This window comes from Macaca fascicularis, chromosome 4, assembly GCF_037993035.2.
Source record: "Macaca fascicularis isolate 582-1 chromosome 4, T2T-MFA8v1.1".
Lineage (NCBI taxonomy): Eukaryota > Metazoa > Chordata > Mammalia > Primates > Cercopithecidae > Macaca > Macaca fascicularis.
Genome location: NC_088378.1, coordinates 88674511 through 88962868, shown reverse-complemented (window position 1 = coordinate 88962868; position 288358 = coordinate 88674511). Strand labels below are relative to the sequence as shown.

Genomic DNA, 288358 nt, shown 5'->3' with positions numbered 1-288358 from the left:
TGGCTGGCAGATGGCTCAAAGTTCATGGTTGTTTAATAGCTTCAGTTTGTTGAAACAAAGCATTCGATGTTGTTGTCACCTAGGCAAGTGTTATTGGAAGTGGGGGAATTTTCCTTTTAAAAAGTATAGAGATCATATAGTTCAGTATTTTCAAAAACTGTTTCTACTTAAAATATTTTTTAAGCAGTGAAAACTTTTCTCTAAAAATAATCCTACACAGAGGTCCAATATGTAAAACAGAGAAAAGCAAAGCTATCGTGGTTAAAATAGGGGATAGGGGTTTTGGTGTCTCCTCGACTCAGCATCCCACCTGGCTCCCCACCTAAGCACCTGGGGAGGGGAGTGCTGGGTGGTGTCCGATCTGGGTAGAACAGAAGAAAGAGAATCAAGTAACTTGCTGAAAAAAGAAAAAAAAAATTGCCCCATTATTATCAAAGAATCTCAGAATCACAGGGTCAAACAAGCTCAGGTTTAAATGGCGCTTTGAAAGTCCTTTATTATTCCAACCCTTCCATCTTCCAGCTTAGGAGAGCTGCAGCCTCTACTTATATTCATAGTGACTAGGCTCTTCCTGTTTCTGAGATGCCCTGTCCTCAGTCAGCTCTGAGCACTGAGACTTGAATAAGCACTGCCTCTCTGTGGCAAGCAGACATCATCAGTCCCTCCGAACAGCTGCTTCTTAAAAATTACACGGAATGGAGTTTTATCCCAATTTTACAGGAAAACTTGCTATCATCATCATCAGTCAAATATGTGCTATGTCAGACTTTAGCAGAAATAGATCAATTTTGCAGTGAGAGAAGTTCGGGTTATGAATTCTGGTTCTCCACTTAGAAGCTATATGACCTTCAACTAGGTACTTTATCATCATCTGTAAAATGGGGATAAGGATGCCTGCATCAGTGGACTGTCTGAGAATTATGTGGGATAATGTTTGCAAGCATTTCCTTTATTTTCACAGTGGCATATTGAAGTGTGCATGGACATTAGAAATGATAATTCGGTGGATTTCAGAAAACAAACCAAAGTAGTATGAGAGTTCTTTTTTTCTTATTAAAGGATACAGCATTTTAAACCTTTGATTTTTCTCCTTTGGCTGTGATGTGGGCACTGATAATTAGTTCCTACACAGAAGCAGCATGCTTTCACTCATTCAGGTAGTGATAGGAGCTGGGGCTGGAGGTGGGAATCATGGCTTTTTGGCCTTGCCTGCTTGCAAAGCAGTAAGACTGAGGTCATTTCCTCTCTGACTGTAATAAAACTCAATACTTCTGCCAGGAATCTACAATTATCAGGCACTTCTCACACTCTTAGGGGGACAGACTACAGGAAAGCATTTGAAAGTGGTCAGAATATACTAGGATGCTTTAGCCCAGGGGTGTCCAATCTTTTGGCTTCCCTGGACCACGCTGGAAGAAAAAGAATTGTCTTGGGCCACACATAAAATACACTAACACTAATGATAGCTGATAAGCTATAAAGAATCCCCAAAATATCTTTTAATGTTTTAAGAAAGTTTATGAATTTGTGTTGGGCTGCATTCTAAGCTGTCCTGGGCCACATGTGGCCCATGGGTCAGGGGTTGGACAAACTTACTTTAGCTAATAGTAGGACAGACATGGATCTTGTTTTCCATTGTGCTGTGGTCTGGTTTTCCATTTGAATTGCACATGTTCTTTCTACTAGTACCCCTGAAACTTTGGTTAACTGATTAATAATAATTAGACTATGTATATATAATTGTTTAATTTTTCATTATACATAATCTTGATTGCTGAAATATTATTTTAATAACATCCCAAATTTTAATTGTTCCATCCTCTTTTCTAATATTTAGAGATATACAGGCTTTTTCATGGTTGCAATGAGAATGTTCATATAGTTTTATGTTATGATTTTCTCATATAAGTGTTAGCTATGAGCTATGTTGCTGTGTTATTTTCATGATTATGATTGTAATAGAAGCATAATTATAAAAAACATATTTTACTTAACAGTTCTCCCAATGACATCTATTTTAGTTACTTTTAATGCATTTCCCTTGCAAAACAAATCTAGCTTATTAATTTGGGTTCTGTTTATTGTGATCAACAGGAATTCTTTTTAAAATAGGTTGACTTTGTGAGATGGCTACTGAGCCAATTCACAGAATTCAGAAGGCTTTCTATAACCAAGCCTTAAAAAAGGGTAAGGATGGGACTGAGCATTAGAATTACTGCAGAAATTTGAAGATTTCTTTTCCCATTCGCCTGATCTGTCTCTTTCTGTGTATCTGTTTAATTTTCCTCTCCTGCTTCAGCTAGATTTCCTGTTATTTTTTTCTTAGACCAAATGACAGGAATCATGGCTATCCATAAATCCTAGAATTTTACTCATTGCAGTTTTAACCACCTCTTGCTTGGTTCTAGTTTTAAACAACCAGCAAGGGATGATGAAGAGGGCCATTGTGAAATCAGATGCTCATTTCTGGACCAACTCATATAGAGGAGCTGGAGTCTGGGCAGGGTGAGGTCCCCACCCTTGGTAGTAGGAGGTAGAAGTAGGTCCACATCTACAAAAGGATTCCTCTCATGGAAAGTATACAAATGTAAGGAGTGGCTCCCAGAAAAATGGGTTACTGAAAAAAGAAACATATGTGACTAATATAGCAAAAAATAAAAAACTTTATATTTACATTTTATCATTTTTTTGATTAATTCATTTAGTCAAATTATAAGTGGTGACACTAGTAGACTAAAGGGGATACCCTAATGATTCTTGAGATAATTTACCAATTTACTTTCCTCAAACTGCCTTAAATCAATCAATCCAGTGTCCTTTATTTTCAATGCCACCCCTCTCCTGTCCTTCTTGCCAACATAGAATACATGGGTACAGACGGTGTTGGCGATCTTAGGAGATGAAAGAAGGGTCAGGTTTGGGTTGCTCATTTCATTCTTTAAGCCAGAATCTTTTGTGTGTGGCTATTTGGGGGAATACGCAGGGCTGTGACTCCCTCTTCACTCCTCCTAGGCTGCTGCCTGACCGGCCACTCTTCTCATGCCGTTATCTTGTTTTACTTTCGGAACTTTCTTTTCCATCCAACCTTGCTATAAAAATGAACTCCCTGCTGTTTCAGAAATATGCAAAACAAACAAACAAACAAAAAACTGTTTTGATAAGTGTTTTTACTGCTGGTCACACCAGGGGAACCAAGGGGTTGGCCAAAATGACAAACACTGGTGAGTGCTTAGAATAGCTCACAAATTCTAAAATTACTTCAAGATCTCACTGAAATGTAAAAGAACCTTAAAAAAAAGCATATTTGTCTGCTTCCTTAGGTCACTTTGTTCCCTTTCTTAGATCATGTAACCATTTCCATACATTGGTGACATTTTTAAAGGCACTGAAATCACCTATATGCTCATTATTCCCTAGAGAATTTTGAAACGCTAAGAACAGAGTGTGGAAATATCACTGATGATACCATTCAGAGTCTTTGCCTTCAAAGTCAACTCACTTGATCACATCAGGTTTATCCTGGTCTAGGTTCCTCAGTCCTTAGACCAAGGTAGATCTGGGTTGGGACCACATCCTCCCAGTGTGTGTGTGTTTGCATGCCTGCGTGTGTTGGGGGTGCCTTTCAGAGAGTCACCTTCCTGAAATCTGTAAAGACTTCATGGCTCTGAAAGGCTCTTCCTCAGCTGAGCTCCTAGAATTCTTTCTGGAGCCTGAGACTGTGATGTCTGCCCACAGCCCTCTCTGTTGCATGTCCTGGCTATCTCTGACTCTCTTTTTTCATTTCCCCTGTGAAGAACCCAACCCTGCATTGTTTTCCCTGCTTTTTTCCCTGAGTGTCAGGCTGATTTGGAATAACTTAGTATTGCTTTCTTTCTAATTTTTGATAGTTTTGAGTGCTAGAAGTCACTGGGCCCCTGCCCCTGGCATAGGTTGACTCCTTTGATTTGCAACAGCCGGAAGCCAGTTTTAAGGTCTGCTTTTTCCTTATCTGACTTTGGTTTCTCTACATGCTATTCTAAGTGAATATTTTTTGGCTTCTTCTGATACGTGTCCAAGTACCTGATGGCAAGCTCATCATTTTTGCATCTGCCTTTGTGGTAGTGACAATGTTACATGTTCAGTGTTCATCTAGCCCACACCCCTTTTCTCCTCTCTTTCACTCCTATGAGATCCTTTACATTCTTCCTTACCTGAACTAGCCAGACCTTCACAGAAGACTCAGTGGTAAACTAGAGAATCATAGTCTCAGGATAGAAGGGCTCTGGGTCTGTAAATGACTGCTTGGATCAGAGCTTTCCCCTTCTTTACCACAGTGTTCACCCACAGTGGACTACAGGAAATAAACCTGTATTTTGTAAATGACAGAGTTTTGTTATTTTTACAGCATTTAGACTTCATTACCAATACAGCCTCTAGTAACTCCAGCAGCTTCTACTTTTTCCCTTGCTTCACAATATGTGCCCATTGTTGACTTTTCAGCAACTTCGGTTCCTTCTCTAAGCTCTACTCACTCCTCTAGTTTCTTTCTCAGTTATCACCTGAGGGCTCTCCCTCCCGATCCCTAGCCCTCCCTCCCATTCCCCACTCCCCAACTCCAAATTTCATTGGAGTCATCTCTCATAATGCCAGATTGTTTTGTCATAAGAAATATTAATGTCATTACTTCTAAATGGAGGGTCAAGCATTGCTTCTTACCTTTTAATTTAGATTTAAAGAAATAATATTCTCTACAGTTCGAGATTCTTCCCAAGTCTTTTAACTGTTTTTAAAAAGCATACTCTTTGTTCCCCTTAACGTTGTAATGGTAGCTTGTGTACTTCATGTAACTTTCAGGTGACAGATATTTTAACATTATCCCAGTTAGTTCTCCCAGCAATCTTGATGTCAATATTGTTATCCTCATTTTACAGAGGGCTAACTAACTCACTTAAAGCCACACAACCAGCAAGAGATAGAAGCAAAATTATGACCTGAATGGATTCAGGTGTTTCACTTCATTATTCAACACCATGATGTTCATTTTACCACCTACTTATGTAGACACTGGAGTCTTTTATTTGGGTAGACTTCAACATGCTAGAAAAAGAAGTCCAACAGGAAGGTTTAAAATAAAAGCTTGCTTTGCTGGCAGTAACTCTCTAAAGTTATTGAAGAGCAATTGTATAAAAAGAAAAATGTATATTATATATTTATGCTAATTATTTTCAAGATTGAACATAGTTTAGCCACTATATGTCTATATAGCTTGCTCTATGTTCCTCTTCAATTCTTGCAACAGTAGTTGTGAAAGATCCATGTAAAATAACGTTTTTAAGAAAAGATAATTTGAAATTTATAATCCATGTGGTAGAATTTCAGTAGGTTCTGTTGGTGGCCTCAGGAGTTGGAAAGGACACCATTTTTATCATTTTAGCCTTTAGCAAAAGGTCTTCAATGTTTGGGCAGATGTAATGACCAGATGAACATACTTCAGCCAGAAAACTTCATTGCCATTAAAAATAACTTAACTCATGCTCTGCTTTCTGGCAACTTACAGTTGTAAAAAACTAAAAGGTACAAATACTAGTCCAGAAACACAGTCTCCTGGCATCAATAGTACTCATTCTTACTTAGCTAATACTCGATATAGATTTAATAGTATAGTAATAATAAAACATAGTATAGATTTAATCCTTGGTGACTAAAAATTGAGTAAACATTATTTTGTTTTGAGTAAACACACCATCTTGGTGAAGTTCCCAAAATTTAAGTATATCTATATGCATTGTTTTAAAGTAACATCACATTACAATTTTATCTTCAATTTTTAATTATAATTATATATTTTGCACCTGTACTATTAAATAATTTTAATGATCATAATTTGAATGGTTGAATAATATTTTGTTATATAGACAATGATGATTCATTTGAATTATCCCCTTTTAATAACTGAACATTAAGAAATGTCTGAAGTTTTTATAATTCAAATGTTATAATAAAACTAATTAGATATTTCCATGTGTCTACATTCCAGGTCATATTTTTAGGATATTTCTCAGGAATTCAATTTAGCTGATCACAGGCTATGAACCCATATCAAGCTCCTAATGCAGGCTGGTATTTCCAGAAATATTTTACAAAATTATGAGGGTTCCTTTCTCAACTCTAATATTAATTTTTATAATTTATCTAATATTTATATCTCTTTAAAACATCAATTCATTTTATCAGTTCAAGCTGGTATTTATAAATACCTTTAATTTTACAGTGTCTCCTTTAAGTAACTTATGTAGAGTATTACTTTTTTTGCTCAGTACATTCTTAATCTTTGTTGAAGAAATCAAATTTATTTTTAAGAACTGTAAAAGTCAAGTTTTTATATATATGTTTTAAATTCTAACTTTTGTTTTGTTTTTTTGCTATTAAAATCATGTTTGGAGATTTAAAATGTTATCCACTTTTAATTCTACCACTAATTACCTTGGAAATCTTTAGAAAATGTGTTTATTCTACATCTTTAGTATTGTAGAAATGAAGGATATATATTCAAATTCTTTCTTGCCTTGAAAGATAAGGAATTTAGTGTGCTTTTACTTATCCCAACTTCTCATTACCCTCATTGTTCCAACTTCTTTTAATATCTTGAAGTTTTTTCTTCAAAGTCATCATGTAAAAATTACTGTTTTTATCTTATATATCTTCTCTTTCAGAGATTATTTTAACGTTTGAATTTAGTTTTTGTTACCATCATTACATAAATAATTTAGAATTAAATAGTCTTATTAAAAACAATATCTGTAATGAGTTCTTATTTTTTATTCCTATCTTAGCTAGCTGTACAGTAACTTCAAGTCACTTTTAAAAAATAAAGACATAAAGACATATGAGTGGTTTCTACTCTTTGACCTTGCAAATATGAGAATGACTTTCTGTTTTCTTTATACATGTGAATAATAAATTAGTTGGGATTCAAATTATTTCATCAAAGGCAAAGACATTTTTTATTCAAAATTCAGTAAGTGTGCTTCACAGTTTTCAGATATGCAGCAACAGAGAGGAAATGCTATTTTTTGTATATAGTTTGTAGGATTTTTCTCCTAAACCCTTATGATTCAACAGTATTATAGGAGATGTCCTGATATGAGTCTCTTTTCATTATTTTGTCTGCTATTCTGAACTCATGTCATTACATATTACTTGGTTCCAACTGTAATGACTTTTTCTTTCAGTGTGCCTGTAATTCTCATGTGAGATTTATGTTCTCTGACTTTTATTTTTTTATCCCTGTCATTATTTAAATATCTTTGTCCTTTTCCTCCATATTCTTGAGAAGCATCTCGTTTGACTTCATTAGCCAAGATTTTGCTTTGATTCATCCTGCCAAATCTTTTACTTTCAATGTAAATGTTTAATTTTGCTATTGTCACTTTGCTTCTTTGCAGTCTTATATATCACAACTGATTTTCATCTCATTGCATTATTTCCATTTCTCTCCATGGAAGCATGTCTACTTACTTGTTCATCATTTCTCATTTCTAATAGATACATAGAAAACTTTTGCACCATTGTAATTTCCAGGAGTATCTTGCTCCCAGTGGCTTTTGTGGTGAGTCTTGGCTGCATGTTGGATGAATAACTTGTCTTATTTTGATCACTTTGAACAGAAACATTATTGCTTCCCCCACCCCCACCATGTTCTTAACCTTGGCACTATGAATATTTTGAGCCTAATAATTCTTTCTTGGGAGAGCCATCCTGTGCATTGTATATCCTGTGCATTAGCAGCATCCCTGGGGTCCATCTACTAGATGCCAGTAGCTCTTCCTCCTTCTCCTCTAAAGACATCAAGATGTCTCTATATTTCACCAAATAAATTCCCCTTGGGGGCAAAATTATATCTGGCTGAGAACCACAACTCTGCAGAAATTACACAAATTCAGTTCAAGACTTTTTTTAGAGGTTGTTGACTAGGAGGGAGATCAAAATGAGTCAAGAAATCATGAAAAGGCACTTGTATTCATGGAAAGAGTCTGGTGTTTCTATGAATGGCAAAATATCATAAATTCTTAAAGTGGTGGATAGTTTGTGAATAATGCATTAGTCGGGTAATTTCACAACAGTAAAGACAACAGGAGCTGAGAGTGACAGCCAAGACACTGTTCCCATCCCTAGTGTGGGACTAACATGAAACACCAGGTGGTCAACAAACCTGTAGATAAATCAGGATTGTGTCCCAGAAAGTTAGTTTCAAGAGCAAGACAATACATTTCAGTGTCTGCGGGTACTCTGAAAGTTAGAGACTGAAGGAAAGAGGTTGGTGGATGTGATTTTCAATGAGCAGTGAAGCATGAAATGAGTCATTTATATCATTTGATAAAAGCTGATGTTTTTTTCTAGGCAGACATTTCATGTTCTCATAGCAGCATAATCTAAAGTTCACCCCATTTGAAATAGCTTTCACTGTATGGTAAACAGTTTGTTATTTTGATTTAGCTAGATGTACAATATAGCACAACTAAGGTGATTACATATTTTTTGCACTTATTTTGTATATTCTCTTTTTAAATTTAAACATGGTAATCAGCATGGACTTAATTATGCTGTCTTTAAGTAAATTTATATCTATTTTGGAATGAGTTCCATATATGACTATAAAATGCATTTTGTCTTGTTTGCTTCACTGTCTTTGTTCTGAAAGAAAATGACTAATGTCTTCTGGTAATAGCAATTACAAGAAAAGTTGTTCCATGTAGCAACAGAATCCTTCGTGAACAATATTCAACTGTTCTTGGCAGAGTCCTTTTTACTTCCCCAGTCTGCTTCACTTCAATAGTTTAATTGTGTAGAAATGTTATCTAAATTTTAGATTTTGAGCAAAATAATCAACTGCCGGCATACTTGTTGCTCTTCCAATGTTACGTGCCTACATATTTGTCACCAGCTAAATGTATCTGGGAAAGCCTAAAGGCTAAAAGGGAATATAGAAAAAACACTTTTTTCCCATTTGAAACCATATTTTGAGTAATGGGAATTGTTAGTATTCTTACTGTGAACAAAAGCCTTTGTGTTTTTGGCAGGCTGCAAGAATGCAAGACAATGAACCTGAGAAAGAGTTCCTGGGTCAGTCGGTCTCTCTCTCTCTCTCTCTCTCTCTCTCTCTCTCTCTCTCTCTCTGTCCCTCCTCCCTCCATCAGGAAGCAAAGCCAGTGAGGAATCAGCCATGCAGGTTCTACTGGACTTTACACTTCTGCAAGGTATTCTTGTCTTTGGACAAAAGGTGCATTACAGAGGCCTGTACCCTACTTCCCCTACCTCATTCAGGCACAATTCCTCTCATAGTTCCTTCTTCCTCTGAGGGCTTGGTCAGATGGAATAAAACACTATTTCACTGTTTTTAGCATGTAAGTTCTCTTCTACCCAAGTTCTTACTGGAGAGTTGCACAGCCCTCTATGCATCTGGAGGAGGTGAGAGTTAGAAACCTATTAGTAGTCAGCCAGTGCAGTCTGTGGTGTGTCTGGCCTTGTAATGACTGGATGCAGTTGCATGATTGAGAACATATCATTATTTCTTAAATTTGATATCTACTTTTCTTGGAATTGGTAGATTCTTTTTTTAAAAAATTATGAACCATTACTTTCTTTTTTATTATTATTATACTTTAAGTTCTAGGTTACATGTGCACAATGTGCAGGTTCGATACATAGGTATACATGTGACATGTTGGTTTGCTGCACCCATCAACTCATCATTTACATTAAGTATTTCTCCTAATGCTATCCCTCCCCCAGCCCCCCACCCCCCAACAGGTCCCAGTGTGTCATGTTCCCCACCTGGTGTCCAAGTGATCTCACTGTTCAATTCCCACCTATGAGTGAGAATATGTGGTGGTTGGTATTCTTTCCTTGGGATAGTTTGCTGAGAATGCTGATTTCCAGCTTCATTCATGTCCCTGCAAAGGACATGAACTCATCCTTTTTTATGGCTGCATAGTGTTCTGTGGTGTATATGTGCCACATTTTCTTAATCCAGTCTATCATTGATGTGCATTTGGGTTGGTTCCTTGCCTTTGCTATTGTGAATAGTGCCACAATAAACATGCGTGTGCATGTGTCTTTATAGCAGCATGATTTATAATCCTTTGGGCTTATAGCCAGTAATGGGATTGCTGGGTCAAATGGTATTTCTGGTTCTAGATACTTGAGGAATCGCCACACTATCTTCCACAATGGTTGAACTAATTTACACTCCCACCAACAGTGTAAAAGTGTTCCTATTTCTCCACATCCTCTCCAGCATCTGTTGTTTCCTGACTTTTTAATGATTGCCATTCTAATTGGTGTGAGATGGTATCTCATTGTGGTTTTGATTTGCATTTCTCTGATGACCAGTGATGATGAACATTTTTTCATGTGTCTGTTGGCTGCATAGATGTCTTCTTTTGAGAAGTGTCTTTTCCTATCCTTTGCCCACTTTTTGATGGGGTTGTTTGTTTTTTTTCTTGTAAATTTGTTTGAGTTTTTTGTAGATTCTGGATATTAGCCCTTTGTCAGATGGATAGATTGCAAAAATTTTCTCCCATTCACAGGTTGCCTGTTCACTCTGATGGTAGTTTCTTTTGCTGTGCAGAAGCTCTTCAATTTAATTAGATCCCATTTGTCAATTGTGGCTTTTGTTGCCATTGCTTTTGGTGTTTTAGTCATGAAGTCCTTGCCCATGCCTATGTCCTGAATGGTATTGCCTAGGTTTTCTTCTAGAGTTTTTATGGTTTTAGGTCTAACATTTACATCTTTAATCCATCTTGAATTAATTTTTGTATAAGGTGTAAGGAAGGGATCCAGTTTCAGCTTTCAGCTAGTTATGGCTAGCCAGTTTTCCCAGCACCATTTATTAAATAGGGAATCCTTTCCTCATTTCTTGTTTTTATCAGACTTGTCAAGGATCAGATGGTTGTAGATGTGTGGTGTTATTTCGGAGGCCTCTGTTCTGTTCCATTGGTCTATGTATCTGTTTTGGTACCAGTACCATGCTGTTTTGGTTACTGTAAACTTGTAGTATAGTTTGAAGTCAGGTAGCATGATACCTCCAGTTTTGTTCTTTTTGCTTAGGATTGTCTTGGCAATGCAGGCTCTCTTTTGGTTCCATATGAACTTTAAAGTAGTTTTTTCCAATTCTGTGAAGAAAGTCATTGGTAGCTTAATGGGGATGGCTTTGAATCAATAAATAACTTTGGGCAGTATGGCCATTTTCATGATATTCATTCTTATCCATGAGCATGGAATGTTCTTCCATTTGTTTGTGTCCTCCTTTATTTCCTTGAGCAGTGGTTTGTAGTTCTCCTTGAAGAGGTCCTTCACATCCCTTGTAAGTTGTATTTCTAGGTATTTTATTCTCTTTGTAGCAATTGTGAATGGGAGTTCACTCATTATTTGACTCTCGGTTTGTGTGTTAATGGTGTATAGGAATGCTTGTGATTTTTGCACACTGATTTTGTATCCTGAGACTTTGCTGAAGTTGCTTATCAGCTTAAGGAGAATTTGGGCTGAGATGATGTGGTTTTCTAAATATACAGTTGTCATCTACAAACAGGGACAATATGACTTCCTCATTTCCTAATTAAATACACTTTATTTCTTTCTCTTGCCTGATTGCCCTGACCAGAACTTCCAACACTATGTTTAATAGGAGTGGTGAGAGAAGGCATCCCTGTCTTGTGCCAGTTTTCAAAGGGAATGCTTCCAGTTTTTGCCCATTCAGTATGATATTGGCTGTGGGGTTGTCATAAATAGCTCTTATTATTTTGAGATATGTTCCATCAATACCTAGTTTATTGAGAGTTTTTAGCATGAAGGGCTGTTAAATTTTGTTGAAGCCCTTTTCTACATCTTTGAGATAATCATGTGGTTTTTATCATTGGTTCTGTTTATGTGATGGATTACGTTTATTGATTTGTGTTATGTTGAACCAGCCTTGCATCCCAGGGATGAAGCCAACTTGATTATGATGGATAAGCTTTTTGATGTGCTGCTGGATTTGGTTTGCCAGTATTTTATTGAGAATTTCACATAGCTGTTCATCAGGGATATTGGCCTAAATTTTTCTTTTTTTGTTGTGTCTCTGCCAGGCTTTGGTATCAGGATGATGTTGGCCTCATAAAATGAGTTAGGGAGGATTCCCTCTTTTTCTATTGATTGGAATAGTTTCAGAAGGAATGGAACCAGCTCCTCTTTGTACCTCTGGTGGAATTCGACTGTGAATCTGTCTGGTCCTGGAGATTTTTTGGTTGGTAGGCTATTAATTATTGCCTCAATTTCAGAGTCTGTTATTGATTTACTCAGAGATTCAACTTCTTCCTGGTTTAGTCTTGGGAGGGTGTATATATCCAGGAATTTATCCATTTCTTCTACAATTTCTAGTTTATTTGCATAGAAGTGTTTATACTATTCTCTAATGGTAGTTTGTATTTCTGTGGGATCAGTGATGAGATCCCCTTTATCATTTTTTATTGTTTCTATTTGATTCTTCTCTCTTTTCTTCTTTATTAATCTTGCTAGTGGTCTATCAATTTTGTTGATCTTTTCAAAAAACCAGATCCTACATTCATTGATTTTTGAAGGTTTTTTTGTGTGTCTCTCTCTCTTTCAGTTTTGCTCTGATGTTAGTTATTTCTTGCCTTCTGCTAGGTGTTGAATTTTTTTGCTCTTGATTCTTTAGTTCTTTTAATTGTGATGTTAGGGTTTCAATTTTAGATCTTTCCTAGTTTCTCTTGTGGGAATTTAGTGCTATAAGTTTCCCTCTACACACTGCTTTAAATGTGTCCCAGGTGTCTTTGTTCTCATTAGTTTCAAAGAACATCTTTATTTCTGCCTTAATTTTGTTACTTACGCAGCAGTCATTCAGGAGCAAGTTGTTCAGTTTCCATGTAGTTGTGCAGTTTTGAGTGAGTTTATTAATCCTGAGTTCTAATTTGATTGCACTGTGGTCTGACAGTTTGTTGTCATTTCTATACTTTTACATTTGCTGAGGAGTGTTTTACTTCCAATAATGTGGTCAATTTTAGAATAAGTGTGATGTGGTGCTGAGAAGAATGTATATTCTGTTGATTTAAGTGGAGACTTCTGTAAGTGTCTATTAGGCCTGCTTGTTGCAGAGCTTAGTTCAGGTCCTGGATATCCTTGTTAACTTTCTGTCTCATTGATCTGTCTAATGTTGACAGTAGGGTGTTAAAGTCTCCCATTATTATTGTGTGGGAGTCTAAGTCTCTTTGTAGGTCCCTAAGGACTTGCTTTATGAATCTGGGTGCTCCTATATTGGGTGCCTATATATTTAGGATAGTTAGCTCTTCTTGTTGAATTGATCCCTTTAACATTATGTAATGGCCTTCTTTGTCTCTTTTGATCTTTGTTGGTTTAAAGTTTGTTTTATCAGAGACTAGGATTGCAACCCCTGCTTCTTTTTTGCTTTCCATTTACTTGGTAGATCTTCCTCTATCTCTTTATTTTGAGCCTGTGTGCATCTTTGCACGTGAAATGGGTCTCCTGAATACAGCACATTGATGGGTCTTAACTTTTTATCCAATTTGCCAGTCCGTGTCCTTTAATTGGGGCATTTAGCCCATTTACATTTAAGGTTAATATTGTTATGTGTGAATTTTTTCCTGTCATCATGATGTTCACTGGTTACTTTGCCCATTAATTGATGCAGTTTCTTCATAGCATCAGTGGTCTTTACAATTTGGCCTATTTTTGCAGTGGTTAGTACCAGTTGTTTCTTTCCAGGTTTAGTGCTTCCTTCAGGAGCTCTTGTAAGGAAGGCCTGGTGGTGACAATATCTCTCAGCATTTGCTTGTCTGTAAATGATTTTATTTCTCCTTCACTTATGAAGCTTAGTTTGGCTGGATATGAAATTCTGGGTTGAAAATTCTTTTCTTTAAGAATGTTGAATATTGGCCCCCACTCTCTTCTGGCCTCTAGAGTTTCTGCTGAGAGATCCACTGTTAGTCTGATGGACTTTCCTTTGTGGGTAACTTGACCTTTCTCTCTGGCTGCGCTTAACATTTTTTCCTTCATTTTGACCTTGGTGAATCTGACAATTATGTGTCTTGAGGTTGCTCTTCTCAAACAGTCTCTTTGTGGCATTCTCTGTATTTTCCGAATTTGAATGTTGGCCTGCCTTGCTAGGTTGGGGAAGTTCTCCTGGATAATATCCTGAAGAGTGTTTTCCAGCTTGGTTCCATTCTCCCCATCCCTTTCAGGTACACCAATCAAACGCAGATTAGGTCTTTTCACATAGTCCCATATTTCTTGGAGGCTTTGTTCATTTCTTTTTACTCTTTTTTCTCTAAACTTCTCCTCTGGCTTTATTTCATTAATTTGATATTCCATCACTGACGCCCTTTCTTCCACTTGATCAAATCGGCTATGGAAGCTTGTGCATGCATCACGAAGTTCTGGTGCCATGATTTTCAGCTCCATCAGGTCATTTAAGGTCTTCTCTACACAGTTTATTCTAGCTAGCCATTCATCTAATATTTTTTCAAGGTGTTTAGGTTCCTTGCAATGGGTTCGAACATCCTCATTTAGCTTGGAGAAGTTTGTTATTACTGACCTTCTGAAGCCTACTTCTGTCAACTTGTTGAGGTCATTCTCCATCCAGCTTTGTTCCATTGCTATTGAGGAGCTATGATCCTTTGGAGGAGAAGAGGTGCTCTTATTTTTAGAATTTTCAGCTTTTCTGCTCTGGTTTCTCCCCATCTTTGGGTGGTACCCAGACCCTGTTTGCCTGGGTATCACCAGCAGAGGCTGCAGAACAGCAAATATTGCAGAACAGCAATTTCTCTGGAACCTTTGTCCCAGAGGGGCAGCTGCCTATATGAGGTGTCTGTCAGCCCCTACTGGGAGGTATCTCCCAGTTAGGCTACATGGGGGTCAGGGACCCACTTGAGGAGGCAGTCTGTCCATTCTCAGAGCTCAAACGCCATGCTGGGAGAATTGTTGCTCTCTTCAGAGCTGTTAGACAGGGATGTTTAAGTCTGCAGAAGTTGTCTGCTGCCTTTTGTTCAGCTATGCCCTGCCCACAGAGGTGGAGTCTAGAGGCAGTAGGGCTTGTTGAGCCATGGTGGGCTCTGCCCAGTTTGAGCTTCCCCGTGGCTTTGTTTACCTACTGAAGCCTCAGCAATGGTGGACACCCCTCCCCCAGCCATGCTGCCATCTCGCAGATCAATCTCAGGCTGCTGTGCTAGCAGTGAGTGAGGTTCCGTGGGTGTGGGAGCCACTGAGCCAGGCATAAGAGAGAATCACCTTGTCTGCAGGTTGCTAAGAACTTGGGAAAGGAAAGGCACAGTATTTGGGCCAGAGTGTCCCATTTTTCCAGGTGGTCTGTCATGGCTTCCCTTGGCTAGGAAAGGGAAATCCCCCAACTCCTTGCATTTCCCGGGTGAGGCAATGCACCACTCTGCTTCGGCTCGCCCTTCGTGGGCTGCACCCACTGTACAACCAGTCCCAGTGAGATGAACCAGATACATCAGTTGGAAATGCAGAAATCAACCGTCTTTTGCGTTGATCACGCTGGATGCTGCAGACCAGAGCTATTCCTATTTGGCCATCTTGGAATGCCCCTGGAATTGCTAGATTCTTATTGTAATAACAGTCCTTCTTTTTCCATTTGATTTAGACAATCACCAAAAATAAGAATTGTTTATGAACAATATGAAGTCATTCATGAAACCTCAAGAATATTCTAGAAGGAAATAACAGAAAGTGACATGGAGAGGTATACTTTCATTCTCCCTTAGAGACACCCACACACAGGAAAAAACAGTGACAGGTTTAGCTGAACCACTATGTTGGTCTTTTCCAATACCATTACAACTATACTTATTAAAACACTTTCATTGAGTTTATAAACTTTTACAATTTTTAAAATTAAAGTTATACATACACATAGTTTCAAAAGTCAATTCACTCTGTGAGGTTAAAATGAAATCAGCATTTCCTTTCCCACCTCTTCTAACTCCCAGCAGGCAACTTGTGCAACTTTTTAGCCATTTTTTACTTCTTTTAGAAGCTCCTCTGCAGTTTTAGAGACTGACAATTACATTTATTTTCTGATATCGATGAAAATTGACCTGGTAGGTTTTTTTATTCTGTTCAGGTAGCTGATTTTGTATAATATCCAGAAGAAAAAAAAATCCATAAAGGAAGTGCATGCCCTTCTTTTTTTTCCTTTAGTACTTTTTATTATGAAACATAACACCTGGAAAATTGCTAAATATACAGGTCAATAAATGATTACAGTGCGACCATCCATGTAAGCAGCATAACCCTTCTAAAGAAGTAGAAGATTGCACCATGGAAATCTACTTTGCAGTCCCTCTCAGAAATTACTATACCACCCTCCCCCAAACTACACTGGGAGATACAGTCATGTGCATGGTTTTTATTTTTGTTAATAATTGATTAAAAGTAGTAATTTTTATTAATAATTTTCTTGCTTTAAAATATGGTTTTATTCTTTGTATTCCCAAGCATTATTGATTAGTTTTGCATGGTTTTGAATTTATGTAAGTAAATTATGCTTAGAAGATTCATGCATACTATTTTGTATGTGTATATATACAGCTCTATTTATTCATTTTCATGACTATTTTACAATCTATTCTGTTGAAGGACTTTTGGGAGGTAAGAAATCATTACACAAATCATAATGTTAGATATGTTTTCACACGTTTCTTTTTTTCTTTTTTTTTTTTTTTTTTTTTGAGACGGAGTCTCGCTCTGTTGCCCAGGCTGGAGTGCAGTGGCCGGGTCTCAGCTCACTGCAAGCTCCGCCTCCCGGGTTCACGCCATTCTCCTGCCTCAGCCTCCGGAGTAGCTGGGACTACAGGCGCCCGCCACCTCGCCCGGCTAGTTTTTTGTATTTTTAGTAGAGACGGGGTTTCACCATGTTAGCCAGGATGGTCTTGATCTCCTGACCTTGTGATCCGCCCGTCTCGGCCTCCCAAAGTGCTGGGATTACAGGCTTGAGCCACCGCGCCCGGCCGTTTTCACACGTTTCTTAGGGCATGTGTGCACATATTTCTGTATGTGATATATTGTCACATTAATGGCTCTAATTCTTCATCTGTCTTTGTATCTACATTCATCCTCATATAATTTTGTATCATCCTCTCACTTTGAATCTGGAATCAGCCATGTGAGTTTGTTTTCACCAAAGGGATTTTAGCAATAAATAATGTAAATACAGCCTTATAAAACACTTATGTTGCTGAGTTTTCTTGCTCCTGCTTCTGTGCCATCATTAGGAGAATAATCCAAATATATCCTAAAATAAAATAAAAAACAAATGGCCCATGGTCCTATTGTCCCAGCAGAGAACAAGCCAACTGCCAGACACATGAGTAAATCCTGCTGAGACCCAGGGAAAATCTAGCCAAGCTAGCTACATCACCTGATTGTAGAATCGTAAGGCAAAAATAAATGTTTATTGCTGTATGCCATTAAGGTTTTGTGGTTGCTATCAAGTATTATTTGTTATGGAATTTTTGTTTCCCCAAAAATTCATATGTTGAAGCCCTATCCCAATGTGATGCTATTTGGAGATGGGACCTGTGATGGTCTTTGACTTGTTCTGGCATACAATACCAGAAATCCTTAGAATCCCCAAAGTGTTATCTTTTTGTGTGCTATTGATTGACTGATGGTTGGCAGTCCCTAGGTAGCTTTAAAATAAGCGCTGATAACTGGAAAAATGAAGGCATGATTAGAAGTTTGCAAACTTTCAGCCCTGCCCCTGACTTCCCAGGAGAGGAGAGAGGCTGAAGTTAATTAATTTGATGGCCAATCGCCAATGGCCAATGGTTTAGTCGATCACACCTGTGTAACAAGGCCTTCATAGAAACCCAATAGAACAGTTCCGAGAGCTCTTGAAATGCCAAACACATGGAGGTTAATGGAGGGTGGTATGCCTGGGGTGAGTATGGAAACTTTGCACTCCTTCCCCCATACCTGATCCTGTGCATCTCTTCACCCGTATCCTTTGTAATAACCTTTATAATAAACCAGTAAATGTAAGTACTTTCCTGAGTTCTGTGAGTCACTCTAGCAAATTAATTGAACCCAAAGAGGAAATTACGTGAACACCAACTGCAGATAATTGGTCAGAAGTTCCAGAGGCCAGGACTTGAGAGCCTATGAAGTTGGGCAGTTTTGTGGAGCTGAGCCCCCAATCTGTAGTACCTGATGCTGTCTCCAGATAGACAGTATGAAAATTGAATCAGAGGAACCCAAGCTGGTGTCCACTTCAAAACTGATTGCTTGCCTGGTGTGTGCAAGCGCGAGGTGATGCAACAAGTACTGATGTGGATGTTGCAACAAGGGTCCAGAAGATGTAGCTAGGATAATTGATGAAGATAGCTACACTAAATAACAGATTTTCAGTGGAGATGAAACACCCCTATTTTGGAAGAAGATGTCATCTAGGACTTTCATAGGTAGAGAGGAGAAATCAATGCCTAGCTTCAAAACTTCAGAGGACAGTCAGACTTTTTTAGAGGTTAATCCAGTGGTAACTCTAAGTTGAAGCCAATGCTCATTTACCATTCCAAAACTCCTAGCGCCCTTAAGAATTATGCTAACTCTTTTCTGTCTGGCTCTGTAAATGAAAGAACCAAGCCTGAATGATAACAATTTTATTTACAGCATGGTTCTTGGATATTTTAAGCCCACTGTTGAGACCCTCTGCTCAGAAAAATGATTCCTTTCAAATTATTGCTGCTCATTGACAATACACCTGGTCACCCAAGAACTCTGATGATGTGCAAGGATATGAATGTTGCAGCAGTGGTGGAGGCAGCACTCTTCCACTCTGGGGGGGTGTGTGGGGGTCCCTGCTGGCGACTGTGCATGCAATCATGCTGATGGTGCTGTTAGTGCAGGGATGGAGTGCTGGCATTAAGGCAAAGGTGGCCGCTCAGGATGGGAAAGGGTCCACTGTTCTCCATGCCCAGTTTTACTCCAAAAGTAGTGTTGGTGCAGGGGTAGGGGGCTAGTGGAGGTGGGGCTGGTAGGCTCTGTGCCCACCAAGGCTCCAATTGTAATGGTGGTAAGGTGGAGGTAAGGGTAAGGAGTGCACTCATGCTGGCATCAGTGGCAGGGCAGGATGCATGCACATACGTGTGCTGGCAGGACAAAGAAAGCAAGATCCATCATGTGTGCACACATCAGCAAAGCACTATTGGGGTTAGGGGGTGATTGTGGGCTCAGGGAAAGCTGCAGAGTGGGGAGGGAGCCGACAGGCTGATGTGTGTCCATGATGGCCTCTCTGCTGGAGCTCTCTGCTAGTCAGCTGTGGTCTTCCAGCACAGGAACTATGATGTGGACCCACAGGTGAGGCTGCACTGCAAAAAGGCACAGCCAGACTGCAACCTTAGGAGAGACCAGAGACCAAGGGGTCCTCAGATCAGACCAGCTCTATCTGATGGGCAAGACCACTCTGCAGAGTTCAGATATGGCACTTCTCCTAGGACTAAAGTCTCCTATGCAAGCAAGTCAAGCCTAGGGGGCTGTGCTCCACTGTAGATGGTCCCACACCAAATCCTATGGGCTCTGTAGTGCTGCCCCTATCACTTCTCTAAGCAGCTTTTCCTGCCAACTCAAGTGTCTGTGGTGGGCAAGGAGTCTCCTCCTGCCAGGATTCCAGAGGCCCAGAATTCTTGAGACTAGCAGTAAGAGTGGGTTGCTCCTTTCCAGTTCAACTCACCTGTTTCCCTGGAGTTATGGGGGGCCAGGAATGAGTCCTAGTGTTGGTAGCCTCATGAAGGGTTTCCAGCTTCCTCGCCCTTCAGCCTAACTTCTGTGTTCTCCTTCTGTCCACTCTCAAAGCCTTCTCTCTGAAGATCTGTTAGGAGCGCACCAGTTTACTGGTCCCTTGGTGGCAACTGTTCTACCTGGCTGTGTCTAGTCAGCCATCTTGCCCAGCTCAATGTATTGTAAATGCATCAACATTAATGCATTGCTGAATGACAAGATGCTTCTGAGAAGTGCATTGTTAGGTCATTTTATCATTGTGGGAACAGAATAGACTATATAGTATATTTACATAAACCCAAGGGATAGCCTATTATAAACTTAGGCTGTATGGTATAGCCTATTGTTCCTTGGCCACAAACTTATACAACATGTTACTGTACTGAATAATGCAGGCAATTGTCACACAATGGTAAGTATTTGTGTATCTAAACATAGAAAAAGTACACTAAAAATAGGGCTTTATAATCTTACGGGAACGCCATTATATATATGGTACATTGTTGACCAAAACGTTGTTATTTGGCTCATAACAGGAATGAGGTAATTCATAAAGAATGAGATCATGAACAAAGGAAAGGAAATATTCTTTTCAATTAGAACATGATTACCTCATCATTTGTAGTCAGTAAAAACGTTTTGGGTTACCTGAAAAAAAGTTATTGATTTCTTTCCTTGTAGAATTATCTCTGAAGATTCTGTGGATCTTTTAAATTAGAGTAACAGCCAACATTCTTTTATGGTCTTCCCATTCTTTCCTGAAATCTGACATAACTAATTTTTCCAGGCTCCCTACTGAGAGGGGGTCCTTTTTACTCTGTTCAATATGAAATTAAAGTCCAGAGCAGTCTAGGCAATTACAAGGATGTAATTTGCTCATCAGAATTTCCTCCATGTTGTACCTTGAGCCAGAATAAAAAGATAAAATCTTTGTGGATTGGGTTGAGGTGCACTGACTTCTTCAGGCATCTGGAATCCTCAAAAGAGGACACTGAAAAGACTGAGAATGGTAAAAACAGAAAAAAATGTAGCAGTGCAGGAAAAGGGCATGAAAAGCAACAATGTGGCTCACAGTCTCCAAGTTTTAATCAATTATCTCATGGCCAAGAACAAACTCTTGTTCCTCTAAAACTGCTCATGTTTTCATGACTCCTTCTCCCTGAATAACATCCCCTTTCTTCCCATTACTCAGGCACAAATCTTCTATCACTTACCAAGAGCTGTGGATTCCGCCTATGAAATGCCTCTCACTTCTCTCACTTCTCCTTTATTTCCATTACTGCTGTAGAATTTCAGTGTTGCAGAACCTCATCTCTGAACTACAGTTCCTAAATCTATGTCTGTCTATGTTAATTGCTACTAATTTATGGGTCATTGGTCTCTCCTCAAACCAACACATCTTCCACACTGCCAGCAGATACTTATCCTTATTGCTACTGATCAGTGTTTGAAAAATTCCAGTCACCCTGTTGAGAATAAAGTTAAAAAAAAGGGTACCCTTAGGAAATACTCAAAGGCCATTGTAATTGGGCTTCAATTTAACTGTATATTTTTCATTCCTAAAACAAACAGTTCATTTTCCTGCACTTGACTATCGTCTATGATTTTATCATTTTTTTTTCCTCACAAAGAAAATCTTTTCTTCTTTTTGAAATCATGTCTGTTGACGTTATACATATTTTTCATTTCATTTCATTTCATTTGCATTATTATAAAGGAATACATGAGACTTGGTAATTTACAAAGAAAAGAAGTGTATATGGCTCACCATTCTGCAGGCTGTACAAGATGCATAGCACCAACATCTGCTTCTGATGGCAGTCTTAAGAAGCTTACACTTAACAGCAGAAGGTCGGTGCGTGAAAATCATATGGCAAGAGAGGAAGCAAGAAAGAGAAAGAAGGTGTCAGGCTCTTTTAAACAACCAGCCCTAGAGGAAATTGCTGTGAGGACTATAAACCAAGAAAAACTCATTCATTACCATGAGGGTGAGACCAAGTCATTCAGGAGAGATCCAGACCCATGACACAAACACTTTCCACCAGGCCCCACCTCCAACACTGAGGATCAAATTTCAAATGAAACTCAGGGAAGGGAAACAAACCATATCCAAACTATAGCACACATCTCATGAGATTCAGCTCAAATGATACATTTTCTATGAAACATTCTCTAATTCCTTCAGTTGAACTTAGTCTTCCTCCCCACAGTTCTCTCAAAGCTCTTTGAAATTTCATTATAGCAACACTTGTTAGACCTTACTGTGCATTGGATCCTCTGGGGATTTTGTTGAAGTTCAGAGTCCAATTCCGTAGTTCTGAGGTGGAGCTCCCAGGGGTTTCCCATGCTGCTTCATGTGGACCTGCTTCAAGGATCAGGTTAGCAGCATTTATTGAGATGCAGGATTTCTCACCATTCTGCCTTTTCTTGAAGTCTGCTGGAAACAGAGCTTCCTCCCCCAAAAGACTGTACTTTCTCAGGGCAGGTCCTTGGTTGTATCTGTGTTCCACACACTTCTCATTTTTGTGCCTTTTTGGTAAGTCTGGTAGAAAGTCCAGCCAGTGAAGCAACTGAAATGAAACTCAAGATTAGTATCAAAATTGTGGCTTGTCTGAGAATTTATTTCCCATATCCTAGATGGGGTAAAAGTCTTTAATAGCACAGACAGCATAGCGTTGCTGGGTAGCTACTCTTATTCACCCTCTGATTTGTTGTTGTGTCATTCAAGAGAATAAGCAGGAGTTCCTTCATCTTACAGTACCAAGGTTTGGTCCCTGAGGGACCTCATGCACTGACCTCATGCCCTCTGGTAATTTTTCCATTTGTCTCCACATTAAATGGCTCAGCTAGAAATAGCATTGGTAACTGAAGTAAACTCTGCAGGTTCTTCAATTGTAAACAGCTAACACCATCCAATATGTCAGCTTTAAGCATCCCTTTTTATCCCCATTATCTTTAATCTATCATCTCTGAAAACTAGAACTAGACTTTTCCTAGGAAGCTTACCTAAACTTATAAAATTTGGAAGTTTAATTTTTACCATTTTTTCGAGTTAACTTGGCTTTTTTTTCTATAGGTATGAAGGATACTTCATCTATTTGTCAAAAAGGGCAAAGGTGTTAGAATGTCTGTCTCCTTTGCTGTCAGAACCCTTTCTTAAGGTTTAGCTTTTATAGCTGAGCCTGCTGGTGAAACCACCATTGCAAAATTATAACTGAGACAGTGAAAGAGATCAGACCTAACTAACTCCCTCTTGCTTCTAATCTTTAAGCTGTCCTTGTTCATTTCTGGGCATAGGTCAAACTTACCTTAGGGAGGAACTTAGTTTATGGTTCAGCTTTGAACAAAGATGGTAACAGCCCTTTTTATTATTACTCAATTCAGTCTCCCCAGTAATTTGGGGAGTGGAGTTTTTAAGGTTGATTTGTTGAGTAGGGAGCCAGTAAATTGGGATTCTGATTGATTAGGTCAGAGATGAAATCATAGGGAGTTGAAGCTGTCCTCTTGTGGTGAGTATAGGTATGAGGGAAACCTCACCTATTTGTCAAAAAAGGCAAAGGCAAAATATAATTCAGAATTACAACTGAGACAGTGAAGATCAGACCTAACTGACTCCATCTTGCTTCTAATCTTTAAGCTGTCCTTGTTTATTTCTGGGCATAGGCTAAACTAACCTTAGGAAGGAACTCAGTTTATGGTTCAGCTTTGAAACAAATACGGTAACAGCCCTTTCCCAAAACAAACCCCCTTCCTGCCTGGGGACTAGGCTGCCTTTGTAGGATTAACAAAATAGTCAGGAGATTTAGAAATTATGATTTAGGAGTCATGAAGCTGGAGATTGCAAGATTCGAAACCTCCCCAATGATGCTCCTGGGGATAACATCAGTGCTTATCCTAAAGATCAGTGCTTGAGATATTTTGCAAACCCTGCATTCAGTGGACCAGCCAACACCACCCAGATCAATAAACTGGCTCATCTGGTCCTGTGGCCTCCACCCAGGAACTGACTCAGTGTAAGAGGATAGCTTCAATTCCCTATGATTTCATCTCCAACCTGATCAATCAGAACTCCCAATTCACTGGCCCCCTACCCATTAAATTATCCTTTAAAACTCCAATTCCTGAATTACTGGGGAGACCGATTTGAGTTATAATAAAACTCCAGCCTCCTACACAGCTGGCTTTGTATAAATTGCTGTTTCTCTATTGCAATTCCCATGCCTTGATAAATCAGCTTTGTCCAGGCAGTAGGCAAGGTAAACACATTGGGTGGTTACACTGGGATTCCAATGGGGATGTGGTAGGCCACTTCTTCAATGGCTGGCAATGATCCCCACCTCCTGGTATTCATGGCTTTGTGTAACCCCTTACCTCTGAGTATGGCTGGACCTAGGGAATTACTTCTAATGAATAGAAGATGACAAAAGTGATAGGATGTCATTTCTGAGATTAGATTTAAAAAGATACTGACTTCCATCTTTCTTGATATCTTCTTTCTCTGTTGAAAAAAGTGTCATGTTAGAGATGCCTCATGGCAAGGAATTGAGGATGATTTCTAACCAACAGCCAGTGAAGAACTGAAGCCTTTAGTCCAACAACCCACAAGGAACTATATCCGGCCAACAACTACATGAGTGAACTTGGAAGTGGTTCCTTATGCAGTCAAGCCATGAGAAGAAGGCAGTTATCATCTTGACTGTAGCCTTGTGAAACACCTTGAGCCAGAGGACTCAACTAAGAGGTATCTAGATTCCTAGCCCACAGAAACTGTGAGATTATAAATGTTTGTTGCTTTAAGCCACTAAGTTTGAGATGATTTGTTATACAGAAAGAATTAGTTAATATAGTGGTTCTCATTCTTTAAGTATTTATAACAGATCTTTTAAACTTAACATAATTTTCATTGTGCTTTCTTCATTAATATTCACATTTTTTGCCCAGGAACCCCTGAATACTACATATTTTACAACCTGCTATGCCAAATATGATTGTTTGAAAGGCGAAAGGGATATAAATGGATTAAATACCCAGAAATATTTGGGTTTCAAGCCTCTGATAAACCTAAAAATACAGAAAAGATTAAAGGAGGATGAGCCCCTTGGGTTTCTGAATGAATCTGTGTAGTGCCCAAACAGGTCAACAAGTATTAGAAGAGAGATGGGTGCTCTGAGAAGACTGAAGCCTAAGATGAATGAATAATACTTTTCATAAGACAGATTTATACTAAGACTGATATTTGAAATTGTTATATGAACTACTGAGTCTTCCCTCCCCATCTAAGATTATATTTCTGCTAAATAAACTATTGCTTTTTAGAGCATTATGATGTTTCTTCAGTATAGCCAAGACCAATTTTCCTAAATTCCTATTAAAATGCAAACTACTGCTAATATAGCCAAGAATTCTGAACAATGTTATTTAGCCAAAGTCTTTTCATATCAGATTCTAATCCATTCAGAATATGTTTGACTGCTAGCTATGTTCCAGAGAAATCTTATTTAAGTAAATATTAAATGAGAATAGAAGTCACTGCAAAATCCAAACTGAACATACGGTATGTATCAGAAATGCTAAAATACCATAATCATTTAAACAAATAATCATCTTTATGTTTCAGTCCATGAATTTCAAAACTGAATGATATTAACCTTCTCTTAGATATGAAGAAAGAGGCATCTAGAGGTAATGCTTAGGGTCACTTAGGTCAACTTCAGAATGACCCAGTTGCTGGTAAGAAAATCTGAGTTTTAAAAAGTGGTGCCTTAGGCTCTGAGAGACCACTTCTCAATTTGCTAGAATGGGTCACATGTGGATATGTGGATCCTCAGTGTCTCCTTTTTTAATTTAGTTATCGACATTCATTTGTCGTTCGACTTGGACTTGCTTCAAATATTTCTTGGAAAACTTGATTTAGATGTCATAGATCTCACATCTTTACTGAAATGTATAGTGTGTCTTTTTCCTACTTTTATTCAATTGGAAGGTTCCATTATTAGGTTTTAACAAATGTGGGCCACACCTAAAACTGAGACATGCTTCTAACTATGAGTTTTTTGCATCTCTGGCAAATGGTGAGACCAAGACTTGGAGACAGCACCAGAGTGAGATGTGTAAAGAACAGTGAAACTAGAGACACAGTATCTCACGAAGCACAGGACAAGGTCTAACCCTTACAAAAAATGCAGATACTATAATTAAACCAATAGACATAGTCCTCCTCTCTTGGCTTCATGAGCTCAGGGATTTCTTAAGAACCCAATGTTTACATGGGTAAGCGATCTGGAAGCAGTATTGGTATTTTAATAAATCACTGTTGCATACCTTTAAATGGAATCTTTTAATTTTTGTCACAAAGAAAAGAAATAAAAATGCACCATAATAATAAAATGCTAAGTGTACCATTTTATCTTTGTAATCTATTTTCAAAATGATGACCTCACATAGCCCTGCAGATAAGCCACTACACCAACTTGATTCTCATTCTCATGAAGGACAAAACTGAGCTGAAATCACTTGGATAGAATCACAGTTAACCAAAACAAGTTGATATCTCAGGCTCCTCACATTAAACTCTAGGCACTTTCTACAGGTTGTTCTTACAAAATCAACCTGCCTTCAATGCATTAAAGTGCAATCTCAGAGGAGAGAGGTTTAATCATGTAATGCTTCTTGTTAGATAGGAAAAAAACCAACTATACTTAGGACTGCTTATTAGGTGCACTGGACTTGTCCCAACTTTGCCACAAGTAGCCTGGAGGCTTTAAGCCAGTCACTGAAACTCCTTGGGTCTATAAAATGATTTGGAAAACCTTAAAAGTTTTTCACAGTTATAAGGATGCTTAAATCTATGAAGAGGTTTCAAAGAGCTTGTCTGAAAACTAAATAACATAAGTATTCTGAAAAGTGTGGACAAATCAAACATTTATCTTGGAGAAAAAGAATTAGTAGATTTTACTTTTTGAAAGCCTTGGTGCAGTTCCTGGAGGAGACAGCACACATTTGAAATGTCAACAGATACCACATCACAAACCCACTAACATCTGTGACATCCTTGTTGCCTGCTGACATGGCAGCCTGCAGGGATTTTTCTTTGCGCTAGATAGAGAGGATCCATATAATCACAAAACGATGCTCCATGCCAAATGCTTCCTCCCAAGAAACAGAACTAAATAAACTCTTATTGAAACTGAAACCACCTCTGGAATTAGTTACAAAATGGAAATAGTATTTACTAGTTTCTGGTCACATCTATACAACTGAGTGAGAAAAAAATAGGCATGTAGGAGCTACATTTTCAGTCTCTCCTTGAGTACAGAAAGTTGCAGGGAAGAACGAATCAGTGACTTTTGTTTTCAAGTCTTGGCACACATGGTGTGATAGAGAAATGGTCTTATAACTCTTTATAATAAAATGTGACTCAAGTTACTGATTAAACTCCCTTTCTCTCTCTCACGATGCATTGTCCAATTAACCTAAGACGTTTCTTCACTATTTTAGTGAGCTCTTCACCAGCAGGGCCCAGTCACAAAGACAGTTAACTGGTCCCTGTAGGTGACACTTGGGGAAAATATAGGGATTAAGTACTAAAGAATAAAAATGACAAGGAGGTGACCATTTCTATAGGAGATGATATCAAAAAGCCACAAGGATGGAGGTGTTGAGAGAATATATTTGTGAAATTGTGCCCAATTGGGACCAATTTTGCCCACTTTGAAAATGTTGTACTCTGAGATAGAATGCTGAAATAAGAGCCAAACAGCCCAAAGCACATTTCCTTCACTGTTTCTACGTGAATTGTGTGCCAAGCTGGTTGATCAGGAGCTGGCAGTTTCCCTTCACTTTGGTGAGATTTGGAAAGTGTCTATGAGCCCTCTGAGCAAGGAGGTGTGTTTGGGAGTGTTGTTTATAGTTGTGGTCATCACAGGGATTGGTTCACTTGGGTCTTATTTGCCCATGGCATTCAGGAGATTTCTAGGAAGAATTTACTCTAAGGGAAGAAAAGTAAACATGTAAATATGGCTCAAGGACAATAGACTAAGATATAAAGGAAAGTGATTTTTTGGATTATCTGGAGACCATACTGTCACCTATTTCAACGTGAGCCCTTGGAAGAGGAGCTTTTACAAAAGTGATAGTAAAAATGAAATAGTAATACAAAAACAAAAACAAAAACCTACCCAACTATTTTGTTAACTAATTTTTCTGATATTTTTAAGGCATAGGTCTCATTTCTTCAGATTCTCTATATTGTGGCATAGAGATTAAAAAAGGGTACAATTGAACCATATTAAGGCACACAAGGTAACATATGGCTAGAATAATACAGAAGTGGAATAGCAAAGAAGTAGGAATGGTGTAAAACTGGCACCACGGTACAGGCATTGGTGGGCCAGGCTTCACTCCCTTCTGCAAGAGGCCTTCAGTAATCCAGAGGGAAAGGAGGAAATAGTAATCATCACAAGGAGACTCAAAGACCTACTTCATGTACCCAGAAAAGACACCCTCTAGGGACTCCTAGAAAAATTTGAGAAGACTGGGGTCACAAAAATGCTGTTTGGTTTACATTAAACACAACCGGAATTTTATCCTAAACTTCTGTGGTTACATAAGCAAAGAGCAGATAATTTCCATGCAAGCTTATTAATTGTTTCCTCCATGATGTCATAATCCTGTTGCTTTTTTCAGCAAGGTGACAAAATAGTTTTAATAAAAACAATTCCCCTCCAAAAGGCTTGTAATCCTCAGTTTGTGACATTAGACTTGCAGTTCTGGGTTACTAAGTGAATTAATTGGTATTATGTTAAAGGCCAGAGGATTCCCCAGTGTTTTGTGATGGTGACAGAAGCATATTAAGAACCACAAATAAAAATAACAACATAATTGAAAAATAAGGTAAAGCTATGAAGTTCAAACTCAGCCTGTTTGTTAATGTTGAAGCCTCTTGACAAGAAAAGATTTTGCCTTTTGAAGAAACCTCATTGTAATGTTTTAAATTAAATATAGATTATTTTTGTGGAATTAACACAACTTTGAAATAATGCTGCTTTGACTTGATTTTTTCCCTGAAGATTTGTTTTTTAATCTGCTAGATCTATACTATGCTGCTGGTATGAGGTCATTCACCTAGTGCTAGTGGCTTGTTGGATTTCTGTTTTTTTTTTTTTTTTTTCCTTTCTGTTTTTATACTTTAAGTTCTGGGATACATGTGCAGAATGTGCAGGTTTGTTACATAGGTATACATGTGCCAATGATGGTTTGCTGTACCCATCAACCCGTCATCTACATTAGGTATTTCTCCTAATGCTATCCCTCCCCTAGCCTCCCAACCCCCAACCAGCCCCAGTGTGTGATGTTCCCCTCCCTGTGTCCATGTGTCCTCATTGCTCAACTCCCACTTCTCGTTGCTCAGCTTCTCACTTAAGAGTGAGAACATGCAGTGTTTGGTTTTCTGTTCCTGTGTTAGTTTGCTGAGAATGATAGTTTCCAGCTTCATCCATGTCCCTGCAGAGGACGTGAACTCATCTCTTTTTATGACTGTATAGTATTCCATGGTATATATGTGCTACATTTTCTTAGTCCAGTCTATCACTGATGGGCATTTGGGTTGGTTCCAACTCTTCGCTATTGTGAACAGTGCTGCAATAAACATACGTGTGCATGTATCTTTATAGTAGAATGATTTATAATCCTTTGGGTATATATCCAGTAATGGGATTACTGGGTCAAATGGCATTTCTGGTTCTAGATCCTTGAGGAATCACCACGCTGTCTTCCACAATGGTTGAACTAATTTATACTCCCATCGACAGTGTAAAAGCATGCCTATTTTTCCACATCCTCTTCAGCATCTGTTGTTTCCTGACTTTTTAATCATTGCCATTCTAACTGGCATGAGATGGTATCTCACTGTGGTTTTTATTTGCATTTCTCTAATGACCAGTGATGATGAGCTTTTCTTCATTTGTTTGTTGGCTGCATTAATGTCTTCCTTTGAGAAGTGTCTGTTCATATCCTTTGCCTACTTTTTGATGGAGTTGTTTTTTTCTTGTAAATTTGTTTAAATTCCTTGTAGATGGATAAATTTGTTTAAATTCCTTGTCAGATGGATAGATTGCAAAAAATTTCTCCCATTCTGTAGGTTGCCTGTTCAGTCTGATGATAGTTTCTTTTGCTGTACAGGAGCTCTTTAATTAGATCCCATTTGTCAATTTTGGCTTTTGTTGCCATTGCTTTTGATATTTCAGTTATGAAGTCTTTGCCCATGCCTATCTCCCAAATGGTATGTTAAAGGGACACAGAGACCTCCATATGTATCATATTAGGTACTTTTGTGAATCACACAGTGTATCTACCATTCTGCAGAATGCAGTCAGGGTTCTGGTTCAAGCTTGGTTCGCAAATCTCTCAAGATCTTATTAGCTCCAATGTTAGAATGCCTTCTTTTATCTCTCCTCAGTTTTGTCTACTTCCTATCATCAGTGCCACACAAAACAAAAGAGGCAAAGGAAGGAGATCCTGATGCTTAGCTGCTTTAGGAGTCTTGCCTTGTTTAATATATCATGATTTACACCATTGCCACTAAGTTCAGCATTCTGCATTTTTTCCTATTTTTTAACTGAAGCATAAAATGTATAAAGTGATATATGTAAGTCTGAAGTGTACAGCTTAATAAATTTTATATACAGTGACACCTGTGTAACCATTACACTGATTAAATATAGAAGATTTCTAGAAGGTCCTCTCATGCCCCCTGCCAGTTAGTACCATGGTCCCAGAGCTAACCATCCTTCTGACTTCTCTACACACAGAATCAATTCTTTTATATCTGCCTTCTTTCTCTCAACAAGGTATCTGTGAGATTCAATCAAGTTGTTGCATATATTGGTAGTTTGACATTTTTATGTGTCTTGCCACATTCTACTGTATGAATCTACCACATTTTATTTATTCTTCAGATGATAAACATTTGGATTGTCTCAATTTTTTACTTTTGTTAGTGAACCTGCTCAAAACATTCTTATATGTATCTTTCAGTGAACATGAGGATTTATATCTCTTGGGTGGATAACAGGTACAGGTTAAATTTACTAGTTACTGACAGTTTCCAAAATGTTTGAACCTTTCAATCACTCCCCATTATTACTAAGCACTTAGTATTTTTCTTTTTTAATTTTAAAATAATTATAGACTAATAGGGAATTGCAAAAATAGTATGGAGGGGTCCTGGGTATGATTTAACCATTTCCCTCAATGATTACATGTTATATAACCATAGAAAAAGGTCACAACCAGCGAGCTGACATTGATACAATATGCGTGTGTAGTTCTATGCCATATTATCATATACATGGATTTGCATAACCGATGTTCCAGCCAAGATACAGAACTACTCCAACACCCTGAAGCTCTCCTTGTGCTATCCCTTTATAGTCACATCTACTCACCTTTTCCCACCATACCTAACTGTTGTCAATGACTGATCTGTTCTTCATGTCTATAATTTTAGCACTTAAAGAATGTAATTAAAGTGGAACCATATAGTAGGGACTTTTTGATATTAGTGGTTTTTCATTCAGCATTATGCCCTTGAGATACATCCAAGTTATTGCATATGTATTGTATGTAATGTTTATTGTGGGGTAGTATCCCAGGACATGACTTGACCTCAGGTTCTAGGGCATTTGTCCTATCCAAGGGAGGAGAGAAGCTGTACTTGTATATGGTAAATATAGTTTCAATGGATAGTTTTCACAAAAAACTTACAGAAGTCATGCCAAATGAGCAGGTGACAGCAATGATGATGTTGATGGTGACAATCAGAACATGCTCCCTTGAAGAAAAGTCTATTAAGAAACTTCCATTGAATTGTTGCCAGTGTCTTCATCAAGTAACAGGTATGAGTCAGTCCCTTTAAGCACTGTGTGTGACATTTCCTAGAAATAAAAATAAAGAATGAGTAGTGGAGAGAGATCCTCGAGTAAGGTCTTGGGTATGAGGGTGCTCCCCAGCTTACACTAGATTGTTGACAGGTTTATTAAAGTAAAAACAATTTAAAAATTACAAATTTATTTATTCATTTGATGAAACATACTGTCACATAGAGGTCTCAGACATTTTATTTCCTTTTATCATCAACAAATCAGTAAGGAAGGTATTATTATTGCTGCATCTTAGAAATGAGGAAACTGAAATACAGAGGATTAAATAATCGGCCCCAGAAACATGCTAGTATGTAATGGAGTCATATTACATTCTCTGTGGTGTTAGTTGGGCCTGCAGTCAACTGGAGGCTCTTGAAAGCTGGACCATACAAGAGGGCTCCCTTACAGACTACCAATGTGTTCTGGCTTTGATTAGGAGCACAGCTGGCACCAACAAAGTACCTTCATTCTTTTCCATATGGCTGCTTCATGGGGCTCCTACTAGTATGGTGGCAGAGGAAATGTCTTAAGCATGAAGGCAGAAGCTGAAGATTTCTTAAGGCTCAGCCTCTGCATTTGTGTATTAATAGCATTACTTCTGCTGCATTCTATTGGTCAAAGCAGTCATAAGGTCAGCTGAGATTCAAATGAAGGGGATACTGAAAAAAGGAGCAAATAATTTGGGCTGTCTTTATTTCACCATAAGTATTGAATAATTCAAACAAAACAAAATGATCTGAGACAACTGTTGCTTTAATGATCTAGGAGAGTTTTGGTTTCTTGCAGTTGACTTGATATTTGGTATGACTTCATCATGTTTCAGCTGACAAAGTCTGATATTTAAAACTATAGATGTAATTGATAAATGTAATTTAATAGGAGTAATATTTCAAAATGTATTATAGTCTAAGATGAATTTTGTAAGCATCACAACTTCACAATAAAATGACCTCAGGTATTATGGACTTCACATTCAGTCAATCTTTTACTCCCTTTATGGGAGCTAAAGTCTATGAGGGACCTTGAGATGTTTGAAGCAGAACTATTAAGCACGGGAAATGATTTTTGAAAAACATGATGAAAACTTAGGTAAATAGTGCCATTCCTCACTAAATAATTTTGGGAAGTTATACAATGATTTCACTGACACTGCCTTACAAAAAAAATGAATTTCTGGAACTGTTATTTAGCAATTTGCTTTTAGAGTTTGTAACAGTTTGAAAATCCTTGAATGTGATTAACTTTTTAAGTGCTGTGAGCCACATGGACCTAATTCTGATGAATCTGTTGAGTGATCAAACTAGAAATCCTGGTTTTGGTGCCTAACAAGGTTTAATGACAAGCTAATAGGATAGATTTTTTATTGTGGCTTATAACATAATTTCTGATAATAGTTTCAAAAAATCCAGGTATGTTTTGAGCAGTAGCATTCTATTAAATAATTGTACCTCTCATGGTCTCTACTGTGAAGACAGCACACATTTGGATGTGTTCGTTCTAATAAATACTAATTAATTTTTAAACTGAGAAAACAGATTATTTGTCATTGTCTTGTATCACATAGTCGGATCTCATATTTTTCTTATATCTGTTATTAATATACTATGTATATATTAATATTATATATGGTGCCTAACTTTTAAATTTTACAATAAGGATATGGATATATTATTTCATAAATATATTATTCAGCTTAGAAAGGAGGAAATTGGGCTGGGTGCTGTGTCTCATACCTGTAATCCCAGCACTTTGGGAGACTGAGGTGTGTGGATCACCTGAGGTCAGGAGTTTGAGACCAGCCTGGCCAGCATGGTGAAACACCATCTCTACTAAATATACAAAACTTAGCCGGGCATGGTGGCGGGCACCTGTAATCCCAGCTACTCAGGAGAATCGCTTGAACCTGGGAGGCAGAGGTTGCAGTGAGTCGAAATCGGGTCACTGCACTCCAGCCTGGGTGATAGAGTGAGACTCCATTTCAAAATAAAATAAAATATGTTTAAAAAATTTAAAAAGAAATGAGGAAATTCATATACAGATCATTTAAGGGACTTTTTTTTTTTTTTTTAGCAACATGAGGTAATAGATGTTAGAACCATAATAAACCATTTTTTTCCCCTATATTTCAGCACTCGTCCTTTTCAAAATGAGACAAGTTTCCTAACGTGTTTTAAAAATAGCAAAATAAGTCAGCTATTTCATAAATATGTTTGGATCTAGAAGAATTAAGGTAAAATAATATTTTCATGAGGCACCACCTAAAAAAGTATTTGCACGATTATCTAACGACTAATTTTTCCCATAATAATCTCCATTGATTTAGTCAGTAATCGTGCTTTCATTGCTTTTGGGTAAGTGAACTTTTTTCCTTGTTTCTAATTTTGTAGGATTCTTTTTTTTTTTTTTTTTTTTGAGGGGGGACGGAGCTCTGTTCCCCAGGCTGGAGTGCAGTGGCGCGATCTCCGCTCACTGCAAGCTCCGCCTCCTGGTTTCGCGCCATTCTCCTGCCTCAGCCTCCCGAGTAGATGGGACTACAGGCGCCCGCAACCGCGCCTGGCTAATTTTTTGTATTTTTAGTAGAGACGGGGTTTCACCGTGTTAGCCAGGATGGTCTCCATCTCTTGACCTCATGATCTGCCTGCCTCAGCCTCCCAAAATGCTGGGATTACAGGCGTGAGCCACCACACCCGGCCTAATTTTATAGGATTCTAATCAAGACGCTTTAGTGGCACTTTAAGCCAGGGCACTTTAAAAACTTGATTTTTCTAAGCACTAATCACAGGATCAATAGAACCTGCACCCTATGCCAGTCTGTGAACACAGCTGTATTTCAATAAATGCCTATGGAAAAAAGAGATCCTTATTCCTGACAGAATCGTTAAGAATAACATGTCCCTTTCTCAGGTGGAGAGTTGCCTTTTGCCATGAATGGCTGTGCCACTGTGTTTTACAATTCCTGGTGTACTCTAAGTACTTTAGCAACTCCTTGCTTAGAGCTGCTTCTCTGTGACTGTCTCAGCAGAGCAAAGAATACAGATCATTGCAACAAGCCCTGGTCCAGAAATTTTCTCATCACAGACATGGCTATCCTCTTTGCATTGTCTGCAATTTCTTGCTTTAATTAGATGAAAGTTTCCCAATAACATTAGCCCAAAAGAACTGTAATCAGAACTTTAAATCTCCCTCTTTAACAAAACAAAACAAACTCATGCTCAGCCATAATAGCAATCTTAACAGGCATTCTAAAACTGAGTACTTTAAATTCTGCAAAAGGTTGCTTTTACTCCTGGCATGAACGGTTTTCTCTTCAATCTTGTTCTCACCAATATCAGTCTCCATCTTTCTGTTCAATACAGAAAGCTAGGGTTTTAGGTGGAGTAAATGGGGAAGGGTGGGTTAGGTGGCCTTTTCTTCCGCCTGGAAAGTATTCCGAAGGTGGAAACTTTTGCAGAATTATTGATATTCCTTTTTGACTTTGAAACAAAGAGAAAAACTCTTATAATAAATTCTTGTTTCCATATTGTGAATAGTAGGGGGAAATCTCTAAAATTGTCTGACAGCAGAAATATGTTCAGCCTTCTTCTGTATAAAGAAGAGAGTAGACAGATTCCAGAAAATGAAAAAAATAGCTATAGACTGTGCCAATTTGGGTTCCAAATTTATCAAATTTTTGTTCTTAAGCCTTTAAAAGGCCAATGCTCTACAACTTTTCCTTGAGGCAAATCCTCAGTCAGTTAAACTAAGGTTTAGTCAGTTAAACTAAGGCTTTAATTTCTAAAAATTAAGTTTGGCACATCATTTTGTGTAGACCAGAGGGTACTTGCTCTCCAAACATGTGAACGTGAATTTATGTGTGTGTATGTTAGGGACATATATAAGGGTTAAGGGTGTATAAGGGTTATGTGTATATAAGGGTTAAGAAAGGGTTAATAAGGGTTAAGAGAGGAGGCTTATAAAAATACAATAATTCCTTCTAAGCCCTCAGCTAATTATATAAAGATTAAATTAGTGGGGATTGGAGTGCTTAACTGTATTACATAGGAGAAAGTAGATGAAAACAAGAAGGCGGCAGGACCCAGAATTAGGTTCTGCTACTGTCAAACACTCAGTGAGGATTAGCTATAGTTCTGGGCCAAGACAGCATCAGCCAAGTAATTTGAAAAGTGCCTATCGCTAGGGCTGCTGAAAAAAATTATTCACATTCAGAGAATTCCTTTTTTTCTTTTTTTTTTTTGGAAAGCAGTATTCTCACTCTTAAAGTGAGAATATGTGGTATTTGGTATTTGGTATCACTTAAAAGTGAGAATATGTGGTATTTGGTTTTCTGTTCTGGTTTTAGTTTCCTGAGAACGAAGATTTCCAGCTTCATCCATGTCCCTACAAAGGACATGAACTCATCCTTTTTTATGACTGCATACTATTCCATGTGTATATATGCAACATTTTCATTATTTAGTCTATCATTGATGGCCATTTGGGTTGGATCCAAGTCTTTGCTATTGTGAATAGTACTGCAATAAACATACACATGCATGTGTCTTTATAGTAGAATGATTTATAATCCTGTGGGTATATACGCAGTAATGGGAATGCTGGGTCAAATGGTATTTCTGGTTCTAGATCCTTGAGCAATCACCACACAGTCTTCCACATGGTCAAACTAATTTACACTCCCATCAACAGTGTGAAAGCATGCCTATTCCTCCACATCCTCTCCAGCATCTGTTTTTTCCTGACTTTTTAATGATTGCTATTCTAATTGGCATGAGAGGGTCTTTCATTGTGGTTTTGATTTGCTTTTTCTAGTAACTAGTGATGATGAGTTTTTTCCCATATATTTGTGGGCTACATAAATGTCTTTTGAGAAGTGTCTATTCATATCCTTTGCCCAATTTTTGATGCAGCTGTTTGTTTCCTTCTTATAAATTTGTTTAAGTTCTTTGTAGATTTTTGATATTAGCCCCTTGTCAGATGGATAGATTGAAAAAGTTTTCTCCCATTCTGTAGGTTATCTGTTCAGTCTGATGATAGTTCCTTTTGCTGTGCAGAAGCTCTTTAGTTCAACTAGATCTCATTTGTCAATTTTGGCTTTTGTTGCCATTGCTTTTGGTGTTTTAGTCATGAAGTGTTTGCCCATGCCTATATCCTGAATGGTATTGCCTATGTTTTCTTCTAGGGTTTTTATGGATTTAGGTCTTAACATTTAATTCTTTAATCCATCTTGAGTTAATTTTTGTATAAGGTGTAAGAAAAGGGTCCAGTTTCAGTTTTCTGCATATGGCTAGCCAGTTTTCCCAACACCATTTATTAAATAGGGAATCCTTTCCCCACTGCTTGTTTTTGTCAGGTTTGTCAAAGATCAGTTGGTTGTAGATGTGTGGCATTATTTCGGAGGCCTCTTTTCTGTTCCATTGGTCTACATATCTGTTTTGGTACCAGTACCATGCTGTCTTGGTTACTCTAGCCTTGCAGTATAGTTTGAAGTCAGGTAGCATGATGCCTCAAGCTTTGTTCTTTTGGCTTAGGATTGTCTTGGCTATGCGGGCTCCTTTTTGGTCCCATCTGAAATTTAAAGTATTTTTTTCTAATTCTTTGAAGAAAGTCAATGGTAGCTTGATGGGGATAGCATTGAATCTATAAATTACTTTGGAGTATGGTCATTTTCACAATATTGATTCTTCCTATCCATGAACATGAAATATTTTTCTCTTTGTTTGTGCCCTCTCTTATTTCCTTGAGCAGTGGTTTGTAGTTCTCCTTGAAGAGGTCCTTCACATCCCTTGTAAGTTGTATTTCTAGGTATTTTATTCTCTTTGTAGCAATTGTGAATGGGAGTTCACTCATGATTTGGCTTCCTGTTTGTCTATTATTGGTGCATAGGATTGCTTGTAATTTTGCACATTGATTTTGTATCCTGAGACTTTGCTGAAGATGCCTATAAGCTTAAAGGAGATTTGGGGCTGAGATGATGGGGTTTTCTAAATAAGCAATCATGTCATGTGCAAACGGAGACAATTTGACCTCCTGACTTCCTACTTGACTACATTTTATTTCTTTCTCTTACCTGATTGCCCTGCCCAGAAATTCCAATAATATGTTGAATAGGAGTGATGAGAGAGGGCATTCTTGTCTTGTGCCAGTTTTCAAAAGGAATGCTTCCAGCTTTTGTCCATTCAGTATGATATTGTCTGTGAGTTTGTCATAAATATCTCTTATTATTTTGAGATATATCCCATCAATACCTAGTTTATTGAGAGTTTTTAACATGAAGAGGTGTTGAATTTTATTGAAGGCCTTTTCTACATCTATTGAGATAATCATGTGGTTTATGTCATTGGTTCTGTTTATGTGATAGATTACGTTTACTGATTTGCTTATGTTGAACCAGCCTTGCATCTCACGGATGAAGGCAACTCGATAATGGTGGATAAGCTTTTTGATGTGCTACTGGATTCGGTTTGCCAGTATTTTATTGAGGATTTTCACATCGATGTTCATCAGGGATATTGGCCTGAAATTTTCTTTTTCTGTTGTTGTGTCTCTGCCATATTTGGGAATCAGGATGATGCTGGCCTCATAAAATGAGTTAGGGAGGAGTCCCTCTTTTTCTATTGTTCAGAATAGTTTCAGAAGAAATGGTACCATCTCCTCTTTGTACCTCTGGTAGAATTTGGCTGTGAATGTGTCTGGTCCTGGGCTTTTTTCAGTTGGTAGGCTATTAATTACTGCTTCAACTTCAGAACTTGTTATTGGTATATTCAGGGATTCAACTTCTTCCTGGGTTTCGTCTTAGAAATGTGTATGTGTCCCGTAATTTATCCATTTTTTCTAGATTTTCTAGTTTATTTGCACAGAGGTGTTTATAATGTTTTCTGATGGTAGTTTGTATTCCTGTGGGACCAGTGGTAATATTCCCTTCATGATTTTTTATTGTGTCTATTTGACTCTTCTCTTTTTTCTTCTTTATTAGTCTTACTAGTGGTCTATCTAGTTTGTTAATCTTTTCAAAAAAACAGCTCCTGGATTCATAGATTTTTGCAGGATTCTTCGTGTTGCTATCTCCTTCGGTTCTGCTCTAATCTTAGTTATTTCTTGTCTTCTGCTAGCTTTTGAATTTGTTTGCTCTTGCTTCTCTAGTTCTTTTAATTGTGATGTTAGGGCGTCAATTTTAGATCTTTCCTGCTTTCTCCAGTGAGGATTTAATGCTATAAATTTCACCCTAAACACTGCTTTAGGTGGTCTGGTACGTTGTGTCTTTGTTCTCATGGGTTTCAAATAAATTTTTTATTTCTGCCTTAATTTTGTTATTTACCCAGTAGTCATTCAGGTGCAGATCATTCAGTTTTTATGTAGTTGTGTGCTTCTGAGTGAGTTTCTTAATCCTGAGTTCCAATTTGATTGCACTGTGGTCTGAGAGACTCTTATGATTTTTGTTCCTTTGCCTTTGCTGAGGAGTGTTTTACTTCCAATTATGTGGTCAATTTTAGAAAAAGTTTGATGTGGTGCTGAGTAGAATTATATTCTGTTGATTTGGGGTGGAGAGTTCTGTAGATGTCTATTAGGTCTGCTTGGTCCAGAGCTGAGTTCAAGTCCTGAATATCGTTGTTAATTTTCTGTCTTGTTGATCTGTCTAATATTGACAATGGGGTGTTAAAGTCTCCCATTATTATTGTGTGGGAGTCTGAGTCTCTTCGTAGGTCTTTAAGAACTTGCTTTATAAATCTGGGTGCTCATGTATTGGGTGCCTATGTATTTAGGATAGTTAGCTCTTCTCATGTTGATCAGTTTACCATTATGTAATGCCCTTCTTTGTCTTTTTTGATCTTTTTTGGTTTAAAGTCTGTTTTATCAGACTAAGATTTCAACACCTGCTTTTCTTTTCCTTTTTTCTTTTTCGTTTTTGCTTTCCGTTTGCTTGGTAAATATTCCTCCATCCCTTTATTTTGAGCCTATGTGTGTCTTTACATGTGAGATGGGTCTCCTGAATACAGCACATGGATGGGTCTTGACTCTTTACCCAATTTGCCAGTCTGTATTTTTTAACTGGGGCATTTAGTTTGTTTACATTTAAGGTTAATATTGTTATGTGTGAATTTGATCTTGTCTTTATGATGCTAGCTGGTTATTTTGCCCGCTAGTTGATGCAGTGTCTTCATAGTGTCAGTGGTATTTACAGTTTGGCTTGTTTTTGCAGTAGCTGGTACTGGTTTTTCCTTTCCATGTTTAGTGCTTCCTTCAGGAGCTATTGTAAGGCAGGCTTGGTGGTGACAAAATCTCTCAGCATTTGTCTGTCTGTAAAAAAATTTTACTTCTCCTTCACTTATGAAACTCAGTTTGACTGGTTATGAAATACTGGGTTGAATATTATTTTCTATAAGAATGTTGAATATGGGATCCCACTCTCTTCTGGCTTATAGAACTTCTTCAGAGAGATCTGCTGTTAGTCTGGTGGGATCCCCTTTGTGGATAACACTACCTTTCTCTCTGACTGCTCTTTATATTTTTTTTCCTACATTTCAACATTGGTGAATCTGATGATTATGTGCCTTGGGATTGCTCTTCTCGAGGAGTATCTTTGTGGTGTTCTGTCTATTTCCTGAATTGAATGTTGGCCTATCTTTCTAGGTTGGGGAAGTTCTCCTGGATAATACCCTGAAGAGTGTTTTCTAACTTGGTTCCATTCTCCCTGTCACTTTCAGGTACACCAATCAAATGTAGGTTTGGTCTTTTCATATAGTCCCATATTTCTTGGAGGCTTTGTTCATTCCTTTTCATTCTTTTGTTTCTCTAATATTTTCTTCGTGCTTTATTTCATTAAGTTGCTCTTCAACCTCTGATATCCTTTCTTGTGCTTGATTGATTTGGCTATTGATACGTGTGTATGTTTCACAAAGTTCTCATGCTGTGATTTTCAGCTCCATCAGGTCATTTATGTTCTTCTCTAAACTGGTTATTTTAGTTAGCAATTCCTCTAACCTTTTCTCAAGGTCCTTAGCTTCCTTGAATTGGGTTAGAACATGCTCCTTTAGCTCAGAGGAGGTCATTATTACCCACCTTCTGAAGCCTACTTCTGTCAATTCATCAAATTCATTCTCTCTCCAGTTTTTTTCCCTGGCTGGCAAGGAGTTCTGATGCTTTGAGGAAGAAGAGGCTTTCTGGTTTTTGTAGTCTTTGGCCTTTTTGTGGTGGTTTTTCCTCATCTTTGTGGATTTATCTACCTTTGTTCTTTGATATTGGTGACCTTCAAATGGGGTTTCTGTGTGGACGTCCCTGTTGCTGATGTTGATGCTATTCCTTTTTGTTTGTTAGTATTCCTTCTAACAGATCCCTCTGTTGCAGGTCTCCTGGAGTTTGCTGGAGGCCCACTGCAGACCCTGTTTGCCTGGGTATTACCAGCAGAGGCTGCAGAACAGCAAAGGTTTTTGCCTATTTCTTCCTCTGGAAGCTTCATGCCAGAGGGTCACCTGCCAGATGCCAGCTGGAGCTTTCCTGTGTGTTATCTGTCTACCTCTGATGTGAGATTTCTTCCAGTCAGGAGGCCTGGGGATGAGGGAAACACTTGAGGAGGCAGCCTGTTCCTTAGCAGTGCTCAAGCACTGTGCTGGGAGATCCACTGCTCTCTTCAGAGCTGGCAGGCAAGAACGTTTAAGTCTGCTGAAGCTGTGCCAACAGCTGCCTCTTCCCCCAGGTGCTCTGTCCCAGGGAGATGGGAGTTTTATCTGTCAGCCCCTGACTGGGGCTTCTGCCTTTCTTTCAGAGATACCCTGCCCAGAGAGGAGGAATCTAGAGAGGCAATCTGGCTACAGCAGCTTTTCTGCAGTGTGGTATGCCCAGTTTGAACTTAACAATGGCTTTGTTTACACTGTGAGGGGAAAATTGTCTACTGAACCTCAGTAATGGTGGATGCTCCTCCCCCTGCCAAGCTCGAGTGTCCCAGGTTGACTTCAGAGTACTGTGCTGGCAGCAAGAATTTTAAGCCAGTGGATCTTATCTTTCTGGGCTCCGTGGGGTTGGGATCTCCACTGAGCTCGACCACTTGGCTCCCTGGCTTCAGCCCCCTTTTCAGTGGTGTAAATGATTCTCTCTCACTGATATTCCATATGCCACTGGGGTGGAAATTAAAACTCCTGCAGCTAGCTCATTGTCTGCCCAAATGGCTCCCCAGTTTTGTGCTTGAAACCCAGGGCCCTGGTGGCATAGGCACCTGAGGGAATCTCCTGGTCTGTGGTGGGCTAAGATCACAGGAAAAGCATAGTATCTGGGCCAGAACACACAGTTCCTCATGGCACAGTCCCTCACGACTTTGCTTGGCTAGGGGAGGAATTCCCTGACCCCTTGCACTTCCTGGGTGAGGCAACGCCCCACCCTGCTTCAGGTCACCATCCATGGGCTGTACCCACTGTCTAACCAGCCCCAATGAGATGAGCTGGTACCTCAGTTGGAAATGTAGAAATCACCTATCTTCTGCATTGATCTTGCTGGTAGCTGCAGACAAGAGCTGTTCCTATTCAACCATCTTGCCACCCACCCTTTGTTGTTTTCCTTTTTGTCTTCCACTTCACTCTTCCCTATTCTCATGCTTACTTAGCATAATAAATGTATTGAAGGATTTTCCTGGTAGTGTCCAATGATTGTGACCTTGCCAAAGTCTGCAGTTTTACCACCATAAGGACTCTTTTAAGGACAAATACCATACTCATGTGTGAGATTGGCACACGTGATATGCCAGGAAATGGCTTGAAACAAAGAAGAAAAATAAAAGCTCTTTGTATCAGCCATGTGGTGGGAACTACTATGGTCCTCAGTGACCTCTCTGCAAAGGACAGCAGCACCTTCTGCCACTGAGGTAAGAAATGACCATTCCTGCTAGGGAACCCTAGAAAGGAAGGCATGGTTGCACCCCACCCCAGCCTCCACCAAGAAGCTGCTACTGCTGAGCCATTTCAGGAAAGGGGCTGTCATCTCTCCCAATCCTGTGCATGCCCTGACCCCTGAGCCACACCTGCCTGTGACTGCCCACATTCCAGACCTGGGCTCTGTGCCTACAGTGTGTCCCCCACACCTTAGACCCTGGAGCCATCCCTGTAGTGAGCTGGTTTGAATTCTGGGAACTAGAGCCACAGTCTCTCTGAGTGTGGCCATGTTCTATTCACTAGCTCAGCTGCCGTAGAGAGGTAGGTCCTACCCTGACTTTTGAATCACTGTAACTCTTCTCATGCCTGTGCTCCTTGTTCTTGGATCCCAGCTGCTTCATAAGCATCTATGCCTTGCATACTGTTACCAATATGGCAGCAGGGGTGCCTGTACCCTGGACACAAATGCCATTACTGCCTCAGTGCCTCCACATTGCCTATGCTTCAGGCCTCAGTTTGGTGGCACCTCATGGGCACCACTCATGAGATACTGATGCCACGGCCACCAAAAGTGAGTCCACAAGCCAGACCCAGTGCCAAGAAGAATCCCCTCAGCCACAGCTTCCCCAGTAGAAGAAAAAGAGATTGGAAGGACCTTAACATCCATCCCCCGCTAAGACCCCAATAACCCTCAGTGCCACTGTGGCCATCCACATCCTTAGCTTCTGAGGATCCCTACAGTCTTTGTCAACACCAATTTCAGCTGTCAAAGCTGCACAGAGACTACACAGCTGCACCCTCAGTGGTGCCAGAGCTGCTGCACCATACCCATCAAGTACCCTCATATGCCCCTGTAGGCAATGGTCATTCCACATCAAAACTAGCCTGTAAAATCTGGAAGAGGTAACTGTTTCACCAAATGCAAAGACATCAGTGTAAGGCAATAAGAAAAACTAAAAATCAAAAAGACATATTATTACCAAAAGAAAACAATAATTTCCCAATAGTGGATCTTAAAGAAAGAGAGATATGTGAACTGTCTCACACACACAAAAAAATCAAATAATCATCTTAAGAAAGCTTAGCAAACTTCAAGAAAATGCATGGAAACTATTCAATAGAATAAAAAAAGACTGAAACAAAAAAATTAACAGAGATTAAAATTATATCTTAAGAAAGAAATTCTGGATCTGAAAAAATACAATAAATGGAATAAAAAATCCAACAGAGAGCATCAACAGCAGGTTTGATTCACCAGAGGAAAGAACCTGTAAACTCCAAGACAGATTGTTTGAAAATATACTGTCAGAAGGAAAAAAATAAAAGGAATTTAAAAAATACAGGATTTATGGGACAGCATTAAGAAAGAAAATATTCAAATTATAGGAGTTTAAGAACAAGAAAAGAGATAAAAGTCCAGAAAGTGTATTTAAAGTAATAATAGCAGAGAAATTTCCAGATGTAAGGGGAGATATATGTATTCAGGTCACAGGAGGATCAAAGGCCTCCAATGAGAATCAATCCAAACAAGACTACGCTAAGATGTATTATAATTAAACGGTCAGAAATCAAAACCAAAAAGTGGTCCTGAAAGAAGCATGTCACATATAAGAAAATTTTAATAAGGCTTGCAGCAAATTTATGAGCAGATAAATTTTAATCCATTCTCATATTGCTAAAAATAAATACCTGAGACTGGATAATTTATTAAGAAAAGAGGTTTTATTGGCTCATGGCTTCACAGGCCATACAGGAAGTGTGGTGACATCTGATTCTGGGGAGGCCTCAAGAAGCTTCTAATCATGGTGAAAGGCAAAGGGGGAGCATGCATGTCACACGGCAAAAGCAGAAGCATGAAAGTGAGAGGGGAAGTGCTGCACGCTTTTAAGTGATCAGATCTCGCAACAACACATTATCATAAGGACAGTATCAAGGGGATGGTGCTAAACCATTCAAGAGAAATCAGAGAAATCCAACCCCATGATCCAATTACCTCCCACCACGTCCTATCCCCAATATTGGGAGGTATATCTTAATATGGGATTAGGGTGGCAACACACATTCAAGCTATATCAGAGATCTTATAGGGCAGCGGGGAGTGAGGTGATATATTCAAAGTGCTGAAGGAAAAAAAAAAAAACTGCCAGTCAAGAAAACTCTACCCACCAAAGCTATTCTACAGAAATAAAGGAGAGATAAAGACTTTCTCAAACAAGCAAAAGATGAGTGAGATCATTTACGATAGCTATAAATAAAATAAAATACCTAGGAATAAACTAACGCAAAGAAGTGAATGCTCTCTATGATGAAAACTATAAAACATTGGTGAAAGAAGTTGAAAAGGACACAAAAAATCAAAAGATATTCCATATTTATGAACTGGCAATATCATTATTATTAAAATGTCCATACTACCCAAGGATGTCTATAGATTTAATGCAATACCTATCAAAATATCAGTGACATTCTTCACAGAAATAGAAAATGCAGTCCTAAAATTTATATGGAATTACAAAAGACCCAGAATAGCCAAAGTTATCCTAAGCCAAAGAACACAACTGGAGGAATCGCATTACCTGACTTTAAATTATAATACAGAGTTATAGTAACCAAAACAGCATGATCCTGGCATAACAATAGACACATAGACCAAAGGAACAGAATAGAAAACCCAGAAACAAATCCATTCACCTATAATGAACTCATTTTTGACAACAGTACCAAAAACATACACTGGGGGGAAAACAATCTCTTCAATAAATGGTGCTAGGAAATTGGATATCCATATGCAGAAGAATGAAACTAGACCCATATCTCTTGCCATATAAAAAAAAAATAAAAATGGATTAAATACTTAACAACATCAAGCTATGAAACTACTAAAAGAAAACATTGGAAAAACTCTCCAAAGCAATGAACTGGCAAAACAAAACAAAACAAAACAAAACAAAAACTGTTAAGTAATATCCCACAGGTATAGGCAACCAAAGCTAAATTTGACACATGTAATCACATCAAGTTAAAAAGCTTCTGTATAGCAAAGGAAACAATCGACAAAATGAAGAGACAACCAACAGAATGGGAGAAAATATCTGTAAGCTACCCACCTTACAAGAGATTAATAACCAGAACATATAAGGAGTTCAAATAATTCAATGGAAAAAAATCTAATAATCTGATTTAAAAATGGGCAAAAGATCTGAATAGAAATTTCTCAAAGAAGACAAACAAATAGCAAACAGGTATATGAAAAGGTGCTCAACATCACTGATCATCAGAATAATGCAAATTAAAAATATAATGAGATTTCATATCACCCTAGTTAAAATTGTTTATATCCAAAAGACAGGCAATAACAAATTCTGTCAAGGATGTGAAGAGAATCCTGTACAGGGAATCCTGTACACTGTTGGTGGAAATGTAAATTAGTACAACCACAATACAGTGCATTTGAAGGTTCCTGAAAAAATAAAAGTAGAGCTACCATGTGATCCAGCAATTCTACTGCTGGATATATACCCCAACTAAAGGAAACCAGTATATCAAAGAGATATCTGCACTCCCATGTTTGTTGCAGCACTGCTCATGATAGCGAACACTTGGAAGCAACCTAAGTGTCCATCAACAGATGAATGGATAAAGAAAATGTGGTAGAAAATGTGGTACACATATACTGTTAAATCAAGTTTAGCCTAAATCTGCCTGCTTACATATTTTAAGTTCTGCCTTATGTTAGTCGATTTCATGCTGCTAATAAATACATACGCAAGACTGGATATACTCAAGACTGGTTTAATGGAAAAGAGGTTTAATGGACTCACAGTTCCATGTGGCTGGTGAGGCCTCACAATTATGATGGAAGACGAAAGTCAGTTTTACATGGCAGCAGGCAAGGAAAGAATGAAAGCCAAGTGAAAGGAGAAACCCCTTATAAAACCATCAGATCTCTTGAGACTTATTCACTACCATGAGAACAGTAGGGGGGAACCTGCCCCCATGATTCAATTATCTTCTACTGGATCCCTCCCACAACACAAAGTAATTATGGGAGCTACAATTTAAAATGAGATTTGGGTGGAGACACAGCCAAATCATATCAGGCCTAAAGGTTTTTCTGTACATCAGGAACTGTAATAAATGAAGGTGTAAACAGACTGTAGCCTACATTTGTGCCAGTCACTGAGTTTTGGCCAATCACATGGAGCCAACTGTTTGAATCATGTTCAAATGAGGCAAATGCTGAGCTGTAACAAATCCAGCTGTTACTGTACCTCACTTAAGCTGAAGCAAATCTAGTGTACTTTGCGCTATGAATTTTCTTTCTGTGTCATTCTGTTATAAAGAGGGGTACCATAGAATAGAATGTGGGATTAGGACCCCTGTAAGCTGGCTGTTCAAGCCAGCCCAGCAAACGTATCAGTTACTAACTTTGCTGCAGATCCTTGAAACTAGATAAGGTTTCCCTCTCATCTTGTTTATGTCCTTGGGAGCTTGACCTTGTAACCACAAGACAGTACTTTCTCTTGGTCTCTGCCATCCAGGGAACAGGAATCTGGGGATTCATGTCATAGTTAGCTTTAAAAATTATCTTGAACAGTTAAAAGACTTTGCAAGCTCAAAATTGACTACACTAGACTCAGTAGCTAAAGCTTTATTTTTTCACAATTGTGCCCAGGTTCTGAGGTAATTCCTGGCTTAAAGAATGAGTCCTTTCTGGTTTGATATCTCTGTGACTTTTGTCATTTATTGATTTTCTTCCTTTCTGTGAACAACTTCTGACTTTCTGTCTTGAATTTTCTTTTCTCTGAGAACCTGGGAAGTTACTTTTGGTAAAATTCAAAACCAGAAATATTGGCCATTTGGTCTGGCTAGTCTCATAGTAAGAGGGCAATAGTTAAAAGTCAGCTTAATTAAAAGTGGATATCCAAGATTTTTTATATATATATATAACTATATATATATATATTTTTAAAAGACCTTCATATATATTTTTTCTCTTCTTGGGTGGTGTTTTTCTACAAAAAAAGATCTTTTTATTCTCAGTCAACTGAATTGTTTTTCTCAATTTTGTCTTCTTCCCACCCTTCATGCCCATATGAGAGGACCCAAGATCATTTCTAATGGCTGGGAACTCCTTGGGGAAAAAAAAAGACACCACAGGTTTTGGAAAAAACCTTTGTTTTCCTCAAGGAACCCCAGGAATTAGAATCTAGGTAAAGTACGGAGACATGTGGAGTTAGCCAAATGCCCTGGCTATGCTGGAAAGAGTCAGACTTTATCTGCACTTCTGTCTGGTGTTCTAGGCTCCACATCTAGTACATAATTAAAATTACTTACCAGGTTTTTCAACAAAAATAAAAATTGCTAAGAGTTAACATTGTACTATGTAATTGAGACTACTGAAAAAACAGTTTTACATGCAAGGTGTGTGAGGAAAGTGAAATGTGCTTTTGGTAAAAGATTTTAAGAAGACATGGGAATGTAATTTTTTTTTGCCTAGATTGAAGGGATAAAGGATTGTTTTAAGTTAAATAGAATAAAGCTAAAACTTTGATAAAGTTTTAGAAGGTTTGTGAACAATTTTGTAAAAAAAAAAAATAATACTCTGTGTGTGAACATATTGGCTATATTTAAATATGTATTATCCAGTTTTCCCATACATTGAACATTGGAATAATAGCACAACAGGGTTTTCTTAGAGCACTGATATGCTTTTATTTTTAAAGGGTTATAAAACATTTATGAGTATTTCACCTTATGATCAAACTGATTAAGATTGAATAGATTTTTCTATAAGGTTTTATTAAAGATTGGGGTTGACATTAATGATACACTAATGCAAGAGTGAGATTGGGCTTTCTCTCTTGAACAAGATTTTAATGTAATATTAAAGGGCAATGCAATATTTTTATTTGTCTTTTGAATAAACTACAGGAAAAATAAGAGAAAGACAAGAGACAGATTGTTTGGAAAGCTAAGTCTTCCCTCTGTCAATTAGTTTTGCCTTTCTAAAATTTTTGAGTCATAATTTTGGCTAAATGAATGACTTATGGTGACCTGGAACTCTATTTTATAATATCAAGTGTTTTAAAGCACTAACATATTGACAGCCTTCCCCAAATCGAATTTCAGCTTCAAAATTGTCTTTTGTGACCTCTAACTTTGGGATGCTACAGAGTGCCCCTGAAACATCAAAAAGAGAGGTAAACAGGATTATTTGACATGTTAAGTTACATGGAAAGTATTGTCAAAATAAAAAAAAAATGTTTAATTTTCATCAGGTTACAGTTTAATGAATGTTAATACACGTTCCAAAATTGTATGGGATTTCTAAAATTCTAATATGTTTGAGTATATCCGTCAATCATAATTATGGTTAAGTTATTGTTGACCACAGAAATAACCAAATTTCCTTGTCAATTGTATCTTTAACTGTGACTATTTAAAGTCATTTCCACAGCTAATTGCTTAATGCTGATGCAGTTTTTGAAAACTTTAAGCATGCAAAATCCTAGAATGTGGTGTCTTTCAGGAGTTTCATGAAAGAATGGAAAGGATCCTGAAAAGATTGCTAGAATATGGGTTTCTGGTAAATTTAGAATCACATCATTTGAAGCGGGTAAAAATTCCTGGAATTTTAATAAAAAAGACTGACTACTTTATAAAACTGCTACCCTGAGTAGCACAAAAATTAATTGAATACAAAGTAAATACATTGCCAGATTTTCATGCTAAATCAGCCAATACTGAAATTGTTTATACATACAATTTAAATAAACACCATGGTCTAAGTCAAATTACCTATGATAACCCATCAGTTATCAGTGCTATGCACCTAAATTGGATAAATAACCAGTATTCAAAAGGGCATAAGTTAATGTTAAACATGGGCTCATGAAGAACCAGGATGGACACCTTGTCCTTCCTGAGTACTTAAAGCTTTTGTTATTAAAAGTTCCGTATTCCATGACTCATCATGGAAAAGATAAACTTATCCAGATTAAGTATATGTTGGTGTGATAACTTCTAAATTGCTAAATTAGTTTAAGACCAATGTTTGGTTTGTGAAACCCATATTCCTGGGAAGACAGTTTCAGGTACATTTAGCTACCTGATGGGCCGTTTAAACATTTATAGAAGTATCTCATTGAATTGTGATTTTCAATGCATATTTTCTGGTCATATAAAAGTTTTCCCATGGGGCTGATGTTATGACAGTAGATCATTATGCCACGGTGTATTTTCCCCAGGTAAAGAAAGCTTTTGATGATTCACTGACTGAGGACTCACAATCCAGAACCTGAAGATTGGATCTTCTGAGAACATATGAGAAAGACTGCCCTTGCCATCCACACTGCAGCAAGACTTTAAGACCTTGAACCTTGGGTTCATAATCTTACAATCCCTGAGAAGGCTCCCTCCACACTCTTGGAACTTCAAAATTTCCTTAAGGTAAAGCTAATCAGGGATGTTTCTCCCTCCAAAAAGATGGCATCCTTGTTGTGAACAGCATTTCCCAGGATCATGGATTAAGACTTCTAGTGTCATGAGACTCTTATCTTTGAATATTTTTTCCTTGTTTATGCCTCTATGGAAAATATAAGTGAAAAGGGGATCCATCGTGTGCACTCATGGGGTATACTTTCATTTGTGAAGGATTTTGCAGCCAGCCTTATACATAGATAACCTTACACTTGATAGATGAAAGAGGAAGACTCAGCATAAGTAAGAAACTTTAGTGGTAGATTTAGTGCCCCATAATCAGTCAGAAACAAAACGTTGGTTTACTCCTCTTTACCCACACCATGGGTTAAAGAGAACATTGTCAGGAGGCCTTCACTCTTCTAGAAGCACTTCATTTGTTAGGTCTTTTGTTCCATAGTTTGGAGTAAAAGAGGCAATGATTATAAATGAATACCTCATTATATGCTCTATAGAAGATTCTACTTGAAAGGCCATGGTACATAACAGACTTTAAAATCTCTTGTGAAAGTTATGGTAAATAATAGAATTGCTCTAGATTACTTACTGGCTAAACAGAAGTATCTGTGCAGCTGCTGGCACTTGTGGTCTATGGAGAAATACATCAAATGTAGATTATAGAGATTCAGTTGTAGGGGATAAACTAAGAGACTGCTTAGTTAAGCAAGTAGACTGTTTATCTAGCTAATTCTCTGATCTATTTAATTTTAGGTGGTTTGGTTTATAGGGATCCTGGCTAAGGAGCATACTCCAAACTCTTGGTGTTATCCTCCTGATAGTCATAACAGTAGTCTCCCTGGTGCACTATATCCTCTCAAAAGTTTTAAATGTTTGCATGCGGCCATCTCCAGAATATCAAATGGTCTCTCTTTAACTGGAATGACAAGAGCTGAAGGAAATGTGAGACCATGAGAGCACTGTACCCTATGAATGACATGCTGAGACCAAAAATCCAAAATGATGGTAACTGAGAGTGCTGCTAAGACCTTAAGGTTTGGACACACTTTTGCCTAAGTGAGAACCTGACCAAAGGGGGGGAATTTTTAAACAAAATTATGGGATGCTATTGTTTTGGACTGAGGTAATGCACTAGGCCCCAGTGGGTCAGACCAAACCAAAATGGAGTCACTCATGTTAAATGTAACATAGTCACACTAAGACTTGGAGAAAACACATATCCAGAACATACCAGGTCCTGTTTTTTGTTTCCTTGTTTGTTTGTTTTATCCTGTTAACAAGACATTCCAGCATAAGGAGGTACCTTCTACTCTAACCCTTAAAAAAATAATAGCCTGAAGTCTTTGTTCCCACCTTGCAAAACCCACTGTTCTACTGTTTCCAAGAGGGTTTCAAGACCAAATAAATACATTTACAATGGTGATAGTGACATCAATGACTAAAGTTTTGGTCAATCTCTCAAAATTGAGAAGATGACCAAAAGGGAAGAATTGCTCAATCAAATTTAGCCTAAAGCTGCCTCCTTACATATTTTAATTCCAATCTAAAGGCTTTTCTGTACATTGTGAACAAGTGGAGGTGTAAATACATCATAGCCTACACTTGTGCCAATCACCAACTTTTAGCCAATCAAATGTAGCCAACTGTTCAACTCATGTTTAAATGAGGCAAAAGCCAAGCTGTAACCAGTCCAGCTGTTTCTGTACCTCACTTTCATTTTCTGTAAGTCACTTTCTTTTCCTGTCCATAAATCTTCTTCTACCACATGACTGCACTGGTGTCTCAGAGCCTACTCTAGCTCTGGAGGCTGCTCAATTCACAAATTGTTTGTTGCTCTATTAAACTCCTTTAAATTTAATTTGGCTGAACTTTTTCACTTATCAACACAATGGAGTACTATTCAGTCATAAAAAGAATGACATTCTGTCATTTGCAACAAATAGATGGAACTGGAGACCTTTCTGTGAAGTTAATTAAGCCAGGCACAGAAATTCTAACATCATATGTTCTCACTTATTTATGAGATCTAAAAATAAAAACAATTGAACTCATGGAGATAGAGAATAGAAGGATCATTATCAGAGGCTGTGAAGGGTAGTGGAAGGGTGAGGTGAGTGGGGGTGGAGGGAAGTTGGGGATGGTTAATGAGTGTAAAATAGAGTGAATAAGATCTACTATTCAATAGCACAACAGGATGACTATACTCAATAATAATTTAATTGTACATTTCAAAAATAACTAAAAGAGTATAATTGGATTGTTTGTAACACAATGATAAATATTTAAGGAGATGGACACCCCATTTTCCATGATGTGATTATTACGCATTGCATGCCTGTGTCACAACATCTCATCTACCCCATAAATATATATATATATACACATGTATACACATATATATTTATAGTACTCACAAAAGTTAAACATGAAAAGCATAAATAGAATTCTGGGTTAAGGGAGTGGCAGTGAAATGTCCCTGAAGTTAGAATCAGATTGATGTGCTCATGTAGCAGAAAGAAGACTAGAGTAGTAAAATAGTAAAAGTAGTAAAAATAAAATGTTATATCATATCATTTATATCATTTAAAAATGTTTAAAGACCTCTCTGACTTCAGTGTGGAGAGCAGACATGGAAGCTCAAGAGTGGAATCAAGATCATTCAGAGACTATTGTTGTTGGCTAGATGAGAGATAGTTAAGATATTAGACCAATATGGTTTGCAAGGAGAGGATGCCAAACATTTGTGCTCCAGGGTATTTCTTGTTTCCTGGCAAAGATCTTCCTTCACCACCCCCATCTTATCTTTATCTTTATCTTTTTTTTTTTTTTTTTTTTTTTGAGACAGGGTCTCACTTTGTCACCCAGGCTGACATGCAGTGGTACAATGACTGCTCACTGCAGCCTCAACTTCTGGGCTTCAATGATCCTCCCACCTCAGCCTCTGAGTAGCTGGGAGCACAGATGGGGGCCATGACACCCAGCTAATTTTTGAATTGCTGATAGAGACAGGGTTTCACCATGTTAAAACACCCAGGCTAGTCTCAAACTCCTGAGCTCAGCAGTTCACACATTTTGTCCTCCCAGTGTTGGGATTAGAGGCGTGAGCCACTGTGCTCAGCCCCTTCTTATCTTTTTAAAGACATTGATAGCCTTTTAGGTTTCTGAAAAGGTCTCATAAAGTTCAAATTTTTCTTTGATGAGATTAATGTACAAATAATGTTTGAGAACTGGGGACTGCCTTCATAGATAGATAGAGCAGCTTTTCATCTAAATCCTTGCTGAAGCAGAACTGTGTAACAGTCTATACCTCCATAATGTGTCACAAAATATTAAAAGAAATATAAGGAACTATGAGTATTTTATGGACTAATGTCATTTGACAAAGGCATAGCCTCAATTTTCCTCTGCTGCATCCCCAAAGCCACAGAACATTTTGACAATTGCAGGACACATACAGTCATGGAAGTAATTAATAGAAAATTTAAGCCTAATTGTATTTTTTCTTTGAAATATTCCATTTTAAGTAAATGTAAGCGTGATATAAACTAAGACATCTATTATAATAACAATGTATGTTTTCCATAATCACTATCAATTAAAAACTATTTTAGACTTTAAAAGACAAAGTGGTGATTGCATTTTACTTGACTATGTACAGAATTTTATGTTTTCTCACAAACTTGTAGTAAAATAATACCTAATTCAGGTTTGAATCATTTACAAAGATATAAGAAAACACCTAATTCATTTTTTATCCCATCACTACATTTTGTCAATAATTTACATCTTGATGTGAGTTGGGAAGAAGAATTTCCCTCCTTACAAATAGTTTGAAGCCAGGGCACTCATAAATAGGAATTTGTAATGTTTGAATGTGTCCCGCAAAAATTCATGTGTTGAAAATGTAATCCCTCTGCACTCATTAACGGATTCATGTTGCTATCAATGGGAGTGGGTTTATCATCATGGAAGTGGCTGTGTTTGAGAATGGCTGTTATAAAAGTAAGCTGTCTCTGGCTCTCTTGCTTTTGTCTTCTTGCCATGTGATTCCTTCTTCCATGTTACAATGCAGCAAAAGGCCCTCAGCAGATATTGACACCATGCTCTGAGACTTCCCAGCCTCCAGAGTCAGGAGCTAAATAAACTTTCATGTTTTTTACATTACCCAACTTGTGGTAGTCTGCTATAATAAGAGAAAATGGACTAAGACAGTAACTTTAATAAGAATCGTGGGGAAAATAATTTGCAGCACTTTAAGAAATTCTGATTGGATAACCATAAATATTAGGAAGGTACTAGGCACATGTTGGGAAAAAACTTAAAGAGAAGGATCAATAAAAGGAAAGGGTGACATCACCTAGATGATGAAGGTACAACAAATTAGAGGCAGGATGTTTTGGTATAAATAACGTGGGCAGTTGATTGTTAGCTGGCTCATTTGTTGTTGTTGTGTTTGGGGGAGCTTAATATGCAAAAGAGTTTCATGATTGGTAAATATGTGAATGTTAGTTATTTTTATTTTGAGAATATGCCAGGAAGAGAGTGATTGCACAGATGCATCATTAGAGTTTGAGAGCTACTATTCTAGGAAAAGCATAAACCAAATCTCCCTTTTCACCATCACCCAGTCCAATATACTGTAGAAGAATCTGTGACTTCAGCATATATTCAAGGACACAGCTGGACCAGATATTACAAGGTGGCATTTTAGAGTAAGAAATATAAATTGGCCTGGGTTCTGCAAAACTTCTTTAAAAAAAAAATACAAGAGGGAATTTATTAGAATAATACAGAGGTTCTTGCAGAGATTCCAGCAGCTGCAAGGGGTCAACAGCTAGAATCATGCCTTTCTGAAGAACAGAGTATGCTGTAACCACAAACTTCTAATTCTGGGTTCTGCACCATCAGGAAGAGAATATCCTAGAGGACAGTTCTCCTTGTATACTGCATAAGGGACTAGAATGTGGATTCATTTCTGCTTGCTTTTTGATCCTTATAGTCCTTTATGCTGGCCTCAAACTTGTCAAGCACATGTTTGCAGACATTCATGAGTTCATTCAGGCCTCTCTGAAATGGCTCAACAGCTGGAAGGGTACCTCCAGTCTGAATGCGTAAATTAATTTTGCTGTCTGAAGGATGGGTCGTAGTGTAACCACAAAATTCCACTTCTGGGTTCTTCATGATCATGTAATGTAGAGAATTTCCTAGGGTATGGTCTTCCTCGTGCAATACAATGTCACACAGTGTCTATCTGTTCCAGTTGCCTGGACCATTTCCAGGCTGTCTTCCTCTCGCCTTCAGTCATTGAAGTCTTCAATCCAGATATTTTTCTCTCCAGCTCCCGGTCCTCTTCCATCGCTGGGGTGGTTTCCAGACCCTCAGGTGGTGCTGGTGGATCAGGGGCTCTGTCCCATAATGTGAGGTATGGAGGCGAAGCAGGAAGAAAACTTCTTATTTAGGTTTAGCTCTCCATCTTGTCATCAGAGTGGCAAGTTCTTAAGGCCAGACATGCAGTTGTAAACGTAAGAGTTAAGGTGATCTACAAAAGTCACCATGCTTTAGTCTTGGCATAAACTTAAAAGTTGACTGTATACCTATTAGTCATTTCTCTCTTTCTCTTTACTAACAAAACCATGGCATTCTTAGGAAACTGAATAGCTAAATGCTGCTGGGAATCTGGACACATCCATGGACTCAGGGAATTACTCCCACTTGCTAGTCTAAATCAGTCATGGTAATTCCACTTTCCTTGCTAGTAATTGGTTTAGAAATGGCAAGCAACTCAATTATATTAATAAAAAGTGAAAGATAATGCCAGAGGAATTTGAAGCTGATGATGCACTGAAGGTAACCATGGCAATAATAATAAATTAAAAAGCCAGCTCTTAATTAAATTTATTCAACTTTCCAGGCATAACTATTATTTTCCTTAGGCTCTCTGTTAGACACACTATGTCTCACAATCACAAATTTATGAGATACACAGAAATCAATGGAACAAAAGCCCTCATGAAGAGACAAAGCAATGAACACATCTAGACTCACAGGTGATCTAGATATTGAAACTATCAGATAGGAGGTTTAAAATACGTATGATTAACATGTTAGATGCTTTAATATGGAAAAGGTAGAAACATGCAGTAGCAGATTGGAAATTTTGGTAAAGAGATGGAGCATATGGGAAAGAGTCAAATGAAAATGCTAGAAACAAAACATATGGAGATGAAGAATGCTTTCATCAGTAGCCTTGATACAGCTTAGAAAAGAATTAGTGAATTTGAAGATAGGCCAATATCAATTACTCAAACTGAAATTCAAAGAGAAAAAAGAGTGAAAGAAATAAAAAACAGAGCATTCAGGAGTTTGAGATAATATCAAACAGGCTAACATAGGTGTAATTGGAATCTGCAATGAAGAAAAGAGAGAGCATAGGGTATAATAATATATGAAGGCATAATAGTTGAGATTTTTTTCAAGGATAATAGAATATATCAAACCATAGACCCAAGAATATTAACCACATTCAGGATGAACACCCCCCAAAATCATTTAGATACACTATACTCAAACACCTAAAAACCAAGGATAGACAAAAAAACTTGAAAACTGGCAGAAATTAAAAAAAAAAAATCTTAGAGAAACGTATTAGAGAAGAAATACATAGAGAAGAATGAAGGTTAGAATTACAGCAGACTTCCTTCAGAAACTCTGCAAGCCAGAGGGTAATGAGTTGATGGCTTCAAAATAATGAAAAACAGAAACAAAAACACCTGCCAACCCCAAACTTTTTATCTACTAAAAATACATTGTCTGGGCCATGATGTCACCACTCCAGCATGGTCAGATCTCAAAACCTTTTCTGACTGCCCCAGTTGATTCTGAGCACTTGGCTTTTCTGAATTTTATAGCTTTCACCTTTTAATAACCTGTTATGTGCCTAATTTTTTCCTGTACTATCTTGCTCTCTAGAAATCACATATCTGGGAGTCTCTAGAAAGTTGATAGTTTTCAGATGGAAAGAGAATTGGGCTGCACCTCCTCTGCCTTGCTTAGTGCTGGATTCATGGTAGAAGGTGACATGTTTAAATCAAACTTCATGGTTGGTTGTTTTGGCCAGACAACGGTACATTTTATTTTTGTACTTGATAATCTGAGGGGCAAGAGTCTGATAGATGAATGGAAAAATCAAGGATAAAAAGAAGTTCTTTCCCATAACAGATTGTTGCTTTTTATTTTTCTTACAAGTAGAGCTCCTTATTGCTCCTTAACACTCCCCACCCTACTTTTCTCTCTCTGCCTCAAGATTTGCCTTGTTCAGTGAAATCTTCGATGAAGTGAATGGGGATAGATGGGAAGGAACTTCTTTTTACTGAACCCACCCTATAAACATTTATAATCCCATAGCTGCTTTTCTAGGAGAAAGGGGATGAGGAAAACCAGTCATAGAAGGCTTAGTTTAGTTGAGTAGAGTATCCAAGTTTAGGATTGCTTGTGAGAATAAAGTGGTTTCAAGAAAGCAGAGAGGAGACATAGGGTTCTAGTAGTGAGAGAACTTTCACAGAGAAGAGATCATAGGTCTAAGGAGGGGGAATTGAAAGTTTTGTTGACCTGTTAAGTAACATTCTGTGAATCCTGCTGACATTGCTAATACTTTAGAAGTTGGATTTATTAGGAGGGGAGAGAAGAGGGTAATATTGCAAAATGCTGATGTTGGCCTCAAACAGGGTGCTGGATAAGATCAGTAGTAACTACAGGAAGTCTAGCCCTAATGGATTAATTAAGTAACATTGACATGGTGAAAAGAACAGCTGCGTTTCCGAGTCTTGCCAAGATCTGCTTGGACATCGTAGAAAAACAACACTTTAAAAATCATTTAATTTTTAAAGTGGCCAGGTGGAAACCTTATTTTAGCTCCCCAGTAGGAATTACATTTTGAGCCTGGAAGGGTATGCATGCCAAGTTTTGCTTATCAAAATAGAACTGTGGACAGACCTGAAATGATTACTTTAGTAGTAAAATCGCCAACTTTAATACATCAAGATAGTTTTGCAAATACAGATAATTTACATGCTTTAAAAATAAACAAGAAACTGATAATTGTACTGAGAAACCACAGTTGCAATTGTATATTTAAGAAGTCTGCGTTCTTTTAAGAAGTCTCTTCTCTTCAGGTGTGAGTCCTTTATTCACGGCCAGCAAAGACAGTCAATTAGCACAAAGACTTTGATGGCCATTAAATAAATGAGGCTGTAGTTGTGCTCAGTAGGAAAAAATTCAAAGTCCACATCCAGAGGCCTTCCTGCCAAGATGCAGCCAGCCCACCTGGCAGGACCCTGCAGTAGCACACAGAGAAGCCCTTGCCTACACATTGCTACATAACAATTTGAGTCGACAGCTGACTTGGAAGGTATTTTTGAGATTTGTTGGTCCAATGCGAATATACTTGTGACCATAGTTAACTGAGGCTATTCCCAAAGGAGTGTGCAAAAATTGAGGTAAATTTTTTCCAAAGATGGCCACATGAGTTACGTAAGTTTACAAGGTGACTTTGCTATCCTTCATCAAGAGATGGGTTTATTTCCTTTTCCTTAAATCTGACTGGCTTTAGTAACTCATTTTAAATGTCAGAATGTGGTAGAAATCACATTCTGAGATTTTTCAAGCATATACCTTAAGAGGCCTTGTAGCTTTTGTGTTTGCCCTCTCAGAGCCCAGAGCAACTATTTAAAAATCTTACACTACTGCACTGAAGAGGAAGGCTATGTGGAGAAAAGCCATGGATGATGTGAGATTACAAAGAAAGAGAAGCTCAGCCTTGCCATAGCCACTTGACCAACCCAGTGGAGGCCCCAGACATGACTGTGAAGTTATCATGGGTTCTCCAGCCTATATTATGCAAAGCACAGACTTTTCCCCATTACAAAATCATGAGCAAGTAAATGATTTTTATTTTTCAGCCACAGATTTTTAGAGTGGTTTCTTATGCGGCAATAAATAACCAATCTTGAAGTGAGCTAGCATTGTAATAATGGTAACAACAATGATGCTGATAATCGTAGTTAACATCTATATAGTACCTCATCTGTTTTGGCAGTGTGTTATTTACTCTGCTTAAATTCATAATTTAATCCCCACAATGACCCTTAGAAGTGGGCATTATAACGTACATCTATTTTTACTAATGAGAAACTTGAGGCCTGGAGAGGTTAAAAAGTCACAAAGTAGAGATGACTTTGTATGGTAGAGATGGGATTGTATGAACATTCTTAGATGCTAGGCACTATCCCAGGTTCTTTCTATACATTATCTCTGTTAAGTCTCATGAAAATCTGTGAAATAAGTATTAGTTCCTCAATTTTACAATTAAGTCATTTAAGGCTAGAAATCTGGTGAATGGGAGAGCCAGCTTTTAAGCCCAGTATATCTCACTCTAAACTCCACTCTGCTTTCACCCTACAAATGGAGTCCCCCTCCTAAAATATTCATTTGATTACTCAAAATCGTCTACAGGATATCTTCCTGAAAACCGTTACCAATGTTACATGTGTAACAAGGTAAGGCTATCCACGCTCCCCACTCCTGTGCAATATTGTAATAAAGGTCCTTGCAGTAGGCAAGAAAAAGGAAATAAAATTCATACAGATAAAAAAGATGAAATGAAACTGTCCTTATTCACAGACAATATGACTTCCTCTACAAAAAATCCCAAATAATCCATAAACTAATAAGTGAATTTAGAAAGGCTTCAGTATACAAGGTTACTATTTAAAAACCAGTAATATTTTCATGCATTATCAATAAATATTTAGAAATTAAAATTTAAAAGTCTGGTTACAATAGAACCAAAACCGTGAAATACTTATGAATAACTTTAACAAAAAACATTCAAGATCGGTATGCAGAAACTAAAAAGCACCCATGAAATAAAGATTTAAATAAGAGATATGTCATGTTCATAGATTCGAAGACTATTGTTAATTACCAGTTCTTTCCAAACTTATCTATAGATTAATTTAAATTCCAACCAAAGTCCCAGCAGGATTTCTATTTAAAGAAATCAACATAGTGATTCTCCAGGTGATCCCATTTTGTAGCTAGAGTTCCAAACTGCTGCACCAGACTAAATTTCTTGTGGCCTGGGACCTTCTAATTTGTTGCTACATTTCTAGGATTTGGTACCTGGTTGGCATTCAGCATATGTTTAATAGAAACAATAGATGAGTGAAGGAATGCAGAAAAGAGGAAGAGGATCTCGCCAAAACAGGATCTGAACATGTTGAATTTGAGATGCTGTGATACATCCATGAGATGCCATTATGTCCGGAATTGGTGGGTTCTTGGTCTTGCTGACTTCAAGAATGAAGCTGGGACGTTGTGGTGAGTGTTACAGTTCTTAAAGATGGTATGTCTGGAGTTTGCACCTTCAGATGTTCAGATATGTCTGGAGCTTCTTCCTTCTGTTGGGTTCGTGGTCTCACTGACAGGAGTGAAGCTGCAGACCTTCACAGTGAGTGTTACAGCTCATAAAGGCTGCGTGCACACAAAGACAAAGCAGCAGCAAGATTTATTATAAAGGGCAAAAGAACAACCCTTCCAGAGTGTGGAAGGCAACCCTTGCGGCTGGCTCTGGCAGCCTGCTTTTATTCCCTTATCTGGCCCCACCCACATCCTGCTGATTGGTCCATTTTACAGAGAGCTGATTGGACCGTTTTGACAGGGTGCTGACTGGTGCGTTTACAATCCCTGAGCTAAACACAGAGTGCTGATTGATGCATTTACAATCCTCTAGCTAGACATAAAAGTTCTCCAAGTCCCCACTAGACTCAGGAGCCCAGCTGGCTTCACCTAGTGGATCCTGCATTGGGAAGCAGGTGGAGCTGAGGGCCAGTCCCAAACCGTGTGGCCGCACTCCTCAGCCGTTGGGCGTTTGATGGGACCAGGCACCGCAGCACAGGGGGCGGTGCTTGTTGGGGAGGCTCAGGCATGGTGCACGCCAAGAGTGAGGGCTGCTAGCACATTGTCACCTCTCACCATGTGTAGTGAATGTATAAGGTCCTTTCACTCTAATTCTGGAAAGAACTATGGGCTGGAACATAACTAAACATAACAATGTGATTGCCGATTTAGGCCAGGTTTAGATATAAACATGGCTCCAGAGAAACAAGAGGAAGGGAAAATATAGGGAACAGATTAATGAATAATCCAGTCCCTGAACTCATGGCCTACAATCTTGGTCCAGAAATTGCATCAATTTTACATCATCTTCTTCTCACATCCCTCCAAGTACTGGGGCCTTGCTTACTAACATTCTATTTGTGATGTCCTACCTGCCTGGCTATAAGTCCCTTGACTTTCTGTACCTCAAGGTCCCAGTGGCTACCCCACTCCCAAGATTGTATCTAGCTCCAGTTCCTTGACTTTCTAAGTCATTGGTACTCCATTAGAGTTATTTCTTTTGCAGAGTCATATTATATGACATGATGATTTTAAACGGGAGAAATATTTTTGAGGCCAATAAAGATCTCTACAGTTTTCAAAAATTTCAAAAATATGCCTATATTTTCTTTTTGGTAAAAATTCAGTTAACATTAACTTGGTTTTAGCTTTGCAATCACCATTGAAACCAGTAACTATGTTTATCTTTGAGAATAAAAAAGTAATAACATTCCACTTATAAATAAGAATATTATCCACTTCAAATGTGTTTGCTATTTTTATCTCATTACAAATATTTATTTATAATCTGAAATAATCACCACTAACTGGCTACAAACAGCTTCCTGTTTGTTTCATTAAAAATAAAAAATTAAATAAAGTATTTTTATATTTAAATTTTACAAGTTTTAATTTTATATCAAAGAACCAGACAAGACATAGCAAACTTATATATAAGTTGATCTGATTAAGGCAGAAAACTTTTCTTAGATAATTTGTCTGACAAATAAATTCTCAAGGAAAACCATTCATTAGCTAGTTGCTGTTTATTTTTGGTGATCATTGCATTTTTAAAAATACATGGCCAAGCACAGTGGCTCATGCCTGTAATCCTAACACTTTGGGAGACAGATCACCCCAGCCCAGGAGTTTGAGATCAGCATGCATGAGCAACATGGAGAAACACTGTCTCTACTAAAAATACAAAAATTAGTCAGGTGTGGTGACGTAAATCTGTAGTCCCAACTACTTGGAAGGCTGAGGTGGGAGTATCACCTGAGCCCAGGAGGTGGAAGTTGCAGTGAGCCAAGATCTTGCCACTGCACTCTAGCCTGGGTGACATGCCCTGTCTCAAACAAACAAAAAAACCCCTAGGTTTGTTTAATGTTTGGATGTTTGCCAAATAAATACTTTGGATTTAATAATTTGTTGAGTACTTGCTAAGATAAGCAATAAGCTTGATGCTGAGAATATTCAGATCAACGGTCCATGTTTTTCAGATATAACTATATCTGTCAGGATTCAATCGGAGAAGCAAAATCAATAGTACACATACATGAATACATATCTGTCTATCACTATGTCTCTCTCTCTGTGTGTGTATATATATATAAAATATGATAAATAATATATTGTAGAGATTCAACCTTATGCAACTGTGGGATTTAAGTCTGTGTGATGCTATTTCCTCTGTACCTGAAGCTGCACCCTGGAGTCTGCAGGGCAGGCATTTGGGAAGGGCAAATGGATGTGAAATGGAGGAAGCAAGGAACTGATGACCTGTAACCAAAAAGGATAAACTGAAACTCTTGTCAATGTCTCCCCTAAAAGCCTCCAATTTTGACGTTAAAGTATCTCTAGGTGAAACCAGACTCTTCATCATAAAGCTTAACATGCCCCTGACCCAGGAGTCCAGGAAGCTGAAGGGCAACCCAGCAGGGACTGTAGGTGCTCTGGAGGCTGGCCTAGCTGCTGCTCCACACCATCCAGGCCAGCTGGCAGACGAACAACACTGTGAGTGAGAGGCAGCAGTGCCTCACGTTCTTCCCTGAGCTTCCAGGTATAAAAAGGGAAGATGGTGCTACATCACTTCCACCTTCCAAATCTTGCCTAAACTTCTTGTGGCCCAAACTAAGGGGAAACTATGCTGGGAAGGGGATTCTGGGAAATGTGGTTCCAGTCTAGCTAAATTGATGCAATACAATACAGATCTGCCACACATCTTGGTCTCTTCCTTAGTCAAAGGTAGTGAGAGCCACCTCTAAAGGAGTTACAAAGAATATATTCATTTTACCGATGAGGAAGGATACTGAAACGCTAACAAGTCAAGTGATAGCCCCAGGTAATAAAGAGAGGGTGGAGCTAAGACCAAAGCATACATGTACTGATTCCTAGACCTGACCTCTTGCAACCCTCCTGCTGCCTGTAGAGAAGGGTACAACTCTCAAAGGTGACATTGCTCCCTTGTGATATTCATGCAGATTTGATGCATTATTTTTCCAGTCTTACCTAGATGAAATTCATATTGAAATGATTGGGATGTTTGTCCCAATAAATTTGGGGGGACTAGGTTGTATTCAATAATAATACCTACAAAATTCTAAAATAATCCATTTAAATGTTAAAATAATTTTGCTTTCCTTGATTTATATTTTCACTTTGATTTTCTTCTCTGATAATGGCAAGGAGCACTATTTCAGAAATGGTGTGTGTTAACTGAGTGGACTGCTATCTGTGTTTTGGTCCCCTTACTCATTCTAGCATTGCTGGATAATGAGGTCTTACTGCAGAAGGTCAAGGTCTTGAGTTTCTTTATGGATTAGATTGTGGGCAGAGGGAAGAAAGGAGGGGGTAAGAGTAGTGGGTGTATTTAACATCTTAATCCTCAGGAATTGAGAGTTAAAACTACACAGATAGCCTAATAAGAATTTATTTTCATGTAGAAAAAGGGTAACATCCAGACCATAAATTCCTGTAGGCAGGAGTTAAATTTAATTCAGTATCAGTCAATCTTCTGTGGAAGGTTAAATAAAAACCATTTAGCTTCTCTGTATCTATGCTTCCTTTTATATAAAATGAAACTATTTTTATCCACTACCTTCTACACACGCAAACTAAAAGTTAATAGGAGTTAGTAATGTAACAGTTTGGCTGACACAACAAGCCACTGCTTTGTAAATGCAGTCTTATATTTAACCTGGACTTCCAATCAAGATTGCTGATTCTGATAAGTCCTCAGTGTTGAAAATCAGCTGCAATCTCATCTACAGCAATCTCACTGCAACCACTTAAAATCACTTTTTCTTTTCAACTTTATAATCAATAACTCATGAAAAAAGCAGCAAGTTAAAGTATACTATTTTTCAAGTTTTAAAAATTGCATTAGCATTTGGATTGTTATGTGTCTAATTCATTGTACTTGACTACAGCTTTGTAGAAAAATTATAGCACAGTGTCTAAAACACGGGACATTTTATAAATATTAGCTTCCTTTCCTCTTCATTAATCTGAAAAGTATTTCTGTACAATAAAATTTTTCAATAAAACCTTCATTTATCTCAGTTATAATCATATATTTTCTTTTGGGTTAGAAGTATCATATTGTCAAAACTAAACTTTGTCTTTATTTCATACTTAAAGAATTATCAACATTTATTTATTTATATTTTTGCTAAGATAAATTTGAAGAACTGATATATTTAGTGCTGACGGAGAGAAATTGAGAAATAGAAATAACTTATTGGCCCTGTGCTCTTTTAACTGTATTTTCAAAGAGCTGGACTTTCCTATTCCAATGTCACTGAAAATTTGGAGACTTTTGTTCTGGGTCAAACTTCTCTGGGATAAAGTGTGTATTCTTGCTGTTTTTCTAGTTTGTCTGATACACCTGGCTCTGAGTGTCAAGGGTACAGAAGTCTCATTAAAGTTACTAAAAATGTGCTTGCATACTCCTTCTCAATATGCAGATGCCAGCTCAGACACTTCACTAGCTACCTAAGGACCCATTCTACTGTCTGGAGAAATAACCCAATTATTCCACACATTTGCTTCTCATCTGGACAACAAAATATTCTTCCTCAAAAAAGGAAGAAAAAAGGGACAGAGCATCAGTAGTCTGGATATATGGGAAGGGGAGAGCTTGTAATAGTAAAATAAATAGAAAGTCGAGGTCATAGTTTGACAATGATAAGTTAATTCTTAGATGTGTTGGTGATGTGGTTTGGCTCTGTGTCCCCACTCAAATGCCGTCTCAAATTGTAATGCCCAAGTCTTGAGGTAGGGACCTTGTGGGAGGCGATTGGATCATGGGGATGGTTTCCCCCATGCTGCTCTCATGATAGTGAGTTCTCATGAAATCTGATGGTTTAAAAGTGTTTGAAAGTTCCTCCTCATTCTCTTTCTCTTCTGCAGCCATGTAAGATGTGCCTTCCTTCACCTTCTGCTATGATTATAAGTTTTCTGACGCCTCCCCAGCCGTGCAGAAATGTGAGTCAATTACGCCTTCTTTTCTTTATACATTACCCAGTCTCAGGTAGTTCTTTATAGCAGTGTGAAAATTGACTAATACAGTTGGTCTCTAGCCTGATGATCAATTAGTAGTGGAAAGGCATTATAAATCAAATAATTGTCATCTTTTTCTTCATAAAACTTATTGGCCAGGTGTGGTGGCTCACGCTTGCAATCTCAGCACTTTGGGAGGCTAAGGTGGGTGGATAACCTGAGGTTAGGAGTTTGAGACCAGTCTGGCCAACATGGAGAAACCCTGTCTTTACTAAAAATACAAAAAATTAGCTGGTCATGGTGGCAGGCATCTGTAATCCTAGCTACTTGGGAGGCTGAGGCAGGAGAATTGCTTGAACCTGGGAGGCAGAGGTTGCAGTGAGCCGAGATTGTGCCACTGCACTACAGCCTGGCTGACAGTGTAAGACTCTGTCTCAGAAAGGAAGAAGAAAGAAGAAAGAAGAAGGAGAAGGAGAAGGAGAAGAAAGAAGATGAAGAAGAAGGAGGAGGAGGAGGAGGAGATGAAGAAAAGAAGAAAAAACTCCCATATCCATTAGAAATGGCAGAGCTATGGAAGGTCTCAGGAAGAAAAAAAAAAAAAAGATTAAGAATATGGTGAAAGCAAGAGGGGGCTGGCCAGGCAGAGGAAAGGCTTGTTTTACAGATAACAGTATATTTGAGCTGGGAGGCATAATTTGAACTTTGAGAAGTGCTTTAAAGGAAACGACAAATGTAAAGCAGTGTGCAAGGATGTCAGAGGTAAAATGAAATGACTTCCTAGTTTTACCTCATAGTTGGAAAAAAGAAAATTTGGAAGAGGCCTTTGGACAGAGAAAAATAAGTTAGCATGGCAAATAGGGATCTCTTAGTTGCCTTCCACCTCTAGGTCTCTTCTCCAGTTCAACCAAACATTAGGTCTAACTCCAACATTCAAAACTACTGTGTTATTTGGTTTCTTTTTCTGTCACTTAATCACCTCTTCCCATTCTTTTTATAAACACCATGAGGTCAGGGCTTTTCTCTCTTATTCTCAGCAACATCCCTGGTGTCTGGCAGAGTGACACACATGAGACACTTCACACCTATCTACAGAGACAGAAGGTAGAGCAAGTTGGCTGAATAGGAGCCTCTAATGATTGTCTCCTTCACAGGAACACCAAATTTAATAACTATCCACACAAAAAAACTACCTTCACAAGAACCAAAATATCAGGTGAGTGATTACAGTACTTGGTTTTTACATCACATTAAGGAAAGAGGAACTAAGGTGGGTAGGAAAGAGTCTTGAGTAACCTTTACCACCCCTCCCCCCAGGACACAGCAGCAGCCATGTGGCACAGAGAGAAAATCTGTTTGCTTGCTGGAGGGATAGTGCAGTGATTGTGAGACGTCACATTGGAACTCAGTGCTGCCCTGTCACAGTAGAAAGCAATAGGGGGCAGAACTCAGCAGGCACCCACACAGGAAACATTTAGACCACCCTTAGCCAGAAGCAGATTGCTCATCCCAGTGGTCAGAACCTGAATTCTGGCAAACCCTGCCATTGTGGCTAAAGTTCTCTGGGGTCCTAAATAAACTTGAAAGGCAATCTATGCTATAAGAACTGCAATCCCTGGGAAAGTCCTGGTGCTGTGCTGGGCTTGAAACCAGTGAACTTGGAGTACATGAGACCTAGTGAGACACCAGCTGGGTTGGCAAAGGGAGTCCTTGCACCACTCCTCCTCCAACCCCAGGCAGTAGAGCTGACAACTCTGGGAGGAGAGGAAAGAGTAAGAGGACTTTGCCTTGCAACAAAGATACCAGCTCAACCGTAGTTAGAATATAGCATCAGAGTCCAGAGGCCCCGATTCAAGGCCCTAGCTCCCAGACAACATTTCTATACAAACTACAAATGTTGGGCCAGAAGGGAGCCTACTGCCTTGAAGGAAAGGACCCAGTCCTGGAAGGATTAATCACCTGCCAACTCAAGATTCCTTGGGCCCTGAACAACCGGAAGTAGCCAGGCGGTACTTGCTGCAGACCTTGGGTGAGACTCTGAGCCATGCTGGCTTCAGGTGTAACCCAGCATATTCCCAGACATGGTGGCCATGCAGAAAGACTCTTTCTGTTTGAGAAAAGAAGAAGGAAGAGTAAAGAGGCCTTTGTCTTTCAGCTAGGGTACCACTTCAGCCACAGTCAAGTAGAGCATTAAGTAGGCTTCTTGGGTCTCATTTCTAGGTCTTGACTCCAGAAAACATTTCTGGATCTACTCTGGGTCAGAGGGGAGCTCACTTCCCTAAAGGAAGAGGCTCAGGATTAGCAGAATTCACCACAAACTGACTCAAGAGCCCTTGCGCTTGAGTAGACATGGGCAGTAGCCAAGCAGTGTTTGCCATGGGCTTGGTTTAGCTGTGAACATGTGGAGAGACTCCTCTGCTTGAAGTAATGGGAGGGAAGAATGGGAAGGACTTTGTCTTGTGGCTTGGGTACCAGCTCAGACCCAGTAGAACAAAGCACTAAGTAGATTCCTAACATTTCTGACTGCAACCCTGGCATATGAATAGCATCTCTGGACATATGCAGGGCCAGGGTGAACTCATTGCCATAGATGGAAGGACACAAGCCTGACTGGATTCACCACCTGCTACTTGTAGAGCCCTAGGGCCTTGATTGAATATAGGTAGTAGCCAGGTAGTAGCCAAAATGGACACTAGGAAAGACCCAGCACTGTGCTGGCTTCAGTTCTGACCCAGAACAGTCCCAGTAGTGGTGACCAAGGGGTGCTTGTGTCACCCCTCACCCACCTCCAGGAAGCTTACCACAGAGAAAGAGACTCCATTTGTTTGTGAGAAATTAAGGGAAGAGAATAAGAATGTCTTTCTGGTAAACCAGATAATACTTCTGGATCTTACCCAAGGCCACAAATGCAGTACCTCTACAAGTCTGCAAAAACTATAGCATTACTGGGCTTGGGGTACCTTCTAATGCTGATATGGCTGCAGTGACCAAGCACAGATCACAACACCCAAGTCCTTTCAAATACCCAGAAAGCCTTCCCAAGAAGGACAGATACAAAGAAGCCCAGACTGTGAAAACTACAATAAATACCTAACTCTTCAATGCCCAGACACTGATGAACATCCACAAGCATCAAGACCACCCAGAAAAACATGACTAAGTGAGATTAAATAATAAATCAGTGGCTAATCCCAGAGAGACAGAGATGTGTGACATTTCAAGCTGAAAGTTCAAAATAGCTGTTTTAAGGAAATTCAAATAAATTCAAGATAACATAGAGATGGAATTCAGAATTCTATCAGATATATTTATCAAAGAGATTGAAATAATTTAAAAATTATCAAGCAGAAATTTCATAGCTGATAAATTCAACTGACATATTGAAGAATGCATCTGCATCTCTTAACAGCAGAATTGATCAAGCAGAAGAAAGAATTAGTGAACTTGAATAAAGACTATATGAAAATGTATAGAGGAAGTTAAAAAAGAACAAAAAGAGTAATATATGGCAATAAGATACAGAAAATATCCTTAAAAGGGAAAATGTAAACATTATTGATTTTAGAAAGGAATTAGAGATTGAGATAGAAGGTTTATTCAAACGGATACTAACAGAGAACCTCCCAAACCTAGAAAAAGATATAAATATTCAAGTTCAAGAAGGTTATAGAACACCAAACAGATTTAATCCATATAAGTCTACCTCTCAACATTTAATAATCAAACTCCCAAATTTCAAGGATGAGGAAAGGCTCCTAAAAGCAGCAAGAGGAAAAAAAGGTAACATATGCTGTTATAAAAGATAAGATATATTGGAGCTCCATTATATGTTTTATAATCTCCCTCTGGAGGGAGTGGCAAATATCCACAAGCATCACAACCATCTAGGAAAACATAACCAAATGAACTAAATAATGCATCAGCGATCAATCCCAGAAAGGCAGAGACATGTGACCTTTATAACATAATATGTATTTAAGTGCTAAAGGAAAAAATTCCTGGAATAGTATATCCCACAAAAATATGCTTCAAACATAAAGGATAAATATTTTCCCAGAGAAGCAAAATTTGAGAGATTTTGTCAACACCAGAACTCTCATACAAGAAATGTGAAGGGGAGTTTTTTATTCTGAAAGGAAAGAATGTTAATGAGTAATAAGAACTCATCTGAAGGTACAAAACTCTCTGGTAATAGAAAGTACACAGAAAAACAGAATGGTATATAACATTGTAATTGTGATGTGTAAACTACTCATATCTAGAGCAGAAAGACTAAAAGATGAACCTATCAAAAATAATATCTCAAACAACCTTTCAGGACATAAATGGTACAAGAAGATATAAACAGAAACAACAAAAAGTTAAAAAGCAGAGAGATGAAATTTATTAGTTTTCTCTTTGCTTGTTTGATTGGTTGTTTATGCAATCAGCATTGAGTTGTCAACTGTGTAAAATAGTGGGTTATAATGTATTATTTGCAAGCGTCATGATAACCTCAAATCTAAAAGCATACAATAAGTAGACATAAAAAGTTTTAAAAATCAAGAAATTAAGACACACCATCTGAGAAATTCATCTATATTAAAAGAAAGACAGAAAGAAATAAGATAAAGAAGAGAAAAGCACACACAAACACACACAAAACAAAAATAACAAAATGGCAGGAATAAGTTCTTATCAATAATAACACTGAAAGTACATGGAATAAACTCTACAATCAAAAAGCATAAACTGGCTGAATGGATGAAAAAACAAGACCCAGTGACCTGTTGTCTACAAGAAACATACTTTACCTATAAAGACACACATAGACTGAAAATTAAAAGATTTAAAAAAGATATTCCATCCCAATGGAAACCAAAATAGAGCAGGAGTCACTATACTTGTATCAGATAAAGTAGATTCCAGGACCAAAAGTATAAAAAGAGACAATGAAGCTCACTAAATGATAAAGGAGTCAATTCTGCTAAAGGATACAGTAACTTTAAATATATATGCACACAACACTGGACCACCAAGATATATAAAGCAAATATTATTAGAGCTAAACAGAGAGAAAGGCTCTAATACAATAATAGCTGTAAACTTTAATGGCCCACTTTTGGCATTAGACAGATTATTCTGACAGAAATTCAGCAAAGAAACATCAGACTTAATCTGCACTACAGACCAAATTGGCCAAATAGATATTTACAGAACATTTCATTCAACAGCTGAAGAATACATATTTTTTTTCTTCAGCACATGGATCATTGTCAAGGATTAGATAATATATTAGGTCACAAAACAAGGCTTAAAACATTCAAAACCAATTAAAGAATATCAAATATCTTCTCTGAGCAGAGTGGAATATAACTGGAAACCAAGAGAAATTTTGAAAACTATGAAAACACATAAAAATTAAACAATATGTTCCTGAATGATCAGTGGACCAATGGAGAAATTATGAATATTTAAAAATTTCTTAAAGCAAATAAAAATGGAGGCACAGCATAGTAAAAACTGTAGGATACAGTAAAAGCAGTACTAAGAGGAAGGTTTACAGCAACAAGTGCCTTCATCAAACAAGTAGAAAAATGTCAAATGGACAACCTAACAATACATCTCAAAGAACTAGAAAAGCAAGGGCAAACCAAGCCCAAAAAGTTGTAGAAGAAAATAAACAATAAGGATCATAGCAGACATAAATGAAATTGAAACAAAAAATACAAAAGATCAATGAAACAAAAGTTATGTTTGTAACAAGATAAAGAAAATTGACAAATCTTTATCCAGACTAAGAAAAAGAGACAGAATATGCATATAAATAACATCAGATATGAAAAATGAGACATTACACAGAATGCCACAGAAATTCAAGAGATCATTAAGGGCTGCTATGAGAAACTACATGACAATAAATTGGAAAACTTTGAAGAAATGGATATATTTATAGACAAATATAATGTATCAAGATTGAACCATGAAGAAATCCAAAACCTGAACAGACTAATAATAAGCAATGAGATCAAAACTGTCAATAAAAACATTTTTTATCAAAGAAAAGCCCAGGATCTGAAGGCTTCACTGCTGAATATAACAAACATTTAACAAAGAATTAATACCAACCGTGTTCAAACTATTCTTAAAAATAGAGAAAGAGAAAATACTTGCAAACTCATACTATGAGGCCAATATTACCCTGACAGCAACACCAGACAAAGACATCAAAAAAGGAAATGACAGCTAATATATCTGATAAAAATTGATGTAAAAATCTTCAACAAAATACTAACAATCCAAGTTCAACAAAACTATAAAGATATTCATTATGACCAAATGGAATTTATGCCAAGAATGCAAGGATGGTTCAACATATGCAAATCAATCAATGTGATACATCATATCAACAGAATGAAGAAGAAAAGCCATATTATCATTTCAATTAATGCTCAAAAAGCATTTGATAAAATTCAGCATCTTTTCATGATAAAAAACCCTCATAAAACTGGGTATAGAATAAACAGACTTAAAACAATAAAAGCCACACATGACAGACCCACAGCTAGTATCTTTCTAAATGGGAAAAATGTAAAGCCTTTCTTCTCAGATCTGGAACAAGACAAGGATGCCCACTTTTCCCATTGTTATTCAACATAGTACTGGAAATTGTAGCCAGAGGAATCAAAGAATAGAAAAAAACATAAAGGACATCCAAATTGAAAAGGGAGAAATTAAATCATCCTTGTTTACAGATGATATGATATATTTGGAAAAACTAAAGATTCCACCAAAAAAAAACTATTAGAACAGATAATAAATTCAGTCAAGTTGTAGGATAGAAAAATCAACACACACAATTCAGTAGCATTTCTGTATGCCAGCAGCAAACATTTTGAAAAAGAAATCAAGAAGTTAATTCCATTTACACCAGGTATGAATAAAATAAAATACCTAGGAATAAACTTAACCAAAGAAGTGAAAGATCTCTGGAATGAAAACAATAAAACATTGACACAAGATGAAGCAGGAACAAAAATGGAAAGATATTCCATGTTCATGGATTGGGGGACTCAATATTGTTAAAATGTCCATACTACCCAAAGCAATCTACACATTCAATGAAATCCCTATCCAAATACCAAGGACATCTTTCACAGCAATAGAAAAAACAATCCTAAAATTTATATGAAACCCGCAAAAGACCCATAATAGCAAAACTATCCTGAGCAAAAAACTGGAGGAATCACATTACCTGACTTTATACCACAGAACTATAGTAATCAAAACAGCATGGTACTGGCAAAACAACAGACACATAGACCAGTGGAACAGAAAAGAGAACCTAGAAACAAATTCACACACCTACAGTGAACTCATTTTTGACAAAGGTGTTAAGAACATACATTGGGGAAAAAACAGTCTCTTCAATAAATTGTGCTGGGAAAATTGATATTTATATGCAGAATAATGAAAGTGTATTAGTCTGTTTTCACATTCCTGATAAGGACATACTCAAGATTGGGAAATTTATTTTTTAAAAAAATGAGAGATTTAATGGACTTACAGTTCCATGTCACTAGGGAAGCCTCTTAATCATGGTAGAGGTGAAAGGCACCTCTTACATGGCAGCAGGGAAGAATGACAGCCAAGAAAAAGGGGTTTACCCTTATAAAACCATCTGACCTCATGAGGCTTGTTCACTGCCACAGGAATAGTATGGGGGAAACCACACCCATGATTTAATTATCTCCCACCAGGTCCCTCCCTACAACATGAGGGAATTATGGGAGCTACACTTTAAGATGAGATTTGGGTGGGGACACAGGCTGACCATATCAGTCTGCCCCTGGCCCTACCCAAATCTCATGTCCTCACATTTCAAAGCCAATCATGCCTTCCCAACAGTCCCCTAAAATCTTAACTCATTTCAGCATTAACTCAAAAGTCCACACCCCAAAGTCTCATCTGAGACAAGGCAAGTCCTTTCCACCTACGAGCCTGTAAAATCAGTAGCAAGTTAGTTACTTTCTAGACACAATAGAGATACAGGCATTGGGTAGATAGAGCTGCTCCAAATGGGAGAAATGGACCAACACAAATGAGCTACAGGCCTCATGCAAATCTGAAATCAAGCAGAACAGTCAAATCTTAAAGCTCCAAAATGGTCTCCTTTGATTCCATGTCTCACATCCAAGTCATGCTGCAAAAGGTGGGCTCCCGTGGCCTTGGGCAGCTCTGTCCCTGTGGCTTTGCAGGATACAGCCTCTTTCCAGACTGCTTTCACAGGATAATGTTGAGTGTGTGTGACTTTTCCAGGTGCACAGTGCAGGCTGTCAGTAGATCTACCATTCTGGGGTCTGGAGGACAGTGGCTCTCTATTCACAGCTCCACTAGGCAGTGCCCCAGTGAGGACAATGTGTGGGGGCTTCAACCCCACGTTTCCTTTCTGTACTACCCTAGAAGAGGTTCTCATGTGTGCCCCATCCCTGAAGCACACCTCTGCCTGGACATCGCAACATTTCCATACATCCTTTGAAATCTAGGCAGAAATTCCCAAACCTCAATTCTTAATTTCTGTGCACCAGCAGGCTCAACACTATGTGGAAGCTGTCAATGCTTGGGGCTTGCATCCTCTGAAGCCATAGCTCGAGCTGTACCTCAGCCCTTGTTAGCCTGGTTAGAGTGGCTGGGACACAGGGCACCAACTCCCTAAGCTTCACACAGCAGGGGGGCCTTGGGCCCAGACCACAAAACCATTTTTTCTCCTAGGTTTCTGGGTCTGTGATGGCAGGGGCTGCCACAAAGTTCTCTGACATGTCTGGTAGACATTTTCCCCATTGTCTTGGTGATTAACATTTGTCTCCAAGTTACTTATGCACATTTCTGCAGCCTGCTTTAATCTTTCCTCAGAAAATATATTTTTCTTTTCTATCACGTTATCAAGCTGCCAATTTTCTGAAATTTTATGCTCTGTTTCTCTTTTAAAACTGAGTGCTTTTAACAGCACTCAAGTCACCTCTTGAATGCTTTGCTGCTTAGAAATGAATTCTTCCGGATACCCTAAATCATATTCCTGAAGTTCAAAGTTCCACTGATCTCTAGGACAGGGGCAAAATGCTGCCAGTCTCTTTGCTAAAACATAGCAAGAGTCACCTTTACTCCAGTTCCCAATAAGTTCCACCTCAGCCTGGATTTCATTGACCATATCATTATCAGCATTTTGGTCAAAGCCATTCAACAAGTCTCTAGGAAGTTCCAAACTTTCCCACATTTTCATGTATTCTTATGAGCCCTCCAAACTGTTTCAACCTCTGCCTGTTCCCCAGTTCTAAAAGGCTTCCACATTTTTTGATATCTTTACAGCAGCACCCCACTCTACAAGTACCAATGTACTGTATTAGTCTGCTTTCATGCTGTTGATAAAAGACATAGCCAAGACTGGGTAAATTATAAGGAAAAAGAGGTTTAATGGAGTTCTAAATGGCTGGGGAGGCCTCACAATCATGATGGAAAGTGAAAGGCACATCTCACATGGTGGCAGACAAGAGAAAAGAACGAGAACCAAGTAAGAGGGGTTTTCCCTTATAAAACCATCATATCTCATGAGACTTATTCACTACCATGAAAACAGTGTGGGAGAAACCATACCCATGATTCAATTATCTCCCACCAGCTCCCTCCCACAACATGTGGGAATTATGGGAGCTACAATTCAAGATGAGATTTGGGTGGGAACACAGCCAAACCATATCAGAAACTAAGACCTCAATCTCTCACCATATTAAGCAAAATTAAAACAAATTAAAGACTTAAATCTGATACCTTAACAATGAAATTTCCAAAACATTGGGAAATTCTCAAAGGCATTGGTCTGAGCAAGGATTTATTTAATAATACCCCACAAGCATAGGCAACCAAAGCATAAATGGACAAATGAAACACTTCAAGTTAAAAAGCTGCTGTAGAGCAGCTGTGTATGGTGTCTCATGCTTGTAATCCCAGCACCTTAGGAGCCCAAGGCTGATGGGTCATTTGAGGTCAGAAGTTTGAGACCAGCCTAGCCAACATGGTAAAATCCCCATCTCTACTAAAAATACAAAAATTAGCCAGATCTGGTGGCATGTGCCTGTAGTCCTAACTACTCAGGAGGCTAAGATGGAAGAATCACTTGAATCCTGGAGGCAGATGTTGCAGTGAGTCAAGATCATGCCTCTACTCCAGCCTGGACAACAGAGTGAGACTCTGTCTCAAAAAAATACATAAGTGAATAAATAAATATAAACAGTTTTTTTTAAAGCAAAGGGTACAATCGACAAAGTGAAGAGACAACCCACAGAATGAAAGAAAGTATTTGCAAACTATCCACCTGAGAAAGGATTAAAAACCAGAATATGTAAGCTGCTCAGTCAAGTCCATTAGACAAAAATCTAATAATCTGATAATTAATGGGCAAAAGATCTGAATCGATATTTCTCTAAAGAACACACAAAATAACAAGCAAGTGTATGAAAAAGTGCTCAACATCATTCATCATCAAAGAAATGCAAATAATAAGTACAATGACATATCATCTCACCTTAGTTAAAATGTCATTTATCCAAAAGATAGGCAATCATGAATGTTAGTGAGGTTGTGGAGAAAAGGGAACCCTTGTACACTGTTGGTGGGAATGGAACTTTGTGCAGCCACTGTGAAGAACAGTTTGGAAGTTCGTCGAAAAACTAAAAATAGAACTACTACATCACCCAGCAATCCCACTGCTAGGTGTATACCCAAAAGAAAGGAAATAAGTATATTGAAGAGATACCTGCATTCCCATGTTTACTGCGACATTATTCACAATAGCCAAGATTTGGAAACAACCTCTGTATGCATCAACAGATAAATGGATAAACAAAAGGTAGTACATATACACAATGGAGTACTATTCAGCCACACAAATGAATGAGTTTCTGTCATTTGCAAAAACATGGATCGAAATGGAAGTCATTATGATAAGTGAAATAAACCAGGCATAGAAAGACAAACTTCTACTAGAGGCTGGGAATAATAGTGGAGGAGGACATGGGGATGGTTAATGGACATAAAAATATAGTTAGAAAGAATTAATAAGATCTACCATTTGATAGCACAACAGGCATTGTATGCCTGTATCAAAATCAAAATGTGAGCATATCTTATGAATATATCTACCTACTATGTAGCCACAAAAATTAAAAATAAAATTTCTTCAGGTAACAGGCAAAAAATTCCCAAATATACCAGCACCTTCCTTCCAGTTATCCACACAAAGCTGAGGCATGTTCCAAGATACATGTTGTGGATTCACACCTTTGTGTACATTTCTACTTCCTTCACAACAACTATGGCTGTCATCACTTACTTTGAATTTTAATACTTCACTATTTCACCTCAATTGTTTTATTGCCTTATTCACTTTTCTGAAGTACTATTTTAATCTAGTACTCTTCTGTACAAAGAATGACTCCTAATCACTTATCTCTTATCATCTAAATTGCTGTAACTACTTATTTAGGTTTACTTCCTTCATTTTTTAAATGAGGTAATTGAATGATATAACCTACAAAAACCCCATCCTGCACTAACACCAAGATGGCTTGATTTCTCTTCATGATTTTTCAGGAAAAGGAGAGTTGAGACCTTTGAAAATGTCTTGTTGATCATATTGAGTGAGAGAATTGGGACACATAATCAAATGCCCTTTTCTTTGAAAAGGCATGGCTCATTGGAGAATCAGAGAATGGATTCACCAGTGTCTGTGTCTTTGACAGATTGACTTCTGCTGGAAGAACACAAGCTCCCCAGAGCAGGTGTGTCCTTAGGAAAGCAGTAAATGGCACTAATAGGCATGGTGGTCCTAATGTGCATCTGAGAAACCTAGCCCACTTTTGCCTACAGCTGGGAAATCTGCAAGGATACAGTTGACCATCATTTAATTAACAAAGCACACAATTTGAGTGTTGCATTACAATTTTGAAGAGTGACAGTTTGTATTTTATTAATAGGGAATAAGTAGACTTCATTTATCTCTATGGCTAAATAATTCATTTTTTTTAAGTTACAGAAGAGCACACAAGAGAATGTGAGTGGAAAAGGTTTTCTGTAACTTGTATGTGAAGTAAATGTAATAGAGCTACTACATAGCTTCCAGTGGTAAAAGAAAGAAAGCACAGAGAAACTTAGAACTCTTTTTGTGGTTTATCCTTAAATATCACCCACTCAACTATGGGAAAAGCAAATGGCTCTTCTAAATTTCTATATAGAGTAGATCTCAAATTTCTACAGACACTTAAAGAGGCGCTACTTGCATTTCCCATAGTTGAGTGGGTGATATTGGCTCATTGTCAGGCTTTTAGACCTAATTACATCTGGGGAATCCAAGTTCAGGAATCACCATGGCTGACCCCTACCCACCACCCCCACCACACACACACACACACACAGTCACATTATACTTACATCGTTTTATTTTCCTGGAATCTCAACATGAGTGTGTATTCTAGCCAAACTGGACTTTGACTGGACTCTGTTTCCACAAATCAAGAAAGTAGACCGAATGTAAAGGTGATTTAGGGAGTGATCCACGGGGCAGGCGATTGGGAAAAAAAACCATAGACCTACCATGAGTCCAAGCATCAACTGTTAACTAGCATTATGACCTTGAGCAAGTCAATGATCTCTCATAAGTCTCAAGTCTCTCATTTGTCAAATGTAGATATCAATTCAGAAAGTCACAGATCTTGAGGACTAAGTGAAAAAATGTACAGGCAAGTTCTTTGCACATTTTAAAATAGTACAGTGCTCTGAGGTGTTATTCTGTATTGTACTATTCTCTGATTTTATTTATCTAGGGAAGAGACCTCATTTTCTCTCCCATGACATCTCTTTTATCTCTAGATGCTGTGGGGCAGAGTGAAAATTATACAACTATGTTGTCATACACATCCAGGGTGGTATCTAAAGCCTGTATGTGACCCTCCCTCACCTCGTAACTCCCTGAAATTCTCTTTATAGCCCCTTGCTACAGCTGACCACTGAGAAGTCTTATTTTGAGAGTTCATGGCTCATAGAAATACTCAAGATAGTACCCTTGGTCTGTATAGAAACAGAAAAGATAGAGATTTTTCTGATGAAGATTCTGGGGCAGATGCACAGTAGGTACTCTCTTTTAATGGGAGGCTCTAAATATTTTGCTTTATTTGATCACTTGTATACAGCTGTTGAAGATATATTTCTCTTTAGGGGGAAGCACAGGTGAGTGGTATACAATTTTCAGAGAGCAGTTGGGGGACAAAGCTTATGAAATTATGCAAATGCCACTCTTTGCCTCTTAATATTGAGCTATATTATATAATTTTCCATTTTGTACCCTATACTTTAATGTCTGTTATGTTCCCTCGTTCATAGGCACTCTGTTGCCCTTGACCTATTTCCTTCCAGAAGGAGACACCAGAAGGTGCCTCCAAGTATAATCATAAAGTCATGCTTGCATTTTTTTTCCCTTTTGTAGTGATAAAGAGACTTGGCTAGAACTGCCAAATACAAAGAAAAACCTTCAATAAAACTTAAATAATTCCCTTTTCAGAGTCTCTAGCCAAACCTACTTAATATTAATTAAAATTGGATGGCCACACCATTTGAAAAGACAAAGTTGCTAGGAACTCTAAGTGTAGGAAATTTGATCTTCCTCTTTTCTCAAATCCCATAGTAAGTGGAAATTCTTAGCAGAGGGAAGGCAGACTCATCATGGCAACTATGTAACACCGTGGGCCTGGTACTGTTCTATATCATCCATGTCCATTAACTCTACTAATTAATTCTCTCAGCATCCTTCACAGTAGGTATGATTATGATCTGTATTTTACATAAGCTGGTTGATGGACAAGGGAATAAAAGTGCCTATGTCACAACAGTAGTGAACAATAAAACTGGCCTTTCCACTCAGGCCTGTCTCCATAGTCAGTGCTTAGAGCTACAAGTCTGATTTGTAGTAGGTAAGCAGATCTGAGATAAAGGCAGAAGGGCTCTCAGCTCCTGTCAGCTGAGCATCACCAACCCCTTCTGCTTTAAGGTGCAGACCCATCCAACAACTGAGTCAGTCCTGAGGAGGGCAAGAAGCCTGTCAGCAGTAGGTGGATCCAGAATGATTAGTACTGGCACAAACTCAGTGTTCCTGAAGTGAGTCCTGAGTGTCTGCTGCCATCGATCCTAGTCTTGGCTTTCCCCAACTTTGCTCTACTGGCTCAAGCTGTTGGGTGAGACTTCAGTTCTATTCAATACACCCACAGTTTATATCCTTGGAAACTGCTCTGGATTCCATCTAATTTCATGTGGTCCTGGATTTTGCCTAGCTCTTGCCAGACATCTTGGGAGGGAATGTTCCTCCCAACACCCTCAGCCATTGACTGCAACTCTGCTATGACTAGCTCAGACCTTTGGCACCAATGTTTGCCTTTAATTATCCCGACTGTTTAGGACCCACCAACTCCATTTGGCTCCATTGGCTGATCAGCTAACTCCCTTTGACAATGTCCAGCAGATTAATGCCATTATAGCTCTCCTATAAGTGAGGTCAGATTTTCCAGTTCACTTACTTCTTATTTCCAGTCCTTGTTTCCTATCAGCTTTTGTCATAACATACCTCATGCTCTGACCTACCTGAATTATTTATAGGATATCTTTTCCTTTATGCAGATCTTTATGGCACAGCTCCTGTCAGTTCCCTGCAGTTACTTGAATTCTGCCACCCTTACTACCAGGGCCAGCCTGGAAAGACTGTGAAACCAGTGTTTTTCGGCAGCATGTGGGCTATGTTGGACGCTTACCTTGCCCTGGATCCTGGTCCTCTCACGTTGCCCGTGTACCTTCACTCTCCTATCTTTCCTTTACCTCTTCTTCCTCTTAGGGCCCATTTGGTGACTTTAGTGACAATGGATTATTCAGATAAATCAATCAGTCAAGGCATTTTTCACAGCTTATGAAAAACTCTTAGTGGATAATGCAGGAACAAAGGTATTTTTAATTCTGGAAAAATTAAGCCAAATATTTACAAGTAAAACATAAACAATTTATAATTAATTCCATAACTTTCAAAGCTCTTTTCAGTGTATTTTGGTTAATTGCAAAATGGACATAAATTCTCTGAAACTCTTCTCATCTAGTGTTTCTCTTGACTCTGGGCTTAGCTGTATGCCTTGCTTTAGCCAACGGGACATTTGCAAATGTGATGCATGCAGAGGTTTAAAAAACACCTAGGGCTTGCTTCTGTGCTTTGGAACCCTGAGACTACCATGTGATGAAGGCCAGGCAAGGCTCCTGGAGGATGAGAGACACATGGAGCAGAGATGAAGAACCTTAGCTGAGCCTCTTAAACAACTAGCCTGCCACCTACCAGACATGTGAGTAAAGCCATCTTGGACCACCTAGTCCCAGCCAAACCACTTGCAGATTTTAGAGACCAATTGTACCAGGCCAGATCAGAAAAACCACCCAGCTTATGTACAGAATCATGAAAAGTAATTGTAATTTTTTTAAGCTACTAAATTTTGGTGCGGTTTGTTATGCACTACAAGCTGACGAATGGATGAATGTTATTTCATATGATCCCTATGATTGCCCTGCAGTAAGAACAGGTTCAGTGACTTGACTTCGATGCTCAACTGCTAAGTGGCAGAGCCAGAACTAGGACCCAGGTGGGCTCTTTACTTCCAAAGCAGTGTGGTCTCCACTATACCCTCCGCTTTTCAATCTGCCAGGGGAGGATATAATGAGATAGTATGTAATAATGCAGCCCTAGAATGAAAAGAGCCTTAGAGATAACGTGGTACAATTCTCTCATTGTATACTCAAGGAAACCAAGGCCCAGGAGGTTATGCCTTAGCTCTCAAAGTTTGGAAGGTACACAGTGGGTATGATTACCCAGATTTCCTCACTCTCATTCTCATGTTCTCTCTGCTTCATGGAGCTCTCTACCCCTGCTTTAGGCCCAACAAAATTCACCATCTTAAAGCAAGATGGTACCAGGAAGGTAATGTGGTGGGGACAGCATTTTAGGGATATAGCAAGCATGTGCATGTGTTTGTGGGCGTCCATATGTGGTTCACGATGCCATTTTTAGAATTCTCAAATAAACTAGATGGCTAGCTGCAGCTTTACCTGCCTCAAGTTCACCTTTGGTGATGTCACTTCTGACAGAGGCCAGAGGCCTCAGAAAGGCCTGACTGTTTGTTTCCCCCTGTTGTTTAGGAGAGCTACCTAAAAGCCTAGTGTGAAGGAACTTCTGAACAAGAGCAGCTTCTCCAGAAAGGAAGGGAAAATAGATCCTAATTTCAGACAAAACATATAGAAAAAGAGGACTTAGTTCTATTTTGGTCTCTTTAGCAGAGAGCTGGTGCTTCTAAATCTCTTATTATTATTATTTTTTCACTCTCATGAAGCCCTTTATTCACCAATCTGTACATATTCAAACAGCCATCCACCAGCTTTTGGGATGCAAGTGAAGCTTGTTTCAAAATCTTGCATGCCACTTCTTACTATGAGTCTGAACAAAGGCCTGAAAATGAGACCAGGGATCAGGTGCAGGACCCATAGTGGGGGAACTATTACAAACGAGTGTTTTTCCTCTACCAATATGGTTTTGTAGACCTTCCTTTACAGGTCTAATATTTTAGATGTATTGTCTTTATGCTATAAAACATCTCCCTTTAAATAATTTTTCATGAGAAGGTAATTAGATGTACAGTGATAAAAGCATGCAAAATCCGTGAACATTTTTCATGCTTGTGATAGAGAGAAGGCAAAAAGGCAAGATTGCTGGTGCTCTGGAAAGAGGGAGCTACAATTTCTTCTCATTTATCAAATTACAGCCTTTTGGCTGTTTCATTTCCTGACTTTGAATTCTACTTTTCTATAGTAATATTAACTAGAGAAATGAAACATCTTATCATAGCTATTCATATATTTTTAAATTTCTATCACATCAAAGGGAGTAATATATTTAAATCCTAATGGCTTTTATTTTTTATAGAGTATTTCTTTTGTAGATCCCCTTTCTGAGTCCCAGGGTCCTTATCTGCCTACCAGAAGCATAGCAAGAGAGAGAACAGGAAGAACATTCTTGTGGGCATGGCCCTGGGGTTACAAAGAATGGGTGAAAGGGCTCCTTATCTGCCATCACAGAGTGAAGAGCCAAGAAGTAATGGTGATGGCCATATTTTTTAGCACACAGTAACCTTAAACCAGTCATTTAGTTGTAAAGAGTGAATTTATTTAAATAATAAAAAATAATAACTAAAAGCATATGCACACTTCTTAGATAAGATATTGCTAATATGGCTAAATATTAAATGAAGTGAACTACAGCCTAAGAGAAAATTCGAATGCCTGCTTTCATCCAAATCTTCTAAAAGTGGACAATAGCCCTCATTGTTATATCAGGAAAATTGGGGAGAGAAAATAGATCTAATTTTCTATTCTCGTCACTGCAGTGCTCAGAATCCTTGAGTAGATTCTCACTTTTGCTCTACATATCAAACCAAAACTTTTAGCCACAGCTTCAAATTCATACGCCTGACTTGCCTTTCCTGTCTGCTCTCATCTCCTTCAGCACCCTAGCAGGAACCTTATCCTGCAGCACAAACAGCCTCGCCACAGAATCCTGTGGTCGGATTTTTCAATCTTGCTGTTCACTGAGCATACACTCTGGGTCAAGTGGTCACCCTGCTCTGGGGTCTTTTCCCATGTGCCTTGCAAGCACGAGGTCTCCCTGTTTCTCAGCTCTATTCCTACCCAGGATCATGTGCACAACATGCAGGTTTGTTACATATGTATACATGTGCCATGTTGGTGTGCTGCACCCATTAACTCATCATTTACATCAGGAATTTCTCCTAATGCTATCCCTCCCCCCTGCCCCCACCCCACAACAGGCCCTGGTATGTGATGTTCCCCTTCCTGTGTCCAAGTGATCTCATTGTTCAATCCCCACCTATGAGTGAGAACATGCGGTGTTTGGTTTTCTGTTCTTGTGATAGTTTGCTGAGAATGATGGTTTCCATGTCCCTACAAAGGACACAAACTCATCCTGTTGTATGGCTACATAGTATTCCATGGTGTACACGTGCCACATTTTCTTAGTCCAGTCTGTCATTGATGGACATTTGGGTTGATTTCAAGTCTTTGCTATTGTGAATAGTGCCGCAATAAACATACGTGTGCATGTGTCTTTATAGTAGCATGATTTATAATCCTTTGGGTATATACCCAGGAATGGGATGGCTGGGTCAAATGGTATTTCTAGTTCTAGATCCTTGAGAAATCGCCACACTATCTTCCACAATGGTGGAATTAGTTTACAGTAACACCAACAGTGTAAAAGTGTTTCTGCTTCTCCACATCCTCTCCAACACTTGTTTCTTCCTGACTTTTTAATGATTGCCATTCTAACTGGTGTGAGATGGTATCTTATTGTGGTTTTGATTTGCATTTCTCTGATGGCCAGTGATGATGAGCATCTTTTCATGTGTCTGTTGGCTGCATAAATGCCTTCTTTTGAGAATTGTCTGTTCATATCCTTTGACCACTTTCTGATGGGGTTGTTTTTTTCTTGTAAATTTGTTTGAGTTATTTATGGGTTCTGGATATTAGCCCTTTGACAGATGAGTAGATTGCAAAAATTTTCTCCCATTCTGTAGGTTGCCTGTTCACTCTGATGGTAGTTTCTTTTGCTGAGCAGAAGCTCTTTAGTTTAATTGGATCTCATTTGTCAATTTTGGCTTTTGTTGCCGTTGCTTTTGGTGTTTTAGACATGAAGTCCTTGCACATGCCTATGTCCTGAATGGTATCGCCTAGGTTTTCTTCTAGGGTTTTTATGGTTTTTGGTCTAACATTTAAGTCTCTAATCCATCTGGAATTAATTTTTGTATAAGGAGTAAGGAAGAGATCGACTTTCATCTTTCTACTTATTGCTAGCCAGTTTTCCCAGCACCATTTATTAAATAGGGAATCCTTTCTCCATTTCTTGTTTTTATCAGGTTTGTCAAAGATCAGATGCTTGTAGATGTGTGGTATTATTTCTGAGGGCTCTGTTCTGTTCCATTGGTCTATATCTCTGTTTTGGTACCAGTACCATGCTGTTTTGGTTACTGTAACCTTGTAGTGTAGTTTGAGGTCAGGTAGCGTGATGCCTCCAGCTTTGTTCTTTTGGCTTAGGATTGTCTTGGCAATGTGGGCTCTTTTTTGGTTCCATATGAACTTCAAAGTAGCGTTTTCCAATTCTGTGAAGAAAGTCATTGGTAGCTTAATGGGGATGGCATTGAATCTATAAATTACCTTGGGCAGTATGGCCATTTTCACAGTATTGATTCTTCCTATCCATAAGCATGGAATGTTCTTAATTTGTTTGTGTCCTCTTTTATTTCATTGAGCAGTGGTTTGTAGTCCTCCTTGAAGAGGTCCTTCACATCCCTTGTAAGTTTGATGCCTAGGTATTTTATTCTCTTTGAAGCAATTGTGAATGGGAGTTTCTTCATAATTTGGCTCTCTTTGGTCTGTTACTGGTGTATAAGAATGCTTGTGATTTTTGTATGTTGATTTTGTATCCTGAGACTTTGCTGAAGTTTCTTATCAGCTTAAGGAGATTTTGGACTGAATTTTGTTGAAGGCCTTTTCTGCATCTATTGAGATAATCATGTGGTTTTTGTCTTTGGTTCTGTTTATATGATGGATTACATTTATTGATTTGCATATGTTAAACCAGCCTTGCATCCCAGGGATGAAGCCAACTTGATCGTGGTGGATAAGCTTCTTGATGTGCTGCTGGATTCAGTTTCCCAGTATTTTATTGAGGATTTTTGCATCAATGTTCATCAGGGATATTGGCCTAAAATTCTTTTCTTGTTGTGTCTCTGCTAGGCTTTGGTATCAGGATGATGTTGGCCTCATAAAATGAGTTAGGGAGCATTCCCTCTTTTTCTATTGATTGGAATAGTTTCAGAAGGAATGGGACCAGCTCTTCCTTGTACCTCTAGTAGAATTCAGCTGTGAATCTGTCTGGTCCTGGACTTTTTTTGGTTGGTAGGCAACTAATTATTGCCTCAATTTCAGAGCCTGCTATTGGTCTATTCAGGGATTAAAATTTTTCCTGGTTTAGTCTTGAGAGAGTGTATGTGTCCAGGAATTTGTCCATTTCTTTTAGGGTTTCTAGTTTATTTGTGTAGAGGTGTTTATAGTATTCTCTGATGGTAGTTTTTATTTCTGTGGGATCAGTGGTGATATCCCCTTTATCATTTTTTGTTGCATCTATTTGATTCTTCTCTTTTTTTCTGTATTAGTCTTGCTATCGATTTTGTTGCTCTTTTCAAAAAACCAGCTCCTGGATTCATTGATTTTTTGAAGGGTTTTCGTGTCTCTATCTCCTTCAGTTCTGCTCTGATCTTAGTTATTTCTTGCCTTCTGCTAGCTTTTGAATGTGTTTGCTCTTGCTTCTCTAGTTCTTTTAATTGTGATGTTAGGGTGGCAAGTTTAGATTTTTCCTGCTTTCTCTTGTGGAATTTAGTGCTATAAATTTCCCTCTATGCACTGCTTTAAATGTGTCCCAGAGATTCTGGTATGTTGTATCTTTGTTCTCATTGGTTTCAAAGAACATCTTTATTTCTGCCTTCATTTCGTTATGTACCCAGTAGTCATTCAGGAGCTGGTTGTTCAGTTTCCATGTAGTCGAGCTGTTTTGATTGAGTTTCTTAGTCCTGAGTTCTAGTTTGATTGAACTGTGGTCTGAGAGACTGTTATAATTTCTGTTCTTGTACATTTGCTGAGGTGTGCTTTCCTTCCAACTATGTGGTCAATTTTAGAATAAGTGCGATGTGTTGCTGAGAAGAATGTATATTCTGTTGATTTGGGGTGGAGAGTTCTGTAGATGTCTATTAGGGCTGCTTGGTGCAGAGATGAGTTCAATTCCTGGATATCCTTGTTAACTTTCTGTCTCGTTGATCTGTCTAATGTTGACAGTGGGGTGTTGAAGTCTCCCATTATTATTGTGTGGAAGTCTAAGTCTCTTTGTAAGTCTCTAAGGAATTGCTTTATGAATCTGAGTGCTTGTGTATTGGGTGCATATATATTTAGCATACTTAGATATTCTTGTTGAATGGATCCCTTTACCAATATGTAATGGCCTTTGTGTTTTTTGATCTTTGTTGGTTTAAAGTCTGTTTTATCAGAGACTAGGATTGCAACCCCTGCCTTTTTTTACCATTTGCTTAATAGATCTTCCTCCAACCCTTTATTTTGAGCCTATGTGTGTCTCTACATGTGAGATGGGTCTCCTGAATACAGCACACTGATGGGTGTTGACTCCTTATCCAATTTGCCAGTCTGTGTCTTTTAATTGGACCATTTAGCCCATTTACATTTAAGGTTAATATTGTTATGTGTGAACTTGATGCTGTCATTATGATGTTAGCTGGTTATTTTGCTCATTAGTTGATGCAGTTTCTTTCTAGCATTGATGGTCTTTACAATTTGACATGTTTTTGCAATGGCTAATACCGGTTGTTCCTTTCCATGTTTAGTGCTTCCTTCAGGAGCTCTTGTAGGGCAGGTCTGGTGGTGACAAAATCTCTCAGCATTTGCTTATCTGTAAAGGATTTTATTTCTTCTTTACTTATGAAACTTAGTTTGGCTGGATATGAGATTCTGGGTTGAAAATTCTTTTCTTTAAGAATGTTGAATATTGGCCCCCACTCTCTTCTGTCTCGTAGAGTTTCTGCTGAGAGATCTGCTGTTAGTCTGATGGGCTTCCCTTTGTGGGTAACCCGACCTTTCTCTCTGGCTGCCCTTAAGATTTTTTCCCTCATTTCAACTTTGGTGAATCTGACAATTATGTGTCTTGGAGTAGCTCTTCTCGAGGAATATCTTTGTAGCGTTCTCTGTATTTCCTGAATTTGAATGTTGGCCTGCCCTACTAGATTGGGGAAGTTCTCCTGGATGATATCCAGAAGAGTGTTTTCCAACTTGGTTCCATTCTCCCCGTCACTTTCAGGTACACCAATCAGATGTAGATTCGGTCTTTTCACATAATCCCATATTTATTGGAGGCTTTGTTCATTTCTTTTTACTCTTTTTTTCTCTAAACTTCTCTTTTTGCTTCATTTCATTCACTTTATCTGCAATCTCTGAAACTCTTCCAGTTTATCAAGTCGGTTACTGAAGCTTGTGCATTTTTCACATAGTTCTCGTGTCATGGTTTTCATCCCTATCAGGTCATTTATGGACTTCTCTGCATTGGTTGTTCTAGTTATCCATTCGTCACATCTTTTTTCAAGGTTTTTAGTTTTTTTTTTGCGCTGGGTATGTATTTCCTCCTTTAGCTCTGAGAAGTTTGTTCAACTGAAGCATTCTTCTCTCAACTCGTCAAAGTCATTCTCTGTCCACCTTTGTTCCGTTGCTGGTGGGGAGCTGCGTTCCTTTGTAGGCGGAGATGCACTCTGATTTTTTGAATTTCCAGCTTTTTTGCACTGCTTTTTCCCCATCTTTGTAGTTTTACCTACCTTTGGTCTTTGATGATGTTGATGTACAGATGAGGTTTTGGTGTGGATGTCCTTTCTGTTAGTTAGTTTTCCTTCTTACAGTCAGAGCCCTCAGCTGCAGGTCTGTTGGAGTTTGCTTGAGGTCCACTCCAGTTAGGCTACTCCCAGTTAGGCTCTCCCAGTTAGGCTACTCAGAGGGGTCAGAGACCCACTTGAGCAGGCAGTCCGTTTGTTCTCAAATCTCAACCTCCATGCTGGAAGAATCACTACTCTCTTCAAAGCTGTCAGACAGGGACATTTACATCTGCAGAGGTTTCTACTGCTTTTTGTTTAGCTATGCCCTGTCCCCAGAGGTGGAGTCTACAGAGGCAGGCAGGCCTCCTTGAGCTGTGGTGGGCTCTACCCAGTTCAAGCTTCCTGGCCGCTTTGTTTACCTTCTTAAGCCTCAGCAATGGCAGCACCCCACCCCCAGCCTCCCTGCTGCCTTGCAGTTTGATCTCAGACTGCTGTGCTAGCAAGGAGGGAGGTTCCGTGGGTGTGGGACCCTCCGAGCCAGGAGCAGGATATAATCTCCTGGTGTGCTGTTTGCTAAGACCCTTGGCAAAGCTCAGTATTAGGTTGGGAGTGACCCGATTTTCCAGGTGTTGTGTGTCATGGTTTCCCTTGGCTAGGAGAAGGAATTCCCTTCTCCCTTGCACTTCCCAGGTAAGGTGATGCCTCACCCTACTTTGTCTTTCACTCTTTGGGCTGCACCCACTGTCCTGCACTGACTGCCTGACACTCCTCAGTGAGATGAACCCGGTACCTCAGTTGGAAATGCAGAAATCAACCGTCCTCTTGTTGCTCACGCTGGGAGCTGGAGGATGGAGCTCTTCCTATTCCATTTCCTTATTTCTAAGGAGTAAATTCTTATCCAGCTTGAGTAAGGATAGCGAAGGCTGTTATCCCAAGGCTCCAGTGGAAGATCCACTATTGTGAAGGCAGGGAGAGGAGCAAACCTTCTACCCGTGTAGTAGGAGCCCAGATCTGGAGAGGCCTTCTGCTGGAGAAGGGGAGAGTTACTAAGAATGCCCTACCCTGAGATCAGGTAACAGAGATTTCCCACCCCCAACTAGGCTGACAAGCACCATTAAGTAACAAACAGCAGCAGACTATCTTTGGGGAAGGCACAAAGAGAGAAAGATAGAGACCCTCTCAGAGGCATTGGTTCACCTAAAACTGAGAGTGGAGCAGGAATATTGGAAAAATCCTCTGGGACCGCCACACTGAACAAAGTTTACAGGAGATGAATTTGAGGAAATGCCCTGAAAGTAACCTTAGTGACAACAAAACCAAGTTCAGCCCTTAACTACACTGACTCAACCACCCACACTAATGGCTTAGCAGAAGAGGCTTGACCATTTCTAGGCATGAATTCTGTTTATCTATCTTATACAGTGCCTTGTTAGCTACAGTAGGATTTTGGCTTTCACCTGACTTTAATGAAAAGCCATTGCAGGGTTTTTAATATCATAATCTGATATATTTTAAAGGAATAATTCAGAATTCTGAATTGGAAATAGAGAAGGAAAAGGGTGAAAGTAGGAGACCACTGGGCTATTGCAGTAGTCCAGGCAAGAGATGCTTTCTCATCTCTGGACCTGTATAGAAGCAGTAGAGGTCACGAGATAGCTTAATGTCAGGGTCTATTTTGATGGTAGAGCTAGTAGGATTTAAAAATGGATTAGAGGGTGGGGAGAAAGAGAGAGGAAAAGGATAACTCCAAGATTGACCTGAGCAACTGGAAGAGTGAGTTGACATTTATCAAATGGGGAATACTAGAGGAGGAGAAGATTGAGAAAGTGGGAGCAAAAATTTGGGTTTATCCATGTTGAATCTGAGCTGCCTGTTAGACATTACAGTGAAGATAATAAGTTCAGTGTTGAGGGCATGAGTCTGAGTTAAAGGAAGAGTAGACTGGAGATATAAACTTGGAAGATGTCAGCAATTAGGTGATGTTTTATAGCAGCGAGACTGGATTTTATCATGTAAAATGTGAATGTCAGTTGGGAAGAGAAAAACCTAAAGGACTGAGTCTTGGGGCTCTCAAAAATTCAGAAGTAGAGGAAGTGAAAAGGAACCAGCAAAGGAGATTAAGAACAAATAGCCAGTGAGATAGGAAGACTACCAAGAGAACAACGTCCTCCTAGCCAAGTCAATAAACACTTCAAGAAGGGAGTGTTTTTCTCTGTTAAATACTACCAATGTAAACAGATAAAGAGAGAAATGTTCTATGGATATAGTTCTTCGTGATATTTAGAGCAAATACTTTTCGCAGGTTGTTGATTTTTTTCAGTGTTTGTTTTTAAAATAAGTATTTTAAATGTTCTTTTCATAGAAAAAATATCAATTTTATGTAATAAATTCCATGAATATTTTCCTTCTACTTTCTTTCTTTGGTTTATAATTTAGGACAAACTTTTTTCGTACAGAAATTTGAAAAAAAGATTATATTTTGTTCTAGTTTTTTACAGTTTTATTATGTTTCAGTCTTTGTAAATATAGTTTCAATTCCTATATCAAAGGGATGATGACAATTTAGTTATCAATTCTCCTAATGTATATATTTGAAATATATATATTTCAAATCTTTTTAATATGAAAAACATGGCAACGTATATCTTTTCATTTAAGTCTATTCACATTTTTGAAAATATCTTTTGGGTATGTGCTTACATGTAAAAATTGTTCTGCCATAAAGTTATACAAAAAGCATAACATTAAATGTTACATAGTTAATCTCTTAGTTCATCAAATGTGCAAGCTAATAAATTTGTTCATATTTTTTGTGTACCTCTGTGTTCACTTGTATGTCCCAGAAAGTGTTCTAGTTACTGGTGCTATATATAAGCAAACAGAAAAACTCCTCGCCATGATGGAACTTACATTTTAGCTGGGGGAGACAGACAATGAAGGAAAGTTATAATAAATAAGTAAATTATAAAGTATAATGTATAGCCATAATATTATATACTAATGATAATTACATAGTATAATAATTATATAGTATAATATGCGGTCATAATAAATAAGTACATTTTATAGTATGTTAGAAGGGGATATAAGCTGTGGAAAGAAATTGAGCAGAGTGGGAGATTGAGTTGTGGTGTGAAGGCAGCGGTTGCAGTCTATATTAGAACAATGGGGTAGCCTCATCTCATGCCATTGTTAAACAACTAGAAGGAGGTGAAGGAGATGGAGGGGTAACCATGTGGAGGAAGAGGGCTCCAGGGAGAGAGAACAGCTGGTGTAAAGGTCCTCAGGGGAGATCATGTCTAGTATCAATGATGATATGAAAGAGGCCAGTGTAGTTGGAGCCAAGGGAATATAAGAGACAATAGTAGCAGATTTTGCTGGGAAGATAATGGGAGCTTAGGTCATCCAGGGTTTTATAGAAGGGACATTGGAATCCTCTGAAAGGTTTTTAACAGAGGGGAGACATGATCTGACTTATATATTAACAAGATCAGGACAGCTAACTGTGTAGAGACTAGACACTAAGAGATGAAAGTGGAAGCAGGGAGGTCAGCAAGGATGCTTTTGTATTAATCCGGGTGAGAGAAGATAACAATTTAAGCTGGTTTGTGCTGAAGTAGTTGCAGTAGATGAGGTAAGAATATATTCCAGAGAAAGGAAAGACTGGTTTGTTGATGGACCAGATATAGGATGTGAAAGAAAGTGAGAAGACAAGGATGAGTCCAAGTTTTGAGGCCTGAGCAACCAGAAGGCTGGAGTTGCCACTGACTGAGATGAGAAGGCTGTGTATGGAAAAGATTAGGTGACAATCAGATTAGGTGTATGGAAAAGATTAGGTGACATGTTCAGCTTTGGACATGTCAAGTTTGAGATGTCTGTTAGATATCCAAGGGAGTTGTTTTGTAGGCAGTTGGACAGTGGAACATGTAAGTCTGGACAGAAGAGCAAGCCAGGCCAGAGGTATAAAACAACAGCACAAGAGGGTGGATGAAGCACCAAGAAAGTAAGGTAAATAGAGAAGGGAGGAGGTCCAGAACTGAGCCCTGGGCCACTCTAAAGTTAGGAAGTCAGGGTGAAGGGCAGGAACCACTCAGGAGACTGAGAACAAGCAGCCAGAGCAGCAGAAGTAAATCCAGGTGAGAGTTGGTTGTCCTGGTAACCAAGTGAAGACAATGTTTCTAAGAAAGAGAGAGATTTAGCAGCGCTGAATAATTATTTTTCTCAAACTTTAGCTTTAAGAGAAAATTCTCCCTTACTATAGAGATGTATAAATCTCTTTGAAACAGTGCATTTTTTATTCATAGGGAAATTTTTAAATGTGCAGTTAAAGAAAGTTAAAAATATTATTTTCCAGAGACAAAGCAAATTATGTAATCTTGTTTGTCCAACCAATCTGTTACTAATTTGTGACTCTGCTAACTTACGATGACCCAAGTCCTTTCTTTAAAATAAATTTTCAAGAAATTGCGCTTCTAAAATTTTTTGGATAGTTAATAATATATATAGTAAATAAACTATTGCTTAAAATGATTGTTGGGAGCAATTCTCCATGGGCCCCTTTTGTGTTTCTTTGAGCAGAGACACTTACTGCCTTTGTTCCAGACTATTTTTTCAAGGATGATATCTGTTCAGTTGCCCCTGGATATTCGTGGGTTTCCAGGACCTCCACACCATGTATATCAAAATCCACAAATGTTCAAGTATCTTACATAAAATGGCAGTCTGGGCATGGTGGCTCACACCTGTAATTCCAGCACTTTGGGAGGCTGAGGCAGGTGGATTACTTGAGGTCAGGAGTTCGAGACCAGCCTGGTCAACACGGCCCAACACCATCTCTACTAAAAATACAAAAATTAGCTTGGCATCGTGGTGCATGCCGGTAATCCCAGCTACTCGGGAGGCTGAGGCAGGAGGATCACTTGAGCCCAGGAGGTGGAGGCTGCAGTTAGCCGAGATCATGCCACTGCACTCCAGCCTGGGCGACAAAGCAAGACTCCATCTCACATAAATAAATAAATAAATAAATAAATAAATAAATAATAAAATGGCAGTGTATTTGCATAAAACCTATATACATTCTCCTGGATACTTTAAATCATCTCTAGATTATTTATAATACTTAATACAAATAAATGCTATGTATATAGCTGTTATACTGCGTTGTTTCTTAGTTTGTATTATTTTTTATTGTTGTCATTTTTATTATTTCTTCTGAATAATTTTGATCTGTGGTTGGCTGAATCTGTGGATATAGAGGGCAGATTTTATAATAGTCTTGGAAGATAGACATAGCGTCTCCTTCCAGAAGGGAAGGTGGGTTTGTTTACTGTCCAATATAATAAAGATAATGTCTCACTCTGGGACACATAAAAGTGTTCTAAGCTTGGGTTCCTCAGTTGCGATGAGGACCCCATGAGTATACAGCATTCACCTGGGGTTATATCCTTCTCATATAGCTCTCATGAAACTTTGAAGGCAAGAGGAAACAGTGTGCATATAAGGTTCCTCCCACCTGCTGTCCTGTGAGTAATAAAGTGCTTTGTCTCTCACTTAGGAGTCTTGTGTCTTTTGCCAGCATCTATGATACTGTAGTAGGCTAATTTCTTAGCTTGCAAGAGGAGTAATATCTTAGTTCCTTCACGACTGTTATAGAAACATGAGTTTCAAATCCAGAAAATTTGTTTACATCATTTTAGCCATTGGCAAATTTTAAAAAACGCATTTTAAAGAGAAAATCCTTCAGTTAGATTGAATCATATACATGTCAAATATATATGCAGTCACGTGTCACTTAAAAACAGGGAAAAGTTCTGAGAAATGCATTGATAGGTGATTTTTCATTGTGTCAACATCATAAAGTATTCTTATACATGCAGACAATACAGCCTGCTGCACACATAGGCTCTATAGTATAACCTATTGCTCCTAGGTTACAAACCTGTATAGCATATTACTGTATGGAATACTGTAGGCAGCTGTAACACAATGGTAAATACAGTTGTCCCTCCATAGGGGATTGGTTTCAGGACCTCCCATAGATACCACAATCTACAGATGCTCAAGTCACTAATATAAAATGGTGTTGTGTTTGCATAGAACCTACCCATATCCTGCAATATACTTTAAATCATTTCCAAATTACTTATGATACCTAACACAATGTAAATAGTCTGTAAATAGTTGTTATACTATATTGTTTAGCGAATAACAGTAAGAGTCTGTGCATGTTCAGTACAGACACAACCATCCTTTACTATTGGAATATTTTTGATCTGCATTGTTGAATTCACAAATGTAAAACACATGGATAGAGAAGGCCAACTTTATTTGTGTATCTAAATATACCTAAACCTAGAAAAGCTACAGTAAAAATATGGTATAAAAGATATCTAGGGCACTGTATATAAGCACCTATATAAGTGGTAACTTACTATGAATGGAGCTTCCAGGACTGGAACTGGGTCTGTGTGAGTCAGTGAGAGAATGGTGAGTGAATGTGAAGTCCTAGGACATTACTGTGTATGCTACTGTAGACTTTATAAACACTACACACTTAGTCTACCCTGTCTATTAAATATATTTTTATTTCTTTAATAACCCTAGCTTACTGTAACTTATTTAATTCATAAGCTTTTAATTTTTAACATTTTGACTCTTTTGTAATAACACTTAGCTTAAAACACAGACACATTGTACAGGTGTACAAAAATGTTTTCTTTATGTCCTTACCTACAAGCTTTTTTCAATTTTTAAAATCATATACATATGTAAATATATATGTGTATATATATTTACTTTTTTTGTTGTTGTTAAAAAAGAAAACACAAACACACATATTAGCCTAGGCCTATGCAGGGTTAGGATCATCAATATCACTGTTTTCCACCTCCACAGTTTGCCTCACTGGAAGGTTGTCAGGGACAAGAACATGCAAAGAGCTGTCATCTCTTACGATAACAATGCATTCTTCTGGAATAACCTCCGAAAGGACTTGCCTGAGGCTGTTTACAGTTAATTTTCTAAATATATAAGTAGAAGTAGTGCACTTTAAAAGAACTATAGAAGTATAGTATAGCAAATACATAAACTGGTAACCTAGTTATTTATTATTATTATCAAGTATTATGTACTGTACATAATTGTTTGTGTTATACGTTTATATAACTGGCAGTGCAGTAGGTTTGCTTGCACCAACATTACCATGAACTTGTGAGTAATGTGTCATACTAGATGTTACTACAGCTGCAACATCACAAGGCGATAGAAATTTTTAAGCTCCATTATAATCTTATGGGTCCACAACCTTGGAGGTTATAAACATGATTCATCATTGACCAAAATGCCATTATGCAGCATATGATTGTGTGTGTGTGTGTGTGTGTGTGTACTAATGGTTTAGTATGATGAATCATTAGAATGATGAATCTATTGAAAAGAAAAAAATAAGGTGTATTAGTCAGCTAAAGCTGCCATAACAAAATACAATGACTTAAACAACAAAAGTGTATTTGCTCACAGTTCTGGAGGCTTGAAGTCCAATATCAAGGTGTTGGCAGGTTTGGTTTCTCCTGAGGCCTTTCACATTGGCTTGCAGATGGTTGCCTTCTCACTGCATCCTCAAATGGAACCATTTTTGCCTAAAGCTCCTCTTTTTTTTTTTTTTTTTTTGAGATGGAGTCTTGCTCTGTTGCCCAGGCTAGAGTGCAGTGGTGTGATCCCAGCTTACTGCAACCTCCACCTCCTGGGATCAAGCGATTCTCCTGCCTCAGCCTCCCGAGTAGCTGGGATTACAGGTGCCCGGCACTTCACCTAAGTTCTGTATTTGTAGTAGAGATGGGGTTTCACCATTTTGGCCAGACTGGCCTCGAACTCATGACCTAGTGATCCACCCACCTCAGCTTCTCAAAGTGCTGGGATTACAGGTGTGAGCCACCACACCTGTCCTTAAACTCTCTTTTAAAAAGGACACCAATTATATTGGATTAGGGTCATTAACTACCCTGTCTCTAAATACAGTCACATTCTGAAGTACTGGGAGTTAGGACTTCAACTTATGAATTTGGGGAGGTACAAAATTCAGCCTGTAACAGAAGGGAAGAAAGAAGGATCTGATTTGGTTTATGCTAATAGATGGAATTTTTACAGATTATTTTACTACAAAAATACTTCTCGTGGCTGATAGACTCACCCTGTTTTTATTATTTACTAAGAATATCTTTGTTCACTGTCTGTTTCCATTGCAAGCTGTGGAAATATCAGTCACCATAAGGATGATGTGGGGTTAAACAGGTGGCTGGGGTGGGACAAACTAGAAAAAATGGCTATGCCCCTTAGTCAAATTTACTTTGATGTATAAGCACATTGTAAAAACAACTTCAATTCTTTCTTCCAATCCTTCTTCATTAAGTTTTGAAATGTCATATTTCATTGCCAATAACTGGATACAGGATATATGTCTTTCAGTCTAGTGAGATTAAAAATGATTAGTTCAAAGTGCTTCACTTTATTATGATTCTCTTCTTCTGGAGGCTACACACTTAGGGTGAGGACTCTGAGAGTCTATTATGATTTAGGATTTTTGTAATTGGCTTAAATATTTGGCTGTTGGCAGTCTCTTCGCTTATTCAGTAGAAACTTTAACCCAGTTTTAACTGGCTAGTAGAAGTCTGCCTTTTTATTTGTAAATAGTGACTTATGCTGGAAGACATGACAGTCCATTAGGATCCTGAACCATCTCTTGTCCCAGGGCGGGCTTCTTTGCAACTAGAAACTTGGTATTAAGTTGGGCAGCACTAATGAAGGCCAGCCTCTCTGCAGCGCTGTCTAGTGGTAAGCCAAGTGCAGTACAGGTCTTCTAAAAGTATCTCTTTAAAAGAGTTCTTCATGAGAGCAGGACCTTAATTCTGAGTGGCTTTGTTAGGAAATGAGTTCTTGCAAACAAGGAGAATGAGGAAACTCTTTCTCAAGGTAAGAAAGGAGGCTGCATTCTACAGGCCTTCAGTGTCTTCTGGCAGTACTGAATTCAGATGTTTAAGTCACTTGAAAACAGTCCCAAAATTTCTTACTTTCTAAGTACCCCTCAGCACCACTACCATTTCCACCAGAGAAACACATATGTTTCCAGATTAGCCTTGGGCATCTTGGAACCAGCTCTCTCAGGTTAGATTTATAAATTAAATGTCAACCATGACCATGAATTGTAACATAAAACACTAATCGAGTGCATGTCTATACGTGCTCCTAGACTAAAAGAATTAAATACATCACTTTTCTTCCCTTTGAAAGCTTATGCCTTGGAGGTTTGATAAGCAGCCTTTTAGTGAGTCTTCTAGGAAAAGTAATAGATGCTGGTTTGAGAACTTCTAACAGATGAGTGTATTGATAAATCAGATGAAAGAGAAAATCCCACCTGGCTGAGATGAGACTAGTGGGAGTAATTATGCATTAAAAAATACTCATTAAATCCATTTGAGAGAGATTAGTTTCTTTTTCATGTTGCCAACATTTTGAATTTTCTGTCTGCTCAAGGAGAAGGAACATCTACAACTGAGTTCTGAAAAGCTGTCCATGCTAACTGGTCTTATGTGAGACTTGTTTCTATTTTTGCTCCCTTCCTTTATCATTTGGCATTCTTATCTACACATTAATACTGAAATATCGAGTTCCAGTCTTCTTGTCCCTGGTGCCTCACGAATGTTCTCTCAGGTTCATTTCCTCACAGGAACCTCATTCCCTCATAGTTTTCACTTCTGAAAGGGCCATGAGAGCCCAAGGTTCAGAGAGAAGGGGGTGGCTATTCTGCCAAATTGGCATTCAGACTCAGATGCATTTTTTTTCTATTCCTTGATTGAAGAGATGGAGACTTAAAGCCATGTCCTGGGCCTGTCAGTGAGTCTGTAGTTCCATTGGTAAAAGACAGGCATATAGAGATTAGAGTTATCTTGCACAGGGGGATGTTTGACTGAATGTTTAAAACGAATCTTGCTTTTCCAACATTTTAAATTATGAAGTACCTATACAATAAAATTTACCATCTTAACGATTTTCAAGTATATAGTTTAGTGCTATTATTACATTCGTTATCATTGAGCAACCATCACTACAATCCATTACCAGGGCTCTTTTTACCTTGGAAAATTAAAATTATATTCATTGTATTAAGTTCATTTGTATGGCTATAACAAAATACCTGAAACGGAGTGATATAGTTTGCATGTTTGTACTCTCCAAATATCATATTGAAATGTAATCCTCGATGCTGGAGGTAGGAGCTGGTGGGAGGTGTTTAGGTCATGGGGACAGATCCCTCACAAATGGCTTCATGCTGTCCTCATAATAGTAAGTTCTAGTGAGATCTGGTTGTTTAAAAGTGTGTGTCATCTCCTTGATCTCTCTCTTGCTCCCTCACTTGCCATGTGACAAGGTGACTCCCTTTTGCATTCTGCCATGATTGAAAGTTTCCTGAGTCCCTCACCAAAAGCAAATGCTAGAGCCATGCTTCCTGTATAGCAGACAAAACTGTGAGTCAATCTTATCACTTTTCTTTATACATTACCCAGCCTTGGGTGTTTCTTTATAGCAACACAGAAAATTGGTACTGAGGAGTGAGGTGTTGATATGAAGGTACCTGAAAGTGTAGAAGTGACTTTGAAACTGGGTAATGGGCAGAGATGGAAAGAGTTCGGAGGGCTCAGAAGAAAAGAGGAAGATGAAGGGAAATTTGAAATTTCTTAGAGACTGATTAAATGGTTGTGACCAGATACTGATAGAAATATGGACAGAGATGTCCAGACTGATGAGGTCTCAGATGGAAATAAGGAAGTTATTAGGAACTGGAGTAAATGTCACCCATGCAAAGAACTTGGCAAAGAACTTGGCTGCATTGTGTTCATGTCCTAAGGATCTGTGGAAGTTTGAACTTAAGAATCGTGTTTTAATATCTAGTGGAAGAAATTCCTGAGCAACAAAGCATTCAAGATGTGGCCTAGCTGCTTCTAACAGACTAAAATCAGAGCAAAGGAATTAAAGTTGGGACTTATATTTAAAAGAAAAGCAGAGCATAAAAGTTTGAAAATTTTGCAGCCTGGTCATGTGGCAGAGAAAGAATCCAAGCAGGCTGTGGAGCAATAGCTTTCTAGAGAGATTAGCATGACTAAAAGGGAGCCAAGTGCTAATAGCCAAGACAATGGGAAAAAGTCCTCAAGAGCATTTCAGGATCTTTGAGGCAGCCCCTCTCATCACAGACCCAGAGGCCTAGGAGGAAATAATGGTTCCAGGGGCAGACCTGGAACACTGCTGCCTTGCTCAGCCTGAGAGCACTGCTCCCTACATACTGCTATTCCAGCTGCAGCTGTGGCTCAAAAGGCCCCAGGTACAGCTGGGACCACTGCTCCAGAGGGGGAAGGCTGTAATCCTTGGTAGCCTCCACGTAGTGGGTGTTAGGCCTACAGGCAAGAGTGAAGATGACTTGGTGGCTTCCACCTAGATTTAAGAGAATGTATCAGAAAGCCTGGGTGCCCAGGCAGAAGCCTGGCACGGGGACAGAGCCCCCACAGACAACCTCTACTATGGCACTGCCTGGTGGAGCTGTCAAAGGGGGCCACCCCTCTTGACCTCAGAATTGTAGATCTATCAGCAGCTTGAACCCTCTACCTGGAAAAGCAGCAGGCACTTAACTCCAGTCCATGAGAGTAACTATGGGAGCTGCACCCTGCCAAGCCACAGGGACAGAGCTGCCTAAGGCCTTGGAAATCCATCCTTTTCACCAGTGTGCCCTGGGTGTGGGACATGGAGTCAAATGAGATTATTTTGGAGCTTTAAGATTTACTGACTGCCCTGACTGATTTTGAACTTGCATGGGCCTATTGCCTCTTTCTTTTGGCCAATTTCCCCCTTTTGAAAAGAGAATGTTTACCCAATGCCTGTACTACTGTTGTATCTTGAAAGCAAATAACTTGTTTTGATTTTACAGCTTGTAGGTGGAAGATGAGACTCATGACTTTAGACTTGATGCTGGAATCAGTTAAGATTTTTGTGGACTATTAGCAGGGTGTAACTGTATTTTGTAATATGAAAAGGACATGAGATTTGAGGGGCCAGGGTCAGAATGATATAGTTTGAATTTTCATCTCATCCAAATCTCATGTTGAAATATAATCCTCAATGTTGGAGAAAGGGCTTGGCAGGAGGTGTTTAGATCATGGGAGAAGATCCCTCATGAATGACTTGGTGCTATCCTTGTAATAGCAAGTAAGTTCGTGTGAGAACTGGTTGTTTAAAAGTGTGTGGCATCTCTCCCTACCCATTGCCTTTTCTCTGCATTAGTCTGCTTTGACACTATTGATTAAGATAAAGACATACACGGCCGGGTGTGGTGGCTCACGCCTGTAATCCCAGAACTTTGGGAGGCTGAAGCAGGTGGATCACAAGGTCAGGAGTTCAAGACCAGCCTGGCAAGATGGTGAAACCCCGTCTCTACTAAAAATACAAAAATTAGCTGGACGTGGTGATGGGTGCCTGTAATCCCAGCTACTTGGGAGGCTGAGGCAGGGAATTGCTTGAACCTGGGAGGTGGATCTTGCAGTGAGCCGAGACTGCACCTCTGCACTCCAGCCTGGGTGACAGAGTGAGACTCCATCTCAGAAAAAAAAAAAAAAAAAAAAAAAAAAAAAAAAAAAAAAAGACATACCCAAGACTGGGTAAATTATAAAGAAAAAGAGTTTAACAGACTCACAGTTTCACATGGCTGAGGATTCCTCACAATCATGGCAGAAGGTGAAAGGCACATCTTACATAGCAACAGGCAAGAGAGAGAATGAGAACCAAGAGAAAGGGGTTTTCCCTTATAAAACCATCAGATCTTGTGAGACTTATTATCTACCATGAGAACAGTATGAGGGAAACTGTCACCCTGAGTTAATTATCTCCCACGGGGTCCCTCCTATAACATGTGGGAATTATGTGAGCTACAATTCAAGATGAGATTTTGGTGGAGACACAGAGTCAAACCATATCATTCAGTCTCTGGACCTTCCCAAATCTCATGTCCCCACATTTCAAAAACAATCATGCCAACAGTCCCCCAGAGTCTTAAATAATTTTGACATCAACTGAAAAGTCCACAGTCCAAAGTCTCATCTAAGACAAGGCAAGTCCGTTCCACCTATCAGCCTGGAAAATCAAAAGCAAGTTAGTTATTTCCTAGATACAATGGGGGTGCAGGCATTGGATAAATACAATGATTCCAAATGGGAGAAATTGGCCAAAACAGAGGAGCTATAAGCCCATGCAAGCCCAAAATCCAGCGGAGCAGTCAAATATTGAAGCTCCAAAATGATTTCCTTTGACTCCATGTCTCACATCCACATCACACTGATGCAAGAGGTGGGTTCCCATAATCTCCAGCAGCTTCACCCCTGTGGTTTTGCAGGGTACAGCCTCCCCTCCCTGCTGCTTTCACAGACTGTCTGCAGCTTTTCCAGGTACATGGTGCAAGCTGTTGGTGGATCTACCATTCTGGGGTCTGGAGAATGGTGCCTTATTCTCAAAGCTCCACTGGGCAGTACCCTAGTGTGGTCTCTGTGTGGGGGATTCAGCCCCACATTTCCTTTCTGCACTGCCCTAGCAGAGGTCCTCCATGAGGGCCCTGCCCTGCAGCAAACTTTTGCCTGGACATCCAGGCATTTCCATACATCTAGATGGAGGCTCCCATATCTCAATTCTTGACTCCTTGCACTCACTGTCTCAATAACATGTGGAAGCTGCCAAGTTTTGGGGTTTGTATCCTCTGAAACCATAGCTCAAACTGTACCTTGACCCCTTTTAGCCATGACTGGAGTGACTGGAACACAGGGCACTGAATCCCTGGGCTTAACACAGCTGGGGGGCCTTAGGCCAAAATGACAAAATCATTTTTTCCTCCCAAATTTCTGGGCCTGTGATGGGAGAGGCTGTCACAAAGGTCTCTGACATTTCCTAGAGATATTTTTCCCCATTGTCTTGGTGATTAACATTTAGCTCCCCGCTACTTATGCCCATTTCTGCAGCCAGCTTGAATTTCTCTTTAGAAAATGAATTTTTCTTTTCTATCACATTGTCAAGTTGCAAATTTTATGAAATTTTATGCTTTGTTTCCCTTTTAAAACTGAGTGCTTTAACAGCACCCAAGTCACCTCTTGAGTGCTTTGCTGCTTAGAAATTTCTTCTTGCAGATATTCTAAATCATCTTTCTGAAGTTCAAAGTTCCACAAATCTCTAGGGCAGGGGCAAAATGCCGCCAGTCTCTTTGCTAAAACATAGCAGAAGTCACCTTTACTCCAGTTTCCCAACAAGTTCATTATCTCTATCTGAGACCACTTCAGCCTGGATTTCATTATCCATATTATTTTCAGCATTTTGGTTAAAACCATTCAACAAGTCTCTAGGAAGTTTCAAAATTTCCCACATTTTCCTGTCTTCTTCTGAGCCCTCCAACCTGTTCCAACCTCTGACTGTTACCCTGTGCCAAAGTTGCTTCCACATTTTCAGGTATCCTTACAACAGCACCCCACTCTACCTGTACCAGTTTATTACATTAGCCCATTTTGACACTGCTGATAAAAATAAAGACATAACTGAGACTGATTAAATTATAAAGGAAAATAGGTTAATTGACTCAACAGTTCTATGTGGCTGGGGAGGCCCCACAATTGTAGCAGAAGGTGAAAGGCATGTCTGATGTAGCAGCAGGCAAGAGAAAGAATGAGAACCAAGCAAAGGGGGTTTTCCCTTATAAAACCATTAGATCTCATGAGACTTATTAACTACCACAAGAACAATATGGAGGAAACTCCTCCCATGATTCAATTATCTCCCACCGGGTCCATCCAACAACATGTGGGAATTATAGGAGCTACTCTTCAAAATGAGATTTTGGTGGGTACACAGCCAAACCATATCACTGTCTCACCATATGATGTGCATGCTCTCTTTCACCTTCTGCCATGAATGGAGGCTTCCCGGGTTCTCACCAGAAGCAGATGCTAGAGCCATGCTTGTACAGCCTGCAGAACTGTGAGTCAGTCATCTCTTTTCTTTATAAATTACCCAGCCTTGTGTGTTCATAGCAATGCAAAACTGCCCTAACTCACTAGTCCAAGATTCAAAGTTCCTGCATTTATGTCTGGTGAGGGCTACTCTGTTTCTAAGGTGGCACCTTGTTGCTATGTCTTCACCATGAGGGAGGTAGAGGGGCCAGAGAGTACTTTCTTTAAGCTTAAGACCTTATATAAGGGTGTTAATCTCATTCATGAGGGCAGACCTCTCATAACTTAAGCACCTCCCAAAGGTCATACCTCTTAATACTGTTGTATTGGGAATTAAGTTTCAAGATGAATTTTGGAGGGAACAACATCATTCAAACTGTGTTGCTTAACAAATATTAACTCCCCATTCTCCCTCCCACTAGATCGTCCCAACTGCCATTCTACTTTCTGCCTGATTTTGACTACTCTGGGTACCTCATATAAGTAAAGTCACATAATGTTTGTTTTTGTGTGTGCGTGTGTGCCTGGCTTATCATTGTTAGTATAATGTTCTCAAGGTTCATTAATGTTGTCGTATGTGTCAGAACGTCCTTTCTTTTTAAGGCTGAATAATGTTTAATTGTATGCATATAAAACATTTTGCTCATCCATTCAATTGTCAGTGAAAAAGTGGGTTGTCTCCTCATTTTTTATGTTGTGAATAATGCTGCTGTCAACATAGTTGTACAAATATCTCTTCAAGATCTTCATTTCAATTCCTTTGGGTAAATATCTAGAAGGGAAATTGCTGGATCATGTGGTAAATCTATTTTTGATTTTTTTAAGAAACTATCATACTGTTTTCCAGAGTGCCTATACCATTTTACGGTCCCACCAAGAGTGTACAAATGACCAAATTTCTCCACATCCTCACCAACACTTGTATGGACTATGTTGGAAAATGCCCCACATGCGCTTGAGAAGAATATATATTCTGTTGCTGTTGAGTATAGTGTTCTGTCTATGTCTGTTAGATCTAGTTGGTTTATTGTGTTGTTCACATCTTCCATTTCCTTTCTTATGTTTTTCTGGTTGTTCTATCCATAACTGAAACTATGGGACATTGAAGTCTCTAGGTATTATTGTGGAAATGTCTATTTCTCCTCTAAATTCTGTTGATTTTTGCTTCATATGTTTTTGTGGTCACTTGTTAGGTGCATAAATGCTTATAGTTGTTATATATTGATGTTTTGAAGCCTTATTCATATATAATGCTCTTATTTGTCTCCTGTAAGGTTTTTAATTTAAAGTCTATTATGTCTGATATTTGTATAGCTACTCCTGCACTGTTTTTGTTACTATTTGCATGGAATGTCTTTTTCCATCCTTTCACTTTCAACTTATTTGTGTCTGGCTCTAAAGTGAGTCTCTCATAGACAGCATATGGTTAGATTATGACTTTATAGGCTTTTAAAATCCATTTTTTCAGTCTCTGTCTTTTGATTGAAGGTTTTAATACATTTCCATTTAAATTGCTCATAAAGGACTTATCTCTGTTAATTTGTTATTTTCTATATGCCTTGTAGCTTTTTGTCCCTCATTTCTTGTCTTTGATGTGTTGATGTTTAGCTGATTTTTTTTTTTTGAGGCAGAGTTTCACTCTTGTTGCCCAGGCTGGAGTGCAATGGCGCAATCTCGGCTCACTGCAACCTCCGCCTCCCAGGTTCAAGCGATTCTCCTGCCTCAGCCTCCCACGGGCTGCGATTATAGGTGCCTGCCACCACACCTGACTAATTTTTTGTATTTTTAGTAGAGACAGAGTTTTACCATGTTGGCCAGGCTATCTTGAACTCCTGACTTCAGGTGATCCACCCCCCTCAGCCTCCCAAAGTGCTGGGATTACAGGCATGTGCCACCACATTTGGCCTGTTTAGCTGATTTTTTTAAGTGAAACTTTAATTCCCTTCTCATTTTTTGTGTATATTTTATAACCATTTTCTTTGCAATTTCCATGGGGATTACATTTAACATCCTAAAGTTATAACAGCCTAATTTAAATTTATACCAGCTTAATTTCAATAACATACAAAAATCTCTGCTCCTATACATCTCCATCCCCACTGTATTAGTCCATTGTCACGTGGCTATGAAGAAATACCCAAGACTGGCTAATCTGTAAAGAAGAGTTTTAACTGACTCACAGGTACACATGGGTGGGGAGGCCTGATGAAACTTACAAAAATGGAGGAAGGGACCTCTTCCCATGGAGGCAGGAGAGAATGAGTGCAAGGAGGGGAAATGCCAAACACTTAAAAAACCATTAGGTCTTGTGAGACTCACACATTATCATGAGAACAGCATGGGGGAAATCACTCCCATGATCCAATTACTTCCACCTGGTCCCAACCTTGACTCGTGGGGATTATTACAATTCAAGGTGAGATTTGGGTGGGGACACAGAGCGAGACCATATTCCCCACCCTTTTCAGTTATTACAAAATCAATTATATATTTATGCATTTTTGTTAAAAACATAAACTAATAATTTCATAATAATAAATCTCTTAAATTATGTAGAAAATGCAATGTGGAGTTACAGACCAAAATTACAACAATACAAACTTTTAGATTCATTATTATTTTAAAAATTAGTTTCGGCCGGGCGTGGTGGCTCAGGCCTGTAATCCCAGCACTTTGGGAGGCCGAGGTGGGTGGATCACAAGGTCAGGAGATTGAGACCACGGTGAAACCCCATCTCTACTAAAAATGCAAAAAAAATTAGCTGGGTGCGGTGGCCGGCGCCTGTAGTCCCAGCTACTCAGGAGGCTGGGGCAGCAGAATGGCATGAACCCAGGAGGCAGAGCTTGCAGTGAGCCGAGATCGTGCCACTGCACTCCAGCCTAGGGGAGGGAGCGAGACTCCGTCTAAAAAAAAAAAAATTAGTTCCTGAAAACGTGTGGAAAACAAAAAGTGAAGTTACAAATTATTTTGACAGTAATACTAGCTTTTATAATTGTTTGCATATTTACATTCAGTGAGATCTTTGTATTTTCATAATTATTTTAATCACTGTTTAGTGTACTCATTTAAAAAGACAGAAATCACTTTAGTTTTTCTTACAGGGTGGATCTAATGATAACAAACTCTCTCAACCTTGGTTTATATAGGAATATCTTCATTTCCCACTCTCTTATGAAGGACAGTTTTGCTGGATATAAAAATTCTTTATTGACGGTTTTTCTTTTGGCACTCTGAATATATTGGCCCACTTCTTCCTTTCCTCCAATGTTTCCAAAGAGAAATTTGCAGATAAACTTACTAAGGATCCCTTGTATGTGATGAGTCACTTCTCTCTTGCTGTTTTCAGGATTCTGTCTTTGTATTTGCCTTTTGACTGTGATTATAATCCTCTTCAATCATATTTCTGTTCCTCAGACTCAATAATTTCAATTGTCTTCAACTGTGTTGACTCTTTCTTCTGCCTGCTCAAATCTTCCCAAACATCTTTTACTATAATGTTTAATCAATTTTCATTTTACACCAGTCTATAAGACCTTCACCCTTTCTATCATGTTGACTGTTCCTTATGCACAAATCCATGACTGCATGGTTTGAAGCATGTTTTAGGCATGTAAAAATCCTTTCTTTGGAAGACTGGGATCTCCCAGCACCCTTTCCTTCACCTTTGCTCCAGAACCAATTTTTTTAAAATGCTTGTGTCTGCTCATCTCTTCTAACCTGTTACAATTTCTACTTTCCAATAATTATTGAAAATAAACATTTGCACTGAATCACTTTTTGATATGTTGCACTACTACTTATAGCAGCTCTATTTGCCAAAGATCTTGAACTCAAAATAAAACCTTCCTGCTGGGTTGATCTGTATGTAGAAACTGCCTGTAGTGAAAAGCAGATATTTGGGTCTGGAAGGTGCCTTATTGTCTCCACCTGACAATTCCACATCTAACTGACTATATATCCTTCTTCCCAAGATATAAAACCTGAGCCTTCACCTAGGAAGATGCCAGAGAGAATACAATACCATTTTTGTACGCTGTTCTATCTTTATTTAGCCTCCACATTTTCCCATGCTCTACAGAAATGTAATACAGTGTAAACAGCATTCAGTTGAACAGTCTGAAAGTTACTGTTATTTATTTTCCCATATGCTAGGGAGTACAAAGGGATAAAAAGCAAACCTCTATCTCTCTGTGGTCCTGAATTATGGTTCTTTGAACAGTGCAGGACTGAAAAGCCCATTTTAAATTAGTCTGCCTGGATAATCCTCTGTGATATTGAAATGGGGCAGGTGACTGATCTTGGCAATCCAGTAAGAGGAAGTTACTGCTGTGACTTCTGCTACCAGTATGAAAAAAGTCAGGTTTCATCTGCTGCCTGATTATTTAGGGTTGAAATCTTTTACTTTGAGCCAGGTATTTTTTCTTAGTTGTTAATTTTTAATATTTATATATACATAGCAGGTATGTATATTTATGAGGTACATGAGATATTTTGATACTGGCATGCCAGGTAATTTTAAAATTATCTATATATTTTTTAAAATTATAAAAGGCTACTTATAATGAGAAATATTTATGTACAGAATAGTTTTTAATAAGAAAGGCATACAATGAAAATTAGTACAATGTGTTTAAATGCAATTTGGCAGTCTTCATCAAAATATTAAATATGCATTCTTTTTAATCCAGTAATTATACTTCAAGGAATTGACCCAATGGTAAATACTTGCACAACTGAAAGAAAACAATTTATGTTCAAGGATTTGTATGTAGCATTATTTAAATAGCAAACAATTAAAGTTATATGAAATGGACACATATGTGTGAATAGTTAAATACATATGGCACATACATATGAGATAGGTCTGTATGTAATAATTTAGATCATTGTCTATGATGTGTAAACTGGAGAAGAAAGCAAGTTGCAGAACTGTATTTATAGTAATATCTTAGTTTGTAGAACAAATGAAGAATGTGGATATTGTATTTATATATAGGGATGTTTGTGTGTTTGTGTCTGTGTGTGTGAGAGATGGAGAGAGAGAGAAAAGAAAGGGACACTCTCAAAAAAGATACAGTAAAATTATTAGTTCTAGCTAACTGTAGAAAGTTAATTTTCAACTTTTAAAAATTAACATCCTCTACTACTGTAATTAAATACGTATTTTTAAAAAAGAATGGAATAATGATAGCATTTTATTTAGAGAATGTGGAAAATATTTATGTTACAATCCAACAATAAGGCAATTATTGTAAATGAATAGTAAATTTAACTCTAAGCCTTATGGAAGCCAAGATAAAAAGGGAAAGATTATATATTCTATGCTTTTTAGTGATAAAAGAAAATACATAAATATCAGGAAGACTAGACTTTCTCCTAGTACTAAACTTTGGAAGAATTTTATCACGAAGATCTGTATATATAAAACATTGAATAACATATTGAACAAGGTTTTCAGTAGTAGAATTAAAAAGTTATAGAAAAAAAAGTTTTTAATCACTATTGCATCAATCCTGCTGCTAATTATATTTTCCAGAGATGGCTGCCGTGTGCTCTTCTCACAATATGATGTTGATATATCTCCATCAAGAGGAAGGGCCTATGTTCCCTTTCCTTGAAAATGGGAAGATCTTTGTATTAGGTTGGTACAAACATAATTGTGGTTTTTGCAATTAAAAGTAATGACAAAACCCCAATTACTTTTGCACCAACCTAATAAATGCCTTGGCCTACAGAATGTGGTAGAGGTGATATTGAGTGACTTCAGAAGCTAAATCATGAAAGGCAACATAGTTTCTACCTGGTACACTCTTAGATCACTTATTCTGGGGGAAGCCAGTCATCATGTTCTAAGGACACTTAGGCAGCCCATCAAGAGACCCATGAGTCTCTGAGGTTCATGACTAAAGACTGCACTAACTTGAAACCCATGTTATTGACTTACTGTAGAAGTGAATGCTCTAATCCCAGTTAAGACTTTGGATGACTACCACCCCAGACAAATACATCTGCAACTGCATGTGGAAACTGTCCAGGGGAGGTCTTTCTGAGTTTCTGACCTACAGAATCTGTGGGTAATAATAAATGACTATTGTTCTTTTAAGTCATTAAGTGTTGAGATTATTTTTTATGCAGCTACAGTCATACTACCTCAATCAAAAATAAATCAAAAAGTGCAGCACCTTAGTAAAGACATTCTCAAGGTAGCTCAACTACCGTTATTTGGTCGAAATATTGTACTCAGGTACCTCACCTTAATGCAAAGAGAAAATTCACAGAACTTGGAGTCAAATCATTTAACATTTGTCTTAACACAGTTAGCCACGAATTAAATAGAAATTTTAAGACTGAGCTTTCTATAGAATATCTGAAGTATAGATGTTCTGGGATGTTGACTGAGAAAAGAGACTCAAATGTTTTAGATACTTCAGAATTGGTTAGGGCAGAGTTGATATGTAGTGAAAATTAAAGAGACTGAGTTTGTCATAAAGGCTTCTTTGCATTTCCTTTACTTGGCCAATGAGTATATAATAAATATAAAAAGTCTAAATAGGATCTATAATAAAGCTCTACAACGAAAAGCCCAATTCTATTTTTGATACCTGGCTAATGACAACTTTTAAGCTTCGTATCTCCTTTCCCCTTTTGCGCTACATCCATGTAAGCCAAAAAGAAAGCTCCCTCTCTTGGTGCTGGTAGGAAGTTCACATCATGTAAGCTACATCCATTTAACGTTACATCCATTGTTTGGTCCCTTAGGGTCTTCCCCATGCAGGGATCAGTCTGAAAGCAGCCAACATGAATATGTTACCCTTCATGCCCAAACGTTTGCATATTTAACAGGGATACTGGATTCATTTATGTACACAAAATTATTACCAGTAAGATTTCTAGATCACCTGCATGGTAATGTCATTTGAAGGTATAATATGGTGGAGGAAATCTTCTTAGCTTGTTTCCCCAGCATTTAAAATTAATTTTTGACCTTGTAAGAAAAGCTAAATATGGACTGTCTCATATTCCTCCTACTCTTTGGTGGCAGGGTGTACTGTTACCAGCAAAGGGAAGCACAGATAAAGCCATTATAACATAATCTCAGAGAAGAGCAGTGCTAAAAGAGACCTTAGCAGTCATTCAGCCCAGATCTTACTTAGGGTCAAGGAAACTGAGGCCAGGGCTGGGAATGAGGGAGGTGGTGGGTGGAGAACCTGCCCAATTCTCATGGTTATCTGGCAGGAGACTGAGGCTAGGGCTTGGGTCTCCCTGTTCATGATTTATCAGAATACACTCAAATAATACATTTGTACCTAAGTCCAGAATAAATTTCTATCCTATAGAGTGCTTACATAAATAGAATTTGAAAAGTATATGAATCTTAGTGAAAACTAGTCTCTACCAAGGAGAACTGACCTAACATTACTCTGGTATATGCGTACATTAATCTAAAAAGGTAAATTCCATAGCAGAGTGAAAAAAATTTGCAAATGACAGAGTTCAAATATGATTCATTGTCTAAGCAAGAATACTGTGCCCTATTTTGAGTCTTGTCTGTGGGCAGATGCATATTTCAGTTAGTCAATCAGCAAGTGATCATTGAGCCAGTATATGCCCAGCACACTGCAGACTTACGAAGGATGCCAAGAAATGGTTGTGACCAGAAAGAGCTCTTAATGTGTTTAGGAGGCACAACTACCACTCACAAAATCATTAGGAACAACTCAATACAACACTGAATGGTATTGACTCAAACTTCAACTACTGAAATCTTAATGTTCAGTCTTCCCCTAGCCGCATTAGTAAATGTGAGCTGGATTTGAACAATGTGCAAAATAGGGAAATATCAGCAATGTCTTGCACAGGTAGGATGGCGTGTGTGGGAACAATTCTTTACACAGCAGGATAAGGATGCTGATCTTGGCATCACAGAACTGGCCCTTTGTCAGCCCAGACTTGCATATGGTAGCCATCCTGTCTTCCTTGAGCTTCTGGCCCCCTGATAGCTGAGACCCAAACTCTCTTGGTACATTCAGGGTCAACCTCCTAAAAGATTTGAACTTGTTCTTCTTACACTGTGCATCTAACATGTTCCTGTGGAGCCCAAACCCTTTTACCTCTTCTCCCCACTGCACCTGGGCCTTGCTCTTCTTTCTATCAGAGTCTTAGCACTATTTCTCTGGTACTGACGGTGGCCTCCCCAACAGATGCAGCTTACATTGACCCATTGAACTGGGTCCTCTCTCCACTTGGAGTAGCACTTGGTCTAAGCCTCAACAGTGTCACTAAAATTCTTACCCATGGGGTTGGAATTTCCTTACAAAAGGCATCTGAAATATTCATTAATTCCTTAATGTATTCATTTATCAAGCATTTACTGAAGAACTACCAAACTGGACACTGTGATAGATGTCAGACTATAAAATTTTGAAACCAGGTTTCTGCCTCAAGGAGTTGATTCTCGGTCTAATGTGGGAGACAGATTAGAATATAATAAATTATAAGTCCTGAGTGAGAGCTTTGAGAGATGTAATCACGGGGTGTTTTGAAACACAGCTGTGGAAGGTGGGCCCAGGCTGGCAGCAGTATGTATGTGGGACGGCATGAGTGTGCATGTCTGGAGGTGGGAGTGGAATGGGAATGCTTCTGAGAAGTGCTGACCCAACAAATAATACCTGTTAAAACTGTTGGGTGGCCATGAAGGTCACTGTCTTTTCACAAGGCCTGGGAAGGCCCACACACATCTTTTTATTTGGAGATGAGTCATTGTACTTTTTGTCATCTCAATTGAATCATTTGTGAGTAGGTGCAGGGTTAACAGACATGCCCCTTTTAAATGCTAGCAAAAGCAATATATTTATGAAAAATGCCTAAAATTTTGCTCAAAGTATGTCAGAAACCACCAAGGAATGCTAATTCCTACTCAGGCCAGCACCTGCGGGGAAGGAGAAAAGGATCTGAAGATATTCAAATGTGATGAATGGGTGTACTTTTCTTCTGAAAAGGTAATTAATGCACATGGCACAACATTCAAAAGTTATAAAAGGTTGGATGGTATAAAGGCAACCTAATTCTCTTTCTGGTCCCACATATTCTAGCACTGTCCTCAGAAGCAAGCCCTGTTACCAGTTTCTAATTGTTTAGAAGTGAATATACGTATATATTTATTCGTGCTTTCTCACATATAATTGTCACTTGCCATTCTGCATCTTGCTTTTTTTTGTTGTTAGTTCATCAAATATTTATTGCAAGTCTAATATGTGCTATACATTATTCTATGTGTTAGAGATACAGAAGAAAGCAAGACAAAAAATCCCACATTTGCTTATGCTTTCTTCTTTGTAATAGGTTCATAATTTATCATGTTTGATGTATTATAATTTATTTAATCAGCCCTTTATTCATGCACACTTTGATTGTTTCTAATTTTTTATCACAAAATATGTGATATTCAGTAAATACTTTTATATAGAGAATGATGGAAGAGTGCTTTAAAAAGAGTAGGCACTTGTTTGTTGAATAAAGGAATAAATTATTTCATACATTTGAGGGTGTATTTTGAGTTACATAACTAGGGATCAAACTGATTAATCAAAAGGTATGTACATTTTTAATTTGAAAAGATACTTCCATATTTTCTGAACTTGTGTTTGAAGCAATTTGTACTCTCACTAACAATGTATGAGAGTAGAATCCTATTTCTCATTACCACCATGTTTATCTGATGTGCTAACATGCTACGCCATTTAATTTGAACTAATAATCTTGTAACGAGTAAAATCAACTGTCTTTCCATGTGGCTAGGAGTCATTTGCTTTTTCTCTGTGACCCATCTGTTCACACCCTCTGCTTTTCTGTTGCATCAATGGTCTTTTATTTATTGGTTGTAGAGCTCTCTATACGTGTACATCAAGGAAAATATCTCTTTGCTGTGATATCAGTTGCAAATAGTTTGTTAGTTCTCTTTTGACTCTGCCTATGTATTTTTGTCATGCATTTTCTTTACTTTTATGTAATTGGATTTATTAATCTTTTATTTTATGGCTTTTACATTTTGTGTTGTACTTGGAAAGACCTTCTCTGAGATTATTTTTTAAATTCTCCTGATTTCTTTTTGCACTTTTTTAGTTTCACTTTTTACATTTAAATGGTTGATTCATATTAAATTCAATTTGAATAATGTAAGATATTGATCTCACTTTACATTTTTTCAGATGGTATCCCATTTCCCAGCAACATTTAAAAAAAATTATCTACCTTCTCTTTACTAACTTGAAATGTCACTATTGTCATTTTATCCCATATCTTCTTAACCAAACATTGTATATATTTTCACCTATTTTAAAATTTTTTCAGTGTATTGTACCAATCTGTGATTAAGTTGAGGTTTATTCTGGCTTCATGTAAAAGAAAACCAAAATAATAGTTTTTTAAACAAGATGGTTTTATTTCTCTTTCATGTAACATAAAGGCTAGTGCAAGCAGGCAGCACCATTGCATGGTCCAACAATATCATTACTATATCAACCTCTCTCCATCCCTCTGTTCTGACAACCTTATTGCTGGCTTTCAGCCTTCAGCCTCAAGTGTTTCACAGTGGTAATACAACTGCTATAGCTCCAGCAATCATGTGAAAGTTTGGTGCAGAAAGAGAGAGAAAACTTGCAAAATGGCTAATACAGCTGACTCAGTTTCCTGTCCATTTTTGCCTTTTAATTTTTATTTATTATCTGTATGCACCTACTTTCTTTCCTTTATTCCTGCTTTTTTCTCTCTTCCCCAAAGTAATTTTCACTTCAGTGATAGTTCAGTACCACTGCTGAGGTGATCCCCAGAGTCTCCACTGAATGACCTGGTAACCATCAACGACTTCTGCTCTTCCTCATTGGGACTCAAAATCTTCATGTTTTATGCATCCTCTTATTGTTCATCTCACAACTACCTGGTAGTTTTTTTGGCTATCTTTGTGAAATTTCACTTTCTGCAGGCATGGCTTAATATTATTTAAAGACTCAAGATGATCCTTACAGAAATTTTTGAAGCTCATTTTCTGTGTAGCTTCTTCACCTTTAGAACTCATCCTTGGAACTTCCTGTCACTTTTGGCCAATTGAACTCCAATCTTTGTCTCTTTAATTCAGAGTCCCCAAGACTGGTTTCCTTTGCCTTCGCATGTCTGGAAACTACCTCCAGAAAGAAATCTAGGGTGACTGTGGTAGTCATTTAATCTGTGTCCCTTTCTCAGAGATCAGTCTGGTGCTGCATATTCTGCAATAACTGAAAGCAGTTGCTTTAGATATTTTTTCCAGTTTTCTAGCTGTTTATGGCAAGAAGTCAAGTCCAGTTTTTTGCCATCATGGCTGGCATTGGGAGTTCTCAGGTTTCTTCTAAGAAGCTTTTCAAAAGGTCCACTGTGGCAGGCAGCAAATTGCTGCCCCAAAATGTTCTATTCCCTGGAATCTATGAATTTGTTGCCTTCTATGGCAAGAGGGACTTTGCCAATATGGTCAAGTTAAGGTTCTTAACATAGGAAGATTATCCTGAATTATTTGGTGGGCCCAATGTAATCAAAAGAATCCACATAGGGAAGTGGAAGAGTCAAGATTAGAAAGGCATTTGTGGTGACAGCAGCAAAGGTTGGAGGGATTTGCTTTGAAGGCGAGAGAGAGAGGCCATGAGCCAAGGAATACACGCAGCTTCTAGAAGCTGGAAGGCAAGGGAGTGGATTCTCTGTTGGAGCCTCCAGAAGGAATACAACACCATTGACAACTTCATTTAGCCCCATAAGACATATTTTGAACTTCTGACTTCAAAAACTGTAAGGTAATAAATTTGTGTTGCTTCAAGACACTCAGCTTGTGGTAACCTGTTACCAGAGTAACAGGAAAATAATACACCCAGCCTATAACTTCTAGTTAATCCACAGTGACCCAAATTTAGTCATATGTCCACCCATTGTCTGCAGCAAAATTCTAGAAAATGTATTTTTAAACTATGGGTACATTGACACTTCCAGTAAAATTACTTGTAAAAATGAACAGCCTCTACCATAATGATTTTTGTTTTAGTTCTTCACTATTTTAATTATTTTAGCTATTGCAAAGTATTCTCAGATCTAGTATGTCTACTTCCTTTTATTTCTTTTATTTTTTGGAATTATTCTGACTATTCCTGCTTGCTTATTCTGCCATATGTATTTTACAGTCAGCTTGTCTAATGGACAATATCCCACTGGTATTACATTAAATTTATAGATGAACTTATTAGTACTGACATCTTTATGATGCTGAGTTTTTCTACCTGAGTACATGGTGTGGCCCTCTATTTATTTAGTCTTTATTTCTTTTCCTATGTAAATTTTTGATTTTTTTGTTAGATACAGGCTAATGATATTTCCTTTTTTTTTTTTTTTTTTTTTTTTTTTTTGAGACGGAGTCTTGCTCTGTGCCCCAGGCTGGAGTGCAGTGGCGCGATCTCGGCTCACTGCAAGCTCCACCTCCCGGGGTTCACGCCATTCTCCTGCCTCAGCCTCCCGAGTAGCTGGGACTACAGGCGCCCGCCACCTCGCCCGGCTAATTTTCTTGTATTTTTAGTAGAGACGGGGTTTCACCGTGTTAGCCAGGATGGTCTCGATCTCCTGACCTCGTGATCCGCCCGTCTCGGCCTCCCAAAGTGCTGGGATTACAGGCTTGAGCCACCGCGCCCGGCCTAATATTTCTTGTAGAATGGACAAGAGTGATTTTTTTAAGGGCTAAAATAAAGAAGGAGTATGACAATAGTATTACATCCAATTTCTTCACATGGGAGGCCACTTGTGGAAAAATATCACTGGGTACAGAATTACAATTTTGTTCACTATTCCTCACTATTTGAGGACACAATATACTTTTCTGTGGATAATAACACCTGAAAACTCTTAAGAAGTCTTTGATTATATTGTCAAACACATAAAAAATTCTTGACATGGAAATAATTGCATATGAAAACCTTATTAAAACTGAGGTTCAAAACAGCTCCATAAAATTCTGAGAAGTGAGGTTAGAACAAACTGAATTAAACTGAAATGAAGGAAAACACTGATTTGTGAAACAGCTGGGAGTTTTAAATAACTCATGATGTTAGGAAGGAAAACCAACGAGAAAACTGTAAATGTTTCCAGGTCTCAGTGATCTGTGAAACCCACAACTCAGAAACTGCATTAATTTTTATGCTGCCATTTTAAACTACCAGTCTATTGGCATGATTCTAGCACTTTAGTATCTGATTTTACTGAAAAATTCTGTATAGACATTCAGAAGTATTATTTCCAAGCCATCTTACCTAACCAACCATAAATTAGTTTAAATAAAATAGATGTTGTATTGACTTGTCCACTCTTAGTTGAATTCATAAAAAAAAAAAAAATAAACCAAATATGTTGATTAGGACTATTAAGCAAGGGTTTCACCTCTTCAGGTACTCTGTTATTTCTTGGGATAATTGAGTGTATAGAATTGCTGGCCATCACCCAGATGCAAGCATAAACAAGAAAACTAAATTAGGGAGAACCTTTAAAATGATTACCAGTTTGGGCAAAAAAGTAGTCTTATAAATTGAATGCTTTTATCACCATCAACAAATGAGAGAGTCAAAATGGGATGTGATAAGGAAGGATGCTTAGACTAATCAGAATACCAACTTTAGTTGCTTGAATCGAAAGAGCTACGTAATCATTGAGAGTTTTCCATTTGAGTTCAAAACAGAAGTAGCATATTTTCAAAATGAAACAAGAAAAGATGTGGGGGCTCAGGGGAAGGGCAGTATCTGCATGAATATTCAGGCAAACAAAACCTTGTAATTTCATGAAGGAATGGAAAAGTAAGGGAAAGAAATCCCTGGTTTGTAGGCACTGTTAAAATCCTAGACTTGACTGCCTACCATAAGCTAGAAGCTACAGACGTTAGACTGAAAAGAAATGCAGAACATCATAGACTCAGTTTTGGAAAGTGTGTTAAATGTCATCTTGAGTGATCATCTCTCTTTCCATGTTTAATTTATTTCTGTAGAAGCCTCACAAAGTTATCACCAAATCATATCCTGTTATGGGTATGCATTTCTTCCCAAGACAATCTATTCCAACTTTGGTGAGCTCTGGCTACTATATTCTACTGTATATTGATCCAAAATCTGTTTTGCTGTAGTGTCTACCCATTACTTGTAGTTCTATCTCTTGAGGAAGAATAAACAAACTTAATCTTGGTTTTATGTAATCATTCTTTATTTCTCTAAAACTAGTTATCATGTTTCCACAGTGTCTTCTTGTCGGCTAGCTAAATAACTCTAGTTCCTTCAACTTATCATTGCAGAACAAGAAGTAAAATCTTCATAATTCCTGTCTCTATGAACGTGCTTGAGTTTCTCTATGTCACTCTAGGAAATTAACTCAATAATCCAGGTATGAACCATTAATTGCTGAACAGAGCACACTTCCCTTGTTCTAAATCCTTACTACAATTGTCCTGTGATCCAGTAGAATTACCCAGGAAGTTGTTGGAAATGAAAACTTCACACCCTTACTCCAGGTCTACTGAATTGGAATTTGTATTTTAGTGAAATTCCAGGTAACTCATACGAACTCATATTAACTTCTTCAAACACTGTTCTAGATCAGTGGTTCTCTAAGTTGACAGCACATTTGAATCACCTGGGGAGTTTTAAAAAGTACTGATGTCTGGGTCTCTGAGAGATGAAATTAGGATATGGTCTGGGCATGAGGATTGTTTGCAATTTTGATGATCGTTCAAGGGTGCAATCATGCCTCAGAACCACTGTTAGAGAACGATAACAGTCTTTAATAAGGCAGGCTAAAATCCTGCTCTGTTTTTAGCAGCTATATCATCCATCATATGGATACATTAAACTAGTAGCCCAAGTTATTTTTATTGGTACTATTGCTAAATTCTGATGCCCCCATTCTGTAAGCAAGAGGTTGGATTTTTGGACCACGTTCAGAATCTTAAACTTATCTCTATTAAATTTTATTTTATAAGATTTACTACCATTCTGCTTTATAATGAAATAGAAGTAAAAATCATTATTAAGTTAGAAAAACCTAAGATATGTAAACACAACAGATTAGAAGATTTAGGGAAAAAAGTACAGTCTGAGAAATTGCTGAGTTAGAGAAGAAGCAGCATCTATTTTATCAAATTGAGTAAAATACAAATTTAAAGTTGTACAAAGTATCCCAATGGATAGAGTTTCAGGATATTGTCACAGATTTTTTGCTACCTCTTCAACAGGGCTAACTTAGACTTATTTAACTTTCTGATTTGTTTGAACATATTCCTAATGATTTTCTAAAATCAAGGTAGCAGTTGTATGTGCTCAAGTGGGTCTGTACCACCTCATAATACCTGGTTGCTAGCATTTCTTTCCAACTCTCCATTCAGTGATGACAACCGGTAACTCAGAATCAGCCATGGTGGGAATATTTACATTATAGAACTCAGCAAGGGATACAAATCAGTTCATTCCATCCCTCTTCCTTCCCTAGTGCTGGTTATTTAACATTTACCAATGCATCACTGAAAATAAAAAGATTATCAATTTGGAAGTTTCCTTCTAAAAAATATCAGAAAAAAAAAAAGTGAACTCACCTGGAAGGACCGATACCTCTTATTTTTCTTTAAGAGTGTCTAAGAGTAGAGGTAACTACAATTTGCAGACCCAAAAGGTATGTAATAGAAAAAGAGTACCAACAATTCCAACCAAAGGAAACTCAACTGTCATCTGCTAAGTGCTGGTGTTATTCAGCTTTGGCCTTGCTCTTTTGAAATGCAGCCTAATACTCACAGGCAATTATAGTGATTAGACATTTTTTTGATATGAGTATCTGGAGAATAAAACAGAAAACTCACCCAACTTAACTTAGAAGTCATGAGTATTGATATGGTTTAATTGTGTCCCCACCCAAATCTCATCTTGAATTGTAGCTCTCATCATTCTCATGTGTCATGGGAGGGACCCAGTGGGAGATAATTTAATCATGGGCTGGGTGGTGGGGGCAGTCTTTCCCATGCTGTTTTTGTAATTAATAATTCTCATGAGATCTGATGGTTTTATAAAGGGGAGTTCCCCTGCACAGGTTCTCTCTTGCCTGCTGCCATGTAGGACATGACTTTGTTCTTTTGCCTTCCACCACGATTGTGAGGCCTCCCCCGCCATGTGGAACTATGAGTCAGTTAAGCTTCTTTTCTTTATAAATTACCCAGTCTCACATATGTCTTCCTTAGCAGCATGAGGACAGACTAATACAATAAATTGGTACTGGTAGAGTGGGGTTCTTCTGTACAGATACCTAAAAATGTGGAAGTGACTTTGGAACTGGGTAATGGGCAGAGGTTGAAACAGGTTGGAGGACTCAGAAGAAGACAGGAGAATGTGGGAAAGTTTGGAACTCCCTAGAGACTTCTTGAGTGGCTTTGACCAAAATGCTGATAGTGATATGGACAATAAGTTCCAGGCTGAGGTGGTCTCAGATGGAGATAAAGAACTTATTGCAAACTGGAATAAAGGCTACTCTTGGTATACAAAGAGACTGGCCACATTTTGCCCCTGCCCCAGATGTCTGTGGAAGTTTGAACTTAAGGGAGATGATTTAGGGCATCTGGCGGAAGAAATTTCTAGGCATCAAAACATTCAAAAGGTGACAGAGCATAAAAGTTTGGAAAATTTGCAGCTTGACAGTACGATAGAAAAGAAAACACATTTTCTGGGGAGAAATTCAAGCCTGCTGCAGAAATTTGCATAAGTAACAAGGAACCAAATGTTAATCACCAAGACAATGGAGAAAATGTCTCCAGGGCATGTCAGAGACCTTTGTGGCAGCCCCTCCCATCACAGGCCCAGATGCCTAGAGAAAAAAAAATGAATTCTTGGGCTGGGCCCAGGCACCACCTGCTGTGTGCAGCCTAGACACTCAGTGTACTGCATCCCAGCTGCTCTAGCCATGGCTAAAAGGGGTCAAGATACAGCTCTGGTCATGGCTTTAGAGGGTATAAACCCCAAACCTCAGCAGATTCTATGTGGTGTTGAGCCTGCAGTTGCACAGAAGTAAAGAATTGAGGTTTGGGAACTTCTGCTTAGATTTGGGAGAGTATATGGAAATGCCTGGATGTCCAGGCAGAGGTGTGCTGTAGGGGCAGAGTCCCCATAGAGAACCTCTGCCAGAGTAGTGCAGAGGGAAATTTAGGGTTGGAGACCCCACACAGAGTCCCTACTGGGGCACTGCCTAATGGAGCTGTGAGAAGAGGGCCACTGTACTCCAGACCCCAGAATGGTAGATTCATCAACAGCTTGCACTGTGCACCAGTAAAAGACAAAGACACTCAACACCAGCCCATGAAAGCAGCCAGGACTGGGATTATATCCTGCAAAGCCAAAGGGACAGAGCATCCCAAGGCTCTGGGAGACCACCTCTTGCACCAGCGTAATCTGGGTGTGAGACATGTCAAAGGAGATCATTTTGGAACTTTAAGGCTTAATTACTGCCCTATTAGATCTTGGACTTGCATGGAGCCCATAGCCCCTTTGTTTTGGCCAATTTCTCCCATTTGGAATGAGTATATTTACCCAATGCCTATACTCCCATTGTATCTCTAACTTGCTTTTGATTTTACAGGCTTGTAGGTGGAAAGGACCTGCCTTGTCTCAGATAAGACTTTCGACTGTGGACTTTTGAGTTAATGCTAAAATGAGTTAAGACTTTGGGGGATTGGTGGGAAGACATGATTGGTTTTAAAATTTGAGGACATGAGATTTGGGAGGGGCCAGGGGTGGAACGATATGGTTTGACTCTGTCCCCACCCAAATCTCATCTTGAACTGTAGCTCCCATAACTCTCATGTGTTGTGGGAGGGACCCAGTGGGAAATAATTGAATCATGGGAGTGGGTTTTTCCTATGCTGTTCTTGTGATAATAAATAAGTCTCACGAGATCTGATGTTTTATAAGCTCCCACACATACTCTATCTCTTGCCTGCCCCCATGTAAGATGTAACTTTGCTCCTTTGACTTCTGCCATGATTGTGAGGCCTCCCCAGCAATGTGGAACTGTGAGTCAAGGAGAAAAATGTCAAAGAGGTTCCTGTTCTAAAGCACTCTCTTTCCTTTATAAATTAGTCAGTCTTGGATATATTTTTATTACAGCATGAGGCAGATTCATATGAGTACTAAGATATTAGATTTTATCATTTATGAAGACCTAAAATTGTATGCTATAATTTGCTGATTTATAAAATATAATAATTTTATATTTATTTGCTAATACCATATGATGATTTGCACTCAAATAGATGTCTAATATTCTACCTACTACATGGAGGCCTAAACTCAGGTCCGTTTTCTTGTTGTTGAAGTTTAAGTCAATTTTTATAAATAATACAATTCATTTTTTTATTTTAAAGGTAGTGTCATGGTGTCTAGTTTCTTTCTTTTATGAAAAGAAAATAGAATTTAAACTTTTGTACAGTAACTGTAAGAATTCAGATTAAAATCTGCTAATTCATTGGGAACAAAAAGAGTTGGAAGTAGAAACTGAAAAGAATTTTCAAAGGCTCTCTAAAGCAAAGAGAGAATCAGAGAAGAAAGGATTTTATCTCACAACTGTGTTTTTTTAATGATATTTATCTGTGCAGAAAAAATGATTTATTTTATCAAATCTCACAAGGAAAACTCTCTCTGCTTCATTAGGAGAAACAATAACCTGAATCCTGCAATATTTCTTTAACACATAAGCATCTTTTAAAAGAACTTTCATTGTGTTGTAGGAGAAAAATCACATGTAGCCCATGAGACATGTTCAATTAATGGTACCAATTGTGTGTTGCTTCTTCTGTAGAAAATGCCTCATCACGTGGTAAGGAATGAAATATACCACCATCACAATTAGGTATAAATATGTTCCCTAAGGACGTAAATTACTAGGGATTACTCCCAAAGCATTCCCCCATACATCCCTGGTAACCGTATTCTTCAATCTCATACCCTACAATGTGGCAGAAGGGAATTATGCAGTTGCACAATGTCCCCTCAAGACAGCCTCACACTGGGTTTAGTGTTCTGATGTTACCATCTTGAAATTATTTGTAATTACATCTTTTCATTTACTTTTTTTGTAAGTGAAGTCCAGTGGGGCAATGAAGGATATACATGAAGAGGAAATATGTATAATATGTATGTTCTTAATCACTTCCTTCTTTATTTGCATATAGCATGCATCATGGCCGACAAGCACAGGATGCACCATGAGGAAGGGTGTCCATGAGCACAGGATGCCCATGAGCACAAGATCTCCATAAGCATAGGGCACTCATGACCACAAGGTGCCTGATGTGCACTGGGTACATGGGACATCAGAGAGACTCAAAGTGAAAGCAAGGTAAATTTGTTTCATATATGACTAATTAGTTCATTCTAGCACTGCTATAAAGAACTATTGGAGATGCCAGGCATAGTGGCTCACACCTGTAATCCCAGCATCTTGGGAGGCCAAGGTGGGCAGATCACCTGAGATCAGAAGCTTGAGACCAGACTGGCAAACGTGGTGAAACCCTGTCTCTACTAAAATTACAAAAATTAGGCAGGCAAGGTGGTGGGTGCCTATAATCCCATCTACTTGGAAGACTGAGGCAGGAGAATCACTTGAACCTAGGAGGTTGAGATTGCAGTGAGCTGAGACAACAGCCTGGGCAAAAAGAGTGAAATTCCATTTCAATACATACATACATACATACATACATACATACATACATACATACCTGAGAATGGGTAATTTATAAAGAAAAGAGGTATAATTTGTGAGGAGGTTCCAAGATGGCCAAATAGGAACAGCTCCAGTCTACAGCTCCCAGCATGAGCAACGCAAAGACAGGTGATTTCTGCATTTCCAACTGAGGTACTGGGTTCATCTCACTGGGGCTTGTTGGACACTGGGTGCAGCCCATGGAGAATGAGCCAAAGCAGGGCAGGGCATCGCCTCACTTGGGAAGCACAAGGGGTTGGGGAATTCCCATTCCTAGCCAAGGGAAGATGTGACAGACAGTACCTGGAACATTGGGACCCTCCCACCCTAATACTGCACCTTTCCAATGGTCTTAGAAAATGGCACACCAGGAGATTAAATCCTACACCTGGCTCGGAGGGTCCCACACCCACAGAGTCTCGCTCACTCCTAGCACAGCAGTCTGAGATTGAACTGCAAGGTGGCAGCAAGGCTTGGGGAGGGGTGTCCACCATTGCTGAGGCTTGAGTAGGTAAACAAAGTGGCAGGAAAGCTCAAACTTGGTGGAGCCCACTGCAATTCAAGGAGGCCTACCTGCCTCTGAAGACTCCACCTCTGGGGGCAAGGCATAGCTGAACAAAAGGCAACAGAAACTTCTGCAGACTTAAACATTCTGGTCTGACAGCTTTGAAGAGAGTAGTGGTTCTCCCAGCACAGAGTTTAAGATCTGAGAATGTACAGACTGCCTCCCCAAGTGGGTCCCTGATGACTGAGTAGCGTAACTGGGAAGCACCTCCCAGTAGGGGCCAGCTGATACTTCATACAACTGGGTACCACTCTGAGATGAAGCTTCCAGAGGAAGGATCAGGTAGCAACATTTGCCATTCTACAATATTTGCTGTTCTGCAGATTCTACTAGTAATACCCAGGCAAACAGAGTCTGGAGTGGACCTCCAGCAAACTGCAACAAACCTGCAGCTGAGGGTCCTGACTCTTAGGAGGAAAACTAACAAACAGAAAGGACATCCACACCAAAACCGCATCTCTACATCACCATCATCAAAGACCAAAGGTAGATAAAACCACAAAGATGGGGAGAAACCAGAGCAGAATAGTTGAAAATTCTAAAAATCAGAGCACCTCTTCTCCTTCAAAGGAATGCAGCTCCTCACAAGCAATGGAACAAAGCTGGACAGAGAATGACTTTGACAAGTTGAGAGAAGAAGGCCTCAGACAATCAGAAATAACAAACTTCTCTGAGCCAAAGGAGGATGTTACGACTCATCACAAAGAAGTTAAAAACCTTGACAAAAGATTAGATGAATGGATAACTAGAGCAAACAGCATAGAGAAGATGTTAAATGACCTGATGGAGCTGAAAACCATGGCACGAGAACTATGCGAGGCATGCATAAGCTTCAGTAACCAATTCAATCAAGTGGAAGAAAGGGTGTCAGTGATTAAAGATCAGATATATGAAATGAAGTGAGAAGAGAAGTTTAGAGAAAAAAGAGTAAAAAGAAATGAACAAAACCTCCAAGAAATATGGGATTATGTGAAAAGACCAAATCTGCATCTGATTGGTGTGCCTGAATGTGACGGGGACAATGGAACCAAGTTGGAAAACACTCTTCAGGGTATTATCCAGGAGAACATCCCCAACCTAACAAGGCAGGCCAACATTCAAATTCAGAAAATATAGAGAATGCCACAAAGATACTCCTCAAGAAGAGCAATTCCAAGATGCATAGTTGTCAGATTCACCAAAGTTGATATGAAGGAAAAATTATTAAGGGCAGCCAGAGAGAAAGGTCAGGATACCCACAAAGGGAAGCCCATCAGACTAACAACGGATCTCAGCAGAAACACTACAAGCCAGAAGAGAGTGGGGGCCAGTATAGTATTCAACATTCTTAAAGAAAAGAATTTTCAAGCCAGAATTTCATATCCAGCCAAACTAAGTTTCATCAGTGAAGGAGAAATAAAATCCTTTACAGACAAGCAAATGCTGACATATACCAGAATCTCTGGGACACATTTAAAGCAATGTGTAGAGGGAAATTGATAGCACTAAATGCCCAAAGAGAAAAGCAGGAAAGATCTAAAATTGACACCCTAACATCACAATTAAAAGAACTAGAGAAGCAAGACAAACACATTCAAAAGCTAGCAGAAAGAAATAAATAACTAAGATTAGAGCAGAACAGGAGATAGACACAAAACCCGTTAAAAAAGCAAGGAATCCAGGACCTGGTTTTTTGAAAAGATCAACCAAATTGATAGACCGCTAGCAAGACTAATAAAGAGGAAAAGAGAGAAGTATCAAATAGACACAATAAAAAATGCAAACGGGATATCACCACTGATCCCACAGAAATACAAACTACTATCAGAGAATACTATAAACACTTCTATGCAAATAAACTAGAAAATCTAGAAGAAATGGAAAAATTCCTGGATACATACAACCTCCCAAGACTAACAAGAAGTTGAATACCTGATAATTAATAGCCTACCAACCAAAAAAAGTCCAGGAGCAGATGCATTCAGAGCCAAATTCTACCAGAGGTATAAAGAGGAGCTGGTACCATTCCTTCTGAAACTATTCCAATCAATAGAAAAAGAGGAAATCCTTCCTAACTCATTTTATGAGGCCAGCATCATCCTGATACCAAAGCCTGGAAGAGACACAACAAAAAAAGAGAATTTTAGACCAATATCCATGATGAACATCGATGCAAAAATCCTTAATAAAATACTGGAAAACTGAATCCAGCAGCACATCAAGAAGCTTATCCACCACAATCAACTTGGCTTCATATCTGGGATGCAAGGCTGGTTTAACATCTACAAATCAATAAGCATAATCCATCATATAAGCAGAACCAAAGACAAACACCACATGTTTATATCAATAGATGCAGAAAAGGCCTTTGACAAAATTCAGCAGCCCTTCATGCTAAAAACTCTCAGCAAACTAGGTATCGATGAGATGTATCTCAAAATAATAAGAGCTATTTATGACAAATCCACAGCCAAAATCATAACTGAATGGGCAAAAACTGGAAACATTCCCTTTACTAACTGGCACAAGACAGGGATGCCCTCTCTCACCACTCCTATTCAACACAGTGTTGGAAGTTCTGGCCAGGGCAATCAGGCAAGAGAAAGAAATAAATGGTATTCAATTAGGAAAAGAGGAAGTCAAGTTGTCCCTGTTTGCAGATAACATGATTGTATATTTAGAAAACCCCATCGTCTCAACCCAAAATGTCCTTAAGCTGATAAGCAACTTCAGCAGTCTCAGGATACAAAATCAATGTGCAAAAATCACAAGCATTCCTATACACCAATAACAGACAAACAGAGAGCCCAATCATGAGTGAACTCCCATTTAAAATTGCTTCAAAGAAATAAAATATCTAGGAATCCAACTTACAAGGGATGTGAAGGACGTCTTCAAGGAGAACTAAAAACCACTGCTGAAGGAAATAAAGGAGGACATAAACAAATGGAAGAATATTCCATGCTCATGGATAGGAAGAATCAATATCATGAAAATGTCCATACTGTCCAAGGTGATTTATAGATTTATTGATTCAATCCCATCCCCATCAAGCTACCAATGACTTTCTTCACAGAATTGGGAAAAACTACTTTAAAGTTCACATAGAACCAAAAACGAACCCACATTGTCAAGACAATCCTAAGCCAAAAAGAACAAAGCTAGAGGCATCCTGCTACCTGACTTGAAACTACACTACAAGGCTACGGTAACCAAAACAGCATGGTACTAGTACCAAAAGAGAGATATAGACCAATGGAACACAGCAGAGCTCTCAGAAATAATACCACACTTCTACAACCATCTGATCTTTGACAAACCCTAGAAGAAAACCTAGGCAATACCATTCAGGACATAGGCATGGGCAAGGACTTCATGTCTAAAACACCAAAAGCAATGGCAACAAAAGCCAAAATTGACAAATGGGATCTCATTAAACTAAAGAGCTTCTACACAGCAAAAGAAACTACCCTCAGAGTGAACAGGCAACCTACAGAATGGCAGAAAATTTTTACAATCTACTCATCTGACAAATGGCTAATATCTAGAATCTACAAAGAAACAAATTGACAAGAAAAAATCAAACAACCCCATCAAAAAGTGGGCAAAGGATATGAACAGACACTTCTCAAAAGAAGACATTTATGCAGCCAACAGACACATGAAAAAACGCTCATCATCACTGGCCATCAGAGAAAGGCAAATCAAAACCACAATGAGACACCATCTCACACCAGTAAGAATGGTGATCATTAAAAAGTCAGGAAACCACAGGTGCTGGAGAGGATGTGGAGAAATATGAACACTTTTACACTGTTGGTGGGAGTGTAAACTAGTTCAACCATTGTGGAAGGCAGTGTGGTGATTCCTCAAGGATCTAGAACTAGAAATACCATTTGACCCAGCCATCCCATTATGTAATGTAATGTAATGTAATATAATCCCATTACATTAACCCAAAGGATTATAAATCATGCTACTGTAAAGATACATGCACACATATGTTTATTGCAGCACTACTCACAACAGAAAAGACTTGGAACCAACCCAAATGTCCATCAATGAAAGACTGGATTAAGAAAATGTGGCACATATACACCATGGAATACTATGCAGTCATAAAAAAGGATGAGTTTATGTCCTTTTTAGGGACATGGATGAAGCTGGAAACCATCATTCTGAACAAATTATCACAAGGACATAAAACCAAACACCGCATGTTCTCACTCATATATGGGAATTGAACAATGAGAACACTTGGACACAGGATGGGGAACATCACACACTGGGGCCTGTCGTGGGGTGGGGGCAGGGGGGAAGGATAGAATTAGGAGATATACCTAATGAGAATGACGAGTTAATGGGCACAGCACACCAACATGACACATGTATACATATGTAACAAACCTGCACATTGTGCACATGTACCCTAGAGCTTAAAGTATAATTTTAAAAAAGAGGTTTAATTTGCTTATTGTTCCACAGGCTGTATAGAAGGCAAGATACTGGCACCTTCTTGGCCTTGGAAGTTACTTTAAAGTCCCAGGAAACTTACAATTATGACAGAAAGTGAAGGGGGAGCAGGTGTGTCTTACATGGCCAGAGTAGGAGCAAGAGAGAGCAAGGAGTGGGGGCTGTTACACACTTTTAAACAACCAGATCTCATAACTCACTATCACATTAACAGCAGCAAATTAACAGTGCTAAACCATTAGTGATAACTCCACACTTTTGTTACACACTTTTAAACAACCAGATCTCATGATAACTCACTATCACATTAACACTAGCACATTAACAGTGCTAAACCATTAGTGATAACTCCATGCCATGATCAAATTACCTCCCACCAGGCCCTTCTTCCAACAATGGGGATTAAAATTCAACATAAGATTTGGGCTGGGACACATATTTTAACCATATCATTCCACCCTTGGTCCTTCTCAAATATCATATTCTTCTCACATTTCAAAATACAATCATGCCTTCCCAACAGTCCCCCAAGATCTTAGCTAATTCCAACATTAACTCAAAAGTCCAAAGCCCAAAGTCTTATCTGAGATAAGGCAAGTCCCTTCCACCTATGAGTCTGTAAAATAAAAAACTAGTTACTTCCAAGATAAAATGGTGATATAGGCATTGAGTAAATACTCCCATTCCAAAAAAGAGAAATTTATCAAAACAAAGGGGTAACAAGTGTGAAACCCAGAAGGGCAGTCATTAAATTTTAAATCTCCAGAATATTCTCTTTTAACTCCATGTCTCTTGTCCAGGGCACACTGATGCAAGAGATGTGCTCCCAGAGCCTTGGGAAACTCTGCCCCTGTGGTTTTGCAGGTTTCCCCACCCAAGGCTGCTCTCAAGACCTGGTGTTGAGTGGTTGAGTCTTTTCCAGGCATGAGGTACAAGCTGTCAGTGGACCTACCATTTCTGGGTCTGGAGGACTATGGCCCTCTTCTCACAGCTCCACTAGGCAGTGCCCCAGAGGGGACTCTGTGTTGGGGATTCAACTCCACATTTGCAATCTGCACTGTCATAGTAGAGGTTTTACATGAGGGCTCTGCTCCTACTTCAGGCTTTTTCCTGGACATCCAAGCACTTCCACACATCGTCTGAAATCTAGGCAAAGACTCCTAAGCATCAACTTTTGTACTCTGTGTGCCTTCAGGTTTAACACCACATGGGAGCCACCAAGGTTTATGGCTTGCATCCTTTGAAGCAGTGCCTGAGCTGTACCTGGGCCTCTTGGAGCCGTAGCTGGAGCTGGAATGTCTGGAATGCAGGGAACAATGTCCCAAGGTTGTGCAGGGCAGCAGGCCCCTGGGCATGGCTCATGAAATCATTCTGTCCTCTGAGGCATCTGGGCCTGTGATGGGAGGGGCTGCTACACAGATCTCTGAAATGCCTTTGAGGCCTTTTCCCCATTTTCTTGGATGTTAGCACTTGGCTCATTTTTAACTTGTGCAAACTTCTCTAGCTGCCTTGAATTTCTTCCCTGAAAATGGGTCTTTCTTTTCTACCACAAGGCCACACTGAAAAAATTTCCAAGCTTTTATGCTGTGCTTCTCTTTTAAATATAAATTCCAGTTTCAGGTCATTTATTTGCTCATGCAAATGATCATAGGTAATTAGAAGCAGCCAGATCACTTTTTGAATGTTTTGTTGCTTGGAAGTTTCTTTCACCAGATACCCGAAATCATCACTCTGAAGTTCAATGTTCCACAGATACCTAGGGCAGGAGCACAATGCCACCAGGTTCTTTACTAACAAATGACAAAAGTTACCTTTGTTCCAGTCCCCAATAAGTTCCTCATCTCCATCTGAGACCTCATCAGCCTGGGTATCTCTGCTCTTATTGCTATCAGCATTTTGGTCACAACAATTTAACAAGTCTCCAGTAAGTTACAAATTTTCCCTAATCTTCCTGTCTTCTTCTGAGCTCTCCACACTCTTCCAGTCTCTATCCATTACTCAGTTCCAAAGCCATTTCCACATTTTCAGGTATCTTTATAGCAATGCCCCACTGCCGGTACCAATTTTAAGTATTAGTCCATTTTTGCACTGCTATAAAAAATACCTAACAGACTGAATAATTTATAAAAGAAAGAGGTTCTACAAGATGTATACGAAGCATTAAGTTGGCATCCACTCAGCTTCTGGGGAGGCACCAGGAAACTTACTGTATTAGTTAATTTTCATGCTGCTGATAAAGACATACCCAAGTGTATTAGTCTCTTTTCATGCTGCTGACAAAGACATACCCAAGACTGGGCAATTTACAAAATAAAGAGGTTTATTGCATTTACAGTTCCACATGGCTGGGGAGGCCTCACAATCATGGCAGAAGACCAGGAGGAGCAAGTCACATCTTACACAGATGGCATCAGGCAGAGAGAGAGAACTTGTGCAGAGAAACTCCTCTTTACAAAACCATCAGATTTTGTGAGACTTACTCATTATCATTAGAACAGCACAGGAAAGACCCAACACATGATTCAGTCATCTTCCACCAGGTCTCTCCCATAACAAGTGGGAATTATGGAAATTATAAGATGATATTTGGATGGGGACACAGAGCCAAACTATATCATTCCACTCCTGACCCCTCCCAAATCTCTTATCTTCATATTTCAAAACCAATCATGCCTTCCCAATAGTCCCCCAGAGACTCATTTCAGCATTAACTCAAAAGTCACAGTCCAAAACTCTCATCTGAAACAAGGCAAGTCCCTTCTGCCTATCAGCCTGCAAAATCAAAAGCAAGTTAATTACTTCCTAGATACAATGGGGGTACAGGCATTGGGTAAACACAGCCATTCCGAATGGGAGAAATTGGTCAAAACAAAGGGGATACGGGTCATTTGCAAGTCTGAAATCCAGCAGGGCAGTCAAATCTTAAAGCTCCAAAATGATCTTGTTTGACTCCATGTCTCACATCCAGGTCCTGCTGATGCAAGTGGTGGGATCCCATGGTTTTGAACAGCTCTCCCCTGTGGCTTTGCAGGGTAGAGCCCCCCTCCTTGCTGCTTTCACATGCTGGTGTTGAGTGTCTGCAGCTTTTCGAGACACACAGTGAAAGATGTTGGTGAATTTACTATTCTGTGGTCTGCAGGATGGTAGGCCTCTTCTTGCAGCTCCACTAAGCAGTGTCCCAGTGGGGACTCTGTGTGGGGGTGTCAACCCCATGTTTCCCTTCTTCACTGCCTTAGCAGAGGTTCTTCATGAGGGACCCATCCCTACAGCAAACTTCTGCTTGGACATTTAAGCATTTCCATACATCCTTTGAAAAATAGGCAGAGGTTCCCAAACCTCAATTTTTGACTTCCGTGCATCTGCAGGCTCAACACCACATGAAAGCTGCCAATGCATGGGGCTTGTACCCTCTGAAGCCATGGCCGGAGCTGTACCTTGGCCCATTTTAGCCATGGCTAGAGCAGCTGGGATGCAGGACACTGAGGCTGCACACCACATGGGGGGCCTGGGCCCAGCCCAGGAAATCATTTTTTTCCCCAGACATCTGGGCCTGTGATGGGAGGGTCTGTTACAAAGGTGTCTGACATGCCCTGGAGACATTTTCCCCATTGTCTTGGCAACTAACATTTGGCTTCTCATTACTTAAGCACATTTCTGCAGCCAGCTTTAATGTTTCCTCTGAAAATAGGTTTTCCTTTTCTATCGCATTGTCAGGCTGCAAATTTTCCAAACTTTTATGCCCTGTTTGCCTTTGAAAACTGAATGCTTTTAACAGCACCAAAGTCACCTCTTGAATGCTTTTCTGCTTAGAAATTTCTTCCACCAGATACCCTAAATCACCTCCTTCAAGTTCAAAGCAGGGGTAAAATGCGACCAGCCTCTTTGCTAAAACATAGCAAGAGTCACCTTTACTCCAGTTCCCAACAAGTTCCTCATCTCCATGTGAGATCACCTCAGCATGGATTTCATTGTCCATATCATTCTCAGCATTTTGGTCAAAGTCACTCTAGGGAGTTCCAAACTTTCCCACATTTTCCTGTCTTCTTCTGGACCCTCCAAACTGTTTCAGCCTCTGCCTGTTACCCAGTTCCATAGTTGCTTCCACATTTTTGGGCATCTTTACAGCAGGGTCCCACTCTTCCAGTACCAGTTTGCTGTATTAGTCCATTTTCACACTGCTAATAAGACATACTTGAGACTGGGTAATTTATAAAGAAAAAACCATTTAATTGCTAGAGAGGCCTCAGAATCATGGCAGAAGGCTAAAGGCACATCTTATATGGGTTTCCTCTTATAAAACCATCAGATCTCGTGAAACTTATTCACTACCATGAGAACAGAATGAGGGAAACTGCCCCCATGATTCAGTATCTCCCACTGGGTCCCTCCGATAACACGTGGGAATTATGGGAGCTACAACTCAAGATGAGATGTGGGTGAGGACACAGCCAAACCATATCACTTACAATCACGGTGAAAGGCAAAGTGGAAGCAGGAACATCTTACATGGCTGTAGCAGGAACAAGAGAGAGCGAAGAGTGGGGTCCGGTACACACTTTTAAACAACCAGATCTCATGATAACTCACTCACTCACTAACACAAGGACAGTACAGAGGGGATGGTGCTAACCCATTAGTGAGAACTCTGCCCCCATGATCCGATTACCTCACACCAGGCCCCTCCTCCAATACTGGGGATTACAATTTGACCTGAAATTTAGGCAGAGGCACAGATAGAAACCACAGCAATTACTAAGTGGCAGTTACGACAATTCTAATCGATCACACTTTCCATTCTAATCAGAACTTGCTTCAAATGCAAAAGGAAGGCAATAGCATTTTCGGAAACAGGAATGATCGAGGAACTCCATCGTATTCCTTCTTATTCATGTCTCTTCCTTGGATTAGTCAATCACTGATGCTGAATATGATGATATTAAAGAAAAGGGAAAGATAAGGAAATCTATAGTTTCTTATTTCATTATTTAATGATGACGTTCAAGAAAAGGGAAAGACAAGGAAATCTATAGTTCCTTATTTCATTCTTTCTTTCTCATTAGTAAGCTGAGGGTAGAGAGGTTAGGTAGAATGTGTATATACAAAGAAGTAAAAGAAAAACAGTTGATTTGGCTTTGTGCAGTGTTTCCAATGTTCTGGAAAGAACAAAAAAGATACGCATGTATATGTCATGAAATACAAATTGTGTAATTTTGATGATCCACGAATGAGTTAAATATTCTTATCCTTGAATTTAAAACTAGCATTGTATAATAAAAAGATGAATGACAACATTCAAGCTAATAATTTAAAGTATTAATTTTTCTCTACTTAGAATAACATTAAATATTTAAAAAACACATCATGATAAGTGGAAAGAGAAAGAAAGAAAAATCTTTATATTCTAGTACTCTTCACAATACTTTATTTCCTGCTTTTGGAGAAGGGGTTTCCTGCATTTTCATTTTGCCCTGGACTGTGCAAGCTATATAGCGAGGCCTGCTTCTCCCAGATAGAGCAGAGAAACCTTCAGCAACAGGGCAAGCTTAAAATCAGGAAGAGAATAGGAGTCACCGATTTTGAATTTAGCTCAGATGAACTAGAGGAGGATCATTAAAGTGAGGACCAGGCCAGGTTATATGGAGCCCAGGTGGATATTCGAGGACTGCCTTGATGAAGACACTAACAAGTCTGAAGGACACATGATTCCCAGTGAAGCTTCCTAGTCCATTTTCTGGCCCTTATATGTGGGAAATGGCCCTGGAAGAAGAAAGGACAAGTGCTGGCAGCTGGTAGCTCCAGGTATGTGTGATGTGCAGTGTCTGAGCTGTGGTATTTCCTGTCATGCTGTCAACTTATACTTTTATTGCCGAACTTCAGCTCCAAACTCTTCTGGTCAGCCAAACCACATCTTGTGTGTTTTCAAGTAGCCCAGGGAAAATTTCTCTTTGCACCAGATGTCTAAAGCAATATGAGAGATCATGATGCTTTTGCTATGTCAACCCTAGGGTAAATGGAGGCCATGAGACAGGAAAGCAAAGATATTATTGGAGGTTGGAACTGTGTCCCATCTGGGCAGCAGCTGGCACTTTATCACGAAATGCATCTAAACTTCACAGCTCTCTCTGCCCACATCTGCCAAATAGAGTGAGATTCACAGGCAGAATGTCCTTTGCTTCCCACCCTCAGCTTCCAACTTTGAGCCTGTCCTCGTGGAGGCTGAAAGAAACACCAATGTGCACTTTCCTCCTTTCTTCATGCTCACATGTCACAGAGAAAGGTGTATTACACAAAAACAACTATAATGATCAGCTGTCCTTAATGTCTTTCATTTGACTGTTTTGCTTTAGCATGGATGCTAATAGTCTTACATGTAATATACTGTATAAGGATTTACAAATTAGGGACTAAAGGAGTGTCAGAGTGACAGACCTTCTCCCACCCTTATTTGTACCCATGAACTCGATAATGCATCTGCAAGGTATTATGATTTCTTTTAAACCTTATGAATAGCCAGAGGCAACAGTTTGTGTTGAAATAAGAAACACATTGCATTTAGCATCAGAACGTGGCACCAAGGAACTTGAAGAAGTTACTTTATGTCACTGAGATATCTCCGTGAAATGGGGAAAGATATTCATGATCTCTGCAGACTATAGAGATGATGGCTTTGTTAGTGATTGTTATGAACTGAGTGTTTGTGTCCCTGCAAATTCACATGTTGAAGGCTTAATCCTCAGTGTGACTGCATTTGGGGATGAGGTCTCTAGGAAAGTACTTAGGGTTAAATAAGCTCATAAGGGTGTGTTCCTGATCTAATGGGATTCGTGTCATTGTAAGTGACACCAAAGCTCGCTCTCTCCACATGTGCCAAGAAAAGGCCATGTGAGGACATGGTGAGAAGGTGGCCATCTACAAGTCAGAAAAAACCCTCACCAGGAAATGAATTTCCTGTACCTGGATCATAGACTTCCAGCCTGCAGAAATGTGAGAAAATACATTTCTGTTGCTTAAATCATCAGTCTGTGCTATTTTGCTGTAGCAGCCAGAGCAGACTACATATTCTTAGAGTCTATGCAAGTGTGAATTTTCATTCTTACAGTTGGTACTTGATAAACTTCTGTTGAATTGTTGAATTCCAGGGAAACTTGGTGTGGGAAATTCCCATGGATCATTTCTTTGACAAAATCTGAGAATTTTGTTTGGCATTAACTGTCCCAAAGTGGGGAAAAATGACGTAGGGTAAGATAACAAGAAGAACCAGTGTCTGGAACATGCTGGCTAATTCTTAAAACAAATGACGTACTCAACATTGATTAAAAGGTGTGTTGAGGCATGGCCATCTGTAAAAAGGACATACTGAAGACAACTTTATAGCTCACTAAGAAATTCCATCATCTTATATAGGTCACAGGTGCACTTTTGAACTTTTAAGTACTTTTAAAATCAGTTTGTATTAGTTTTGTGGCTGGCACAAAATTATATTAGAATCTTTATGCAAAAAATTAGCAAACTGTTAGAAGTAACAATAATTAATGTTTATATGATGTCTTTATAAAATGCATCTTTATTCATAATTGCATTTGTTTCTCTCAATAACCTTATGGGAATAGTAACTGTTATACCTGTTTTATAGCAGAGAATACTGGATTCAGTATAAGAACAGGAAAAACTAGAAAATCATAGGTCTTGGGTTTGAACACAGGTCTTCTGATTCCAAACTAAAAAACTACATAGTTTAATAAAAAGTACACAATGTATTCTACACATTAGAGATTGAGGTTGCCCAGCACTCCGTAAATATGGATTCTAGTTCTAGCCCTGTCACCATCCAGAGTTACCTCTCTCAGATCCTCTCTTTCTCTAGGTCTGTCATTTCATCCACAAAATGAGGAGATTCCTTAGAGCAAATCTAAGTTGTCTATTTCTAAATAACCTAATTGGTATGAAGAAAAAATTGCAATTGAACAGCATTTAAAATAAATTATACTTCAATGCTGTCTGTTTTAGATGTGTTTTTCATATGGATGATGGGAAGTAAGATAAGCAGGGACACCGAAACAAGAGCCAGAACCAGTCAAGAGAACTTTCTCACTCAGAACAAGTCCTTCAAGAAAAGAAATGTCCCGGGCACTGAGTGCAAAGGCCTCTTCCTTTAGGATTTCATGGCAGATCCACAGTGGGAGGAGCTGTGGCTATGCACGCAGCACACATTCTAGTCTGCTGAGCCCAGAGCAAGGAGGGGCTTCACCAGCAGTGTGGGACTTTAAATCCAACTGAGAAATGACAGTTTCAGAGGAGGCTGAACCCACTCCACATGCATCACACCTTTCCTAGAGGAGAACATAATCATTAGTCACAGATAAGTCCTGTGAAATGCCTCCTACATCTCACACAAAGATTGCAAATATCGTGTTTGGGGGGAAAAAAGGAAGAAATCTTTACTTTTTAAGCTCATTTGCTTGCTTGCCTGCTTTTTTCCTTCCTCCCTGACTCCGTCTCTTTCTTCCTTTTCTTTCTCTCTCCTCCCTCTTTCTATTTTTTCTTTTGTTCCCTCTCTTTCTTTCTTTTTTCTTTTCTTTCTTTCTTCCTTTCTTTTTCCTTTTCTCTTTCTCATTCTCTCCCTCCCTCTCTCTCTCCATGCCCTCTCTTTCCCTTCAGCTCCTCTTTCCTTCCTCCAACCCTCCCTCTCTCCCTCTTTTCCTCCTTCTCTTTCTTTTTTTCTCCCTCTCTCATCCTGCTCTTCTCCTCCCTTCTTTCTTTTCTTTTTTTTCTTTTCTTCTTTTCTTTCTTACTTTCTCTCTTTCTTCCAAGTTTAATCTCTTGAAAATAATTTTGGTGTGACATCTTCGAAATTGTGCTCAATTACATTTCCAAATGGGACACCCAAACATTCATGTGAAGACTGGAGCGTCTTTGGCCCCTTTGGCACCTCTTTATACTCCTTCCTCTTCCCACTGCTGAAGTTCTTCTCCATGTTAGAGGCCAGGCAAAGTGCTATGAGAGGAAATCATGGTAGGGAAGCAGGGTTCACTACAGCCACCAGCCCCTAGGTGAGAAAGTTGTTGGTATGTGTTTCTACAGTTATGTAGCTCCCCGCTGATTTATGCAGCAAAAAAATATTGAGCAGCTTCTATAAAACAAACACTGTTTTTTACTTTAGCAGGAGAAAAGATGAATGAGGCACCATTTATATTCAAACAACCCACAGTGTTAGTGGAGATGGGCTGCTATGTAAAGGAATCTGATAGACCACTGTAAAATGTGTGTTTGGAGGGATACATATGGTTTAGCATGGGCATACAGGAGAGAACACACAACTGTACCATACCTGAGAGTAGAAGGAAATTCAGAAAAGCCTTAATAAGCAGATGATATTGGAGCTGGATTTTGAAGGAAGTGTTTAATATCAAAAGAAGGGATGAGAGAAGGGAAGAACCTTTCAGAGAGAAAATAAGGCATGTACAAAGCAGGGAAAGAACATGGCCTCTTCTAGGAGCCATGAACTTTTTTGTAGAGCAGGGACCCAGGATTTACGTGAGGCAGTGGTGTGCTATCAGCCTGGAAGTTTGGACATCACCCAGAAGGAAAAGGGGTTTTTTAAACCATAGGAGTAGAGAGCTTAGAGTTTGCACTGGGGGCAGTAAGAATCCAGTTTCTGGATTATCATTCTGACAGAAGTGAAGAGAATGGATTAGAGGGAAGAGAAGCTGGAAAAGCAGGAAGACCAGTCAAAAAACTGGTGTGTAGTGCAGATACAAAGGAGAGAACATGTAAGTGATATTTAGAAGAGAAATTGCCAGGACTTGATGTGCAGCTGGACAGATGTTACATCAAATAAGATGTTACTATGCCCCAAAGCCATGACTATGCATAATGTCTGCCCATTGACTGATGAGCTAACAAACACTAGCTGCGCTATTTGTTGGTATTGAGGCCTGGGGTGGGGGTAGGGGGCGAGCAGGAAAGTGGAGACGACAGTGAGGAAAGCATCTTCCCTCTCCCGAGGAATTTGTCCCCTACCTCACTGTTCAAGGAGTGGCCCATGATCTGTAGACCAGCAGCATCAGCTTCATCTGGCAGCTTGTTATGCAGAATTTCAGGTCCTACCTGAATACCAAATCCGATTCTGGTTTTTAATAAGATCCCCAGGTGAGTTGTATGTACATCATAGTTTGAGAAACACCAGCCTAGGGTAGTTCTTGGAAATTTCCCCATTGGCAGAAGAATTATGAGGGAGTAATAAGAAAGAAGTAGCATAAAGCAGAAATAATAAAGTGCTGGAGATTCAAATTGTTAATCACAAGACTGTGGAGATTTATGTTTCTCTTTGTTCTGAAGTTTATACTTGATAGAAATTATGCCTAACTGCTAATCTGACCCTCTAGTCTTGCTCCCATTTCATATTTCTCCTGCTGTCCTTTGTTTAAATGTGGTACTTAAAAGATCATACAGTGAATAAAGCTATTTTGGGGTGATTAAGATAGATAAGTCTGATAACCAACTTGTTCTCATCTCTGTGGCATCTTCATGAACTCATTATTTCAAGGACATAAGGAACTGGTAAATATGGCTTTTATAAAGACTGAGCTAAATTCTCCAATATCTAAGACAGAGAAGAGACTCACAGGGGTGGGGCAGGTTCATATGGTCCTGGGAGGCAGCTCCAGGCATGGAGATTGAGACTGTGTCATTGTGACATCTCCCATATGCCTCAGAAGCTGTCATTTTCTCCAGACATGGACTTGAGTGGTTGTGACTCTTGCCTTTTCAGCCTCTCAGCCACTTTGTTAGTATGAAATTACTGGAATGAAAACTTGATGCAGATATTTAAATTAATGGAGAAATAAATAATATTCCCTTGAAATTATAAAGACAATTCAGGCCAATAACAGAGAGAGAAAAGACTTTGTAAAATGCTTAAAGCATACCAAGATCGAGAACAGAATATGTTGCTTTTTCACAAGCTCGAAATGATATTCAGCTCTAGAAAGGAGTTTAATATTAGTTTTGATATGCACCATGAAACTTAAAAATTTCCAGTCTGATGATACATTAGTTGCACCAAGAATATAGTAGAAGGTAGATCATATCCTTGTCCCTGTGATGACTAGAATGACTATATGTTAGTGCAGAGAAGTGGCAGAGAATGCATTAACTTTAGAAGCACTAAAGTGTTGCAGTCTAAGCAAATCACAGATGACTTCCAGTAACAATGTTAACTTGTTTTGTTTAGGCTGCATCACTTTAGTGCCTCTTAAGTTAATGCAATATTCCATTGATAGGAATATTCTCTTTTAAACTATTCTCATTTCCATAAGCCACAGCTGTGAAGGGAATTTACTTCTCAGGGGCAGGACAAACACTTTGAAACATTCAGAAACACAACACAGTCCATAAACCAAACAAATAGCTATTTTAAATCACAGAAATCACTTTAGGGTAGTTTTTATTAGCACTGTCCTAGGAAACACTGACATGGGCTCTCATCCTGACAGCCACTGCTTACTTAGACTTCGGCAAGTTACTTTACCTGAGTTTTCTCATCTGTAATGAGAAGTGTCTTAAAGTGGATGGAGTGGGTCCAACAGACCATCCTGTGTTCCTGGGTATACAATTAATGATTGTACTCATTGGTCCACAGCATCCCTATTTTTGTTCTTTAACCTATGGATTTAGTATAACATGCCAACTAGAAGTTCAAATGGAAGTTTCTGACATCTTCTGAACCTCATAACAAAGTTGAAAAGACATGTGGGATGGAACAGAGGGAACAGTGATTGTCATCACGTTCTTTTTTTGCCTACTCGTTTGACCTGTGCAAAAAAAAAAAAAAAAAAAAAATGTAGGATTAATAACAACGAAGTCTAATTAGCTGGTGGCTTGAGTTACAGTTGCTCTCTTAGATGTCATGCCTTTGCTAGCACAACACACAAATCATTTGACAATTGTCATGTAGCTATAGAGCTGACAAATGTTATTATTACTTTCCCTAATTCAATAGTCAGAGAATACCAGATCCAGTGGCATTACCTGAAAGGTTCAGCAGTGCACGTTTTGCCTCAGTGCTACATCAGCTCTATGGCTCTTTGTTATAATGGTCCACAGGAACCAAGAACATTACATTATTCCACAAGATATAATACTGTATGACTTACATGAAATCATGTTGCTAAGATCTTGTGGAGAGTTTAACTTGGGAGGATTTCTCTATGGCTTGTAAGATACATGCATCCAGGGTGTAGGTAAAAACAAACAAACAAAAACTACTCTATGAGAATTCAAGGAAATGCCACTTCAGGAGAGTTTCTGCATATAGAGTTATTTAGAATATCACCTCCAAAGTGAAACATAAGTCACTGCATCTTATGCTTCTTGATCTAAGAAAAGAGGCACCCTGTTTAATGAATATTCTTCTGTTCTGTTTTGGAGGTAATATATGTCAGTTTTCAGAGTATATTTGTACTTCTCTGATCCACTTTTTAAATCTGTAAGATCACTATCTTGGAGTGTGCTCCAAGCCAGAAAAGGTTATGCAGGTTGCAGTCACGAAGTCTGCCCTTATGACTCAGTAAAGTCAATGTTGCTCAATATGTCTGAGAGAGTTTGATGTACTGTATAGATCCAATAGCAGTCATAATAGAATAATCACAGCAGAGGTTCTAGAACTTTCAAACAAAGTCATGGCTTTTTCAGAAAATATTCTCCTGATTTGCTACTAGGTCTTGGTATAGCATCCATGGCAGTGAAAAAAAAAATGGCAAGGGAATTTTGACTTGAGTTTCCCATCACACAGGAAATGTTATCCAATATGTCATCAATAATATGAGATTCCTGAAAGTATTCCATTGTAAAATGGAAGTGACATAAACATTATCAGGCTTGGAGAAGTCAGGGTCACAAATAAGTGCATGAACTGGTGGTTAATGCTTCTAATGCACCTAATCCTGACACATTACCAACTCTCCTTGACCCATACTCACTGATTAATGGGAAGATCTCTAAGATCACTTGACTAAGAAAAAAAAATTTTGGTTTCCATTTATAGGAGGCTTTGTAAATTTCCTGACACCATACAGAAATGAACCGCTACAGATTTACAGATGCATTAAAACGTGGCTCTGAAGGTTATTCTACCCATCTAATGGATAGAACATTGAGTTGATACATCTGAGTGTCCTCTTTGCCTTCAAAAAGAAATAACTACAGGTAAGGATGCACACCAATCATGGGTAATGACTAATTGTTTTCCTGAATGGTCAGGGACTTGAAAGGAAAAATAATGGAGGATGACCAACCAAGAAGTTAGAGAAAGAAGACAGCAATAAACCTCTTCTGAATGGGTCAAGAGGGTGTTTGTGAATGCTCATAGAAAGATCCCCTCTGCAGAGAAGGTTCTCAATAATCAGGGGTAAAGGCAACCTATGCTATGTGTGTCTTTCAGCAGCTCTGCCCAGCCGCCCCAATGCTTGTTCCTTTGGATCATGATGGTAGCCGTGTAGGACATAATGCATGAACTCAACCACTTGTACTTCCTCTTTATGTATTTGAGTAAACAGTTTTTAAAAATCCAGTTTTGGCTGAAGTGATCTAATAAATCATGAATAACAGGGTTGCTGCTACATAACGGGGATAGTAATGAGTGCTACTAGAACACAGGGAATCTTGCTGGGGGGGCTTTTAGTATTTTTATGTTCATTTCTAACAGTTGACATTTAAGTAACCTCAAATAGACAATACTACTAAGATCATGTACTCTTCAGGAATGAAGGTTTGGGTTAGTTTGTTAGGGTAAGAACCTTAACTGAAGGATAGCAAAGGGTTATGGAATTGGAAATAGGTGAACAAAGTTTTAAGTACCAACTATGTCAGGATCAGTGGAAGAAGTGAAGATTTAGTAGCCAGGCATGTCTTCCTTGCTCAGTTACACGTAAATTTATTATTTTTAGAAGCATGTTGTGTGCCCTGTCAGATTTTATCATCTTCACTTCTCTGCTAGACTCTCAGCAGCCCCACATCAGCCCTCTTATCCTTTGTTGCTGTGGCCAACAAATTTTCAAATTCCTACAGTCTCTGGCTCCTTCTGCCACCTTCAAACGTGTATTTAACACTACAGCACACTTCAGGAAGTGGGATCTAACTTTATGAGAGGTGACGAAAGGAAAAGGACTGGATGTTGTGAACTGTAAGTATGGGAGGGTTAGTTTCTATGGTGAAAACTTTAACCAATAGGACATAGTTGACAGGAGCAATCCAGGCATATAAACAGCAGGCCTCGGAAGAAAATCTCTATGGCTTGTATGAAACATGCATCCAAAAAGTGGTGGTGGGGCAGTAAACCTCTATGAGAATTTAAGGTTATATCACTATTGTTTCCTTTCTGCATTAATAGAATGTTCAGTGTTCTTACTTCTTTGCATAGCCTGTCCAGAGTCATCCTGCATGATTGAGTATAAACACCTGTGTCTTTTCTTGACCTACTGAGCAGCAGGGGCCAGCATGTTAAACTATCTCCTTGTATAGTCATCCCTTGGTATCACCAAGGGATTGGTTCTAGCACCCCCCAAGGATACCAAAATCCATGGATGCTCAGGTCTTTCAGTCAGCCTTGTAGGACCCACGAATAAGAGGGGCCAACTTCTTCTCCTTTTCCCTGCTCACTCTTGGTGCTCAGAGATTGAATCTCCCAAGTAAAGTACTATTGAATGAAATGCCATTTCCCTTGAGCAAATGCCTGCCCATGTCTTTCTGTCTGAATAGGAGACAGGGAATGGCAGATTAGGGAAAAGAACTGAAAAATGCATGCTGTCTGATGCCCCAAGATGTTGGTTTCACACAATTGACACTTATCATTTTGCACACTTTTATTATGATCATTCGCACTTGTTTTTATCATTTTTTTTCTTTGAGTGAGAGAGAAACATAAACTCTAACATGAAAACTGGTCACAGATTAAGGGTTAGAATCCTTTCAAAAGCACAGTATCTGTTGGCCTTGAGCTGGGCAGAAGTCGAGAAGGAAGCACCCCCATCTCATACTGTAGAAGGAGACAGTGGCAGGCAGTGACGGTCACAGAGGCTTTTGTGTATTCCGGGGGGTGTCATGAGGGCTTTAAGCCACTGATATCAAGCATTTGCTATCTTGGTGCGTATTTCATAGATTTCATACATGTGCTGCTATATATCTTTCAGCTCTAAGTAAAGAGTCCCCTTGAGTGGTTGGCTATGCCAAGACAGTGTATGTAAGAAGAGAAGTCTAAGAAGGCTTGCAGGGAACTTCTCTGGTGTACCTGAAGTGACACTGCATTAATTACCACCTCCTCTCTTTACACTCAGGGGAACTGAGGAGCTGTCCTGAATACTCCAGAGGCAGGAACTTGGAAGTTCAAGGCAAAGGGAATTCAAGGAGGGAGTGGTGGTGCTCAGTGGCATCAGATAGTATTACACAACTACATCTATGTAAACACTTATTAGGAAGTTGATGAAGCTATCACCATGACTGGAGACAGATTGAGTACCCTGGGGCTCCTAAATTATAACAAATAACGTCAAAGAAAGATATTTCTTTGACCCAAATCATCAGGTGCCCTGAGGTAAGAGTTCAGAATTTTTATTCCACCAGTCTGTATATGGTTTATGTTGCATTCTAGGTTAACCTCAAAAAGATAAGCCAAAAAACTGCAGGAAAAGAGCAATGAGATGTCCCAAACATCACATGTGGATGTTTGACCCAGGCTCACATTAGAATAAATCATGTACAATTGGACTGGGGGCTTGCTTATGATAAGCATTTCCCTAAGACTTCATGTATTCTTTATTAATGAGGAACATCACTTTGTAAAATTGAGATTGGCATTACCCATTTCAGACCCAAAGTTACTTAATGTTTATGTACTAGAGGGAAGTCCACATTTTTTCTTTCAGGATTAAAGACCTATAGGTGAGAAAAACAGAGATAATCAAGAGTAAGTGACTAGACAAATTTTTTTTAAAGGGAAAGTCTAAATGCAGAAATCTTAGCATTCAAGCTGTTTTAGTTTAGTGTCAACTACCTGACAGTGAATGGAGAGTGGAGATTTCAAAGTATTCCTGCTCATCTTCAGAATTTAGTATGCTTTAATATTAAAAATTAGCAATTTTAACACACACTTTTTACTTGGCTGAGTTGAATCTTCCCAAGTTCATCCACAGGTTCCTTTCACAAAGAGACGAGGTCCCACAACAAATGCAGGTGAAAGTGATTACCAATATAAAAAAGAGCTCTGTTATAAACATTTATTGGCACTCACATATTATAATTGGTGAAAAGCTTTCCAGACAAAGCCTCAACAACCTATTTAATCCATTTTGTAGCTCCTCTGAGAGACCTGGTCTGGAGATCACTTGAACCTTAAGCCCCTGAGCTTCCCAGAGATCACTTAGAACCTGTGGCCTGTGTGTTCTCCTAAGGCCTGGCAGCAGAGCTGGGGAAGCTGGTAGTGGGAGAAGGTGAAGAGAGCAGACTCACTCCTGGCAGTAGGAGAGGGGCGATGGAGAGATGAGCACCAGTTGCTTCATGGCGCAAGTTGTCCAGGCAGAAAACTGCCTGAAATCTTCAGTTCTCAGCTTACTGCTGGTAAGTACCGAATAAAACAGATGCTTGATTTGCTCAAAAATAGAAAGGGTGAATAGGTGGCTAGCTATTCTAGAGTAAGAAAAGCAACGAAGCTGGGTGGTTTTTGTCTTTCTCAAATGTTTTCTTTATTCTCTAATATACTGATCTGCCATAGACATTGTTGTTAGACTACCTACTATTGTGCTGGAAAAGGAAAGGGAGTTTTGTGGTATGCAAAATTTGGGATATATTAAATATTAAATAAATAGATGAGGACAGATGTTATCAAGTGATAACGTTTTCTCCCAAAACATAGTTCTCACTTTCGTTCATACCTCACGTTCCTCCAAATTTAACTTCTCATTTTTGTTCTTATTTGTAAAGAGGTATCTCTTTTGTGGGATTAACTTGTTATCTGTAGAAAAGGACATAGACATTGGGGATTTGATGCTTCTCTTCACTAAAGAAAGAATATTATATACTTTTATAGAGTTTAAATAGAGAAAATGTTATATACATATAGTAAATACCAAAAGAAATGTAAACTTTCTTCATTTACTCTTCAAAGTGTACTCATATGAGGAATCTGTAGCATTAAATAATAAGAGAACAGGCAAGGCACATACAGGGCTTAGGAAAAATGTTGTTGTTGTTGTTGTTGTCATTGGAAAACCTACATTAGGTTAATCCCAACCAACACCTGAACCTGCTCAGCATCTCCAACTCTGCATCCTGGTGCCCCTGCTGCACATAACATCCCTTTCTCATTGCCCACACACATTTTAACCTCTCAAAGCCTCTTAATTGAAAACATCTTCCATTCTATTCTAGAAAGATAATCTCTACTTGAGAAAATGTGATACCCGGACAAGAAATATTTCTTCTTTCCTTTTATTGATCTGATAAGTCCTCCAGAGGTAAGGCTGAAAAATCAGTGAGAGCTGCCTATCAAAAAGACACTTCTGTCAAATTAAGCAATTTAACATTTTGGAGTGTGACATGAAATTCCTATTTTTAATAGCATTGTCACAAAGTTGCATCACCAACTACAGACATGTATATGGTTCAGTAGTGAGTCACCAGTTACCACTGGTTAGAGATCTTTCCTGAGGGATTAGAGCTAGTAAGAAGGGACTAACAGATATCTGTGGGTATTTAAAAAAATACACACACACACACACACACACACACACACACACACACACTTTATTTTTAAAAGCAATTTTAACTTCATAGCAAAATTTAGCAGAAGGTACAGAAATTTCCCACATCCTCTCTACCCCTGCCCCCTTCCCAAAGCCCCCACCATAATCAACATCCTCCACCAAAGTGGTACATTTGTTACAAATTATGCATTTACACATTATTATTACCCAAAGTCCATAGTGTACATTAGGGTTCACTCTTGGTGTTGTCTATTCTGTTGGTTTGAACAAATTTGTAATGACATGTATCCACTATTATGATATAAAAGTCATTTCCCTGCCTTGAGAATCCTCTGTGCTCTGTCTATTCATCCCTCCCTACCCACTAATTCCTAGCAATCACTGATCTATTTACTGTCTTCATAGTTTTATCTTTTCCAGAATGTTATATAAGCGGAATCATACAGTACATAGTCTTTTCAGATTAGCTTCGTTCACTTAGTCATATGAATTTAAATTTCCTTCATATTTTTTCATAGCTCATTTCTTTTTAGCCTCAAATAATATTCCACCGTCCATCCATCCACCTGCTGAAGGATATATTGACTGCTTCCAAGTTTTGGCAATTATGAATAAAGCTGCTATAAACATTTGTGTACAGGTTTTTGTGTGAACATGTTTTCAATTTATTTGCATAAATACTAAACAGCACAGTTGCTGACTCATATGGTATGAGTGTGTTTAGTTTTGTGAGAAACCATCACACTGTCCTCCAAAGTGGCTGTATGATTTCGTGTCTTCTCCAGTAATGAATTGGAGTTTCTATTGCTCCACATCCTCACCCACACTAGGTGTTCTCAGCATTCTGGATTTGAGCTATTCTAATAGATGTGTGATGCCATCTCGCTGTTGCTTTAATTTTCATTTTCCTGATGACATATATTGTGGAGCTTCTTAAAGTATGCATATTCATCATCTGCATACCTTCTTTGGTAAGGTGTCTCCTGAAATCTTTGGCCCATTTTTTAATCGGGTTGTTTTTTCGTATTGTAGAAGCTTAAGAGTTCTTTGTATATTTAAAGAACAGTCCTGGCCAGCCACAGTGGTTCACACCTGTAATCCCAGCACTTTGGGAAGCCCAGGTGGGCAGATCACCTGAGGTCAGAGATTGGAGACCAGCCTGGCCAACATGGTGAAATCCCATCTCTATTAAAAAAAAATGAAACTTAGCCTGGCATGGTCATGGGTGCCTGTAATCCCAGCTACTCAGGAGGCTGAGGTAGGGAGAATTGCTTGAATCAGGAGGTGGAGGTTGCAGTGAGCCGAGATCACATCACTGCACTCCAGCCTGAGTGACAGAGCGAGACTCCATCTCAAAAAACAACAGCAACAACAACAAAACCAGTCCTTTATCAAATATGTCCTTTGCAAATATTTTCTCCAAGCCTGTGACTTATTCTTTTTATTCTTTTGATGACGTCTTTGAGCAGAAATTTTAATGTTAATGAAGTTTATCTATCAATTCTTTCATCAATTGTGCTTTTGGTGTTGTATCTGTACTTGCGGCTTTGATGGAATGCTCTTGTGATGTGGTGGCGTTTATACAGAACCGAAGTGTGGCTTTCTTGAAGACCTGTGTCTCTGTTGATACTTTGCTATCTTAGCTTTGCTAGAATCTCTTGGGACTATCAATTGGTGTCCTTTTTGCCAACAGTCTATGTTAGCAATGTCTTATAGTTCTCAGGAGGTTTGGTAACCCATGAAAGCCTTTCTATGAGGACATGTCCTTGGAATCACAATTAGACTTCCATCCACTTTAATCTCTTGCTCCATTGACTTATTAATATAAAATAATTTTTAAATTCAATATTATAGAATGTCATCTTTTTATTCTTGTGTTATGTCATTATCACAACCATTAAATTTATATTATTTCAAGTGTTATAAATAATTCATAACAGTGAAAAAAGCCATTAATTGACCTTCATTTCACAGTGCCCCAGATTTCAGATGGCTTTGCTATTTTCAAGACACACTTAAAGGATCACCTTTATATCAATTATTATGTAAATTAACTTGAATATAATTTTATATCATATGAACCTTGACAGAAATGTAGTAGCTAAAACCAATCTCTACCTGGCTCCATAGTTCCCAGAAAAGTCTGTTTCATAACAAGACAATGAAAGTGAGAGGCAAGTATAGACAGATAAATAAATGTCTAGCACATGGAGCTTCCTAGTTCCTTCACTGCCTCATCATCTGAGACCTCTCACCCACTCATCTTTGCTACCAATCCCACTGTCACATTCAAGACATTGCTGCCACCTTCATAATCACTAGTTCAGCCTTCTGAATAAAACCGCCTTTCCTTTCAGCTTATTTGTGAGACTATAGCCACTGAAACTTTTCTCCACCTTCATTAGGACCTTCAGGCAATTGATCCTTCCTTCAAGTTTGTCTTACTGCATTTATCTTCCACTCTTATCCAACCTAGATTCCATCATCCATAATTTCAACAGCCCTCTTACCAGTAATCTAAGTTCTAGTGCCTCTCTTACTGTCTCCTTGTCTGCTAAAAACACAATCTTGTATGAAACCAACTCTCTGCTTCCTCTGTGCCTAGAGAAAAATCACTAAATAGTTCGGACTGGATCCTGTATTCATTCATGATCAAGGTCGGAGTCGGGTGCTTGTCATCTACTTCTGATTTCCATGAAGAAAGCTATTTCCCTTAACATTCATTACTTAGGCTGCCCTCCCTAAGGCAAGAGGATTTACTTCTTTAATTAGAAAGTTTAAAGAGAGAATCTGAGTGTGCCTCCTGGCTCAGTCCTTCCCTCTCTCCTTTCTTGTTGCAATGTGTCCAGCTGCAGAGAACACACATTGTGCTCCACTCCTCCACTCTGCCAAAATTTCAGGGGATGCCTTGACATAAGTAGAGAGATGGGGAACATTTCAGAGCAGAGACTATAATTGTGGCCTGAAGATGCCAGTCCCCTGAATATTATTGAGAAAGGACTTTTAAGATTGTAATAGCAAGAATCTATACCAAGAGCAGTTGGAGAAACACCTGTACTCTTTTTTGCTGATTGTCCTCTCAAGTCTCCCAACATTGCGTATTGTCTGCATCCCAAATCTAGACCACAATCCCATCAAGAGAGGATAAGATATATGCATATAAAAATTCTTCACATAAAGATTCCTAAGCTACTAGGAATCACTGAGGAGACTTCTCAAGAAGATCTTAAAGATGAGGAAAATTAAAAGTTTAATTTTAATTAAAAAGTGATTCGATGGCACTTGTAGAACACAATGCATAGAAGCAGTCAGAAATGGTTACACTTTATTTAACTAGTTGTTTGGTATTTTATTGTTTAAAAATACACGTATATACATCATCTCCTTCAAGTCTTACAATGCCCTATGAGAGAAGAATGGATTACTGCCAGAATTATCAATGATGAAACTGAGGCTCAGCAATTGTTACTTGCTCAAGGGAACCCAACTAAAAATTACATTATACTTCAGATCAATGAGTTATACCATTTACTTTATTCCTCCAAATCCCATCCTTCTTCCCAAGCCTAAGATGTGCTACTGAGCCTGAAGAATGACCAATAGTGATATAGGACCTGAGTAGTATAATAAGATTAAAATATTTTGAGAACTAATAAAAAGAAGAATGAAGAAAAAAATCAATAACAAATTTGATACTTTGGCCTTTTAAAGGATCCTTGAAGAGTGACTATGTTTGGCTTAAAGGAAGAACTATCTTTTAAATGAGAGATTTTAAAACATATTTAAGCAGATTCAGAAAACTCTTGCACATAATAAAAACACCCCTCCTTCAGCCAGCCTGCACAGTTATTATTATGAATAATTTATATTTCTCTGGGGGTTTTTGCTTTTTATTGCTCTTAATTATGTGCTTTTCAAGTGCCACTATAGATTCCCTGGGGAAACCCTTGAGAAAAGTAAGTTGTCATGCTGGGAAGCATCAGCCTGATGGCTCATTGGTACTAAAGTCTGTGGTCTGCGGGTGACAGCAATTACCCTTCATTAGCTTAGCAGAGCCAATGGAGGAAAGTTCTTCTTAATGGGCACTTGAAATGGGTGTTAACTTTGTCTTTTCAAAAGAAAAACTTCTTTGGGGGAGGACGTACAAAAGGAAAATGGAATGCTGAAAGAAGGGAGGGAGACTTTTAGCTGTTTTTATTCTTTGTACTAAATCAAATAATAGCTTATTAAATAGCCTTAGAACAATATGGGCGCTGACAAGAGAAATAGATAGAAGATCCTGAAATCTGGGTTCTCTTTCAGGGGTGCTATTAACTTACTAGGATTCTTGTGCCCTGGATTCTTCATTTGCAAAATGGTGTGGGATATGGCAACGAGGATAAATTGGACCAAATTTAGGAAGTCTTAGTTCAATACCAAGGATCTGGTCTGAACAAAAGACACTCTAACTACAGGAAAAGAAAATGCTTTAAAATAATTTACTCAGGCACACTGGTTAAATTCACTATCTCTGTAATTGCCCTTCTAGCACCCAGGGAGAAGTAGAGAAGACCTGAAGATTTTTAGGAACATGGGAACTAAATGATGATGGACAGCTTAGCTCCGCAGTGTGATAATGAGTGGAGTGGCTCTGAGATTCAAAGAAGGCACCAGTGTGGGTCATGAATGATACCCAGCTGGCACTCATTGTTACCAGCCATCTGTAGATTCCAGAGGCTTTGTCATTTGCTAGTGTCCTGTCTGTTGTTAAATATTTTTAATATTTAGCCTAGCCTGGGGTGATTTTAGAGACCCAAATATCTACTAGCCAGCTGTGTGAACTTAACTGTCTTCTCAGAACCTGAGATTTTTATGAAGAGGTTGTGCTACAGGATCTATACATTTTTTTTTCACTAATGCTCACATTATCTGGTATTCTGAACTACTCTACTTCAGACTTTCATCACAGAGTCCAAGTCAAAAGCTAACTCCCATAACATAATGAACGTTTTTTTTTAAAACTATACTGAATACCCCTAAATCACTGTTCTAATGAACCTGAAGAGTTTAACTGATGATTTTTTAAGAGAGCAGGTAATTTAGATACAAAGTTAGCAACATGATTCTCTGCACAAATACAGGATAAGAATACATATAAGGTCAACAAAATACTCCTAGTCCTTGAAATCAAGAGATGATTATGCTAATACCATCATTTTGTTGTTTTGTAAGAAAGACAACATGACAATATAGTCATGAAAGGAATAGGAAGTTGGCAGCAATAAAGCTCTAAAAATAATTTGAATCTTAAAGGAAGTAAGGGTAAAATAGGCACTGTTGCATTCACCAAACCAAGCTCTACCCAGGAGACTTGGGAAGGACTGAAGAATCAGCAAGTGCATATTTAGATAATTATTTTAGTAGCAGACTAATGTGTGTATTATTCTAGTAGCAGAGTAGTGTGTAGTAGTGGCACCAAAACATGGCACGTGTGTGTGTGCAGGGTTGGGGGGTGTATTTAGAACAAGTAGAAGATCTTGGCCTGGAAGAGCCAGGTCACTGGCCTACACCAGCTACACAACTCACACAAGCACACTGCCTCCCCTACCTATAGGTTCTACTTGTTCAACATGGACACTGATGTTGGCACTTCAGTTAATTCTCTCCACAAAGCTAGTGTTGCATCCCTCTCACATTATGGTGGTGCTTCCAACTTCAGGTAGTGCAAACTGAATTGCTATTTATCACCCCTGCTGATACACATGTAACACTTGGGTTTAAACCACGATAATATTGGCATTCTTAAGATTCTAGAGGCATGTCCTAGGGTTTTAGACCTAAAGCGAATAAAAATTAAGCAAGGGTCAAGCTTATTTCAGGACCCTTGGGCACTGATGAACTGTCTTTGATAACTCTGAGCCTTCCCTCTACAGCGATACCTTGGGTACACTCTGCTCTGCCTCTTATGACTACATTTTCCCAGTCACCAGCTGGGTGGGACAGGAGCCATGGTGCCAGTAGGAAGCAATGTCAAATTATGTCCAGGCTTGCCAATTAGCATAGACCCAAATGCCATGAGTCCACTTCTCTGCTTCTAGCATTTGGTGATTGGCACACTTCCAGATTGAGTGTTCCTACCCAGAAGGTAGCCAAACTTCCTTAGCTTTTTGGCATTTGAAGCTATAGAGAGGATTGATTTATACTATTATATATAATATTTAGAAGATCCTGACATATTCTAATTTGTATATTTTAGGGCCATAAACATTATTTAATCCAGAAATATAAAGGAAAAATTTGGATAAACATTATGATAATAATAGCCTGGTGAACCTAGGGAGGGCTCTGATATTAGAAGCCAAAGTGTCTATAATCTTGAGTGGGAGTAGTTCCAAGTCTGTTTCTTAGGTAAGACCGTGAAAAATATGTCTTCAGGAAAGACAGCAAAAGCTGGGAGAAGGTTGTACATCAGGAGTAGGATTGATTAAGCACCTACCAAGCTCTCTACAAAGAACTCAGTTCAGAAGGGGGGAATAAAAAACACTTGTTTATTCACTTCATATTTATTAAGTATCTACAATGTGCCAGATACCATTCTGGGCATTAATTGTGCCTAAGTGGACTAAAATCTTGCCCTAGTTCATTTTGCATTCCAATGAGACTCAAGTAACATATAAGGAAAATTACTGAGAGGCAATGTGGTATTAGAATGGGAACGGGCTTTGGAATCAGGCGGGCTTTCTTTAAATCCTGGCTTCATCACTTTCTAGATATCTAACTGGGATAGTTTACAAAACTTTCTCATGTTGTTTTGTAAGAAATGCAAGATAACATAGTCATGAAAGGAATAGGAAGTTGGCAGCAATAAAGCTCTAAAATTAATTTGAATCCTAAATGATACAAGAGTAAATTATACTTTACTTCTGCTCATAAAACTAAGCCATACCCAGTTGACTTGGGAAGGACTGCTTTACTTTTCTCGTTAGTTAATAGAAAATAAAAAATACCTTTTTTGCACAGTTGTTGTAAGAATTTGCAATAATGTATATAATGTCCTTGCCCAGGTCTAGCACATAGATAAGGCTTCACTCAGACAATTCTTATTATTGTTATTGGAAGTTGGAATTGTTCAAAGACAGAGAGGAGAAAGACTTAGTACTCCTCTTTTTTCCCCTTTTACATTGTCCCACTTATTGCTTCTTACTTGGCATACTTGGAGACTAACTGGCTTTATCACCTTCGGTGTTGTTGCCCTGAGCCCATTTTATATTCTACAACCAGACAGAGCTTGCTAATGCTCAAATCTGATCATGTCACTGTACTTTGTAGACCATTTCAAAGGATCCTCTAAGCAAGAGATAAAGTTTAAATTGTTTGGCACAGTTAAAAGATCTTGCATACACTGGGGCATACCTACTCAGCAGCCTCCTCTTACCACACATTCTCCTTCCACCTTTTACTTGGACCTAGCTACTTAACAACTGAACCATTTAGGTTTTACTTTTTAGCCTAGGGGTGCATCAAAACACTGAGATGGTAAGGGCAACAAAGTCTGGGATCCTCTGTCCTACACTATAATTGCTTCTTTACTTCTTCGAGGGTCCCAATGGAACCTTTTTATGTTATGGAGGTATTTAGGAATCAGTGAAAAGGTTTTTCCCCCTAGAAAAATAATTATATATGCTAGAAACAAAGTACATATGCTCCTGCATTTAAGAGATTCATGGGCACTTGCACCCCATCTGTGGACCCCCTAGAGTAAGAACATCTTGTTGAGGGTTTGACATAGGCCGAATGAATGCGTAAGAGGTTTAACCTATCTAGATTTACATCTGCCAGCATATCCAAGGGAAATTAGAACACTGGAAATTGCCCTTAGGAAGGGAGAAAATGTTCAGGTTTTTGCAAAAACAAAGTGGAAATCTGGCTCTCCATTTTGGGGATTTGGCAGTTTAATTGATGACATCTCTCTTTTGGGTTCTGAACAACCAACAGAAACAAGGGACCATATAAGACCAAAATATCTGTTCCATTAATGGTTTGGATGTAGTGACAAACAGCTTAAATTGGACTCTGATTGGGAAGGCACAAGGCTCTGGCTATTGCATGGGAAATGAGAGGTGCTGGAGAGCTGGAGCCTTGCTGATCCAGGGGACAAGAAGCACAACCTAGATTATGAGAGGCAGAGTGACAAGTGAGTGGTGATTGCTAATGCATGCCTGCCCCAGAGATGAAATGCCAGCCCAATGGTATTAACCTCTCACTGGTTTCCCTAGGTGAGTCTGCCACCCCTTCTATGGGGGCAGGAGGTCACACACCAGCTATGTTCCTAATATTTCCTTAAAAGATTACAGGAGTTGGAAGCTCCTATTTTTAGGATCCTGGCTGGAACTCAGGGAAGGGAACAGGATTACCCTTACATCCACTTAGTCTTATCATTATTGTTGTTTGTTTGTTTATTCTGTCTGTTGGTGGATACGCAGTCCTAAATCTTACCCTGAATAACCCAAGGGATCTGTAGAATGCCTACACAGAAATCATACATAAAATAAATACATCTTGAGAAAAGGCTCAAACAAACTCCATATTCTTAGAAGTTCATCTTTTTCTTCTCTGTCTCTCCATTTCTCTGTCTCTCTCCCTTTAGTTACTCTATACATATCTCTACTTGCATACTAATTATGGGCTACACTGCCTAGTGTAGCCATGTCCCTTCCCCCTTAGAGAAGACAACTCAATCACCTGAGATCTCAAGACTTAGTTCTTGATAAACTAAATAAATTTGGAAAACTGTCCCTTTGGCCTGCCATTTAAGCTTATTGTTTTGCCCTGGGACTTAAACCTCAAGGTTTGCTCAGAGGGTAGACGTCTACAAGATACTAAGATTTTAAAAGAAAGGTAAGAGGCATTTTTTTAATATTTGCAAAATGTTATTTCCCATCGCAAATGGTCTACTTCCATTTTAAAAGTAGTGAAGGTGAGTACCCTTGGGTAATAAACTGCAAGCTAAAAGGAAGATTATAGCAAGAGATAAGGAAGTTTGAGTATAGGCTGGGTAAGAAAGGGAAACCTGTGTGATCACAGCTCGGACCCTAAGTTCTTGGCTCACACATAAATAGAAATTAACACCACGCCAAACCAAAACTTATCTCAGGCAAAGTTTAATAGGTTTGCATCTCTGGCAATGCAAGAGAGCAGTATATGGGAATAGGATCCTGGTGCTAGCTCTCTGAAAAGTGTGGTTGTCATTTTAAGAAGTTGAGGTGGAAAAAGGAGCAACGTGTAGGCGTGTAAAGGTGGGGAAATTTTAGCACCTGCTTCTCCGTGGGTCACATGTCTCATTAGCATGTTATCCTGGGTGTGATTTTGATATTATAATGATATTATAACATGTAAAAATTCGGTGAAGGTCAGCACTAGAGTCTGTCTTGTCTTTAGCCTGCTGCATCTGGTCAGGTTATCAGAAACAGACTCCCACTTCAGCAAGCTTGGCAGAAGTAACTCAAGGAGACAAACAGGTTCTTCCTATTATGGCTGTGAATTCAGCTTGGTCAGCTAAGTTAGGGAGGAGCAGCTTTTTCCAGTTTAAGACAGAATTTTCTCAGGTATGTCTTCAGCTGGTAAGTGAGTGAATGTATTCCTAACATGGTAGTTTATAAGGAAACTGGGTAACCAAGATCAGCATCATCTCTAGGCAAAGGAAATCTTTTTTTTTTTTTTTTTTTTTTTTTGAGACAAGATCTCACTCTGTCACCCAGGCTGTAGTGCAGTGGCACAATCATGGCTCACTGCAGCCTCAACTGCCTGGACTCAGGTGATCCTCCCACCTCAGCCTCCTGAGTAACTGGGACTACAGGTGCATACAACCACGGCTAGCTTATTTTTATATTTTTTGTAGAGATGGGATTTCACCATGTTACCCATGCTAGTCTTGAAGTGGGATCAAGCAATGTGCCCATCTCGGCCTCACAGAATGCTAGGATTACAGGAGTGAGCCACTACACCCAGCCAGAAAATCTTAAGTTTGAACATTAGATAGCTTAAATATCAAAAATGTTACCCTAAGTTGTGAGCTCTTGTGCTCTCTTTCTCTTTCCATCTCCCCTTCCTCATTATTAATACCCCAGCAGCCCCCCTATACAACATATACCTATAGAAACTTGTTTTTGAGATCTTGAAATAAAAAGACTATGGAAATGACTATGCATCTGTGTGTTGAATTTTTGTGAGATAAACAGCATAGGCGGGAAGCCCCAGGATCCCAATTTCCTTCAATAGCTTACAGCCACCACGGATGGGCACACAGAGCCTGCGAGGCTCTCCATCTGTACAAACAGCACGTGATTCTGCTATTCACACCACATTTTCCTTCAAAATGCCTTGTAATGTACAAAGATCAATAAAAAGTGAACCAGTACTTTTATTTAAATGTCATCTCATAAAGGCAAGCAACACAGACAACCTTTTCCCAGAGAGATTCTATTATAATGTACTATTCACAGATGGCAAAGCCTTCTCTTCTTCCTAAACTCTTGACCAAGAAGGTTCACATTTCTTTTAAAAGTTAGCTATTGTTCACTGAAAAAAAAAGAAATGTATGGAAGCCATTTTTAAGAGGAAAACCAATTTGGAATTCACCAAAAATCAAGTTGTTCTTAGGCTGCAATCTTTTTGAGCTTATCTCTTGGTCTTTGAATTTGAGGACGAATGGCCTGTCAGTGGGACAAGCTGAGGTAGAGCCACATATACCCACTGTGAGGCCAGGTGTGGAAACTGTAGGGGAAAAGAGATGTTCTACCCTTGATTCTCGTTTTTCTGATCTCTTTTAAAAAAACAACTGGCCCTGAAAACTAATTTCCTCTCATGTTATTTTGTATTTTTAGACCAGGCAGGGTGAAGAACAATGAAGCAAAACAACAAAGGCAGCAATCATGAAAATTAATATCTTCAGCACCCTGCTTACCCTTATTTGCCTTTTGAAAAACATCTGCCTACAGTGTTTCTTTTCACTTATTATGGGCATGTCTGATCAATGTTTTGCATGTCATGCAAACAATTTGGTTAACTGAAAACTCACAAATTATAATTTCCTTTTCTGATAATTGTTGTCAAAATGCATGCAGAGGTGAAATCCTGAAGTTGTGCAAGTTCAAAAAAAATTGTTTTAGATCTTCTTCCTTTCTTTCCTTCTCTCTCTTCCTCCCTTCCTTTCCTTCCACAGTAGAAATAAGCGAACCGAATCAGCCTGAATAGGCCTTAAATCTCTGTTCTGCAAGACACTAGCCATTTAGCCTTGAGTCTTTAGTTTCCATATCTGAAAAGTGACTATGATATTGCCTCCTTTGCGTGATTCCTCTGATATTGGCAGATATTTGTGAAGTACATGGCAAAGTACATATTCAATAAATAGTAGTGACTCTCATAATTTATGTAACAAATATTTTTTACCTAATGTATATAAGAAACCACATTGAGGTGCTTATCATCATAGTATTAATAGTATGTGCTTTGACAAGGGTACAGAGGACTATCTAAGAAATGACCTAATAGTCGGTATTACAAATAGTAGACTTCATCATAGGCAAAACCAAGCCTATGACTTGTGATCTAACTTCCTGATGCAATGTGGGGAGCAGTTCTAAGTACTGTTGACTTACAATCAATGCTAGTTGTTACTCATGGAAAGGGTACAGCCTCACCTGGGAACACTTTAATCCTGTGACAGTCCATACCCCAATCCAATTGTCATAACAGCAGGTTATTTGGCTTAGAGAATGGACAACACTGACATAATGAACTTCTGTTTGTGTATTTATTTAATATGCAAATATTTGTGGCTTTTGATACTGTTTGTAGGGGAGGAGAGATCCAAAAGACTTTCTTATCAAAAAGCTGTGCTACCATCACCACAACTGTAAACATACTAAGAACCACTGGATTATACACTTTAAATGGGTGAATTCTATAATATGTGAATTGTATCTTAATAAAGCTGTTTTTTAAATGTAAAATTTAAAAATAGCTAAAATGTTAAAAAACTGTGCTAACAAATCAGTAGGAATGAGTTAAAAACTGACATCTAACAGAATGCCTTCCATGTGCTTCTTTATATAGTTATTTTCCATCTTTCCAGTCTTTCCCCTCCCATTCCACAGTTAAATTTTAATATTTGAAGAACTTTTTTTTGAAGAATGGAACTTATTTTGCAGCTTTTAGGCAATATAATTCATACGCACCTCTTCTATGGGCTAAACAAATTATACATCATATTTTCAAGGCAAAGGATATTTCAGGGGATAAGGGATGTGGTATAACACTTAAGAGTTCTGGAGTCAGGCTGCTGTCACTCAAATGTCAGCTCTACCTTTTTCTGTGGTGTGCATCTGTATAAGCTGTTTAATTTCACTGAGCCTTGAGTCTTCATTGGTAAATTCAGGTTTATTGAGAGGATCAAATAAAATCTTGATTTACAACACTTAATGCAGTGACTACATTAGTAAGCACTTGAAAAAATTGTAGCTAGTCATCATTAAGATTTTATAGGATTTTAATCTGAATTATAACAAGGTGTATTATAATGACACCTCTAATACTTGTAATTTTTATTCGTTCTTCATGTACTATGACAGTTCAGACTTAAAAATGTACACGTTTCAGAACTGGACTTCTCTTGTTGCTTAAAATATTTTCTCTCTCTCTCCTCAGCCTCCTCACTTCCTTTATAGATTCATCTTTCATTGAGGAAGCCAGGGAAAAAATGGCATATTTCACTTCAGCCTTTATGAAATAAGACTACATGGATAGTCAAACTTTTAGTTTCTGAGAAGTTTTGTAGAAATAAAAAAAAAAAACAAGAATTTTTTATCTTTGCTTCTTTATTTTCAGCAGACCAAGTAAGTCACATTGGCACAGATATATGCTTTTGTGGTAGTTAATTGGAAGTAAGAAACGTTCGTGCTCTCATGTCTACATATGTACTCAGCACAAACTTTGAATTTATATTTTGAAATGTGGACAATTTGAGAATAAAATAGCCTTACCTATTTATTTATTATTTCAGTTCAGGTGCTTATACTTTGTTTTTGAAAAACAAAAATCTTAATATCCTACTCTGACATTCCCCTACTTACACCACAGATTGAGGCAGTTTGGAATATGTAAGGGGCCATCTCTGCTGTGAGATCAGTCATATCTGACAATCTGTTTAAGGACCTTGAAGATGCTCTGAGGCCAATTGTAATTCCCCCAACCTCTCCAGAGAAATACACGGGGCCAGGGTGGACTGCATAGGCAGTACTGCCACTGCCAGAGAGCGCTGGTTGCCAAGGAGGCTGCTGCGCCACTGCCCGTCTCCCTAGTGCTTCACCTTCAAGATTCTTAGGCACTTGCTCTTGTGTTCTCTATTGCTAGCTATTTCTTGCTCTTGCTTTCTTTCTCCATTGCTCCTCTTCTCTCTCACTATCTCTTCTCCTTTCTCTTAGTTTCTTTCTCTCATTCCTTCTTTGCATGTTTGTGCCATTGCCTGCACTGTTTGGTTCTTTCATTGATTTCTATGGCACCAATCTCCATGGAATCTAACCACTCAGACAAACACATTAGGTTAAATATAGGCCTGTGTAGGAAGAGAAGAGACGCATTTCTCTTGCTTCCTTTCCTTCAGGAAGATCTATGCTTGATTAAGTGACATTATTCCAAGGTAAAGAGCAGACATTGAAGGGTATTAAAAAGAGGAGAAAAATAGATTTGTATTTAGAAAATGTTATCTAGCTGCAATGTGGAAAACAAAGGGGAGGTCGTGATAGGAAGCATGTAAACAAGTTAACAGGCTGTTTCAGTTGTCCAAGTTAGTGAAAATGGTGACCTGAAAAGGGGTAGTAGCAGTGACAATGGAGAAAGTGAGTCTGGACATAGATTCAATCACACTTGGAGACTGATTAATAGATGTAAGTGATTGAGGTAAAGGAAGAGATGATGACCACTGTGAAGTTTCTTGCTAAGATGCCTGCCATTACCATTAGGGAACACAAAAGAACAACAGGTCTGAGGCAGGAGATACTGAATTCCATTTCATTTGGGGCAGGTTTGTAGCATGTATGGTACTTCTAAGTGGAGATGCCCAAGTAGTTGGATGTGTGAGTTGGAAGCCCAGTAGAGATGTCTGAGCTGCAAATATATGTTCTTGACTTACCAGCATAAACATGACAATTGAAGCCATGAGAAGAGATGGGACATCCCAGGAAGAGTATGAAGAGATTAGAGCTCTGAAAAGACTGAGACAGAATGCCAGGGAATTAAGAAGAAAGTGATGAGAGGGTGGTGACCTGGAAACCTGTGAGGGGGGCAAAAGCATTTTCAGGAGGATTCAGTGGTCTCCAGTGTCAACACAGTGACTAATAAATCAAATATGAATAAAAAAGAATGGAGGGAGGAAAGTGGCAAGTAGATGGAAAATGAGGAAGTTGCTGAGAGTTGAGAGGAGACAGCAGATAACTGGAAATCCAAATCTCCTCCCAAAGTAGCCATGGTGATTCAGGACAATGGTCTTCCCATGGGGCCCGCTCCACAGATCCACATACTCTAGAGGCCCGCCAGATTGGTGGGGTCAATAGCCTCTGCTCCACCAGCAGCCAGTCCTCCCAGTCAAGCCCCTAGCACAGCAGAGGCCAGCCCTCTGGTCAAGTCTCAAGCACAGTGCAGGGCCAGCCCTCCCAGTCAAGTCCCTGGCACAGCAGGGACACAGCACACAGCAGTCCAGAAGTGGATCCTGGGCCCTGCTGGAGGAGGAGCAGGAGAAATTCATGCTTGACAGGCCAACCAGGATAGCCCAACCCAAAGACAAGAGCCAGCCCAATAATGTGATCAGACACTCTTGGTCCTGATGAGTAACAAGGCTTCAAACAGTGTAGTTAAATTCAGGCAAGAAAAGGTGTCACCCTCAGTGCCTCCCAGGTCATCCTCCACAGGCTGCACTGACCTGGCAAACAGCTGGATTAGAGCAGAGAACACCTAACTTACTTGTGCTGTGTACTTCCTTGTTGTGCCCATTGGGACCTCGAACCTCACGCACTGTGCTCTCCTCCCTTTATGTCTTCCCTCTGTGATTGGCACATCTACAAGCGCTGCTCTAAGTCAATGGAAAGGGAAAGGGTGGGAATCAGGAAAGGGTTGGGGGGACCCGTCAAGGACTTAGGGTAGAGTCAAACAGTGCCACGTGGCCACTTGGGGTAAAGCCAGTGCCACCAATAACAGTTTATCATGCTCATTAATTTGGGATTTCAAAACACAAATATGAACTCCCGCCCTCACCCTCAAGTGGGTGTCTTAATCACTTAAAAAGTTCCATTTGAAAACATCCTTTCTTTTTTTTCTTATTTTCTTTTGTTCATACAAATATTTGATTTGTAAGAAAAAGTGCATGGGTGGGATTTTAGCAGTTTAATGAACTTTTAATTGAGAAAGGTTAATTTGGTATTTGACTTAAAAATGTTTTTGGGAAATTCACTAGAAACATTAACCAATAGGATTTGAGTGAGCTTAGCTTCGGTATTGCTACTGCCTCCCAGAAAAGGGGCAGGGCTTTATAGTCCCAAGACAAATTAGCACACCAGGCCTAGACCTCCCTACCCCAGCTAAGTTCCAAAGCATCTTGGCCTTGCCTAGAGACCAAGTTAGTTCTATAGGGTCAGAGAGCCTGGGGAGGTATTTTGGGAGATAGAGAAAATAAGCAGACTTCCCCATCCCATACTGTTCAGGGTAGTTCTCTACCAGTCAAGTTTACTAATTCTAGAAAAGAGCAGGAAGTGTCGGAGAGTGGGAAGGCACTCCTGGGCTTAGAAGCAAAAGATGTGAGACTTGTTCAGTATTTCACTGTCAGCACAAGGAAGACCAGAAGAGTCTGGCTCCAGGACTCTCAGCCATCTGCCTGGTATGGTCAGAGGGTGAATAGATCTTCCGACCCCAACACGGCTTGAACTCTTAAGGATCTGTGGTGCTTCATCTCCACTGATGGCCCCAGCTCAGTAACTGTACCTGGCACATTTCCTCTGTGAAATCAGTACCTTGGGAGCAGACCATTCTGAATAAAATTGAGAAAATTAAAGTTTTGCACTGCAGATTGGTAACAGAGTGGTTCTCCAGAGGCCTAGACTACCCTTCACCCTTTTGCCAGAGTGAAGGCCTGGAATCGAGGCTGTTTCTCCTCTGTCCCTGACTCCTGTAGATTTGCTTTGGCTCCTTGAGGTGGAAGAGGTTAGAAGGACAGCTGCCCAGAGCAGCTCTGTGTGTACAACCCGGCTCCTCTCAGGCTTTCTGATTCCTTCCCTTGCACTGTGCCTTATCCCTTAGCCAGCCAGATGGCCTCCCCACTCCTAATCAGCAAATACATTCTGGAGTGGTCGGTGTGGTTTTGCAATTAGGGCAGCATTTAGGGCGCCCAAGGTGGCAAGCTAGGTTTCACAGCTCACTCTACCTTTGGTTCATCTGGCTCTCAGCCTTGCCCTTTGGGAATGCCAGGCCATCCAAAACCAGCAAACCATGTTCCACAACATCTTCCCCTTAGGAGGAAAGGCCAGCTACCAGTTGAGTCACTGACTAGTCCATAGGACAGCCTTATAACTATGTGAAGCCAGGAACTGTTCATGAGCAGAGCTGGAACAGAGTTTCAGTCAGTAAGAAGGGGAATGACCCCCAGGATTGGTCAAGGAAAAAAGCTGGCTGCTATCTTTATTGTTCCACTGCCCTGACCTAGTGTCCACATCTTAAATGTATAATGTTCATCCCTCATGTAAAAGTAGTTTCTGGCCCAAGATGAGACTGTCATTTCAATGGGAAAAGTCTGCAGAAGTAGACCAGGTGGAAAGGCCAGCAGTGCTGATGGCTCAGCAGTTGGGACCACCTGTTTTTGCTTTGCCCCCACCCCTCTAGAGGGAGCCAAAGAGAAGGCTGGCTGTTGGGTGTCTGCAGATTCACGATGGGGCAGGGACTAATGCACACACCTCCCTCTGGCCAAAGATGGGATTTTGCCCACTATGTGCCTGTCAACACCCACCAGTAGTAATGCCCTGGACTTCCCAGATAGAGAGGTTGCAGGCAAAAATTTTAAAAGAGAAAGAAAGAAAAGATAAAACTATTGTTTTGGGAGAGATGGGAGGGGTGATGATAAAATAGTTTTGATTTTGTGTGTGTGTGTGTGGTTTTTTTTGGGGGGGTAGTCTGTAACTTTTCTTTTCTTTTATAACTTTCTTTCTTCTTCTTCTTCTTTTTTTTTTTGGTAAGTTGCAGACTTCAGCTTGGAAAACCCCAAGGGGATGGGAGGCAGAAGCCTAAGGCTACCACCCCTTTATCTGCCTTCATGCTACTGTCCCTTTTCCCCAGCTCCTCTCTAACCCCACAAGTCAGGCCTCAGACCTTCCTGCTAACTGCTTCCCATGAGCCACTGCTCTGATGTCAGCCTATAAGCAAAGGAGCTGGTGGTCCAGGTCTGGTGACCAATGCTTCTCAGCCCACTCAATCAGGGTGATCTCCACCTACATGTAGGAAATAAAACTACATCTGCTACCATAAGCCCCTTCCAGAATCCACCTGCCCTGCACAGCCCAGCCATACCCTGCTCTGGCCTATCTAAGGATACCCTGCTCAGGGATGGGCTGGCAGGGCTACACTCAGCTTTTCTGGTAAGCAGAGACTCAAGAAACCTCTGGGGTCCTGTTTTCTGGTCGTGTGATACCACAGGTGCACATGGACCCCTTGGGTGTCTGAACAGAGGGCATGGGAGGGAGGCCAGCAGTGCTGATGGCTTACTATACACACTTGCAGTCTTGCTCTGCTGGTGTCGTGGGCAGCTGCCCACCCCACCTCCCCCTGCGCTGTAGGCTCCTAAGTCAGCATATTAAGCATTTTGTAAATTATATTTTAAATAAATGTTTTAAACTTGAAAAGGAAAAGAATAAATAAATTGGAAGACATTTTGCAGTGAGAAGGAATAGGTAGGAAAAAGAATGTGGAGACAACAAAGGAGGATAATTCTGTCAAGAAGTTTGTCCAGGCACAGTGGGTGCAACTGCAGTCCCAGCTACTGGAGAGGTTGAAGGGAGACAATGGCTGGAGCCCAGGAGTTCTGGGCTCTAGTATGTATATCAATCAGGTGTTTGGCATCAATATGGTGACCTCCCCAAAGCAGAGAACCACCAGGTTGCTAAGGAGGGGTGAACTGGTCCAGGTCAGAAACAGAGCAGGTCAAAACTCATTTGCTGATTAGTAGTAAGACTGGGACTGTGAATAGCCACTGCACTCCAGCCTGGGTAACATAGCAAGACACCACCTCCAAAGAAAAGAAGAACAAGATGAAGATGAAGACAAAAATGAAGAAAAGGACGAGGAAGAGGAGTGAAGGGATGACTAAGACTAAAGAATTCAATATTTGATAGAGAGGTGGAGCATCCCCTCATCTCCTCTCGAGATGAGAGCAGCTGAGCATGTTTAAATGCCAGTGGAAAGGAGCCATTAGAGAGTGAAATATGGAAGATACAAGGGAAAGGAGGTAGGTACCTGAAAGATCCATGTCCTCGAGAAAGTGGGAAGACAAAATTCAGGGCACTAGCACACTGTGCAGAATTAATGTTAGATAGGGAAAGAGACTCTTTTTTTGTGTGGATGGAAAGAAATTAGGAAAGTGTGGGTGTGGATGCAGATGAATTTGCAGGTTTAGTCGAGGAGTTGAGAAAGGTACAGTCTGGTGGATTCTATATTCTCTTAGAATGAAATGAGACTGTCTGCTGTGGACAAGGGTAAAGTAGCAGAATTAGAGCTGTGAAAAGTAAAGAAGATCTGAAATAGTTCCTTCAGTGAATGGAGAAATGGTTGATTAGGGATTGATAGAAATTTTCCCTGTGGCACAAAGGGCGCTGATCAAGTCAGTGCTTGTGATTTTTGAGTGGAGCCCGTCTAGGAAACTGTGTGATTTTTCTCCATCAGCCTACTATGGATTCAGAGAACTAGGCACGTGGATTCATTGAGGGTTGGGTTTTTTCCTAAATGAATCAATGGAAAGAAAACAGGCAAAGAAGTTGGTAAGACAATAGTTGATGTGACAGAACATGAAATCTATAATGGAAAGAAAACCATGAAGAGAAGCCTGCTGAGTGAAAGGGAAGCAATGAAGAGAAGGTGAAAGAAGAATATCAGTGATGTCAGACAGCAGCTGCCATGAGAGAGCTGGGTGGAAAGCTAAACAGAGAGGAAGCTATGGAAACAAACAGTTCTATGGAGGAACTTAGCTGATTCCGTTGCTGAATTCTGCCTCTTTTCTTGCTCAATTTGGCTCATACTATCTAATAGTTATAGTTAGATAATTTTATATGATCATAAGTGGAACTTTTTTCACAATTCCATGTTCAGAGGATGGTAAATGCAAATATCAGCATGAGAAAAACGAATGTAGTGCCTAAGGGCTCAGGTTCTGAGGTTGGGTTATTAGGTTAAAGTCTTGTCTCCCTTCTACTTATGAGTTGTATGGCTTTGAGTAAGTCATTTAACCTCTGTGAACCCTGTTTTCCCATTTATAAAACTGCCATAAAATGGTATCTACTAAAAAATTGTTAAGTCAATACCCATATAGTATTTAGAATAGGTTGGGCACAGAAGTTCACACCTGTAATCCCTGCACTTTGAGAGGTCAAGGTGGGAGGATTGCTTGAGACCAGGGGATTGAGACCAGCCTGGGCAACATAGTGAGATCTCATCTCTACCAAAAAAACAATAGTTGCTAGCACATAGTAAGTATTTAATAATTGTTAGCTTAATTATTGTTACCATTATTATTAATATTAGAACTCATATCATGCTAGGGACAAAAAGGTTTCTGCTTATTTCATTTTACGAAAGCAGAACCTGATTGAGAAGTGTTAACCTTCTCAAACTAGGCAGTAGACCTAGGTCCAAGTAAGTCCAGGTCTCTAGATTTCCATTCCTTCTCTGTCTTTTCTGTGTCATGATGTTTGGATTTCATCTACTTATAAGGAGCCAGCCCTACCCATTGTAATGTGTAACACAGAAACAAAGCCCAGCAGAAACCTCCATGGGCTTCTCACATGCTTTCACCATAGACAGTCATGCACAAGAAGCAACCCAAGGAGACCCAGAGAGCTATGGCAAGGTCACCAAACTGCCTCTTCATATGCCTTGTGCCCTCTTGTTGTCATAACAAAGAAAATTGCACTTTCACAGGCTTCAGTGCATTTTCTGTTGTTCTATGAAATGCAGCCAGCAGCCGTCCCCATCCAATTTAGTGTCCTGTCCAGATGGTGGAAGAAAAGACATAATTGAAGTCATTGATGGTATTTTAACATCAGGACTCTGTAAGCACTGACACTTTTCAGCCTTTGATTGTTTACAAAGTCTTCCAACCTAAATTGAATGCAGTTTACTTCTGACCTGTCCTGCTCTGAAGTAATGGAGCTAACGCTAAGAAAAATTGATGATTACTTTCTCAATTCCTATGCCTCCAAAGATTGTGTGCCTAAATTTTTCTGACTGATGGCCTCTGGGTCTGTTGAGACCAAACACTTAGGCAATTCTAGTTGGGATGTATGGCACCTCTAACACTTTCCTAAGTTGATTATTGAAGAACTTAACCTGAAACCTTGGAAATCGTATTGGGTAAATTATGCTGATGAGATTTCCAATTTGACTTTGGGTTCAGGTGGCTCAATTTAGTTCAAATCCCTGTGTGCTTGCTTCCCATCAGAATCTTGATTTGTATGTTTTCAGCTGTGGCACCAGCCTTACTACACAATAGTCAGGATTTTTGTTTTGTGGTTATTTTCCCTTTCTAAGTGAAATTAGAAACAAAGGCAATATGAATTATTTATAATTGCAATGTTTGCTATCATGCTATGCATTTAGATTTACAGCAGTAGTTCTTAATCTTCACTGTGCATCAGAATCACCTGGTAAGGTTTTTAAAAGCAGGGATCTCTGGGTGTTGTTTTTAAGCATTTATTAGGTGGTTCAAATGTGTAAGCAAGGTTGAGAATCAATGCCCTGGATCTGTGCTTCTCTCCTATCAAAAGAGTGATGTGGCTTTCTTCCAAATATAGCACCAGAGGGCTGCAGACATCGGGAGCTTTAAGGTACGTGTGAATTTCAATACTACCCAACTGATCATTCTTACTTCTCAAAGTGTGATCTGCAGCCTTGCACCACTGACCCATGTGCTTGTTAGAAATGCAGACTTTCAGGAAAATATTAGCAATAAGCACAAGTAGATCCCCAATGGGTTGAAGGACGGAAAAAAAAGGTCAAATAATTTATTCATGGTTTAGAAATATATTCATGACTTTGCTTCATTTAATATTTCATCAATGATTTGGATGAAGACAGGAGATAAGTAACAAATTTGAAGATGTCTTCTAACTGGGGAATATAGAAAACATCAGATGACAGATTCAGTATTTAAAAGAATGATGTTCTTATTCTAATATGAAACATTCAATAGATTTAAGTGAAGGGCCAGCGTCTGAGTTAAGAACACCAACTGTATGTATATTGTAGGAGACAGTTGACTGAATAATACCACTTATCGATAAGGTTTTGGTTTTGTTTTGTTTTTTTAGATGGAGTCTCACTCTGTCTCCCAGGCTGGAGTGCAGTGGCGCGATCTCCGCTCGCTGCAAGCTCCGCCTCCCAGGTTCATGCCATTCTCCTGCCTCAGTCTCCTGAGTAGCTGGGACTACAGGTGCCCGCCACCACGCGTGGCTAATGTTTTTGTTTTTTGTTTTTTGTTTTTTTTTTTGTATTTTTAGTAGAGATGGGATTTCACCGCGTCAGTCAGGATGGTCTCGATCTCCTGACCTCGTGATCTGCCTGCCTCAACCTCCCACAGTGCTAGTATTACAAGCGTGAGCCACCAAGCTCGGCCTATAAAGTTTTTTTTTTTAGTTGAAAAAGTCAGTGTAAATACTCAGTCATGTGAAAAGGCTGCCCCTCTCTCTAAACTAATGTGATTTTTGTTTGAATTAGAATCCAAAGCTCCAGAAAAGTGGTGGGGGAGGTAATTGTCACTCTATTCTATGCTGAACAGACAGTAAAGATAAACTGAATTATGTGCATGAGACTTATGACCATGGTGGTGGATATTTAAGCTGGAGAATGAGGCTCTGTTCCAGAAAGGAGGTAGAGAAATGGATCCTGAGATGTGTTTCAAATATCTAAAACTCTCCTATAAAAAAGGCATGTGGCCTTCTTCCAGATCTAGAGCCAGAGGGCTGAAGGCACAGGGAGCAGAAATCAGATTACATAAAGAATCAACATCTAAACAATCTGTGCCATCTGAAGATCAAATGAATATATTTGTGGGATGGTGAATTTTTTTATCCCTACAGGCATTCAAAAAAGGCTGAATGGTCACTTACCAGATCCACTGCTAAGGAGACCATGTACCATGGGAGAGGGTTGGATACAGTCGCTGCTAAGATGCCTTCCTCTTGCTCAGGTCTCTGAAGTGTTAAGATTTGTCTATAGCTTGGTTGTGGAGAACTGTGTTCCTGTGTCAACTTGGAGCTGAGATCCCACCATACCTGGATTCTCAGGGTTATAGAATCTCCTATTAATCCTGTTTTCTTCTCTATACCCCTATCAACTCTAAATGTTTATGGTTTCTTCACCTTCTGTCTCCCAGAGCCAAGCGTAAATATTAGTAGGAAGGCTCAGCTGTGGAGGTTTGAGAAGGCCTTAGAAGCTATCAAGCTGCTCTTCCCAATTTCCACCAATTGCTTAAATCTCCTCGTTAAACATTAAGAGCTCCTCTGGTGTTTTATACCAGACACTCCTTTTAAAAAAATAAAATAGTTACAAAGTTTGAGTTAGGCCTTTTTTAGTCTTTAATTTTTCTGTTTATAAACGTTTAAATACACATTTTTTTAAAGCTACAAAAATGAAAGCAAAAATCTCTGGAAATGCTACCACCCAGAAATAATCACTATCAACATTTTGGTGAGCATTCTTCCAGACCGCTCTCTGTGCATACCACCATATGCCTTTCTAGATCCATAGAAAGATAACTTTACATAGGCAGCTTTGTATTATCTATGTTCCTTTGCCATCTGCTTTTTATATGCAACATTATGTTGTTGAAATACTTCCATGTTAGTGGATGCTTTTTAATGCTTTGTATGGATTTGAATATAACAGTTGTAAAGCCATTTAAATAGAATATAGTAAAAATTTTAAGATGCTGCTCTTGTCTGAATGTTTGTGTCCCCCGACAATTTCTATGTTGAATCCTAATCACCAATGTGATGAATTTAGGAAGTGAGGACATAGGGATGTAATTCAGTCATGAAGAGGAACTGTCATGAATTAGCTTACTGCCCTTATAAAAAGAGGCCCCAGAGAGCTGCCCTGCCCCTTCTACTACGTGAGGGTACAGCAGGAAGCTGTTGTTCTATGATCCAAAAGTAGGCCTAATCAGGCACAAAATTTTCCAGATCTTAAACTTACAGCCTCCACACTGGAGAAATCAATTTCTATTATGTGTAAGATACTCAGTTTTTGGTATTTTGTTACAGCAGCCTAAATGGACTAAGATAGATTCATGCACTTGTTCTTTAAAAATGGGCTATTAAAAGAATATGGTGTCCAAGATGATGCAATTTCAACTCCCTTCCTGAATGACAGCAGTCCTCAAGAAGACATGCACATGATTTTGTAGTGAGGCTTCATAGGATGCTGGGAAGAGCTGGAGTTGTGAGGCTTAAATGAAAATAATGTAAGTAAAAATGCTTTCAAACCCAAGCTCCGTTTTGTGTAGATACTGTTTTAACAAGTTTGATTATTTAAACATTTTATTTTACAAAAGAGTATAAATCAGAAAATAAAAGCCAGTCATAATCAAGACCATCCATGCCAAAAAGACCACCCAGTGTAGCAAAATAAAATGACCCATTTTTCTTTTCCGATTTCAGTTTTGATGGTTATTATGAGCATTTCCTGTCACCATTGTTCTAAAATTATAATTTTAAATGGTCTTATTATACAAATAAAGAAATTTCCATTCTAAAAAAATTGAAATAATTGCCAAGTGAACTAATGATTTTTTTAGCATTTTTGTATATATATAAAATTATCCTTCCATACTTGCTAGATTTAATGTGAGCTTATTCATTTAAAATTATATTCAATATTTAGGAACAAATTTTTCAAAATATCATCTCAGAATTTTAAAAATTAGGTCAATATTGTAGTTGAGAACTTAAATACAAAAACTGCTTGTAAAAGCTGGGCAAAAAAACAAATTTGGACCAAAATTTCTTAATGGCTGCTTAGTATCTCCTCATGTGGTTGTAGCATAATTTAATCAGTCCCTAATTCCTGGATACATAGCAGTGGAATCTGATTAAACAGCAACAGATGAAAGCTGAGAAGAGGCAAAAACAATTTGAAGGTTGAAATGGACTCAACTGTGGCTTGGAAATTGAGGAAGTGGACCATTAATCAAGAAACTAGGGAGCCTCTAGCAGTTCAGAATGGCCCTCAGTTGACCTCCTGCAAGGAAATGGGGGACTCAGCCTACAATCTACTGCAGCAAGAGACTGAATTCTGCCAAAAGCCCGAAGGAGTAGGAAACAGATTCTCTCTGGGAGTCCCAAAAAGGGAATTCAGCCCTCCTAACACCTTGATTTTAGCCCAGTGAGAACTGTGGCAGACTTCTGACCAACAGAACTATAAGATAATAAATATGTGATGTTTTAAGCCCCTCGGTTTGTGGTAATCTGTTAGAAATAGAAAACTAATACATTCCGGTTTCTGAATCATAGTCAATATACTTAATAGGTTTTCTGATTTTATGCTTCTTGTCTTTTATTTTTATTTGATACTCCTCTCTGCCCTTAACAGTTTCTTAGGAGGCAGCATCAGCATTTCTTTACAAGAGCAGGTTATACATTCAGACTTTCTGGGCTTCAATCTTATGTGATCTTGGACAAGTTATTTAAACACCGTGTGCCTCAGTTTTCTCATGAGTCAAATGCAGGTAGTATAGATTTTGTGAGTACTAAGTGAGTTAGTTCATTTAAAGTACTTAGAACAGCAACTAGCACATAGTAAGCCATTATTTTCTTATTTATTATTTGCTCTTCTTTTCAATAGTAATTTGGAATATATACATTATTCTGTTTTAATTTTATTAGGACCAACTTCTAAGTTTTGCAAAAACATACGTAAACCAGATTGTATCTATTAATTTCAGAAATGAAAAAGGTATTTATTAACTCATTGCTTTTTCAAGATGAGAAATTTTGTGTTTTTACTTCTTTGTCTAACCCTGAGACACATAATGAGCTGATTTAGTCAGATTTCTATTATTTTTAACATGCTTATTTTTTGGTGTCTATCAGGCAATATTATACACAGTTCTTAAACATCTAAAGATCCGATTTCATTATGTCTAATAACTCTTGACAATATTGGATATTTTTCTCCTGTGGTTTGTAGTTCTAAATTGTGAGTTCATCCTCAGTGAGCTTTTATCTATGAAAATCTTGTGCCCTGTGGGCCAGGAATACTTCTCTCCAGAGAGGCTTTGTATTTAATTATGCTAAATGTTCCCAAAACCAACTTTTAAGTTAATTTCTGTTTGGGGAATTTCTACACTATGTAGGTGGTGTGAATTCAAATCACAACTTATATGATACAGGCATGTGATTATGATAGATTCTAAACATCCTACCCAGAACTGTGGCCACGATAAAAATTCCTTTATCACTGTTCTTCATACTGGTAAAAAGAATTTTCATTTTTTCTTTCACTGAAGGTCCTAGCCTTTAAAAGTGGGTCTCAGAAGGACAGTCACCTCCACACTTACTTAATGTTAAAATATTGAATGCTTTCCCCTTGCAACTGATGAGACTGATAACAAGACAAGGCTGTTCACTATCACTACTTCTACTCAAAGGAGGTACAAGCCAAGGAAATAATGAAAGAGAAAGAAACAATAGGCTTACAGATTAAAAAGGAAAAAGAAAACATTTTTATTCTCAAATGTGATTGTTTCACAGGGAATCCAATAGAATTTATAGACTGCTATAAATCACTAGTGAATTTAGAAACACAAGGTTGTGATATTATGATATATATGATATCTATATTATGATACATATATATGATATATATATATATAAAAAATTGTTTTTTGTCCACAATTTCTGTCTTCTAACTATGATAACACTTGTTATATCCTAAGTGACTAAAACAACAAGCATATCTTTTGTTAAAGCATTTGGCCTTTTGTCTTTGTTTCCTGAAGTGGCTTCAGAATAGCTTCAGAGTAATAAAGGTGAAAGACAGTCTTTTGTTATACTTGTTATAATATTGGAATGCTTTAGGCCTCAGGAGTAGGCCTCAAAAATCAGAATCTCTCTCTCTGACCTTCTTCTGCCCTTCTTGCACCTGCTACTTTTTTCCCCAAGGCAGACCATAGAAGCTAAAAATATACTGTAATCTTCTCCCACATTTCTGTGTTAGAACTGGTCATAAAGACATTTTTTTGTCTGATTGTAGGTCATAAGAACTCAATTTCAGAAGCAGTCCTGCCCCACCTCCAGGAGGAAGGAAAGTCACACAGATAGGCCAAGAAAAACCTGGACGGGTCTTGCCCCCGGATTTCCGTACTTAATCTGTCAGTATTAGGTCATAATGTTACCGGTGGAAGAGACCCGAGTTACCCTAAGTTACTGGTGGTGAATATATACGGGTCCAGAGCAACTTTAGTTCTTGCCTCCTCAAAAGAAAGAATTCGACTGAGGGGCATAAAGCAGAAAAAGAGACTGAGGCAAGTTTCAGAGCAGGAGTGGAAGTTTATTAAAAAGACTTTAGGCCGGGCACGGTGGCTCACACCTGTAATCCCAGCACTTTGGGAGGCCAAGGCGGCCAGATCATGAGGGCAAGAGTTTGAGACCAACCTGGCCAACATGGTGAAACTCCGTTTCTACTAAAAATACAAAAATTAGCTGGGCGTGGTGGCGGGTGCCTGTAATCCCAGCTACTCAGGAGGCTGAGGCAGGAGAATTGCTTGAACTTGGGAAGCAGAGGTTGCAGTGAGCTGAGATCGTGCTACCACACTCCAGTCTGGGCAACAGAGCAAGACTCTGTCTCAAAAAGTAAATAAATAAAAATTAAAGAAAAAAAAGACTTTAAAACAGGAAAGAAAGGAAGGTGCACTTGGAAGAGAACCAAGTGGGCACATGAAGGTTAAAGAGAGGTCAAGTGCCCCATTTAACCATGATCCTAGGACTTTTATAAGTTTGCCTCTTTTCCATAATTCTTCCCTTAGGGTGGGCTTTTCCCAGGTGCAGAGCCCTCTTTAACCTGGGAAGGGAGCACATGCAGAGTATTTAGGGAGTTATATGCATGACCATCTGAGGCTTTCTTCCTTTTTCCGGTAGAGTGTACCTGGAAGATCACATTTATTTCACCCTTTTGTTCTTAACACTCATGCCCAGGGAGCTTTTCCTCCTTGGGGTCTGCATTCAATTAACACGTTTAATGTTAACAGGTGAATTATCTTTACAGAGGCAATGTGATAATTGCCAAACTATCACCCGACATTCTAGTGGGTAGGGAGAGATCCCTCTTGCCATACTTATGCCTAACTACCTGTAACAGTAACCTTTTTGTCCAGTAATATTTCTATACTATTGTCCCTGCCTCAATTATGCCCATGCAATGAAGTCTTCATCACAGGCCCATGAGGATGGGTAGCGGAACACTCTGAGGCTCCTAAAGGGAGCCTGACAAAGGCATGGAAACTCTGCACCCTTCTTCTACACCTCATCCTGTGCATCTCTTCATCTGTATCTTTTAATATCTTTTATAATAAACTGATAAATGTGTTTCCCTCAGTTCTGTGAGCTACTCTGGCAAATTAAAACTAAGGAGGGGATTAAACCCAAGGAGAGGAAGTGTGAGAACCCCAATTTACAGCCAGTTATTCAGAAGCACAGGTAAACAATCTGAAGGCTGTGATTGGCATTGACAGTGGTAGCAGTCTTGTGCGACGAAACCCTCACCCTGTGGGATCTAACACTATCTCTAGATAGATAATGTCAGAACTGAACTGGATTGGAGAACACCAAATGATGTCCACAGCAGAACTGATTGCTTGCTTGGTGGGAAGAAACCCCCACACATTTGGTAACAGAAGTCTTCTGTGTTGAGCAGAGAAAAACAACAGTTTGTTTTTTCCACACAAAGGTCAAAATTTAAAAATCAATTGTGTTCCTATATAATAGCAACAACAATTAGAAAATACATTTTTAAAAATAACACTTATACTGCATAATAAACATCAAACACCTAGGAATAAATCTTTAAAAATGCTTGTAAAACCCTTAATTATTAAAATAACAAAGAAGAAATCAAAGACCTAACTGAAGAATTATAAATGGAGAGATATTATGTATTCGTGGATTGGAAGATGCAATATGGCTAAGTTGTCTATCCTCCCCAGATTGTTCTGTGGGCTCAATGTAAGCCTAATTAAAATTATTAGGTTGTTTTAGGTGAAAATTGGCAGGCATGGTTCTAAAATATATGTGAGAATACAAAGAACATAGATAGACAAGGCAGTTGTAAAAACAAAGCTGGAGATTTTCCTCTACCAGATTCTGACTTACTGTAAAGTTGTAATGACATGGGATACTTCCTTTGACCCCTTCATGGGACTTATGAAGGGTTTGGCTTGTTTACTGAGCTTGCAGCTCTCTATCCCTTGTGGGACGGAGAGCGCCTAAGTGAGCAGGTGCAGAGGCCGGGACGTGCGCTTCTGGGCAACCAGCAGGAGCAAAACTCTGTGCCAGCCCACAGCAGTGTCTAGGGGTTGCCTGTGACCCCTGGAGCCCCCGAGGGCATGTGTCACAGTGTGCTGTTTTAGCTTTGCCAGCCAAGGATGACCTAAGTGTTAAACAGCTCAGTGGAGGGTCAGTGTGAAAGCCTCTTGCACCACATCCAGGTCCTTGTCCGGCATCCAGGAAGAATCAGGTCACACGAACAAATTGAAGGGTGGTGAATGTAGAGGATTTTATTGAGCAGTGGAAGTAGCTCTCAGTGGGATGAGGAGCTGGAAAGGGGATGGTGTGGGAAGGTGGTCTTCTCCGGGAGTTTGACTATCACTGGCTGAGCTCTTCTCTGAGGTCCCACCATCAAGCCATCTCTCTGAAGTCAAGCAGCTTCTGTCCAATGTCTAGCTGCTTCTTCTCTTCTCTCCTTCTCTACTGTTCTGTCAGTCCATTGGTGGGGCCTGGAGTTTTAATGGGTACAGGATGTGGGGTGGGGCAGGACAGAGTGGTTTTGGAAAAGGCAACATTTGGAGAAGAGAACAGGAATGCATGTTCTTACTTTGGGCTGCAGGTCCAGGCTTGAGGGCGTGGCCCTCGCTGGAGATTGCCCTTTACTACCCAGTATTTCTCTGCCTCCTGCCCATATTAGTATTACCACAGTAATTAGGACACTTTGGTCTTGAAATAAAGATATACAAATAGAACAATAGAAAACAGAGAGGCTAGAAATTTGCACACACACACACACACACACCCGGTCATGTGGTTTATGTGACGATGCCACTTTAACTCAGTGAGGAGAAAAGATGGTCTTTTCAGTGAATAGTTCTAATAAAATTGGAAACCCACATGGGAAAAAAAAACAGAATCTTTGACTCTTATATTCAAACCATACACAAAAGTAGAATATAGACCTAGTGAAAACTAAAAATAAATTAAGCTCTAGTAAAAGATAGAAAAATATTTTCATGACCTTGGAGTAAAACATGATTCTTAAACAAGACACAAAACATATGAAGCATAAAGGTAAAAAAAAAAAAAAAAAAAAAAAAAAAAAAAAATTCTATTAGACCATTTCTGTGACCTCAGAAAAATTATTAAATATGTGAGTAGGAAATCCACAGATAAGAAGTGATTTATACTGGCTGGGCGCGGTGGCTCAAGCCTGTAATCCCAGCACTTTGGGAGGCCAAGGCGGGCGGATCACTAGGTCAGGAGATCGAGACCAACCTGGCTAACATGGTGAAACCCCGTCTCTACTAAAAAAACACAAAAAACTAGCCGGGCGAGGTGGTGGGCGCCTGTAGTCCCAGCTACTCGGGAGGCTGAGGCAGGAGAATGGCGTAAACCTGGGAGGCGGAGCTTGCAGTGAGCTGAGATCCGACCACTGCACTCCAGCCCGGGTGACAGAGCGAGACTCCGTCTCAAAAAAAAAAAAAAAAAAGAAGTGATTTATAATACGAAGATCTTGTATACAGACTATTGAAGAAACTTTTAAAACTAATAAGATAAAGACAAAGTGCTAATTTTAAAAATTGGCAAGGACCTGAACAGGCACTTCACAAAAGACACAGCCATTAAGCATATAAAATGGCTCAAAATGATTAGACATCAGAGAAGGGCAAAGTAGAACCACACCAATATACCACATCACACCTACTGAGACAGTTAAAATTTTTAAAAACTGGCTATATACACACACACACACACACATATATAGTGTTGATGAGAGTATGGAGAAACTGGAATTTTCTTATATTGCTGAAGAGAAAGTCATTTGGTTCAACCACTTGGGAAAACAATTAGGCAGCATTTTGTAGAGTCAAATGACCTAATAACCCAACAAATCCACTCTTAAGTATATAACCAAGAGAAGTTTGTGGCTTTTCCACTGAAAGATATGTACAAACATATTCATAGCAGCTTTTGTTTATAACAGTCAAATAATGGAAATGGCCCAAATGTCCATCAAGAGGAGAATGGATCAAAACATATTCATACAGTGGGATGCTTCAAAGCAAAAGAAAGAAAAACAGGGAAAAATAGAACTATTAATACATACAACAGCATATACGAATAACAAGAAAATTATAATCAGAAAAATAAATCAGACACAAAAGAGTATATACTACATAATTCCATTTACACAAAGTTCAAAGCAGAACAGAAAACTCATCTATGGTGACAGAAATAAAAATAGTAGTTATCTCTGCAGAAGGCTAATGACTAGGAAGGAACATGAAGGTAACTCTGGAATGATGAAACTATTTTATATCTTGATCTGGGTGGTAGTTACATAGCTCAAACATATCTAAAAATGCATCTAACTGTGTACTTAATAATTATGAATTCATCGTACATAAATCAAACCTTATTTAAAAGATTTACAAAATTTTATAGAGTATCATTTTAGGTAGAATTGACATCTTCATGATATCAAGCTACTAGTGTATTAACTAAAATAGCTATAACGAAAACTCTAATTAAGCACAATTTTTTCAAGAAAGTTGTCTCCACCAACTCCAATAATTTCTTTTCCACACATTCATTCTTCACTCCCTTCTGGCTTTCATAAGCACAAACACCCATTCCCACATTGTGTCTTTCTGAGGTCATCATTAGCCCTAAATGACTAAACACAGTGAATATTTTTATTTTTATGTTTCAAACAGAATACAGATTTACTTAGCAATAAAAGTTATATTAAAAGTAGTTATGATCATGGTACTAAGGATAACAACAGTTGTATGACAAAGTTGATACATTTCATAGATTTATAATTTCAGACTTAGAGCTAGCTAGTCAGAAATGTAACTTTATTTTTCCATAACTGAATTCAACATAGCTCTGAATTTATTTTATTCATTTAAGAGTAGACAACTCTTAATCTTGCATTTCAGCATAATTTAGTCACTTCAGATTAGAAACAGTCATTAGAGGGCGGTCAGTACAGAGGTTAAACTGCCTCAGGGCTGTTTTCCTCAGAAGGGTCTGGCTTTGCCTCCTACTCCACTTTGTGGCAGTGTTCGGTTTCAGGAGGCAGCTGATGAAACATTCTGGTGTGATCCCCCACCTCTCATTGGCTCTGATGACAGGGGCCTGGTCCTACTGGGTCTTTAGGTGGCATATTCTGTCTTCGCATCAGCTTCAGCTGGAGTCCTCACAGTTGGTACAACTTGTGTTCTTTCTCTTGTCACAGTCAGGGTCCCAACCCTGATGTGGAACTTCCTTCATCCTTCACTGGCACTGTTCAGAAGCAACTGTCATCCTTGCTGCTTTCTCTAACTCAAGTATCTTCATGAGGAAGAGAGACCTGTTGGATTGAAGAAATGTTCAGAAAAGACCTAAGGGCAATTACCAATTTTCTGAATGTAAGATTTAATCCACAATTCTGTCAATCTGAAAACTTTTAAATTCGGTTTATCCTGGACTTTTGTTTTACATTTTTCTTTTTTAAAATTGATTCAGAGTAATTGTACATATTTGGGGAGGCATATGTGATATTTTGATATATGCATGTAATGTGTAATAATTAAATCCTGAATATTTACTTTTTCTTTATGTTGTGAACATTCTAATTATTCTAGCTATTTTGAAATATATGATAAATTGCTGTCAATTATAGTTTCCCTATGTACTAACAAACACCAGACCTTATCCTTCTATCTAACTGTATTATTGTACTCATTAATGAAACTCTTTTTATACCCTCTCCTGCTTACCCTTCTTTGCCTCTGGTAACCACCCCAGCTGAAGTTGATGGACAGAATATGTCATCTAAAGAACCAGTAGGACCAGCAACCAGTCATCAGAGCCAATAAGAACTTTCTACCTCCATGAGATTCACTTTTTGTTTAGCTCTCACATATGAGTAAGAACATGGGATATTTGTCTTTCCATGCCTGGCTTATTTCACTTAATATAATAACTTCCAGCTCCATCCACATTGCTGCAAATGACAGGATTTCTGTTCTTTTTATGACTGAATAATATTCCATTGTGTTTATATATACATTGTATACATATATAAATTGTGTATATATACACATTGTATATTCTATTATATAAACATTGTATACATATATTCTGAGTTCTGGTAACTGCTCCCTTGCCTTTCCCCTTCATTTCCAAGGGCACTCACTACCCTACCATTGTGAGCAAAATAAAGAGGCACATAGTTTGTCCACTGATATGTCAGTAGTCCTTTCAGTGAACTCTCCTCAATTATCTTATTCAAGTGTGCTATCTGTTTTATCTCAGGGCTCTACCAACACAGATAACTTAGCACTTGCCCAAGCTTGGGTCAGACATCCATTCACATATGAGTCAGTATTCTTGGTGCGATGGCTGCTTGAAGCAGAGTCATTGTTGTGGGTGGAGAAGGTTTCTCAGAGGAAAGCAGCCATAGGTGGTCACTGAGATTTTAGGCTTCTCCTGCTTAAAGTTATGAAGTCTCAAACTAGCTTCTGCTAATAGTTAAAGAAGCTGTGTATTACACCATGAGAGGCAAGTTTATTGCAGAGGAAAAGAGAATTTGTATAAGAACCTACAATACTTGATTTCTAGTCCTAGCTTTGCTACCAATCAGTTATATGAGTTTAGACACAGCTCTTTTCCTTTTTGGGTCTCAATTTCTTCTGTAAATTAGTATTTTTGCATCAGATGTTTTCCAAGATCTCTTCTATTTCTATGATTCTTCCTCCATGTATATTACTATTATTATATATTACACACGTATTTATATTACACATTTGTTATGTAATATTATACATGTTTCCATTTGATTTTTGTTCGAATAATTGGAATATTGTACACAAAAATTAGGCAATGAATTTCAGGATTTCTTCAACATTTTTACTTATTATAAACTAATGGTTTTGTTATTTTTATTATGTATATCAAAATGATTGAAAGAAAAAAGCAAGAGCCCAAAAACTCACAATAATCTAGACTCTGTTAGAAAAAAATAAACTAGGGAAATTCTAGAAATGCCATTAAAAGGTATTACTCCTTCTTTTGTAACCAAAACAAAATTGAAGTTACTGTTTTATATATAGCAGAATATAGAACATTTCTGGCTTCATAAATTGAATAAAAATTATTCCCGATATTTGTATCACAATGGTTTCTAAAGAATTAATATTGCTCCATGTTTTTAAATATTTTTAGCTTTTCTATTAGAAATAAAATTTAATCAATGTATTATCTCATTTGGCAGGTAATTAGAACTTTTTAATTTCAGAGAGTAGATGTGATAGCTGAGAAGTTAAAGGTTGTTAATTCTCGTATATTATCCTTTGATATTTCATGTGCCTGGAAATGTTTCAGGACTCACTTTTTCTCATCCTAAGAATATTCACAGAAAAATAATATATACTTGGAATATTTATAAGCTTATGTTTGTCCATATATCTATGGCAGAGTTTCTACTTCCATTTAGAAAGTCACTGGAGATGAGTGCTCCTACCCTCATATGGTTTGGCTGTGTCCCCACCCAAATCTCAACTTGAATTGTGTCTCCCAGAATTCCCATGTATTGTGGGATGGGCCCAGGGGGAAGTAATTGAATCATGGGGGCCAGTCTTTCCAATGCTATTCTCATGATAGTGAATAAGTCTCAAGAGAGCTAATGGGTTTGTCAGGGGTTTCAACTTTTGCTTCTTCCTCATTTCCTCTTGCTGTTGCCATTTAAGAAATGCATCTTATTATTGCTTCTCAGCCTTTTGGCTAAGATCAAGTGAAGAAATGCATCTTACCTCCCACCATGATTCTGAGGCCTCCCCAGCCATATGGAACTGTAAGTCCAATTAAACCTCTTTTTCTTCCCATTCTCAGGTATGTCTTTTTCAGCAGTGGGAAAATAGACTAATACAGTAAATTGGTACCAGTAGACTGGGATGTTGCTGAAAAGATACCCAAAAATGTGGAAGCGACTTTGGAACTGGGTAACAGGCAGAGGATGGAAGAGTTTGGAGGGCTCAGAACAAGATAGGAAAATGTGGGAAAGTTTGGAACTTCCTAAAGACTTGTTGAATGGCTTTGCCCAAAAGACTGATAGCAATATGAAAAATAAGTTCCAGGCTGAAGTGATCTTAGATGGAGATGAGGAACTTGTTGGGAACTGGAGCAAAGGTGATTCTTGTTATGTTTTAGCAAAGCGACTGGTGGTGTTTTGCCGCTGCCCTAGAGATTTGTGGAACTTTGAAGTTGAGAGAGATGACTTAGGGTATCTGGCAGAAGAAACTTCTAAGCAGCAAAGGATTCAAGATGTGATTTGGGTGCTGTTGAAGGCATTCAGTTTTATAAGGGAGGCAGAGCATAAAAGTTTGAAAAACTTTGCAGCTTGGGTATGTGAGAGAAAAAACTCATTTTCTAGGGAGAAATTCCAGCTGGCTGCAGAAATTTGCATAGATAACAAAGAGCCTAAGGTCAATCCCCAAGACCATGGGGAAGATATCTCCAGCCTATGTCAGAGACCTTCACAGCAGCCCCTTACATCACAGGCCTGGAGGCCCATGAGGAAAAAGTGGTTTTGTGGGCTGGGCCCAGGGTCCCCATGCTGTGTGCAGCCTAGTGACTTAGTGCCCTTTGTTTTGGCCAATTTATCCCATTTGGAATGGCTGTATTTATCCAATACTTGTACCCCCATTGTATATAGGAAGTAACTCACTTGCTTTTGATTTTACTGGCTCATAGGCAGAAGGGACTTGCCTTGTCTCAGATAAGACTTTGGACTGTGGACTTTTGGGTTAATGTTGAAATGAGTTAAGACTTTGGGGGACTGTTGGGAAGGTATGATTGGTTTTTAAATGTGAGGACATGAGATTTAGAGGGGCCAGGGGGTAGAATGATATGGTTTGGCTGTGTCCTCACCCAAATCTTAATTTGAATTGTATCTCCCAGATTTCTCATTTATTTTGGGAGGGACATAGGGGGAGGTAATTGAATTATGGAAACTGGTCTTTCCCGTGCTATTCTCGTGATAGTGAATATGTCTCATGAGATCTGAGGGGTTTATCAGGAGTTTCCACTTTTGCTTCTTCCTCATTTTCTCTTGCCACCTCCATGTAAGAAGTACATTTTACTTTTCACCATGATTCTGAGATTTCCCCAGACACATGGAACTATAAGTCCAGTGAAACCTCTTTTCTTCCCAGTCTTGGGTATACCTTTATCAGCAGCATGAAAATGGACTAATACACACCCTAACAATAAGAATAAGCATGTCAGCCAAAGAACTATAATTTAAAAAAACAAAATAAAACAAAACAAAAATCAATTCAGAGATCTGAGGACTTAAAGAAACCCAAATGAACTAATTCCTGAAAAGCGGTGAGTCTTTCACAGTGATATTGTGAAATATATATTTGGTCTTCATCCAGTTTCCTGGTATACAGCTCCCAAAACCCTTGAGATCTCTAAAATGATGTGTCTTTCTGTAGTCTAGTGAGATGGCTAGTATAACTGGGGGTTCCCTGCATATCCTAGGATGGGAGCAGCTTTCCAGAGGATCCAATCCTGAGATTAGAGGGCTGGGACTTTCAGCTTTTCTTGTCCCACCTCACCAGGGTGGAGACGTTGAAGATTGAGTCAATCACCAATGGCCATTGCTTTAATCAATTATGCCTATGTAATAAGACCTCTGTATCAACCTAAAGGGACAAAGTTTAAAGAGCTTCTGAGTTATTGAGCATATGGAGGTAAGGGTAGCACAGCCAAAGAGGGCATAAAACTTCTGCACCTCTTCTCACAGACTTACCCTGTATATCTCCTTATCTGGCTATTTATTTGCATTCTTTAATATATCCTTTGTAACAATAAATCACCAACAATAAATAAACTGTTTTCCTGGGTTCCATGAGCCACTCTAGCAAGTGATCAACCCCAAAGAGAGGATTGTGGGAATCTTTGATTTGTAGCCAAGTCAGACAGAAGTTGTGGGTAACTGGGAGCTTACTACTTGCAATTGGCATCTGAGATGGGTTGAAGTATTGTGGGACTGAGCCATTCACCTGTGGAGTCTGTGCTATCTCCAGGAGAATTAAGTTGAATGGTAGGACATCCATCTGCTGTCAGAGAATTGGTTAATGTGGAAGAAACTCCCATACATCTGGTGTCAAAAATGAGGTATTAAGATTGCTGAGAGTACAGTAGTGGGAAAAAATGTTGGTTGGTTCCTATATTACACCTTCCTAGGAGAGAAGAGATCCATGGCCCTTTTCCTCCCTAGCACAAGAGCAGATGGTGGAGGAATCTCCCATATATAGGTAAAGAAGAAACCAGTCAAACTTAGAAGAAATTCAATGTCTACATATAGGCTGCCATGATGGATTAGAAGTTGTAGCCACAGAAGAATCTACAACCATTCATCAACTCTTTCCTATGGACCTTCATCAAGTACAAGATACTCAGGTTGGGGATGGGATGGGAGAGAGAAGAGACATCTAAATGAGACACATGAGGTCTTCACCACATGTGTGGTAACAGTTACTGAAGGCTGTGGCAGGGCAGGAGAGTAGAAAAAAATATCTCCAGGTGGCATTCAGATGCCCTTGCTAGTATGGATCTCATCATAGACTCCAGTACGCTAAAATTTCTACCATGTTCAATATTTCAAGGCTACAGCTCTTGGTTTACAACATGCTCAGCCATAGTTACCAGAATAAGTGCTCTGTTCCAAAAACACAGACTGTAATAAAGATATCAACACATTTCCTGGCACTCTGTACTTAACACCTTGTAGTGTTTAACAACACTTCTTTAGGGGAACTTCACCAAATGTGTGTTCTTATTGTGCTGGCTAAGTTAGCAGAACAGAGTCTGAGTAGCTAAAGAAAAACTTTTGTGAACTTGTCTGTCATGCAGGTAGTTTGCTAAAAGATGCCACAGGAGATTTTATGTTCATTTTGTTCTTTAAGTGAAGAAATCCAAAGTGATATTTTATGTGAAAAATCTCTGTGTGAACTTGTTAAAAATTATATCAAGGTGAATATCTGTTTTTTAAATGATTTTGATATATCTGCACAAATGGACTTCATACCTAAGGTTATCCCCCTCTTTTAAAAATATCAGATTAAATTTGCCACATTTCAATTAATAAAAGAAGGGAGGAAGAAACAATTGCTGTGACATAACAGACAGTGGAAGTGAAAAGCTCCACCTTCAGTCTGGTCCCTATTAGGCCAGTAAGACATCAAGCTCAAGGAACTGTATATTTCAGGACAAAACTTACCTATATGGTGAAACTGGCCAAGGTCAACAAACTCAATGGTCATGTACGTTTTCATTCATTCAACCTGATGCCTATTGTGTGCTAGATGTATCTCTAGGCACTGAGGAGTTACCAGTGGAAAAACAGTCCCTACCCTCATGGAGGTGCCATCATAGCTTAAGAGAGATACAATAAATGAACAAGTAAATAAATAATGTATAAGATGCTAATAAATATTGTCAAGAAAAATAAGACAGGAAGAATGAATAAGGAGGCACGGAGAGCAGATTTAAAGAACTTATTTTAATCAAAAGAAATGATTAACAGCACAGAAATTCAGAAAGCAACTCAATAGAAATACAGGCATAAACTAAATGGACATTTCACAGAAGAAGAAACCTGAATACCTAATAAACATAAAAATGTATCACTAATCTTCAGGAAAACAAAAATCAAAACAATAGACATCATTTTGTAAGGTTTTATCAGAGCAAAGTATAGTCTAAGAATACTAAGTATTGGCAAGGCTGTGAAATAACAGTAACTGTCATCCACTCTTGGTAAGTAGTATTAAAATTGGCTCCACCTCTTTTGAATAGAGCTTGACATTATTTATTAAAATTGAATAGATGTCTTCCAAAGAAATCCACTCAATACTAATTTTTGTATAAGGATAAGCTAGACAATGCTTTAGACAACATACCCAAAGTGGCTTAAAGCAACAAAGATTTCTGTTTCACTCTTGCTTCATTGTCATTGTGGCTTGACTGGAGTGTCAGCTCCATGTCTTTGTCAGCCTTACTTGTGGACCCATGCTGATGAAGCAGTTGCTAGGCAGAACACTTCCAGTTACTGTAGAAGGGAGAAAAGAACATTGCACGTATTGCCTTACAAAACTTCTTCCCAGAAAGGCCACACATCACTTAGCTCACATTTCATTAATCCAATATGGCCACACCTAAATTAAGTGGGCAGTGAAATGCAATCCTAACAGGAACTTTGACAGGAAACAGCAGCAGAATATATGGGAATAGCCTTAATGGCTCTTACAATATATTCCCTAGACAAACTTTTATGCATGATTACCAGGAACCACATACAGATTCCAAAGCAGCACTGGCTATTGAAGCACAAAATATCCATTAACAGCAAAACAGATAAACAAATTATGTTATACTCACAGCAAAATATGAACTAGGGATGAGAAAGCATGATCTACAGCCTCATACATTAGTGTTTGAATTTCAAAATGTTTAGTGAAAGAGCAAGTCACAGAAACATACTGTGTGATTCATTTACATAAAGTACAAAATTATATAGAGAAAAATCAGACATACTGTGTTGGGATACATGCATATGTGGTAAAGCTATACAGGAAAGAAAGAGAATGACTAACTAAAATTACAAGAGTTTGGTTACCCCTGGGTTTGTAGGGTGTGATGGAGGCAGGGAGACATCAGTGAAGAGTACACTCATGGGGCTTCAAAGATACTAATTATATTCTACATTTTTAAGATGGATGGTGTACACGGGCACTTTATTTTATTTTTATTCTTAAAAAATATGTATGTATGTATGTATGTATATATGTTTAAATATCATTGACAGAGTGGCTTAAACATTGTTGGATTAAAAAAAAATTATTTTTCACAGTTCTGGAGATTGGGAAGTCCAAGATCAAGGGGCCAGCAGATTCAGTGTCTGGTGGGGCCCTCTTCCTGGTTTTCAGACAACTGCCTTTTTACTGTATTCCCACATGGTAGACAGAGATAAGCCATCTCTCTCACGTCTCTTCTTATAAGGCACTAATTCCATTTATGAGGGCTCCACCCTCATGATCTTTTTGGGGCTTAGTAAATGATACTCCAAAATATGCAACTTTGGACTTCAAACTGATAGCACCTGGGGAACAGCAAATCCAGGAAGGGCTTTCTCTGAAGCTCCCTCATCTGACTGAGGGAAGTTCTTCAGAAGGAATGCAATGTTCTTGGCCTCTTCCTTATAATATCATAAAATGAGAAAGATTAACTCACTGGAAAAATTTTAAAGAGGTGAATACCACCTATTCTTCTGAGTACTGCTACCTGAGACATTTCTGCATAACAAGACAGCCTTTTCTCATGTATTTTCTCCCCTCAATATCACATCACCTGTCACCACCCCTCCTCAGAGACCCCCAAGCTACCATTTCTTTCTGAGGCTCAAAACTCCTTAAACTTTGATCATCCGATACTTCTTCAAGCCATACTTTTTGAGGCCCCTGTGTGTATGTGTGTAATAAATTTGTATGCCTTTTCTCCTTTTAATGTGTCTTTCAGGCCTCTGAGCCCAAGCTAAGCCATCATATCCCCTGTGACCTGCATGAATACATCCAGATGGCCTGAAGTAACTGCAGAATCACAAAAGAAGTGAAAAAAACCACCAAACAGGTTTGTGTGAGCAATAAAGCTTTTTAATCACCCGGGTGCAGGCGGGCTGAGTCTGAAAAGAGAATCAGTGAAGGGAGATAAGGGTGGGGCTGTTTTATAGGATTTGGGTAGGTAAAGGAAAATTACAGTCAAAGGGGTTTGTTCTCTGGTGGGCAGGAGTGGGGGTCACAAGATGCTCAGTGGGGGAGCTCTTTGAGCCAGGAAAAGGACTTTCATGAGGTAATGTCATCACTTAAGGCAAGGACCAGCCATTTTCACTTATTTTGTGGTGGAATGTCATCAGTTAAAGTGGGGCAGGGCATTTTCACTTTTTTTGTGATTCTTCAGTTACTTCAGGCCATCTGGGTATATATACATGTAAGTCACAGGGGATGCGATGGCTTGGTTTGGGCTCAGAGGACTGACATTCCTGCCTTCTTATATTAATAAGAAAAATAAAACAAAATAGTGTTGAAGTGTTGGGGCAGCAAAAATTTTTGGGGGGTGGTATGGAGAGAGACTGGGTGATATTTCTTAGGGCTGCTTCAAGCGGGATTAGGGGCAGCGTGGGAACCTAGAGTGGGAGAGATAAAGCTGAAGGATTTTGTGGTAAGGGGTGATATTGTGGGATTGTTAGAAGAAACGTTTGTTGTATAGAATGATTGGTGATGGCCTGGATGTGGTTTTGTATGAATTGAAAAGCTAAATGGAAGACACAAGGTCTGAGTAACAGAAGGAGAAAAAACAGGTATTGAAGGACTAAGAATTGGAAGGACCTAGGATATCTAATTAGAGAATGCCCAAGGATGTTCAGCATAGCCTTGCCAGCAAAGATTATTTACTTTAAGAGAGAATTTAGAGTGGCAGTTTGGGATAGCACCAGGAGATATCAGCTGTGATGGCTTGGAGAAACAGTATAAACCGGCAGTGTAAACACAAGTGTTTACACATGGCATTTTTGAGTAGTTGAGAACAGTGAATAGGAGTATGACTAGACAGAAGATAGTAGGGATGACAAGTTTTTTGGGGTGTAGTCCAAGTTGTTTTGGTGTCTGGAATGAGACTGTGACTTAATAAAAAGGAGTGTCCACACAGGAACTCAAATGGACTGGAACCTGTAGCATTCTGAGGACAGGTCTGAATTCTGAGACGGGTAAGTGGTAATGTTATGCCCAGACCATTTGTTTCCCAAAGAAGACCACCAGAGTCCAGAGTCAAAGCCAAGCGGCAAGGATCTTTACTGCAAGTTCGAACTTGGTCCCTCCATTCCACAGCATACAAGAGGGCCTCGAACAATGCGAGTGCTTGCTTTTTATAGCCCAATGTAAACAGGATATGTAAAGTTATAGGGAACAAGGTAATTCTCTCGGTTACAGCATTACAATTGGTTACCATTCTACATTTAGCATTCCTTATCGGAGATCTCCCAGGTGATGTTTTTCTGAAGTTTGAAAGAAATATGGAGGAATGTGTTTGTGCTGGGCTCAGGAAGTTGGGAGATATATGGGGGATGTGCCTCATTCCTTTCATTCCCCCCTTCTTTTCAGGTAACTCTAGAGCCAATCTTGGGTCTTATAAGTCTGACTCTGTTTCAGCATCTACAGGTTGGTGTTGGGCTCTGAGGACCATGAGCTGAATGGTGTCAAACCTTTCTCTGACAAACTGCAAAATTCTGTTAACAACACAAAGTCCTACAGTTAGCAGAAATAGTAGACTTAGCAGGGGTCCAAGGAAGGGGGCTAACAGAGAAAACATAGAGGAATTCCACCATTGGTCTGCAGCTGAAGCAAACTGCCGTGTTTTTACTTCAGTGCTTAACTTGCGTAACTGTTGGACCCGGTCTTCTACAAGCCCTGATTCATTTATGTAGAAATAACAGTCTTCTTTTAGAAACATACATGTACCACCTTTTTCTGCAGTGAGTAGGTCTAGGGCCCTCCGGTTCTGCAAGGTTACTTGAGCTAGGGACGTGAGCTGCCGCTGAAGGGATGCAAGGGACTCAGCTGACTCCTCCATAGCAATGGCAAATTGTTGGTACAACTTGTTGCTTTCTATGAGGGTGTGACTTAGGGCTCCCCCCGCCATCCCGGCCGCAATGAGGGATGTGGTGAGGGAGATTCCTGCAATGAGGGGGAGAAATATGGCTCGTGCAGGTCTCGGTCTAGGGACTGGGTGAATAGTAGTACTAGTCCAGTTACCGGTGTACCCTAGGAACTCGCCAGCAGTTAGTAGAGTCAACCGGGGAACTAATGTGACAGGAAGACACAGTAGGTTGGTAACAGAGGGACTAGATAGGTCCTTAGATAATGTCCCATTACACCAGAAGAATATGCCCGGCGGAGCCCTTAGGGTGATATTAGGGGGCACTGCAGTGATGCTGCAGAGGCTGGAATTGGTTCCTGAGAAGCAGTAGGGAAACTTCTCCTGACTGGGGTTTAGGTGCTGGTTTGGTGTTTTCCCCAGCGGCCACTAGGGCGGCTAACGTTAGGGCTAGACTACCTAATTGCATGTTTGCAGTGAGCTATATTGCCGGCACAGGGTGAGTTTTAAGGGGTTGTTCTTAGCTCTGTCCACAGTCCACGTGGCCGGTGCTTCAGCCACTGCTGTGATTGGTCCTAGAAGGTCGGAGGTTGGGTCCACTGGCTTGACGTGGGTGTAGCGGATCCACGACGTGATGCCTTTTACCTTCAGGGTGGTGGGGATGGTCAGGAGTACCTGGAGTGGTCCCTTTCACCTGGGTTCTAGGGTCTCTTGTCGGTGTCGCTTAACCAGGACCTAGTCTTCCAGCTGGTACGGATGGGGTGTCGGTGGGGGACCGGTCTCATATAGTTCCTTCAGCTTGGGCCAGATTTCTTGATGAATTTTCTGCAAGGCTTGTAGGGAAAATAAGAGTTCAGAGACATTTTCTGTTTCAGATTTGAGTAGATCATCTTTTAGACTGGGAACCAGGGGTAGGGGTCTGCCATACATGATTTCGTAAGAGGTAAGGCCCAGTCTGTAAGGGGTATTACGGGCCCGGAACAGAGCGTAGGGGAGAAGGACCACCCAATTAGCGCCAGTCTCCATAGTCAATTTAGTTAAGGTCTCTTTTAAGGTCCGATTCATCCTCTCTACCTGTCCTGAACTCTGGGGCCTGTAAGCGCAATGTAGTTTCCAATTTGCCCCAAGGATGGAAGCCAAATCCTGACTTACCTTAGCGACGAAGGCCGGCCCATTATCTGACCCTATCTGGACAGGGAAGCCATACCTGGGGAGGATATCTTCCAGAATTTTCTTTGCTACAACCTGAGCGGTTTCTCTTTTGGTTGGAAATGCTTCAGTCCACCCTGAAAAAGTATCTACAAAGACAAGTAAGTACCGATACCCGTACTTTCCTGGCTTTATTTCAGTAAAATCTACTTCCCAGTAGATACCGGGCCTGGTTCCTCTAAGCCTTGTTCCCGCTGCAGCCTGGGACTGGGGGTAGGCATTGTTAAGCTGGCAGACTTTGCAACTTGCCACGATGCTGCTGGCCATCTCGGCTGTATGTCTGAATTTGAGCTTAGAGCGTCTGATCAGGTCTATCATCCGCCGAGCACCCAGGTGGGTGGTTCGGTGGATGTGTTCTAACACTTGTTGTCCTAATTTTTCTGGTAGGATGGTTTGGTCATTAGTATCAGTCCACCACCTATTCTGGATCTGTTTCAGGGGAAGCTTGTCAATCCACTGGAGATCTTGTTCTGAATAATCAGGGAAATGTGGCAAGTCCCGGGGGCCCGGGTCAGGGAGCTGGAGTGCAAGGAGTTGGCTGGGAGCCTTTACCACATTTCTTGCAGTTTGGTCTGCCAGAAAGTTGCCTTGAGCAGTTGGAGTGATTGATTTCTGATGCCCTGGGCAATGCACAATGGCTAACTTTTCTGGCTTCCATAGCACTGTTAACAGGGCTAGGATCTCTTGCTTGTTTTTTTATCTCTTTTCCTTCAGCCGTTAGTAACCCTTGCTCCCTGTAGATGGCCCCGTGTATGTGCGCCGTAGCAAAAGCATATCGGCTGTCTGTACATACTGTCAGCTTCTTCCCTGCCCCTAAGGTAAGAGCTTGGGTGAGCGCTATCAGTTCGGCCTTCTGGGCCGATGTCCCCGGGGGCAGGGGTCCCACCCAGATTACCTCAGTCTCTGAAGTCACTGCCGCTCCAGCGTACCTCTGGCCTTGATGCATGAAGCTGCTCCCATCAGTGAACCAGACGAGGTTAGCGTCAGGAGTGGGCGGTCCTGCAGGTCCTCTCCAACTCCGTGCACCTGAGCTAGTATCTCGGTGCAATCATGGAACGGCATGTCCAGGTCCAGGTTGGGCAGCAGCGAGGCAGGGTTTAAGGTCGTTGGGGGCAGGAAGGTTATCCTGATAGGATTTAGTAGTAGTCCTTGGTAGTGGGTGAGCCGGGCGTTACTTATCCATCGATTAGGTGGCTGTTTGAGTACACCTTCGATGGCATGTGGGGTAACGACCCACAATTCTTGACCCATGACAAGTTTATCAGCATCTTGTACCATCAGAGCCGTGGCCGCAATCATTCAGAGACAAGGGGGCCACCCGGCAGCCACCGGGTCTAACTTCTTTGACAGGTAGGCAACTGGCCTCCGCCAGGGGCCTAAATTCTGAGTTATTACCGCCTTGGTGACACCCTTACTCTCATCCACGTATAAGTGGAAGGGCTTGGTGACATCAGGTAGTCCCAGTGCAGGTGCAGAGAGTAGGGCGGTTTTGATCTGTTGGAAAGCCGACTCGGCTTCGTCTGTCCAATTAAATTGTTGCTGCCCCCATGTTGCCTGATACAAGGGTTTAGCCAGTTCTGCGAACCCAGGTATCCATAGTCTACAAAATCCCGCCGACCCCAGGAATTCCCTCACTTGTCGGGTGGATTGTGGCCTGGGGATCTGCAGAACAGTCTGCTTCCGAGCGCCTGTTAACCAGCGCTGCCCTCCTTTTAGCAGGTACCCCAGATATGTTACTTCTGGCTTACAGATTTGAGCTTTCTTTGCCGAGGCTCGGTAGCCTAGATTTCCCAGAGCTTGTAAGAGACTCTTGGTCCCTTGAATACAAGCTTCTTGGGTCTCAGCAGCAATCAGAAGGTCATCAACTTTTTGTAGTAAAGTTACCTCAGGGTGTTTACGTCGGTACTCACCCAGGTCTTCATGGAGGGCCTCATCGAACAGGGTAGGAGAGTTTTTGAATCCCTGCAGCAGCCTGGTCCATGTCAGTTGGCCACTTATGCCCTTTCCAGGGTCATTCCACTAGAAGGCGAAGAGCTTTTGGCTCTGAGGGGCTAAAGGCAAACTGAAGAAAGCATCTTTCAAATCTAAAACAGAGTACCATTGATGTTTAGGGTTTGGGGTACACAGGAGGGTATACGGGTTTGGCACAGTTGGGTGTATGTCCACAATCCTCTAAGTCTTCTAATTTCTGGAGTTTCCTTTTAATGTCTGGGGCTGCCTGATTTCCGAAAGACATTACAACAGCTGCCTGATTTCCTGGAGCCTCTGGGTCTATGGGGGTGTACTGTCTAAAAGCTTCCATTAACCTTTCTAAGTAGGTAGCTGGGCTCTCTGTCTTTCCCTGCAGAACAGAGTATACTTTAGCCAAATTAGTGGGCTTGTGAGCAGCTGCCCAGAGACCCGCCATTAGAGTCTGGCGATAAAGGCGTAGCCGTCCCCTACCTTCTGCCGTGTTGTAGTCCCACACCAGCCTGGTCAGAGGAAAAGTTGCATTTATGAGGTCGGGGTTGGCAGTCGGTTGACCGTCGTCCCCCGGGACCAGCTTTTTAGCTTCTACCTGTATTCTTTCTCGCTCTTCCGTTGTGAACAAGATTCGGAGGAGCTGCTGACAATCATCCCAAATGGGCTGGTGGGTGAACATGACACTATCCAGTAAAGCCATTAAATCTTTGGGGTTGTCTGAAAACCGAGCACTCTGGGTCTTCCAGTTATACAGATCACTGGTAGAGAATGGCCAGTACTGGAGCCTGGGGATTCCCGTGTCATCTGGGGGTCCTATTTCCCGAAGGGGTAGAGCCACTGTGGAGTCAGGCAGCTGGGGGGGCTAGCCCGCGAAGTGTGCCCTCACATCCGCCCCGCCGGCCCTTCAAAGTTACTTTCACTCTCAGCGGGTCCCTGTGTGCCGGCCGCCTCCCATCCGCCTGCTTTTTCCCCCGGCTTAGCCCGGGGGGCTGGGGCCTGGGGCCCGGAGGGGTACGGAGGGGGTTCTGTGAACAGTGGGTCCCCGCTATCGGGCAGAACAGGATTGGGGGGGCAGTTGGTTGCTTGGATTTTAGTGGTCGAGCAACCAGTGCCTTACAGGGTTCAGGGGCTAATTGGAAAGGGGACAGCCAAGGAGGCGGGTTCTCAACAAGGTCCTGCCATATGAGGATATATGGGATTTGATCTAGGTGGCCCGCAGGCCCAGGTAGGAAAATCTTGGACTTTACTCTAGTGATGACAGCAAGTCGGAATGTCCCTTTGGGTGGCCACCCCACATCAAAAGCAGGCCATTCGGAGCAGCATAGGGTAATGAGCTTTCCCCTCCTGATTTCCAAACTAAGATCATGGCCCCTTGCTCTTACATCTTTGAAATTACTTGTAAGGAGAGATAGGGGAGTGCTCTGGGTATTACCCATCCTGTACTAGTTTGTAGTCTCTTCCTGTAAAGGAATATGGGTTAGAATCCCTGTAAAGGAAATCTGGCTTATTAATAATATTTAGTCACAAGCGCGCTCCGGCAGTCTGGGTCAGAGTTAGCTGCTCGGACCGCGATTGCGCTCCGGCAGCACAGATTGCAAGCGCGCTCCGGCAGCACAGACCACAAGCGTGCTCTGGCAGCACAGACCGCAAGCACGCACCGGTAGCCCGGGTCAGAGTTAGCTGCTCAGACCGCGATTGCGCTCCGGCAGCACAGACCGCAAGCGCGCTCCGGCAGCACAGACCGCAAGCACGCTCCGGAAGCACAGACCGCAAGCGGCTCCAGCAGCACAGACCGCAAGCGGCTCCGGCAGCACAGATCACGAGCGCGCACCGGTAGCCCGGGTCAGAGTTAGCTGCTCGGACTGCGATCGCGCTCCGGCAGCACAGATCGCAAGCGCACACCGGAAGCCCGGGTCAGAGTTAGCCGCTCGGATCGCGATCGCGCTCCGGCAGCTCGGATCGCAATCTAGATCAGACGAGAGCCAGGGGACGTCTCCCACCGGTCTCCGCTGGCTGTCCTATAGCGCGTCCGCCAGGACTGTGCCAGCTCCAGTTTCAGACCTTGCGAGTCACAGATTCAGATTCAGAACAGACACAGACAGACAAACGGAGACGAGCCGGCTCACCTATCAGTAGATCGATCTTAGTAGATCCGTTGACCAGGGGTCTGGTGGGCTTGGGGAATCCCAGACGAGCCCCCAGATGTTATGCCCAGACTGTTTGTTTCCCAAAGAAGACCACCAGAGTCCAGAGTCAAAGCCAAGCGGCCAGGATCTTTACTGCAAGTTCGAACTTGGTCCCTCCATTCCACAGCATACAAGAGGGCCTCGAACAATGCGAGTGCTTGCTTTTTATAGCCCAATGTAAACAGGATATGTAAAGTTATAGGGAACAAGGTAATTCTCTCGGTTACAGCATTACAATTGGTTAACATTCTACATTTAGCATTCCTTATCGGAGATCTCCCAGGTGATGTTTTTCTGAAGTTTGAAAGAAATATGGAGGAATGTGTTTGTGCTGGGCTCAGGAAGTTGGGAGATATATGGGGGATGTGCCTCATTCCTTTCAGTAAAAGTATTGTCTAGTCCTTTTTAAGTTGGTGACTGAGCTTGGTGAGCTGTGTTTTTAAAAGACCATTAGTCCATTCTACCTTTCCTGAAGATTGAGGATGGTAAAGGATGTAAAGGTTTCACTAAATACCAAGAGCCTGAGAAACTGCTTGGGTGATTTGACTATTAAAGGCTGGTCCGTTATCAGACTGTATACAGGTGTGAAGGCCAAACCAAGGAATTATGTCTGACAGAAGGAAAGAAATGACCACGGTGGCCTTTTCAGACCCTGTGGGAAAGGCCTCTACTCATCCAGTGAAAGTGTCTACTCAGACTAAGAGATATTTTAGTTTACTGACTTGGGGCATGTGAGTAAAGTCAATTTGCCAGTCCTGGACAGGGGTAAATCCCTGAGCTTGATGTGTAGGAAAAGGAGGGGGCCTGAACAATCCCTGAGGGGTAGTAGAATAGCAGATGAAACATTGAGAAGTTATCTCCTCGAGGATAGATTTCCATGATGGAAAGGAAATGAGAGGTTCTAAGAGACGGGCTAGTGGCTTGTAACCTACATGCAAGAGGTTATGAAATGACGACAGAATAGTATAGTCCTGTAAGGCTGGAAGGAGATATTTTCCTTGGTCTAAGAACCATTTGCATTGTGTGTGAAGAGATTGATAGGTAGAAGTTTCAGTGTGGAGTAGGTGGGAGTGGCCGATGTGAAGGAGGAAAACTACCCTGAGGGATAGAAGTTGGAACACTAGCTGCTTTTTTAGCTACCTTATCAGCATAAGCGTTGCCTAGAGCAATGGGATCTGACACCTTTTGATGCTCCTTGCAGTGAATGGCTCCAGCTTCCTTTGGAAGTAAAGTGGCTTTGAGAAGCGTTTTTATTAAGGAGGCATTAATGATGGAGGACTTTTGCACAGTGTGTAAATCTCTATCAGCCTATATAACAGCATGGTGGTGCCTAATATGGAAGGCATATTTAGAGTCAGTATAAATATTGACACATAGTCCTTTTGAAAGAGTGAGGGCCTGAGTGAAGCCAACTAGTTTGGCTTGCTGAGAGGTAGTGGAGGGTGGCAGAGCAGTAGCCTCAATGATAGATGTAGAAGATACTATTGCATAGCCTGCCTTTGCTGGTGAGTGGCGATTAGGCCTGGTGGAACTGCCATCAATAAACTAAATGTGATCAGGGTGAGGAACAGGGAAGAAGGAAATATGGGAAATGGAGTGAATGTCAGGTGGATCAGAGACATACAGTCACGGGGGTCAGGTGTGGTATCCAGAATAATGTGGGATGCCGGACTGAAGTCCAGGCCAGGAACAATGGTAATTATGGGAGACTCAACAAAGAGTGAGTATAGCTGAAGGAGCTGGGGAGCAGAACATATATGCAGCAGCTGAGAGAAAGAAAACAGATTTTGAAAGTTATGAGAACTATAGAGAGTGAGTTGAGCACAGTTTGTGATTTTTAGGGCCTCTAAAAGTATTAAAGCAGTGGTAGCTACTGCACGCAGACATGAGAGCTAGGCTAAAACATTAAGGTCAAATTGTTTGGACAGAAAGGCTTGTATAATAATTCTGACCACACTAACCATGCCTAGGAAAGAAAGGAGTTGTTGTTTTGTAAAAGGGATAGGGGTTTGGGAGATTAGCCAGACATGATCAGCAGGGAGAGCAAGTGTGTTTTTATGACAATTATGCTGAGATAGGTAACAGATGAGGAAGAAATTTGGGCTTGACTGAAGAAACGGGGGCTGTCTGTGAAGCCTTGCAGCAGTATAGCCTAGGTAAGCTGCTGGGACTGATGGGTGTTAGGGTCAGTCCAGGTGAAAGCAGAGAGAGGCTGGGGTGAGGGGTGCAGGAGAATAGTGAAAAAAGCATCTTTAAGATCAAGAATGGAATAGTGAGTTGTGGAGGAAGATATTAAGGACAAAAGAGTGTACGGATTGGACACCACAGGGTGGATAGGCAAAACGATTTGGTTGATAAAGCACAGATCATGAACTAATCTGTAAGACTTGTCCAGTTTTTTGGACAGGTAAAATGGGGGAATTGTAAGGAGAGTTTATAGGTTTTAGAAGCACATGCTATAGCAGGCAAGTGATAATAGGCTTTAATCATTTTAAAACATGCTGTGGGATGGGATATTGGTGATGAGTAGGGTGATTAGGTTTTAATGGGATGGTAGGGAGTGGAGATGTCCCATACTTGTGGGTTAAGGTGGGGGGATGTGAGAGGAAGATGTGAAGGAGGTTTTGAACTGGGAGAAAAGGTGGCAATGAGGTGTGGGAAGGTGGGGATAACTAAAAAGGAGTGCATAAAAGAATGTTGTCCAAGTTGGCACCACAGTTGGGGAGTTTTAAGAGGTTTAGAAGCCTGGCCGTCAATACCCACAACAGTTATGGAGGCAAGGGAAACAGGCCCTTGAAAAGAAGGTAATGTGGAGTGGGTAGCCTCTGTATTGATTAAGAAGGGGACGGACTTACCCTCCACTGTAAGAGTTACCCAAAGCATCTGTGATGGTCCAGGAGGCTTCTGAGGTGATTGGGCAGTGTCAACCTTCAGCCACTAAGCCAAGAAGGTCTGGAAAGGAGTCATCAGAGAGCCTTGGGCCAGAGCTCCAGGGGCTCTAGGAGTGGCTGCCAGGTGAGTTGGACAGTCCAATTTCCAGTGAGGTCCCACACAGATGGGACATGGCTTAGGAGGAATCCCAGGCTATGGGCATTCCTTGGCCCAGTGGCCAGATTTCCAGCACTTGTAGCAAGCTCCTGGCAGAGGAGGTTCTGGAAGAACCTCTGGCAGCTGTGGTTCAGGCATATGGAGTTGTGTGCTGGAGATGTGACTGGGGTTTGTCTCACAGTAGAGGCAAGGAATTACAACTCAGAAATAAGTTGCTACTTGACTGCCTTTACTCTATTATTGTACACCTTGAAGGCAAGGTTCATTAAGTCCTATTGTGGTGTTTGAGGGCTGGAATTTAATTTTTGGAGCTTTATTTAATGTTGGGAGTGGATTGCATAATAAAATGTATATTGAGAATAAGATGGCCTTCTGACCTTTTAGGGTCTAGGGCTGTAAAGCATCTCAGGGTTGCTGCTAAACGGGCCATGAACTGCACTGGGTTTTTCATATTTGATGAAAAAGAGCCTAAACGCTAACTGATTTGGGAGAGGTTGGATAAAGAAGAAGGAGCATTAACCTTGACTATGCCTTTAGCTCCAGCCACCTTTTAAAGAAGGAAATTGCTGGGCAGGTGTGGGAGGGCTAGTTGTGGAATGAAACTGTAAGCCAGACTGGGTGTGAGGAGGGGAGGTGATAAAAGGATTATAGGGTGAGTGAGCAGAGGCTCAGAAAAATTGGGACCTAGCTTGGCCTGGCAAGGAGGGGAGAGGTCAGATGGGTCTGTAGAAAAGGAAGATTAGAAGGACTCAGCGACACTTGGGGTTGGGACTGAGGGGACAGGTGGGAGGGAAAAAAGGAAGATTTGGGACATGTTGCATGGGAACAGAGACTAGGGAGGGACCGATGTGTAAAAGAATGCCTGGACGTCAGGTACCTCAGACTGTTTGCTTATTTTACAACAAGAATTATTTAGATCTTGTAGGATGGAAAAATCGAAAGTGCCATTTTCTGGCTATTTGGGACTACTGTCGAGTTTGTTTTCGGGTCAAGCACCATTGTAGAAGAAAATAAGGCATTTAGGTTTTAGGTCAGATGTGAGTTGAAGAGGATTTAAGTTCTTGAGAACACAGGCTAAGGGAGAAGAAGGAGGAATGGAGGGTGGAATGTTGCCCGTAGTGAGGGAGGCAAGCCCAGAGAAAAGACAGAGCGGAGACATGGAGAGAAGGAGCTCGGGGGTTCATACCCTCCAGAAAAGCAGGAAAGGGGTTGGGGTGCGGAGAAAAGGGGTTGGGGCACAGAGATAAGAGGTCGGAGCATGGAAATAAGGGGTTGGGGTGCAGAGATAAGAGGTTGGGGTGCAGAAATAAGGGGTTGGGGCACAGAGATAAGAGGCTGGGGTGCAGAAATAAGGGGTTGGGAGATTCTTGCTCCCAGAAAAGCAGAGAAGGGATAGAGACAGGAAGAGAAGGGGTCGGGGTTCTTGCCCCTCCCCCAGAAAAGCGGAGAAAGGGTAGAGACAGGGAGAGGAGGGGTCAAGGTCCTAGCCCCTCCCCTAGAAAAGCAGGACTTGCCGCTAAGGGTGAAGGACGAAGGCAGGCGTCCCTGTGTGGTCAGATACCTCTGAAACATGGGTGAATAATCAGAGAGGCATCCCTGCAATGATTAAACACCAAGGGAAGGCTGCCTTCTTGAGTCCGTGACCAGCACCAGAGTTTTGGGTCCACAGATAAAACGCATCTCCATCATCTCTACCAGAAAAGGAAAGGAACTGAAATTAAGAGAAGGGAAAGATTGAAGTGTGGCGTCAAGATTGAAAGGAGAAAGAGGTTAAGGGATAGTGAGAGAGGTTGGAGAAGAGAGTACAAAGAGGGGCCACTTACCTGATTTAAAATTGGTGAGATTTTCCTTGGGCTGGTTGGTCTGAGGACCAGAGGTCATAGGTGGATCTTTCTCATGGAGCAAAGAGCAGGAGGACAGGGAATTGATCTCCCAAAGGAGGTCCCCTGATCTGAGTCACGGCAGCAAAATGTCATGCGTGCCCATGTGAAGAGACCACCAAGCAGGCTTTGTGTGAACAATAAAGCTTTTTAATCAGCCGGGTGCAGGCGGGCTGAGTCCGAAAAGAGAATCAGCAAAGGGAGATGGGGTGGGGTCGTTTTATAGGATTTGGGTAGGTAAAGGAAAATTACAGTCAAAGGGGTTTGTTCTCTGGTGGGCGGGAGTGGTGGTCACAAGTTGTTCAGTGGGGGAGCTCTTTGAGCCAGGATGAGCCAGGAAAAGGACTTTCACGAGGTAATGCCATCACTAAAGGCAAGGACCAGCCATTTTCACTTCTTTTGTGGTGGAATGTCATCAGTTAAGGTGGGGCAGGGCATTTTCACTTTTTTTGTGATTCTTCAGTTACTTCAGGCCATCTCGGTGAATACGTGCAAGTCACAGGGGATGCGATGGCTTGGCTTGGGCTCAGAGGCCTGACAGTCACATTGAGGAGAGAGGGATTGGGTGCTATTATTAAGACATATGACTTTTGCTAGACTGTCTAAGTCAACAGAAAAAAATATTTTAGTATCCTGAAAAGATTCTTATCTGATCTCTTCTGTGGTTCCATGTGGCCTAATGGATATATCATGTTATAAACTGTCTGAGAAGGTAACAAGAGGACCTTTGACATCTGCCCTCAAATGTAGGAGATGCAAAAGAGAAGGACTCACATATGGCACATAGCATTCCCCACTCCATTCAGCTGTTTGTAAAGTGTTGCATGCTGATATGGTTTGTATTTGTGTCCCCACCCAAATCTCATGTTGAATTTGAGGAGGTTCCTGGTGGGAGGTGATTGGCTCATGGGAGGCTGACTTTCCCCTTGCTGTTCTCATGATAATGAGTTCTCATGAGAGCTGAGGTTTAAAAGTGTGTAGCACTTCCCCTTCACTCTCTCTCTCTCCTCCCACTATGTGAAGAAAGTACTTGCTTCCTCTTTGGCTTCTGCCATGATTGTAAGTTTCCTGAGGGCTCCCAGACATACTTCCTGTTAAGTCTGTGGAACTGAGTCAATTTAGCCTCTTTATAAATTACCCAGTCTCCAGTAGTTCTGTATAGTAGTGGGAAAACAGACTAATACAGATGTAATTAGCAGACATGAAAAAGAGAGTAGAGCAAAGTAGGAGCTGTGCAGATAGCCAAACACTACAGAATTCAAATAGGTCTTTGTGAACCTGGGATCTGAAGAGTTGGCTTGCCAAAAACATGCCCTTGTGGAGTAAAAATAAAATTTTAAGTCCCCTGATTGACTGAACGTACCACTCTTGGCCAAAGAGAGTTTGGTCATGCCTCAGTACATTCTTTTCCTCTCTAACTGATACCAGATTTTTTTCCTAAGAGTTAAACAGAAACCAGCCCTGAGAAACAAAAACTGAGAGACTCCTCCACTGACTTCAACTTTTAGCAATTGTCTGCTGCCATGGGAAGACTTCCCTCCTTTTTGCAGTTTGGACGTGGCAGCTGACCAGTTTCACAAAGCATTCCTTCCTGATAAATGACCACCAACTATACACTAGCTCTGGCCAATTTACAGAGACTGCGTACAAAGCACCTTTTGTCCTACATTTCATCTTTTTGATATACAGAGCCCAATTTTACTGCATTTTAATGTTGTCTCCACCCCAGTGTAAATATAGGATATATGTAGCATATATGTTCGCTTACCATGCATGCATGCAAACTCCCTTCATGAATATTCATATATCCTGTGTTAAATATGTATGTTTAGCCAACTCATTTAGCATAAAACTCCTGTCCCATTGCTCTTCTGGTAAAGCACCTGCTTTCAGTCTCAGCTGAATATTTTGCTCCCCAGCTGCAGGTTGCAGCCCTTCATAAGACATAAACCTTTCCTTTCCATATTTATAAATCTCATGATTTTAAAGTGACACCCTCAGTGAGCAACAGCAATCTTTTGCTAAAGTCACCCAATATGCTGAATAACCCGGGCAAACATTAGACAAATACTGAGTGTTTGTAAAAAATAATAATAATCTCTGCAGTCCAGTGAGAAAATAAAGTTTGTGAAAACACAAACAAGTAGAAAGGCTTGGTTTCTGTTCTCTAGTTCTGTAACTGGGAAAAATATAGAATGGAAAAATTATAAACACTTTGTTATTTCAGACATGGCACAGATTGATGGCAAGCATGTAACCTTCACCAACTGTACTGTCTACAGAAACAAAGTGGAATAGAGGACTGGGGGCCAATCAAGGTAAATTCACCATTCTGAGTAAGAAAGCATCCTTTACAAAATCTAGAAATGTCATCTATCTATTTCGTCTATGGTAATTGATGACATAAATCATAAGATAGTGGGCTTTAAGGAAAAAATACACTTTAAAGTTTCAACTTGGACACTGGGCTAGCTTGTGCAACTGTCCCAGAATGCTTTCAATTGCATATGATTAAAAAATAGTAAGAGACCAGGAGCGGTGCTTCATGCCTATAATCCCAGCACCTCGGAAGGCCAAGGCAGATGAATCACCTGAGGTCAGGAGTTTGAGACCAGCCTGGCCAACATGGTAAAACCCTCTCTCTACTAAAAATACAATAATTAGCCGGGCATGGTGGCGCATGCCTGTAATTCCAGCTGCTTGGGAGACTGAAGCAGGAGAATTGCTCGTACCTGGGAGATGGAGGTTGCAGTGACCCTAGATCATACCACTGCACTCCAACCTGGGTGGCAGAGTGAAAGTCTGTCTCAAAAAAAAAAAAAAAGAGAGGAATAAGAGAAGAAGAAAGAAGAAGAAGGAGGAGGAGAAGGAGAAAGAGAAGGAGGAGGAGGAAGATGAGGAGGAGGAGAAGGAGGAGGAGGAGGAAGAAGAGGAAGAAGAAAAAGAAGAGAAGGAGGAGGAGGAGGAGAAGGAGAGGAGGAGGTTAATCCATTGCATCTCAAACATTAATGCATATATGGACCACCTGGGCACATGTTAAAATGAAGATTCTGATACAGTAGGACTGGGATGGGGCTTAAAATTCTGTATTTCCAACAAGATCCCAAGTCGTATTGATGGTGCTGTTGCACAGACCACACACTGACTAGTAAGGGCTTAAATATTAAGTATGTTTATTAAGTCAACAGTAAGAAGTAAACAAGCAGGCAGTTTCAGGTTTGGCTAATTCAACAACTCTGAGATACCATGAGGATTCTTGCCATCCTTAGCATGACAACGACTCCTTTTGGTTGCAGGATGGCTTTAGCAGTTTAACAACTTTGCAAACTTTACTTTCCAGAGGCATTTTTTTCCTTGATCTTCACCTGACTTCCCTTCCCATCTTACTGGTTGAATTGTGTCACTTATCCATTCCTAAACTCACATCTGGCAACAGGAATGTAGTTTCCTCTTGACTGACAGACTAAAAAATAGATTCCCTGCCTCTCACCTGGGGAGGGAACTGGCTTTCTCCAAAATATAAGAGTCAGGTATTTGAACAAAATCTGTTACTAAATAAGAACAGCTATTAGATAGATAACTTGCAGTGTCTGCTACAGGCCTTTAGCAATTTACATTAAATTAAATGCACAGCAAGGTGACATGTCTTACTGAGAGAGGACTCACTGTTCTGGGAGGAAAAAAATCTCTCACAGATTATATCTGTTGCTAGGCCTAGGAACTTTTGTTTGCAATTGTGAGAGCTTTGGTTTGGCCTGGACATCTGGGAGAAGGAACTGGAACAATACAGGATATAGAATGGTATCTGATCCATCTGGTCATTTGCATTGGCTTGAGACCTTGTGGAATGTGGAGTTAAAAGCAGAAATTGGGCCAGGCACGTGACTCATGCCTGTAATTCCAGCACTTTGGGAGGCCAAGGCAGGCCGATCACAAAGTCGAGAGATTGAGACAATCCTGGCCAACATGGTGAAATGCTGTCTCTACTAAAAATACAAAAATTAGCTGGGCATCGTGGTACACGCCTGTAGTCTCAGCTACTCGGGAGGCTGAGGCAGGAGAATCACTTTAACCCAGGAGGCAGAGGCTGCTGTGAGCTGAGATCGCACCACTGTACTCTAGCCTGGGCCAGAGAGCGAGACTCCATCTCAAAAAAAAAAAAAAAAAAAAGGAGAAACTGATGTGACTACACGGCAGAAGTTTTGTGACTCTAGGTTCCAGGTTACCAGTGTGGCCCAGAGTTCAGGAAGAGGTCATTTTCCCTAACTCTGCATGGCATCTGATGTTCTGAGTTGAGTGGATTTGGGAGCCTATGGAGATAATAAATGTGTCATGGCCATTGATATTCCAGGGGTGGGCAGAGGCAGTTCCCAAATACCTTGAGGGAATTCATAAGAAGTAGGCATCAGAGTTCAAGGAAAAGAAAAATGCAGTTACTTCATAAAGACTCATCTGGTTATAAGCACATATCAGATGTTGCTAGATATCCCTGGGCAGATGCTGCAAATAACTGGGCAACACTTTGGGAGCTAATTTTTAATAGATAAGCTGGTTGGGGTTCCTGCTATTAGAATCCACATACAGGAAGGAAATGCGACAACCTACTTTGTTGTCACAGGCTGTGACAGGCATCTAATACAATACTTTTCCTAAAACAAATACTCAACAAATTGTAATAGCACTAATAATACTTCCCGTTCCTTGAGTCCTTAATATGGGACAGGTGTTTTTCAAGCACTTCACATATTGATTCATTTAATAACCCAAAAAACCTATAAGGTAAATTTTACTACTTGCCTTAGTTAAAACTAAAGGACAAAAAGATTTGTCAACTTGTTTGAGATCACAAAATGAGGAAAGATTGAGTAAGGATTCAAACTCATGCTATCTCAGACCTTAGGTCCTGAAACAGCTAATATTATTTCCATCCTTCTAAGTGTCAGTCACTTTTCATATTTTATTTCATTTAGTCTTTCTAATGGCCTTATTATTTTTCCTGATTTTACAAGTGAAGAAATCAAAGGGCAGAAATTTGTAATTTGTGAAGCCAGCATTCAAAACCAGGCTGTCTAACTCCTAACCACTATGTTCTACTCCCTTCCCTACAATAGGAGTCACTGGCATTTATATTATTTCCATGGTTATTTTTTTTAACACAGCAGTCTTTCCCCAACCCGTGAACCAAAGAATTGTGGCCTCTCTAAAACTGATGTAAAAGGAAAAAGTTTGAATGATATTTTATTGACCTACTTTATTCAGTTTACTAAGTACATTTCCTGGCATGATCACCATTCCAATGCCTTGGGTGATTGAGAATTAACTTTACCCAAAGTAGATGCATACCATATCCATACCAGGTATTGTGAAATCTGGTGGAGTGTTAAAATCTAGGCCCTTGATCTTTCATTCAGGCCTCCCAAATCTAAGCCCAAGGCAATTTCTTTACTCTTTATCTCTCCAGGAGAGTTGAGCAGAAGCATTGTTTCTATTCTCTCCTTCGTTTCCAGGTCCTTCCTTTTTATTCTAACACTAACAGTCTCAAACCTTTTGCTTTATGTTACAAGCCTGTTTTGCTTTCCTAGGTAATATGGTTTGGCTCTCCCCACCCAAATCTTACCTTTAATTGTAATAATCCCCATGTGTCGAGAGCATGGCCACGTGGAGATAATTGAATCATGGGGGCATGTTTCCCCATACTGTTCTTGTGTTAGTAAATAAGTCCCATGAATCTGATGGTTTTATCAATGGGAGTTCCCCTGCACAAGTCCTCTCTCGCCTGCCACTATGTAAGGCTTTGCTTTGCCCTTCCTTTATGATTGTGAGGCCTCCCTAGCCATGTGGAACTGTGAGTCCGTTAAATATCTTTCCTTTATAAATTGCCCAGTATGGAGTAAGTCTTTATTAGCAGCATGAGAACAGACTAATACAGTAAATTGGTACTGGGTAGTGGGGTACTGCTACCCCATTAATGTGGGGTGAAAGTGACTTTGGAACTAGATAACATGCAGAGGTTGAAACAGTTTGGAGTGCTCAGAAGAAGATAGGAAAATGTGGAAATGTTTGGACCTTCCTAGAGATTTGGAGGGCTCAAAAAGGAAAGTTTGGAACTTCCAAGAGACAAATTAAATGGCTTTGACCGAAATGTTGATAGTGAAATGGACAATAAGGTCCAGGCTGAGGTGGTCTCAGATGGAGATAAGAAACTTGTTGGGAACTTAAAGGTCACTTTTGCTATAGAGAAGTGCAAATCAAAACCACAATAAGATACCATCTCATGCCAGTTAGAATGGCGATCACTAAGAAGTCAGGAAAAAACAGATGTTGGAGAGGATGTGGAGAAATAGGAATGCTTTTACACTGGAGTGTAAATTAGTTCAGCCATTGTAGAAGACAGTGTGGTGATTCTGCAAGGATCTAGAACCAGAAATGCCATTTGACCCAACAATCCCATTACTGGGTATATACTCAAAGGATTATAAATTATTCTACTATAAAGACACACACACATGTATGTTTATTGCAGCCCTGTATACAATAGCAAAGACTTGGAACCATCCCAAATGCCCAGCATCAATGATAGACTGGATAAAGAAAATGTGGCAGATACATACCATGGACTACTATGCAGCCATAAAAAAGAATGAGATCATGTTCTTTGCAGGGACATGGATGAAGCTGGAAATCATGGTCCTCAACAAACTAACACAAGAACAGAAAACCAAACACCACATGTTCTCACTCATAAGTGGGAGTTGAACAGTGAGAACACATGGACATAGAAGGGGAATATCACACACCAGGGCCTGTCAGGGGGTGGGGAGAAATGGGAAGGAGAGCATTAGGACAAATACCTAATGCATGTGGGGCTTAAAACCTAGATGATCGGTTGATAGGTGCAGCAAACCACCATGGCACAAGTATACCTACCTAACAAACCTGCACGTTCTGCACATGTATCCCAGAACTTAAAGTAAAATTAAAAACAAAACAAAGAGACTGGTGGCATTTTGCCCCCACTCTAGAGATCTGTGGAACTTTGAACTTGAGAGAGATGATTTAGGGTATCTGGTGGAAGAAATTTCTAAGCAGCAAAGTGTTTAAGAGGAAGCAGAGCATAAACTTTTGGAAAATGTGCAGCCTGACAATGCACAAAAGGAAAGAAAAACCCATTATTGGGGGGAGAAATTCAAGCTTGTTTCAGAAATTTGTGTAAGTAAAAAGGAGCCCAATGTTAATTACCAAGACAATGGGGAAAATGTGTCCAGGGCATGTCAGAGACCTTCCTGGCAGCTCTTCTCATCATAGGCCCAGAGACCCTAGGAGGAAAAAATAATTTAGTGGGCCAGGCCCAGGCCCTCCCTACTGTGTGTAGCCTAGGGACTTGGTGCCCTGTGTCCCAGCTGCTCCAGCTGTGGCTATAAGGGGCCAAGATACATTCAGGCTTTGGCTTCAGAGGGTGCAGGTCCTAAACCTTGGAAGCTTCCATGTGGTGTTGAGCCTGCAGGGCACAGAAGTCAAGAACTGAGGTTTGGAAACCTCTGCCTAGATTTCAGAGGAGGTATGGAAATGCCTGGATGTCCAGGCAGAGGTGTGCTGCAGGGGTAGAGCCCTCCTGAAGAACTTCTGCTAGAGAAATGCAAAATGGAAATGTGATATGGGAGCAGCCACGCAGAGACCCCACTAGAGCACTGCCTAGTGGAGCTGTGTGAAGAGGGTCACCTCCCAGAATGGTAGATCCACTGACAGCTTCCGCTATGCACCTGGAAAAGCCACAGACACTCAATGCCTGTCCAAAAAAACAGTTGGGATGAAGGCTGTACCCTGCAAAGCCTCAGGGGTGGAGTTGCCCAAGGCTGAGGGAGCCCACCTCTTCTATCAGCATGACCTGGAGGTAAGACATAGAGTCAAAGGAGGTCATTTTGGAGCTTTAAGGCTTGACTGCCTCATTGGATTTTGGACTGGCATTGGGCCTGTAGCCTGTTCATTTTGGCCAACTTCCCCCATTTGGAATGGCTGTATTTGCCCAATGCCTGTACCCCATTAATCTAGGAAGTAACTAACTTGCTTTGATTTTACAGTCTCATAGGCTGAAGGGGCTTGCCTTGTCTCTGATGAGACTTTGGACTGTGGATTTTTGAGTTAATGCTAAAATGAACTAAGACTTTGGGAGACTGTTGGGAAGGCATGATTGGTTTTGAAATGTCAGGACATGAAATTTGAGAGGGGCCAGGGGTGGAATGATATGGTTTGGCTGTGTCCCCACCAAAATCTCACCTTTAATTGTAATAATCCGCACATGTCAAGGGTGGAGCCAGGTGGAGATAACTGAATCATTGGGGTAGTTTCCCCTATATTGTTCTCATGGTAGTAAATAAGTCTCATGAGATCTAATAGTTTTATTAATGGGAGTTCCGCTGCCCAAGCCCTCTCTTGCTGCTGCCATATAAGACATTCCTTTGCTCTTCCTTCATGATTGTGAGGTCTCCCCAGCCATGTGGCACTCTGAGTCCATTAAACCTCTTTCCTTTATAAGTTACCCAGTCTCAGGCATGTCTTTATTAACAACATGAGAAAAGACAAATATCCTAAACTATGGGGATGTTCACTCCTTTGACAATCCATTCAATGAAAACTAATTTTAGGTAGTGGACACACAAGAGAAGGCAAGAAAGGCCCCTTTCCTCATGTAGTTTACATTCTGGTCAACAACTCACAAATTAATAAATCCTATATATTGGTATAGTGACAAACACTACGAATGTAATTGCAGGGGAGTGAAAAATGACTTCCCTCCACCCTTCTAGATTCTTTGTCTGGGATACAAATTAAATTGAAATAAGACAGACTAACAAGAGAAAAACAGTATTTATGTGCATATGCACTGGAGTCCCAGAAAATATGATACTGGAAGAAGGGTCACATAAATGAAGCTTATATAGCAGCCTGAGCTACAGAAAGGAATAGGGGTTTGGGGATTCTGGGGATGCTAGGAACACAAGTAATAGGAGGGTGAGGGGTGGAAATGTGTGATGGATAAATGTTGTCTTGTTATTCAGATAAAAAGTCTCTTGGGTGAGAAAAAATAGCTCTAAGCAGTCCTCTTCCTGATACAGATACTTTTACTAATGTACATTTCCTCTATAGATAATAAATTTAACTTACAAAAGGATAGCTTTTCAGAGCTACCCCTGTATTTGCAGTTTCTCAAAACAACCTACTTGAAATATGCCAAAGAAGTATATGTTGGGGTTTCTGGTCTCCTACAGTTGTATTTTGGGGTGGTGTGTCCTGGGTCCCCACAAAACTAAACAGAGTAAGAGAATAAAGAGCAATTAGCCATCCCTGAGGAGGTGATATTTGAACAAAGAACTGAATGAAGCGATGCCCTTTGCATAGACGCTCATTCACTTTTCCATGTCTTTCATCCTGCAAGACCACTCAGAGTCTATGAAGTAATAAATGATTCCCAAACAGATGACAATGTCAACAGTAAATTAATATCATCTCAAAAGCATGTAAATTGTGCATCTGTTCTTAATCCTTAAGACAATAACTTGAAATTATTGATTATGTGAATATTTAGTAAACGAATGGTATTAGCTTATTCCTCTGGCAACACTTGGCAGGCCTAATCACCCAGTAACAAAACTGGCCTTACCTTAAGGAGTCACACCTCCCAGTGAAGCACAGCATGCAGCATCGCAAACCAAATCACATATTCTACACATGGAATAATAACGAGGATATATCAAGGGAAAAATATTGCCTTTGGGTTTTTGTCAAAATCCTGCTTCAGCTCTTTGGTATGGGCTAATAGCTGCTGTAAAATTCTATTCCCTGTCTGAGCGCCCAGGTATTGTCTTCTTTTATGCTTTTATTCCCAGAGTACCACTGCCCATTTTAAAGACTTTTTTCTTCCTTTTTATCCTAGGCAGAAAATTGTTGCCAATTTCCTTTCTCTCTTTGTCTTTTCTTAATTCAGATTAAGGGTGGGTTTCAGCTTCTGTCTTTCAAGAGCCATGTTTCAGTCAGAAGTTTACAGCACATGAGGTACCAGATAGCATTTCCTTCCATGTCCTATAATAAAGAAAGGCTCCTAACAAAGATTCCTTTCAGTGACTCATGTGTAAAAATAAAAAATAAGATCAGAAAAGCAACCTTAAGGAGTTTCCTACTCAGCTGGGCTTGGGTCCAAAGGGCCAAGAGAATTAAGAATCAATAGTAACCCTAGGTTTTCTGGGCTCATTATAATCATGGTGACCTCCGTATGTAGGTCACCCTACAATATACTCTTCCCTTTATTAGATCAAAATGTCAGTTAGAAATTACCACCATTACATAGTGTGCAGAGTAAAAACTTCCTCTCTACCCACTGAAAGACTGACAATACATAGACTAAAAAGAGAAAAAGGCATACAATTTTTTTTTTTTTTTAAATGGAGTCTCACTCCATCGCCCAGGCTAGAGTGAAATGGCACAATCTCGGCTCACTGCAACCTTCGCCTCCCAGGTTCAAGTGATTCTCCTGCCTCAGCCTCCCGAGTAGCTAGGATTACAGGTGCACACAACCATGCCTGGCTGATTTTTGTATTTTTAGTAGAGACGGGGTTTCACCATATTCGCCAGGCTGGTTTCGATCTCTTGACCTTGTGATCCAACCACCCCGGCCTCCAAAAATGCTGGGATTACAGATGTGAGCCACCATGCCCAGCCTTTTTAAAACTCTTATCCCAAACTTTTCCTTTTTTTTTTTTTTTTTTTTGAGATGGAATCTCTCTCTTTCTCCCAGGCTGGAGTGTAGTGGTATGCAATCTTGGCTCACTGCAACCTCAGCCTCCTGGGGTCAAGCTATTCTCCTGCTTCAGCCTCCAGAGTAGCTGGGACTACAGGCACGTGCCACCACGCCTGGCTAATTTTTCTGTATTTTTAGTAGATACAGGGTTTCACTATATTGGTCAGGCTGATCTTGAACTCCTGACCTGGTGATCCACCCACCTTGGCCTCCCAAAGTGCTGGGATTACAGGCATGAGCCACCACACCCAGCCAAGGCGTACAGATTTTTTAATGTGCATATGAATGTGGGAATCCCACAAATATGTTACTCCAAAAAGAGCTAGATGGTTGAAGCCGAAATACCCTATACATAGGGAAGAGGAAACTGGGGGCTGTTTGTAATTTAAGAGTGTTAGTAAAAAATTTTTAGGTAAAATGAATAAACCCAAAGAACAATGGTCTGGGACAAATTTCTGAGCTTGGCAGGGAGGTTGCATAAAAGTAAGGAGTAAAACTTTACTTGGAATGAAGATTGTATTATTATACAGTTAAAGCCTCCTAGGTAATCTCTCAAAGTTGCTTTCAGAAGAATAGATGAGTAGCTGCTCTGAACCTATTCTGGTTCAGGGGCTGCCTGACTCTTGAATTGCTCTTTGCTCAATTCAACTCTGTTAAATGTTATTCATCTAAGGTTTTTCTTAGTAGATGGCATCAGAAATGGGATCTGAAGTAAAGCTTCTAGTGGCCCCCAGGAGCATCAAGTGACCAAGCAATGTACCATTGTGTCCACTGTTTTCTCATAGCAACTGGAGATCATCAGTAAGTTCTCTCTCAGATTCCAAAGCTTCACAGATTTGCATTTTCAGCTATCTGAGTTTGAGTACATTTCAGATCCAAACTGGGTTTGGAAGTCATAATAGAAGCTGGACTGGGTCCCAAATCAGATTGGATCCAATAATTAACTGGCTTGGATCCATTAGAGGCCTCTTATGTCTGAGTGGGTCAGACAAAAACTGCTTGTCAACAGCAATATTGCAGAGCGTGTAAAATCCAGGTTTTGGAAATTCACAGGAATTTTTATGTTCTACCTCCTTTGCTTATTTGTCTTGCATACTTAGGTAGGGAAAAATCATTGCCTAATTTGATCAAGGGGATCTGAGAGCCAAAGTCTAGATTCAAGGTAAAAATGAGTTCCTTAATTTCTGAAGAACTGAGTACCAGTTTGTAGATGCATACGTATTAGGCCCTATAAGCAGCAAACACAGAAATGGTGAAATCTTATTAAAGGTAATTTAAAGTTATAGTGGAATGTTTCAAATGAACAGCACTAAACTTTCAGAAGCTCATTTAAAAATAAGGGCTCTGGAATTAGTCTCAACCAGGGATACCTATTGATGTACAGAAGCTTCTAAAAGTATTTCAATGGTGTTATTGTTTTTTTAAAAAGACTATGAAAGGTATCCAAAAAGCTTAAGTGACTAATTGATAAGAAAAATTAAATCTGCTAATCTTTTGGCTTAGTTACTATCCTGCCTTAAAGGCAAAAAGAAAGCTCTTGTAGATAGAGTGTTTATAAAAGGGAGACCCTCAGGTAAAGTATGCTTACTTCTTTTTTAGATCTATCCATGCTCAACCAGTCATGGAGAAATGCTTTCTCTGCCCTATTCCTTAGAGAACTCTGCCCTGAACTCAGTAATTTTAGTTAAGATACAGCTATATTAAAAAGACCCAATTAACTGAAATACACCTTTCTGGAATTTACCTAGATGTCTTAAAGTCCTTTAGTAAAAGAAATTTATATCTTTAAAGGAAATCTCCATTTGTAAGGGCATCTGTTTCTGCATCTAACCCACTAGGAACTTCAACTATGGGGAAGACAATGATTTAAAGTTTACATAACAGACCTTGCCTTTGTTTACATGTAAGTTCTGTGCCTTTGAAGTGTCAGTGTTCTACTTTGTTTCATGTGAGTCCCATCTTTGGAGATGTAAATTTAGAGCTGCCTCCCTGACAATTGTTCAGGGCAATAAAACATGTAATTGGAAGAATGATAGTCTGAATGGAGAAAAAAAAAACTATTTAAAAGCCAGCAAATGAGAATCTTTTATGAAAACTGTAAGATCTGCTTCTGTCTTTGTGTCTCTATGTCTATGTGTTATGTGTATATGATAATGTTTGGTAAATGAAGCTGATTTTTAAATTGTTGGTAAAATAGGAACCACTTCCACATATTCAGTTAACCGTAATTCAATACTTCTTGATTTGACTGTGAGCTTAAGTTTTTTGTTTTGAGCCTCCGAATTCATGAATCTGGATGTTACAGGTAGTTAGACACGCATGAGTGGGGCAGGACAGAGCTCTCTCCCACCCACTAGGAATGTTGAGTGATGATTCAGCAATTATCACATTCCCTCTCTGAAAGTGATAAATTGGCAGGGGTGCCAGGGAGAGATCATTTCCTGATGGTTCACATTTATCGTACTAAAGTGTTAATTGAACACAGATGCCAGGGAGAAGCAACTTCCCAGGCATGTGCATTAAGAGACAAAATGGCAGAGTATGACCTTCTGGGGACACACCATAGGAAAAGGGAAGAAAGCCTCAGATGGGCATGCATACAACCTCCTAAACCAACCGCACATGCTCATTTCCCAAGCATAAGAAGGATATACACATGCAGGCCGCCCACCCTAAGAGAAGAATCATAGCAGAAGGGTCAGTCTATAAAGTCCTAGGATCAAGGTTAAACACTGCACTTGACCTTCACATACCTGCTTGGGTTTCTTCCAAGCATACTTTCCTGTTCTAAAGCTTTTAAAAATAAACTTCCGCTCCTGTTCTGAAACTTGCCTCAGTCTCTTTTTCTGCCTTATGCCCCTCAGTCATTCATTCTTTCTTGCTTGCTGCAGACCTGTAAAGATTCACCACTAGTAACTCAGATACCTTCCACTGGTAACATGAATAGGTGGCCATGGTGAGAACACCTACAAGCCAGACTCAAACCCCATATGGTCCCTTCTCTGCCCCAGCTTTGCCTCCTGGGTCTTCTGGGAGGGGTCTGATCTTCCAGGCTTCATCTTCACAGCTCTGCTATCTGTCCTGAGTTTTGCATCTGTTATGTAAATTCAGGACTCAGAGAGGCCTTGCCCTTCATAGCCATCTTTGGTGCTACATTGAGACCCAGGATGACTGGGGAAGACTTTAGGGAGGGTACTTGCATTATAGTTTCAAAATTCTTTTATTTTAAATTAAATAATAGATAATCATGAAATATCTCAGTCATTTGCAAGTAAGTTAAAATACTAAAACATCAAGTTTATATGCTTATATGTTTATGTATTTTGACATCTTTTTATATGATATAGAAAAGCTAAATATATTTTTATATATATTTATATCTGTTAATAGTTTAAGCAAATAATTTCTAAATAATTACAATATAGTTTTCATCTACAAGTACTGATATAAAACAGTTCAAAGTATCTTCGTAGGGTTTTCACTATAAATTAGGGTTCCTAAGAGTTATCATTGACATTAGATACAATCAAAATGACTAGAAATGAGATAATTATTTATATAGAGTGTATAAACACAAGCAAGATATGCTTTCAGTGAAGAAAGTTGTAAAGGCATGAAAGTGCATGTTGAGGAAAAACTACTTTTGTCTAGTTTAAGAGTTACTTAAAGGTTGTTTCAAATTGAAGGAATAAAAATATATAGCTAAAACTAACCGAATATAGAAAGTTGAGAAGAGAAAAAAAAAAACCTAAACAACTATAAAGGATGTATGGAAATCTTGTGTGGTCAAAAGATGATATATTTATTTAGAAAGTTTTATTAAAATTAGCTTTAGTATTGATAGTACAGTAACACAAAAGTAAAACTTGGGACCAAGCATGGTGGCTCATACCTGTAATCCCAGCACTTTGGGAGACCAAGGCAAAGGATCACTTGAACCCAGGAGTTTGAGACCAGCCTGGGCAACATAGTGAGACCCTGTTAAGTAAATAAATAAAGTAAAATTTTTAAAGAGTAAAATTTGGTTTTCTCTTTTGAATAAAAATATCATGTGGTATTAGTAAGGCATTCTAAAATATTTTTGTTCACTTTTTGAGTAAACTGCAAAAAAAAAGAAAAAAGCAAAAGACAGGAGAGAAGAAGAAACAGATTTTGTCTCATGATATTTTTTTCTCAGTTTTTTAGATTGTTTAGAAAACTGAGTATTCTTTGTATCAAAGAATAAAGGTTTTTGCTTTTTAAAATGTGTTAATAATCACTTTGGCAAAATTAATGACTGTCATTTTACAGTGACCTGTGATTTTATTTTGGTCAAGTGTTTTAAATCTTTGACATATTTGACAGCCTTCCCCAAATCAAATTTCAGCTTCAAAATTAAGTCTTATTTTTCAGGCTTTTACTTGGGGATGCTACAGAGGGCCCCTGAGGCAAAAAAAAAAAAGACATAAACAGGATTATTTGATATGTTAAATTACATGGGAAGCATTGTCAAATAAAAGATGATGTTTAAACTTTGAGTTATATTTTTATGAATATGTTATTAATATATGTTCCAATATTGTATGGGAGTCCTAAAATTCTGATTATATGGGTATATGGTATCACTTATAATTATTGTTAATTGTGTTAAATTATTGTAGGCCACAGAGATAATCAACTTCTTTGTCAGTTGTCTTTAGGCTCATTTTAAGTCATTTTCCATAGTTAATTGCTTAATTCTGATGCAGTTTCTGAAAGTGTTACAACCATGCAAAATCCTAGAGTATGGTGTCTTCAAGGAGGTTCATGAAAGGATACAAAGAACTCTAACAAGCATTTTTTTTTTCTTTTTCTTTTTTTGAGATAGAGTCTCTCTTTGGCACCCAGGCTGGAGTGGCATGATCTCTGCTCACTGCTACCTCTGCCTCCCAGATTCAAGCAATTTTCGTGCCTCAGCTTCAGCTGGGATTACAGGCATGTGCCACCACATCCGGTTATTTTATTATTATTATTTTTATTTTTATTTTTATTATTTTTTTTTTATTTTAGTGGAAATGGGGTTTTGCTAGGTTGGCCAGACTGGTCTCAAACTCTTGTCCTCAAGTGATCCACCCACTTTGTCCTCCCAAATTGCTGGGATTACAGACATGAGCCACTGCCCCACCTGACAAGCACTCTTGAATATAAGTTTCTGATAACTTTAAGATCATATCATTTCAACTGGGTAAGAATTCTCAGAACTCTGATGAAGAGACTGATTGATTTATGAAACTACTAACCCAGACAGCACAAAAATTAATTGAATATTATGAAAATTATTTGCCAGATTTTTGTGCTAAATCAGCCAGTACTGAAATTGTTTAGATAAGCAATTGGAATTAACTACATGGTTCAAGTCAAATTACTCATGACAACCCATGCAATATACAGTCCTATGCACCTAAACTGGAGAAATGAAATTAGTATTTAAGAGGCTTTAAGTCCAGTGTTAAGTATGGGCTCATGGAGAGCCTGGGTAGCTGCCTAGCCCTTTCATTATTAAAAGCTCTGCATTCTATGACTTATAATAGAAGAGATAAAATAACTCAAATCAAATATATATATATATATATATATATATATATATATATATATATATATATATATATGGGGGGGAGGTAGTGGGTGTGGTGACTGTTATGACCAAAATTTTGTTTTTCAAACCCATAATCCTGGAAAGACAATAAAACTTTAGGTACATTTCTGCTATCTGACAGACCATTTAAACATTCATAGAGAAATTGCATTCAATTGTCATTTTCAATGCATGTTTTCTGATTGTATAACAGCTTTCCCTTGCAAGAGGGTTGATGTTACAACAATATCTAAAAGATTACTGGAAAATGTGTTTTTCCTCATGGGGCATTCCTGGAGAAATCTCTAGTGATAGAGGTACTTGTTTCACTGGACGAATTGTAAAACAGTTAAACAAAGTATTACAGATACAATAGCATTAGGCAAAGTTAACTGAATTGACTGGATTTTCCTGATCAAAGGTGTTATAGACAGATTACAATCAGATGAACTTAGAGTGAAAAACATAAGTTGACCTTTTATAAAAGTCACTGGAAGGTCTATACACCTAAAAATAAAACTTCATGTATCTTCCATTTCTAAACTCTGATACAAGCAAATGCTACAAGGCTTTAATACATTATTCTAAAGTGTAGTTTCACTAGGTAAAGAAAGATTTTCACTGTCCATTGAGTGAGGACAATCAAGCCCTTCACTACCTAGGACATAGAGACTGGACATTCTGAGAATGACACTACAGAAAAACTGCCCTTGCCACCAAGACTGCAGCTAAACTTTGGGACCTTGAACCTTGGGTTCATAATTCAGGACGGCTCCTCCAAATTACCCATGGGAGACCTTAATGTAAAACTAACCAAGGAAGTTTCTCAGAGAAGCAGGCAGCATCCTAGATGTAGACAGCTTTTTTCCGAAGATCATAGATCAGGACATTTCTGCAATATGAGACTCTTATCTCTCAATTATTTCCCTTGCTTATGCCTCTATGAACAACTGAGAAGGGGGTTTCTTATGTGCACTCATGGGTATACTTTTATTTGTGAAGGATTTTGCAGCCAATCTCACTCATGGACAACCTTATGCCTTGATAGATGAAAGATGAAGGGTAATGTGGTTAAGAAATATTAATGGTACCTTTGTTGCTTTATAATCAGTCAGAAACAGAACATTGGTCCACTCCTGTTAACTCACCTCATAGGTTAAAGAGAAAATTGCCAGGAAGGCTTCACTCTTCTGGATGAGTGTCATTTATTAGGTCTGTTTCTTCACGGTTTGGAGTAAATGAGGCAATAATTAGAAATGTCTCTCTCATAATAGGTTCTATAGCAAATTCTACTGTAAATGTTGTGGTTATACAATAGACTTTAAATTCTCTCTACAGTCATGCTAAACAATATAATATAATTGCTTTAGATTACTTTGACTAAACAAAAGTTTCTGTGCAGTTGCTGATACTTCTTAATGCACATGCAAGAATACATTGGGTATTACAGAAATTCAATTGTAAGGAATTAATGAACAGGCTGCTTGTTTAAAATGAGTAGACTCTTTATCTGGCTCATTCTTTGATTTATTTGATTTTAGTTGGTTTTTGTTTATAGGGACCATGGCAGGAGCATACTCCAAACTTCTAGTATTATCCATCTGAGAGATAAAACTAGTCTCCTTGGAGTGCTGTATCCCCTCAAAAGTTTTCAATGTTTGCATGCAGTCATCTCTAGAATTTCAGATGGTCTCTTGTCAACTTGAAATGACAAAAACTCAAAGAAATATGTTACCATGAGAACACCATAACCTATGAATGATGTGCTGAAACCAGAAACCCAAAATGATGGTAACTGAAAGTAGCACTAAGGCCCTAAGTTATTGTCATATTCGCACCTATGTGAGAACCTGGCTAAAAGTGGGGATTTTAAAACAAAATTATGGGAGGTCATTGTTTTGCCCTGAGCTCATGCACGAGGCTTCTACATATGAGAACAAACCAAAGCATGCCAAATACAACAGTATTGAACTGAAACTTTAAGGAAACAGATCCTAAAACAGACAAATGTTTTTCTTGGGTAAAAAGGAAATTATAATATGGGGGGGATCCCCTCTATTCTAACTCTTTTAAAAAATAATAATCTGAAGTCCTTGTTTCCACTTCACAAAACCCACCATTCTGCTATTTCCAAATGAGACTTAAGACCAAATAAGAACATTTACAGTGGTGACAGAGTGATATATAAATACTAGGTGTTATTCATTCTGTCCAACTATATTTTGTACTCATTACATCCCCACTTCCACATCACAATACCCTTCTCAGCCTCTGGTAAACATCATTTTACTCTCTATCTCCATGAGTTTCATTATTTCAATTGTCTTTGTTGCCACAAATAAGTGCAAACATTTAATATTTATCTTTCTGTGACTGGCTTATAGTCCCATCCACGTTGCTGCAAATGACAAGATCTCATTCTTTTTTATGGCTGAATAGTACTCTGTTGTGTATAGGTACCACATTTTCTTTATTCATTCATCTGTTGGTGGACACTTAAGTTGCTTTCAAATCTTGGCTATTGTGAATAGTGCTGCAATAAACATGAGGGTGCAGATATCTCTTCAATATACTGATTTACTTTATTTGGGGTATATACTCAGCAGTTGAATTGCTGAATCATATGGCAGTTCTACTTTTAGTTTTCTGAAAAACCTCCAAACTGTGCTTCTCCATAGTGTTTCTACTAATTTACATTCCCACCAGTTATGTATGAAAGTTCCCTTTTCTCCACATCCTCACCAGCATTCATCATTGCCTGCCTTTTGGGTAAATGCCATTTTAACTAGGATGGGATGATATCTCATTGTACTTTTTCTTTGTATTTGTTTGATAATGAATGATGTTGAGCATCTTTTCATATAACTGTTTGTCATTTGTATGTCTTCTTTTGAGAAATGTCTGTTCAGATCTTTTACCCATTCATTATCAGATTATTGGATTTTTGTCTCATAGACTTGATTGAGCAGCTTACATATTCTGGTTATTAATCCTTTGTTAGATGGATAGTTTGCAAATATTTTCTCCCATTCTGTGGATTGTGTCTTCACTATGTTGATTGTTACCATTGGGCAGAAGTTTTTTAACTTGATGTGATCCCACCTGTCTGTTTACGCATTGATTGCCCATGCTTCAGGACTCACCAATGTTCTAGAGAGTTTCTCCAAAGTTTTCTTTTAGTGGTTTCATAGTTTTGTGTCTTAGATTTAAGTCTTTAATCCATTTTAACTTGATTTTTGTATAGAGTGAGCAATAGCAGTCTAGTTTTATTCTTCTGCATATTAATATCAAGTTTCCCCAGCACTATTTATTGAAGAGACGGTCCTTTTCCCAATGTGTGTTTGGCACCTTTGTTGGAAATGAGTTGACTATAGATGTATGGATTTGTTTCTGGGCTCTCTGTTCTGTTTCACTGACTTGTGTGTCTTTTTTTTTTTTTTTTTTTTTTATGCCAGTACCATGCTCTTTGGTTATTCTACCTCTGTAGTACAATTTGAAGTCAGATAATGTGATACCTTCACTCTTGTTATTCTGGTTCTCTTGTAATGCCACATACATTTTAGGATTTTTTCCTATTTCTGTGAAGAATGTCCTTTGTATTTTGATAGGGATTATACTGGACTTGTAAATTTCATTGGGTAGTATAGACATTTTAACAATATTGATTCTTCCTATCCATGAACATGGAATATCTTTCCTTTTTGTGTTCTTTTCGATGTTTTTGCATCAATGTTTTTTAGTTTTCATTGTAGAGATCTTTCACTTCTTTGGTTAAGTTTACCCCTAGGTGTTTTATTTTATTTGCACCTATTGTAAATGGGATTACTTTATTATTTCTTTTTCAAATTGTTAACTTTTGGCAATAGAAATGCTACTGAGTATTGTATATTATTTTGTATCCTACAACTTTACTTAATTTGTTTATCAGTTCTAATAGTTTTTTGGTGGAGTATTTAGATTTTCCCAAATACAAGATTATATCATCTGCATCATGGATAATTTGACTTTTCCTTTTTGATTTGGATACCATTTATTTCTTTTTCTTGTCTGAGTGCTCCACCTAGGACTTCAAGTACTATGTCAAATAACAGTGGTGAAAATGGGCATCCTTGTCTTGTTCCAAATGTCACAAGAAAGCCTTTCACTTTTTCCCCATTTGGTATATTACCTTTGAGTCTGTCATATATGGCTTTTATTATATCGAGGTATATTTATTCTATACCCGGATTTTTTTAGGGTTTTTATCATAGAGGGATGTTGAATTTTGTCTAACGCTTTTATGGCATCAATTGAAATGATTATATGGTTTTGTCCTTTTATTCTATTGATAGGATGTATCACATTGATTGATTTGCATATGTTGAACCCTTCTTATATCTCTGGGATAAATCCCTCTTGGTCACATTGAATTATCTTTTAATGTGTTGTTGAATTCAGTTTGCTAATATTTTCTTGAGGACTTTTGCATCAATGTTCATCAGAGGTATTGTCCTGTGGTTTTCTTTTGTTCGGCATATCTTTATCTGCTTGATTTTAGTATCAGGGCAGTAATGGCCTTGTATTATAGAATGAATTTGGAAGTATTCCTTCCTCTATTTTTCAGAACAGTTTGTGTAGGATTGATATTAGTTCTTCTTTAAGTGATAGGTAAAATGTAGCAGTGAAGCAAAATTGGGTGCTGGGCTTTTCTTTGCTGAGAGATATTTTATTACGGTTTTGATCTCATTACCTGTCAGGTCTGTTATTTGTTGTTATTGGTCTGTTCATATTTTGGATTTCTTTGTGGTTAACTCTTGGTAGGTTGTATGTGTCTAGGACTTTATTGATTTCTCTCAATTATCAAATTTATTGATATGTAGTTTATCATAGTAGCCTCTAATGATTCTTTGAATTTCTGTGACATTAATTGTAATGTCTCCTTTTTCATCTCTGATTGTTTTATTTGTTTCTTCTCTCCTTTTCTTAGTCTGGCTAAAGGTTTGTGGATTTGTTTATGCTTTTTTAAAAAAAAACCAGCACTTTGTTGATCTTTGGTTTTCTTTATTCATTTCAATTTCATTTATTTCTGCTCTGATATTTATTATTTTTTTCTTCTAACTATGAGTTTGATTTGTTCTTGCTTGTCTAGTTTTTTAAGAGGCATCATTAGGTTGTTAATCTGAAGTTTTTCTGTTTGATGTAAGCACTTATTACTATAATAATACCTTTTATTACTGCTTTTGCTGTATCTCATAGGTTTTGGAATGTTGTGTTTCCATTTTCATTTGTTTGAAAAAAATTTAATTTCCTTCTTACTTTATTTATTGATCCACTGGTAATTCAGAAGCATATTGTTTATTTCCATGTGTTTGTATAGTTTCCAAAATTCCTCTTTTTATTGATTTCTAGTTTTTCTCCTTTGTGGTCAGAGAAGATACTTGATATAATTTTTATTTTTTTAAATGTTTTAAGACTTGTTTTGTGACCTTGACATGGCACATGTTCTACCCTTATGAATAATCCATGTGCTGAGAAGAAGGATATGTATTCTCCAACCATTGATTGAAATGTTCTGTAAGTATCTGTTAGGTTCATTAAGACTATAGTGCATATTAAGTCCATTGTTTCTTTATTGAATTTCTGTCTGGATGATACGTACAATACTGAAAGTGGAGTGTTGAAGTCTCCAGTTAAGACTGAATTGGAGGCCGGGCGCGGTGGCTCAAGCCTGTAATCCCAGTACTTTGGGAGGCCGAGGCGGGTGGATCACGAAGTCAGGAGATCGAGACCATCCTGGCTAACATGGTGAAACCCCGTCTCTACTAAAAATACAAAAAACTAGCCGGGCGTGGTGGCGGGCGCCTGTAGTCCCAGCTACTCGGAGGCTGAGGCAGGAGAATGGCGTAAACCCGGGAGGCGGAGCTTGCAGTGAGCCGAGATCGGGCCACTGCACTCCAGCCTGGGTGACACAGCGAGACTCCGTCTCAAAAAAAAAAAAAAAAAAAAAAAGACTGAATAGGAGTCTCTCACTCTCTCTTTTTTGGTCTAATAATATTTGCTTTACATATCTGGGTGCTCCAGTGTTGGGTGCATACATATTTACAATAGTTACATCTTCTTGCTGAATTGCTTCCTTTATCTTTGTTTATATAATGACCTTCTTTGTGTCTTTTTAATAGTTCTTGTCTTAAAATCTATTTTGTTTGATATAAGCATAGCTCCTCCTGCCTTTTCTTTTTTTCTTTCCATTTGCATGGAGTATCTTTTTCCATCCCTTTATTTTCAGTCTATGTGTGTCTTTACAGGTAAAGGGTTTCTTGTAGGCAACAGATCATTGGGTCATGTTTTTTCTTCATTCAACCATTGTATGTCTTTTGATTCAAGGGTTTAGTTCATTTACACTCAATACATTGATGAGTCAGGACTTACTCCTGTAATTTTTAATTTGTTTGTTGGTTGTTTTTTCAGTCTTTTCTTCCTTCTTTCTTTCCTGTCTTCCTTTTAGTGGAGGTAATTTTCTCAGGTAATATGTTTTAGTTTCTTGCTTTTTTGTGTATCCATGTTATGCTTTTTGATTTATAGTAACCATGATGCTTGCAAATAGTATCTTATAATCCTTTATTTTAAACTGATGACAACTTAACACTGATTGCATAAGCAACCAAACATGCAAAGAGAAAATTAATACAAATTTACACTTTAACTTCATCCTCTGCTTTTTAACTTTTTGTTGTATATACTTATATCTTAATATATTGTCTATGTCTTGAAAAGTTGTAGTTATTGTTTTTGATAAGTTCACCTTTTAGGCTTTCTACTCAAGATTTGAGAAGTTTACACACTACAATTACAGTGTTACATTATTCTCTGTTTTTCTCCATACTTACTATTGCCAGTGAGTTTTGTACCTTCAGATAATTTCTTATGGCTTATTAACATTCTTTTATTTCATGTTGAAGAGCTTTCTTTACCATCTCTTGTAGGACAAGTCTGGTGTTAGTGAAATCCCTCAGCTTTTGTTTTTCTGGAAAAGTCTTTATTTTCCTTCAACTTTGAAGAATTTTCTTATGGAATATACTATTCCAGGATAAAAACATTTTCCTTCAGCACTTTAAATATGTCATGCCATTCTCTGCTGGCCTGTAAAATTTACATGAAGAAGTCTACTCTCAGATGTATTGTATGTTATTTGTTTCTTTTTTTCTTGCTGCTTTTGGAATCCTTCTTTATCTTTGACCTTTGGGAGTTTGGTTATAAAATGTCTTGAGGTAGTCTTCTTCAAGTTAAATCTACTTTGTTATATAACTTTCTTGTACTTGAATATTGACATCTTTCTCTGGGTTTAGAACATTCTCTGTTATTATCTCTTTTAGTAAACTTTATACTCCATTTTCTCTCTCTCTACTTTCTCTCTAAGGCCAATAACAGATTTGTCTTTTTGAGGCTATTTTCTATGTGTGCATTGTTCTTTTTTATTTTCAGTATTTAGTCATCTCTGACTCTGTATTTTTAAATAGCCTGCCTTGAAGCTAACTAATTCTTTCTTCTGCTTGATTAATTCTGCTGTTAAGAGACTCTGATGCATTCTCCAGTATTTTAATTGCCTTTTTCAGCCCCAGAATTCCTACTTGATTGTTTTTGATAATTTCTATCTCTTTGTTAAATTAATCTGATAGGATTCTGAATTCTTTCTCTATGGTATCTTGGATTTTCTTGAGCTCCCTCAAACAGCTATTTTGAATTCTCTATCTGAAAGGTCATATATCTCTGTCTCTCTGGGATTAGTCACTAGTGCCTTATTTAATTCATTTGATATGGTCATGTTTTTCTGGATTATCTTGATGTTTGTAGATGTTCATCCTTGCCTGAGTATCTAAGACTTAGGTATTTATTTAATCTTCACAGTCTTGCCTTTGTGTTTCTGTCCTTCTTGGAAAGGTTTTCCAATTATTCAAAGGATCTATAGTGTCTTTTGTCGCTGCAGCCATATCTGCCTTAGGGGGCACACTAAGCCCGGAAACACTGTGACATTTGCAGACTTATAGAGGTACTGTCTTAGTGGTCTTAGGTAAGTTCCACAAGAATTCCCTGGATTACCAGGCAGAGACTTTTGTTCTTTTCCTTTGCTTTCTCCCAAATAGAGATTGTCTGTGCTGAACTGCCTGGAGCTGAGAAAAGGGTGACATAAGCACCCCTGTAGTCACCACCACTGAGACTGTACTGGGTCAGACCCAGACCCAAAGCCAGCATAGCACTGGATTTCACCCAAGACCTGCAGTGACTACTGCCTCTACTGCCTATGTTCACTCATGAAGACCCAAGGGATCTACAGTCAACAAGTAGCAAATCTAGCCATGCTTTTATTCTTCCCTTCAGCTATTGGGTTCCTGCTGGCCCAGGCACGTTCAGAAGTACCATCTGGGAGCCACGGCCTAGTCAGGAAACTTAGGGATCTACCTGTCGCTCTATTCTACTGTGGCTGAGCTGGCACTCATGCTACAAGACAAAGACCTTCCCACTCTACCCTCCCCTTTCCTCAAACAGAGGTGTCTTTCTAGATTTCCACCATCACCTCAGGCCTGTGGCAAGTACTGCCTGGCTGCCACCAATGTTCATGCAACGCCCAATGTCCCTTCAGTCAATTCATGGTGAATGCTGCCAGTCCTGAGTCTCTCCTTTCAGAACAATGGGCCCCCTCTGGCCCAGGGCAGGTCCAGAAATGCTGTCCAAGGCCTGGAATTGGGAACCCCTGGAGCCTGCTTGGTGACAAACTTGTGACTAAGCTGGTACCCAAGCTGCAAGACAAAGTTCCTTTAATCTTCCCTCTCCTTTCCTCAAGCCGATAGGGTTATCTCTCCAGAGCCACCATAGCTAGGAATATGCTGGGTTACTCCTAAAGGCAGCATGGTTCTGAGTCTCACCCAAGGTTGCGGCAAGTACTGCCTGGCTACCAGTGCTGAGTATTCAGGGCCCAAGGGCTCTTAAGTTATTAGGTGATTAATCCAGGATTGGGTCCTTCCCTTTAAGACAGCAGGTTCTCTTCTTGCCCAGGGTGTGTCTAGAAATGTCACCTGGAAGATAGGGCTTGAAATGGGGGCCTCAGGACTTGCCTGGTGCCCTATTCTACTGTGGCTGAACTAGTATAAAATTTAGCATCCAATAAACTCCAGAGCACTTTAACCCACTGTGGCAATACTTACCAGAACCTTGACTTCGACCAACAATTTCCTTCTGGCTAGGACTGGTCTAAATGCTCCCTCCATGGGCACTGGCTGAGTTCTGACCTGTGCTACTTTCCCCTGACAAGGCAGCACTGAGTCCCAAAGCAAAGTCCCACAATTACTGCTCTCATACTCCCAAAGCACACAGATTCTTTCTCCATTCCATACCGTAGGGCTGCTGCCTGGGGACTCAGGGGGTGCTACAGGTGATTCAAGGCTGTCTTTCCTACTACCTTCAGTGCCTCTTTCCTTAATATGATGTTGAAACCAGGTACTGTGATCACTCACCTGATTTCTGATTCTTATGCTTTTTTTTTTAGTGTGGATAATTGTTCAATTTGGTGTTCCTATGACAGGGACAGTCACTGGAGGGTTTATTCAGAAGTCTTGCCCTACCTCCCTCCAGCAATTTGATTTTGAAGTCTTGCTTATTTCATTAGGTAACAATAAATTACAAAAATGTATTCTAAGAAACTATACACATTATTAGACACTGTGTCAAGAACCTTTATCATAGCACTGCTTACAGTTGCTGTATTAGGGTGCTTCAGAGAAACAGAAATGGTAGTATATGGAGAGATATAGAAGGCATTTATTATAAAAATTCGCTTACACAATTTTGGACACCAAGAAGTCCCATGATAGGCCATTTGCAAGCTGGAGAACCACAAATCTTATAGTGCAGTTCAGTCTGAGTACAAAGACTGGAGAACCAGAAGCACCGGTGTCCAAGGGCAGCAAAAGACAGGTGTTCCTGCACAGGGTTGAGAGAGAGAGAGAAATATAATTCACTCCTCATCTGCCTTTTTGTTCTATTTTGTCCCTCAATGGTTTGAAGGATGCCCGACCACATTGGGGAAAATGGTCTTCTTTTCTCAGTCTTCCTATTCAAATGCTAATTATTTCTGGAAACACCTTTGTGCCAGGCCAGTTCTCACCAACACAGGCCTGCATAAAAACAGCGTCACTACTGACTGAGCGGTTAAGTTAAATAGTAAAAGCCAGTGCCCTTCTACAAAGTCTGGGATGTAACAAATCCCACCAAGAATTTTGCCTAGGCCTTTCCTGGGCCTTAAAGCATGACAAAATAATGAAAGAATTTTTAACAGAACTTTTATTATGGGTCTGAAGAAACTCCCCAGGCCTCCACAAACAAATTTATTGGAGTTCTGAAGGAACTCCTCAAACCTCCATGGTTTGGCAGGAGGCAAGATAAGGGTAATCACCCCAGCACCTGGACCCATTTAGATTAAGTAAATTTACTGAGGCTCCAGAGGAAAGTCTTCAGGTCTAAGACCTTAGTTATAGGTTAAAATAAGTTAATCACTTATGTCTTTAGATGAATGCGTACTTACACATAGACATATAACTTAGAAGGTATATAAGCTCTGAAAAACTTTGTAATTTTGAGTTGGTCTGGTAATAATTCCCAGGCCTTCTCCCAGTAAGCAGTTGTGGAAATAAAAACTCTTTTCCTCTCCAGTTCATCTGCATCTCGTTATTGGGCCATGACAAATAGAAGCCTGACCCTCAGTTTGGTCTGAGAACACTTTCACATACACACTCAGAAATAGTATTTTACCTGCTATCTGGGTATCCCTTAACCTAGTTAAGTTAACATATAAGATTAATCATCACAATTACAAAGAAAAAAATGGGAGCAAAATTAATGTTCAATAATATGGGATTGATTACATAATTTATGATAAACATGAATAATTATGCATTATAAAATATGATAATAAGATAGGAGATTACAGTTACAAAATATATATAGGTGATTAAAAATAGAACATATATTATGATCCCTTCTTTGTAAAAGTAAATTATGTATGTGCTTATGTTTATACATTTTCAAAAGCATGGAAGAAAATTTAAAAATCTGCAACAACGACTTTTTTGAAAGTGTTCTTACAGATGATTTTCTTCTTGTTAATGAACTATATTTTCTAAATTTTCTGTTAAAAAAAACTATGTAACTTTGTAATAAGACAAAACAAAATTTACTTTAAACTGTTGATCAAGGGCTGGGAGTGGTGGCTCATGTCTGTAATCCCAGCAATTTGGGAGGCTGAGGCAGGTAGATCACCTGAGGTCAGGAGTTTGGGACCAGCCTAGCCAACATGGCAAAATCCCGTTTCTACTAAAAATACAAAAATTAACCAGACATGGTGGCACGTTCCTGAAGTCCCAGCTACTTGGGAGGCTGAGGTACAAGAATCACTTGAACCCAGGAGGCAGAGTTTGCAGTGAGCTGAGCACTGCACTCCAGCCTGGGCGACAGAGTGAGACTCCGTCATAAAACAACAACAACAACAACAAAAACAAAAACCTGTTGATCAAGCTGAAGCTTTTGCTTGATCAAACAAAATCTGTTTTTTCTCTTCAGTGTTTGTCAAAATGCAATAATCATGGCTTTGTACTGTAATTTGCATTGAAATTTTGCCTAAAGTCCACTGGCATTATGATGCTGTAATCTATGCATATGGTAATCTAACAATTAGTAGAAATTATATACTTTAAGACAATGAATAGTATTACGTTCTTCTGCAGCTGCTTAAATTATATCCTAGGAGAAGTAAACAATATTGGACTTAACCCTTTCCAAGAAGCATTTGAAAACACATTACAGTTGATTATGAGTATTATTATCACAAATTGAATCAAGATGTGCAAACAACATACTTTTTTTATCGATGATAATTTTCTCAAGCTCTTGATTCCTGCTGTAGAATCCTTCACTATGTCCTGAAATGGGGTAATTTATAACTGTGCTCTGAAAGGAGAATCTTCCTTCGATATGTTCTTGGTAATCTCTTATCGTTACTGGGTCATTTCTGGCTGCTTCCTGATGAATGAATAATGTTGCCAATAGATTTACCTTGTTAACAGAATTTCATTAAGTTATTAATGGCCATTTTTATTCAGGTAACAGATAATTATCCGTTTCTTTTTTACATGTTGCTTCTCCTATGGGAAATTGCTATATAAAATGTAATTAACTCTATCCAAAGGTCCAATGAGTTGTTCTGTGAGTGCCAGATCAGTTATTTATTGCTCTCTGGAGATATAAATGAAATTCTGAGTTAATACATATAAACCAATTTCTTTACATGTATTAGAACAACTTCTGGCACACGATATGTTTTCAAAGTCACAGATATGTTTGTCTCTTTTTCAAAGGATGACAGACAAACAAGAAATGATAGGCATGAAGCTCATTATTTTCTGTTGTCTGAATCAGAGTCAAAAATTTAAGTTTCTCGACAGTGGAAATATAGACACAATATATAGTCATGCATCACTTAATGATACATTCTGATAAATATGTCATTAGGCAATTTCATCATTCTGCAAATATCACAGAGTGTACTTACACAAATCTAAATGGTATCCCTACTACACAACTAGGCTATATGGTATGGCCTATTGCTTCTAGTCTAAAAACCCATGTAACATGTTACTGGACTGAATACTATAGGCAATTGTAACACAAAGGTAAATATTTGTGTTATCTAGACATATCTAAATTTAGAAAAGGTATTTCACTGTGTTATGATGTTATGATGGCTACCATGTCACTAGGTAACAGGAATTTTTCAACTCCATTGTAATCTTATGGGTCCACTGTCATATATGTGGTCTCTCATTGACAGAAATGTTATGCGGTAAATAACATTTCATGAGTGTATATTCTTTTTAAAAATATTGTTTGGCAAGCGCCTTGAGTTCATCTCTGAATTTGATCCCATCACTTTGAAATGAATTTTCATAGCGCCTGAATACACATATAGCCGAAGCCGAGCACATTTAGTTCTAGTATGTATTTGAGACACATTCAAAGTGTTTTATATTTTGGGCTAGTTCACGTACTACCACCTTTAATAATTCTTCCCCAATCTCCTTTTTTCTTATGAGAAATATTTATTCATATATACAGTATCGAGCATCTGTACCTGATTGGGAATTAGATTAATCATTCTTAGAAAAACAAAAAGCTAGAAATTCCTGCTGTTAAGGCCATTATATACCTAAATCTCAGGTGCCTCTGGATGTGCAACCCGATGAAGCCTGATGGAATTTATCACAGCTTCTTCTAGAAAATGTGCAAATGGAGAGCTAGGAAATTATCCAAAGCACAGGACTCCATATTCCAAATAGAGAAGAAAAGATCCATCCTGGGCAAACAGCCACCAGTTGCCTCTTCTGAATCAGCTAAAACGAAGATGGGACCAGTTCTAGCCTCTACCTTTTGGAATCCATGCCACTGACAGATCGGTAGGATCTAAGAAATGTAGAAAGTGGCTAAATGAGTCCAGTGGTCATGCCTGTTTCCCACTCTGGCACACTGGAAACTTATTAGGGACTGTGGTCTCCCATTTAGGCCCCAGCCTAATTTCCAAGCTTCCCCAGTCTGAATAGGGAGCCCTCTGAGACTGGGTCTGGGTCTTCAAGGTGTGAAGCTCTCCCTACTCACCTCTACCCACCAGGTCAGGCTCGAAGGTCTTTAGAAGTCTTTAATCTTTGTGGCTGCAAGGTTTGTTTCCTTTCCTCTCCATGCTTTGACGAAATGGCCAAAGGAGAATATTTAGAAGCCTTCTCAGAGAGGAAATGACATCTGTTTTTATTAACTCCTGATTCTTTGTCTTTCTTGGGAAATAGGGCTTACACATACTGCTAAGCTTGCAAGCTCCATTTTAGAGCTCCTGGTAGATGCTATATAGTAAGTGTTTTTCTACTGAGGACATGAAGTCAGAAGCACATTGCTTACTGATGCATGGTTTTAAAGTGGCACATGCCTTCCAGTTCCTTCCCCATAACAGACTCTGGGGCAGGAATGCAAATGAGCTGAGTCTCTGAAGGGCCTTAAGTGGTTGCCATCTCCATCTTTGAATCTGGTCATTCCTGCAGTGACTGAGGTATGTCCTAACCATTACTCAAAGTCCCCGTTAGTCCATTAGCAAAACATGCTTAGGTCTGTCTCCAGTTTCTGGCAGAAATTGGTCAGATAGTTGGTTTCCATACCTGAGCACTGCTACTCCCAAAACGTCAGTTAGGGGCCAGGATCAAGTACCCAAGCAGAGAAAAAATACAGAATGGAGCTAGTCTCCATTTCCACCGGTAACTCTCTAGTCCCATGCAGACAGGACTCCAAATTCATGAGCAATTGGGAATCTATTAAAGGTAGCATTAAAATGGAAATTCCCACATAGTAATTTAGCAAGGAATTTTTTTCTTAGACTTCTTTAATTTAATGTCATAAAACATTTTTCCAATATCTTGCTTTTGTCTCAGCGCTGCTTGTGTTAGGTCCTCATTATCCCTTTTATATGAATGCTCAGTATTTTGACATTCATGGTGAAAAAGCATGCTGACTCATATTTAGGGCAATTATTTTTATGTCAAGTACAGGTAGGGTCCCACCTTAGCTTTGAAATTATTCAGAATAGCAATCTCCTTAACAACCATTGTCCCTTTCCTGTATGGTCCTGATTTTAAAGAGGCACAGTCCAAAGAGGACTCCTCACTCTCACTACTCTCTCAAACATTTAAAGTGTACACAGAAATTCTTATTAAAATCCTCTCTGCTCTACTTATTAAAATCTCTGCTTATTAAAATCCTCTGTGCTCTATGGAACAGAATATTGTAGGTCAATAAATCTAACTATTCTAACTTGCAATAAGAGGTGTTTTGTTATGTTATCAGTTATTTATTGCTGCATAACAAATTTAAACCAACATAGTGGCTTAAAATAGTAAAGTATACCCCGAAGCTCCCAATTTACTCTTAATGCATTATCCCAAGAGAGATTTCTTTCTCATCCACACGTGTCTTTCCAGCATGCTATTTGTTTACACACCACTCTGGACCATCCCTTCCTCACAATGCATCCCCTTCCAGGTTATATCTCTCCCCTCCACGTGGAACATCCTGGGATTTTTTTTTTTTTTTCATAGAGCCTGACTGCTTTCCTTCCATGACTCTTCATTTTGTACTTTTGTCTTTTTATCCTCAGAGAGCAGGGGAGGTAGGAAAATTGTAAAACTGAATATTAGTAATGTATATTCTCTTATATACTTATTCTTTGTAATATTTATAACACCTTCATTATTATTATAACCCCTTTTAGGTAACAAACTGATTTGGGAGAGCAAGGCCACATAGTGTATAAATGTAAAGAGCTTGGATTTGAATCCATGTCTTCCTGGTTTATGTTACTCCCCAAAACAGCAGGACAGTGGTGCTGCCTAATTTCCATTTCAGTTATCTTTTCAAATGTTTTATCTCTTCTATAAAAGAGAATTGAAAAATGCAAAATAATACTCACAGATTTGTCCATAAAGAACTTTATGAGATAGTCAAATGTTTGCATTTAATAATCGTTTGTATTTTTGATTAATTGAAAAGGGGAAATCATTTTCCTTCAAAAGTTTTTTTAGTGATAAACAGTAATACATACAGAGAAAGACACGGTTCCTGGCCCATCCAAGTTCAAAATCTCTAGGGTATTTTCACTCAGAACTGCACAAACCATCCTTTGAAAAACACTGACATTCAATTTTCTAACCCAAGCACCTAGCAACCAGACATGGTAAGAATTCAATAAATGCTTTTTGAATGAAAGAAATCTGTATTAGACTTTTTTCCAATACCATAATTTCAGTATTATGATTGCTCATTTATGACTGTTTTAATTTTTCAAAGACTAGCCTGAATTCATCATTGTATCTAATTTTACTTCAAAACTCAGGGCTTTCCTTGTCCTTGATTTTGGTGTTGTAACACTCACAAATAAATTTTTTGCTTTACTCACAGGCAACATGAGGAAAGGGAGAAAAATCTTCCTTTAGAATAAGTTGGAAGAGAAAGGCGAAAAGCTAAAGAAAGCATTAAAGTTTGTATAGCTGAGAAAGTGGGATTTAATGAATTAAGAACTAAAAAACAAGAACATGGGAGCATCCAGCACAGGTAAAATCAGTTTAAGCAGAAAGAAAAGGAGTGATGCAGAAAATGGTGGGTCAAGAAGGTCCTTGGGCAGAACTCTCCCAGAAGTGCCATTCCCTTAGAACAATTTGGTTATTTGAAAAATTAAATGGTAGAGGTAGGTGATTAGTCCAGGAATAAGGCATGAAAAATTGTGACAATATATGGTATATCCATTGGATTGGATGTCTAGTCCAAGGCTTGAATGGTGACACAATTCTCCCAGCAAGCCTGCCATCCTAGATTTGAACACTTCAAAGTGTGGAGAATCATGGAAGATGCTCATTCTGTTGCCAGGTGACTTTGTCAATAAAATTATCCTTTTCCTGAGCTAATGTTTCTCTTCCCATAAATTTCCACTCTTGGAGCGACATGGAAAATTTTGGCTTTACTTATAATCATTTATCACCTCTTCAAAAACAACTCCTTTACTCATGAGTTGGTTACTGTTAATCTGTTGATTGTCTCTATTCAACTAATGAATATGCTGTTGTCAGGTGCTATAACAAGCTTAAGCCCCCAAATTAAAATAATAATATACTAACAATGATTACATTTTTCGGAGGGCTTCTAAAAGCTTAAGTGGCATTGAAGGGTAGCAATATTTTGTGGTAGAAGACAGCTTATGTTTCTCAAATCACTTTAGTAAAATAATTATGTCAAGCTGGGCACGGTGGCTCAGGCCTGTAATCCCAGCATTTTGGGAGGCCAAGGCAGGTGGATCACTTGAGGCCAGGAGTTCAAAACTAGCCTAGCCAACATGGTGAAACCTCGTCTCTCCTAATAGTACAAAACAAAGTTAGCCAGTGTGGTGGCAGGCACCTGTAATCCCAGCTATTTGGGAGGCTGAGACCCAAGAATCGCTTGAACCTGGGAGGTGGAGGCTGCAGTGAGCTGAGATTGTGCCACTGTACTCCAGCCTGGGCAACAAAGTGAAACTGTGTCCCAAGAAGGAAAAAGAAAATAATTATGTCATAATGCACTAATCCTACTTTCAAACATGATAAAATGTAATAGATTTTCTCATTTCATATTTAATGTTTGTTTTTAGGATTAAAATAATTTAAGGTGACCCATTCAAGCCTCCTTAAGAACACTTTTGTAAAATTATGCTACCACTATTATTTTGAATTACCCTAGCAAGAAATGTGCTAGGATGAAAAGCCAGCTTCTATGGATATTTCCGAGGACTTCTTTGCAGGAGTTAACCTACTCATTTTATTTTGTTATCTGGAAGGAAATAACTGAATTTAGTTTTAATTTTTTTAAATTGTGAAATATGTCACCTATGTAGGTAATAGTTTATTGTGATAGCATTTTGGTGTGTCAAGTTGGCTAGGATGAATTACAATCCCTAGAATTACATTTCTAGTCTCTTTCCTGTTACAGTGGGCTACAAGGGATCATCTCCCAGGAGAGTTGGAGGACTGAAGTGAGGCACTGGCGGTTTGTGGCATAAACACCCATACTGTCCGTTAGTCAACCAAACACTAATCTAGGTTCTTCTGTGAAAGGACTCTGTAGATGTGAGCATAGTCCTGAGTCATTTGGTTTTAAATTAATCAAAAGAGAGATGATCTTGGGTAGGCATGACTTAATCAGTTGGGAGTTTTCAAAAACAGGGATTAGGCCTCCTGAACTTGGAGATTTCAAATGGCAGCTGGACTTGCAACTTTTCCCCTTCCAAAGCCCTCTCCCTTCTCATCTTTCTTCCTGACTGAATCCTAGGGATAAGAACCTTTCTCTTGTTCCCTGGGATTCTGGTTTGCTCATGATTTTCTCTTTCTGTTTACTTGCCCCACAGACTTATATTAGCCCCTGCTATTGCATTAGCCAATTTCTTGGAATAAATTCATGTGTGTGTGTGTGTGTGTGTGTGTGTGTATCTATATATATATGTGTGTGTATATATATGTGTGTGTATGTATATCCTACTGGTTTTGCTTCTCCATTTGAACCCTAACTGATAAACATATGAAATATATCTCTACAATTTAAGAAATATGAAAAATAAAATTCTTATACTCATCATTGATTGAAACTGAGAAATAGAATATTATCAGTTTCTTAGAAGCCCACATGTGTTCCTTTCTCTTTGCACCTTTCTTCCTCCTTCTACTCCAGCAGTAACCACTATTCTTACTTTTGAGTTAATAATTTCCTTGTTTTGTTTCCCCAACTTTTATTTTAGATATAGGAGGTATGTGTGCAGGTTCATTATATGGAAATATTGCATAATTCTGAGGTTTGGGGTACAAATCCTATCACCTAGGTAGTGAGCATAGTACCAGATAGGTGGTTTTTCAACCCATGCCACCTCAGTTATCTGCGGTGTTTATTGCTCTTATATTTATGTCCACGTGTGCTCAATGTTTAGCTCCCACTTATAAGTGAGAATGGGTGGTATTTGATTTTCTGTTCCTGCATTAATTTGCTTAGGATTATGGCCTCCAGATGCATCATGTTGTTGTAAAGGACATAATTTTATTCAATTTTATGGCTGCATAGTATTTCTTGGTTTATATGCACCACATTTTCTTTATCCAGTTTACCATTGATGGGTACCTGGGTTGATTCCCTGTCTTTACTATTGTGAATAGTGCAATGATGAACATACACATGCATGTACCTTTTTGGTAGAATGATTTATTTTCCTTTGAGTATGTACCCAATAACGGGATTATTACGTTGAACGGTAGCTCTGTTTTAAGTTCTTTGAGAAATCTGCAGACTGCTTCCCACAGTGGCTGGGCTCATTTACATTCCCACCAACAGTGTATAAGTTTTCCCTTTTCCCTGCAGCCTCACCAGCATCTATTGTTTTTTGATGTTTTAATAATAGCCAATCTGACCAGTGTGAGATGGTATCCCATTGCGGTTTTTATTTGCATTTCTGTGATGATTAGTGATACTGGGCTTTTCTTCATATGTTTTCTGGCCACTTATATGTATTCTTTTGAGAAGTGCCTATTCCTGTCTTTTGACCACTTTTTAATGAGGTATTTTGCTAGTTGATTTTTCTCTATAGATTCTAGAGATTAGTCCTTTGTTAGATGTATAGGTTTTGAATATCTTCTCCATTCTATAGGGTGTGTTTTCTCTGTTGATAGTTTATTTTACTGTTCCAGAAGCTCTGTAACTTAATTAGGTCCCATTGGTATTTTTTTAATGGTAGTTCCTTTGGGGGACTTAGCCAAAAATTCTTTAACAAGAAGAATATTTTCTAGGTTGTCTTCTGGGATTTTTATAGTTTGAGGTCTTAAGTTTGCATCTTTGATCCATTTTGAATTAATTTTTGTATATGTTGAAAGGTAGGGGCCCAGCTTCAATCTTCTGCATCTGGCTAGCCAGTTAACTCAACACCATTTACTTAATAGAGAGTACTCTCCCCATTGCTTGTTTTTGTTGACCTGGTAAAAAAAATCAGATGGTTTTACACGTGTGGCTTTATTTCTGAGTTGTCTATTCTGTTTTGTTTTTTTTGGTCTATATGTCTGTTTTTGTACCAGTACTATGCTGTTTTGATTACTATAGCTTTATAATATAATTTGAAGCCAGGTGGCATGATGCCTCCAGCTTTGTTCTTTTTGCTTAGGATTGCTTTGGTTATTTGGGCTCTTCTTTGTTTCCATATGGATTTTATAATAGTTTTTTATAATTTTGTGAAGAATGGCATTTGTAGTTTGATAGGAATATCAATGAATCTGTAAATCACTTTGAGCAGTCTGGCCTGTTTTACAGTATTGATTCTTTTAATCCATGAGCATGGAATATTTTTTCGTTTATTTGTGTTGCTCTAATTTCTTTTGGCAGTGTTTTGTAGTCCTCCTTGTAGAGATCTTTTGCATCCTTGGTTAGCTGTATTCCTAGATATTTCATTTTCTTTGTGGGTATTATGAGTGGGATTGTGTTCTCGATTTCACTTTCAGCCTGGACATTGTTGGTGTATAGAAATGTTACTGACTTTTGAATAGTAATTTTATATTCCAAAATTCTACTAAAGTCATTTTGTCAGTTCTAGGAGCCTTTTGGCAGAGTCTTTAGGATTTTATAGGTATATAACCTTAAGATCAGTGAAGAGAGATAGTTTGAGTTCCTTTTCCTATTTGAATGCCTTTTATTTATGTCTCTTGCCTGATTCTTCTGACTAGGACTTCCAGTATTATATTGAATGGGAATGGTGAGAGTGGGCATCCTTGTCTTATTCAAGTTCTCAAGGGAAATGGTTTGAGCTTTTGCCCATTCAGTATAATGTCAGCTATGGGTTTGTCATAGATAGCTCTTGTTATTTTGAAGTATGTTCCTTTAATGAATAGCCTGTTAAGTGTTTTGTTTTTGTTTGAGATGGAGTCTTATTCTGTCACTCAGGCTGGAGTGCAATGGCATGGTCTCTGCTCACTGCAACCTCCACCTCCCAGGTTCAAGTGATTCTCCAGCCTCAGCCTCCCAAGTAGATGAGACTACAAGCATGTACCACCATGCCCAGATAATTTTTGTATTTTTAGTAGAGACGGTGTTTCAATGTGTTGGCCAGGCTGGTCTCTAACTCTTAGCCTTGTGCTTCTCCCGCCTCAGCCTCCCAAAGCACTGGGATTACAGGCGTGAGCCACTGCACCCGGCCTAAGGGTTTTTATCTTGAAGAGATGTTGGATATTATTGAAAGCTTTTTCTGCATCTATTGAGATGATCATATTGTTTTTGCTTTTAATTATGTTTATATGGCAAATCACATTTATTGATTTGTATATGTTGAACCAACCTTGCATCCCAGGAATAAAGGCTCCTTGATTGTGATGTATTAACTTTTTTGATGTGCTGCTGGATTTGGTTTGCTAATGTTTTGTTGAGGAATTTTGCATTTATGTTCATCGGGGGCATCGGCCTGAAGTTTTCTTTTTTCATTGCCAGATTTAGGTATCAGGCTAATTTTGGCTTCATAGATTGAGTTAGGGAAGAGGTCCTCTTCCTTGATATTTTTGAATAGTTTTAGTATGATTGGTATCAGTTATTTGCACATCTGGTAGAATTTGACTGTGAATGTACCTGGTCCTGGGTTTTTCTTTTGGTTGGTAGAATCTTTATTACTGATTCAATTTCAGAACTCGATATCGGTCTATCCAGGGATTCACTGTCTTCCTGATTCACTCCTGGGAAATTGTGTGCTTCCAGGAATTTATCCATTTTCTCTAGATTTTCTAATGTGCATGCATAGAGCTGTTTATAGTAGTTTCTGATGATCTTTGTATTTCTGTGGGATCAATTGTAATATTTCCTTTATCATTTATGATTGTACATATATGGATCCTCTCCTTTTTCTTTGTTAATATAGCTAGTAGTCTATCAATCTTGTTTTCGAGAAATCTAACTTCAATGATCTTTTGTATGGATTTTTGTATCTCAATTTCGTTAAGTTCTTCTCTAATTTTAGTTATGTTTTTTCTCCTTCGAGCTTTGGGGTTGGTTTGTACACATTTTTCTAGTTTCTTTATGTGCAAAGTCAAATTGTGAATTTGAGATCTTTCTAAATTCTTGATGAAGGTGTTTAGAACTTCAAAATTTCCTCTTAACACCGCTTTGGCTGTATCCCAAAGATTTTAGTACATTGTTTCCCTATTTTCATTACTTTCAAAACTTTTTAAAATTTCTGCCTTAATTTTAATGCTGTCCCAGAAGTTATTCCAGAGCAAATTGTTTTATTGCTATGTACTTCTGTAGTTTTGAGAGATCTTCTTGATATTGATTTATGTTTTTATCATGCTGTGGTCTGAGACTGTGCTTGGTATAATTTTCATTTTTTAAAAAAAATTTTGTGACTTGTTTTATGACCAAGCATGTGTTTGATCTTAGAATATGTTTCATGAGCAGATGAGAAGAAGGTATATTCAGTGGTTGTTTGGTGGGGTGTTCTGTAGATGTCTATTAGGTCCACTGGTAAGGTGTTGAGTTTAAGTCCACAGTGTGTTAATTTTCTGCCTTGGTGATCTAATACTGTCAGTGGGATGCTGATATCTCCTACTATTCTTGTGTGGTTGTCTAAGTCTTTTTGCAGGCCAAGAAGAACTTCTTTCATAAATTTGGGTGCTCTGGTGTTGGGTGTGTATAATACTTAGGATATTTAAGGCTTCTTGTTTTGTTGTACCCTTTATCAATACATAATGCTCTTCATTGTCCTTTTAATTTTTAATGGTTTAAAATCTGTTTTATCTGATATAGGTGTAGGAACTCTTGCTTTTTGTTTTCTGTCTACATGATAGATTGTTTTCTATCCTTTTACTTTGAGCCAGTTGGTGTCCTTACATGTAAGGTAGGGTTCTTGAATACAATAGATAGTCAGGTCTTATCCTTTAATTCGACCTGACAGTCTGTGTCTTTCAAGTGGGGTGGTTAGCTTACTTAAGTGAAATGTTCATATTGATATGTATGACCTTGATCCTGTCATTGTGTTGTTAGCTGTCTGTAATGTAGACCTAATTGCATAGCTGCTTTATAGTGCCTGTGGGCTATGTGCTTAAGTGAGTATTTGCAGTAGCAGGAGTTGTTCTTTCATTCCACATTTACCATTCACTTAAGGACCTCTTGTAAGGCTGGTCTAATTGAAACATATTCCCTCAGCATTTGCTTGTCTGAGAAGAATTTTATTTCTCCATCACTTAAGAAACTTAATTTTGTGCATTCTTATTTGGAATTTCTTTTCTTTAAGGCTGCTGAAAATAGGCCTCCAATCTCTTCTGGCTTGTAAGGTTTCTAGTGAGAGGTTTGCTGCTAACCTGATAAGGTTCCCTCTGTAAGTAACCTGTCCCTTCTCTCTAGCTGCCTTTAAGACTTTTTCTTTTGCATTGACATTGGTGAATCTGATGATTATGTGCCTTGGCAATGGTTATCTTTTATAGTATTTAGCTGGGGTTCTCTGTATTTATTGGATTTGCATGTCAAACTCTGTAGCAAAATTAGAGGGATTTTCATGAACTACATCCTGAAATATATTTTACACATTGCTATTCTCTTTCCTTCTCTGTCAGAATGCCATCGAGTCATAGATTTGTACTCCTTACATAATCTCATATTTCTTAGAGGTTTTGCTTCTTTTTCTTAATTCTTTTTTGTTTGTTTTTGTCTTACTGAGTTGATTTGAAGAACCAGTCTTTGAGCTCCAAAATTCTTTCCTCAGCTTGGTCTATTCTGCTGTTAATACTTTTGATTGTATTTGAGATTCTTGTAAATTTTTCAGCTCAAGAAGTTCAGTTTGGGTCTTTCTTAAAATAGCTATTTCATCTTTCAGCTCTTGAATGATTTTACTTCATTTCTTGGTTTCATTGAATTAAGTTTCAACTTTATTATGGATCTTAATGAACTTCCTTGTCATCCAGATCCTGAATTCCATGTCTGTCTTTTCAGACTGGTTAAGAACCATTGCTGGGGAACTGGTAGGCTCATTGGAGGAAAGGGGACACTCTGGCTTTTGAATTGCTAGTTCTTGTGCTGATTCTTTTTCATCTAGGAGGGTTGATGTCCATTTAACTGTGGTGTAAATTGAGAACAGTCAGTTGGCTTTATTTCTGGAAGTGTAAGAGGTCCAAGGCTCTGTACGGAGTCTTTGTGGTTGAATTCTTGCCCTTGGTTTTGCCATGGGGAGAATCAATGTTGTAGTTTGGGCTACAATCTCATAAATTGCACTTGAGAACAATGGATGGTAGATAGGCTCTTACTCAGCAGTGCAGTTCTTTTGTATATCCTCACATTTGCAGCTATGCTCTCTGGGGCAAGGAGAAGAGGAGTGACCCCCTCACCAGTTTCTTGTCGGGGTCTTTGGGGAGCCACGTTTGATCACTGGCCCACAATTTGTTGTTGTTTTTGCTGTTGTTAGGTCTTATAGACCACAAGGTTCCCTTGGGTGGAGGTCTGGCAGGGGCCAGTTCTGTGGAGGGAGGCACATGTAGATCCCAAACCAGTCTGCAAACCTGTGTGACTCATCCCTGTCATTTTTCTGAGAGTGTGGGCTCCTCCCCTGCTCAAGTGCTGGGCACAGATCCTAGCTTAGCACTCCTGAGCAATAAGCCACAGCCCTGCAGCATGAGGGCCTGCTTGTGGCTTTCTCCTCTAGACCCTTGGGGTTGGACTTAGGTTGCATTAGGGGGCCCAAAGCGTTCCCAGGCTATCAGCACTCAGTCAGATAAAACAAAGCACCCAGGCTGGGCAATGGAGGTTTCATTGTGTACATGCTCCTGCAGGGTGGCCAGGCAGGAGCAGCTAGCAGGCAGGTGGGCCTGCAGGACAGAGGTGACCCAGTTCTGCTGGGAAGTTTTCCCTCCTTTATCCCAATCTGGTGGTTAGCTGGGGCCAGGGCCTCTCAGAGGGACATGGGGCGCTCTGGAGGATAGGTGTTTATGGCCAGAATTCATCGAAGCTGTCTTGCATACAAAGGTCCCTGGCTATACATCTACTGTAGATCTCACTCTGTCTAATATTCAGGGAAATATCTCTGCCAGCTCAAATGTTCATGGCAAGTGTGGGGTCCCCTGCAGCTAGGGACCAAGAGGTTCACGAGAAGATAGTCCCCCAGTCCCTTCACTCACCCCTTCCCAAGAAGCCAGCTGGAGCCAGGAACCAGCCCTAGCATTCAGGCACCCCATACAGCCTTCTCAAGCTTCTTCCATCTTCAGCCTCAGCATCTGCACCTTTTTTTACATAGACATTTAGAAGGATCCAAGGAGAAGATAAGCTAAGCACAGTTACTGAATAATTGTCCAGGAAAATCAGTGGGCACAGTCATGAATGGACCCTAGAAACCATATGACCCATCACAGGGCACAGGCATCTAGGTATTATCTGCTTCTAAGTTCACCGAGGACTGTATCTCATTCTCTAATGTAGGTCAAAGAGAACTCATCTTGGGGGAGTATACTTAGCTAATCCAAGCAGTAGAACATGGGAGAGAAAACAAAAACATCATCAACACACATCAAAACAAGCCAAGAAACTGGGCCAAGCTCCCTTAGGCACTCTATCCTCAGGTTAAAAAGATGGTAGAGTGGTAGCTGGAATCCTGAGAATAACAGCCTTCCACACGTCTGTTTTCCAAGTCACACTACTCCTGTCTGCTCTCATTCTCCACATCAGGTATTCACCTGTCATGGCATACTCCATATCTTTCTTCTTTTTGTGTTTTAATATCTGATTTTTATAGAGCATGTGTTCTAGTGGCTTCTTGAGAAAAGGTACAATGACAGGAATCTATACTTTTTTGAGATTTTTGTATGTCTAAATATTTTCTCTTATACAACTATTTAATTGATAATTTGGTTAGTGACAGAATTCTAGCTTGGAATTAAATTTTCTTTAGACTTTCAAAAGTATTGCTTTATTTCTTGCTTCTAATGTTGCTTTAAGAAATTCAAATCTATTCTAATACCTGATAATTTGTATATGACTATTTTGTTGTAGTTGCTGTTGTTGTTGTTTTTAATCTTGCACACTTTCTTTTGGTCCCAACGTTCTGAAAGTTGACAATGATATTTGTGTGTGTATATTTTTATCCATTATTATGGGTACAAGCTAAGCCTTTTTAAATCTGAAAACACATATCCTAACTTTATTAGATATTTTCTTGAATTATTTTATTCATAGCTCCTCAACTCCATTTTTTGTCTCTTTTTAAAATTTATTAGATTGTAGACCTTCTGAAATTGTCCCTTTGGTTTTCTTATTGTTCCCACTTTCTGTGTTTATGTCTCTTATTTCTCATTTTCAGGAAGAAATTAATACCTTTATTTCCATACTTTTAGGTTTTTAAATTTTTATTCTTAGTATGCTTTTAATTTCCAGTAGCTCTATGGAAATTTTAGCATCCTGTTATTACTTAACTGTAGTTTCCTGCACAATCCCTGTTTCCTCTAAATTACTTTTTCCAGTTATTTTTGCCCTTATTCCATGTTAGAAGCATGTCTTTCATGTGTCATAATTCTTGTTTGTCTATTCATATTAAAATGAAGAACTAAGAAGTGAAACCTCCGAGCATGGGTGGGGTTTTCAATTTTGAACTTCACTGCAGAGTTATCTGTTAGGGAGGAATGGGGTATGCACAGGTTTGGAGTAAACATTAGTCTTGATTTCAAACATGTAAAGTTTGAGATTATTATGAAACCTACACATGGAATAAAAATAGGTAGGTGGGTATATGAGTCTAGCGGTGAGAAGACAAATCTAGACTAGACCTAAATTTAAAAGCTGATGGATGACACATAGATTGTGTTGAGAGGGAGTGTTGAATGAAAATAGGTGATTTTGATATGACAGCATTTTTCATTGAAATTTTTATTGGTCAAAAGGGCAATAAATAGACCTCTCAGAATGATCCTGGAGCAAAAGAATACTTTGTGTCCCATGGAATCCTGACCCAAAGTTTTCTGCTGTGGAGGAGATAAACCACCCTGAATGAGTCACTCGACCTTTTTCCTCATTCACTTTAGTGGTTTTAAAATTAACTTATGATGCAATTGGCCAAGATGGCAGAAATCACATCTTGGTAGGTAACAGAAGGGTGGGTAATGAATGGATTCAATAATAAGTGCATGGATAGAATCTTGGTTATCCTGATTATTGAGAAGTAGTTGGATTCAGGACAGATATTGAAACAGAGCTCACAGGATCTGCTGATGCATTGGATGTGAGGTGAGTGGGGGTGAAGTGCCAAAGGTGACTGAGTTTTTTGGCCTGAGGCAAAGAGTGATGCCTCTGAATTCAGTAGAAAGAGCAAGTTTGAAGTAAGCATAATATAATATGGAAAGTCAGATGATCCCTCCCAGGGGTCTAAATCTTAAGCAAGTGACAACAGAGAGTAAGGGGACATCACACTCATCACAGTGGCAATGCCAGAGCCAGACCAGATTGCTACTGGCTGCTGGCTGCTGCTGGTCACTGCTGTCCTTTCAGATGCCCAAATCCCCAAGGCTCCACTGGTCCATCCCACTATCCGGGCCTGGTTCCCCGGCTTCTCATTAACTTTGTCAGCCTTCTGTAGTCTTCAGCTGCTTTCCAATGAATTTCATCTAGCCAGGTTCAGTTGCAGCCTGACTGACAGGATGGGGAGCATGCTGTGAGCATCAGTTCTTGTCAGTTGGTAGTCTCAGGACAATCAGTATCCTGCTGCCAGAGACAACCTAACTCACAGAAGCTAGTGGAGGTTTCTATAATATAAAATGTGACATATCACGGGATCCTCAGTATAAACAGGTTGCTTTCTACCCAATTGCAATTTAGAAAATATAGTTTTGGTATGTGTACAAGCAATAATCAAATTTTCTTTTTCTAATTCTGAGTTTTTACTTTTTGTATCTTGTTTTATTATATTTTTACTTTAAAATTGCCTCAGTTTTTATGTGTGTTAGTGAGGAATAAGATGAGGTAAATGTTAGTTATTATGGAAGATTATAATTAAATGCCACAAATACATGTAAGTCTCTTTCCTAAAGATACTCCACTGGTGACATCAAAGATAACAAACCTCATTGTTGAAAAATTATTTCTGATATATATATATATATGATCTATATATATATGATATATATATGATATATATGATATATATGATATATATATGATATATATGATATATATATATATATATGATCAACTTGCTTTGGTTTTCCATAACTCTCACTTGATTTATCATCAGTAGAGATGTTAAACCACTCATCATCTTTCTTCACGTCATGCCCTGTGTAATAAACCAATTTTTAATTTTATGGATTATTAACTTCACTGAATATCTTTGTAATAAGCAGGACTTTTTAGTGCATCCTAGTTAGCCGTGAATCAATCCTATCCAAGTTTCATGATCCAAAATAAAGCAATTGCTGAAGACTAACAGATTCTGCATTCACATATATACAAGCATATTTGCCTATTCTAAAAATTTCTTATTTTCCTAATTGGGATTATCTTTTCTAATTTGGATGATACTCTGTTTATGATTGCAGAAAATAATCCCACCATGTCAGTTCATTTTGAAAATATACATCTTTGTTCAACATCAAAAGAACTGGTCAAAATTTGGAATGTCCTCGTTTCTGGTGAATTGGGGATAGGAGGATTCCAGATAGCTTGACTTATTTACTGGTTAAACTTTGGAGAAATGGAAATAACTATACGTAAAACTGCTTGAGAAATGAGAAAGAATCTTTAAGAACAAACAAAGCCTCAGAATTATTCTTTCTCCTTATACCCCAATATCATAGAAGCTTTGTATAACCTCACCCAACATAGCTCTATTTAAGACAGGAAGGAAAATAGAAGGAAAGAGAGAGAAAAGGGATAGCATGGTAACACTCAGAGACACCAATGCAAGTAGCTCCTGGAAAATGTGGGGAAAGCATCCTCTGCGGGGCCAGTGGTCACATCAGGAAGGGGTGGGGGTGGGACCCAAATCACTCCATAATCTCTACCCTGAATTCAGCCCCAATCACCCCAAAAATTTAATTTAAAACTCGTAGCTTTCTAGTCTAATAAAAAATATTTGTTAGTGGGTTAAACTAACACAGTAATAAAATAGTGTGGCCCATTAACCAGATTATTTGCAGGGAAAAGTCCTTTGAAGACATTTTATAATTATCTCTGAAAGTAACTCATTGCTTTGATGTAACTGATGCAACTGATCCATATTTGAATAGTCAGCTATCAAAATCAGCGGCTACCATGGTCATTTTATCTTGCTATTCAATCATCAAGATGCCTGAAGTAATTTATTTCCCTGGCAGCACTGTAGCTTTGAGAGGAAAATAACTACAGGGCAATTATGTTTTCCATTAGCATATTCCACAAATTCTCTTTCTTCATAAAATAAAAATAATATAGTAAATAATACTTTTCTTGATAGTGCCTCAACAGTTAACTTTTCATGCAGTTCTCACACTTTTACAAACAAATGCCTAAAATTGACCATTAACAGTTAATGAGGCTTAAAAGTTACCTGCTACAAATTGGCTTGATTTTCTCCAAAGAACATTTAAAAATCAATGCATCTACCATAATAGCTCTCTATACTGTTTGCCAGATATCCAGCTGCCCATCTGGCCTTCTCATGAATGAAGGGCTACCCACAGGACACCATAGCGGTTGCTCCATAAGGTTATATTACTCATTCCACCACCATAGTTTCACTTACTTTGTTTCCTCACCTGATATACCCTATCTTCTTTTCCCTCTTTATCAAAATCTTAGCCAGCCTTTAAGACTCAAGTTTTACTTTCTTCCTGAAATCTTGACTATTCCAGGTGTTATTAAATTCTTACATCTATAAATTCCTATAACATATAATAACATGGTGACTGGTGTTTATCCTGTTAAACATTGTTGTTTATTAACTTCCAAGCATTATGGACTGGAAATATAATGATTTCAAGAAAATATATGAATGCTATGCCTCAGGAGCTTACTGTTGTACCATATATATATATATATAGAGAGAGAGAGAGAGAGAGATGGATATCCGTATATCTATATTTATAGATTTATATTTATCTATATATAAATATAGATCTCTATATCTATATATAAATATAGATCTCTATATATCTATATATATAGATCTCTATATATCTATATATAGATATATATTTATATTATATATAATTATATGTAAATATATATAAATTATATATATAAATATATATCTATATATAGATTTATATTTATCTATATCTCTCTATATATATATCTTCCTATCTAAGTGTAAACATTTTAAGAAATTATACTCACATTTAATCCTAATAGGGCCTCTAGATCCAACTCCAAGCTTCTAACATAGAGATGAGAACATATGTATACACCAGTAATAAAAAAAATTAGATGTCCTAACTATCCATAGAGCCTAAAAGAAAAAATAATGCTTGACCATAAATTCTTTCAAAATTATTTAATGCTACTTTCATAGCTTTTAGCCATTAAAATCTGCATTTCCCATGTTGCTCTCATTGCATTACTCTACTTCTTCTATCTCTGGTGCACTATATAATACTTTTTTATTTTGCTTGCAATAAAGCAGAGTGGTGAAAAGTATAGATTCTGGCTCCAGGCTGCCTAGATTTGAATTCTAGAATCTTATGTATAAGACCTTGACTTGCCTTAGTTCCATCATCTGTAAAATGGGGATAAGTATATGAAGCTTATAAGGTGATTATAAAGATTAAATAAATTTATAAATATAAAATACTTTAAAAAGTACATAGTAAATGCCTAGGAATTTCTATTTGTGATAATTATTATTACTCATGGTACTATTAAGAGGTAGTAGTCAGGTGTTGCTATTCAACATCTACAGATGAAACACTTGAGCCAGAAAGAGAATATTTGATATATTATTAATTATAGTGAAAACAATCTCTAAAGCCAGAATGTGAACTCCCTGAATTCACTGGCTTTGGAGTGAGCATTGAGCAGCATGCCCTCTTCCATTGAACAGCCTGCTTTCAGGTTCAGTACAACACAGTATTTACTGCTGAGTGGTTACATTAAAAGGATGAATAAGACATGATCTCTTTTCTCAAGTAGTTGATTATCTGAGTTGTGCTAAATAGTGTGATACTACTTTGTCTTCTAACTGTGCTGCTATGATAGATGTTAGTGGAATTTCTTTTGACCAAAATCTAAGAAGGCACACCCTTAATTTCGTTGTGCTTGGTCTTTTCTATAGCAGTAATAACATGTGAGTGAGTAATTTAGGTTACTATTAGAGATGGCATGTCCAAATAATGTATCATTCAGAACTCTTAGCTGCAGATTATTGAATCCCCTACAGCTAATTTAAACAGAAAGGGGTTTATAAAAGATATAGGTAGCTTATAGAATTTCCTTGAGGTCCAGGAAAGTATATAGCTATATGGCCAGGAAAAAGAGTAACTAGGAGAAATGCCCAACTATAATAGAGAACTATTCTGGTAGAAGCCCTATTGCTACCATCTCATACACTTTAAAGTCTATGACATAAAGGCTGGACATTGAAATCTTCTCTAGTGCTGCCTTAGAGGAATAGATCCTTTCACTGACATGCTTGCAAGAATATCCAACAGCACTGTGGACAGCCACTTTCTCATGTTGGTCATTTCCTCCTTCTAAGTCTTACAAAGCTGTATCTGCATGGCAAAATCAAAGCCATACAAGAAACCTACCTTCAAGGAATCAGGCCTCCTCCTTCCTCTCTCCTCCTCCTTCTCTTCCTCCTCATCCTCTTCTTCTTCTGTTTCTGTTATTTTTAGTTCAGGAGACAAGCTAGAAAGTTACTAAAGCAAGTGTTGAGTAAAACAATTCACAGTATCTGCTACTGTCCACATCTTTGGCTACTCAACACTCTTCGTCCCACATTTGAGTTTCTAAACAATTACATAGCAATTACAACATGCTCTCACTTAATATAAAGCAACCATTTCTCTTACAAATAAATATGCTCCCGTCTTTTCCCCAAAAGGGAAGACCCCAAATCTCATTTATGATATCCATTCTACCTTTAGGCTGGTTGGAGTTATTTCTTGATTCCTCTATGGACTAATACATTTTATCACTTTATCAAATGGAAGTGGGAGAGTAGAAGAAAAACAACTGGTTAATTATATCACGTGAATAACAGATTAAAAAAAAAAAAACATGATTAGCTACTGCAGTCCTCTTTTCTGCAAGTGGTAATGATGTTCCACATGGTATTTATAACTTTTTCCCCACACTTCATTCATTCATGTTTCCTTTGCCCTCAGCCAGAAACTCAGCTGATTCAGGTTCTCTATCTGGTGGCGTGACCCAGCCTTCCTTGTTGAAAGGTGTGAGCCTTGATAGTTTCACCTGTATGGGGTTATTGTAGTCTCTGTTAACTTTACCACCAGGCATAGCAGTACCAGGAGGCAACTCAAAAAATGTTCTGAGTTTATGTTGTATGATCTCTCCCTGATGCTCAAGCAGCAAAATGATATCCCCTTGATAATCAAGATTATCGTCTCTAACCAATTTTCATTTCTTGTTTTTATGGTCATTTTCCCAGTGGTATTAAAAATCTCAAAGTGACTTAGTGTCAGTACCAACTTTCATTTCAATGTATCCTCTGATGAAAACATTTCTCCTTGAATACTAAAGTATCTAATCAAGTAAAGACACAGTTGTAGGGAAGTGACGTGAAAACTTTGAGCAGGTCATTAGTTATAATAATAAGTGTTGTCATCTCACTTCTAAGGTTTCTGGATGCCTTATATTCAGTCTATAGAAAAACCAATAGCACCTTAAATCAATTGCTGGCTCAGAGCAAGGAATGCACTCTCTTAGAGAGTATCCAGTGGTGTTCTGGGATATGTTTAAGAACTAGCTCAGAAAAAAAGAAGGCTCTGATTTGTATCATTAGCTTATTTTGGTGGTATAAATGTTCCTACCATGTTTGAAATCATTAAACACAGAAGTGGGAAGAGATGTGCTGTGTAGCACACCACTACATTGCATTTTTACCATAAAGACACAATAAACATAGATAACCTCCAGAGCATAGGTAATGGCAAAATTTAATGAACTAATTAAAATGTAGTACATTCAATTGAGTATTGATTATTTTTTATTTTAAGTTCATGCAACTTAATTTTTAGTAATGACTGTGTTTAACAAATGGCTTATAAAATGGGGCTAACAATATCTATCCCACACACAATATTTGTGACATCAGTAAGAGTATACAAGGATCTCATTTATAGATCCTTTAGCTTAACAAATTCTGGCTATAATTCTGTAGATCACCTTAGTCAGAGTTCCTTATGACTTTTTTAGAATAGTTTTTTCAATCCCTACCTAATCAAAACAATATTAATTCCATCTGGATATATACACACACACACACACACACACACACACACACACATATATTTGAATAAATTTAAAAATATATATTAATTTATTATAGCATATTTTTTCTGTTTGGACAATGAATGTTGTCAAACACGTATTATGCCTATGCTATCAATAGGATAGCAAGAAAAAGTTTTTATAAACCTCACAGGGAAGGGAAACTTATGTGGGTTTATTATAGTCTTTCCAAAACCCACCCATATGGTCATCTATTGGCACTAAAATGCTAAATGAATCTTAATTCTTCTGCTGAGCGGAGGCATGGGCAACAAGCCATGTGCCCTCTAGTTAGAATTGGATTCCTTATTTTTGGAATATTTTGAAATAGCCACCCAATTCCTAAGAGATAATTGATTTAAAAAATACAATTTCTGTGAGATTTTTTATCATTAAATTCCAAAAGATCAATCTTTTCTGTCTTTTCACACTGTATTCTTAGTGCTTAACATAGTACATGAAACATAGCAGGCACTCAATAAATATTGCTTGAATAAATAAATTATTTAAACTTTTGTGTTTTTCTCTTTAGGAAACCTAGCCTAATTTAAAAGTGTGTCTAAAATGCCATAATCCTGTGACCCTATGTGTGACCCTATGATTATATGTTTATAATCAGGACTCAGCTGATTTTATTTCAAACATGTGAGGCAAATATAACTCGGAAGGAAAATTTGAGCTTCTCATGTCAACAAATGGTAGAGGATCTCTGCAGAAATATGTTAGTACCAAAAATTGCCCATTAGGGTAATTATATAGCTTAATTTCTAAATCAATGAAGTGCTCTCTCTCTGTACATGATGATAAATTCAACTACTCACATATTTTTAAAAGCTGATAGGAGGGCCATAGCATAACTTAGATTTATATAGTATAGCAAAAGGAGGCTTCTTCAGCTATCATGATGAAATGTATGGTAATTTTGTCCACATAGATACTTTTTGAATATCAATGACAAGCACTTGAACCCTTACCCCTGATTTAAAAACAAAAAATATAAAAACAACCTTGCGATAGGTGGAGGTTGTTATTCAGGTCCAAAATGTTAAACAGTACTCCCAGGAGTGAAGTCAAGTGTAGGTTACCACACTGAAGTCATTTGCACGATGTTGAGGCAGAAAAGTAAAATTCGGCACTGACTCAAGCAGGGAACAGGTCACCAGCACAGAGAAGACATAGGTAATCTAGGATTTTTGATTAATGTAATGGGGCATAAAGGAGAATTTGTCAAAGCTTTTTTGGAATAGCAGGAAACCGTCCATGCGACAAGATAAAAAACTTTTCGTATCCATTTGCTTACAGGCTTTCATGACCATGAGAGAAGGATTGAATTGAGAGGAGGGCTTGTGAAATATTTATGAAAACTTTTTCTCTATCTGAATGAGTTTTTGCTAGAAAAATATCAAACTTTCTTGACATGGCAGTGTTTGTGTGGAAATTGAAATGATGAAGATCCTCAATCTAGAAAACCAAATTATTTTTTGTAACTTCTTACATTTATATGTATATGTATCTGACTGTGTATATGTAGATCTATATCTATCTTTATTTCTGTATATCTTATATAAATATATTTTATATATTTGGCATATTGATTACTTCAGCTGTCCCAAAGTCATGACGTTAGGTAAATTTCTCCTGGCATTGGTAACAGTGTGGTAGGTGCCTCTAAAATGAGCCCCCATGATCTGTTCCTGTGGGTATTCATGACATTGTGCAGTCACCTCCCCTTGTGTGTTGCTTGGGCCTAGTGAATCTCATAATGAATAAAATATGGTAAATATGATTAGATATCACTTCTGAGGATAGTTTACATTAAAATAAAGCACGCTGGCTTCTGTCTTGCTCAACCTCTCTCATTATTTTTTGCTCTCTTTCAGAGCTTGCTCTGAGGGATACCAGCTGTCCTGTTATGAGTAGCTCTAAAAAAAGCGCCATGTGGCAAAGAACTGACATCTCAGGTTAACAGTTAATCAGGACTAAGGTCCTTAATCCAAGAGCACTGGAGGAATGGAATCCTGCCAATGAGTATGTGAGTGAGCTGGGAAGTGAACACACCCCAGTCAAGCTTTGAGCCTTCTGTTGCCCTAGCTGACACTTTGATCACAGCAGCCTGTCAGATACCATGAGCCAGAGGATCCAGAAAGCTGCACCCAGAATCCTGAACCACAAAACTGTGAAATAATAAATGTGTGTTGATAGTGTGTTTAAGTTTTGGAGTAATTGGTTTGCAGTGATTATTAATATAAATAGATATATTCTTACTAGCAAAGCTATTTTTTAAACTATTTTGTTGGCCACTTGTTAACTCATGTTAAATTTGCAGCAAGCTAAAACAACTGAGCTTTTTAATTCTAGTCTCCTCTGCTTCAAAGAATGTGGGAGATATCTACCGCAGCGGTGTCTGGATCTGAATTGCTTACACTCACATCTCAGCCTAACCACACATTAGTTGTGTATTCTTGAAAAGTTATTAAACTTCTCTTGACTTTATTATTGATATCTGTCAAATGGGGACAATAATAGTATCCATAGGCTCCCTACTACCCACCACCTCCCTCACCACATATACACTCTGAAATTCTTTGATTTCATGGCTAGTCTCCAGGACAAAGTATGTGGAAAGACCCGGAAATGCTGTTCAATCTAATCCTGTTACAATGTAGATTAACTACAGATCATTAATCTACCTAGAAATTTTGTGAATAAATCCCTAGGAAGTCTGACACTGCTGACTAAAGTGTCTGGAAAAATTATTCTTTAACAATTATAATTTAAAGTGTCAGAATACAAGAATTAAAAGTTACTTCAATGTCTTATTACATTTTTTTGTAGATCAGGTAAGTAAAATGAAATAGTGAAAGTTTAGATAATTATCAGGCTTTTACTATTTTGTGTTCCTTTTTTCAGTTACAACTCTTACCACAATATTGTTTAATATGCATGTTTTATATTACTTCTTCCATTGTTCTATGAACTCTAGAAGGGCAAGAATATTTCTTTTTCATGTCTATAATTCCAGAAATCAGTATAGAGCTTGGCATACAATAGAGGCTCAATGAAGGTTCGCTGAACAAAGAAACACATGCATGCAAAGTCAATGATAAATACAGAAAACTTTGAAATAATTCCTTGTGTATTGATTGACATAAATGATGCTTTTATTATATAATTGAAGTTAATAAAGATACAAATGAATATTAGAATTAATCACTCAAGAAGCATTTTTCTAAAAACACCTCTCCTGACTTTTGTAATTTTCTCTGTTCAATAGGGAATAGGAGCTCTTTGGTATATGTGTGTGTGTGTGTGTGTGTGTATTCATATAGTTATATATGTATATATCTATGCACATATATAATATACTGTTCATGTATACTGTATATATATGCACACATACACATACGTATATGTGAGAGGGCTAAGCAAGCCTGTTTGTACAAATACATCAGTAAGGCTGCTCTCTTCAAGAAAGGAAAATATTCACAAATGTAGGTAGCAAAAAATTGAAATAGGAGCCTGTTCACCCAAGTGAATGTCTGTTTGAATGTGAGTAGGAGATATTTTGACATTGAGGAGGCTTCTGGAGTCCTTGCTTAATGAAGACTTTACCAGAATCAACCTTCTCTCCTCCCAACCTCCCTCACCAACCCCTCCGCTACATCTGCATTTCAAGAAAAACATGATGACAAGCTTTGCAGAGGTACACCATCCACCTCTCTCAGTCAACAATTTTCCTCGGGAAGATTGCATGACCTCACTTAACACATGTTGAATATTTGAAATCACAAATCATAGGTTTCAAAGTTAGAGCCCCCTGTATTGCTATCAGATTCCTTTATATTATACATCTCAGTATGTTTCCTCACTTACCGTCTCTCTCTTTCTCCCTCTTTTATACACACGTACTTTTTTTTTTTTTTTTTTTTTTTTTTACAGGATATTGATTGGAATCTGTAACCAGAAAGACTCATAGACAGTGCCTGGTAAACTAGAGCATATGACAGTATGAGTCATCTAGCAGGCTGCAAGAGAAAGAAAGCTGGGTCACAAACTTGCTTTTCAGCACTATCTTGCTACAGAGGAATTGCTCTGCCTAATTTGATTAAAATTGCATGTGACGTGATTGTGTTTTGAAAAGAAAACATGCTCTTAGTCACTACATTATGATGCAATTTTGTGATTAACATGAGCAATTTCAGAACAGGAGATTTCTCACATGCAATGGTCTAATCAAATTAAAGTAAATGAATACAACATTCATTAAAGTGATTTATTAAAATCCATTAAAACGATACATATGAAATCTAATCACAGCCATAGGGATGCATGTATGCCAACACGTAAATCTGAAGTGGCTACCTCGGTATTTATATAATCCAGTCACATCTGGATCCCCCAAGCAGGACAATTAGATATTACATAATATAATTAAGGGTAGAGAGCCTAAGGGAAGAATTAGGTAAAAGGGCATCAAATGATGGAGGAATAACTCGGCAGAGGAGTGAAAGAGAACCCGTGGAAATTCAACAGAGGAGATGAATGTGTTTAAAAAGAAGAGGAAATCACATGGAGAATGGGAAGAGTGACTTCTGCTCAGTTGTTGAAAATAGTCTGTAATTTATATTTGCATGTTTGGTCTTCACAATAACCCCACTGGATAGAAATCTGTGTTCATCTGCTCATTGACTCAACAAATATTTATTTAAAACCTACTCTGTGTCAGGCCTTGTTCTCAATCATGGAAATAAAACAGTGGGCAACAGAGATATAGCCTCTTCCATTACATAACTTTAATTTTAGTTTGGAGAGACAATAGCAGCAACAAAGGCAAACAAATAGGTAAATAAGACAGATTTTAGAGATGAGTCTCAGACCTTATGTTAGTTTCCTATCGCTGCTGTAATAAATTATCACAAATTTAGTGGTTTAAAAGCAACACAAATTTATTCTCTCACAGACGTCGAGGTCAGAAATCTAAAATGGGTTGGCAGGGCTTGTGTCTCCTGGAGGCTTAAGGAGAAAATTAATTCCCTTTCCCTTTCCAGCTTCTAGGCACTGCGTGCATTCCTTAGCTTGTGGTCCCACATTGCTCTGCCCTGTCCTCACATCTTCATCTTTAAGTCTGACTCTCCTGCCTAATGAGGACCCTGGTGACTACACTGGGTCCATTTGGGTAACCCAGAATTATCTCAGGATCCTTAATTCAATCACTTCTGCAAAGCCTCTTTTGTAACGTAAGGTATCATATTGATAGGTTCCAGGGATAAGGATGTAGACATACTTGGAGGGCCTTATTCAGTCTAACACAGAACCTAATCAAATTATTCAACTCCCTGCATCTGGTCCAGACCTTCAGTCTTCTGAATCCAAGTGGAGTGGTCTTTCTCCTTTCCCATGGCTGAATCTCGTCACCTCTGGTCATCCTCTACCTCCTGCAGACACAGAGTCCATTTTTACATTCTTTGATGATTTCCACATTTTCAGCTGCCCTGCTTCACTCATGTAGTGTTTCTGAAGCCAGTAAGAACAAAACTAGTTTACTCCAAGGGAATAGTGACTGACAATGCATTAATATGTCCATATGTTCAACAGATATTTACAGAGTACTGCTTATGTGCTAAATGCAGAACTACAGAGTGGGAAGCAAAACATATCACTCTTTCCTTGTTGGAACTTTCAGTCTTACAGGAAATATAGATATTATATTATCTAAAAAGCAGAAAATTATGAATTATATTAAATGGTAAGGAAGAAATTTAAAAAGCCAATGGCAGACTGTAATTAGGGGAGTTAATTAGTTAGATAGGTCAGGGACAGGCTGTCTCTGGAGGGAACCCTGAAGCACAGACTGGAAGCAGAGCAGAAGCCTTTCTTGGGAAGGAAGGTATGGATAAAGAAAGATGTGTCTGTGTGGGGATAGGGGTGAGTTTACAGGCAGGGCAAGCTCAAGGCCCTGAGGTGGGAATGAGCTTGAAAAATTGGATAATTATTTGTTTTGAAAAATCATGCAACTGGAGCATAATGAGCGAGGGAGAGGGGGTCTCAGATGAGAAAAGCCTGATATGCAGGATGAGTATAGCTCAAGTAGGGCATGTGGGGAAGAGTTTGGATTTTATTTTAAAGTACAGTGGGAAGTTATAGAAGAATGTTAAGGTGAGAGAAAAGTCATTTAATCGTATTTGTGCTTTCAAAAGATGAGTTTGGCTTTCATGAGAAGAGAGGAAAAAGACCCAAGGTGTGAGCCAAGAGTTAAATAAAAAAGCTGCTCTCATGAAGGGAAGAGATGATTGTGGCTTGGGCTCATCCTGGACCATGGAGGAGTCAAGAACTAGAGAGATGTGAGATATATTTTGGGGTAGGAGCAGCAAGATTTGCTGATGGATCATATATGAGGGCACAGTCAAATCACATTTGACTCCCAAATTGCAAGTTTGAGGATCTGAATAGATTGTGGGGCTATTTATTGAGACACCAAAGACCAGAGGAGGAATGACTTTAGGGCGGAAAATCAATAAAATCCTCTTTTACACACTGTATTAGGTCTTTCTTGCATTGCTATAAAGAAATACCTGAGACTGGGTAATTTAAAAGAAAAGAGATTTTTCTGGGCTCAGTGGCTCATGCTTGTAATCTCAGCACTTTAGGAGGTCAAGGCTGGTGGATTGCCCGAGCCCAGGAGTTTGAGGATCAGCCTAGGCAAATGGCCAAACCCCAACTCTTCAAAAAAATGCAAACAAAAAAAATTGCCAGGCATGGTGACTCAAGCCTGTAGTCTCAGCTACTCAGGAGTCTGAGATGGGAGAATCACCTGAGCAGGGTAGGTCTAGGCTGCAGTGAGCTGTGATGGCACCACTGCACTCCAACCTGGGTGACAAAATAAGACCCTGTCTCAAAAAAATAAAGGAAGGAAGGAAGGAAGGAAGGAAGGAAGGAAGGAAGGAAGGAAGGAAGGAAGGAAGGAAGGAAAGAAAGAAAAAGAAAGAAAGAAAGAAAGAAAGAAAGAAAGAAAGAAAGAAAGAAAGAAAGAAAGAAAGAAAGAAAGAAAGAAAGAGAAAGAAAGAAAGACAGACAGGAAGGAAAGAAGGAAGGAAGCAAGGAAAAGAAGAGAAAAGAAAAGAAAAGAAAAGAAAAGAAAGAAAGAAAAGAAGAAAGAGAAAAAGGAAAGAAATTTAATTGGCTAGTGGTTCTACAGGCTTTATAGGAAGCATGGTGCTGGCATCTGCTCACTTCTGGGGAGTCCTCAGGAAACGTACAGTCATGATGGAAAGTGAAGAGGGAGCAGGCATGTCACATGTCAAAAGCAGAGAAAGCAGGGAGGGGGAGAGGAGGAGAGGTGCCAGACACTTTTAAAGAACCAAATTTTTCTAGAATTCACCCACTATCATGAGGCCAGCACTAACAGAATTTCATTCATGAGAAATCTGCAACCATGATCCAGTTACCTCCTACCAGACCCCACTTTCAACACTGGGGATTACATTTCAATATGAGATTTGGGCAGAGACAAATATCTAAACTATATCGGACACTTTACATTTGTGACTCTTGTGAAATTTTAAGTGAAGATATCAAGTATACAGTTGGATAAATGAGTCTAGAAGTCAAAGGAGAAACCCAAGGTAAATATATAAATTTGGAACTCCCCTATAGAGACAGCACTTAAAGCTATGTGAATGGGTGGGATCAGTAATGGAGAGAGTGGAAACGGAAAATGGAAGGGCGTAGGAGTAAGCCCCAGGGAATCCACACATTTAGAATGGGAGAAGAATCAGGGAGAAGGAAGAGGTATTTTTCTTGCTTCTGAGAAAGCAAAAAGGAGTTCCTGATTGCTGGAAACTGGTCTGACATTCACAGTCAGGCCCGGCTTTTTTCCCATTGGACATAAATGCAGAGTATCTCAATAAGGTTGCTTGAATACCTTGATAAAATAAGTCAAAATAAAATCATCATGCAGCTCATGAAATATCAAACATTCCCCTTTCTTAGCTGAATGACTGCTACTTCTGAATACCGATTTCAGCATTATCCCCATTTTAATCTGCCCTCCCTATAGATAAGATTCATTCAGACATTTAATCATAAAATTGCTTTGCCTTCTTGTAGCCCCCAATCAGAGAAAGCCCCTACTTCCCTATGCCCTTCCCCAAGTTACTCATCCAAAGCCCAAATTCTGTAATAACTTCTTTCTTAGACATTCTTAGTAAGAAAACTTACTTACAGTTTTCTCACAGTGAGCATTCTTCTTTGTAAGATAATCTGCAAGGCATCTCAGTGGTCTTTAGCTGAAGAGCATTGACATTTCCTAGCCCTTTAAAAAACTGGCTGCCCATAATTAGTAAACATGAATAACTCAGTTAATAAAATACTAAATTAACCAGAAGTCCCATTCCCCAATCATTCCAGATCAATTATATCTATTAGTTATACTAAGGTTACTTCCTATTGTTGATAAAATATTTGTATTATAACTTCCTTTGCTTCTACAGAGAAAAGTTGCACCTATGTTTTGCTTCCTCTATTATTTTTTGTCTAAGTAAGATCTTTGTTTTATTAAGACCTCTAATACCTCTATAGACCTTTATTTATTGTCCTTATCTTTATATAGTATAGCTGATGATTCCCATAGAAATCATGGGGAGTTTAATGTTATTTCATCCCTAAAGTTCTAGAAGATAATAAACAGGGAGTTCTTCCTGTTTATGAAGATTTAGTCAAACTTTATCTGAGTACTGAGAGATACTGTTCACATTTCATAGTTGTCAGACCTTTCAAGTCTCCTCTGATCTGTGACAGTTTCTCAGCTTTTCCTTTTTTGTTGTTCTTTGTTTTTTGGGGTTTTGTGTCCTTATTACTTTTGAAGAGTACTGGTAAGGTCAGATATTTTGTAGTGTTCTTCAGTGTGTTTTTGTCTGATGTTTTCTCGTTATTAGACTGAGATTGTAGCTTTCTGGGAAGAGCACCGTAAATATGAGATGCCCTTCTCATCATAGCCTATCAGGAAATATATGGCTTATCACTGATGATGTTAACTTTGATTACTTTGTTAAAGTGATATCTGTCCATTTTCTTCATTGCAAAGTTACTAATTTTCCCTTTTTCTATTATATTGTGGAGGAAGGTGACTAAGACCTGCTCACTCTCAAGGAGGGAGGTGGCGGGGGGGGGCAGGGATAAGCTCCACCTGTGGAAGGGAGAGGTATTTACAAATATTATTTAAAAGTCTTTTATTTTTATAAAAAATGATCTGTCCCATTCTCCCATTTATTTATTTGTTCAATCATTTGTTTATATCTGGAAGGAAATTCGCAGATATTTACTTTATTATTTTGGTTAAAAATCTGATACTGCATGTATGTCTTCTTTTGAGATGTGTCTGTCCATGTCCTTTGCCCATTTTTTTCTTTTTTTTTTTTTTGAGACAGAGTCTCGCTGTGTCTCCCAGGCTGGAGTGCAGTGGCGTGATCTCGGCTCACTGCAAGCTCCGCCTCCCAGGTTCATGCCATTCTCCCGCCTCAGCCTCCCAAGTAGCTGGGACTACAGGCGCCTGCCACCATGCCTGGCTAGTTTTTTGTGTTTTTAGTAGAGACGGGGTTTCACCATGTTAGCCAGGATAGTCTCGATCTCCTGACCTCGTGATCCACCCACCTCAGCCTCCCAAAGTGCTAGGATTACAGGCTTGAGCCACCGTGTCCGGCCCTTTGACCATTTTTTAATGGGGTTTTTGTTTTTGCTTGATGATTTAAGTTCCTTAAAGATTAGATCTTTGTCAGATACATAGTTTCCAATTTTTCTCCCATTCTATAGGTTGTATGTTTATTCCATTGATAGTTTCTTTTGCTTTACAGGAGTTCTTTAGTTTAATTAAGTCCCACTTGACAATTTTTGTTTTTGTTGCAATTACTTTTGGTGTCTTTGTCAATAAGCATATGAAGAAATTCTCAGCATCACTAATCATCAGAGAAATGCAAATCAAAACTACAATGAGATACCAAATCACACCAGTCAGAATGACTATTATTAAAAAGTAAAAAAATAACAGATGTTGGTGATGTTGTAGAAAAAAACGGAATGATTATATATTGCTGGTGGGTATATAAGTTAGTTCAGCCTCTGTGGAAAGCAGTTCAGCAATTTCTCAAAGACCTTGAAAAAGAACTACTGTTTATCCAGCAATCCTATCACTGGGTACCTAAAGGAATGTAAATTATTCTACCATAAAGATACATGCATGCATATGTTCATTGCAGCACTTTTTACAATAGGAAAGACATTGAATCAACCTAGATTCTCATCAACAGTGCACTGGATAATTAAAATGTGGTATATATACACCATGGAATACTATACAACCATAAAAAGGAATAAAATTATGTCTTTGCAGCCACATGGATAGAGTTGGAGGCCATTATTCTAGGTGAATTAATATAGGAAGAGGAAAACCAAATACTACATGTTCTCGTTTATAAGTGGGAGTTAAAAACTGAGTACACGTGGTCACAAAGAAGGGAACAACAGACACTGGGACCTACTTGAGGGTAGATGGTGGAAGTTGGATGAGCATCAAAAAACTACCAATTGCTTACTATAGTCACTGTCTGGGTGATGAAATCATTGGTACACCAAACCCCAGTGACGTGCAGTTTACCCATGTAACAAACCTCCACATCAACTCCCCCTACAAACCTAAAATAGAAGTTAGAAGGAAGAAAAAAAAAAGCAGAAAAACAACAGATGTGGGAGAGACTGCAGAGAAAGGGGAATGCTTATACACTGTTGATGAGGATGTAAATTAGTTTGGCCACTATGGAAAGCAGTTTGGAGATTTCTCAAAGAAGGTAAAACAGAACTACTATTTTACCCAGCAATCCCATGACAGGATATATGCCCAAAGAAATATAGATAGTTCTGCCAAAAACACATCTGCACTTGCATGTTCATCACAGCAGTATTCACAATAACAAAGACATGGAATCAACTTAGGTGCCCACCAATGATGGATTGGATGAAGAAAGTGTGGCACATATGTACCGTGGAAAACTATGAGCCCTAAAAAAGAACAAAATCATGTCCTTTGCAGCAACATGAATGCAGCTGGAAGTCATTATTCTAAGTGAATTAACACAGGAACAGTAAACCAAATACCGCATTTTCTCACTTATAAGCAAAACATTGGGTACTCATGAACATAAAGATGGGAATAATAGACACTGGGACTACTGGAGAGTGGAGGAAGGGAGAGAGGGCACAAAGGTTGAAAACTGTCAGGTGGATTCTGTTCCAAGAAGGCCAAATAGGAGCAGCTCCAGTCTGCAGCTCCCAGGGTGATCAACGCAGAAGATGGTAACTGGTTCATCTGGTTCATCTCATTGGGACTGGCTGGACAGTGGGTGCAGCCCATAGAGGGAGAACTGAAGCAGGGTGGGGCATCACCTCACTGGGGAAGTGCAAGGGGTCAGAGGATTTCCTTTCCTAGCCAAGGGAAGCCATGACAGATTATACGTGGAAAATCGGGACACTCCCACCCTAATACTGCACTTTTCTAATGGTCTTAGCAAACAGCACACTGGGACATTATATCCCATGCCTGGCTCAGTGGGTACCATGCCCACAGAGCCTTGCTTACTGCTAGCACAGCAGTCTGAGATTGAGACGTGAGGCAACACCATGGCAGGGAGAAGGGTGTCCACCATTGCTGAAGCTTGAGTAGGTCAACAAAGCAGCCAGGGAAGCTCGAACAGGGTGGATCCCACTGCAACTCTTCAAGGCCTGCTGCCTCTGTAGACCCCACCACTGGGGGCAGGACATAGCTAAACAAAAGGCAGCAGAAACTTCTGCAGACTTAAACATCCCTGTCTGACAGCTCTGAAGAGAGCAGTGGTTCTCCCAGCATGGTGTTTGAGCTCTGAGAATGGACAGACTGCCTCCTCCAGTGGGTCCCTGACCCCCATGTAGCCTAATTGGGAGACACCTCCCAGTAGAGGCCAAATGACACATCATATAGGCAGGCACCCCTCTGGGACAAAGCTTCCAGAAGAAGGATCATGCACCAATATTTGCTATTCTGCAATATTTACTGTTCTGCAGCCTCTGCTGGTGATACCCAGGCAAACAGGGTCTGGAGTGGACCTCCAGCAAGCTCCAACAGATCTGCAGCTGAGGGATCTAACTGTTAGAAGGAAAACTAACAAAGGAATAGCATCAACATCAACAAAAAGAACATTCACACCAAAACCCAATCTGTAAGTCACCAACATCAAAGGCCAAAGGTAGATAAAACCACAAAGATAGGGAGAAACCAGAGCAGAAAAGCTGAAAATTCTAAAAACCAGAGTGCCTCTTCTCCCCCAAATGTTTGCAGCTCCTCCCCAGCAATGGAACAAAGCTGGACAGAAAATGACTTTGACGAGCTGACAGAAGTGGGCTTCAGAAGGTCTGTAATAACAAACTTCTCTGAGCTAAAGGAGGATGTTAGAACCCATCACAAGGAAGCTAAAAACCTTGAAAAAAGATTAGATGAATGGCTAACTAGAATAAACAGTTTAGAGAAGACCTCAAATGACCTGATGGAGCTGAAAACAATGGCACGAGAAGTACATGATGCATGCATAAGCTTCAATAGTTGATTTGATCAAGTAGAAGAAAGGGTATCAGTGATTGAAGATCAAATAAAGAACAGAGCCTCCAAGAAATATAAGACTATGTGAAAAGACCAAATCTATGTTTGATTGGTGTACCAGAAAGTGATGGGGAGAATGGAACCAAGTTGGAAAACATGCCTCAAAATGTTATCCAGGAGAACTTCCCCAACCTAGCAAGGCAGTCCAACATTCAAATTCAGGAAATACAGAGAACACCACAAAGGTACTCCTCAAGAAAAGCAACCCCAAGACACAATTGTCAGGTTCACCAAGGTTGAAATGAAGGAAAAAAATGTTAGGAGCAGCCAGAGAGAAAGGTCAGGTTACCCACAAAGGGAAGCCTATCAGACTAACAGCAGATCTCTCAGCAGAAACTCTATAAGCCAGAAGAGAGTGGGGGCCAATATTCAACATTCTTAAAGAAAAGAATTTTCAACCCAGAATTTCATATCCTGCCAAACTAAGCTTCATAAGTGAAGGAGAAATAAAATCCTTTACAGACAAGAAAATGCTTACAGATTTTGTCACCACCAGGCCTGCCTTGCAGGAACTCCTGAAGGTAACACTAAACATGGAAAGGAACAACCGGTACCAGCCACTGCAAAAACGTGCCAAATTGTAAAGACCATCAATGCTAGGAAGAAACTGCATCAAATAATGGGCTAAGTAACCAACTAACATCATAATGACAGGATCAAATTCACACATAACAATATTAACCTTAATGTAAATGGTATAACTGCCCCGATTAAAAGACACAGACTGGCAAATTGGATAAAGAGTCAGGACCCATCAGTGTGCTGTATTCAGGAGACCCATCTCATGTGCAGAGACACACATAGGCTCAAAATAAAGGGATGGAGGAAGATCTACCAAGCAAATGGAAAGCAAAAAAAAAAAAAAAAAAAAAAAAAAGCAGGGGTTGCAATTCTAGTCTCTGATAAAACAGACTTTAAACCAACAAATATCAAAAGAGACAAAGAAGGCCATTACATAATAGTAAAGTGATCAATTCAACAAGAAGAACTAACTATCCTAAATATATATGCACCCAATAAAGGAGTACACAGATTCATAAAGCAAGTCCTTAGAGACCTACAAAGAGACTTAGACTCCCACACAATAATAATGGGAGACTTTTTAACACCCCACTCTCAGTATTAGACAGATCAATGAGACAGAAGTTTCCCCCATCTGCACTAAGGGGATCTAATAGTCATCTACAGAAATTACAGAACTCTCCACCCCAAATCAACAGAATATACATTCTTCTCAGCACCACAATGCAGTTATTCCAAAATTGACCACATAGTTGGAAGTAAAGCACTCCTCAGTAAAAAAACAGAAATCAAAACAAACTGTCTCTCAGATCGCAGTGCAATCAAATTAGAACACAGGATTAAGAAACTCACTCAGAACCTCTCAACCACATGGAAACCGAACAACCTGCTCCTGAGTGACTACTGGGTAAATAATTAAATTAAGGCAGAAATAAAGATGTTCTTTGAAACCAATGAGAACAAAGACACAATGTACCAGAATCTCTGGGAAACATTTAAAGCATGTGAAGAGGGAAATTTATAGAACTAAATGCCCACAAGAGGAAGCAGGAAAGATCTAAAATCAACACCCTAACAGCACAACTAAAATAACTAGAGAAGCAAGAGAAAACAAATTCAAAAGCAGAAGACAAGAAACAACTAAGATCAGAGAAGAACTGAAGGAGATAGAGACACAAAAAAAAAAAACCTTCAAAAAATCAATGAATCCAGTAGTTGGTTTTTTGAAAAGATCAACTAAATTGATAGACTGCTAGAAAGACTACTAAAGAAGAAAATGAGAAGAATAAAATAGAAGCAATAAAAAAAGGGATGTGACCACCAATCCCACAGAAGTACCAACAACCATCAGAGCATACTATAAATACCTCTATGCAAATAAACAAGAAAATCTAGAAGAAATGGACAAATTTCCAGACACATACATCCTCCCAAGACTAAACCAGGAAGAAGTTGAATCTCTGAATAGACCAATAACAGGCTCTGAAAATGAGGCGGTAACTAATAGCCTACCAACCAAAAAAAATCTAGGACCAGACGGAATCACAGCCAAATTCTACCAAAGGTACAAAGAGGAGCTGGTACCATTCCTTCTGAAACTATTCCAATCAATAGAAAAAGAGGGAAACTTCCCTAACTCATTTATGAGGCCAGCGTTATCCTGATATGAAAGCCTGGTAGAGACACAACAAAAAAAGAATCTTAGACAAATATCCCTGATGAAAATCGATGCAAAAATCCTCAGTAAAATACTGGCAAACCAAATCCAGCAGCACATCAAAAAGCGTATCCACCATGATCAAGTTGGCTGCATCCCTGGGATACAAGGCTGGTTCAACATATGCAAATCAATAAACGTAATCCATCACATAAACAGAACCAATGACAAAAACATGATTATCTCAATAGATGCAGAAAAGGCATTTGACAAAATTCAAGATCCTTTGATGCTAAAAACTCTCAACATACTAGGTATTGATGGGATGTATCTCAAAATAGTAAGCTATTTATGACAAACCCACAACCAATATTATACTGAATGGGCAAAAATTGGAAGCATTCCCTTTGAAAACTGGCACAAGACAGGGAGGCCCTCTCTCACCACTCCTATTCAACATAGTGTTGGAAGTTCTGGCTAGGGCAATCAGGCAGGAGAAAGAAATAAAGGGTATTCAATTAGGAAAAGAGGAAGTCAAATTGTCACTGTTTGCAGATGGCATGATTATATATTTAGAAAACCCCATCGTCTCAGCACAAAATCTCCTTAAGTTGATAAGCAACTTCAGCAAAGTCTCAGGATACAAAATGAATGCGTGAAAGTCACAAGCATTCCTATACACCAATAACAGACTAACAGAGAGCCAAATCATGAGTGAACTCCCATTCACAATTGCTTCAAAGAGAATAAAATAGCTAGGAATCTAACTTACAAGGGATGTGAAGGACCTCTTCAAGGAGAACTACAAACCACTGCTCAATGAAATAAAAGAGGACACAAACAAATAGAAGAACATTCCATGCTTATGGATTGGAAGAATCAATATCATGAAAATGGCCATACTGCCCAAGGTAATTTATAGATTCAATGCCATCCCCATCAAGCTACCAATGACTTTCTTCACAGAATGGGAAAAATACTAACGTTCACATGGAACCACAAAAGAACCCTCATTGCCAAGACAATCCTAAGCAAAAAGAACAAAGCTTGAGGCATCATGCTACCTGACTTCAAACTATACTACAAGGCTACAGTAACCAAAATAGCATGGTACTGCTATCAAAACACAGAGAGAGACCAATGGAACAGAACAGTGCCCTCAGAAATAACACCACACATCTACAACCATCTGATCTTTGACAAACCTGATGAAAGCAAGAAATGGGGGAAAATTTCCCTATTTAATAAATGGTGCTGGGAAAACTGGCTAGCCATATGTAGAAAGCTGAATCTGGATCCCTTCCTTACACCTTATACAAAAATTAATTCAAGTGGATTAAAGACTTAAATGTTAGACCTAAAACCATAAAAACCCTAGAAGAAACCTTAGGCAATACCATTCAGGACATAGGCATGGGCAAGCATTTCATGACTAAAACACCAAAAGCAATGGCAACAAAAGCCAAAATTGACAAATGGGATCTAATTAAACTAAAGATCTTCTGTACAGCAAAAGAAACTACCATCAGAGTCAACAGGCAACCTACAGAATGGGAGAAAACTTTTGCAATCTACCCATCTGCCAAAGGCCTAATATCCAGAATCTACAAAGAACTTAAACAAATTTACAAGAAAAAAATCAAACAACCCCATCAAAAAGTGGGCAAAGGATATGAACAGCCACCTCTCAAAAGAAGACATTTATGCAGCCAACAGACACATGAAAAAATGCTCATCATCACTGACCATCAGAGAAATGCTAATCAAAACCACAATGAGATACCATCTCACACCAATTAGAATGGCGGTCATTAAAAAGTCAGGAAACAACCAATGCTGGAGAGGATGTGGAGAAATAGGAACACTTTTACACTGTTGGTGGGAGTGTAAACTAGTTCAACCATTGTGGAACACAGTGTGGTGATTCCTCAAGGATCTAGAACTAGAAATACCATTTGACCCAGCCATCCCATTACTGGGTATCTACCCAAAGGATTATAAATCATGCTACTATAAAGACACATGCACACATATGTTTATTGCAGCACTATTCACAACAGCAAAAACTTGCAACCAACCCAAATGTCCATCAATGATAGACTGGATTAAGAAAATGTGGCATATATGTACCATGGAATACTATGCAACCATAAAAAAGGATGAGTTCATATCCTTTGCAGGGACATAGATGAAACTGGAAACCATCATTCTCAGCAAACTACTCAGCAAGGACAGAAAATCAAACACCACATGTTCTCACTCATAGGTGGGAATTGAACAATGAGAACACTGGGACACAGGCAGGGAACATCACACATGGGGGCCTGTCATGGGGTGGAGGGCAGGGGGAAGGATAGCATTAAGAGAAATTCCTAATGTAAATGACGAGTTAATGGGTGCAGCAAACCAACATGGCACATGTATACCTATGTAACAAACCTGCACATTGAGCACATGTACCCTAGAACTTAAAGTATAGTATATTTAAAAAAAGCAAGAAAGAAAGAAAGAAAGAAAGAAAGAAAGAAAGAAAGAAAGAAAGAAAGAAAGAAAGAAAGAAAGAAAGAAAGAAAGAAAGAAAGAAAGAAAGAAAGAAAGAAAAACTATTGAGTACTATGCTCAGTACCCAGGTGAGAAGATCATTCATACCCCTAGCCTCAGTGTCATGCAATATACCCAGGTAACAAACCTGCACATGTATCTCCTAAATCTAAAATATAAGTTGAAAAACATCTAATACTACATTTTATAATGTTATTGCTTAAATTGTTCTACCCTTGATCAAAGACTGCCTTTTGGTTGACTTCCATGTCATATCCAGATGCTCTCATCTTTTTTTATTTTTTTAGCACTTTCTTACTTTCTGGTATGACAGAATACTCCAGCTCATATTGTAATTTTTTTATTTACTCAGTCCCAGAATCAGACACTTCTCAAATGAGCATGATTTGTATCAGAGGGTGGTATTTAGAAACCAAGTCCTGGATGCTGAGTGGGATCATTGCCACCGAGTGTCACTACTTTTAGACTCTCTTAACAGACAGGAAAAGAAATACATGTATGTATACTTTGTGTACATACACATCTTGATACACACATCTATAACTATCTGTATACACACATGTATAATTATTCATGTAGCTATCTATTTGCATACACATTAAAATAAACAGAAGTTCCTACCAATATCTCAAACTCGAATTCAGCACCACAGGGTACATTCTAGGTGCTCCCTATGCTTCTTAGTAACAAATTTTTTGACAGTGAGAAAACTGCATCTTATTATCTGTGATTTATCTACTTACTTATTGAACCCTATAAATGAATTCTAATGACTCCTGTGAAATACAAATTCCCCTGTGAAAAACAAATTTACCAGCAAGAGTATCATTTGGTTCTTTGGTCTTTAGCTGTACAGTATGTAGTTAGAACCCTGTTTTCCAACGTTAGTTAGGGCAAATCCTTTTCCCCCCATACCTTTGATGAGGTTATATTGTGTATTTGTTAGACATTCATGTTCTTCTTTCACTGTCTGTATTCTGTTCTGGATTCCCAGACATTATGGTTATATTTTTAATACATATATTGAAGTTCACATTTTGTGATGTACAGTACTATAGGTTTTGACAAATGCATAGTTTTATGCCCATCACCCCAATACCATTCAGAGAAATTTCATAACCCTAAAAATTCCCCAGCACAACTTATTTGTAGTTCATTACCCTTCCTTCCCTCAAACCTGGTAACCACTTCTGTGTTTCATTCTTATACAGCAGTTTTACCTTTTCCAGAACATCATATAAATGAGATGATACAATGTGTAGCCTTTTGGTGTGGCTTTTCTCAATTAGCAAAATCCACTTAAAATTCATCTATGTTGTTGTGTGACACAATAGCTCTTTCATTTTCACTGAGTTGTAGTCCAAGTATGAAAGTACCACAGTTTGTTTATTCATTTACCTATTGAAGGATATCTTGGTTGTTTCCAGTTTGGGTGATTATGAATAAAGTTTCTAAACATTCATGTAAATGCTTTTTAAATTTTATTTTCAGAGATGAAGTCTTGTCCAGGCTAAAATGCAGCAGCTATTCACAGGCACAACAATGGCGAACTACAGCCTTGAACTCCTGGCCTCAAGCTACCCTCCTGTCTCAGCCTCCAAAGTAGCTGGGACTACAGGTATGTGACACTACCCCTGGCCCATGCATATGGTTTTTGCTTGTTGTTTGCTCTCTTTGTTTTGTATATGCTAGTTTTCAATTCACTTGGGTAAATACTCACAAATGGGATTACTGGGTCTTATGTTAAGTGTATACAGTGTATTTTTAACTCTTTAAGAAACTGCTAAACTATCTTTCAAGGTGTTTATACTCTTGCACTTCCAATAGCAATGAATAAGAATTCTTCTAAAAGCTTTATAGTGTTATGTTTACATTTAAATGTCTGAATCATTTTTGTGTGAACTTTTGTATAAAGTGTTAGGTTTAAGTTGTTTTGTTTCTTTTTTTTTTTTTTTTTTGGATATGAAGGACCAATTGTTCTGATACCGTTTGTTGAAAAGATTATCCTTTTTCCATTAAATTGCTTTCAAACCTTTTTAAAAGATCAAATATCCATATTTGCATAGGTCTATATTTGGACTTTCTATTATTCTATTCATCTATGTGTGTCTACATTGACACAAATTCCATACTACCTTGACTATTGTAGCTTGATAATAAATCTTAAAATTAAGTAGAATGATTTCTCTAACTTTGATCTTCTGTTTCAAAATTGTTTTAGCTATTCTAGTTCCTTAGCCCTACTGTACACATTTTAGAATAATCCAAATTATTCTAGAAAAATTCAAAAATTCTAGTTGGTATTTTGATTGTTGTTATGTTAAATCTAGAGATCACTTTGGAAAAAACTGATGTTTTTTGTTTGTTTGTTTGTTTGTTTGTTTGTTTGTTTTTGAGACGGAGTCTCGCTCTGTTGCCCAGGCTGGAGTGCAGTGGCCGGATCTCAGCTCACTGCAAGCTCTGCCTCCCGGGTTTACGCCATTCTCCTGCCTCAGCCTCCCGAGTAGCTGGGACTACAGGTGCCCGCCACCTCGCCCGGCTAGTTTTTTGTATTTTTTAGTAGAGACGGGGTTTCACCGTGTTAGCCAGGATGGTCTCGATCTCCTGACCTCGTGATCCGCCCGTCTCGGCCTCCCAAAGTGCTGGGATTACAGGCTTGAGCCACCGCGCCCGGCCAAAACTGATGTTTTTAATAGATTGAGTCTCCAATCATGAACATGATATATCTCTTCATTTATTTAGTTCTTTAATTCTGTCATCAGAGTTCTACAGTTTGTAGCTTACAAGTTCTAGTCCTGTACTTGTTTTGTTAGACCTATACCTAAGTATTTCATTTTTGGAGGAATGATTGCAAATGGTTTTTGAGGTTTACAAAATTTTGATTTCCATTTGTTTATTGCTTATATAGAGAAAGACAACTTTTTGTGTGTATCGTACTTGTATCGTGCAGCTCCGATAAGCTCACTTATTACCTTTAGAAGATTTTTTTTTTTTTTTGGTAGATTCTTTGGAATTTTCTATACAAAACGTCATGTTATCTCTCAATAGGAACAATTTTATTTCTTCCTATATAATCTTCATTCTTTCTTTCTTCTTCTTTTTTTGCTTTCTTCCTTATTGCACTAAGACTTCCAGTACCATGTTGAATAGGAATTTAAGAGTGTACATCTTGTTTTGTGCCTAATCTCATGGGGAAACTTTCACTCTCACCATTGAATGGGATGTTAACTGTAGGATATTTTTTAAGTCAGAATGAAGAAATCTCCTTCTAGTATTATGATGAATTTCTTTTTAAAAAATTATTAATCCTGGGCCAGGAGTGGTGGCTTGCACCTATAATCCCAATACTTTGGTAGGCCAAGGTGGGTGAATTGCTTGAGCCCAGGAGTTTGAGATCAGCCTTGGAAAATAGTGAAACCCATCTCTACAAAAAACACAAAAATTAGCAGGGTGTGGGGGCACACAACTATAGTCCCAGCTACTTAGGAGGCTGAGGTGGGGGGAATCCCTTGAGCTTTGGAAGGCAACGCTGTGGTGAGCTATAATCACGCCATGACACTGCATTCCAATCTGGGTGACAAAGCAAAACCTCATTGGAAAAAAAAAAAAAAAAAGTGTAATCCAAGAGGGAGGAGGATCAGTTCAGGCCAGGTGTTTGAGATAAGCCTAGGCAACATAGTGAGACCCCATCTCTACAAACATTTTAACCAATCAGCCAGGTGTGGTAGCATATACCTGTAGTCCTAGCAACCCTGGACGCTGAGGCAGGAGAATCACTTGAGCCCAGGATTTTGAAGTTATGGTGAGCTGTGATTGTGCCATTGCACTCTAGCCCTCTAGCCTGGGCAACAGAGAGAGTCCCTATCTCCAAGTTTTTTCTTTCTTTTTTTTTTTTTTTTTAAGATATTTATGTTCCTTACCTGGTCAAGACATCTGGAAAGTGTTTGGGTCCCTGCTTCCTGTGCAGCAGCCTGAAAACTTTCTAGGTGCTAAGCTGGGGCATCATAAAACTCACTTTGTTTGTTTCCTTTCTCCAAAGGATTACGTATTTTGTTCAGTTTTCTAGTCTATTGAGACAGAAGGGTACATCCAATCCCTGATACCCCATCTTGGATCGAAATGGTATAAGAGTTAAAGAAAGAAGAAAGAAACACAAAATATGGCTGACAGTTAAAGACAGATTTTCTTCAGATAAAACCTGAAAGGTGCTTCTGGCCGATTTCAGTCAGGAGCACTTTCTCTTACAGACTAAGAATATATATTGGTTTTAGGATGAGAGGGCTGATCACGAGCTTGGAATGTTTACATGTATGGAGAAGTTTATGGCGGGGTTAGAATCTCTCTGGGAGGAGGGGAGGTTATCTTTGGGCAGACGTATTTCTGACCCAGAGAGGGGTTATCTCGAGGCTAGCATGTCTCTGGTCAGGGAGGAGTTTGGAATGTTTCTGGTTGGAGGAGTTAGTTGTGGTTTACGGTTATTCTGACCTTAGCCATTAGGCTGACACCTTTTTGATCTAGGCAGTTTTTATTAAGGTGAACTTTAGAATGAGGGGCTTGTCCAAGATGGCAATGCTCCTGCTCTGTCAAATAGTAGCCATTATCTCGTTTATCTCGTTTTAATTTTCAATTTGTTTCTAATAAGTTTGCATCTTTCCACTTTGTTAATATTTGTCATTTATCCTTTGTGAATTGTATATTATGAATAACATACCCATTTATCTATATTTATCTTTTTGTATAAATTGTTATGATACATTATGAAAGGAAAAGCTTCTTAAAAGTATGAAAGGGGCTGGACATGGTGGCTCATGCCTGTAATCCCAGCACCTTGGAAGCTGAGGTGGGCAGATCACGAGGTCAGGAGTTTGAGACCAGCCTGACCAACATGGTGAAACCCTGTCTCTACTAAGCACATGCCAGTAGTCCCAGCTACTCGGGAGGCTGAGGCAGGAGAATCGCTTGAACCCAGGAGGCTTAGGTTGCGGTGAGCTGAGATCGCACCACTGCACTCCAGCCTGGGCGACAGAGCAAAACTCCATCTCAAGAAAAAAAAAAAAAAAGTATTAAAGGAGTCAGTATTCTCTCTTAAAACTTTTCTATTCCCTTACCACACTTCACCTGCCTTCTTAGGTGTCACTTTTAATATTTATTCGGTTTTGTCTCTTCATATTGGGAATGTTGTGCTGTTGATAAATATTTGTGTCTGCCTCTGCTCACTTCCTTGAAGGGACTGCCCCTTCCCCATTCATTGCAATTCTTATGAGTGTGTCAGTCAAAGATCCTGAATCCCTCCTACAGAGGTGTATATTTAGGTGAGTTGAGCCAATTAGAGACTTTTTCCCCTAGACATACACCTGTTACATTACTCAAGAAAACCCAATCAGAGTTCTCACAGAGTAGGTTTATGTATACCCTTTAAGAGTGAGGTTTTCTCCGTGTGTGTGTGTGTGTATGTGTGTGTGTGTGTGTGTGTGTGTGTTTGTTTTTTGATACTAGGGTAAATGAGAATAACACATCCTAAAGCTTCTAGGTTTTATCTTTTTATCTCCATAAAGAAAGTATACATGAGATTGAAAACAATGTTGAGGAAAGCAGAGAAAACATAAAGAAAGAAAAATAATTTTAAAGATATTATTTGAACCCTTGGCTATAGCAACACCTAAAGCCCATCTTCTCATCAGTGAGGACTAAACTCTGATTTTTTTTATCTTGCCCAAATTTCTTTTCTTTTTCTTTTTTTTTTTTTGAGACAGAGTCTCGCTCTGTCACCCAGGCTGGAGTGCAGTGGCGCGATCTCGGCTCACTCACTACAAGCTCCACCTCCGAGGTTCATGCCATTCTCCTGCCTCAGCCTCCGGAGTAACTGGGACTACAGGTGCTCGCCACCACACCTGGCTAATTTTTTTTTTGTATTTTTTAGTAGAAACGGGGTTTCACCATGTTAGCCAGGATGGTCTCGATCTCCTGACCTCGTGATCTGCCCGCCTCAGCTGCCCAGAGTGCTGGGATTACAGGCGTGAGCCCCTGCGCCCAGCCTACCTTGTCCCAATTTCTATCTAAGGGGTCTGGGGAGTCATGTCCTACAAATCATAAATTCTCATCAGATGGGTTTTATTTAACCCTATATATCATGACTTACTTTCCAACCTGACTCTGGCATAACATTGCAAGTCAAGGAAGAAAATCAAAATATTTTACCCCAAAACATGTTTCTTTGCCATATCTTGAAATGGCCCTGCAAAGCTCTCCTTTGTGCGGGAAAATTTCCATCTGTAAAAAATCTCTATTATGTAGCTAGATCTTTTTCTTCCAGGCCCTCCCAATCCTAAAGAGATTAACTCAAAGGCTAGGACCTTTTAAAGGTCTCAATAGGAAGCATTTGTCATCTATTTTCCTTAAGGACAACCACTGTAAGACTTCAAAAGAACCTTTGTCCCCACAGTCTTTTATCTTAACCTGAACATTTCCTTTCTATGATCCCAGGTCTTTAGATAAACCAAGTCAATTGTCAACCAGAAAATGTTTACATTTACCTATAGCCTGGAAGCTCTCCCCACTCCCCTACCCCCGCTGCACTTTGAGTTGTCCCACCTTTCTGCACCAAACCAATGTATTTCTTAAATGTATTTGATTGGGGTCTCATGCCTCCCTGAAATGTATCATACCAAGCTGTGCCCCGATCACCTTGGGCACGTGTTCTCAGGACCTCCTACTCCTAGAGGCTGTATCACAGCCCATGGTCACTCATATTTGGCTCAGAATAAACCTCTTCCAATATTTTACAGAGTTTGACTCTTTTCATCAACATCAGTTATATCCATAATACATTCCATTCTATATCTAGGCCACTTTGACTTAGGTTTCCAATAGTTGTAACCATGAGTCCTAGAAAATACAAAATCAAAATGGTTAGGTTTCTGAAATTGATCATCTTTATTCTACCACAGCATCAGTGAAGCACACCTCTCTATCCATATATTTAAGTATCTCAGATCTTTGGAGGGTATGTTTTGTAGAGATTGATCTTGAGTTTAAGATCAAGTGAGCCATCTCGGCTCACTGTAACCTCCACCTCCCAAGTTCAAGCGATTCTTCTGCCTCAGCCTCCCAAGTAGCTGGGACTACAGGCATGTGCCACCATGCCCAGCTAATTTTTGTATTTTTAGTGGAGATAGAGTTTCACCATGTTGGCAAGGATGGTCTCAATCTCATGACCTCGTGATCTGCCTGCTTAGGCCTCCCAATCAAATGGATTTTTATATATGGTCTGTTGCTTTATTCAGTGACTTAGTTGTCACATATGTTAAAACCTAGAATACCATGTACATTATTTTAGAGAAAGAAAACGATTTTATTGATTTTGCCTGTACTCACCAGTTCTCACCCAACAACCCTTACAGTTTGCCGATGCTACATCTTTAGTTAATAATTCTGATTTCTGTTTGTTGAGAATCATCATGGCTTCTTAAGTTTATACATTTTTAAGATGCTTTTTAAAAATTGGCACTTCCACGCATGTTATTCCCAATATCAAGTGAGAAGAGCATATGTACCTTTATTACTCAATATATATAAATAAAATTCTTGTAAACATTTACAACATATATACAACTGTCATACTGTTGGATTTCAGTTAAAAAAAAGTGCTAGTATGACTTAACTCTTCATATTATTGATTTTTCTAGTTCTCAAATATCCTAAGTTCGTAAACAATGGATCTTTTCTTTGCCTGAAATAAAAATAAGCCATATCCAGTCATGGGAAGACCTGTAAGAGAAAAATCAGACCCCTGCCATTCTTGCTTTCTGTCCAATACATGCTTTTATGGCTTTTGTAACAGGAAGTCTTCTAGCATCCTATATCTTTACATTGTCAAATTTTCCCTGAAAGAAAAGATTTTTCTGATTGCATCTTTCTCCAAAAGATGTCATATCAGATTTAAGAAAATTTTGGATAGATGTAGGATTTTTTCTTTCTAACAGTGACTTGTGTAAGCTCCCCACCCCTCCAAAAAAGCATTCTACTCTGAGCTGGTTGCACAGATGGCAATCAACAGAGTGAAGAAAACACACAGACACACACACACACCCTTAAATGTACTTCCTTTATTATTTAAATCATTTGAATTACGAATAAAGCAGACTCCTAAAATCTGAGTTGTAAACCAGACAGGACAAAAAATGATGAAAGATATGGGATTTTGAGGTGACAGAGAAAATGAAAGAAACATGGATATGTGAAAGAGTAAGCACCTGGTTTATCATAGAGATTGATTGTACCTAGTTTGGAATCCTAGTCTGGGCTGGCTTCACAGGTGTGTGACCTTTGTAGTCGCACAGAGCTTCATGCTCAGAGGGGTCCTGTGCTTTGTTTAATGCTCTGCTGTCACCATTTTGAAATTCTTAATAACCGTTGTACAAGGGGCCCTGCATTTTCTCATTGTACTTAGCCCTCCAATCATGTAGCTAGTTCTGATCCCACTCAATTCTCCCTTTATTTCTTAGCTATCTTGTTTCTTGTTTCTCATTCCCCAATTCTCATTTTCTAGCACCAACAAAAGAGTAAAACTGGCTTTAGTAAAATTCTGTTTGCAAATTAGATACTATAGTAATTTCTACTTCATTGTTTTCTGCTTACATGTTCATTTAAAATAAATGGAAATCTGCCTTTACTCTAAGTCCAAAAGGACATGCCCTTGAAAGGTGTTATTCAAACCTTTTGATTCTGCTTTTATGAAATGAGCCTTGAGGACATGGTTGAGACCCATGTTCACAAGGCATTGAGCTCAGCACTATGGTGTTACAGAGAAGAACAAGAGTCTATTCTCAAGGGAGTTCACAAACTAGAGATGACGGTAGATCTGACACAAGTAAGGGAGTGATTGAAATTTGGAGAGCTGAGAAAGGGGACTGATGGGCAGATGGAGAAGTAGTTATTGTAGGCTGAGTCTGGAAGGATCCAAAATCTACAGTAAGAACAGGGATATCACGGTTTCGGAGAGAGGTTTCCAAACTGTCTCAAGGATAGAGGAATAAGTATTCCTTTGCTACAAAACAAGCAACCTACTTCACAAGGCAAGCTTTAAATGCTGTAGATAATGCTTGAAAAATTCCTGGCCCAATGCCAGTATATGGTAGGTACTTGATAAAAAATATTTTTCTCATTAATTATCATCTTCATAAAAGTGATTGTTGCATCTTCATAAAATGAAAAAAAGTACTGAGAGCCCCGTAACTCATCATCTGACTAGGCCATCCCAGCATCTAGAGCAATGCTTAGTGCTGATTAAATGCAACCAGTTCTGTGTTCAAATCCTTAGTTCTACCATTACCTTGGTGCATGCTCTTGGACACACTGTCATACCCCTCTAAAATTCTGGCATCTCATCTGACATAGAGATATCTAGATTTAATTATTCCTTAAGCTTATTCTAACTCTAAGCTTTAATTCTAAGGAGGTTACTTTTTTTCTTTTACTGGTATTAAATAATTGTTATTTAAAAAGATCAGTCAACCCAGTTCTTCAGAGGTAACCATTATTATAAATTGCTAAGTCTACTAATTTTTTCTAAAATATAAGTTGTAGAGTTTCGTATATGTCATGATCTCATTTCATAAAATTATGTATATTTAATTCTAAAACCATGTAATTTCACATACACACACTTTTATATAATTATATATTATTGTAAAATTATATACAAACACACAATTTTATGAAATGAGATCATGGTGTGTATGTATTTAGATAGATAGATAGATGATACGGCAATTTACATTTATTTTCTTTATACATTTCCACATCTAATCCATTCTTTTTAATGACTGTGTAACATTCAGTTATATAGTGCTTGCTGTCATGCACACATGCAGTCTCTCTCTTTTTTGTCTCTCTGTCTCTCAACTAATCCCCATATGGATAGAAAATTAGGTTTTTCCAACTTATTGCTATTAGAATGCTGTAGTGAACATCTTTGTACTCACATTTTTGCATATATTATTTTAGGAGGTGAAATTTCTAGATATTAAATTGGTTGGTAAAGTGCTTATAAACACTTTAAAAATTACTAGATATTGTCACATTTCCCTCCATAAAGGTTGTATCCATTTGTATTCCCATCAACATGCAATCTACTAGAAGTGCCTGTTTCTCCACATCCTCAGGAACTTTCAGGATTGTATTGAAAGTATTTACTTTCAATACAATATTTTGATTATCTTGTTGCTTAAATTGGCAATTTTGATTATTAGTGAAATGGAAATTTTTGTATCTTTATTAGTTATTTGTGTTTCTTCTTTAGCAAACTTTCAATTTACATATTTGATCATTATTTTCCATTGGGATGTATCCTTTTTCTTATTGGTTAGTGCAACTTTAAAACTATATTATGTTTTATGTATATTACAAATATTGTCTCTTGGTTTGTCACTTGTCTTTCAATTTTGTTTACAGTATTTTTTGCCATCCAAATATTTTCAATATGTTCACAGCTACATATGTTAAACATTTTGTATCTGGTTCTGAATTTTGTATATTGTTTAGGAAGGTCTTCCCCAACCCAGGATTATAAAAATACTCTGTATATCATTATTTATTATTTTATCATTTTGTTTTGACAATTATTCCACCTGGAATTTATTTGTCTGTATAATTTGAGCTTTAAATATGACTTTATTTTTTTCCAAATGAAGACCCAATTGTTTTAGCTTTATTTATTGAATAAACTATCTTCTTTTCTTTGATTTGAGACACACCCTTTATCACATATTAAATTCCAATATTTATTTAAGTTTCCTCCTGGACCCTATTCTGTGATCAGCTGTTAAACTGGAGAATAAAGGTGTGCTTAGACTCATGAAGTGGTGAGTTGCTGTCAGATAGTTTTGAGTGGGGATATCTTTATAAAGTTTTGAGATGTTAAGCCTGAATTTGGGTAGGGATATGTCAATGAGTTTATGTGTGCATGGAGGCCCCTGAAGGAGGTTCTGTGTCCCTTCATACTAGTTTTATGAGGATGAGCTTAGAGATGAACATCAGTCTAGAAAGCTTCAGCTGGTGGGTATAAGGGGTTGTAGAGGGAAGGCATATGTAAGTTAGGATTCCTACCCAGTTCATTCCCACCCTCTCGGTCCCTTACCTCTGTGAGGGTCTCACCTACTCCCACCCAGTGCTGATCTCATATGATTGATGGTCATCCTAACTGAGGCCAATCCTTTCCTTTCAGAACCAGGCCTGGATACTTTTGGCATCAAAAGGAATTTGGAAATAAAAAATTCCAAGTCACTAGGACCTGTGTCTACCTGATAGAGAATCAGAAGCCAAACCCAGAATGGGACTAGATGTGGTTAAAACATGGCAGAAAATAAGGATTTGGAAAATAACTCTGAAAACAGTTCCTATTGTTAGAAAATTCTCCCCTCAAAGAAATTTAAAATGGTATATTGTTCTCTCTGGACCATATATCCCAAATTTTAGAGCACAAGAAATATGCATAAATAAATGATTTTTCTTTATACATAATCGAAGTCTAAATTATGTTAAAGAAACAATTACTTTAATATTTTCTTTGTGTTCCCTTTAGATGTTTTATTCTGTTGCACTTGACTTACGAATCCAATAAAAAAAGTTATTACAAACTGATTAGTGTTATTAAAAAAGCTACCAATGAAGAAATCAAACTAATAAAAAGGTAAAGATGTTTGCTGACACATCCGTTCACCCAACTACTTACATATTTATAAAGTATATCAGTCAGTAAACATTTAGAGAATTGCATTCCAATCCTTCAAATTCTTAAAGAATAAAGCTTTTGTTTTATTTTGTTTTGTTTTGTTTTATTTTAGGCAGAATCTTTCTCTGTCACCTAATTTGGAGTGCAGTGGCACAATCACGGCTCACTGCAGCCTCAACCTCACCAGCTCAATGCATTTGACTTTTTAATTTTTTGTAGAGATGGGGATCTCTTTGTGTTTCCCAAACTGGTTTCAAACTCCTGGGCTCAAATGATTCTTCCTCCTCTGCCTCCCAAAGTGCTGAAATTACAGGTATAAGCTGCTGCACCCAGCCTAAAGCTCTTCTTTCATTCCACATTTGTTTTAATTTCAAAATTCTGAACTCGAATAGGTGTGATTCACTTATAATGATAATTGTATGTGGGATAAAATTTTTGTGTTTGTAAAAATGAATTAGCTCCATGTACTTGAGTAACTTAATCAAATGCTTTCTTATAAACTGTTAACTGACACACAGAGGGGCCATTTCCAATTTTCTTGCCAGGGAAATCTATTTGAGTATGTGTGCTTAAACTGATGTAGCTACAGTAATTTCAAGGGAGAAGTTTTAGGAATTTATGATTGTATTTTATGTATGGTTCAAAGAATGACCTGCAACTGTTACATAGTCATATTCTAAATAACCGGATATTACACCTTGCTTTGGAACCTGAAAGTTACCAATGTCTCTGAGCCAGTCTGGGAAAATGCTCTTGAATGAATTTTCATACTTCATCTGTATTTCTAAAATGCAATAACATGGCATAAGGGATACTAACAAACTTTAGCAGTGGGCCTCTAAGAACAAGAAAGAATTGTTCATAGTATGTTTCTGGTAGCACACGGCCTGGCACAGTATCCAGCACCCAGCCCAGGGTGGAGTTTGAGCAGATGACGGAGACTCAGGGAGGTTTGCCTCTCCATATCTGAGAACTGAAACATCAAGTAGTGCCGGTTCCGTCTTCCCATTTTCTCCTGTCACCTCAAGCCCCTAAAAAGACCTGAATTTTTCTTGAGGGATTACGTGCCCTTCTTTTTAATATCATTCTACAGTTTCTTCCTCTTCCTTTGGTCCTCACTCTTTGTTTTTCAGGTTGTTAGACAGAGTTTGCTTTTTCCTAAACTTGTTTTCAGATTGTATTCTGCCATACACTTGTCTCTATGTCTTCCTTTTGGTTTGCATGTCTACATAGCTAAACACATAGGTCATGACTCAGTTACTCCATAGAACAAGTGGGTACAACACACATGGGTAATTCACTACCCTGACATCTCTATATGTCAACAGTAGAAAACATATTTCTCTGGGACTTCAGGACATGCATCTGGTTGGCATTATAGGAAAGTGCTCTGTCTGCTTAAATGTTATCTATGCCAAAATTGTATTGGAACTTGTAATGGAACTTAGTTTTTGTGTTTATTTTCTTGAGTCTTCATTGATATAACACACTATGTAATATTTTTCCTATTCCCCTTAGTCATTTAACTCTGCATTTTTGTAAGCTTGGTGGTCTTCTAAGTGAATTATTTATTATACATAGAATCTATGGTACCATGATCTGAGATAGAAGAACTGCGACTCTAAAGAATTCCAGCTTTCTAGAGGAAAATGTCAGTTTTTTTTCTTTTTCCCAATTTACAAACATAATCTAACAAATGGCTGAAAAGCATGTGTGAGACTAACTGAATGCTTCCTAAAGACCCAAGGAGATAATTATTTTACATCAAGTGACTTGCACTAACTGTCGTTCACCAGGTACATTTCAGGAAGTTCTGTTTTTCGGTTTCCAGTAATTTTCTGTGATTGTCACAAGGAATCTACTTGTCAACATTATGAACTGGGAGTAGGATAAATAAAAAGCAAATGGAAAACACCTGTCTTGGGCCTGTGTCATCGTTACACAAGATTTAAATACTGCATCCAGGCCCTCTGGTGTCCTCACACTGTGTCTGTGCTGTCCCTAGCAAGCACTATCCCCATTTCCAACTTCAACCTTTGCCCGTCAGAAATATATCTCAATTATACTATTCTTTAGGGCCTTCCTGTCCTCCCTGATGTTTTCTCCAGTGTGATCTTCCATATGCTTTATTGTATTTACATTTTGGAACTTATTTCTCTCCATCTGTCTAATTAAATAGCTAACAGTTATTGAGTACTAACTATGTGGCCAGCACTATCCTAATTTTAGCTTGTTTGATTTCCACAGTCACCCTAGAAGTAGAAAGTATTACTACCTCATTTTGTATATATATAAAAAAATTGAGAAACAGAGAGGTTAGGATTCTAGCCTAGCATTCTAGCACCAGTCTGGTGGCAAAGTCAATGCTTTTAACAATGCTATACCTCTTCTTTAAGAATTAACTCCTAAAGTATTCACTTCTACTTTCCACTTTACCTTTGCAAGTCAAGCTCCATGACAAACAGGTTGATGATACATTGGAGGCACAGTATTTGAAATGCTGGCAAGTACCACCAGGTGAGGAATGCTGTAATAGGCCATGAGAATGCCAGTCATCATGAACTACAGAAAAATTTCCCTAGGAAATACTATTAGAATCTCAGACACTGTATCAATTATGTCGTTTGCTTTTTAAATAAAGATGGGATTCTGCAGTAAGTAAAGAAATAACATTATTGAATAAAATATCTATTATGTTTTTATCGCAGATTTAAATGTAAACTGCATTCACTGTGATAAGTCACCATCCCTTACACAGTGCTTGGTATGCACTAAGCATCCAATAAGTATTTGTTAAATGAATGCCAAAAAAATCCAGAAAGCAGATTTTTTTTAAAATGCCACCTTTTAGCCACAATTTAAATACTTTTTTCTCATTAGATTAAAAAATAGGGACATTTTCTTCTTCTATTTCTTTGATTATGTCATTCCATCTACTGTCACTTAGGAATCCTATTTCCAAGACTTTTTGTTCTAGATCATGGGAGATTTTCTTCAACCTGTCATCCATATTACTAGATCACGATTCACCCAATCAGCAATGAAATGTATGACTTTAATAAATTTAATCATTTATTTAATCCAATAATTATTTTAAAATAGCGGTGTGCTTTTATGAATATAACAATCTTTTGAATTTTGCAGGGAATAGGCTTTTTTAAAAGTTCGCTTCTCATGCTTGACTTTTCCCCAAGGCCAGTTGTTTTGTTTGTTCACCTCAGGGCTCATTTTTCACGCTACTGATTTCTCTTAAAGGTCTGGAGATCCTTGGTGATTAAATCATGTTGAATAAAGAACTACGTTCCGTAGTATGAATGGCTAGAAGGAGTGTTCTTGGACACTGGTAAATCCATCTTCTTAATGAATCCTTCTTTTGACTAGGTAGGCTTGCCAAAAGCTTTGTGTGATTGGACAAGGTATTTTCATGGGCAGGTTTTCCTCAAGGCAAAATAATGGGTGACAGAAAGGCAGTATGGGGATCCTCACCACAGCCACACTAGAAAGAATCTCGCTCCAGAAGTGGAGTACTTATTATTTTAGTCTTGGGTGGAGTTGCTGATTTCTTTTCATCACCCCTCCCTTTTTCCCCTTTTATCTTTCTCCTTCTGTTTCAAAGTCTGGAATTAATCAGGCACTGCTATGCTTTCTTTTTTCTCTTGCCCACAAAACTTCTAATGTCATATGCTACAATTTTCTCTACTCTGATTTCTCCATCAATCCAATGACAGCTGAAACGTATCAAAATGTCTAATCTATTGATGGCAACTTATTCTGTTTTGGTGTTATTATGGATTTATTCTTCCATCATTTTGATGGAGTTTTGGGAGAGGGAATGGCAGGTGGGCAAAAATGATCAACTCTTGTCCTCAAAGTGATATTTTGAACAGGAAGTCTAGGGTTCACTTAGAAGTGTCTATCATTTTGTGTTAAAGTAAATGGATTAAGTTCAAATCTATCTTTTGTTCCCACCAAGATGAGGACTTTCTCAAAATTCCACTTTCCCTCCAGAGCCCAAAAATAAAGATTATCTTAACAAATGAAATAAATACCTTATGCATTTTCAACAACTGTTTTAAGAATTGATATTTGAATATTGGAAGGCAAATTAAAAGTAATAAATATGATAAAAGTTTTCACATTACAATACTCTTACTCTTCTAATAAGCTATATTTGGAATCTCTAGGTTTAAAGTATAGTGGTACCTTCCAAAGAAAAGTCATATTTTCTACACAAACTGAAATGCAAAGAAAAATCCCCTCTTCATATGTCAATACAACCAGCACTGTTTATTAGGATATTAATAACTTCCGTAATTAGGTCACCAAACCTGAAATTTCTTGTATCTTGTTTCCCTGTACAAGAGGGAATGCTCACTCTTATGAAGTTTTTGTTACCACATTAAGTCCAATACTTAGCTTTGTGTATCATTTCTACATTGAGAAAATGAACTGAACTTAGTCGTGTGACTGAAGGACCCAATCTCCCTCAGAGTTTTGCCTTTTCTTGTGTGTGTATGATTGCTATCTTTTTCCCTTCCAAATGTTTTAAATGCAGAATACCATGAAAGTCACAGCTTCAAAAAACCTGTGAAACAAGGAGAACAATGTAATAAATGTCAGCTATAGGCTCTGAAGGAAAGGATAGGTTTGGGTTGGGTGGGAATGAGAATTACACAGAAGACTGCATCTTTGATGGAAGCTTCTATAGTTGATCACATCCAATAAAGCAGTGGTAGTTATTTCCCACCACTGATGAAAGATCTTTGTGTAAGAGGATAACAACCAGTAAACGAAGAGTGAGCTTCTTGTTTCCCATCCATACTGAGCATTCACAGGAGCATCAGCAGTGTATGTGTATGTGTGTGTGTGAGAGAGAGAGAGAAAGAGAGAGACAGAGAGAGACAGAGAGAGACAGAGAGAGAGATAGTTCAGCAGTCTCCTCTTCCTGCCAAGGAAATTGTGCCAAGGGAAACCTATTAGTGGGACCTTAGGGAGAGACCAAGCAGAAGCAACTAAGCCAGGCCTTTGGTGAGATAGGCTGCAAATTAGAATATATCCCTTTTTACAAATTACCCTTATGAAAGGAACAATCTCTGCAGATGAAAGCAATCAAGATTTAGCAATTACTTCCTTACTAAAATGTTTCTTTTCCCCGATAACCACTGAAAAAAATGAAAAAGCCCCAGAGAGAGAGACAAAGGTGATAAAGTAGAGAGGACAAATGCAAGTGAGCAAAGAAAATCTCTCTCCTATTCTATGATGTTCATTCCAAAGTACTGGGGTTTCAGAGTTAAACCATCATTTATAGAAAGAAGAAAACAGGATTTCCACTAAATCTAATCCAAAAGGAGACTCATGGCTCCAGGTGCCTTAAAACTTTTAGATTACAAAGGATGTATTTGTTAATAGCTTTAAACTTGAACTGGTAAATCCTTCACTATTTTCATGTGAAATAACAGCAATGACAAAAACTATGTCCATTTATAGAGGTCAAATACTTGTTAACAACTATGCTATGTTTGCAAACATTACCTCTTTTAATCTTTATTACCAATCCTATGAGAAAGCATTTCATCAACTCTGTTTTTTTTTTGTTTTTTTTTTTTTTTTTTTTGGAGACTGAGTCTCGCTCTGTCACCCAGGCTGGAGAGTACACTGGCATGATCTTGGCTTACTGCAACTTCTGCCTCCAGGTTCAAGCAATTCTCCTGACTCAGCCTCCTGAGTAGTTGAGATTACAGGTGCCCGCCACCACACCTGGCCAATTTTTGTATTTTTAGTGGAGACAGAGTTTTGCCAAGTTGACCAAGCTGGTCTCGAACTCCCAACCTCAGGTGATCTGCCCACCTCAAACTCCCAAAGTGCTGGGATTATAGGTGTGAGCCACCGCACCCCGCCTGCTTCTACTTTTTTAAATGAAGACACTGAAACTAAAGGAGTTTAAATTGCCCAAGGTAACCCAAGTCCACATGACTCCATATTCATGAACATCTATCATCCTCTCATGAGTGAACACCACACAGAAAGGTTATTTATTCAAATATGCTATAGACCCAGAATTTTGGAACTAGAGGGTACCTTAGAGATTGCCCCATCCAATCTCTTCATTTTAGAGACAAGGAAATGAAAACAGAAATTAAAAACAGAAACCACATAATCATCTTAATAGATGCAGAAAAAGAATTCAATAAAATCTAGCATCCTTTATGATAACAACCCTCAAGAAACTAGGTATAGAAGAAACATACCTCAAATTAATAAAAGCCATATATGACAGACCTACAGCCAACATCATACTGAATGAGGAAAAGTTGGAACCGTTCCCCCAAGAACTGGACCAAGACAAGGATGCCAACTTTCACCATTTCTATTCAACATAGCACTGGAAGTCCTAGCCAGAGCAATCAGGGAAGAGAAAGAAATAAAGGGAATTTTAATTGTAAAAGAGGAAGTCAAACTATTTCTGTTTGCCAACGATATGATTGTGTACATAGAAAACCTTAAAAGCTCCTCCAAAAGATTCCAGATACGATAAATGAATTCAGTAAAGTCTCAGGTTACAAAATCTATATATATATATAAATCAGTAGCACTGCTAAGCACCAGCAACTACCAAGCTGAGAATCAAATCAAGAAATCAATCTTTTTTAGTATAGCTGCAAAATAAAATAAAACACCTAGGAATATACTTAACCAAGGAGGTGAAAGACCTCTACAAGAAGAACTACAAAACACTGCTGAAAGAAATCACAGATGACACACAAAAATGCTCATGAATGGAAGAATCAATATCACTAACATGACCATACTGCCCAAAGCAATCTACAGATTAAATGCAATTCTGACAATGATCCCAAAGCCATTTTTTACAGAATTAGAAAAAACAGTCCTAAAATTCATATGAAACAAAAAGAGAGCGTGAATAGCCAAAGCAGTCCTAAGCAAAAAACAAAACAAACAACTACAAAAAACCCACAAAGCTAGAGGCAGCATGGCACTGGTATAAAAATAGATAGATCAATGGAAAAGAATGGAGAATCCAGAAATGAAGCCAAATCCTCAAAACCAACTGGTTTTTGACAAATCATACAAAAACATAAGCTGGGGAAATGACACCTCATTCAATAAATGGTGCTGGCAACACTGGATAGCCATATGTAAAAGAATGAAGCTGGATCCCTATTTCTCACCATATACAAAAATTAACTCAAGGTGGATTAAAGACTTAAATCTAGGACCTGAATAAAATTATTAATTATGAAGTGAATCATATTTATTGATTTCCATATGTTGAACCATCCCTGAATCCCTAGGATGAAACCAACTTGATCATGGTTAATTATCTTTTTGATGTGCTATTATATTAGGTTTTGCTAATATTTTGTTGAGAATTTTTGCATCTATTTTAGTCAAGGATATTGATCTGTAGTGGTTTTTTGTTTTTGTTTTTTTTTCATGCTTTCCTGGCTTTTATCAGGGCAATACCAGCTTCATAGAATGAGTTAGGGAGAATCCTGTGTCTCTTTACTGCTCAATTCTCAGGCCAAATTCTTCCCTGCCCCCTTGGATAAGAATGAAAATGAAACCATGGTTCTTCTAGTCATTCTCAGAGAATTAGAAGTGCCTGATACCTTTAGGAAAGTGTAAAAAGAAACTAATTAATTTCTCCACCTCGGTGTATTGAAAGCTCATCTTCATCCAAAGTTAAATTTTCTCCCTCTATCAAACGCAAGCCAGCTGCAGGCAGGCATCTATAGTGGTAAAGGGTAGGCATCACTCCTTTCTGTCTCTGCCTTGGCTTTTTCCCTCTTTCCTCTTCCTTTCATGTCTTCTGCTCCTTAGGGTTGGTGTAAAGATGACAGAAAATAAATGGTCAGGAAAGATATTACTGGACCAGTCTTGTCTGGTACAGGTACTCTCTGGTCCTGGCAAGCATCTAAAACCAACTCTGAATCTCAAAGGGAATCTTCAGGGATCCTATTTTGAGTCACAACATTTCTGAAGGTCTTTCATCTATTACCTCCTTGATCAAACAAATGTATCTCAATTCCAGTTGTTAATGTCTCTCCTAGGCACTGTCTACCCTGTGTTATCCTTCCAGCTAGTGCCAGTTAAGATCTCCTCACCTCATAGACAGCTGTCTTAAACTACGTCTAATAAAAGCTATCCTTGCCATCTCTCATTTATGGCCTGCATCTGGCCCTTGGAGATACTCAGACATCTCAGCTCCAATAAACTGGCAGCTTATGCTGTGCCATTGCAATTCTCTCATTCATTTGTCCTGCTCTCAGTGCACCCTGCCAGAATCCTGCACCCTCCAGATATCATAAGGTATGAGTCAGGCACAAGTACCCTGGCTGCTCAAAGCAGGGAATGTGAGAGGGCCTGCTGAGAGCCCTTTCCCTAGACTGGCAGAGGGATAGGTCCTCCCTTCTCATACTTATTGGAAGGAGTGGGGGCAAAACTCAGAAACACAGCACACTAACAGTTCCCTCCACAAATTCTCTCCTATTCCTTATGCATTTTTTAAATTGATCTTTCAAAGTTTTTAAAAGGCTAATGTGGGTGGTTAGCTAAGAGTTGAAAAGTACTGGCTTTTACCAACCACATTGTTTGTGAGTCCTCCTAGTGATTATGTACATCGTGTAGTAGTGTGCTATCATTTGTCTTACGGTCTGGGCGAGAACAGAAACTCAAATAGTGCACCTTTTTATATAAAGTAGACAGATATAACCTCAAAGTACCAAGCACACCTGCCAAACACTATGGAATCTGGAACATAATAAAAGAAGTCAAGAACTTACACAGAGAGGGAATAAATTTCCTAATTCTAAGTGGCACAATTCTAAAGAAGCTAACCAATTGTCCTTTCATCAGAACAGGTTCTAAAGGTGTAAGTTATCCAAGAAGAAAGGTGAATGTCTATGGAGATATTCAGATTCACACAAAAGAAAACAGCAGAGGAAGAGAAAATGAAAAAGGAATTAGACTCTCAAACCATTTTAACTGTCCACAACCCAGCCTCCACATGAAGTCTTCTGTGTTTTAATTAGCAACATAGAAGAAGCAACCCAAACATTAAAAATAATTATAATAATTATATCTAACACTTACAGCATTTTTATTACTTGCCTGACATTTTTCTAATTGAATTTATAGGTACTAACTCTTTTAATCCTCACATCAATCCAATGAGGTGGGCATTGTTATTATCTCACACCTCCCTCCATTTGACAGCTGAGAAACTGAGTTACAGAGGTAGTCAGTTGCACAAGGTTATGCAACAAGCAGTTGTTGGAGCTAAGATTTTAAATCGGGCAATCAGTCCTGAAAACCATTCTTAATTAAGACTTTGCAATGTTATGTGTCTTTGAAATTGGAATCATTTGATGAACTTATTTTATTTGCATTTTAATTTTTCTAGTCTGTATTGATAAAAAGTTAAGTAAACAAAATCTCCAAGTTTCAGGCAGTAGTTGTGGATGTTATGGCATAACTATGTATTCCTCAGAATTCAAAGATGGATAAATATAGCCTCTATTCTCACAGAACTTAGTGTTCAATTGGGGGTCAGAAATGGATATTTCAAAAGGACAGATGAGACCAGGCACAGTGGCTCATCCCAGTAATCCCAGCACTTTGGGTTTTTTTTTTTTTTTTTTTTTTAAATTATTGTTATCTCAATAGGTTTTTGGGGAAGACATGGTGTTTGGTTGCATGAGTAAGTTCTTTAGTAGTGATTTCTGAGATTTTGATGCACCCATCACCCAAGCAGCGTACACTGTACCCTATTTGTAGTCTTTTATTCCTCACCCTGCTCCCACCCTTTCCCCCAAGTCTCCAAAGTCCATTTATCATTCCTAAGCACTTGTATCCTTATACCTTAGCTCCCACTTATAAGTGATAACATACAATGTTTGGTTTTCCATTCCTGAGTTACTTCACTTAGAATAATGATCTCCAATTCCATCCAGGTTTCTGCAAATGCTATTATTCCATTCCTTTTTATGACTGAGTAGTATACCATGGTATATATACCACAATTTCTTCATCCACTTTTTGATTGATGAGCATTTGGGCTTGTTCCATATTTTTGCAATTGCGCATTGTGCTGTTATAAACATGTGTGTGCAAGTATCTTTTTCATGTAATGACTTCTTTTCCTCTGGGTAGATACCCAGTAATGGGATTGCCAGATCAAATTGTAGATCTAGTTTCAGTTCTTTAAGGAATCTCTATGCTGTTTTCCATAGTGGTTGTATTAGTTTACATTCTCACCAGCAGCGTAAAAGTGTTCCCTTTCACCACATCCACACCAACATCTATTTTTTTTTTAATTTTTTGATTATGGCCATTCTTGCTAGAGTAAGGTGGCATTGCATTGTGGTTTTGATTTGCATTTTTGTGATCATTAGTGATGTTGAGTATTTTTTTCATGTTTGTTGACCATTTGTATATCTTCTTTTGTGAATTGTCTGTTCATGTCCTTAGCACACTTTTTGATGGGAGTACTTGTATTTTGCTGGCTGATTAGTTTGAGTTCCTTGTAGATTCTGGATATTAGTCATTTGTCAGATGTACAGATTGTGAAGATTTTCTCCCACTCTGTGGCTTGTCTGTTTACTCTCCTCATTATTTATTTTGCTGTGCAGAAGCTTTTTAGTTTAATTAGGCCCCATCTATTTATCTTTGTTTTTGTTGCATTTGCTTTTGGGTTCTTGGTCATGAAGTCTTTGCCTAAGCCAATGTCTAGAAGGGTTTTTCTGATGTTATCTTCTAGAATTTTTCAGGTTTAGATTTAAGTCCTGATCCATCTTGAGTTGATTTTTGTATGAGGTGAGAGATGAGGATCCAGTTTCATTCTTCTACATGTGGCTTGTCAATTACCCCAGCACCATTTGTTGAATAGGATATTCTTCCTCCACTTTATGTCTTTGTTGAAAATCAGTTGGCGGTAAGTATTTGGGTTTATTTCTGGGTTCTTTCTTCTGTTCCATTGGTCTATGTCCCTATTTTTATACCAGTACCATGCTGTTGGGTGACCATGGCCTAATAGTATAGTTTGAAGTTAGGTAATGTTATGCCTCCAGATTTATTATTTTTGCTTAGTCTTGCTTTGCCTGTGCAGACTCTTTTTGGTTCCATATGAATTTTTAGGAATTTTTTTCTAGTCCTGTGAAGAATGATAGTGGTATTTTGATGGGAATTGCATTGAATCTGTAAAGTGCTTTTGTCAGTATGGTCATTTTCACAATATTGATTCTACCCATCCACAAGCATGGGATGTGTTTCCATTCGTTTGTGTCATCTATGATTTCTTTCTGCAGTATTTTATAGTTTTCCTTGTAGAGGTTTTTCACGTCCTTGGTTAGGTGTATTCCTAAATATGTAATTTATTTTATTTTTATTTTAATTTATTTGCAACTATTGTAAAAGGGGTTTACTTCTTGATTTTGTTCTCAGATTGGTCACTGTTGT

The 288358-nt window shown here is 38.9% G+C and overlaps 2 long non-coding RNA genes and 1 pseudogene across 2 annotated transcripts; 2 read left to right on the top strand and 1 right to left on the bottom strand.

Moving 5' to 3' along the window:
• Positions 1-54851: 54851 nt before the first annotated feature.
• On the bottom strand, positions 54852-55355 carry LOC102141687 (DNA-directed RNA polymerases I and III subunit RPAC2-like; annotated as a pseudogene).
• A 4813-nt stretch (positions 55356-60168) lies between these two features.
• Positions 60169-140971, top strand: LOC135970420 (uncharacterized). Its single transcript, XR_010586097.2, has 3 exons — positions 60169-60376; positions 65345-65419; positions 140834-140971. It is a non-coding gene; the product is annotated as an uncharacterized lncRNA (long non-coding RNA).
• Positions 140972-144137: 3166 nt separating this feature from the next.
• Positions 144138-266767, top strand: LOC135970419 (uncharacterized). The gene is made up of 3 exons (XR_010586095.2): positions 144138-144399; positions 185882-185992; positions 266641-266767. It is a non-coding gene; the product is annotated as an uncharacterized lncRNA (long non-coding RNA).
• Positions 266768-288358: the final 21591 nt, after the last annotated feature.